The 288,358-nt window shown below is 44.3% G+C and overlaps 1 protein-coding gene across 1 annotated transcript; it reads left to right on the top strand.

Moving 5' to 3' along the window:
- The first annotated feature begins 109,329 nt into the window (after positions 1–109,329).
- Positions 109,330–237,059, top strand: LOC126305093 (transcription factor SOX-4-like). The gene is made up of 5 exons (XM_049992010.1): positions 109,330–109,527; positions 125,972–126,182; positions 167,705–167,932; positions 170,836–170,960; positions 236,739–237,059. Exons 1-5 carry the CDS (start codon positions 109,330–109,332, stop codon positions 237,057–237,059), a joined length of 1,083 nt encoding a protein of 360 aa, XP_049847967.1.
- Positions 237,060–288,358: the final 51,299 nt, after the last annotated feature.

The raw sequence follows: 288,358 nt of genomic DNA, 5'->3' as shown, positions 1-288,358 counted from the left end.
GATTTAACATCTATGGTCATCAGTCCCCTAGAACTGAGAACTACTTAAACCTAACTAACCTAAGGACATCACACAACACCCAGTCATCACGAGGCAGAGCAAATCCCTGACTCCGCCGGGAATCGAACCCGGGAACCCGGGCGTGGGAAGCGAGAACGCACCACCACGAGCTGCGGACTATGTGAAGTCAATGGAGCGCAGACTGTTTAGTCCGATGACAGAACATCTCATTGTCGGATCATTAGTCTACCACCTATCGGAAATAAATGGCTTACCTCTCAGCTTTGACAGAGGAACCTGTTCAGCTGGGCAGGACTGGAATATAGGGTTTATCATCAGATATCCTATGCTGTCTATTCGCAAGCCAGAAAACACATCTCGTGCACGACCGATGAGGTTCAATAAATCCGCACAAACAGTAACTCGGTACTTACTAATCATTCAGAATAAGTCCGCTCGGAGTTCCCCTACCAGCGTTGGAGGCGCGCTACGTTGCACAGACGCTGCAGGAACGCCCTTAAATGGGAATCTTTCGGTCGCCCCTTATAGTGGATTTGAGGCGGTAGTGTACCACACAGTGGTGTTCTGGGCGCTCACTTTTGTTTTCTGCCACATCGCATCTTGTTGCAAGGTGAGGGTGATATAAACAACAAACTTAGCGAAACACGTCATGTCGTTGTAATGAAAAGCGTATGATTTCTGAATGTGAACAAATGTATCATGGAAGTACACCATCAGACCAAAATGACTTACAAGTTCGTGGCGGCGTCCATCGGTAATGCTGGAATTCAATATGGTGTTGGTCCACCTTTAGCCTTGATGAAAGCTTCCACTTTCGCAGGCATACGTTCAATCAGGAGTTGGAAGGTTTCTTGGGGAATGGCAGCCCATTCTTCATGGAATGCTACTCTGAGGAGAGGTATCGATGACGATGGGTGAGGCCTGGCACGAAGGTGGCATTCCAAACCATCTCAAAGGTGTTCTATAGGATTCAGGTCAGGACTCTGTGCAGGCCAATCCATTACGGAGATGTTAGTGTTGTGTGACAACTCCTCCACAGGTCGTGTATTATGAACAGGTGTTCGATCGTGTTGAAAGATGCAATCGCCATCCTCGAATTGCTCTTCAACAGTGGGAAGCAAGAAGGCACTTAAAACATCAATACAGGCTTGTGTTGTGATAGTGCCACGCTAAAGAACAAGTGGTGGAAGCTCCCTCCATGAAAAACACGACCACACCATAGCACCACCGTCTCCGAATTTTACTGTTCGCATTACACACGCTAGCAGATGACGTTCACCGGGCATTTGCCATATCCACATCCTGCCATCTGATCGCCACATTATGTACCGTGATTCGTCACTCCACACAATGTTTTTCCACTGTTCAGTCGTCCAATGTTTGCGCTCTTTACTCCAAGCGAGGCCACGTTTGGCATTTAGCAGCGTGATGTGTGGCTTATGAGCAGCCGCTCGACCACGAAATCCAAGTTTCCTCACCTGCCACCTAAGTGTCATAGTACTTTCTGTGGGTCCTGATGCAATCTGGAATTCCTGGGTCATGATCTGGACAAATGTCTGCCTACTAGACATTACGACCCTCTTCAAGTGTCGGCGGTCTCTGTCAGTCTACACACGAGGTCGGCCTGTACGCTTTTGTGCTGTACGTGTCCTTTCACATCGAGAACAGTGGACCTAGGGATGTTTAGGAGTGTGGAAATCTGGCGTACAGACGTATGACACAAGTGACACAAAATCAGCTGACCACATTCGAAGTCCGTGAGTACTGCCGAGTGCCCCATTCTGCTCTCTCACGATATCCAATGTCTACTGAGGTCGCTGATGTGGAGTACCTGACAGTAGGTGGCAGCACAATGCACCTAATATGAAAAAGGTATGTTTTTGGGGGTGTCCGGATATTTTTGATCACATAGCGCTTCTGTGCAGGGAAGATCAGCCGGCTGCAGGAAATTTCGATTTTATTCATTTTATACACTGAAGCGCCAAAGAAACTGGTATAGGCGTATTCAAATATAGAGATATGTAAACAGGCAGAATACGGCGCTGCGGTCGACAACGGCTATATAAGACAACAAGTTTCTGGCGCAGTTGTTACATCGGTTACTGCTGCTACAAGGGCAGGTTATCAAGAGTCTAAGAGCACAAGCGATGGGACACAGCATCTCCGAGGTGGCGATGAAGTCGGGGTTTTCCAGTACGACCATTACACGAGTGTACAGTGAATATCAGCAACCAGGTAAAATATCAAATCTCCGACATCGCTGCGGCAGCAACAAGATCCTGAAAAAACAGGACGAACGACGACTGAAGAGAATCATTCAACGTGTCAGAAGTGCAAGCCTTCTGCAAATTGCAGCAGATTTCAATGCTGGGCCATCAACAAGTGTCAGCGTGTGAAGCATTCAATGAAACATCATCGATGTGAACTTACGGAGCCGAAGGCCCACTCGTGTACCCTTGACTGCAAGACAGAAAGCTTTAAGCCTCGCCTGGGCCCGTCAACACCGATATTGGACTGTTGATCAGTGGAAACATTTTGCCTGGTCGGAGGAGTCTCGTTTCAAATTGTATCGATCGGATGGACGTGTACGGGTGTGAAGACAACCCCACGAATCCATGGACCCTCCATGTCAGCAGGTGGAGTCTCTGTAATGGTGTGGGGCGTGTGCAGTCTGAGTGATATGGCATCCCTGATACGTCTAGATACGACTCTATGAAGTGTCGCGTACGTAAGCATCCTGTCTGATCACTTGCATCCATTCGTGTCCATTGTGCGTTTGACGGACTTGGGCAATTCCAGCAGGACAATGCGACACCTCACACGTCCAGAATTGCTACAGAGTGGCTCCAGGAACACTCTTCTGAGTTTAAACACTTCCGCTGGCCAACAACTGCCCAGACATGGACATTAATGAGCATATGTGCGATGCCTTGCAACGTGCTGTTCAGAAGAGATCTCCAACCCCTGGTAGTCTTACCGATTTATGGATATTGCTGTAGGATTCATGGAGTCAGTTTCCTCCGGCACTACTTCAGACATTAGTCGAGTCCATGACACGTCCTTCTGCGTTATTAAGCTGGTGTACCGGTTTCTTTGGTTTTCAGTGTATATTTAGTCTGTTTTTCTCTTTTTGCCTATGTCGTATGCAACGGTTTTGACACGAATGAATAAATAAATATAAGTGGAAGTACAAAGTTGGGAATGTCGTCTGCTCTAGGTGTCCATCCGCGCCCTCCTTGAAGCTCCTCTCAGTGGCGAGAGCAGCAGCAGCAGGCGGCGCTGCTCCAGTGGTCCTCCCTGCCAATGAAAGCGCGCCCACGTTTCTTAGCGAGGAAATCAAACTGCCCAGCTTGTTGAAATCTGCCAGTACCCAGCATTCAACAGAAATACCGCGTGGCTCCTCGTTGCCTTCCAACAGTCTCCTTCCGCCACACTCAAGTCTGTGTCTCAAAAAATGGCTCTGACCACTATGGGACTCAACATCTTAGGTCATACCTGTAAGTCCCCTAGAACGTAGAACTACTTAAACCTAACTAACCTAAGGATATCACACACACCCATGCCCGAAGCAGGATTCGAACCTGCGACCGTAGCAGCCCCGCGGTTCCGGACTGCTGCGCCAGAACCGCATGGCCACCGCGGCCGGCGTCTGTGTCTCAGAGTGAAATGTTACTCTCAACTGAAATTGAAAATCATTTACTCAGCGCGGTGCAAAACACGCCTACCTTTCGATTCCGTTCAGTCTTGAAACGCTCCACGATGCTAGCTTTCAAGTGGGTAACGTGGAGTAGTGGTGTATCCCGTACCGCTCCATCACAGTCTTGAAATGTTCATTGTAAAAGTCACCACCGTGATCGGTTTGAAGATTGTCCGGGCATCGATTCGTTGCTGTCTGCAGCAAACGTTCAAAAACTACAGCAAGATCTCTACCCGTTTTAGTTTTCACAGGTAATCCCCATGCGAATTTAGAGTATGTGTCAATAACCGTTAAAATGTATTTGAATGCATTATTCTCATGTGAATATTGATTCATATCTACGAGATCGGCTTGCCACAAGTCATCCAGCCCTTCAATCATAACCTGCCTGTTAGGATATGTTTTGCGTGCTGGCATGTGCAATGTTCGAACTACCGTCCCCATACTTATTCGATGATACCTCTCTCTCGAAGCTCAGAGATTATCGAAACAAACTCATTCGAATGAGCTGTATCGCCCGCAGCAGCTGCAGCCATCAACAGTCGAAATCCGTCTAATTAGTTCATCCGGCTCATCGTAATATATATACGGTGGGAGTTGATTACTCACTCCTTTATGCTGAAAGTCTACACCCTCACCAATACTTTTAGGTTGCTCATTCAGTAAAGGTTGTATAGTGGTTGTGTATTTAGAGTTTTTCCGGTTTCTCAGTGTTCCGTCAGGGTTTTTATACAGCTCAGTCAATTGTAGTATTTCATCATTACTTTGTGATCATTGGTTGAGTATTTTAAGTTTTTTGAGGGCCTTAGGAAGATTAGATTCATTTTCGCCAGGTGTTCTTTTAAACTCTGTATCCCCGATGCGTATTGTGCTATCGGATAAACTTATAGTTTGAGAGCCTAGCACGTACGGTCTCTCCCTGTTGATACCAAATATTCTATCTATCTTACCCGCCCCATACTAGTTGGTGAATTCTGCGATTGCAGCATTGTCACGCGAAGCCATCTTAGTGATAGATTCGGTAACAGGTTTAAAAGTTTCTCTCAGTGTTTGCTCGCGATCCATATGTCCCAACCTCAGCAAACGTAATTTCTATCGAACTGCTTTGCGCGCCTGAATGACTTTATGCTTTGCCGATGACTTGGAGCATACTAATCAGAACTCTGACGTATATGCTTTGTTGTTGTTCTTCTTGCACCTCCTTCTTCATTAACAACAATCTCAGCTTCTATCTTGCCTCAGTTGCGCTAATTCTATTCTCTAGCCGATTTTGGTTAAGCTCAAGAAGTTTCTGAATGTCCTTTAATTCCCTTACAACCTTACCGAGTTTTCCCTCAAGACTCTTAAATTTCATACCGTTGTACATGCGACCATTCTGTCTATGCACACCTAACCTCTGAGACTGAGCGTCCGCCATGCGTGCGAATTTGTCCACGGTGTAGTGTCTACTGACGCATTCAGCTATTTTGTACGTTTATATATGGAGAAACTCTTGGAAGTTCCGGTTATACCTACCGTCATTCAAATTGCGACTTTTATCAATAACGAGAAACCCGTATTGTGAATGGTTCCAACAATCAGCACATATCTTTACAAATTCATTGTTTGGCATGTCGGTCCCTACATGAGCCTCGTAAATGTGTTTTAAATTGAGATTGTCTTGTTTGAAGGTTATAATGAGGTTGGCGTTATCCCTCACCAACTGTTTTGGGATCCTGGAATATGTCTGACTCAGATAAAATACGTCAACACCCATATGACGACCAAAGCAGAAATATCTACGGATTTGATTTTGCTTCCCAACAACCACATCGTCAAATATGAAGACAGTGTCAGGCTTTACCTCTTCAGGTGGGGGGATGTCGTCGCTTTCACTGAGTACACCATCTACCCCATCTAGTATTTTCTGCAGTAACTGGTACCTGACGAAAAGGTGCTCGAAGCGGACTCCGTCTATGTGCGTTAACAGAGCCATGAGGACATTTGTCTGACCACAGTTGGAAGGGCCTACAACCATCGTTCGTATGCTGCCAGGAAGGAGTGTTCCATTCTCCTCCTTCATGTTGCTCCTCTGGTCTTGCTCATCATCACAGGACCAGTCGCCTACAACAAAGTCCTTGCGGCGAGGGCGCTTCACCCAGCCTGCCGTGATACCTCCTGCGATGGGTACTGGCGTGCAACAGGCTTTTATGTGATAAATAATATGTGTGTGTAGCCACCATAGCGCACTCACCTTACCAACTGAGCTACAGCGGATACTCCAAGTGCAAGGGAAGAGTGTCACACACATTAACGTACATAAACGTGTACTAACGTGCATTAACGTATGTGAAATTTTTGTCTATAGAAATAAATAGACAAACAGAAATTTAAGATTATAAACATATTTATTTAGTCACGATCTACAATTATGATCAGCATGGAAAAAAATAACTTCATTCTTTTTTAAACGGTGCAGCAGAAGTACAGCATTAGGAAAATAACTGCTTCTTATATACCTCAAATTCAGCAGGTATATCTCGTAATGTGATAGGCGCATTGCAATAGTCTGGTATTCCATCAGTAAATTTGAGTTCAACATTTTCAACACCTATTCGAGGAATAGCACAAGACTTCGGCACTGCAGTTATACAGGTCTAAAACAATGATCTATGTCTTCTATGTGAATGCTACATGTGTGAAGCTAGTTAATGATGTCACTGTATACAGATTGAACTCATGGACTGAGCGGCTGGTCCCGGCGGAGGCTCGAGTCCTCCCTCGGGCATGGGTGTGTGTGTTTGTCCTTAGGATAATTTAGGTTAAGTAGTGTGTAAGCCTAGGGACTGATGACCTTACCAGTTAAGTCCCATAAGATTGCACACACATTTTTGAAGAGCTTGAACACATGGGCGCCATCTATTTAGTCTCCCTATTGTACTAGTTACTGCCGTGTCTAGATTGAATAAGTTATCGATAGTCGAGTGCTGCATGAAAGTACCATGACCCTCAAGACTTTTAATTCTTAGTGTAACATCGTCATACATTGACAGAATACTCGCAGTTAGACTGCCGCAGTACATGTCCTGGTAGGAGTGGGATGGAGCGTATTCGGTGGTCACGCGCTTCTTGATGTATGTTTTTACACGACAGAGTTCATCGCACTCGTAGTCAGAAAGCCTAAATTTAATATTTTTGGGCGCATTTTGGAGCAGTAACACAGTTGATACGCTGCCGACTTGTGAAACTTCAAGTCCTAGATGAAGACGTTTTGAGCCACAAGCTGTTAACACATAGCATGAGGCGGTGCACTGGAGGTCGGTACCTTCTCATCCACACGACCCACGCCAGCACGGTTAGCCTACTCCTCTTGCACTGATGGTTGTGCGTCTCTTGTGTGATGAACAATGGACGGCGTGTACGGAGGAGTCGAGCGCTGTGAAGCCACCTCAAACGCAGTCTCTGGCACTGACACTAGCAGCTCGCTCTCCTGCTCCAGCACGCTGAGAAGCTGCACTGCAGGATCGTGTGTGGAAGAGTCCGAGATCATCACGTGTGCAGGCCCCTGACAGGTTGGAACCTACTGATGCTGACGTCACGGGTGGAGCTAGAGTACAAAGAGCATATTCGTAAGCATAATATGCTGCTGCTACAGAAATAATAATAGCAATTTTGCGAAATAGATACTTACTTTTCTGCTATTTCCTCCTCCTACTCCGCTGCTGCTGCTGCTGCTGTTGTGACTGACGCTTCATTTTGACTGACCGACCTGAACAGAGGTCGAGCAGCTGCCGAGTCCTCCATCCACCTACGTGATCATGATGCCGTGTTCATATTGGCTGAATCGTGTGGTCACATGACCTATCGAACAGCCCTCTAGCTGTGAGCTCGTGAACTAGATCAGTTCTTCGGCATGCTGAATCGTAGGCAGTCGTCTTTTGTGGGATGGGAATTTATATGGTCGTTTTAGAAAAGGCAGACAGTTCCAACAATAGCAGATGTTTCCACGAGATGGCAAAGCATCTCGCTGCAACCCATTTATTTGCAGGACCGTATTCTTCCCATTCATATATTCGAGCATTAATGCGCGCTTCCATTCGGCATGTAGGAGGCTATGGGGGCAGTCCTCGACTGATTGCTTACAAACACCGTAGCTGTTAAACTCGTCCCACTCAAACACCAATAACTCATTGATAGAACACACTCGGCGCGGCCACGAGGATGGGGGGTGAGCAGCTGATCTTCAGTGATATATATGGAGCATACGAATATGCTTAAACCGAAGCGAATTGACATCAACTGGACGTCTCTTCCGTTTCCGGAGAGTGGATGCTTCATGATGAATATCTCGGCAATTTCCGAATCTGCATGAGCATGTGCTGGTTACGATTTGCATGATGGCTCCATCCCTCTGCAGTGTCGAAATCTGCTGAACAGAATTATTGTACTTATTCCTCCTACACTCCTCCACTATCATACTCCTCCATACGTGATGTAGTGAACTGTGGCTACAGTCCTCCCTCGAATGTCTACATGTAATGCAGGTATTGAAAGCTGTTCTATCCTTCACATTCATCTCGATGATCAAACACATGACGATTGTTTGACAACGACAGCTCAGCAAAGACTGAATGTGCACCACCAATTCCGGTCATCTGAGTGGAGAAAAAAAAATTGTGCCCATCTTGGATAACGGTGCTCGCATCATCAGCTGACGTCAAGACAGCGTCCTCTGTGTACCAAGCCACGTGGTGGATACACTGGGTGCAGCCATCTCGAATAACGGTACTTGCGACACGATCTGACGTCACTGTGGCGCTCTCTGGTGGCGACGATACGAACTAAGCCAGTCGGAGTCCAGAACCGGTGGCTAGCACACGTGCTTGAAATTGGTTACATAATAAAGACAAGTCCATTTTCCCCGCCATTTTGCTAGGTGCGACGTATTATCATGTTGGAATTTGGACTTCTCACCATTTCCTGGGAGGGAGGGGAGGTTAGGTTAGTGGAGGTAGCCCAATTGACCATCCTCCCGCCACAATTCAAACTTCCAGGCACAATCCGCCATCTTGATTGACGTCACTGGGGGGGGTGTCCATGACGTCACGGCCGCCATCTTGGATGACGTCACTGGGGGGTGCGTCTGTGACGTCACGGCCGCCGTGTTGGATGACGGTACTCGCGTGTTGCCACGTTGCCCCGACTCCAGTGGGCACACGACCGTCGGGAAAGAGAGCGTATTCCCGCGGGGCCAGTGCTGCTTCTCGTAGCAACAAGTTGTCATGAGCAATAAACACAAAGGTGCTCCTCGTGTCGGTGTGAATAGCGTCGCTACCCCCGACCAAAAACCAGGTACGCGTCCCACTAAACACAACTACTGGAGTGTCTACAGTTATGTTTCCAAACGACACACGTGTCCAGTGTCGCACAGATACCCAAAACTGCTACACCTGTCTCTACATATATATTCCGCAAGCCACCGTGTATTGTGTAGCTGTTTCCGCTCGCAAACATAGGTAGCGACTACTGTCTGTGTGCGTCCGTAAGGGCCGTGATCTGTCTCGTCCTGTCTCGTCTTCGAGGTCCTCACACGGAATGGATGTTGGCGCCAGTAGCATCGTATCCGTAACACTTGCTTGTTGATCGTATCTACAGGTAATAAGTTTGGCAGCTCGCATCTAAACTGCTTCGACGTCCTCTTTCAATCCCAACTGACGGGATCCCGAAGAGTCAATATGGCCGCACTGGTGTTGTGCTTGCGCCGCTCCTTATAGATCGTCTACACTTCCCTGAAATTCGACAAATACACCGTAGATGACCATTCGGCTTCCCTGCTACCGTTCTTAGACTCCTTCCATTTCACACCGCATTGCAGCTTTACGGCCGGATATGTAAGCAGCTCACCCCCAACATTGTATTGGAGTACTACAGAACTGTTTCTTCCTTCCCACTGAAATGCAATAACTTACATTTTCTTGCACTTAGAGCAACCTACCATTCATCATAGCGATTGCAAATTTTGTCCGAGTCGTCCTGCATCCTCCTGCAGTCACTCAATGACGACACCTCTCCGTACACCACAGCATCGTCAGCAAAGAGCCACAGAATGCTGCCCCCTGTCCGTCAGAGTTCTATGACACTCCTGACGATACTCTTGTCTCTGGTGAGGACAGCGTACTGGGTTCTATTACTCAAGACTCTCATTTCTGGGAACCTATTCTGTATCTTCGTTAACAGTCTGCACTGGAGCATCGTGTCAAAAGCTTTTCGCAAATCTAGGAATGTGGAGCCTAGCTGTTGCCCTTCACCGACGGGGGGCAGAGTATGGCGTGAGAAAAGGGCAAGCTGAGTTTGGCACCAGCGACGCTTTCTAGATCCGCCTCACTACATCACAGCACGTTGCACCTAGCGCTGCGCACTCCAGCGCCCCATCCACGCAGCGCAGGCACTGCCGAAGGTCGGCCGGTGCTCTTCGGACGCGTGAGCTGCGGCGACTGCTGCTGGGGCGGCGACTGCCCCTGGAACTGCAAGACGCTCTCGCTGAAGCACCTCGCTGGAACTCCTGTGTGACGTCAAATAGAGTTCTGTTGTGGCAGGAACTGCACAGCGAACCCGCTTCGCTCGTCCCTCACAATCAGTTGCAGCTTCGCCGCTCGCTGGGAGCCTTAGGCGTGCAGCTGTTCGGTTGGACCGCAGAGAGTGTTATCTGCGGTGCTGTGAAGCGTAGGCTGTGCTCTCCGCATCGTCTGATGACAGTCGTGGTGATTTTATCGCCACGGAAACTGTGCTTACTGACAAGGAGAAGGAAGAGGAGGAAGCGCTTGCAGGACGTCTACATCTACATCTACATCTACATGACTACTCTGCAATTCACATTTAAGTGCTTGGCAGAGGGTTCATCGAACCACAATCATACTATCTCTCTACTATTCCACTCCCGAACAGCGAGCGGGAAAAACGAACACCTAAACCTTTCTGTTCGAGCTCTGATTTCTCTTATTTTATTTTGATGATCATTCCTACCTATGTAGGTTGGGCTCAACAAAATATTTTCGCATTCGGAAGAGAAAGTTGGTGACTGAAATTTCGTAAAAAGCTCTCGCCGCGACGAAAAACGTCTATGCTGTAATGACTTCCATCCCAACTCGTGTATCATATCTGCCACACTCTCTCCCCTATAACGCGATAATACAAAACGAGCTGCCCTTCTTTGCACCCTCTCGATGTCCTCCGTCAATCCCACCTGGTAAGGATCCCACACCGCGCAGCAATATTCTAACAGAGGACGAACGAGTGTAGTGTAAGCTGTCTCTTTAGTGGACTTGTTGCATCTTCTAAGTGTCCTGCCAATGAAACGCAACCTTTGGCTCGCCTTCCCGACAATATTATCTATGTGGTCCTTCCAACTGAAGTTCTTCGTAATTTTAACACCCAGGTACTTAGTTGAATTGACAGCCTTGAGAATTGTACTATTTATCGAGTAATCGAATTCCAACGGATTTCTTTTGGAACTCATGTGGATCATCTCACACTTTTCGTTATTTAGCGTCAACTGCCACCTGACACACCATACAGCAATCTTTTCTAAATCGCTTTGCAGCTGATACTGGTCTTCGGATGACCTTACTAGACGGTAAATTACAGCATCATCTGCGAACAACCTAAGAGAACTGCTCAGATTGTCACCCAGGTCATTTATATAGATCAGGAACAGTAGAGGTCCCAGGACGCTTCCCTGGGGAACACCTGATATCACTTCAGTTTTACTCGATGATTTGCCGTCTATTACTACGAACTGCGACCTTCCTGACAGGAAATCACGAATCCAGTGGCACAACTGAGACGATACCCCATAGCTCCGCAGCTTGATTAGAAGTCGCTTGTGAGGAACGGTGTCAAAAGCTTTCCGGAAATCTAGAAATACGGAATCAACTTGAGATCCCCTGTCGATAGCGGCCATTACTTCGTGCGAATAAAGAGCTAGCTGCGTTGCACAAGAGCGATGTTTTCTGAAGCCATGCTGATTACGTGTTAATAGATCGTTCCCTTCGAGGTGATTCATAATGTTTGAATACAGTATATGCTCCAAAACCCTACTGCAAACCGACGTCAATGATATAGGTCTGTAGTTAAATGGATTACTCCTACTACCCTTCTTGAACACTGGTGCGACCTGCGCAATTTTCCAATCTGTAGGTACAGATCTATCGGTGAGCGAGCGGTTGTATATGAGTGCTAAGTAGGGAGCTATAGTATCAGCGTAATCTGAAAGGAACCTAATCGGTATACAATCTGAACCTGAAGACTTGCCCGTATCAAGCGATTTGAGTTGCTTCGCAACCCCTAAGGTATCTACTTCTAAGAAACTCATGCTAGCAGATGTTCGTGTTTCAAATTCTGGAATATTCCATTCGTCTTCCCTGGTGAAGGAATTTCGGAAAACTGCGTTCAATAACTCCGCTTTAGCGGCACAGTCGTCGATAACAGTACCATCGGCACTGCGCAGCGAAGGTATTGACTGCGTCTTGCCGCTTGTGTACTTTACATACGACCAGAATTTCTTCGGATTTTCTACCAAATTTCGAGACAATGTTTCGTTGTGGAACCTATTAAAGGCATCTCGCATCGAAGTACGTGCCAAATTTCGCGCGTCTGTAAATTTTAGCCCATCTTCAGGATTTCGCGTTCTTCTGAACTTCGCATGCTTTTTCCGTTGCCTCTGCAACAGCGTTCGGACCTTTTTTGTGTACCACGGGGGATCCGTTCCATCTCTTACCAATTTATGAGGTATGAATATCTCAATTGCTGTTGCTACTATATCTTTCAATTTGAGCCACATCTCGTCTACATTCGCATAGTCACTTCGGAAGGAATGGAAATTGTCTTTTAGGAAGGCTTCTAGTGGCACTTTATCCGCTTTTTTAAATAAAATTATTTTGCGTTTGTTTCTGATGGATTTGGAAGAAATGGTATTGAGCCTAGCTACAATGACCTTGTGATCACTAATCCCTGTATCAGTCATGATGCTCTCTATCAGCTCTGGATTGTTTGTGGCCAAGAGGTCAAGTGTGTTTTCGCAACCATTTACAATTCGCGTGGGTTCGTGGACTAACTGCTCAAAATAATTTTCGGAGAATGCATTTAGGACAATCTCGGAAGACGTTTTCTGCCTACCACCGGTTTTGAACAAGTGTTTTTGCCAACATACCGAGGGTAGGTTGAAGTCCCCACCAACTATAACCGTATGACTGGGGTATTTATTTGTTACGAGACTCAAACTTTCTCTGAACTGTTCCGCAACTGTATCATCGGAGTCTGGGGGACGGTAGAAGGAGCCAATTATTAACTTAATTCGGCTGTTAAGTATAACCTCCACCCACACCAATTCGCACGGAGTATCTACTTCGACTTCACTACAAGATAAACCACTACTGAAAGACACCAACACTCCACCACCAATTCTGCCTAATCTATCTTTCCTGAACACCGTCTGAGACTTCGTAAAAATTTCTGCAGAACTTATTTCAGGCTTTAGCCAGCTTTCTGTACCTATAACGATATCAGCTTCTGTGCTTTCTATTAGCGCTTGAAGCTCAGGGACTTTTCCAGCGCAACTACAACAGTTTACAACTATAATTCCGACTGTTCCTTGATCCAAGCACGTCCTGTAATTGCCAAGCACCCTTTGACATTGCAGCCCATCCCGCACTTTCCCGAGGCCTTCTAACCTAAAAAACCGCCCAGTTCATGCCACACAGCCTCCGCTACCCGTGTAGCCGCCAGCTGAGTGTAGTGAACTCCTGACCTATTCAGCGGAACCCGAAACCCCACCACCCTATGGCGCAAGTCAAGGAATCTGCAGCCAATACGGTCGCAAAACCGTCTGAGCCTCTGATTCAGACCCTCCACCCGGCTCTGCACCAAAGGTCCGCAGTCGTTTCTGTCAACGATGCTGCAGATGGTGAGCTCTGCCTTCATCTCGTAAGCAAGACCGGCAGCCTTCGCCAAATCAGATAGCCGCTGGAATCCAGAGAGAATTTCCTCAGATCCAAAGCGACACACGTCATTAGTGCTGACATGTGCCACCACCTGCAGCTGGCTGCACCCTGTGCTCTTCATGGCATCCGGAAGGACCCTTTCCACATCAGGTATAACTCCTCCCGGAATGCACACGGAGTGCACACTGGATTTCTTCCCCTCCTTAGCCGCCGTATCCCTAAGGGGCCCCATTACGCGCATAACATTGGAGCTCCCAACTACCAGTAAGCCCACCCTCTGCGATTGCCCGGACCTTGAAGGCTGAGAATTATCCTCTGAAACAGGGCAGGCAGCTGCATCTGGCTCAGCCAGAGACAGTGCCTGAAACCGGTTTGTCAGACGCACCGGGGAGGCTTTCTGATCAGCCTCCGGGGACGCCTTTCGCTGCCTGCCACGCCTTGGAACGACCTCCCAATCAACCACAGGCGAGGGCTCAGCCCCACTGCGGGCAGCAACTGGGGCAACCACAGCGGCAGACCGATCTGGGGACAGACGGGACGAGGTTGACATCCCCGTGATACCCGAGTCCGGCTCCCCACAGTGGTGCCCATTGGCAACAGCCTCAAGCTGCGCGACCGAAATCAGCGTCACTTGCAGCTGTGAGCGAAGGGATGCCAAGTCAGCCCTCATCCGAACACAGCAATCGCAGTCCCTGTCCATTCTAATTGATGTTTAACAACAGTTACTGAAACACGAGTCCGTGCCTAGATAACGCAAGCGGAACACACAAAGAATGTATCAACTAACCTGTACAAATGCCTAACGACTGCGCTACAATCTGCTGAATTTACGATTACAGTAACTAAAACTCGAAATTGCACCTCCTATACAAAACTCACACGCAATTTAAATAAGAATCTACGAAGTAAACACTAAAGCGCGATGCTACAACTGTCAAATACTATAATACGCCCGAAATATATGAATTAAACAATGCAAGTACCCAAAAACACGCAAAGAAATTAATTAAACTATCTAACAAATAAGTAAGCTAGGGTTATACGACTTGCTGCAGCAGCTGCTTATCCAACGGCGGCAGGGAGCACACTGACTGACTGACCAACCGACACTGGCCGTTCAAAACAAAAACAGAAGACAGACGACTACGCGAATTTACACTATTCAGGTACTAAGGCGCGATGCTACAACCCTCAAATACTGTAATACGCCCGAAATATATGAATTAAACAATGCAAGTACCCAAAAACACGCAAAGAAATTAATTAAACTATCTAACAAATAAGTAAGCTAGGGTCATACGACTTGCTGCAGCAGCTGCTTATCCAACGGCGGCAGGGAGCACACTGACTGACTGACCAACCGACACTGGCAACGGATGCTGTCACCACTTCTACCAGGAACTCAAAAAACTTGCAGAGCACTCCTTCAGGCAGTTACGAATGTCTCGACAAACTTTCCAATATATTTTTAATACTGTCGGTCACGAAATAGCGAAACAGATGAAGATTCGGCCAAACGTTCTCAGTGCAGTTTCTTTGGAGGTCAGGGTGGTACCCACTCTGCGATAATATCTCATCAATTTTTATTTATATCTTCTTTATGTGGTACATCTACCACGTCTAAATTTTTGCCCCGACAGTAGAAAGGCTACATTAGATGAAACAGTACTACTAACTGGGAAAGAATATTGTACTTAATTCTTAATGACATATCCCGCTTAATTTCTGCTTTAGATGTCAGTGAATTACAGATCTTTAAGAATTATCACAGTAATTATAAACAACAATAAAAATATATAAGATTACAAGTGACGCCTTATGAGTATATGGTGTTCCGACGTGGCAGAAGAGTGACAATCTCTCGGTGTCTATACAACTGGTTGTAGACAAACGACCTGTACCGTTATACTGGCGGTTAAAAGATTTTCTTATTTCATTGTTTTCGTATTATATCTTGCGTGTTATGGAAGTATGCGGTTTCAAAGCAACTACACACTGAAGGCCTGTCAAAAAGCCGTTATTTTGGTACGATTTGTTATGATTAGATGTGAATCAATAACATATTAGCGATTGAAGGCTTCATGAGGTGGTACCATCAAAGACATTCTGGTACCTCACACAAGGGTAGCGCACCTCGTTTGAGTCCTGCTATTACAACACAGCACACACACACGGACTCACATTATTTAAAAAAATGTAACAGTAACATGGCAGAATGTTTTTTTGTTTCGTTTTGCTTTATCTAAAAGAGTTCTTGAAGTACTTGTAGTAGGATATCTTGGACTTTCTTGTTTCTTGTGTAAGGTCTTGCATTTCACGCACTCTAAAGATTCTACTACTGACTAGAAACAACAGTCAAATAATAATGTCCTTAAAGTTGTAGAAAAAGTGAGAATCGCAAAAGTTATTTCATCTTTTGCAAATTTGTATCGCACTATTTGTAATCAAAGTTTTATAAGCCGATGTCCTTATTAACTGTATGGGGTACTTTCCTTGCGGAAACAACACGGCTAGCGTATCGTGAAGGCAGGAAATGAGTGATTCCGTAGAGGCAAAGTGCCAACTGCACCCCTGCTGGCCGGCGCACACGTGGAGCACGCCCGCGCGACTGTGGAAGTTGGGGTCTGGCCACGAAGCATTCGCCAGGTTTCCCTCGCACTGCCACAGACTGCAGCGTGGTTCGCCACTCCAGATCACTCGTTTCACTGGCACTAACAGACGCGCGGCGTCGGAAATGCCGCGTAGCACAGACTGCACGAATGTGTGGTTTATGAGGAGCTGCCCCATTCTTCATAACTCCGTATGCAAAGTCACTGCGTCAGCTGCACTGCTGTTAGCACTTTGGAACTTACGTGTAACTGCTCCCGCTGATTTCGCATCAGTTTTTACAGCCACTCTCCGGTCCCTGTTAGTGAGTACGCGACGTCTCCGTGGTCGTTCTTCAGCTGTGACTGCGAGGTGTTTCCACTTCACAGTGGCACGTTTAGACGGGCTGAAATGTCCCTGATGCAGTTGTTGTGACGTGACATCCAATGATCAGCTAACGATGCAAATCAGTGAACTCTCCTAAGCGACCCATAGCTTTTCTGCTGACAACATGATACTGGAATGAGATCTTCACTCTGCAGCGCAGTGTACACCGATATGAAACTTCCTGGCAGATGAAAACTGTGTGCCGGACCGAGAGTCGAACTCGGGACCTTTGCCTTTCGCGGTCCGGCACACAGTTTTAACCAACATGATACTACCCGCCTATTCACACACTGAGGGATCCGCGTCTGCTGACGTGTAATGGCCAGTTCGGCTTCACACAGGGGCGCCCGGATTCTTTTGACGGGGCAACATATATGCGACGTTCCAATGTATCAGGAAAGTATCGGGAGAAACTATTTGAAATGTAAGTCGTTATTTCTAAGCAACCACGTTTTGTGCAAACAAGTGAACAGCTACGAGGGGCACGCCGTCTCGGCAGTATTTACGATCCCGGCCGTCCGACTTTCAATTTAAGCTGATTTTTCGGATATTTTGCGAAAAGTTTTGACGCCAGTATTAAAGAGCGTTATAGGAGAACTGCAGAGCGCCGTTACAATATATCGTTCGATTAAAAAAATGCGTGACTCGAATACCCCGTTTGGAACAATAGTTGCGCGGGCTGGACACAGAATACAATTATCTGCTCTACTGTAAGCCGGAAACATCGTTTCGGTATCTCGAACTGAGGGACTAGAGCGAGTGCGCGTTGACGCGAGGCTGCTCTTCTCTCACAACTGTAACCTCCGCTTACCGAAAACCACAAGACAATGAAAGTGGGCACTCGGGCTGCGGTACTCACCACGTCTATGAGCTGGGACAGCTTGAGCTTGATCTTGACGGTGAGCGCGTCGCTGACGTTGACGACGAGCCGCACCAGCTTGTTGTAGTTGCTGAGCAGGTCGTCGTACAGGCGCTTCGCGTCGGGGTTGCCGGCCGCGCCTGCAACACGCAGGGGCCACGCCCCGTCTCACAGGGGCCATGGGGCGCAGCTGCCGGCGAGAGCTGGCCTACTCTGAGAGCGTGTATAGGGCGCACTGCGCAGGCTGTCCTCCGCAGACAGCCAGTCGCTGGGCCAGCGTCAAGGCTCGGCTGCTGTCCTCTCTCACACAAACACACACACACACACACACACAGGGGGCGCAGCTGCTGGCGAGAGCTGGCCTGCTCTAAGCGCGGGTAGAGGGCACACTGCGCAGGCTGTCCTCAGGCAGACAGCCAGGCGATGGGCCAGCGTCAAGGCTTGGCTGCCGTCCTCTCTCTCTCTCTCTCTCTCACACACACACACACACAGGGGGGGCAGCTGCTGGCGAGAGCTGGCCTGCTCTGAGCGCGGGTAGAGGGCCCACTGCGCAGGCTGTCCTCAGGCAGACAGCCAGGCGATGGGCCAGCGTCAAGGCTCGGCTGCCGTCCTCTCTCTCTCTCACACACACACACAGGGGGCGCAGCTGCTGGCGAGAGCTGGCCTGCTCTAAGCGCGGGTAGAGGGCACACTGCGCAGGCTGTCCTCAGTCAGACAGCCAGGCGATGGGCCAGCATCAAGGCTCGGCTGCTGTCCTCTCTCACACACACACACACACACACACAGGGGGCGCAGCTGCTGGCGAAAGCTGGCCTGCTCTGAGCACGGGTAGAGGGCGCACTCCGCAGGCTGTCCTCAGGCAGACAGCCAGGCGCTGGACCAGGGTCAAGGCTCGGCTGCCGTCCTCTCACACACACACACACACACACACAGTGGGCGCAGCTGCTGGCGAGAGCTGGCCTGCTCTAAGCGCGGGTAGAGGGCACACTGCGCAGGCTGTCCTCAGGCAGACAGCCAGGCGATGGGCCAGCGTCAAGGCTCGGCTGCTGTCCTCTCTCTCACACACACACACACACACACACAGGGGGCGCAGCTGCTGGCGAAAGCTGGACTGCTCTGAGTGCGGGTAGAGGGCGCACTGCGCAGGCTGTCCTCAGGCAGACAGCCAGGAGCTGGGCCAGCGTCAAGGCTCGGCTGCTGTCCTCTCACACACACACACACACACACACACAGGGGGCGCAGCTGCTGGCGAGAGCTGGCCTGCTCTGAGCACGGATAGAGGGCGCACTCCGCAGGCTGTCCTCAGGCAGACAGCCAGGCGCTGGACCAGGGTCAAGGCTCGGCTGCTGTCCTCTCTCTCTCTCACACACACACATACACACACAGGGGGCGCAGCTGCTGGCGAGAGCTGGCCTGCTCTAAGCGCGGGTAGAGGGCACACTGCGCAGGCTGTCCTCAGGCAGACAGCCAGGCGATGGGCCAGCGTCAAGGCTCGGCTGCCGTCCTCTCTCTCTCTCTCACACACGCACACACACACACACACACACACACACACACACACAGGGGGGGGGCAGCTGCTGGCGAAAGCTGACCTGCTCTGAGTGCGGGTAGAGGGCGCACTGCGCAGGCTGTCCTCAGGCAGACAGCCAGGCGCTGGGCCAGCGTCAAGGCTCGGCTGCTGTCCTCTCTCACACACACACACACACACAGGGGGCGCAGCTGCTGGCGAATGCTGGCCTGCTCTGAGTGCGGGTAGAGGGCGCACTGCGCAGGCTGTCCTCAGGCAGACAGCCAGGCGCTGGGCCAGCGTCAAGGCTCGGCTGCTGTCCTCTCACACACACACACACACACACACACACACACACACACACAGGGGGCGCAGCTGCTGGCGAGAGCTGGCCTGCTCTAAGCGCGGGTAGAGGGCACACTGCGCAGGCTGTCCTCAGGCAGACAGCCAGGCGATGGGCCAGCGTCAAGGCTCGGCTGCCGTCCTCTCTTTCTCACACACACACACACACACACACACACAGGGGGGGCAGCTGCTGGCGAGAGTTGGCCTGCTCTGAGCGCGGGTAGAGGGCGCACTGTGCAGGCTGTCCTCAGGCAGGCAGCCAGGCGATGGGCCAGCGTCAAGGCTCGGCTGCCGTCCTCTCTCTCTCTCTCACACACACACACTGGGGGCGCAGCTGCCGGCGAGAGCTGGCCAGCTCTGAGCGCGGGTAGAGGGCGCACTGCGCAGGCTGTCCTCAGGCAGACAGCCAGGCGCTGGGCCAGCGTCAAGGCTCGGCTGCTGTCCTCTCTCACACACACACACACACAGGGGGCGCAGCTGCTGGCGAAAGCTGGCCTGCTCTGAGTGCGGGTAGAGGGCGCACTGCACAGGCTGTCCTCAGGCAGACAGCCAGGCGCTGGACCAGGGTCAAGGCTCGGCTGCTGTCCTCTCACACACACACACACACACACACACACACACACAGGGGGCGCAGCTGCTGGCGAGAGCTGGCCTGCTCTGAGCGCGGGTAGAGGGCGCACTGCGCAGGCTGTCCTCAGGCAGACAGCCAGGCGCTGGGCCAGCGTCAAGGCTCGGCTGCTGTCCTCTCACACACACACACACACACACACACACACACACACAGGGGGCGCAGCTGCTGGCGAGAGCTGGCCTGCTCTAAGCGCGGGTAGAGGGCGCACTGTGCAGGCTGTCCTCAGGCAGACAGCCAGGCGCTGGACCAGGGTCAAGGCTCAGCTGCTGTCCTCTCTCTCTCTCACACAAACACACACACACAGGGGGCGCAGCTGCTGGCGAGAGCTGGCCTGCTCTAAGCGCGGGTAGAGGGCACACTGCGCAGGCTGTCCTCAGGCAGACAGCCAGGCGATGGGCCAGCGTCAAGGCTCGGCTGCTGTCCTCTCACACACACACACAGACACACAGGGGGCGCAGCTGCTGGCGAAAGCTGGCCTGCTCAGAGTGCGGGTAGAGGGCGCACTGCACAGGCTGTCCTCAGGCAGACAGCCAGGCGCTGGACCGGGGGTCAAGGCTCGGCTGCTGTCCTCTCTCTCTCACACACACACACACACACACAGGGGCGCAGCTGCTGGCGAGAGCTTGCCTGCTCTGAGTGCGGGTAGAGGGCGCACTGCGCAGGCTGTCCTCAGGCAGACAGCCAGGCGATGGACCAGCGTCAAGGCTCGGCTGCCGTCCTCTCTCTCTCTCTCACACACACACACAGGGGGCGCAGCTGCCGGCGAGAGCTGGCCTGCTCTGAGCGCGGGTAGAGGGCCCACTGCGCAGGCTTTCCTCAGGCAGACAGCCAGGCGCTGGGCCAGCGTCAAAGCTCGGCTGCTGTCCTCTCACACACACACACACACACACACACAGGGGTCGCAGCTGCTGGCGAGAGCTGGCCTGCTCTGAGCACGGGTAGAGGGCGCACTCCGCAGGCTGTCCTCAGGAACACAGCCAGGCGCTGGGCCAGTGTCAAGGCTCGGCTGCTGTCCTCTCTCACACACACACGCACACACAGGGGGCGCAGCTGCTGGCGAGAGCTGGCCTGCTCTGAGCGCGGGTAGAGGGCCCACTGCGCAGGCTGTCCTCAGGCAGACAGCCAGGTGCTGGGCCAGCGTCAAGGCTCGGCTGCTGTCCTCTCTCACACACACACACAGGGGGCGCAGCTGCTGGCGAGAGCTGGCCTGCTCTAAGCGCGGGTAGAGGGCGCACCCCACAGGCTGTCCTCAGGCAGACAGCCAGGCGCTGGGCCAGCATCAAGGCTCGGCTGCTGTCCTCTCTCTCTCTCACACACACACACAGGGGGCGCAGCTGCTGGCGAGAGCTGGCCTGCTCTGAGTGCGGGCAGAGGGCGCACTGCGCAGGCTGTCCTCAGGCAGACAGCCAGGCGCTGGGCCAGCGTCAAGGCTCGGCTGCTGTCCTCTCACACACACACACACACACACAGGGGGCGCAGCTGCCGGCGACAGCTGGCCTGCTCTGAGTGCGGGTAGAGGGTGCACTGCGCACGCTGTCCTCAGGCAGACAGCCAGGCGCTGGGCCAGCGTCAAGGCTCGGCTGCTGTCCTCTCACACACACACACACAGGGGGCGCAGCTGCTGGCGAGAGCTGGCCTGCTCTGAGCGCGGGTAGAGGGCGCACTGCGCAGGCTGTCCTCAGGCAGACAGCCAGGCGCTGGGCCAGCGTCAAGGCTCGGCTGCTGTCCTCTCACACACACACACACAGGGGGCGCAGCTGCTGGCGAGAGCTGGCCTGCTCTGAGCGCGGGTAGAGGGCGCACTGCGCAGGCTGTCCTCAGGCAGACAGCCAGGCGCTGGGCCAGCGTCAAGGCTCAGCTGCTGTCCTCTCACACACACACACACACACACAGGGGGCGCAGCTGCTGGCGAAAGCTGGCCTGCTCTGAGTGCGGGTAGAGGGCGCACTGCACAGGCTGTCCTCAGGCAGACAGCCAGGCGCTGGACCAGGGTCAAGGCTCGGCTGCTGTCCTCTCACACACACACACACAGGGGGCACAGCTGCCGGCGCGAGCTGGCCTGCTCTGAGCGCGGGCAGAGGGCGCACTTCGCAGGCTGTCATCAGGCAGACAGCCAGGCGCTGGGCCAGCGTCAAGCCTCGGCTGCTGTCCTCTCTCTCTCTCACACACACACAGGGGGCGCAGCTGCTGGCGAGAGCTGGCCTGCTCTGAGTGCGGGCAGAGGGCGCACTGCGCAGGCTGTCCTCAGGCAGATAGCCAGGCGCTGGGCCAGCGTCAAGGCTCGGCTGCTGTCCTCTCTCTCTCACACACACAGGGGGCGCAGCTGCTGGCGAGAGCTGGCCTGCTCTGAGCGCGGGTAGAGGGCGCACTGCACAGGCTGTCCTCAGGCAGACAGCCAGGCGCTGGGCCAGCGTCAAGGATCGGCTGCTGTCCTCTCTCTCACACACACACAGGGGGCGCAGCTGCTGGCGAGAGCTGGCCTGCTCTGAGCGCGGGTAGAGGGCGCACTGCACAGGCTGTCCTCAGGCAGACAGCCAGGCACTGGGCCAGCGTCAAGGCTCGGCTGCTGTCCTCTCTCTCTCTCTCACACACACACACAGGGGCGCAGCTGACCGGTGAGAGCTGGCCTGCTCTGAGTGCGGGTAGATGGCGCACTGTGCAGGCTGTCCTCAGGCAGACAGCCAGGCGCTGGGCCAGCGTCAAGGCTCGGCTGCTGTCCTCTCTCGCACACACACACACACACACAGAGCTCATCACCTGGCGGCTCTGCCGGTCTACTCCCCTGCTGGCAACGAAGTACCCTTAACGACTCCCGCCTTCGTCCGCCTCGCAGTCTCATGTTTTTTCTCAGAGTACCTAAATACTATCTATCATACAATATTGTTATTTCTTAACGGCTAACTACCGTGTAATGTGCATGTAGAATCCTTTTCCGATGTAAGAGAAGGCCTTATTGTCCGAATCATTATTTATTAAACAAATAAATCGACAAATAAAAATAAATATAAAGGGTTGGAAACGACTCAGAGATTTTCGTTAGTAGACTGGGCATACGATTGTGAGGCAGGCTGGTAGCCTATTCCCAGCGTTATTCCATCGATAAACTGAGAAAGCAACAAAGGAAACTGAAGAGACATTTGGAAAGCGAATTAAACATCGAGATGGGTGATTAAAAACTTTTCCTTCGGTAGCTGACATTCCGATTCTGTCACAGGTATTGAACGATTTGTAAGGTCAGCCGATCGGAATAGATAGTGTCTTGGAAAACAGTCGTAAGACGAATACGTGCATAAGATACCAAAGTAACTGGCGGCGGCCCCAGTAGAGAAGATACACTTGCAGCAGGCAACAACGGGACAATCATTTCCGAACACGAGAAATTTCGTAACATCAGATATAAACTCGTCTGCTAGGAAGTCTACTCTGACTGCACTTGTTTGGACTACAAGCTTTGTACTGTGGCGCTAAAGGGAACATTGAAGATTGGACGGGTAGAATGAGAAGGCACTGAAGCGAATTGGGAAAAATCTACTTGTGGCTCAACTTGACTAAAAGAAGGATCGGTTCGTAGCGTACATCCTGAGACGTCAAAGAGTCTGGACGAAAGTCTGGTGGTTAAAACTAGTAGAGGGAAACACGGTAAGCGAGTTCAAATGCGTGTGAGTCGTAGAGATGAAGAGCCGCTCACGTGGTAGTTGCAGCAAACCGAGTCAACAAGTATTAAGTTATTTTTAGTCGTAGTGTTAGAAGATATTACCCGTTTTGGGATAGTCTCTTGTAAAGAGGAACTGAAATTTACTGCAGTAGTCGGCACACAACACTTCGTGAACATAAATGACTTACTGTACTACACAGGGTGATTCTTATTAACGTTTAAGAATCCCGAAGCGGCGTAGATGACGCTAAGACAAGTTATTTAGTAGAAGAGACACATGGGACAGCAAATGGGGAATATGTCAAGCGTGGATGACGAATATTGAACAGCTGACGTCACTGCAAGCGCCGCCTCGCACTCGTTCATCCCAGCCCGAGTCGCGTGCCGACGCCGGTGTCTCGGCTTTGGTGCCCGTGGCGCGGGGTTCGAGCCTTGCTCCTGGCAGGCTGTGTTTCCCTGCACTGCGTTAGGCACCTACGTGTTTATAAGATTTATATGATTTATAAGATTTATAAGATTTATTATTTTATTTACCGGTCTTCTGGTTTCTGCTCGCTAATTGCAAAGTACTGTATTGCGTCACAAGTAAACAAGTATAACCTTCAGAATTGCATCGCTACCAGTAAATGACACACGTGCCGTTTACTAAATAAAGCCTCCATATAAAAAACAAATGGATAAAAGGAAAGAAACAAAAAAATAAGGAGCTGGTCCTGGCGGAGGTTCGAGTCCTCCCTCGGGCAGGGGTGTGTGTGTTTGTCCTTAGGATAATTTAGGTTAAGTAGTATGTAAACTTAGGGACTGATGACCTTAGCTGTTATGTCCCATAAGATTTCACACACATTTGAACATTTTTGAACAAAATAAAATAATAGCTCTTGCTCTGTTATGGCGAGGACAATAATTTTGTAACTTCCACGTTTGCAACAGATCATATCTACAAAACGTGTTCGAAAACAGACTAGCCTAGTGTAGTGGACCGATGTGTACCTCTTACGAAGATGGGAGCGTCCACAAGCTCAGTCGCTGCATGTGCGCCGGGTGACTTCACACGGTTATCATTTGTCGTCCACTTTTGGGGCCTTTCCCGAAATTTACGGCTCAGTAGTCTCATTCTAAATCACTTGCCTCAGCGTCCTCTACGTAGTTCGAGGGTTTTCAAACTCTAATAAGAGTCACCCTGTATTTATATACTCGCAATCGTAGCTGGCAAAAATAATCACTTTATTTATCACAACCATGTAAATGCCGTACTGAAAGGCAATTACCTTGTAAGTAGTGAATGTAATCAACGTCGTTGTGGTATTGTTTTGACGCACCTCTTCACGCTATCGTATCCTGTGTACGCCCCTTTGTCTCAGCCCCTTCACCTCCTCATCTTTCCTCCATTACCAAACTGCTTCAAAATGTTGGGACGTAACTAAAAACATGTCTCTAAAAGAATGGCCTTAACTTAAATTGCATCAGTCAGTGCGTGCCTCCAACTCATCGTGTGGTTTACCTGACACCCACCACCACATGGACCGTGTAGCAGGCAAATGTTTTGTGAAATATATATCGATGTAACTGATTTTTTGAGTGATTATCTATCATTAAATTGTAGTACACACAAATCATAAATAAATTTTGATTGTTTATGTTTGGAAATGTGGTTTGAAACAAGTTGTCATAAATATTTTATCCAACAGCAGTGTGAATCATTTTCTTTTTCAGAGTATAATAAATTAAAGTTTTTCTTCTCAGGATTAATATATTTAATGGATATACATGATATTTTTCATCGACAAAGTAAACATTAGTCTTAATTTTTTTAATATTATCAGTTTTAATAGGATATGAGGTATTATGCAATTTTTTCTCAAATTTCGTGACAATTTCCTTATAACTGCTTGTTCTATATGGATTTTTTCGTTTCTGTCTATCTATTGGATTTAATACTGAACTTTCAGGCTTCAGAACACATTTTGATCTATATCTTTAACATTAATAGCAGCTTGCTCTTTATTTTTTCGATGTAAGATGATCCTCTTAAAGGAACATATATATTAATTGCTAACTATATTCCAATAATTTTAGTTAATGTCCAACCAGAACAATGAACTACAAAACCAACCCTTTTCGTTAAATTATCTATTTTTTCTTTCTTCAAGTTTTACTACATATCTTTGTCTTTAGTAATTCTATAATTTTGAGTTGGGTGTCCTTATTCCATAACTTTATTATTTGCCTGCACTTTGTACTCAAGCCATTAAATAACTTTATATAAACAGCTATCAAAATTATTGTTTACTCCTCATTTAAGAAATGACTGAGGTCAATTGAGTTTATATGATTTTTTAAATTTATGGTTTGTAATCTTTTTTGAATGATTTTTCATCCAAATAACGTTATATTCTTTCTCTTCAGTTTCATTTTGTAAATAACGTTTTATGAAAAGGAAAAATTTCTTTATTTAGTCTCATTTGTTAAGGCATTATATCACTTTCAAAAAGTTCATCATCATTTTCTATGTCAAAATAAGGTATATACCTCCAACTTTTTCTTAATATTTAGTTCCAGTTGCTAATGTGTTTAATTAAAAATCAATTAATTTCTCTTCTTATTTTATAATAGTCTTTCAATTATTTCATTTACAGTATTTATATGGTTTAACTACAGTTAACTTATTTAATCGTTCTTTCATGAACTTTTTGAATAGTTCTTCAATTAATTAGAAACAATTTATTATATTTTAAAAAAATGAAAAATAAAAAATGAATATTACAAAAAGGAGTTGAATACAAGATTTGAAGCAGCTTATTTCTAAAGAATAATTTATAAAATATATTTGAAAGTGGAGAACTGAATTGAATACAAAATTTTTGTTATAATTTATGAGAAAAATATTAATTGGATTTAAAAAAAATTAATAATAGGAATTTATTGGTTTTTAAAAATTAAAAATAATTGAATAAATGATATTTTGTTATACTTTATAGAGGAAATTTTTTTATAATTTTTTAAAAGTGAAAAATAAAAGTTTTTGGATTTTTAAAAATAAGATTGAAAATTATTGGGTTACTTAAAAATAGCATTTATTCGTTTTTAAAAAACTTTTTGCATAGCATTTCAATTTTTTCCTATGTTACTAGATTTTTACTCAGATAAAAATTTAGAATTTTTATTTTTTATTTACGTTTATTAGTTAAGATTTTGGTAGTAATAGATGGAAATCATGAGATTCGCCCCTATTGGGACAGCAACGGCCATTTTCATCTACTACCATCGAAGCAGCAGGACGGCAGAGCTGCTATGGCACTGGTGACCTGACCACTTCACATCTGAGCTGTGGTTACATTGTGGCTTAGGATATGGAAACTGATGCCTCAGAAAAACAGGGAGGATCGGAGTCCACAAACGTTCTACACACATCCAGCCACACTCTGAGAGACACTGGCCTGGAGGGATACCTGTGCCTGCTTACGAGTCTCCAGGGATCGACTAGACGGCCACCTGTCCGGACTCAGTCACTGTCAGGTGCGACCCTGCTGTCTGCGGTGAGTCCGATACTGCCGAGTGAGCACACTCCAACTGGTGGTGCAGCTGCTCGTGGTCTCCTAGCCCAGAGGTCTGCAGTTTTTGCCGGGAGCCGAGCAGCTGCTCAGTCGCCGTCACCTGTAGGAGAGACTCCTCGCTGTTCACCGAGGTTTATACAGGGGCACTGTATTGCGGTGCCACCTCCACACTGAGGCCACAGACTGACCCCGAGTGCTCCAGTGGGTGATGTCCCGAGTCACGTGGCATCCTCGTGTGTGTGGGCTGCCAGCATCCCAGCCGGGTAGCTGCGAGTAGCTGCTGTCACCACTTCACTGCCAGTGGCAGCAGGCCGCCTGCCCGAGACACCGCCGGGCCGTGCGCAGCTTATGTCTCGGGGGGCGTCAGCTCCTACGAGCATTGCTGCTACTGATGTAGTTTGTTGGCCAATAAACGAACCCTGTAGCAATCCTGTTCTCGAGTTGAAATGTCAGACAACAACTGGGCGTCCGCTCTCCGTTCCACTGCTGGTGAACTACTCGCTTTGTGACTTTCGCCACACTAGCTCCACCACACACTGTGGGGGGAAACGACCACTCCTGGCCTTGGAACATTAAACAGAAACAAGTATGTTGAGTATCTAACAAGTTATCTGGTGCAGTTATTGGAAGACCCTGTGCAGGAGACATTTTGTAACTGACGCAGTGCCAGTATGGCCAGCGTCCAGCCCATTCTCCACAGATATTACTGAACTATTAAACAGATGATATGGACATCATTCGATTTGTAGTTTCGAGAATACAAAATGCCCAGGATGTAACTTACCTTGTCTTTTAATTGTGGGAAAAAGGAGACAAGAGATGCACAAGGACACACCCACAGATGCACAAGGACACACCCACAGCTCCACAAGGACTGGAACGTCATACAACATGCGCTCGTTCTGCGATAAGGCCACACGAAACTCAACGTGGAATGTTACCTGTCCCAAATCACTTTACACTAAGTGATGTACCGGTGCTCACGACGAACATTTTGTGGACTTGATACGATAGTGATAATAATAAACAACACAGAAACCGTGCCTGGGTTACGTGTTTACTCTTTCATTTCTGACATCTCTTCTCCTGTCAGTGGGACTTGTGGTTTGTGACTATTCGGTCAAGTTACACACCTGTTACTTCGTCCAAGTCCTCTCTCAAGGCTATGTGCAAGTCCACTGGAAAAGCTGAGTGTTCCTCTTTAAAATAACAAAGCCAGTGACATAGTGGGGCAGCTGTCAACATTAAAAACTACCTCTGTACGGCACCAAATTCTCGCATCGTCTGCTGTAATTCGGGGGAGGCCGCGCCCCGACAGGGTTTCTGCTTCTGCACACAGCTTACGTGGCCTGTCGCACCTGTGTCGCCTGCTACTGCCACCTCGCGCATGCATCTCGCGAACAGGTCGCGAAGGTAAGAATTATATTTGAGCTCTTGTGGAGCTTCAAAAACAATCGGTCTTGCCGCTCACCGTTCATGATTCGAAAAGGAGAAAGGGGATAGGGTGTGGATGTTGGCGGGTGACATTCCTAGCTACAGCTGCAGGGTGTTCGGTAGTAGGATGTGACGTCACACGCCGGAGGGAAGGGAGAGGGGAGGATTCCGCCATCCCATTGTGTGCCGTGTTCGAAACAGCCAATTGTTCGGAGCGCTTCGGAAATTTCTGTTGCTCATTAGCTGCTTTTGTTTCGGCGCTGCCGCGAATGAACGTCGATGGGACAAAGCGTGTTTGTTCGCGGAGTGGCACCGCTGAGGGAGAGAGAGAAAAGTGAGAGGCAGAGAGAGAGGAGAATAAAGAAAGTCCGTATTTCCCTGCGACAGCACGTCTTACGACTTAAAAAAAAACGCCACAGCAAAGAACCGGCTGGTTATTTTGCTTACAACTCGGCCAGCAAATAAACTCGCTTTCTGCAGACTGCGCTGGCCAGTGAGCAAGTAATTTGTAGCATTCGAGACATCCGGAAACCTCTGTGCTACCTGCCGTTCTATAGGATAAGACTAGATGTACCTTCTGTTGCACACATCTTCAAGGTTATTGAATATGTCGTAAAACAAGAAAACATAAAACATATTTACAAAAAAAGATTGTATTCTAATGTCCCTTCCACACATCCTTAGTGGAATGTTCTTTATGCTTTATGGAAATGGAGTAAGTCAAAACGTTTTAAATAAATTTTCGTTTCCGAGATATTAACAATCTTGTTACAAAATAAGGAAACTCGCAATATAGTGAGGTGCATGACCATTTTTGGGTTACTGTAGCCACATAAGATCAAAACGACAGCAGCTGCTAACATTCATTCACAATGAACACATTACGCCGCTAAACGTGTGAAAAAGTCAGCATTTTACTTTAAACTCAAGTTATATGATATTATCAATAATATATAGGGTGTTACAAAAAGGTACGGCCAAACTTTCAGGAAACATTCCTCACACACAAATAAAGAAAAGATGTTATGTGTACATGTGTCCGGAAACGCCTAACTTCCATGTTAAAGCTCATTTTATTTTCGTCAGTATGTACTGTACTTCCTCGATTCACCGCCAGTTGGCCCAATTGAACGAAGGTAATGTTGACTTCGGTGCTTGTGTTGACGTGCGACTCATTGTTCTACAGTACTAGCATCAGGCACATCAGTACGTAGCATCAACAGGTTAGTGTTCATCACGAACGTGGTTTTGCAGTCAGTGCAATGTTTACAAAAGCGGAGTTGGCAGATGCCCATTTGATGTATGGATTAGCCGTGTCGCGGTACGTTTTCATCGAGACAGATTTCCAGAACGAAGGTGTCCCGACAGGAAGACGTTCGAAGCAATTGATCGGCGTCTGAGGGAGCACGGAACATTCCATCCTATGTCTCGCGACTGGGGAAGACCTAGAACGACGAGGACACCTGCAATGGACGAGGCAATTCTTCGTGCAGTTGACGATAACCCTAATGTCAGCGTCAGAGAAGTTGCTGCTGTACACGGTAACGTTGACCACGTCACTGTATGGAGAGTGCTACGGGAGAACCAGTTGTTTCCGTACAGTGTACAAAGTGTGCAGACACTATCAGCAGCTGATTGGCCTCCACGGGTACACTTTTGCCAATGGTTCATCCAACAATGTGTCAATCCTCATTTCAGTGCAAATGTTCTCTTTACGGATGAGGCTTCATTCCAACGTGATCAAATTGTAAATTTTCACAATCAACGTGTGTGGGCTGACGGAATCCGCACGCAATTGTGCAATCACGTCATCAACACAGATTTTCTGTGGACGTTTGGGCAGGCATTGTTGGTGATGTCTCGATTGGGCATCACGTTCTTTCACCTACGCTCAATGGAGCACGTTATCACGATTCCATATGGGATACTGTACCTGTGCTGCTAGAACATGTGCCTTTACAAGTACGACACAACATGTGGTTCATGCACGATGGAGCTCCTGCACATTTCAGTCGAAGTGTTCGTACGCTTCTCAGCAACAGATTTGGTCACCGATGGATTGGTAGAAGCGGACCAATTCCGTGGCCTCCACGCTCTCCTGACCTCAACCCTCTTGACTTTCATTTATGGGGGCATTTGAAGGCTCTCGTCTACGCGACCCCCGTACCAAATGTAAAGACTCTTCGTGCTCGTATTGTGGACGGCTGTGATACAATACGCCATTCTCGAGGGCTACATCAGCGCATCAGGGATTCCATGCGACGGAGGGTGGATGCACGTATCCTCGCTGACGGAGGACATTTTGAACATTTCCTGTAACAAAATGTTTGAAGTCACGCTGGTATGTTCTGTTGCTGTGTGTTTCCATTCCATGATTAATGAGATTTGAAGAGAAGTAATAAAATGAGCTGTTCGTATTACTGCGCAAACACGGCGTAAAGATGATTTTCAAACCGACAAGGAAGATCAAAGAGTGCCTTAGATCAGCAAAGCAAAAAAGGGATCCACTTGCAATGTCGGAAATATACCGCATACCGTGCGCATGCGCAGAAGTTTATGTCGGAATGACTGGACGATCAATCGACACCATGATCAAAGAACATAAGCGATATTGCAGGTAGAGGCAGGTGAAGAAATCGGCAGTGGCAGAACACGCACTGATTGAGACCGACCACGAGATTAAATTCGCCGACACGGAAGTTCTGGTTGTAGAGAAGCACTATCGCAGCCGCTTGTTCAGAGATGCTTTAGAAATACAACAACACGCGAATAGCTTCAACAAGAAAGAGGAAAGCCTTAAGGTAAACGAATCCTGGCTTTCCGTGCTGCAGCGAACGACCGTCACAGGTAGCAAGACGAGAACCGCGCCGGAAATGACCGCGGAGAAGCCCTCGGGCGTTGGCGCGCCAGGTACATGCATTATATCTGCGGCCGCGATCTCAGCTCCAGTCCACCTCCAGCAGTGGACGGTGAAGCTTTGACAATGACAGCCACTCGTGCTGGCGTAACGTCAGAAAAGTCATCAGACGAGCGTCGGCCGTACAACCCGAGACAGAAGCTAATAGGCAGTTTGTAAACTATCAGGAAATAATTATATTCACGGCAGTTATGGACCTGAGAATCTGTTGACAAGGCCTCGTCTTTTATAACTGTAGGAGTCGCCCATTCCTGATCTCGAAACTCCTCCTGTTCTGTCAGGTTACGGGATCTGCGGACAAGTAACACAAGCCAAAAACAAACTTACAAAAGAACTGGTAAGTTATAAGAAGCGTTCAAATGAAAATGTACGTACGACAAGTCGTAACAACCAAACAGGTTGAAAGTTGTATATGTTTTTTTTTGTTTTTGTTTTTTTTGAGATAACGTAGTGAGACATCTAGGATCACCAATGTAGTGTGTCACCTCTCCCTAAGGAATTGAGATCTCTGCTCTCAGCAGTAAGGGGTTCCTAACCGTCTTTCTCGATGTCCGACGTCCGATGCTCGTCGAATTCCTCGAGCACGGAACAACCATTAACAGTGACGTGTACTCCGAGACACCCGGATGGCTACGCAAATCCATCGAGAGGAAACGGCCCAGGCTGCTCACGGAATGAGTGTTTCTGCTCCAGGACAGCGTGCGTCACACAAGGCTGAAAAGTTAAAAGCTACCGCAACAGCAACTGGTACAGGAACAGCTCATGCAGAGAGGCAAATGAAGCGAGAATCAAAAGGGGACTCACTGAACACAAAGGTACGTAAAACGAGAGTTATAAACGCGAAGATGCTGTAATAGAAGTAGGACCACAAAAGATGATAATTGTCAAAAGAAAGTAGCAGTTACTTGAGTAACTGAAGCGATCGTACCCCGACAATTAGTATAGCTACCCTAAGCATTAGTGCGGTAAAAACGGAAAGTGTATCATCATCGGAAAAAATGCAATCAATATCCATAGAGTAATGTTCAAAACAGAATAGGTACCACTGACGGAAAAAAGAGATCGCGAAAATCCGATAAGTCAGAAGTGATAGGTAAATCTAGGCTAGGCAGGCTAAGAAAATATTAAATTGCCTCCGCAGTGAGGAAAGGTCAGAATTATAGAAGGTGGTAAATGCTTATAATGGTATCTTTCATTTAGATTGAGGTCAGATATAGTACAGCACCAAATACCTTGTTGCCTGAGAGTTAGCGCACTATAATCAATAAGCAAGTGTACCACTTTTCCCACAAGCAGACACAGTGCTTACAGAAAGAGATAGGTAAAATGTTGAGGGAAGTCTACCGAAAGTGCCTCGATCTTCCCACTCATTACGATTCCAAAAAACTTCGATGTGAGCAGAAGTCGCAAATGGTGAATCGTACCTGCTTCTGAAGCTTAAATGATATTTCGTTAAATGTAAAATACCCGTCACCAGGAATCGACGAAATTTTAGATGGGTTGGACTAGACAAAATATTCTTCTATCCTTGATCTTGCTGAAGGATACTACCAAGGTCAAAGGAATGCTACTAGGTCAAAGGAATTTGGATAAAACGGCACTTAGCACGGCATGTGGGCCTTAGCCTTACTCTTGCATGGTGATGACGTTGAAAGCAGCGCCTATCACTTTTCAAAAATGGATGACTTTCATTTTAACAGGCCTGAGGGAGAAAAAGTATTCATTTATGTAGATGACAGTATAGTGTTTGGATTATCTTGGGAAGAGCACAACAGCGGGTATAAGAAATATTCAAACGACTGAGAAAATACGAATGAAACTTGCAGATAGACAAATCCGAGTTTCTGAGGAATGAAGTAATGTTTCTGCATCACGTACTAACCAATGCCGGATTGAACCCTGACCCCAGTAAAGTCACTGCAGTAGAGACGTATCTGCAGCTCTAGACCACAAAGTAGTTGAAATCATATCTCAGACTAGTCAGATAATACAGGTGTCTCATTAATAATTTTAGTAAAATGGCAAACCACTGTATGAAGTGCTGTAGAAAGACGTGGCATACACCTGGCCACATAAGAAGGTGAATTTTCATGGCTCAAGGAGAGGCTAATAAAACCACCAGTACTGCAATACCCAAACTCTAGTAAACAATTTGTCGCCAACACTGATGCCAGGCAGAATGCCACTAGCCAGCCTATATTTCTAGGACTTTAAGTAAATGTAAACAAGGGTACAGCACAATAGAACGAAAGAGAGGATAGCCGAGCAAGCTGTTAACGTTTGTTAATCAACACGAGTAAAGCGGAACGGTGCTGAGTTTAGCACACTGGTGTCGCATTCGGGAGGACGTCGGTTCAAACCAGCGTCCAGTCATGCTCATTTAGGTTTTCCGTGATTTCCCCATATCGCTTCAGGTAAATGTCGGGATGGTTACTTTGAAAGGTCACGGCCGATTCCATTCCCCACCCTTCCCTAATTCGAGCTTGTGCACAGTCTTTAATGACCTCGTTCTCGACCGGACGTTAAACATTAATCCACACACATACGTAGCGGAGTGAGACAGGCTCTGCAATGGCATACAAGGTGAATAGAGCGACAACTGGTCAACCAGCCCAACATGAGGAGAGAATCAAGCGAGGCATATTTTAATTCCGCAGGTGAGACCAGTAAAGTGCTATTTGGAACACTAAATGAGGAGGTTACCTCACATTTAAAATACAAAATAGACGTGTTGGAAGAACAACAGCACGCATTGTTAAAATTAAGTAGGGAAAAAGTGAAAACGACCCTTATCAGTATAAACTAGTCAGAGAACACGATAAACAGGGATGAGAACGTGATCACGCAGAGGACAATGAAATAATCACATTTAATGAACAACATATCCAGCTTACCGGAATCTTTAACGAATTAGAAAGCTCGTTTTCCTAATCACGTGTTTACTATGTAGGGAGTCGTTGGACCTCACATAATCAATACAGTACAAATTACGATAACTAATTAACAATGATATAAAAGACAAAAGAAGACAGCTGACAGAAGAAAGCGGGTATCAGTTGTTGAAATGAATTAATTTAGCTGTGTTCAAAGTTGTTGCTGCTGGGGTCTTCAGTCTGAAGACTGGTTTTATGCAGTCCTCCTTGCTGCCCTGCAACCTACATTTTCGTGAATCTGCTTTCTGTATTCATATGTTTGTCTCCCTCTTCGATTTTTACCCACTCGCCCCCTCCAACCCTTACCTCAAATACCAGATGGGTGATCCTTTCATGTATCAGAATGTTTCCTATCAACCGGTCCCTTCTTTTCGTCAAGCTGTGCCACAAATCTCTTGTCTCCAAGTTTCTAAACAGTACTTCCTCATTAGATATGTGATTTAATCTTCAGCATTCTTCTGTTGCACCATATTTCGAGAGCTTCTATTGTCTTTTTGTCTAAACTGTTTATTATCCGTGTTTACTTCCATTCACGGCTACAACTCAAATACTTCTAGAAAAGACTTTCTAACTCTTAAATCTATTTTCGATGTTAGCAAATTTCTCCTCTTCAGAAACGCTTTCCTTGCCAATACCAGTCTACATTTTATACCCTCTCTATTTCGGTCATCATCAGTTATTTTGCTACCCAAACACCAAAGCTCATCTACTACTTTAACAGCCTCGCTTCCTAATCTAATTCCCTTAGCATCACCTGATTTAATTCGACTACATTCCATTATCCTTGTTTTCCTTTTGTTCACGTTCATCTTATATGCTCCCTTCAAGACCCTGTACATTCTGTTCAACTGCCCCTCCAAGTCCGTTGCTATCTCTGACAGAATTACGATGTCATCGGCGAACCTCAAAGTTATGAACTTCAATCCTACTCAAAATTTTTCTTTAGTTTCTTTGTCTGTTGTTCAATGTCTAGATAGAATTACATCGGGGATAGGCTACAACCCTGCCTCACTCTCTTCTCAACCACTGCTTCCCTTTCATAACCCTTGACTCTTATTATTGATGTCTACTTTTTGTACAAGTTGTAAATAGTCTTTCGCTCCCTGTATTTTACCCCTGTTACCTTCACAATTTCAAAGAGAATAAACCATTCAACATTGTCAAAAGCTTCTTCTAATGTAAGTTTGCCTTTTCTTGAGATATCTTCTAAGAGATAAGTATTGCCCAGAGTGTCCCTACATTTCTCCGGAATCCTAGCTCACCTTTCCCGAGGTCCGCTTCTACCAGTATTTCTTCTGTAAAGAATTCGTGTTAGTATACTGCAACCATGACTTATTAAACTGATAGTTCGGAAATTTTCACACCTGTCAGCAACTGCTTTCCTTGGAATATGACTACATTCTTGAAATCGAGGGTATTTCGCCTGTCTCATACATCTTGCTCTCCAGAGGAAGAGTTATATCGTTGCTGGATATCCAAAGCCTACAAGTAGTATATCGCCGACCCCTGGGGTCTTTTGCTTTCAGAACTTTGTCAGATTCTTCTTGCACTATCACATATCTCATCTTCATCTACGTCCACTTACCTTTCTATAATACTGCCTTAAAGTTCATTTCTCGTGTCTCGTGCAAGCACGGACATAAGAAGACGCTCTGCAACAACACAATACGCTCTGTATCCCAATTCGGCTGCTTCATTTGCTGCATTTTTAAATATTACGCTTTTCATCAATTAAGCTCAATATCTCGTGTGTTATCCAAGTATTTCTACCAGGCCTTCTCTTTTACCTATTTGATCCCCTGCTGACTTCACTACTTCATCTCTCAAAGCTACCCGTTCGTCTTCTACTGTACTCCTTTCCCCTGTTCCAACCAATCGTTGCCTAATGCTCTCTCTGAAGCTCTCAACAATCTCTGGTTCTTTCAGCTTATACAGGTCCCATCTCCTTAATTTCCTACCGTTTTCCTATTTCTTCAATTTCAATCTACAATTCTTAATCAATAAATTGTGATCACATCCACATCTACCCCTGGAAACGCCTTACAATAAAAAATCTGGTTCCTAAATCTCTGTCTAACCATTACGGAATCAATGTGAAACTTATTGGTGTCTCCAAGTCTCTTCCACACATACAGCCTTCTTTTATGATTCTTAAACCAAGTTTTAGCGATGATAAATTACGCTCTGTGCAAAATTCTACCCCGTGGCTTCCTCTTCATTCCTTTCCCACAATCCGTATCACCTTCTATTTTATCTTCTCTTTCTTTTCCTATTACAGATTTACAGTCCCCCATCAGAATTGAATGAGTAATGGAAAATGTACAAAAAATACCAGAAACCATACGTGGACGATACACAAACCAGAATTGATGGCTACCCAAATAAAAAAGATGATCACCCAAAAACAGTGGCTTCACAGCAAAAATACGAATACGTGGCAGCGACCAACTGGGCATAGATAATCAGTGGGTAGTACAACATAGCACACAACTTTCAAAAATGTTCCAAGCGGACATAAACGTAGAATACTGCCATTCAGCTAAATCTATCAGATATTTCAGTAAGTATGTGAACAAAGGTGGTGACGTGGCAGCATTTCAAATAGTTAAAGACAGCGAACAACAAAACAAAAACGACGAAATATTCATGTACCAAATGGAAAGATGCATCAACAGCAACGGCGGATTTTCGGTTTTCCCACACACGAACGCAAGCCAACTGTGTAACATCTAGCAGCACATTTGGAGCATGGACTGAGAATTTACTTCGCAAAACACACCACCGGAAAAACTGCAAGCGAAGCACCTCACAATACAACGCTAACAGCTTTTCACCAACTGTGCCAAACGGAATCATTCGCGAAGACGTTGCTACATGGCAAAAACGAGGACAACCTCACTCAATCTCATACGGCTACGCGACAACATTCATCCCACGGACATCGACAAAATCATCCATTAACGAAGATAAGGAACTGCACGACATAGCAGTGAAAAACATGACTCACGTGCCATGCGACCCACTGAACCCCAACTCGCCACGTATGAGTTTTCAGCTCGTCCTGAACCGACCATCGACTTCAACATCTTCAATGGCACACTCATTCTCCTAGAAGCACCTCATATACGTGGAACACAACAAGAAAAACCTTTCAGTGACGAAAACAAGATATCCCCGTAGAAGGCCATCCAGGAACCATGAAAACTGGCGCACTACGCCACCATGTTATAGTTCTGGGTGGAGATTTCAATTTGCCGGATATAGACTGGGAGACTCAAACGTTCATAACGGGCGGCAGGGAAAAAGAATCCAGTGAAATTTTTTTAAAGTGCTTTATCTGAAAACTAACTTGAGCAGTTAAACAGAAAACCGACTCGTGGCGATAACATATTAGACCTTCTGGTGACAAACAGACCCGAACTATTTGAAACAGTTAATGCAGAACAGGGAATCAGCGATTATAAAGCGGTTACTGCATCGATGATTTCAGCCTTAAATAGAAATATTAAAAAAGGTAGGAAGATTTTTCTGTTTAGCAAATGTGACAAAAAGCAGATTTCAGAGTACTTGATGGCTCAACACAAAAGTTTTGTCTCAAGTACAGATAGTGTTGAGGATCAGTGGACAAAGTTCAAAACCATCGTACAATATGCGTTAGATGAGTATGTGCCAAGCAAGATCGTAAGAGATGGTAAAGAGCCACCGTGGTACAACAACCGAGTTAGAAAACTGCTGCGGAAGCAAAGGAAATTTCACAGCAAGCATCAGCGTAGCCAAAGCCTTGCAGACAAACAAAAATTACGCGAAGCGAAATGTAGTGTGAGGAGGGCTACGCGAGAGGCGTTCAATGAATTCGAAAGTAAAGTTCTATGTACTGACTTGGCAGAAAATCCTAAGAAATTTTGGTCTTATGTCAAAGCGGTAGGTGGATCAAAAAAGAAAAATGTCCAGACACTCTGTGACCAAAATGGTACTGAAACAGAGGAGGACAGACTAAAGACCGAAATACTAAATGTCTTCTTCCAAAGCTGTTTCACAGAGGAAGACTGCACTGTAGTTCCTTCTCTAGATTGTCGCACAGATGACAAAATGGTAGATATCGAAATAGACGACAGAGGGATAGAGAAACAATTAAAATCGCTCAAAAGAGGAAAGGCCGCTGGACCTGATGGGATACCAGTTCGATTTTACACAGAGTACGCGAAGGAACTAGAGGAGCGAAGCGTTCCAAATGATTGGAAAAGGGCACAGGTCATCCCCGTTTTCAAGAAGGGACGTCGTACAGATGTGCAGAACCATAGACCTATATCTCTAACGTCGATCGGTTGTAGAATTTTGGAACACGTATTATGTTCGAGTATAATGACTTTTCTGGAGACTAGAAATCTACTCTGTAGGAATCAGCATGGGTTTCGAAAAAGACGGTCGTGTGAAACCCAGCTCGCGCTATTCGTCCACGAGACTCAGAGGGCCTTAGACACGGGTTCACAGGTAGATGCCGTGTTTCTTGACTTCCGCAAGGCGTTTGACACAGTTCCCCACATTCGTTTAATGAAGTAAGAGCATACGGACTATCAGACCAATTGTGTGATTGGATTGAGGAGTTCCTAGATAACAGAACGCAGCATGTCATTCTCAATGGAGAGAAGTATTCCGAAGTAAGAGTGATTTCAGGTGTGCCGCAGGGGAGTGTCATAGGACCGTTGCTATTCACAATATACATAAATGACCTGGTGGATGACATCGGGAGTTCACTGAGGCTTTTTGCAGATGATGCTGTGGTGTATCGAGAGGTTGCAACAATGGAAAATTGTACTGAAATGCAGGAGGATCTTCAGCGAATTGACGCATGGTGCAGGGAATGGCAATTGAATCTCAATGTAGACAAGTGTAATGTGCTGCGAATACATAGAAAGATAGATCCCTTATCATTTAGCTACAAAATAGCAGGTCAGCAACTGGAAGCAGTTAATTCCATAAATTATCTGGGAGTACGCATTAGGAGTGATTTAAAATGGAATGATCATATAAAGCTGATCGTCGGTAAAGCAGATGCCAGACTGAGATTCGTTGGAAGAATCCTAAGGAAATGCAATCTGAAAACAAAGGAAGTAGGTTACAGTACGCTTGTTCGCCCACTGCTCGAATACTGCTCAGCAGTGTGGGATCCCTACCAGATAGGGTTGATAGAAGAGAAAGAGAAGATCCAACAGAGAGCAGCATGCTTTGTTACAGGATCATTTAGTACTCGCGAAAGCGTTACAGAGATGATAGATAAACTCCAGTGGAAGACAATGACTCTGGCGGAATTATTTACTTCGACGTATCTACCGCAGTCGCACTGACATCATCCAACTTTGGAGCCACACTTGCGGAAAGAGGACGAACTGCACACTCCGCCCTACAACTGCCGTTCAATACAGCGGTACGAACCTCTAAAGCAAGCTAAAATTATCTTGTGGGACGAACGCACACTGGCACACAAAAAAAAAAAAAAATCACTCGAAGCCACGGACAGAACATTGGAGGACTTGCGAGGGGACTCCGAAGCGCTGGGAGGAGCTGTACTGGTACTCTCTGGAGACTTTCGACAAACACTTCCAGTGATCCCCAAATCATCGTCAGTAAACGAGATCGAAGCATGCTTTAATAAATCCCATCTCTGGCCAAACACACAAATACTGCGACTAACAAAAAATATGAGAGCTAAGTAACGAAAGATGAAACAACGCATTTTGCTCAACAACTTTTACAAATAGATGAAGTCACCAGACGACCAGCCTCATTAAAATCAACAGCGATTTCTGCAACGTAGCCGCCGCTGAAAACGAAATCGTCGACCAAATTTATCCAGACACTGTTCACCACTATACATATCCGGACTGGCTGTTTGAAACGGCATTTTGGCAACTAAAAATAATATGTCGGCGATATCAACTTTAATATTCAAAAGAAAATTCCCGGCAAAGAGAAAATATACAAATCGATAGACACGATAGTAAATGTTGAAGAAAGTGTGAGCTTCCCTACAGAATTTCTAAAGTTCTTTGCAATGTAATAGTAAAGCCATTACACTGCCTTCCACTTAAAATTGGATCTCCGACCATTTAAGTTAGAAATCCGAACTCACCAAAGCTAAGTAATGGAACAAGGATGATCGTAAAACAGCTGTCGAATAAAGTCAGCGAAGCAGGACTTGCGACTGGAAAGTACAAAGGATACACACTGTTTATCCCCAGAATACCACTGGCCTGCCAATCCAATTTAAAGGACTGCAGTTTCCAACCAAATCAGCTCCTCTCCTCACTACCTTTATTATGGCTATGGTACGGCTATCTGTATCGCCACCGCACTGACGGCAAGGTCCCTGGTTTATGACGCAAAAGGATAACTGTAAAACAAAGGATACAGACGCAAACATTAGTATTATTGTCAACCTACGAAAACGAGATGTACGAGGCGAGAATCTTACAGCCTATAACAGTAATTCCACACAATATGAGAGCCTGTGGACGCAAATACGAAGTAATGAGTAGATTTTTGTCACCAGAAAGACGAGTGCTTAAAGTTAACATGTAACGAGGAAAAACAATATGACATAATAGTTAGAGCTGACATTGTACGTAAATTAAGTTCGGATTTAGGATGTCATATTCTAAGTGAGGAAAAGGAAAATATGTCACAGCTTCATTATAATTTAGTTAACGAATATTTAGCGAGGCAGGAGGACGGTTTCAGAGTGGCTGGGCCATGAACTGGAAGAACCCCAAGATGTGACTGATTACCGACTACTTTTATAGGCCTACCACTCAGCTATTACTCAGTGTGGAGATATGTAATATGACGTCCATTCAGACACTGTAAATGTTATGAAGACTGTTGTAGGCTAATGGAAAGGACTTTTAGGGGCGAGTGCTACGGCAGGGCGAGTGTTAGGATTACGGCGATTAACAGATACAATGAGAGATCAGCCAAACGTTATGAGCCCTCCTGGCGAGAAGACCGCCATTTAGGAAGAGGAACTTGTGCCCATGGATTATACTCCTAAAGAGCAGGCAAGATTATCGAACCGTAGCCAAACATTTATTTCACACAGCAGAGAAAATTATGAACCAGATAATTTAAGCCGCGCGGGATTAGCCGAGCGGTCTGGGGCTCTGCAGTCATGGACTGTGCGTCTGGTCCCGGCGGAGGTTCGAGTCCTCCCTCGGGCATGGGTGTCTGTGTTTGTCCTTAGGATAATTTGGGTTTACTGGTGTGTAAGCTTAGGGACTGATGAACTTAGCAGTTAAGTCCCATAAGATTTCACACACATTTGAACAACAGATAATTTAAGTCCTTCGCTCTGAACGGGTAAGCAATGAGAAGGGTATAAATAAAGCCTTAAGGCCGCGAAGAACCGTAGATGTAAGATCTATGTAGTATAAGTGGGTTCTGATATGTAATATAATTAAAAGTAAAATGTGTGCTAAGAGCACAACACAGTTTGTACAAAGCAAAAAATGGAAAAATCTTCAGACAAGTGAATCATGTTATTTTTGTATAATGTCAAATATGTGATTCGGAGAACTTCTAACACTGTCCAATAAAAACGATAAATTATTGTCACGTATATAAAACTGCAATAAATGACTAAGCAGGCACTCTGCTAGTTAAGTAAACGTAGAAGGAGAAGAAATTTTTGGGAATATTTCGACGGCGACGATTCCAAAAATGTATCCTTCACGAGGAGGTGTGGCGTATAGGTAGAGACGCCTCAGTGCATTTTGTGAGAAAATGCTGGCGACAGGGCGGAGTCGCGTAGTCGGTAACACAGGCGGTGGAGGCGGCGCTGGAGGCGGGGGCGGTGGTGCACTGCCAGCAGGCGTGGCGGGGGAGGCGGAGGGCGGTGGTGCACTGCCAGCAGGCGTGGCGGGGGAGGCGGGGGGCGGTGGTGCACTGCCAGCAGGCGTGGCGGGGGAGGCGGGGGGCGGTGGTGCACTGCCAGCAGGCGTGGCGGGGGAGGCGGGGGGCGGTGGTGCACTGCCAGCAGGCGTGGCGCTGGAGGCGGGGGGCGGTGGTGCACTGCCAGCAGGCGTGACGGGGGAGGCGGGGGGCGGTGGTGCACAGCGCGGGCGTGACCTGCCGCGTTTCTTAAAACCGATACACAAGCCAGCTGTGGGACGTTTGCCTCAACTCGAAGCGGACACATGTGGAGCAGACACGACTGACTACGTTTCACTGATTGCATTTCATTACGAGTACGCAAAGAGATTTCGAGACTTGGCGCGACTGGACACAGATTGCCTTTTATTTGTCAGACCGTTCTCGCTTTTGGCCGTTAACGTACCTCACTAGTTCCAACTTGAGATGATAGGCGTACAGTCTAGCACCCAAATCAAATACCTGTTCGTGGAACCCCGGAACGTGGAAGTCTCCTGTAAAACGTTTCCCCGAGAGCAGAGACAAACTGCTAAAGTTGTTCCAGTGTTTATTTCAAAATATGAATGCGAAGGTTTTCTTATTCTGTTATGAAACTGACAATGTGCAGTTAATGTCTAGGAGATGTTGATCTGCTGTTTGACTGCGTCGCGTAAAGTAGTTCCAAATATCTTACTTATTCTAAAAGCGAAATATGTATAATTTTACTAACGACACAACTCAATGTTAAACGTCTGGATGCAGATCTTTTTGTCGTTCTGCTCTGCGTATTAGGGCTACCCAGTGTACGTATTAATTACGAAATAAAGTTATTGCTTTGGAAGACAAAAAAGTTGAAAATAAACGTATGTGATAAAATCCTGCTATGTTGCAAAATAAAGGTATGTGATAAGATCCTGCTATGTTGCAATGTTCGTGTGTTGGAAGTAGCCGCAGTGTGGTGCAAGCGCGCCTCTCTAGATACAACGGAGAAACACTCGCAGCTACAAAGTTCACTTTTTTTTTTACTCAAAGACTAGTTTCGGGTCGGTACCCATTTTCAAATCATTCGGAGGGTCCAAATGGCATTCCACATTATATAAGAACCATTGAAAGATAAACGTGCACGTACAACAAAGCGCAAATCTATAATTACAGAGCATACAGATAACACTCTCTAAGTTTTCGGAGTGTGCAGCATTCGACATTCAGTCGTCTCACATACCCACTCTGAATAACGCGATGGTAGGGGTAGGGAGGCAAACGTCGTTATGATGTACATCGACGTATAGAAATACCGATGTTGTGAGGCGGATATAGATGTAAGGAATCGTCTGACAGTAGGCATCGATGCATCCAAATATCGATATTTTGTCTATTTCTTTAATCGGAGCAAAAACTATTAGTTTTTACGTTTTTACTGTACTATGAAATGAGCGTCGGGAAGAAATTAACTATCGGCTAACATAAATTTTGATAAAATAATATTAGATTCTGCAAAATACTAACGCGAATTCTTTACAGACGAATGGAAAAACTGGTAGATGCAGACCTCGGGGAGGATCAGTTTGGATTCCGTCGAAATGTTGGAACACGTGAGGCAATACTGACCTTACGACTTATCTTAGAAGAAAGATTAAGAAAAGGCAAACCTACGTTTCTAGCATTTGTAGACTTAGAGAAAGCTTTTGACAATGTTGACTGGAATACTCTTTTTCAAATTCTAAAGGTGGCAGGGGTAAAATACAGGGAGCGAAAGGCTATTTATAATTTGTACAGAAACCAGATGGCAGTCATAAGAGTCGAGGGGCATGAAAGGGAAGCAGTGGTTGGGAAAGGAGTGAGACAGGGTTGTAGCCTCTCCCCGATGTTATTCAATCTGTATATTGAGCAAGCAGTAAAGGAAACAAAAGAAAAGTTTGGAGTAGGTATTAAAATTCATGGAGACGAAGTAAAAACTTTGAGGTTCGCCGATGACATTGTAATTCTGTCAGAGACGGCAAAGGACTTGGAAGAGCAGTTGAACGGAATGGACAGTGTCTTGAAAGGAGGATATAAGATGAACATTAACAAAAGCAAAACGAGGATAATGGAATGTAGTCAAATTAAAACGGGTGATGCTGAGGGAATTAGACTAGGAAATGAGACACTTAAAGTAGTAAAGGAGTTTTGCTATTTAGGAAGTAAAATAACTGATGATGGTCGAAGTAGAGAGGATATAAAATGTAGACTGGCAATGGCAAGGAAAGCATTTCTGAAGAAGAGAAATTTGTTAACATCGAATATAGATTTATGTATCAGGAAGTCGTTTCTGAAAGTATTTGTTTGGAGTGTAGCCATGTATGGAAGTGAAACATGGACGATAACTAGTTTGGACAAGAAGAGAATAGAAGCTTTTGAAATGTGGTGCTACAGAAGAATACTGAAAATAAGGTGGATAGAGCACGTAACTAATGAGGAGGTATTGAATAGGATTGGGGAGAAGAGAAGTTTGTGGCACAACTTGACTAGAAGAAGGGATCGGTTGGTAGGACATGTTTTGAGGCATCAAGGGATCACAAATTTAGCATTGGAGGGCAGCGTGGAGGGTAAAAATCGTAGAGGGAGACCGAGAGATGAATACACTAAGCAGATTCAGAAGGATGTAGGTTGCAGTAGGTACTGGGAGATGAAGCAGCTTGCACAGGATAGAGTAGCATGGAGAGCTGCATCAAACCAGTCTCAGGACTGAAGACAACAACAACAATATTAGATTACAATTTTACATTTCTTTTATAAATTTTTAACTAATACAAGTAGAGTACATAACAATGTAATCGCTGTCATCAGTAATCAGAATTTTTTTTTAGCAGTCAAAGTAATATTTTATTGTTCAGTAACTGAATTTAAGGATGATCACTTGGGTAGCTGATTCATCGTCAAACAATTACGTTGCTGAGTTATTGTCACACAATTTTTGGAAAAAGTGGTTCGCTAGGACCAACGTTCCTACAACTGGAAACGTGGACGGGAACGTGGAGTTCATGTCCTCTCACATTTCAGCAGGATCAGAGCAACAGATGAACCAGGATACATCTGAACTTAGATCTCCACCGTAGCAGTACATAACGAGTGTCTGAACTTTATGCTGCTACGTGCTAAATTTTTATTTATAGTCTCACCTTCCTTTTTTGACTCGTCAGAATAATCGAATTGGTTACTGATTTTATTGGCTTGTCTGCGAGTCCCTTTGTCAACACTGTTGGCCAAAAGTTTTTAAAAATGTAATAACTTCCGTAAACCCTCGGTCCAACGCAACAACAAGTACCCTAATCGAGTTATATTTGATTCTTCAATCGCCTTGTTATTTGTTCGCATAATTCACTTTTTAATCACAGTATAATCGAGCGTTTTGACAGACGTGTCAACGGCTTCGTTCGTGCTACTTACCAGCGGTATTTAGCAGACAGATGTACCGTGATCAACTAGTTATAGGTAACTTTACTCAACTGCCCGCGCCATTCGAAAATAATCCCAGCGAAAGCCTTCCCAAGATAAAAAGTATCCTAGGAATCAATCCGACACGTCCCTTTGTGTGGCAAATTGCCATGGAAATATATAATCCAAATAGTAGCTTTTAGGGCCAAAACGAATATATAACCTCAGACATCACAATGAAATATTCCGCGAAGTAAGAGAGGATCACGCTCTGACTTGACCAGTAACTGGCTAGTTTTACTGACGTTAAAGAGTAATTGTATTCCAAACACCAGCAACAACCAAACTATCACCAACAACAAACAGGATATATACATACAACTCCACAGTTAATATTAAACCAGCAATTCACAGTTATCACAAATCTAACACATAAAGTTACTGTTGACAAATCAGTTTATCGTAGTCGGACCCCTTCCTTAGATCACCAACGTCCCAAACACGTATAAAGATAGCTAGGAAGAAAGTAAACTATTAATTTGAATGTCGGTTGACAAACAATGACACTATTTCAAACCTCAAACAAAACATCGATATGAAACGTCATTCCCCCTCCCATGAACCATGGATCTTGCCGTTGGTGGGTGCGCTTGCGTGCCTCAGCTTTACAGATGGCCGTACCGTAGGTGCAACCACAAAGGAGGGGTATCTGTTGAGAGGCCAGACAAACGTGTGCTTCCTGAAGAGGGGCAGCAGCCTTTTCAGTAGTTGCAGGGGCAACAGTCTGGATGATTGACTGATCTGGCCTTGTAACACTAACCAAAACGGCCTCGCTGTGCTGGTACTGCGAACGGCTGAAAGCAAGGGGAAACTACGGCCGTAATTTTTCCCGAGGGCATGCAGCTGTACTGTATGATAAAATGATAATGGCGTCCTCTTGGGTAAAATATTCCGGAGGTAAAATAGTCCCCCATTCGGATCTCCGGGCGGGGACAACTCAAGAGGACGTCGTTATCAGGAGAAAGAAAACTGGCGTTCTACGGATCGGAGCGTGAAATGTCAGATCCCTTAATCGGGCAGGTAGGCTACAAAATTAAAAAAGGGAAATGGATAGGTTAAAGTTAGATATAGTGGGAATTAGTGAAGTTCGGTAGCAGGAGGAACAAGACTTTTGGTCAGGTGAATACAGGGTTATAAATACAAAATTAAATAGGGATAATGCAGGAGTAGGTCTAATAATGAATAAAAAAGAGGAGTGCGGGTAAGCTACTACAAACCGCATAGTGAACGCATTATTGTGGCCCAGACAGACACGAAGCCCACACCTACTACAGTAGTACAAGTTTATATGCCAACTAGCTCTGCAGATGATGAAGAAATTGAAGAAATGGATGATGAAATAAAAGAAATTTTTCAGAGAGTGAAGGGAGACGAAAATTTAATAGTCATGGTTGACTGGAATTCGAGAGTTGGAAAAGGGAGAGAAGGAAACATAGTAGGTGAATATGGATAGGGGCTAAGAAATGAAAGAGGAAGCCACCTGATAGAATAACTTAATCATAGCTAACACTTGGTTCAAGAATCATAAAAGAAGGTTGTATACATGGAAGAATCCTTGAGATACTAAAAGGTATCAGATAGATTATATAATGGTAAGACAGAGATTTAGGAACTAGGTTTTAAATTGTAAGTCATTTCCAGGGGCAGATGTGGACTCTGATCACATGGTTATGGACTGTAGATTAAAACTGAAGAATCTGCAAAAAGGTGGGAATTTAAGGAGATGGGACCTGGATAAACTGAATAAACCAGAGGGTGTATAGTTTCTGGGAGAGCATAAAGGAACAATTGACAGGAATGGGGGAAAGAAGTACAGTAGAAGAAAAATGGGTAGCTCTGAGGGATGAAGTAGTGAAGGCAGCAGAGGATCAAGTAGGTAAAAAAACGAGGACTAGTAGAACTCCTTGGGTAACAGAAGAAGTATTGAATTTAACTGATGAAAGGAGAAATTATAAAAACGCAGTAAATGAAGCAGGCAAATATGAATACAAACGGCTCAGGAAATGCAAAATAGCTAATAAGGGATGGCCAGAGGACAAATGTATGGATGTAGAGCCTTATCTCACTTGGGGTAAGACAGATACTGCATACAAGAAAATTAAAGAGCCTTTGGAGAAAAGAGAGCCACTTGTATGAATATCAAGAGCTCAGACGGAAACACAGCTTTAACCAAAGAAGGGAAAGCAGAAAGGCAGAAATATATAGAGGGTCTATACAAGGGCGATGTACTTGACTACAATATTATGGAAATGGAAGAGGCTGTAGATGAAAATGAAATGGGAGATACGATACTGCATGAGTAGTTTGACAGAGCACTGAAAGACCTGTGTAGAAACAAGGTCCCGGGAGTAGACAACATCCTATTGGAACTACTGACGGACTTGGGAGAGCCAGTCATGACAAAACTGTGCCATCTGGTCAGCAAGATGTATGAGACAAGCGAAATACCCTCAGACTTCAAAAAGAATATAATGATTCCAATCCCAAAGAAAGCAGGTGTTGACAGATGTGAAAATTACCGAACTATCAGTTTAATAAGTCACGGCTGCAAAATACTAACGCAAATTCTTTACAGACGAATGAGAAAACTAGTAGACGCCGACCTCGGGGAAGATCAGTTTGGATTCCGTAGAAATGTTGGAACACGTGAGGCAATACTGACCTTACGACTTATCTTAGAAGAAATATTAAGGAAAGGCAAACGTACGTTTCTAGCATTTGTAGACTTAGAGAAAGCTTTTGACAATGTTGACTGGAATACTCTCTTTCAAATTCCTAAGGTGGAGGGGGTAAAATAAAGAGAGCGAAACGCTATTTACAATTTCTACAAAAACCAGTTGGCAGTTATAAGAGTCGAGGGACATGAAACGGAAGCAGTGGTTGGGAAGGGAGTGAGACAGGTTTGCAGCCTCTCCCGGATATATCTGTATACTGAGCAAGCAGTAAAGGAAACAAAAGAAAAATTTCGGAGTTGGTATTAAAATCCATGGAGAAGAAATAAAAACTTTGAGGTTCGCCGATGACACTATAATTCTGTCAGAGACAGCAAATGACTTGGAAGAGCAGTTGAACGGAATGGACGGTGCCTTGAAAGGAGGGTATAAGATGAACCTCAACAAAAGCAAAACTATAATGGAATGTAGTCGAATTAAGTCGGGTGATGCTCAGGGAATTAGATTAGGAAATGAGGCACTTAAAGTAGTAAAGAAATTTGGTATTTGGGAAGCAAAATAACTGATGACCGTCGATATAAAATTAGACTGGCAGTGCCAAGGAAAGCGTTTCTGAAAAAGAGAAATTGGTTAACATCGAGTATAGAAGTCTTTTCTGAAAGAATTTGTATGGAGTGGAGCCATGTAAGGAAGTGAAACAAGGACGATAAATAGTTTGGACAAGAAGAGAATAGATGCTTTCGAAATGTGGTGATACAGAAGAATGCTGAAGATTAGATAGGTAGGTCACGTAAGTAATGAGGAGGTATTGAATAGAATTGTGGAGAAAGGAGCTTGTGGCACAACTTGACTAGAAGAAGGGACCGGTTGGTAGGACACGTTCTGAGGTATCAAGGGATCACAAATTTAGGATTGGAGGGCACCGTGGAGGGTAAACATGGTAGAGGGAGACTAAGAGGTGAAGACACTAAGCAGATTCGGAAGGATGTAGGCTGCGGTAAGTACTGGGTGATGAAGAAACTTGCATAGGATAGAGTAGCGTGGAGAGCTGCATCAAACCAGTCTGTGGACTGAAGACCACAACAACAACAAAACGTCGATACAACGACGATCTGTTGATGGAAAGAGAGACGGAAAATACAGAGAACCGCGGACGCGGTGACAAACCTGAGCTGGACGTTCCACCTGCAGACCGAGCAGCGTCATGCCTCCCACGCACCGGCGAAGCCCCCGGCCGGTCGGAAGCCCCGCAGCTCCGCCACGCACACGCACATGCTCCGCTTGTCCGGCTGCTCCACTGCCCTGCTACACTACTGCCCTGCTACGGTAGTACCCTGCTACACTACTACCCTGCTACACTACTGCCCTGCTACACTACTGCCCTGCTACGATAGAACCCTGCCATATTGGTACCCTGCTACACTGTGCCAGCACCGAAGTGCGCGGTGTGTGTGTGTGGTTCTGAACCCTCGCTTGACTTCTCTTGCATCAGCTGACCCCGTTTCTCTTTGCGTCTGCGGGGAACAAATCACTGTCGGTGGGTCTCCGTGGGATCAGGCTGCATTGGATTTAGTTCTGTTTCATATATTCGTAGTACAACATACAAAAAAATATACTTACCAAAAGAAAAAGCTCGGTGAGTGTTACAAGCCAATATCTCGGGCACTTATTATTTGCTTTGAAGACACTACAGTGGGCATCTTTCAAAACTGTGTATGTCCGTCGTGTCGTATTGTTTCCTTGTGACGTACACAAAATAAATCGACAAAATTCGCAGGTTGTAAGTTTAGGAGCTTCTTCTTTGGTGTTCAGTGGAAGTGATATGAGTTCTCTTTTTATATGACGCTTTATACTCCATATCCGTACACTGGAATTTCTTCAAACAGAAGTCTTCAATAATTGATGAACAGAGGTTCCGAGTAGAAACAGAGTGATCTTCGGTTGGAGTAATGTGGTTGTTGGCAAAGTAGCATCCTTTCAATAGTGACAGATTTACAGTCTCACAATACCCTTAGCAGTTCAGTAATGTATTACATGACAGAGGAATTTTCTTTAAACCGGAAATGAATTTTGTAAAGATTGTTGTAGCTACAAAGCAATGACTTTCATAGTCCATAATACAATTTTTGAATGTTAGTCTCTTCAGCACCATTAAGTAACACCGTCTCCTCAGGAAAGTTTTCTTGCCCCGCTGTGTTTGGCCGAACACAGTTCCTCAAAACGTAAGGCACCGTGTGCTTAGCACAACTGCTTTTGCTCGCACGGCGCTCGGGCGAGGGTTTTTCCTTCCTTTTGCTGGTTTGCGACTGCGCTACATTTTAAGTTCCACCACAGAGCCGAGTTTCCGGTGCCACAAGATAAGTCATCGTCATGCCTATTAAAGACTTGGGAAGCACTAAAGTCATTCACAGCTAAGCACTGCCTGTCAAAATTATCTGCAGGGTCGGTTTAGGTAAAGTTGAGCTCAGATTTCATTTCTTAAGCAGACATTCTTACTGTGACAGTGCTTGTTACACTTGGGTGTGCACATTCACAATATTTGGAATTTTGTTTAGTCAGCTTGCGTACGTAAATTTACAGGGCATTTTAATACATGTATTTGGACATTTATTCTTTCAAAACTCGATTACTGGTGTGTGTTGGAACTGTAAGACGAGCGCCGTACGTCGCGCATCGTAGCACTGCACACTGGACTGCACAGAACAGAACGCTTTATAAAGTTCATCATTTTAACTAAAAGTAAACTGTTGTCCGGCTACAGAATATCAGATGCATTTAGCGACACTTTATCAGACAGCGTTTATGCCTTGTTCAGATTCACATTCAACGCAGACACACAGGAAAGTTAAGAGTAGGAAACCGGTTCACGCACAACAAACGTAAACACAGCAGTCACAACCCACGCGTTTGCGGCGTTTCGTCACCGAAATGGAGAGGATGTCCTGATTGTGAAGCGAAGGCGAAGGCTGCAGTAAAAGTGCTGCTGGAAATACAATAGGCGGGCAGGTTTTAGGACAGGCTGTTTTGGATATCCCAATACTCATCCCAGACTTCCTATGCAGAATTATTATTCGTCTCTCAAGTTCCGTCAGAGCCAAAGCTACTCGGTCGTTGGACGACTCAGTACAAAAAGAATGGCTCTGAGCACTGTGGCACTTAACTTCTGAGGTCATCAGTCCCCTAGAACTTAGAACTACTTAAACCTAACTAACCTAAGGACATCAGATACATCTATGCCCGGGGCAGGATTCGAACCTGCGACCGTAGCGGTCTCGCGGTTCCAGACTGTAGCGACTGCACACAACGATGATCAGATAATCTCTAAGCAAAAGAGTTAACGGCATACAAAAAGGTGAGATAGCATAAGAACGAAAGAACCATTACAAAGAAAAGTCCTCGGCTGCACTGCACAGCACGGGCAGCACAGCACCACGCAGTCGGCGTCTCGCCTGTTTGTGTCTGCCGCTGTCGGCTGTGTCTTATCAAGATTGTGTAGTTTGGTCTATTTGAATTTAGTACAAGTGGGGTTTTCTTGCAAGACTAAATATCAATATGCTGCCTCATTCCCCCGTCGTCATTTAAAATTAGCGTTAAGCTTAGTGTTTTTGTTATTGGCTACGTATGTTGCAACTATTTGTCTTTCGAGTAATGTTAAAAGGTTTAATGGCTTACTGAACGATTACTTCTACTGTGGTTGCCACCATTTAACGGCCTTTAAAAATGTAGGTTATGTCTGCACCAAGATTACATAAAAGGTGATCGAATATCTATGTGAACACAATCCGTCTATGTTTTGTAATTCGCGTCCTCAGGCAGTTTTGCTTTTTAGACTGGTTTTAAAGAAAATGGGGACCTACGTGCCACTGATTTGTAAATGTCTACAGAGCTCCTTGAAGAATCAGACTTAATTATCCTATCGCCGTAATTGGCTTAAATCTATCTGGCTGTTGGAAGTTGTCATATTCTTTGGTGATTGTAGCGTAGTGTTATTCCCGATTATTGTTATTGCTAAGTTTTTGACGCTACGTTAGAAACGAGTACGTTCCGCACTCCCTACCGCCTTAGTTTGACGGTCTTCCTGAGTCTGGCCGGTACTGTCAGAGGACTGGAGGCCAGGTGACGTGTGGCTGGAACCAGAGGACTATCGTTCGCTGTAGCAAGGGCGTCCAGGACCCGCCCACCTCGAGACCTCCCCACTTCTTGCTCAAACTATGGTCCCGTTTGTAAACTTCTGTGGCGTTCCTGAAGAGACGCATGTGGCGGCGAGTACGTGGCCGGCGTCACGGGGAGCCGGCTCACCCACCTGCCCCACTTTGCGGCATCCTTCGTGTTCGGTGACTTCCGTACTCGCTGACTGCTCGGTCGTCCCCACAAAGACGTTGCCACTGGCACGCGGCACGCGGCACGCGGTATACTCTCGACACTGCGAGAGGGTCGCTTTTACCCTCTGCCGGTCTCTGACGCTCTACGACCTACTTGGTCGCTTACCCCGTGTTTGCGCAATGTACCGCCCGTTCTGTCTGTCTCTGCGGTGACGAATCGGTAGACGCCGGAGCCAACATTTTTTGCTGAAACTGGCGGCGCAGGGTTCTTACGACGCTGCTGTGCCACTGAACTCGCGAATAGATTGGACGGACAATGTCTGCCTGAGGGGGTGACTCCATCCTAAAATTTCAATTCTAATAAAAGTTGGACTGACGTTGGAGTACTCATAGAAGCCAAATTAGTTGGGTGTATTCGAATTATAGGTACCAAGTGAAGAGCCAGTACCGCCAGAGACCCACTTCTGATGTAATACAGGCAGGACATAAAATGCAAGTGAAACTTTGCGCAGCGTCATTTCACTCGAGGGACCCAAAGAAATTTTTGTGTTTAAAAATAAGATGCTTTTGGGTCTAGTAGAAGCAGTACGGGATGTCTGAAGACTCGGCGGAGCAGGTGTGTCAGCACTCCATTATCATCCTGCCAGAAGAAGATCGACGAAGCAGTCGACAGGAGATGGTTTCTGGAGGTAACAACACTATTTGTAGCACAATGCTGTGACAAGAAAATGGAACTGTCTGCTTCCAGATGGAGACTAACGGAGAAAAAGCAGCGCATACTGTCGCAGTAAGAAAGAAACTAAATTAGCATCCATATCAACAGATAAACAATAGTCAAGGCGATAGATTAAAGCGTGTTCTATCTTCTTACCACAGAGCATTATGCTAAAAATAATGATTTAACCTCCAGAAACCATCTGAAGATCAACCTGAAAAGTTTCGAAAACCGATTCATGGAATAAAACATGATTATTCAAAAAAGTGACTGGTTGCTGTTTTATACAGGTTATTTACATTTAATGGGTATGTATCTTGTATTAGCACTCATCGTTTTATGAAATTTTATAACCGATATTCCAGCAAGTTCATTTTTCTAAGTTCAATGCCGACTTTTTTATCCTACGTATTAACCAGTCTCAACGAAATTTTTACAGTAAGTAGACTTGAGTTATTTGAATTAATATAATCGAAAACGTAGTTTCTATATTTTACTGTCACATTAAGGTGCCGGCGATTAAAACAAATTTAGTTTCAAATTTGAAAAAATTCGATAACTAATTTAACAATATTTCCCATAAGATGAAAAGATAGAACTAACGATCTGTATCTTCTGAATGTACATAAAACATCGCGATTGTGTAATATGAAATCTGATAACCGATTGCTGGTTTTCAAGGTTACCATTAAAAATTACATTATAATTTAAAACTCAAAAAGCTATGACGTTGTGGATTTCCGGACTTGAATGTTGCTACATCTTTACATGATACACAGGATTTTAAAATATTCTTCCAATCGATACATGGCATACAGCAAAGCAGAGCTTAAGAGTATTGGTTAAAAAGAGTCTTGGTTGCAATTTTAGTTTTTTTTTTATTTTTCAACGGTGCGTTTCGCCTTATTTAGGAATCTTCAGGTTATCTTTTCTAGATGGACGCTAGAGGCAGCAAAGTCTGCATAAGGCGTTCCCGTTCACAGGGAAAGGAGGAAAAAGTTAAGCTTTTGGGTGGAGTCTCCCCTTAAATGCCTCCACGAACATATGAGATCTCTGCAGGAGTGTTACGAAAGTCGCTGTAGTATACTCGTAGATTCTTCGCTCAATACGGGCTCTTGAATCCACGCAAAAATATTTTCTCGGGACGGCTGACGTTTATGTTCAACCATCTCCTAATGTAGCTGTTTTCCGTGCCAGTGTAACCCAAGTCGGAGAAACCTGTCTCCATAAAATATCGTGTATTCGTTCGGTTCAGGACATGTACAACCAGAACATTATTGCATTAGGAACCACACAACAGCTGTCGCAGTGGAAACACTGACCGGCGAGTAAACCTACGGTGTTGGGTTTCACGCCTCTGTTAATGTGACCACCTTCCAAAAGCTCGATTAACCACCTTCCGCAGCACAGACGAGGAGGAGCAGAGTGAATGAGGTTCTGGAAGCCACGCGGCCAGCTGCGGAGGCGGCCAGGGCAGGACCACGCACGTACACGGCGAGCTGTGTGGCGCGACGCACTCCACTTGTTAGGCGCCACCGTGCCGAGAGGAAACAAACTGCATGTAGGGACGAACACTGTCCCTGACAAGAAATGTATACGTGTGTTGATCCATTGTGCCTTACAGAGTGCCACGAAAATATTCCTCAGACCGTAGCACTCCACTCGCTTTCAGATGTTTCACGCCGTACAGGCCAACGGCCATTTGTCCGATGGAGGAGAAAACGCGATTCGGCAAGTTCCAGCTTTCGTCGCCGATGGACGGCAGTCAACGTCGGTGCATTACCCAGAAGTCTGCTGGGGAGTCCCGTACACAGCGGCGGTCGTTAAACGGACGCTGTCAGTAGCCCTTTGGCTCCTCCCTGCTCCAGACTTGCACGTCTACTCGCCCGCACACATCTTGCAGGGCAGGCGTCATCTGTGAGCCTGTGGTCGGAGGTGCATAACAGCTGCCTCGGCGTCGTCGCTTTTGGATAGGGCCATTTTGTCACGCACGGAATACTCTAATCACGGCGGCACGTGACTTGTTTAGAAACTTGTTCGTCTCGGAAATGATTCCATTCTTGGCACAAAAGCCACCGATTGTGCCCTTTCGGAGGTCAGATAATCGCTCCATTTCCGCATTACGAGAAAGGCTGCACTGTTTTCACGTTTTGTACATTCTCCACTGCTAGTGCTGGCACCTCTCGTCTGTCAGTAGTTGTTACACGTAGGATCTGTGGCTGGACCGTGTGTATAGCACTGGATAGAGACAAATTCCCAGGTCAGAATCGAGATACGTAGACAAGTTGACCAAGATACACTGGTGTTTGCAGATGTCCACGCACTTTCTGCAGAACCCGAGGACGATTTGCAGATCAGCGAAAATTCACGACACGGAGATCTCCCTCGATAAAGCTAAAATTACGGCCTTCGATCGTATATGGCATAAGGGAACCGAGCTTTCAGTAAACAACACAAGCGTAGAGCAAATCTCAACATTCGAACGCCGAGAGTACAACCTCGGTTACGTTCAAGAAGACGATTTGAAACACAGAATCACAAACTTCTTCCCATGTTCACTGGTTATGGACAGAAAAAGGAAGTTCCGGATCACTTATAAGGATTTTATTATAAGTCTAATTGCCATCCAAAAAGATTCTTCAGACACAAAAGTAACCATTCTACTGTCCACTTCGAAGTCCCACGATAAAGAATTTAAGTGAGAAAATTGTACCAGTTAAACACAAATTAATATCACTACGCGAGTCGGAAGTTCGACCGTGCCACGAAAGGTAATCGAGAAAAGAGTTGCTGCAGAAAGGCTGGGTGAACACCGTCGCGGCTGTCTGGGATACTTGGACGGCCGACGTGTCGGCTATCGGCTACGGCGCCTCGGCTGCTACAAGGAGCGGCTCACTCGACTTAAAACACCTCCCGTGCCGTCATCAGGTGTGCGGAACAAAGCAGATCCTCTGAGGCCGACTAGGGTCTGCGTGCGCAGGGGACCGCCAAGCCAACTCCCTACTCAGTCCGGGCCTGCTCTACTGGTTCGTTCCGCGGGTGGTCGACGTTGCAGGCGCATTAATTCCCGAAAATCGGAGTGTTGCTGAGCAGTATCGGCAGACCCTGTCCCGTCCAGCGCCATAGCTGTCTCAAACTACGTAGCTGCCCTCCTGCGTGCCACTCCATAGACGCGACGTCCAGAGTGCAGCGGCCGCCGAGATGCGCTTCCCGAGAACGACGTCTGGCTGGCTGCACACTGTGCGACGTGTGAAAGATGTGAAGATCTTGAAACGTCTCTTTCATAAGACGCTTGTCGAATTCGGTACAACTTATTCCAACTACTACCTGATTTTAGCCCAATTCGTGAACTCTTCCAGAAAGACTGAGCACTCAAATAAGGCCTATTGAATGTTATATGTGTGTTTTAATGTCGGGTTTCGGTTTTGTTTTGTGGGAAACGCTGAGTTGGTCATCGTCTGCTGGCAGCAGACGATATTGCTTCTCCTTAGAAGGAGAGCACAGGATGACCACCTCAGGTTTCCAATACCTGAACAGAGGGGTTTACCCATCTTAGTCGAAGGCTGTTTTTGTGTGTGAGGTTGGTGACTGAGGGATACCCCTCTGGTAGCTTCTTCTGCACGGGGAGCTAGGTAACCTGGAAAGAGGAAGCGGCACCCTCGTAAGGGGGTTTCAGGTGATAGGAAGCAGCTTGTGTTAGGACTTCATTATGTTTAACTGTTGATATACTTAAGAACTTCAGCTTAACTGAAGCGTGTGAAGCGAGTTATTTTCCCGAATGTGCCACAATTATATTGCTTTAAATAGTCGAGAGTTAGAAGTTGTGGAAGTTACTTTGTTCATTTTGAGCAACGATGAAGCGGAATTTCAAATGGTAAATCTGATTAGGAAAAGCTGGTTACGATCACTTCAACCGTACGTGAGTGTAATACTGTGTCGAAGCGAGTATGATTTTTAATGATTTTAATCTTATAATTTGTGGAAGTTGCTTTTGTCTTTGTGTGTCGATTTTGTGCCACGTGTTTGGTAATCAATGACCCTTCTGGTCCACCACGGCCCCGCAATAGGCTTTATTTTAGCAGTTTGCTTGTTTAATGAGCTATAATTTCTGCAAAAATATCTGTTCTTTCGTGCGCTTTCTACAAAGCAGCACAACAGTTTAATTCGGAATGCACCACGTGCTCCAGTTCGGCCGTTTGAAAGCAGCAGACGCAGTTAGTATGGTGAATAATTATCGCACAACCTCGTGCATTGGTTAAACCTATGCCCAGAATAATGCATGCGTAAAATCGTAACGTGACTCTCTCTGAGATATTTTTATGGTATGACTGCAAAGGAGATGATAGTATCATTGTCTCCCTCCCTAGTTTTCTGTGTTTCTTCTCGCTGTAATTAAATTGTGCTCTGTTACATTCTCAAGTAATTCTTACTTAAATATTTCTCGTTAGGCACCAGTTATGTGTAGTTAGGATGTGCAACTAAATACTTACATACAATAAATAATCTACGTCAAAGATAAATTCTGTGATGTTGATCTTACCCACTTCCTCCGATTTCCAATCCTGAATTAATCAAGATGCTTCATGTACGACATGGAGAACTACTTATCTGACTACGTAAAGAAATTTTCATACTTATTAAAGTACTTAAACTAACAATTTTCCAGCTCCGTTTTTCCCTAAATGGTTAGAAAGAGCTTGGGCTGGTGGCGACCCTGAATTTCTGAATTTTTATCATTATTTCTGTGAGAGAAGCAGCTAGAAATGAGGTATAACGTATATGGCTCGATGAGAAACGCCGTAAAGATAGTAATACGTTACAACCTCCAAGTAGAAACTAATTCTGAACACAGCAGTCGAGTACTGAGCATCTTGGAGGACTGCTGCGCTTACGACAGAGCCTACATAGTCGTCCCATTTCTCATCCCCACAAATTATTAAATTATTAGACGTAGTTATTTGTATGAGCTGCGAGGTGCCGATCGTTACCCACTGATCTTGTGGTCACAGGATACTACGAGTTTTCGTTTTGTAGAGTCCATAATTTTAGATTTGAAACATTGAAAGCAAACTGCCAATCTTTGCAAAAGCTCGAAATCTTATCAAATTCTGACTGAGTTATTTGTTATTCTTTTCGCACATTACATTAGCTCACTGCACTATACGCGAAATGTGTGGGATGACTATTAAAATTTTGAATCGGGTGATTAATGTACAACACGGTCAGCAAGGGTCTCGACACACTTCTCTCGGACACACCCCAGCTCACTGCTTGTTTTGTCGATGACTATTCATCCGAAATAACACGCTGCGTCCACTCCACCAAAAAATTCACAAAACTACGTACTTCATTTGGTACGGCATTCGAACGTGCTTTCGTTAACAAGCAGTGGTGTGTCACTGTGTCACATGCATTTCGGAAGTCGGGAACAACTGCATCCAACTCGCTGCCTCGATCCGTGGCTTTCAGTACGTCGTACGAGAAAAACTCGAGTTGCGTTTCGTGCATTAAACAGAGAACCGACTCGTGGAGATAACATCTTGGACCTACTGATAACAAACATACCCGAACTTTTCGACTCTGTAAGTGCAGAACAGGGAATCAGTGAACACAAGGCCGTTGCAGCATCCCAGAATATGGAAGTTAATAGGAATATAAAAAAAGGGAGGTACGTTTATCTGTTTAGCAAGAGTAATAGAAGGCAGATTTCAGACTACCTAACAGATCAAAACGAAAATTTCTTTTCCGACACTGACAATGTCGAGTGTTTATGGAAAAAGTTTAAGCCAATTGTAAAATGCGTTTTAGACAGGTACGTGCCGAGTAAAACTGTGAGGGACGGGAAAAACCCACCGTGGTTCTACAACAAAATTAGGAAACTACTGCGGAAGCTAAGAGAGCTTCACTCCAAGTTTAAACGCAGCCAAAACCTCTCAGACAAACAGAACATAAACGATGTCAAAGTTTGCGTAAGGAGGGCTATGCGTGAAGCGTTCAGTGAATTCGAAAGTAAAATTCTATGTACCGACTTGACAGAAAATCCTAGGAAGTTCTGGTCTTACATTAAATCAGTAAGTGGCTCGAAACAGGCATATCCAGACACTCCAGGATGATGATGGCTTTGAAACAGAGGATGACACGCGTAAAGCTGAAATACTAAGCACCTTTTTCCAAAGCTGTTTCACAGAGGAAGACCGCACTGCAGTTCCTTCTCTAAATCCTCGCACAAACGAAAAAATGGCTGACATCGAAATAAGTGTCCAAGGAATAGAAAAGCAACTGAAATCACTCAACAGAGGAAAGTCCACTGGACCTGACGGAATACCAATTCGATTCTACACAGAGTACGCGAAAGAACTTGCCCCCCTTCTAACAGCCGTGTACCGCAAGTCTCTAGAGGAACGGAAGGTTCCAAATGATTGGAAAAGTGCACAGGTAGTCCCAGTCTTCAAAAAGGGTCGTCGAGCAGATGCGCAGAACTATAGACTAATATCTCTGACGTCGATCTGTTGTAGAATTTTAAAACATGTTTTTTTGCTCGAGTATCATGTCGTTTTTGGAAACCCAGAACACGCGATCTAGTGTAACATTGATTCCGGAAACAGCGATCGTGTGAGACCCAACTCGCTTTATTTGTTCATGAGACCCAGAAATTATTAGATACAGGCTCCCAGGTAGATTCTATTTTCCTAGACTTCCGTAAGGCGTTCGATACAGTTCCGCGCTGTCGCCTGATAAACAAAGTAAGAGCCTACGGAATATCAGACGAGCTGTGTGGCTGGATTGAAGAGTTTTTAGCAAACAGAACACAGCATGTTGTTATCAATGGAGAGACGTCTACAGACGTTAAAGTAACCTCTGGCGTGCCACAGGGGAGTGTTATGGGACCATTGCTTTTCACAATATATATAAATGACCTAGTAGATAGTGTCGGAAGTTCCATGCGGCTTTTCGCGGATGATGCTGTAGTATACAGAGAAGTTGCAGCATTAGAAAATTGTAGCGAAATGCAGGAAGATCTGCAGCGGATAGGTACTTGGTGCAGGGAGCGGCAACTGACCCTTAACATAGACAAATGTAATGTATTGGGAATACATAGAAAGAAGGATCCTTTATTGTATGATTATATGATAGCGGAACAAACACTGGTAGCAGTTACTTCTGTTAAATATCTGGGAGTATGCGTGCGGAACGATTTAAAATGGAATGATCATATAGTATTAATTGTTGGTAAGGCGGGTACCAGGTTGAGATTCATTGGGAGAGTCCTTAGAAAATGTAGTCCATCAACAAAGGAGGTGGCTTACAAAACACTCGTTTGACCTATACTTGAGTATTGCTCGTCAGTGTGGGATCCGTACCAGATCGGGTTGACGGAGGAGATAGAGAAGATCCAAAGAAGAGCGGCTCGTTTCGTCACAGCGTTATTTGGTAACCGTGATAGCGTTACGGAGATGTTTAGCAAACTCAAGTGGCAGACTCTGCAAGAGAGGCGCTCTGCATCGTGGTGTAGCTTGCTCGCCAGGTTTCGAGAGGGTGCGTTTCTGGATGAGGTATCGAATATACTGCTTCCCCCTACTTATACCTCCCGTGGAGATCACGAATGTAAAATTAGAGAGATTCGAGCGCGCACGGAGGCTTTCAGACAGTCGTTCTTCCCGCGAACCATACGCGACTGGAACAGAAAAGGGAGGTAATGACAGTGGCACGTAAAGTGCCCTCCGCCACACACCGTTGGGTGGCTTGCGGAGTATGAATGTAGATGTAGATGTAGATGTAATTTGTAAGAGACACCTCGTCACTTGTGGGCTCCGTATGTGTTATCTGAGGTTGCAGTCGTGAGGTCGAGGTCCTGCGCGGGAAATGTTTATGCGTTACTCTACATTACGAATGAATCGAAATATTTATTTCCATAAGAAGTCTGAAAAAGTAAAGGCCAAGAAAAATTTGGAACTGCAAGTAAATAACGAAGAAAGGATTTTACTTCCAGCGTTCACGAGAAATCTGCAAGCAACTTTCCTAGAAAGGATTGTAATTAAAGCGTACAAGGCTTCGTACTAAGCAAGTTGCATAATGACGTTCCAGCTCCGTTGGGGGTGGTTTGCTCCAGGTTTCCGATGAAAGAGAAGCTTTTATGAATGCAAACCGAGTTCGTTTTTTCTCGGATAGATTAACACAAACAATTCATTAAAAATACACCGTTTAGACCGTGTGCAAGAAGCCGAGAAAATTACTGCTGCCCCTATCTTTACAACGAATATAACTCCAGGATACTTAAATCGTCGATTGTATGATATTACTTGTTTCGGTATAGATCTTACATTCATTTCCTGGAAATTTATTTGCGAAGTCGTTAAGGACACAAGTTTTCCTTTACCTTTCGTTTTTCGTGCCTTTTACGAAGACATTAGTAAATACCATGTGTCGAGCATTATTTCGGTTTACTTGCACTGTAACTAATGCAAAAAATGGAGAATAAAAAAGGTTCCCGCGTAGGGACTCGACTCCACGACCCTCGGATCACCGCTCCGTGGTCTTTCCGCCGCGCCGGTCGCTGCCTGGAAACTACTAGGACACGAACTGCTCCTGCCAAACACTCAATCTTTTGCCCCCCGCGCGGAACACCTGTGTTCGGCAGCCTCTGCCCACACCTTCCGCGGCCGCCGTCCTCTCCGCAGCTCTCGGGCGGCCACCTGTTCCGAGAGCAGCCGCAGACTTCCGCACAAAACCTCTGCCAGACAACGTGTCTTCTAGTCTTTAAATAGCAAGGTCACTCTCGTACACGGAGATTTTTTTCCGATATGAAGTAGCTGCACCTGCTAGACACATTCTCTGCGTAATATGTACGCGATATCTTTGCTCATTACATAAACTTTAAAATGTAAACAAAAACTACGGACATAAGGCACACGTTTGAAGCTGCAACTGGCACGAAAATTTTTTAGAAATGCTGGTGTGCCGCTGTCGATCGTGTAACGTGTGTGTTATTTACACACTAACATTTGGAGCATCCTCCCACGAAGGCGCAAGGACCGAAATGAGAGAAACACGCACTTCACTAAAACAAATATAAATGTGTATAACGCACTCTGTGCGTTACCAAATGTAAAACCTTGGCATACTGTTCCGTACCGCACGCGGCAGCACAGCGCACGAGCTGCCGGGGAATCTGGCGCTCTGACAGAGCCGGTACGGCCGCCTGAGGTGGACGTGACAGCAGTGGGCAAACCTCCGACCCCGGCTGTGCTTCAGTTTCGGGCAGCAGGCCGTCCAGCGTGATCGCCACACTCTGAGACTTTTGGTTTTTACGGTTGCTGGGGTTACTACTTTATTCGATGTTACTGTCATTTCTTGTGCGGTACTGGACATTCATCGTCACAATGTGCCTTCCGCGCTGCACCGTCAACCTCCATCTGGAGAAGGCGCCTCCAGAAGAAGAAAGTACAGAACAATGCCAGAAGGAACTTCGTCGGAAGTTATGAGTCCAAACATTCCTCGGGCAGGAGGTTGCCGCGCGAGATTGATCGGTGGAGAAAAACTGTTTGCGTGTGAAGCGCCTACTCTGAGACTGGTAAACTCAATGCTGACCACTGCTCTCCACTGACAAAGTAATCCATATTAACAAAAACACTGTTGCCACAAGTGGTAAGAAAATATTCGAGAAAGAAAAGAAAGAGGGAAAAAATCGAAGATTGAATCTCTGGGGAAAAATCCGGACTGACAATATACTTTGCTGTGCCGAGGAAGCGAATCGCCGTCTTGTTTATTACTGCTGCTGAAAAGAACATTCGACGCTCAGCAACTTATTAAAGGAATTACTATGAAATTACAACCCTTAGCTGCTTACAGACGTTGACATATGTCAACGGCGACAGATGAAAATGTGTGCCCCAGCAGGGACTCGAGCCCGGGATCTCCTGCTTACATGGCAGACGCTCTGTCCATCTGAGCCTCCGAGGACACAGAGGATAGCGCGACTGCAGGGACTTATCTCTGGCACGCCTCCCGCGAAACACTCATTCTCAAACTATTGTCCCGCACTACATTCGTAGTGCACCCGCCCGTTTTACTCATTACTCGCTGCGCGTCGCCGATTTCCGTGAGAGTTCGGGCACTGTTTGTGCATTCGCACAGAAGAAGAAGATGGTCAAGTGGCCGGTGAGCCTTAACTATATATATACGAAGCTGCATGTTCACCGATGGTATCTGTTCTTTCGGACATGTCCGAAAGAACAGATACTGTCTTCGTATACTTATTAAGGAATCGGGAGTTCCTCAAGACAATCGCACATCGTTATTCACATTTTTCCACAACTACATCTGTGGCCTTATGCTGCTGACGGGAAGGGCTGACACACGAGCTGCACGCCGATGGCGATTTTTAAGGCATATACGTCGCGTGAATATCGACGCAGTGGCGAGGCTGGATCAAGAGTCGATCAAGCTGGACCAAACAGGCGACACAGCTGGAGAACCGATATTTCGTGAAGCGTTTATTAATACTCGTAAAATCTGTCCCAGTTGCAGTGCACGTGTTTATGGACTAGTTTCCAAACAAGTGATTCATTCTCACACCTCACCTACTGACACTGCGTTGAAAGTGCCTGACCTTAATGGTTCAAATTCAAATGGCTCTGAGCACTATGGGACTTAACTGCTGAAGTCATCAGTCCCCTAGAACTTAGAACTACTTAAACCTAACTAACCTAAGGACATCACACACACCCGTGCCCGAGGCAGGATTCGAACCTGCGACCGTAGCGGTTCCAGGCTGAAGCGCCTAGAACCGCTCGGCCATAGCGTCCGGATCTTAATGACAGACATCAAAATGGCGACAAAATGCTTCACAAAGTAATCGCAGATGACTGTCACAATCAACTAGTACCTCCTTAGCAAGACAAAATCAAACTCTCAACTCAGGTTTCATTCCGACTTGCTAAATAGGCTCATGTTGATTGTGCCGGTCATCTGAGATTACTTTGTGAAGCATATATTGCCAGTTTGACATTTGTTATTAATATCAGGCACTTTCAGTGCAGCCTCAGTAGATGAGGCGTGAGAATGAACCAGGTGGTTCGAAACTAGTCGACAAACACATGTACGGCAACTGGGACAGACTTAGTTAATAAACACTTCACGAACTGTTAGAAAAGGATGTTCGTCCCGTATCAACGAAGTGCTGAATATGAAGAAAAAAATTAAGGAATAATGGCAAGGAGGACAGACAGACATATTCTCCCTCATGTAGGTTTTATGTCAAACGGTCTTCTACTTTTGCAATCAAAGAACACAGGAGATTATCATGAAGAAATGAATCGACTTACGTTTACTAAGTGTTTTGTAGAACGACTACTTCCAAAACTGTGAAAATCGAAAACAATTGTTCCAGATAACGCTGCTTACCATTCGGTTGTTGCTGAGAAGGCAAAGGGAAAAGGACGAACTGACTCAACGGCTTCAGTGTCGTGACGTCGACGTAAGAGATGAGCGTAGACAGGTGAAGCTTATGGAAGTGGCACCTGCCCACGAGGTCAGTTTCCACGTACGAGGTACGGCGTCGACGGGCTGGCAAAAGATACGGGCATACAGTACCCCTTATCACTGCCATTTCAACTCAGTAGATTAACCTGGGCTCAAATTAAAGATTACTCTGTCAGGGATAATAATAAAATTACCTTCTCTGCAGTCGAAGCTCTCACAAGAGAAGCTGTGCAGAGTGGGCAGTGAAACTCCAGCCGGGGGTCAGGAAGCGTCAGTGTCGTGAGTGGAGGTCCTGCATTATCACCATAGCTGTGGAGCTACCGGAGCAGAAAAAATGCGAATGTGCTCGCTTAAAAGACTCTGCCTAAACAGTGGCGTACCAGCTGTCTCACTCTATCTTCCTCAGTACCTTTAAAAGTCTCCTCAAAAATTTCGGGGTTTGCTAAGAAACCGCGCACGAACTAATAAATTATTTTGAAAAAGGAAGGCGGCATTTCTGCATCAATATCTAGAGGATATATCGTTAAAATTTGAGCAATTTTCTGCGATTTTGTATTATTTAGATTTTGTCTCATACTGAATATTACGTGTATTTTTACGTGTGGAAGTTGGTTAACTTTGAACCTCTATATGCCGGACATGGATAAACATATCAAGAAAATTTTCAAGATTGTTCAACAACTGGATATTAGGAATATATGGTATAAATTTCAGCCAGTTAATGTGCATAGCCGTCTTGGAATCCGCGAATCAGTTTTGGTACGAAGAACTACTAAAAACCCCTTTTCTCGATGTTTTCCGAGGAACCGTCATGAACTTACGGTGCGTCCATAAACACCTTAAGGTGGACCGTAGACCACATCAAATGCAAAAAGAATCGGTCGATTCGGTCCATTCGCCTAAAGAGGAGGAAGTGTATAATGTTCATAATTTTACCCCGTACTGTACGATCGTGACACTAAGGCGATACTCCTGTTTAGTAGTCTTCCCTAGACCAGGTACTATCCGAAACACTTGGCCCTGCCGTTCTGTCACCAACAGACCTCGAGATACTAGCCCCGGCAGAATCCCGTTCTTATACGTGGCGTTTTAGAACATACTACGTTGCGATTCAGCTGCATGTTTCACGTGCGCAGGTTACAGATCTAAAGTAGCTACATAACATAATTATGTTTTCGTGGATTTTGACATTTTAATAAGAAAACGTTATCAATTGCTAACTCCAGTGATTTTGATCTCGGGAATTGTGTCTGTCTCGCACAAATGAAGTAGTTTTTTGCATCGCTTTTGTTCTTTCTCCCAATACCAGTTGGCCTATTTTAGATACGTTTTCGCATCCTGATAAACACGATTAATCTCATTTTTTGTTCTGTTAGAAATAAGTAGGTAGATGTGAAAAATTTCTGATACGTTAACTTCTCATAACGAAACGGTACGCGTGACCGGTCAGTACTCGACGCGAAACCGGACCTTTGTGCGTCACATTTGTTTGAAATTATCTCGTGTCAGAAAACCCTGACAGATCTGCAGCTTGGAGGAGATAGGTAATGTATTACTAACATTTCGTTCGCATTACGTGTTCAGCTAACGTCTGTAACAAGAAGGTTTCCAGCATGTCGAAACTTCCGTAACGTCGTCAGAAAACGCGTTTTCGTAAACTGTCCGCATTCCTTCTTAATAGTCTGTTGCTGCAGGTAAAGGGTCAGAATGTAGTTCAGCTCTTCCAGAACGCGTTGAGGCCAGTTAGACATGTGTAGATTGAATAGTTTGCCTGTTGAGCAAGCTGAATGAGATGTAAAGATCACGAGTGAGTGCCTGACAGTTTGGGAACTGCCTTGTGGCGTAACCCTAGCAGTACCATCGGCCGGTACTTTGTGCCCACATTTTGTAAAAGTTGTAACCTAGTCGTATACATTAAGTACGAAATTATGAAAACGACATTGATTATTTTTAATGAATCCTTCTACCATATTATGTAATGGTTTTATAGTTTCCCAATTAAGTTTATTTCTAACTGCAAATTTAAGTCTAATTGAGGTACTTATAAAGTCTCCCCCTTAGCAGTAGATGCGACTTTTCACAAAGAATGTAATATTCAGCAATTTCAGGTTCTGGATCTCACACACCACAATCTTTGTAACAAGTTTTGTGTTAATAAAATCCGACAACTAGATAACTCTTTTTTCATTCATTTTTTAGTGTTCGTCACAGAGTAACTATCAGAGAGATACGACGGGAACCATTATGCGACGTTTCCTGTTACACCCTGATATTCAGCTTTGCTTATAATGATATCGTAATTTAGACAGTTAAATGTCTTTGACATATCACAGTTGTTGTTGTTGTGGTCTTCAGTCCTGAGACTGGTTTGATGCAGCTCTCCATGCTACTCTATCCTGTGTGAGCTTCTTCATCTCCCAGTACCTACTGCAACCTACACCCTTCTGAATCTGCTTAGTGTATTCATCTCTTGGTCTCCCGCTGCGCTTTTTACCCTTCACGCTGCCCTCCAATGCTAAATTTGTGATCCCTTGATGCCTCAGAACATGTCCTACCAACCGCTCTCTTCTTCTCGTCAAGTTGTGCCACAAAATCCTCTTCTCCCCAATTCTATTCAATACCTCCTCATTATACGACTTCCTGACACTTAAATCTATACTCGATGTTAACAAATTGGTCTTCTTCAGAAACGCTTTCCTTGCCATTGCCAGTCTACATTTTATATGTTCTCTACTTCGACCATCATCAGTTACTTTGCTCCCCAAATAGCAAGACTCCTTTACTACTTTAAGTGTCTCATTTCCTAATCTAATTCCCTCAGTATCGCCCGACTTAATTCGACTACATTCCATTATCGTCGTTTGGTTTTGTTGATGTTCATCTTATATCCTCCTTTCAAGACATTGTCTATTCCGTTCAACTGCTCTTCCAAGTCCTTCCCTGTCTCTGACAGAATTACAATGTCATCGGAGAAGCTCAAAGTTTTTATTTCTTCTCCATGGATTTTAATACCTACACCGAATTTTTCTTTTGTTTTCTTTACTGCTTGCTCAATATACAGATTGAATAACATCGGGGAAAGGCTACAAACCTGTCTCAGTCCCTTCCCAACCACTGCTTCCCTTTCATGTTCCTCGACTCTTATAACTGCCATCTAGTTTCTGTACAAATTGTAAATAGCCTTTCGCTCCCTGTATTTTACCCCTGCCACCTTTAGAATTTGGAAGAGAATTTTCCAGTCAACATTTTCAAAAGCTTTCTTTAATTGTACAATCTTTCTTCTAAGGTAAGTCGTAAGGTCACAATTGCCTCACGTGTTCAAATATTTCTACGGAATCCAAACTGATCTACCCCGAGGTCGGCTTCTACCAATTTTTCCATTCGTCTGTAAAGAAGTCGTGTTAATATTTTACAGCTGTGACTTATTAAACTGATAGTTCGGTAATTTTCACATCGGTCAACACCTCCTTTCTTTGGGATTGGAATCATTATATTCTTCATGAAGTCTGAGGGTTTTTCGCCTGTCTCATACATCTTGCTGACCAGATGGTAGAGTTTTGTCAGCACTGGCTCTCCCAAGTCCGTCCGTAGTTCCAATGGAATGTTGTCTACTCCCGGGGCCTTGTTTCGACGCAGGTCTTTCAGTGCTCTGTCAAACTACTCACGCAATATCGTATCTCCCATTTCATCTTCATTTACAGCCTCTTCCATTTCCATAATATTGTAGTCAAGTACATCGCCCTTGTATAGACCCTCTATATACTCCTTCCATCTTTCTGCTTTCCCTTCTTTGGCTAGAACTGGGTTCCATCTGAGCTCTTGATATTCATACAAGTGGCTCTCTTTTCTCCCAGGTCTCTTTAATTTTCTTGTATGCAGTATCTATCTTACCCCTAGTGAGATAAGGCTCTACATCCTTACATTTGTCCTCTAGCCATCCCTTCTTAGCCATTTTTCATTTCCTGTCGGTCTCATTTTTTAGACGTTTATATTCCTTTTTGCCTCCTTCATTTACTGCATTTTTATATTTTCTCCTTTCATCAATTAATTTCAATATTTCTTCTGTTACCCAAGGATTTCTACAAGCCCTCGTCTTTTTACCTACTTGATCCTCTGCTGCCTTCACTACTTCATCCCTCAGAGCTACCCATTCTTAGTCTGCTGTACTTCTTTCCCCCATTCCTGTCAATTGTTACCTTATGCTCTCCCTGAAACTCTCTACAACCTCTGGTTCTTTCAGTTTATCCTGGCCCCATCTCCTTAAATTCCCACCTTTTTGCAGTTTCTTCAGTTTTAATCTACAGTTCATAACCAATAAATTGTGGTCAGAGTCCACGTCTGCCCCTGGAAATGTCTTACAATCTAAAACCTGGTTCCTAAATCTCTGTCTTACCATTATATAATTTATGTGATACCTTTAATCACAGAATATGCTACAATTGTAGAATTTCTTGTCTAACGAATTACTCACGCTCTCGATGTATGTCTAGGGAGCCTTTTCGATACGGAAAGCATTTGGAAGTTCAGACTGTCTCTTTGACAATGTATTACTTGCATTTTTTTTTTTTTTTTTTTTTTTTTTTTTTTTTTTTTTTTTTTTGTCATCTGTCTACTGACTGGTTTGATGCGGCCCGCGCTAAAAATTCCTTTCCTGTGCTAACCTCTTCATCTCAGAGTAGCACTTGCAACCTGCGTCCTCAATTATTTGCTTGACGTATTCCAATCTCTGTCTTCCTCTACAGTTTTTGCCCTCTACAGTTCCCTCTAGTACCGTGGAAGTCATTCCCTCATGTCTTAGCAGATGTCTTATCATCCTGTCCCTTCTCCTTATCAGTGTTTTCCACATATTCCTTTCCTCTCCGATTCTGCGTAGAACCTTCTCATTCCTTACCTTATCAGTCCACCTAATTTTCAACATTCGTCTATAGCACCACATCTCAAATGCTTCGATTCTCTTCTTTTCTGGTTTTACCAAAGTCCATGTTTCACTACCATACAATGCTGTACTCCAGACGTACATCCTCAGAAATTTCTTCCTCAAATTAAGGCCGGTATTTGATATTAGTAGACTTCTCTTGGACAGAAATGCCTTTTTTGCCATAGCGAGTGTGCTTTTGATGTCTTCCTTGCTCCGACCGTCATTGGTTATTTTACTGCCTAGGTAGCAGAATTCCTTAACTTCATTGACTTTGTGACCATCAATCCTGATGTTAAGTTTCTCTCTGTTCTCATTTCTAATACTTCTCATTACCTTCGTCTTTCTCCGATTTACTCTCAAACCATAGTGTGTACTCGTTAGACTGTTCAATCCGTTCAGCAGATCATTTAATTCTTCTTCACATTCACTCAGGATAGCAATGTCATCAACGAATCGTATCATTGATATCCTTTCACCTTGTATTTTAATTCCACTCCTGAACCTTTCTTTTACTTCCATCATTGCTTCCTCGATGTACAGATTGAAGAGTAGGGGCGAAAGGCTACAGCCTTGTCTTACACCCTTCTTAATACGAGCACTTCGTTCTTGATCGTCCACTCTTATTATTCCCTCTTGGTTGTTGTCCATATTGTATATGACCCGTCTCTCCCTATAGCTTACCCCCACTTTTTCAAAATTTCGAACATCTCTCACCATTTTATATTGTCGAACGCTTTTTCCAGGTCGAAAAATCCTATGAACGTGTCTTGATTTTTCTTCAGCCTAGCTTCCATTATTAGCCGTAACGTCAGAATTGCCTCTCTCGTGCCTTTACTTTTCCTAAAGCCAAACTGATCGTCACCTAGCGCATTCTCAATTTTCTTTTCCATTCTTCTGTATATTATTCTTGTAAGCAGCTTCGATGCATGAGTTGTTAAGCTGATTGTGCGATAATTCCCGCACTTGTCAGCTCTTGCCGTCTTCGAAATAGTGTGGATGATGCTTTTCCGAAAGTCAGATGGTATGTCGCCGGACTCATATATTCTACACACCAACGTGAATAATCGTTTTGTTGCCACTTCCCCTAATGATTTTAGAAATTCTGATGGAATGTTATCTATCCCTTCTGCCTTATTTGACCGTAAGTCCTCCAAAGCTCTTTTAAATTCCGATTCTAATACTGGATCCCCTATCTCTTCTAAGTCGACTCCTGTTTCTTCTTCTATCACAGACAAATCTTCACCCTCATAGAGGCTTTCAATGTATTCTTTGCATCTATCTGCTTTCTCCTCTGTATTTAACAGTGGAATTCCCGTTGCACTCTTAATGTTACCACCGTTGCTTTTAATGTCACCAAAGGTTGTTTTGACTTTCCTGTATGCTGAGACTGTCCTTCCGACAATCATATCTTTTTCGATGTCTTCACATTTTTCCTGCACCCATTTCGTCTTAGCTTCCCTGCACTTCCTATTTATTTCATTCCTTAGCGACTTGTATTTCTGTATTCCTGATTTTCCCGGAACATGTTTGTACTTCCTCCTTTCATCAATCAACTGAAGTATTTCTTCTGTTACCCATGGTTTCTTCGCAGCTACCTTCTTTGTACCTATGATTTCCTTCCCAACTTCTGTGATGGCCCTTTTTAGAGATGTCCATACCTCTTCAACTGTACTCCCTACTGCGCTATTCCTTATTGCTGTATCTATAGCGTTAAAGAACTTCAAACGTATCTCGTCATTCCTTAGAACTTCCGTATCCCACTTCTTTGCGTATTGATTTTTCCTGACTAATGTCTTGAACTTCAGCCTACTCTTCATCACTACTATATTGTTATCTGAGTCTATATCTGCTCCTGGGTACGCCTTACAATCCAGTATCTGATTTTGAAATCTCTGTCTGACCATGATGTAATCTAATTGAAATCTTCCCGTATCTCCCGGCATTTTCCAAGTATACGTCCTCCTCTTGTGATTCTTGAACAGGGTATTCGCTATTACTAGCTGAAACTTGTTACAGAACTCAATTAGTCTTTCTCCTCTTTCATTCCTTGTTCCAAGGCCATATTTTCCTGTAACCTTTTCTTCTACTCCTTCCCCTACGACTGCATTCCAGTCGCCCATGACTATTAGATCTTCGTCCCCCTTTACATACTGCATTACCCTTTCAATATCCTCATACACTTTCTCTATCTGTTCATCTTCAGCTTGCGACGTCTGCATGTATACCTGAACTATCGTTGTCGGTGTTGGTCTGCTGTCGATTCTGATTAGAACAACCCGGTCACTGAACTGTTCACAGTAACACACCCTCTGCCCTACCTTCCTATTCATAACGAATCCTACACCTGTTATAACATTTTCTGCTGCAGTTGATATTACCCAATACTCATCTGACCAGAAATCCTTGTCTTCCTTCCACTTCACTTCACTGACCCCTACTATATCTACATTGAGCCTTTGCATTTCCCTTTTCAGATTTTCTAGTTTCCCTATCACATTCAAGCTTCTGACATTCCACGTCCCGACTCGTAGAACGTTATCCTTATTTGCATACAGACGGTTAAAAAGCCGCTCCTATACATATTGCCGTTCCTAAGACTTTCGAGAATGCCGGTCGCTGTTTTTCTCTCGTTTGTGACGCCGAGGCTTCTGCCGGCACTGCTTGTCACCTCACTCCAGGGCTTCTCCAGTTCCAGACAGACGCCGTCACGCGCCTCACGCCGGCAGCGTCCCCAGGGGCAGACCTCGTCTCCCACAATATCCGTCTGCTACCCGGCACACGAGGCGCCGACCTAAGCCTGTCAGAGGCAATTCACACCACTTACACTATCCACACGTATACCCTTTCTCTGCAAACCACACGAGTGCACGGAAGACGGATTTCCCACTGTTCTGTGTACTGTATTACAGTTTCTCCGCGTTGTGTTTACAGCCGCCATTTGATCTGAAGTATCGGGGCAGCCGTTAGTGGGCGCTGACTTGCGGCGTGTCCGCCCTCGGCTTTTATGACGGCGGCAGTCTGCTCGGGGCGCATTAACGGAGGATTTGAATGCCTCTGCAGGAGTAACAGCCCATTCTGCCTCGAGAGCCAAAATCAGACAAACAAGTGGCGTAGCGTAGTTCACGTCCTAACTAATTCCGTAGGTGTTTCATTGTCTTCACTCTCGACAGGCGTGTGCATTTCTGAGATGTACTGTTCACAAACTATTGCCTCACAGACGCTCCTTCATCACTGGGTGCAAACAATGGTCATCTCGGAACTGTTCCTCGACTGTACGCTGTAAAATGCGAGCGTATCATCCTGCAGTCAGTGTTTCCTTTGTAAGTAGGCTGTTTTTTTTTTATTGGTAACGCCAACGCCACGTAGCGCTCTGTAAGAAAATCACTGGCTGTGCTGCGTGCAGTTTGTGGCTGGTTTGCATTGTTGTCTGCCATTGTAGTGTTGGGCAGCGGCAGCTGGATATTAACAGCGCGTAGCGTTGCGCAGTTGGAGGTGAGCCACCAGCGGTGGTGGACGTAGGGAGAGAGATGGCGGAGTTTTGAAATTTGTAAGAATTGGTGTCATGAATTGATATATATACACTCCTGGAAATGGAAAAAAGAACACATTGACACCGGTGTGTCAGACCCACCATACTTGCTCCGGACACTGCGAGAGGGCTGTACAAACAATGATCACACGCACGGCACAGCGGACACACCAGGAACCGCGGTGTTGGCCGTCGAATGGCGCTAGCTGCGTAGCATTTGTGCACCGCCGCCGTCAATGTCAGCCAGTTTGCCGTGGCATACGGAGCTCCATCGCAGTCTTTAACACTGGTAGCATGCCGCGACAGCGTGGACGTGAACGGTATGTGCAGTTGACAGACTTTGAGCGAGGGCGTATAGTGGGCATGCGGGAGGCCGGTTGGACGTACCGCCGAACTGCTCAACACGTGGGGCGTGAGGTCTCCACAGTACATCGATGTTGTCGCCAGTGGTCGGCGGAAGGTGCACGTGCCCGTCGACCTGGGACCGGACCGCAGCGACGCACAGATGCACGCCAAGACCGTAGGATCCTACGCAGTGCCGTAGGGGACCGCACCGCCACTTCCCAGCAAATTAGGGACACTGTTGCTCTTGGGGTATCGGCGAGGACCATTCGCAACCGTCTCCACGAAGCTGGGCTACGGTCTCGCACACCGTTAGGCCGTCCTCCGCTCACGCCCCAACATCGTGCAGCCCGCCTCCAGTGGTGTCGCGACAGGTGTGAATGGAGGGACGAATGGAGACGTGTCGTCTTCAGCGATGAGAGTCGCTTCTGCCTTGGTGTCAATGATGGTCGTATGCGTGTTTGGCGCGGTGCAGGTGAGCGCCACAATCAGGACTGCATACGACCGAGGCACACAGGGCCAACACCCGGCATCATGGTGTGGGGAGCGATCTCCTACACTGGCCGTACACCTCTGGTGATGGTCGAGGGGACACTGAATAGTGCACGGTACATCCAAACCGTCATCGAACCCATCGTTCTACCATTCCTAGACCGGCAAGGGAACTTGCTGTTCCAACAGGACAATGCACGTCCGCATGTATCCCGTGCCACCCGACGTGCTCTAGAAGGTGTAAGTCAACTACCCTGGCCAGCAAGATCTCCGGATCTGTCCCCCATTGAGCATGTTTGGGACTGGATGAAGCGTCGTCTCACGCGGTCTGCACGTCCAGCACGAACGCTGGTCCAACTGAGGCGCCAGGTGGAAATGGCATGGCAAGCCGTTCCATAGGACTACATCCAGCATCTCTACGATCGTCTCCATGGGAGAATAGCAGCCTACATTGCTGCGAAAGGATGATATACACTATACTAGTGCCGACATTGTGCATGCTCTGTTGCCTGTGTCTATGTGCCTGTGGTTCTGTCAGTGTGATCATGTGATGTATCTGACCCCAGGAATGTGTCAATAAAGTTTCCCCTTCCTGGGACAATGAATCCACGGTGTTCTTATTTCAATTTCCAGGAGTGTATTATGACTATTAAGGTAAATACATTGTTTGTTTTGTATTAAAATCCTTCATTTTTCTAACTATGCCTATCAGTAGTTAGTGGCTTCAGTAGTTTGAATCTTTTATTTAGCTGGCAGTAGTGGCGCTCGCTGTATTGCAGTAGCTTGAGCAACGAAGATTTTTGTAAGGTAAGTGATTTGTGAAACGTATAGGTTAATGTTAGTCAGGGCCATTCTTTCGTAGGGATTTTTAAAAGTAAGATTGCGTTGCGCTAAAAAATATTGTGTTTCAGTTTAAGCACAGTCTTGTAATAATTTTTCTAAGGGGACGTTTCATATGTCGACCCTTAGCCAAGGATACCTCACTGGAATCTTCTGATTTTTTCTTGTAGTTTGTGTAATTAATGTAGATTGTGTTTATTGCTAGCGCGTAATTGTAGAGAGAATCTCATTTGTAGTTGTAGTCTTTCATTGTTGTACAGTACAACAGTTGTGGCCTGCATGTAGAGTTGCACCAAGTATTTCGCAGCTGCGCTTGCAATTGACTAGATATTATTTTCAGTGCTATGTTAATGTGTTCTCTTATTTTTGCTCTTCAAATTGTGCTTTTTCTGTGTTGTCGTGTGAAATATTGTGACAATAATGGCGTGTGAAAAACGTAATACTAGGCTCCAAAGTAAACTGAGAAATGACAGTGAAGACGTAAGCAGTGTGTTAGCGTCACCAGGTAATGAATTCACTAACGTTCAAAGTAGTAATTTGGTAATAGTGCATAGGGAAATGGAGCGGGCTGCAAATAATGGTGTAGGCAGTGAAACAATTAGTGAACAGGGAAGCATTATCGATCGATCGGTCGGCAACAGCTCGCCTCAGGATTCCGAAATGACAGGACACAATCTTGCAAATACTGTAGATTCAGATTTTGCGTCCTCACCGTTTTCTCAAATAAATCAAGACACATTTTCTGCTTTTCAAAATGCGAATATTGCCGGTTCAAATGCACTGCTGAAAAGCACTGAGAAACATGTTTCAGACACCAGTGCACTGTTATTTTACAGTTAATGCAACAAATGGGACAAAGGCTACAAAAGTTAGACACAACGCTTGAACAAAATCAGAAACAAATGGGACAAAATCTTCAAAAGTTAGACACAATGGAACAAAATCTTCAAAAGTTATACACAATGGAACAACACCAGAGACAAACACAGCAACAGTTAGACACAATGGAACAAAATCTTCGGACAGCACACTTGAACAAACACGTGACGATTTAACTACTGAGTAACATTGAATCGAAATGCCAAAAAATCTGTAATGACGTAAAAACACAAATTTGTGAGCATTTTCAACCTATTTTTTTGCGGCATGAAAATGCATTACAGAATTATGAAGCAGCCATAAAAGAACTGCAAACTATTGTTCGTGAAAATCACGACACCTTGCAAGCTAAAATGGACTCAGTTGCATCCACCGATTCGGTTACGCAACTTGCAAGAACTCAGGAAAACTTAAAGGTCACAGTAGATTCGATTTCAACACAAATGGACACTCTGAAACTTGGTTCAGAAAAACACACTGAGGAAATGTGTTCACTATCGGAGAAAGTAGCTGAACTTTCAGATCAGTTCACTAACTTATCTACAAAGGTAGATGATGATCTGAATGATACAGAAGAGTGCGAACAAATTAGGAAATTCAAACAAAATCAGAATCAAATTAATACACAACACCAAAGAGAAATCCGGGAAGTGCAAGATCGGCTGACACAGGTAATACAAGAATTACGTATTTCAGAGGACACTCGCGCTCCAACACTCGAAGAGGGACTTAGACATACGGAAAAGCCACAAAATAATAACACAGTGCATTTCGGAAATTGTGAAAGAAATTGGCAAGGTGCACCGAATTTTGAGATGGAATTGCCGACACGACGTAACAATGAACGATATGCTACCCGCCGACACGATGATTTTGACTATAAGCTGTTCATTACTGCACGTAAATTCAAAACATTTAAGAATTCTGGCAACGACATTCATCCACAAGCGTGGCTCCATCAATTCTCTCATTGTTTTCCTCCCAACTGGTCATTAGAGCACAGATTAGAATTTATGTGTGGCTACTTGGAGAATGAACCAGCTGTAAGAATGCGATCGGTCATTCACGATTGTCACAGTGAAGGAGAATTTTACCATGCCTTCCTCTCAGCATATTGGTCTCAAGCCACACGAGACCGAGTAAAACATGGGATCATAATGATGAAAAATTTCGAACAATCTGAATTTTCAAGTCTTGTGAAATATTTTGAAGACATGTTACATAAGAATCAGTATCTTTCAAACCCATACAGCCCCTCAGAACTCATCCGCATTTGCTTAATCAAATTACCGGAACATTTACGGCATGTTATTTTAGCAGGACGATGCAAAGACGACATTGAAGCTTTTCAGGGACTGTTACAAGAACTGGAAATTGACACTGACAATCGCGGAACGCGAAAACAGGAGCACATCAATTACAGGTCACACCTGTCACAATTCCGCGATGACAGAAATAATACATGACAAGGCTATTCGTACAACGTAAATCTTGACCAAAACAGACACCACCCATATGACAACTGTTGGCAGAGTAGTAACTATTACAGGGAAAGATCACCTCTCCGCGGTAATGACTATCACAGAGACAATCAGAGACACAGACAATATGGAAACCAAAATAATTATTATCAAGGGAGACAGAATAACTTAAGACGCAACGGTCCATCGCGCAGTTACGATTCAGGGAGAAATTCTCCTCCATGTAGCCGACAAGAAAGAAACTATGGAATCTACCGACATGACGACAGACGATATGATCGTAACGACAGACCTGAATTCCATCAGAACTGGCGGGATTCAAACAGAGCAGGGCCCTCACGGCAAGGTGAATTTGTAGAAGTTAGGTCTCCTAATCCCAATAACGACGCGCGCCAACAAAGACATATACAATGACTCGCACCGCAGGCAGCCGCCTGCGCCGGCTGGCTCAGAGAAAAATAACATAAGCTAACCTTGAGCAAAATTCCAGTGTTCCTTACCGACGTAACCACATGATAATTGCGTTGAAGTTGAAACTCTGCGTACTAGGAAGAGTAAAGGTTTACACCACATTTCACACGTAAAACCGTTTATTGAAAGATAATCTGCTTTTTAACTTTGTCTTTGCCATAAAACATTCCACTTCACATTTCTAGTATGCTTTGTCACACTGAGAAACTGTTAACACGTAACAATGTTTGAAGTGTACTATCCAGTCTAGAACCTACGGAACATATTTAGACAATATTTACGAGTGCATTGTTATAGTGAACAGACATCACAGTGTTATTGCGTGTGTACATTCTTGCTTGTTAGTTGCACGATTACGTAACGACTGTAAGGCTCACATACTTAGAACATTTACCAGTATTGCTAATGAGATATTAATGCAACATTTTGGTTTACTTGAAAATACATTCTGGATTTAAAGTACTTTCTGTGAGATATCAGATGACACAGTGGTTAGTTTATGTGACAGCTACACGATTTTATCACGACGCTACTAATATGTGACACGATTTGCATTGTTGCTTTTGCGGTGTATCTGTTTTATATCTGCACAGTTTTTCTGTATTATTCTGGAAAGTAAAACATGTTTTAGTAGTAACTTTTGTGGTATAGCTACAATGAGACAGCCTTTATTGTAGCACAACAATACGTTACATTGTAGTACTTTCTTGATCACGGTAAGGTACGTAATAACTACGATATCTATACGGAAAGCATTTCACCTTCGTTTATGATGAGGTAAGTACATTGACTTCAGCAGAACTTTGCTTACAGAGGACGATAACTACGACAGTTCCACAGAATTATCTTACAACATGACGCACAGTTTAGCGCTACAGTACACGTATTTCAGTGATTAATTTTGTACTTAAAACATTTATTTTTAAAGATATTTGAAGTACAATGATACAAAGGTTTTCCGTGATATATTTCATTCCATTGCTGTAATCTGCAACACCTGAGGATATAATTACATTAATCCTCAGGGGGGGTACACGCTTACTTTGTGTACCATGTGTTTGGCAAGCACAAGGAGCCCTATCTAATATGGTATTTACTTATACAACTTTACACATCGGTACCATATTGCTCTAAAACATAAATTACACAGCTATCTGGTCATTTAACTGAGAGAGACAAACATTTATTTTACTTCATCAGTGACAGATGTTTACGTAATTACACCGTTGGATAATGTCACACTTATGAAATTGTATTTGTCTGTACTTTGTGAACTGTTCATATTTTTTCGGAACCATTGTTATACTATGAGAGCTTTGAATGATGTATTTGGTATGGGATCATGATTTTTAAAGTACGTTTGACGCAGATGACACTTGACATGAGCAGAGAATTTTTTTTGGTTTTGAAATTATTGGAGGAAGGAACGACGATTTTGAGAGTTGAACTGAGGTGTTATGATGTTATTATTACGATGACAATGTGTATTATGCTGTTGTGGTATATTTATGATCAATAAGCTGATGCTATATGAGTTATTTGATTATGCTACATATCTGTTATGATGAAATATTGAAGAAGAGTCGACGAATAAGGTAAGGAATAATGAGTAGTGGTTAGGGATTCTGGTTTGTGAAAAGGTTGTTGGAAACCAAGAATCGCACTTTAAGAGTTATGAAATGTATGTAAATGCGTGAATGTATTACAATGCCGACGAAAATTTTTCGGACACTGTTATATCAATAGGATTTTGTTTCTACTGATGTGTAACGCAAATTCTTGACCTGTGAATTTTTTTTATATGAGACTGCCACTGCAGAGGAAACTGGTGTCGTAAATATTTCGATAAGACAGTTAAGTGACCACCTGCACGTAATGCGTCATGGGCACCCACCTGCGCGACAACCAACTGACAAAAAGAAAGCCATTAGTGTGTGCCTTTCAGAGACACAGGTAAAAAAAAGGGCCATTATCCTCGCTATTGACATTCATTCCTTTGTAGAAAGCATCGCAAATACGACACGCCCAAACTTGAAAACATATGATTACACTGTGGAGCTCTTAATTTATGATATTTACTGAAATGAAATGATGAGAAACATTTCACGCCTATTGTCTTGCTAGTTGGAGGATTATTTACTGCATTATGAAATGCCTTATGGCTAGCGAATGACGTTTCCGCTTTTGCTTTGATCTCTTCAATTTAAGTTCGTTTCTCATTCATTATGGACTGAACACTAATTGTGGTGCCACTAACGGCCTTTACATATGACCAGAATTTGTGTTCTTTGAAAGATCACTTGCCAGTATTCTGAATGACGTTTCACGCTTGCTTTGCCTATTTTGTTGAATATCTAGTTTCTAGCTGCCCTGCAGCATTGGTTAAAGTAAAATTTTGTAGATGTACTAATATAAATATTTTATGCCTACAGACCCAGTAAAGAATAACTTCATGATATACTTCCAAAAAACTGAGGGAGCACAAAAAGACATTGCCCTTCACAGGAACTGCATACATAATTTCCTTTTCAAGTACTTGGTAATTTATTTCATTGAATAAGTAGTGGTGCACCATTTTAATTACATAGACATTAAGATGTGAATATATATTTCCCTTATCTGCGTTGTTGTCTTCGGTGTACTATTTTTCCTGCTTGTGGGTTTGTCATGTTAAGATATAAGTTATTACATTTATTGCTGCTTGCTTTGCTTACCTGCACCTTTTTTTCATTGCTGTTTGTATTAATTGTTTTGTGCTGCTGCATTGCCTCGTCCCTTAGTTAAGCATCTGAGCTCAGTAGATTTAAATTAGGTTAAGAGGGGGTAGCCTATATAAGAGAATGAGTTGCGATGGATTTGAAGAAATGCACTGAGAGGTTATATGAGAAAAGTACAGAAAGCAGGTATAGATAGGACTTTTAGGAAATAATGAAGAACGAAGGGAGATCTCCGAGAAGTAAAGAAAGTTTTGTTTGCAAAATACTGCACTAAAACAAACCCTGCCCTTTCCTTGTGTTATCCCACTATGTGTTTGTGTACCCTTGTGTATTTATGTTCTTCCTGCCTTTATATGTTTATCTGATAAGACTTATGTTGCAGAATTTTTCTAATACTAAGCTACATTCACTATGATGAGGAATACAGTTATCATGAAATATAATTTGAATTAATAACATGTTATTTACTTTGTAAAGTTGTTTACACATTATTTATTCTGTTTTGTTCTAATGCTCATGTGTGAAGTTGATGTTTCAAAAGTTATTCTGATCTTTTATGTATGTACTAATGTTGTAATTTTTGTAACACTGATGTATTTGCTATTTCGATTCTTTTGTAAAGCCTGTACTACTACAAATGTTATCTGTATTGTTATGTTCTTTAATGATATATTTTGTACCTTTGTTATTGTATTCTCATGTTATAAAATTGTAATTGACGACTGCTCATCAAATTAAGTAACTTGTAAGTTACATTTCACTGCACACTTTTCTATTGGTCATAGTATATGGACAATATGTGAGAAGTAGGGAATCATAGTGTTTGCACATGTGTTAATAATGTAAGTAAGCTGTTTAGGTTTTTTTTATTGGTAACGCCGCCGCCACGTAGCGCTCTGTATAAAAATCACTGGCTGTGCCGTGCACAGTCTGTGTTTAGTTTGCATTGTTGTCTGCCATTGTAGTGTTGAGCAGCGGCAGCTGGATGCTAACAGCGTGTAGCGTTGCGCAGTTGGAGGTGAGCCGCCAGCAGTGGTGCACGTGGGGAGAGAGATGGTGGAGTTTTGTAATTTGTAAGACTGGATGTCATGAACTGATATATATATTATGACTATAAAGGTAAATACATTGTTTGTTCTCTATTAAAATCTTTCATTTGCTAACTGTGCCTATCAGTAGTTAGTGCCTTCCATAGTTTGAATCTTTTATTTAGCTGCCAGTAGTGGTGCTCGCAGTATTGCAGTAGCTTGAGTAACGAAGATTTTTGTGAGGTAAGTGATTTTTGGAATGTATAGGTTAATGTTAGTCAGGGCCATTCTTTTGTAGGGATTTTTGAAAGTCAGATTGCGTTGCGCTAAAAACTATTGTGTGTCAGTTTAAGCACAGTCGTGTAAAATTTTTCTAAGGGGACGTTTCAATAATTCAGTAAGGGACTGGATAACAGCATTGCTGGTTGTAAGGACATTTCAAAAACAATTTTTGTGAGTGCACAAGTGGTGGTTATGGACTTGCTATATTATCCACAAGACTCTTCAATGGTGATTGTGCGCCTGCACAGTCAAACAGATGGCTGCTGGCCATCTCTAAAAGGACTACAGTGGGTCTACACCTTTGATGACCCACCAATACCATTATTTCTACAAGGACTGCAGGGGGTCTGCACCTCTGGTGGCCCACCAATAGTAATCTCTACCAGGACTACAGTGGGTCTGCTCTGTGATGACCTACCTACCGATAGTCTTCAACGTCGACTGACTCTGCTGTGGCCCATTACCTGTCTGCATGTCAAGAGTCAGCACTGTCTTTCGTTGGAAGGACAACACTACTTCTTCAAGACTGCTTAGAAATCCACTACTTCCAAGTGCAATTTCTTTTATTGCTCAGACTTTGAAAAAAACGCTGCTATTTTACTGTGATGAACGATCAGGACTGTCTTTATGGACTGTGAGAAAATTTTAGCTTCTGACCAACATTGTATCAATAAGTGTGTGCATTTGATATCTTTGTTATAGTAATTATGAGAAATTTTATCAAATCATTATTGGCCACTGCCCAAAACAATTTGTAAAAAATTTTTGTGGGGAGCATGGGGCTATGTATGTAGGCTGTTTAGGTTTTTTTATTGGTAACGCCAACGCCACGTAGCGCTCTGTAAGAAAATCACTGGCTGTGCTGTGTGCAGTCTGTGGTTGGTTTGCATTGTTTTCTGCCATTGTAGTGTTGGGCAGCGGCAGCTGGATGTTAACAGCGCGTTGCGTTGCGCAGTTGGACGTGAGCCACCAGCAGTGGTGGACGTGGGGAGAGAGATGGCGGAGTTTTGAAATTTGTAAGAATTGGTGTCACGAACTGATATATGTATTATGACTATTAAGGTAAATACATTGTTTGTTCTGTATTAAAATCCTTCATTTTTCTAACTATGCCTATCAGTAGTTAGTGCCTTCAGTAGTTTGAATCTTTTATTTAGCTGGCAGTAGTGGCGCTCGCTGTATTGCAGTAGCTTGTGTAACGAAGATTTTTGTGAGGTAAGTGATTTGTGAAACGTATAGGTTAATGTTAGTCAGGGACATTCTTTCGTAGGGATTTTTGGAAGTCAGATTGCGTTGCACTAAAAATATTGTGTTTCAGTTTAAGCACAGTCTTGTAATAATTTTTCTATGGGGACGTTTCACCTTAAGCGTAAGGAGGAACACCACGTCCTCTTGCGTTCATTACAGCACACACTGAACACAATGGCGGGTAGCGGTCTGCAGGCATTCAGTCGGACTGCCACAGGGCAGAGCGCGAGTCGTCACTTCGAAATCACTCGTTTCGTCATACACTGTCCAGTGGTAGCGTCTCTTAGCAACCACTCCTTACGCACAGTCATTCTGTTAGCTCGACTGCTGGCAGGAAATTGCAATTCCAGAGTGATTTTTTGGCTGATTATTTGGAATTTTCTCGTAGTCACCCTCTACAATGCTATCCGACAGCACAGGAGGTCTGCGTGGTCTCGCTTTAGCTGCGACTCTTCCTTCGCCTTTCCGTTTCACGATCACATCGACTTGGGTGACTTTAGAGGGACTGAAATGTCCCTGCTGGACTTCCTACTCAGACGATACGCAGCTCACCCCACTGACCCACGCTGCCGTTACTGCTTCTTTACTCCCCGCCCACTTTAATGCTGGCAGTTCCGCCTCTCGGACTCCTGTGGTCAATTCTGCCTTAGATAGGGGCATCCGCTTGATTTCGATCAAACAGAGTATATTTAAAATCCCTTCTTATTCGTTGAATACTTGCCATACACTTCAGCAACGATTTGAGATACGTCACACCACTGTTTTGTAAGTATACTCCTTAGTCGATTGACTGCATTTTCCCAGCATGCTGCCGATCAGCCCAAATCTGCCACGTGTCTTATGTGTGACTGCACCTGTGTTATGGTTCCACTTCGTGACCCCATAAATTGTTACACTCAGCTATCTACATGAGTTCACTGCTTCCTACAGTCACTGGATCACATTGTACTGATAGCGTTTCTGCATTTTGTGGAGCACAAAATTTTACATTGTCGAACGTCGAAAGCAAGTCGATAGTCTGCCCAGATACTGACAGTATCTGATTGCATATATGTCTAACTGGAAAACCTGCATAGGTTATTATTTCTGTCAGATCATTTCCAGAGAACAGGGCCAACGTACGGTCGCAACATAATTGTTCAGAACACGCTCAAACTTACTTCTCCGTCTGTCGACGACTCTCCGTGCGAGATGAAAGGCAGAGTCCCGCCTACCGAGAAACCCTCACTCCGTCCACAAATGTAGTTTGCGACTGTACTTTTTCTAATGCTTTTCCGAAACCGAGAGACGCTGTGTGCCTTCTTCTCTGCATCAATAAATATAATGTTGCAACCCCTATGGCCTAGACACGTGCGCTGACTCGGTTGGGAATCCTCTCCTGTGCCCAGCTGATCCACAACTGTCGTAACTGGTCCTCGATATCGTGAGGACTGCCACTGGGACACAGCTGGTCCACACACAGACCTGGAAATCTCGCTGGCCGTGGGAGAACCCAGCAGCGCTCACACTGTGGAGGAGCAGTGTCCTGCTGAAAAATGGCACCACACTACTGTCACACGAGACATAACACGTGAGGGCACAGCATGTCGCTACCAGTCGTGTCCTCAGGTCATATGCGGTAGCCCTCTAGCCCTCAAAGCCGAGGGCGACATCGCAGTGGTTCTCTGAAACACTGGAAGATCGGGACCTCCGTGGTTCGCCACAGAACCCGCCGACGAAGGTCGTCCAGCTTAGGACAGACCCGCGATACGTCGACAGTCCAAGCTTCTCGGTCACGGCACCACTCCAGATGCGAGCACACGTGTCGTGGTGCTGAAGGCAGCCTAGACCGACCGCTGCTGGTCTCCGATGCATGGTGGGCGATCACGAAGAACGTTGCAGGAGTCCATTACTCGTCTGGCGAGGCAGATGCAGATGCAGATGCGAAGGAGTTACGAGAAGGTAGGAGACGGATACTGGCAGAAGTAAAGCTGTGAGTACCGGACGTGAGTCGTGCTTCGGTAGCTCAGTTGGTAGAGCACTTGCCCGCGAAAGGCAAAGGTCCCGAGTTCGAGTCTCGGTCGGGCACACAGTTTTAATCTGCCAGGAAGTTTCGAGTTACGAGAAGCTCAGTGCACAGTACAGCGACCCTCTGTTGTGGTGGTCAGACGACGTGTACGGCTGCCCTCGTGTTACCACGTAGTCCAACTTCAGGCCACCGTCACAGCAAAAGCCGCATAAATCTGGAAGCTGCACGATTCGACTAGCCGGCCGAATGCAGAGGCTCTCTGAGACACCGTCAGATGCCGACGACGCTGTCTCGCCCAAGTTACGGACCTTCTCCGTCTCCTCCTCAGTGATCACTCGACGTCTGACGCTGCCGACGCCCATTGCATACCAACTGGGCCTGGTAACAACACTAAACACCAACAACACCAATGCACTTAGGTGGCCGTCCTGTCACTGAGAATTGCAACTGTAGTCATTCACAAGCCCAATGATGTGTGTGTGGTGTGTGTGTGTGTGTGTGTGTGTGTGTGTGTGTGTGTGTGTGTGTGTGTGTGCGACGCTATGCCGACATGTCTTGTGGGTGCTTCACTTTTTGGTCAGGCAGAGTATGCAGCTACCCTCTTAGTAGACGGGTATGCCTTTGTTTTTTTCCAACTACTAGCAACAGCATTTTCTTTTTAGAAGGATCTACAGTGAATTCTTATTGAAAAAGGGCTAACTTGGACGTAGCTTGTGTTGTAATACCTGACAGGATTAGCACCCTGTGGCCTTCTTCTGAATTAGCACTGTCACCTGCTTCACAATACTACTGACACTAACACCTACATGTCTGATACATAACTTGCGAGTACGCGATCTGAATAGCTGTCGTGCCGAGTCCCTCGACCACTACCACACCTCACTTGCACAGCAGAACGGAATGGGCGAGAGACGTAACAACTTGCTCTCTACGGCACACCTCAGTGTCACCTTCTGACAGTGACGCGATTTCGGTATAAACGTGAGGGAGCTGTATACAGGGCTACAGAACCCTCCAACATGCGTGACCGAAGCTCAGCTCGTCGCATTACCCCCACTACGACGCTCCCTTGTTTACCTCGCGGCCACATCGCGGCCGTTATACGCAGGCGGCAAACATCTGACTATCGAACACAGCTGCGTAACTGCGCATGCGCACAGATACCGTGTCGTGTCGGTCACAGCAGCTGCAGGAGCATCCGCGCGGTCAAATACGGCAGTTAGCGACATAAGCGATGTATGTAACATCAGCACGCGATCAGTCCCTTAAATGCATTATCATCAGCAGCAGCACGTGACTCTCAGAGAACACATTCACTCTCAACTGCCACAAACACAATGAATACGTACAGTTCATTACACGGAACTCTTGTAGGAACCAAATTTTAAAGTCCTCGATATGCTGAAACACTCAAGAATTCTTAGCACTGAGAGTCGATGGAACGCCTTCTTGAAAGTATCTCTTTCGAATTCTTGTGCAGAAACAGAATGCTGCTGTCTTTGCTACAAGAATGGCCAGCACTGTCTCTGATGCTGAAACGCAAAGGCTTTGCTTTGAATAACTCTATTATCCCGCATTGTATTTGTTATACTCTGTGCAATCTGTGCATTTACCGAGAATATTCTTAGCCCACAAAGAGGCGATCACACAGATTTGTGTGGTGAGTTCGCAAACTTCGTGCAGGCCGTTATTCAGGTTTCTCAGAATCGTAACCCCATCGTCCCTGTAAATATACTCTGTAATGAGATTTATTTTTTACATTACTAACTCACTGAGAAGAAACTGCAACATTGATTCAGTGAGCACTAGACACGAAAACGATGTACACCTAGATAACTCCTTAAAGCACTGCACAAAATGCTTTCCATAATGGTATTTGTTTGTTGACGATATTAGTCCATTCAGATTACAGAGCGATACGCACTTGGATAACACATCCTGAAGTGTTGCACAGAAAGGTGCACACATGTTTCATTTTCAGTAGACCTCCAGCAGAACTGAAACAATGCAGTGCTCAGATCCAAACAGGATGATTTTATTTGTGGCATACTGCTGTTCTGTATAGGAATTCCTCTCTACAATTGGGAACTTTTCTCTGTCATGCTTAATTCATTGATATAGGCCCATTATCTTGCAATTTTTCCATGTTTTTTATTGATTATTTATTTAACGATTATAAACTTTTATCATCAGTGTTCTGCAAATCATGTACTGACTCGTTCCATGGCCAATTATCTATGTGTTGCACAGTCCCACAGAACCTTAGATACAAACATAACAATAAAATTAATAAATTCGTGCGTACCTTAGTGAACTGGCTTGTGAACCCTGTTGTACGTGTTGTGTATTAATGACATTCCGGGAAATATTAACAGTCATCTCTGTAGTGAATGACCACCTGAAAAAGGCATCACAGACACCCAGCTGAATCGCAACAAGATTTCAAAGTGATGCAAATATTCACAGTATGGTTGAAATGTCGAGAAAAGTAAAATTGTAGCATCACGAAAAGCAGAAAAGTCTAGACCCAGTGTCTTCTATTACCAATGACTCACAGTTGTAATCAGTCATTCGAACTCTGGGCAAAATACATTGCAAGGATATGAACTGGAACACTCCCACAGGCTCAGGCATAGGCACAGCAGGTGGCGGAGTGCAGGTCATTAGCAGAATACTGGGTTAATGCAGTCGGCCTACAGAGGAAATAATTTACAAAACACTTATGTGTATCACCTGTCTGTTACATATAGAAAGCAATGTGTATGTGTGTGTGTATATCTGGGATTTCCAGCCAATCCCCTAGGTCGATTTAAACCAAATTTGCCACAGAAAGAGCACATGTCATAATTATCAGTACAGTAGTTTATAGCCTCCTAGCTCCAACAGGAGGGGAGATGTGCGCGAAAAGGTCTTTTTTCGGCCCCCTGTTATACAGGCTGCGCTGCACAACAGGCGGATTGCGTGGGACTGGTATCAGCTTGCCTTGCCGCCGTGATTTACAGTGTAGCCTACACCTGGGGGCAAACGGTTTGCCAGCCGCTGTGTTGGCTGCGCTGCACGACAGGAGTAGTATTGGTCTGCGTTATCGACCCCTTTGCAGAGATTATGGTTGAGGGGGGAGATGGACAGTGAGAGAAGGGGACAATGAGCTGGACAGAGAAATGGGGAAGGAGGAGGAGTTGGACATAGAAAGAAGCGACAGACATGAACAGAAAGTTGTGTATGGTGGGAATGGCCAGAGGAAGAGGGAGAGGGAGACGTAGGAGGCAGGTGGGATAGATGCATAGTGGGCAGGTGGAAGACGAAAAGAGACAGGAGGATGAGATGGGCAGAGAGATGGGAGGAGGGAGTAGAACGAGGTGGGGGAGATGTCTGCAGTATATTGGCTGAAGATGTACGTGAACAAAGCTGCAGCAAAGAGCCACACCACGATGATCGGAGCTTGTTTGGGTCACAAAAGACTGACATTGAGATGCTGACAACCCTGAACTGCTAGACGCTTGAATATAAATGTGAACAATGGAACACAGGAAAAACCAATTCTTACATGTGAAAAATAGTATGAGTACACGATGGTTACTGGGTATCTCTGACATTTCTAACACTCCTCAGGTGGAGATCACAACACAGCATGTTTACAAGACGCGTACATACAGTTTGACACTGATGCATCATAGAGACAGTGTGCACGGGCAGTTGGCAGTGGTGAGCTGACTACAGCGCAAGAGGCAACGATGGTGGCGAGGACAGTAAGCACAGGTCCATACGGACAACATGACAAGAAGGTGGTGGAATTTTTGGACTAGGAGACACAAATGCTCAAAGCTTTTAACCCTGCCAATAAGGATATAACTGAACTGCTACAACAGGAATAATAGAGTAAGGGAGCTAAAAGCACACTTGCCTTATTTACCACTTTTCGTTTTTTAACCTACTTTTCTCATTTTTTAACGTCTTCTGCTCTGTGTCAGCCCTTAACCTACTGCTCCCCTATATCTGATACCAAATTAAAAATGCAAATTAATTAATTGCTCAATTCAATCACACCACGCTGGTATCTAAGCACGGACAGGAAAATCAGAACAGGTACATATCTAAGAGTTCATCGCCTATTTCTAAATCCACAACACATAGTGGAAAAAAAAAAACAGCGGTTCGGGCGTATAAGAGATTCTCCTAGAATTTGGAGAACTGTCCTAGAAAGGAGAAAAACGGTTGGAATTTTCGGTGAATTTTCGATGTCCTACAACTGCTCCTGGTCTAGAGATGCTCTAAAGCCTCATTGGAGGGCGCGGATAGTAGAGCAGGCAGGTCTGTCTGGACTTGTAAAAAAATATATATATCACGTGACTCTCTGACGTCACGGACATTTCTGTAGATGACTTGCTCTGCATCTGTCTTGTTAGAAGCATTCTACAGCAGCTATTAGGCCCTCCACAAAATATGTCTCTGATGTTATGAAACTTCTTGTGAATGAAGCATCCTGATTGGATCTTACTGAATTTACCTGCCAGAATGCTGCTGCTGGTGTGGGAGCACTGTTCACGACTTTCTACAGATGAGCAAATTACGAGAACTTCATCGGAAAATTATTTTTGTACAGATCGAAAAAAATAAAGAAATCATATTGCACTGACAGCTAAACGTCGCAAATACGAAAACTATTGACAAAGACATATAGTCAGTTACACTGTTCTGCTTCTGTCGAGAAAAGTTTAAATTTTTCTCCGTGAAACCGATCTCCAACAAGGCTTTATCAACACAAACGTTTATACCACCATCCCATATTGCTACGTCAGTTTAGTAAACACAATTCATACACTGCACCATACAAAATCGTCACTTCTGCAAATACACAATGTGATCCAAAGTAGCCACACACCCCTCCAAAACATACGGTTTTCATATTAGGTACATTTTTTATCCCCCAATGCTTTCCTCCAGTACTAAATTGGTGATCCTTTGATGTCTCAGAACATGTCCTGTCGACCAATCCCTTCTAGTCACGTTTTGACACAAATTTCTTTTCTCTCCAATTCTATCCAGTACCTCCTTATAAATTACGTGGTCTAATCTTCAGCATTCTTCTGGGGCACCATAGATCAAAAGCTTTTATTCTTTTCTTAACTTTTCTTAACTGTTTATCGTCCATGTTTCACTTCCATACATGGCTACACTCCATAGAGAGACTGTCAGGAAAGACCGCTAAATACGTAAATCTATATTCGATGTTTACAAATTTCTGTTCTTCAGGAACGATTTTCTTGCCATTGGTCTACATTTATATCCTCTCTACTTCGGCCATCAACAATTTTTTGCTGCCAAAATAGCAAATCTCATCCTCTACTTGAAGTGTCTCGTTTGCTATTCTAATTCCCACAGCATCGCCTGATTTAATTCGACTACATTCCATTATCCTCGTATTGCCTTTATTGATGTTCATCTTATATCCTCCTCTCAAGGAACAATCCATTGCGTTCATGTGCTCTTCCGAGTCCTTTGCTGTCTCTGACAGAATTACACTGTCATCGGCAAAGCTCAAGGTTTCTCTTTCTTCTCCCTGAACTGTAAATTGCACTCCGATTTTTTTTTCTTTACTGTTTGCTCAATATACAGACTGAATAACATCAGCGGTAGGCTTCAGCACTGTCTCATCCCCGTCTCAGCGACAGCTTTGCTTTCATGCTCCTGAGACAGGTTTTTAACAAGTTGGAAATAGCCTTTCGCTCCTTGTATTTTACCCCTGTTATCTTCAGAATTTGAAAGAGAGTGTTCCAGTCAACATTATCAAATACTTTCCTCAAGTATACAAATGCTATAAATTTAGGTTTGCTTTCCCTTAACCTATGTTCTAAGAGAGGTCGTAGGATAAGTGTTGCCCAGCATCTTGCTGCATTTCCCCGGAATTCAAACTGATCTTCCCCGAGGTCGGGTTCTACCAGTTTTTTCATTCTTCTCCAAAGAAGTAGTGTTAGTATTAGGCAAATGTGACTTATTAAACTGATAGTTCACTAATATTCACACGTGTCACCACCTGTTTTCGTTGGAACTGGAGTTATTAGATTCTTCTTGAAGTCTGGCTTGAAGCTAATTGTTACAAGTGACTGTGACTGCGTGTGAATGTGGACTTGTAAGTTCAGGATTGTTCGGGCTTGGCCGCGCTATTGTACAAAGAAATTAAAATATACTTAAGTTTCCGATCACAAACTGTCTGTCAGTTAATAACTGAGTTACTGTGAAGGTAGAAAAACTTTTTATGCAATGTTTAGTCACAGGTAGTGCGGCTGGTTCTATTGTAACTCGTCCAGTCAAGAAACGTTAACTGTTTCCTAAAATATTGGGTGTGAGAGAGGTGCAGAGGAAGAAGTCACTGCAGGTAACTGGACATCGGTAACCGCACCGTCACACAGACTGTGGAATAAATTTGAGACCAATTAGATGGAGTTTTGGTAGAAACGTTTACAGTTCAAATGCATTTGTCCTAACTAAAAGAATACGGCGAAGGCTAGCGAGACTTTCGTGTCGCATGGCCGTGCTCCGAGAGAAGGCACCAACCGGAAAGTTTCTCGGACCGAGACCGTACTCTCCGGGTGACTCAGCAGCAACTAACTAGGACACTACTCCAAACTGGGGTCAGTGGCGGTTTGCAGCCACGTATCTGCAGCCGTTCAGCGGAGTGCTTTACTCCTTTCGTCAGCTCCTTCCACCGTGTGAGCTGCCCCACTCCGCACCGGACTGATATTAACAAGCGTGGGCTGTAGACCGTGATCGCTATCATTCCTGATAGGGGTTTTTAATAACTCGCCTTTCCGAAGTGCTCCGTAAAATGTGGCGGCTGACCGCATCGAAAGCTTTGACGTGGTCCGAGATTATGGAAAATGCTGTGGAGAAACGGTCAGTCGCTCGCGTCGTAACAGAGCAGATGCGACGGTGCCCTCTCCTCCTATCAGGCAGCAGCTGCCCCGGCAAAATAACAGAAGAAATAAAAGGCAGCAGCACGCTGTAGGTGGAAGGGGAGAGGTGTAGCCACGTGTTGAGTCTCTGCAGCGGTATCAGGGCGATCACATCACGTCACATCCCCAGAGAACTTGTGCACAGCCGGGCCACAATGAAATCCTATCGACCAGAGCAACAGGTACGTTAATGTGGCTCTGCTCTGGGCAGCGTGCTCGTAAAAATAAAACCCGGGCGCGGCTGGACGGTGACCGACCCCGCTATCTGCCCCATACGTCGACCCGTTCTCCGGAATCACACACACGCACTTGGCAGCGTTCAATAAAGGTACCCTCTCTGATTGACTGCCATGCCACGAAACTTCTGTTAACTTACACTTTTTATTTCATTTTGTTTATTTATTTGTTTAACCCATCAGGTCCTTTCTCACATTGGGCCAGGGTTTCACACATACTGTATCTTTTTTTACATCACTATTTCCTAAGGAACAACATTTTTAATATGACAAATACTATTAAAATGATTTGAGTGTCTGAAGTGGCAGTGTCAGTAAATTATACTCACTATGAACTAACATTACTTCTTCTACTGCAGCTGCTGCCACTAATGGTGATAATAATAATAATAATGACAATAATAGCAATCACGACAGTGTCAGGCGTAAAAAGAATTTATAGGCATACAAAGTGCATGTTTTCTGATGTGATGAAAGGAAATTCAAGGAGACTGCAACAGCTAAGAATACTGGGAAATTAGAAAGATCTGGTTGGAGAGAAGGCTGTTCAATGGTAACGAGTGCGTACGGGGACAGTGTTAATCCTTATTATTGCTTTAGTAGAGATGTAATTAGCTGTCGTATGAAACTGAGATGTTATTCAGTTCTCTAATACAATGCAGGAGGTTACTCCAGAGCCGGGCGCCTGCTAGGACTTGGAGGAAGCGGCAGAACGACGGAGTGGCACAGAAAGGATTTCGCTCTGATGCAGACGAGTGTTTCTGCCAGATTGTTCAGATGAGAGCGTTAAGGTGGCGGCGACGTGAGGGGCAGCGTGCGTTCGCAACACAGTAGAGAAATCTCTGCACTTGTCCGCAAGCAGCCAGAATAGCTGTCCATATGATGAAGAAATATGTTCTTGAATGTCACAGATATAACGAACGTAACCACTGTGAGCTTTCCTAATAAAAGGCCTTGCAGGCTAACATCTCTGTAATCAATCACTGTTTGTTTAGTTATCTTTTTTAGTTCAAGATGAGAGAGTAGCTTTCTGTATTGTTGTAAGCACTGAGAGATGCTGATTCCTTCTTGCACATGCAGTTACGAGCTGAGTCCAATGCAGATTTTCATCTATTATTACTCCTAGACTCTTTACTGAAGGAGAGAATTCGATATTTGTCCCCATCAGGTTTAAAGACGGTAGGGGTTTTCGATATTTCGGCATAATGAGCCTGGAATGACGAAACAGTATAGCACGGGTTTCGGGTGGTCTGAGTTTTAACCTTACATCCTGCGCCCATTTTGATACTGCACAAAGGTCAATATCGAGATTGTCGGTAACTGTCTTCAGGTTCACTGGTTCTGCATCCAGATGCAACTGTCTGGGAGGTTGCTGTGAATCCTGGTGAACGGAACACTCAGCTGCAAAACCGGAAAAGATACAAAAACAATTTCTTTTTTATAAAAGTACGGCGATGCAGCTCTCCCTGGTGGTTTTTCCTGTACAAGAGTCTCCACCGCTGCATCACTACAGCAACCTACGTGTCCACTCGAACGTGATCACTGAACTCAAAACCGTCATCTCCTTCTACAGTTTTCAAACCTCCAAACTCTGATTATCCACTTATACCGCAAGATGTGCCCTAGCAGCTAAACCCTTTATTGAGTCACACTGTGCCGCAAATTTATTTCCTCCCTTATTCAATTCCCTACCTCTTCATTAGTTATTCCTTCTAATCATTTAATCTTTGACATTCTTCTCTAGCACCTCATATTTCAAAGTTTCTTTTCCCTGCTTCTGAGTACTTGCTATTTGCTATCCATGCTGCACTTTCCTGCAGAGCAGCACTCCGTACAAAAAGCTGCTGAAATGATTTTCTAACACTCAGATTTATGTTCAATGTTGACAAATTCCTCGTTTTGATGAACGTTTTTCTTGCTGCATTCTGTAGCCTGTCTACTGTTCCGCACAGCCCCTTCCACTGACCGCTGTCAGCCGAGGGTACCTGTCCTGTTTCCACACTTTATGTCGACGCAGTTTCAATGACAGAACGACCCAATTATTCATTCAGTGGTAAATGCATGAGCGTGATTTCCAAATAAATACGAGAGGTGAGGGCAGTAAACATTAAGTGCTTCACAAGCAGGCAACGGGGATTATTTAGCGCGTCTATAGCCTTTTCAGACGCGAATGTGAAACAAGGGCTCCTATTGTTGATATTATGAAGAAACAAGAATGCACCACAAGAGAACTGTATGGGAAATTGTAAAGGAAAGTATCAGGAACTGTTGGTTTCGTGTCGTATGTAAAACATTGAAGTCGCAAGAAATCTCCAACACTGACGAATAGCCGACTTAACTAGAACATGTTACAATCCTGCATGAGAAAATTTAGCTGCAGAGGTAGCGCTTCGTCAATTCGAAACGTAAAAGATATTGGTTTCATATATGTTAAAAGTAATGATAGGTGAAAGTTTTCAATGAAAAGCAGTGAAATAGCTGCAGCTCCAGCTACATTCCTTATAAAGACGCAAGAAGAGAAGAAGACATTTCAACAGTGAAGTCTATTCGTCGAAAGCTGAGACGAAACATAAACAGTGACACGTGAGCGACTACGCTCGTTTCCAGAGAAAACATTCGGTGTTCACGTGACACGTAGGGGTGTGGGAAACCCTTCGCGCACGCTTTGCAGCTGTCTGCCGAGCTGTCACAGCGGTCCGTGAGAAATCGGGCCAACAATGTACGAAATAAATTTAACAATAATGTTAAACCGAGTTCATTCGGTTAGAGCAGATTTATTTTCATTCAGATTGCTCCATTCAAATACAATAAATTGTTAATTTTAATAACAATACCAGTAATAATAACGATAAAGGACGAAACAAGGTTCACTCTGTCGAACTTGAACTGTTTTCATTGAAGTTTATAAACAACCGCTCCTCTCTCTCCTCTGTAATGCAGTCTAATTTCCACATTTGAGTTTCCACTTTTTCTACGACATGGAGGACGCACTTGTTCCAATCCTCTGCAGCCACTGTTCTTACTGCTTCTTCTAGCAGTACTTCCGGCATTTTGTATGTTTTGTTTTTCGCTGCAACATAGCCTTTGATTCTGGCCCACACTAACTCGATGGCGTTTAATTCACAGTGGTATGGAGGAATTCTGAAACAGTTTTCCCTGCATTCTTCGCCATTTCATCTATTGCGTATTCGTTGTAAGCTGTTCTGTGATTTTTAACTACATCTAAAAGTTATTTCTTCAACATACCGTCTTCGAAATCGATGTTTTTAGATTTTAGCCACTCTGATATTTCGTGCTTATTGGAATTCGTATTGGGAACTTGTTCTATTCTCCGAGAATGGTACGGTGCGAATTTATATTGTCAACCACCCAGACGTAACTTCGGGTATGTCCTGCGTTCACCCACGTCTCGTCCAAATAGTAAATGGGTCTGCCTTCATCTCTCAACCGCTTAATGGTTCGAAGATAACTTCGCCCCCATAAAATGATGTCATCCCTGTCTATTAGCATGCTATCGCGCCCACGCCAGACATATTTGAAATTCACTTCTCTCAATAACTTATAAAATGTAGTTCTTCGAAAATTGCCCAGATCTGCATCTGCATTCACGACTGTAAGCATTTTGTGAACTTGCGGCAAATCGTTACGAAAAAAAAAATCGTGTACTTTCCTTCGTAACGCATTTCTATCGAGGTCATCAACACTTTCAGAAAGTTCCTGTCCTAATTTTCCTTTCTTCGGAGACTTCAAAGAGTGTGTAGCCTTGTACTCACTTATCACACGATACAGTGAAGAACGTCCAACACCTGTAGCTGCAGCTGTTTTCGAAACAATAGCACTCATCGACTGCTCTAGATGTAACAGTTCCATTTTATACACATTAAGTTAGAGACAGCAAAGGACTTGGAAGAGCAGTTGAACGGAATGGACAGTGTCTTGAAAGGAGGATATAAGATGAACACCAACAAAAGCAGAACGAGGATAATGGAATGTAGTCAAATTAAGTCTGGTGATGATGAGGGAATTAGATTAGGAAATGAGACACTTAAAGTAGTAAAGGAGTTTTGCTATTTGGGAAGCAAAATAACTGATGATGGTCGAAGTAGAGAGCATATAAAATGTACACTGGCAATAGCAAGGAAAGAATTCCCGAAGAAGAGAAATTTGTTAACATCGAGTATAGATTTAAGTGTCAGGAAGTCGTTTCTGAAAGTATTTGTATGGAGTGTAGCCATGTATGGAAGTGAAACTTGACGATAAATAGTTTAGACAAGAAGAGAATAGAAGCTTTCGAAATGTGGTGCTACAGAAGAGTGCTGAAGATTAGATGGGTAGATTACGTAACTAATGATGAGGTATTGAATAGAATTGGGGAGGAGTTTTGGCACAACTTGAGAAGAAGAAGGGGTCGGTTGGTAGGACATGTTCTAAGGCATCAGGGGATCACAAATTTAGCATTGGAGGGCAGTGTGGAGGGTAAAAACCGTAGAGGGAGGTCAAGAGATGACTACACTAAGCAGATGCAGAAGGATGTAGGTTGCAGTAGGTACTGGGAGATGAAGAAGCTTGCACAGGATAGAGTAGCATGGAGAGCTGCATCAAACCAGTCTCAGGACTGAAGACCACAACAACAACGACAACAACAAGCACCATGTGCTTCTCAGAAGAACTTAATGATTTCTTCTTTGCTCGCTTCTTTGGTGGACTCAGAACTGAGACGTCGACCTCGCTCGCTGAATCCATGGATGAGTTAATGAGGACAGCCGTATGTGATGCTAATGAAATAAGTGAATATATAAAATAAGAGACTATGCGATGCTATTGGATGCGCACATGAACAGTGAATGCTACGCGTGGCTACAAATACATATACTTACTCTAATAATCAACAACTAGTCTTTCAAGCGTCTTTACAGATGAACGTACGATACCCTAAAGTCGCCGCTGTTCAACACCCACTAACGAGCTCACACCTGCAATTGAGGCGGCCACACTGACTGAGCACCGCGCCTGCGAACCGCACAATGCATCGCTCATAAAGGCAAACGGTTGCACCCATCGCATTCGAACAAACTACAAAATTTAATTCAAACCTTTTAGAAACTTTTCTCGCTTACACCCCCACAAAAAATTTAAAAGAGAAAAGTTTGTCGCTTACTATATTTCGGATGAGGACTTGGTCAAAGTTCTGCATCAGACGTGAGATTTTAATTTATTACTTCACTGTTACTGACTCTATTGGGCAGAAAATTTGCAGGCGTCATCAATATATGGTACTGAAGGCTATTATAAAATTATTTAGCTGTGCGACACATAGTTTAGGAGATGTGGCGTGATAAATGTAGAGTAACACGAAAAAACAACGTTTCCTGAAAGCTTAAATATTTCTCTTTTCCAGTGACAATAAATTTTAATGTAATGTAAAAAAAGGTGTGGGAAAGTAGTTCTCGGATCACTTTATCATGTTCAGGTGCCAAATTATAAAGAAACACGACTTCCATTTTTTAATTTCTGACGCCCTTCATACAATATTCTTCTGGCACGCCAATCTGTACTGTGGCACGTGTCACGTTATACGACGAGACATCGTGTATCGCGTTACTCTACTCGACACGACGCATTTTATTGTGTGACACAGGTACTAATACCGACAAGTAAAAAAAGCGCGAATATGTCAGGGATGTTTTCATTAAATGTCTGTCAAATGAACTCTCAGGTAAGTCGAGAAGCTAGTTCGCTTTTTTTTCATCGCCGATTCTGCCCACGACATATTCGCCTTTCTTTGTGGTACTATAGGAGCATTTTTCATTTTGGTGAATAAATAGAGACGTCCCGTAGTGAACGAGGCACGCCGGCGCTGCAGTACAAAGGTTGTGGAGAGCAGACGGGAGAGACGGCAGAGGCGGGCAGATGGGCGCGCCCTGCAAAGGCCGGCCGCTGAATTACTAAAGGGCCGCCCAATGCTGAGGGCTCACAATGGCAGCCGCCGTCTGCAGACCGATACGTCCCGTGGGGTCGAAAGGAAGACGCGGCGCGGCTGGGACACGCGACGCTTCGTCCCCACTTGCGTTACACATTTTCGTGTCCGTTACAGATTCGAAAGAGGCCTGTTTCGCACAGATGCTGCACGTGCTACTGCACAGACACGTCGGAAGACGGCAGTGAGTTCGCAAACACACCGCCGCCGCCCTTTACAATTGGCGCCCAACGATCCACATGCCAGAGCCTGTTCTGCAACACTCTCCCTGACGAGCGACTCTGAGCCCCTCCCTCCCCCTGCTCTTCTGCCGTAAACCTTCGCTCGTGTCATTTTTCGCTACAAATTTTGATACGCACTTATTTATGTACATTGCGGCATGGGGAGAGAAAGGGAAAAGAAGGGTGGCGAATTCGTGACTTCGAACGGCACATGGCATTGCGATAACGCAATGGCGATAGCTGGAAATTTGTGCCGGATCGGGACTCCGCTTCTCTCTCTAGTGACACGCTTTCCGTCCCAGCCAGATCGTCAGCTTACCGCGGCGTCCGTCGTCCGTGAACCCTCTACGCGCCAGTTACTGATTCTCGTAGGAGTCTGGACGATAGCAGAGCGTCCACAGACAGACGTCAAGGAGCCGTTGCGGAGTTGCAGAAATGTGTACTTCTGAGCGACATCTGTTCCGTCGCGCATATCCGACTCAGATCTGTACTCAGGAAGTCACTCACCCTCAGACGCTGCCTTCCGCTATTCGCCGGGTCCCTCCGAATGCCGATTTTCGATCTGTCGTACACGTCAAAGCATCTTTTAAAAGACGGACTTAGTCACAGCATGATTCAAACATTAAAAATCGGAGGATGGGAGGGAACGTTGTACAATACCACTCTATAAAATGTCTAAAACCTACTCACACTGCATACGGTCGGACATAATCGCTTATTCGATCTTAATGTGGGGTCAAGACAACCCCACGCAGTCATCGTCTGTTTATCAGCCTCTACATAACTAACACGGTACAGGTTAGTACTACCGATTCAAACAGGAACTCAGTATGCAGTGGCTAACCGTCGAGTGTTTGCGATCTGAGCCAGGTGGGGTTAAGAAATCGAGGCAGTTCTGGGGCGGGCTGCTAGATTTGTTTCCGGTAGGCTGAAATAACACGAAAGTGTTGCGGAGAGGCTTCGAGGAACTCATATCCGAATCCTGTAAGGGAAAACGACGTTTTTTTGAGAAAAACTGTTGAGGAATTATAGAGAAGCGGCATTCGAAAATGACTGCAGTACGATTATTCTGCTACTGTCAAACATTGCAGATAAGGACCGCGAATATAAGACACGAGAAATCAGGCGTCATACGGAGACATATAACAGTCGCTTGTCCCTCGGTCTATTTGCGAGTGAAACAGGAAAGGATGCGACTAGTAGTTGCATGGAGCACCCTACGGCAGCTTGAGGAGTGTGTATGTAGATGTATGATAGCGTCACGCGTGGGCTACGGGAGCAACCTGTGTTTCAACAGACGCTGTCCGGGTCCACGAGACTGCGGGCACACGCGCAGAGTACCTCCGTTGTGCACAACGTCACCGCTGAGGCATGCAGCTCGAAAGTTTCACGGAGTGACGGTTGACACACTTCAGGGCTCGCATAATTTTCAAGTTCACTTTCTGTGTTACTTTTTAGCATTTACAGTGAGTGACGTTCTTACGTTTGTCTGATTCCACATTACAGTCCACAAGTTCACAACCTATAGATTCATTGCGTTTTGATAACAGGTGAAACTAAAAGATAACAGTTGTCAGTCGCGGTTTATTTCATTTCTGTCAGGCGTTTCAGAGGTTCAAACGTCTATCATCACATGGATTTACGTGTAGCTGCGACGCGGCTATAATAAAAGCGACAGACAGGGAATGGAACTTTCTGTTCGCACTCGCACTCTGTAGCGAGCCTCCCTCTGTTTATTAATTCCACCAGTGGCTGCCTCAGGTGGGGTCTGCGGTGATATATCGCCGCCAGCTGTGCCCCTCCTGCCCCCCCCCCCCCCCTGCCGCAGTTGTTTCGCAGCTGTAGTTGAATGGGGCCCACTACAAATGCAAAACACCCTTCTGCGCCAGCATCGAAGCTGTCGGAAGGATTTACTTCCTCTTCAAAAATGGCTCTGAGCACTATGGGACTCAACTGCTGTGGTCATGAGTCGCCTAGACCTTAGAACTACTTAAACCTAACTAACCTAAGGACATCACACACATCCATGTCCGAGGCAGGATTCGAACCTGCGACAGTAGCAGTCGCACGGTTCCGGACCGCGCACCTAGAACCGCGAGACCACCGCGGCCGGCCACTTCCTCTCCGTCCGACGTGACATCGTTACCTATTTGATTGTGATAATGTGAACTTGGTAAAAGGATAGCAGTCCTGACCAGACAACCAGTCCACAGGGTCTGTTCTATAACTCATTAGCACCATTTACAACATAACTACGCATTTACGAGCACTCCGTGTTGGAAGATTAAGAAAGCTACAGACAAAACAAGCGCGACAAGCACAGCAATATTGATACCATATCGATTATCACAGACACAGGAGTCATTGGGCAGTAAGCTATATTTTCCCCCAGAACACGTGTCAATACTTACAGGATGTGTAGCGAAGGAGTCACTTATTTCAGAATTAAGTATCTCGAAAACTAAGGCCGACGTTGTGTTTCTGCTGAAGTTATAAAGAAGTTTCGAAATAGCTCGAAAAGATGCTAACAGGTGGCACTGTAGCCGTGATACGTAGTGCCTGTAAATAGAGCGGCGAAGCTCAGAGAGATCAGGTTCACCGCTGAGACGCCATTGAAGTTTAACGTACAGGAGGAAAAGATGGAAAACGTGCACTGCACTGAACAAGGCGTTTTTCTGCTACTACAATACTACAGCTTAGAACACAGCCTTACGCCGACAAGGCGCAATTTGGCGCCTGAAAAGGACCCGTCGCCAGAACCGTTCGCCAGCTCTTCGCCACACTGCCGACATGCGGGCGGCGTTGCTGATGGTCCAGCGGGCAGTAGTGGCGCCAGGCAAACAGCGCTTACGTCTGACACTGACGCCACGATTTCTGGAATCACTCAGCAAAATCCGAGGAAAGCCGTCACGGGTATTGTACCAGAGCCCGTTTTGAAGCGTTCCAGCAGAAATACTGAGACAGAGCCTCTTCATGTTTCCACTCAAAATCCAAAGCTGTGAGACAGAGGGCCGCACTGGGGGACCAGGTTCTCACAGCAACTGATAGCGAAAGATCTGATGTTGACTGCACCTCGTCCACAGACGAAGCACACTTCCACGTGAATGGAGTCACGAATAGACAAAACTGGCGATTCTGGGGTTCCGAAGATCCACGTATGTGTGAAGCTGAACCACTGCAGCCTCCGAAAATTAGTGTTTGGGCTGCATTACTGGCCCTTTTTACGACCACCAGTGGACGTTGCGATGGTGGAACGGTTTGTCGCCACACAGCCGGCGTTGGAGTGTCTCCAGACACCGACTGGTTCATTCCAGATGTGGCCACACAGCATCAAAGGCGTCTTTCGCTTTCTCGACGAATACCTCGTGAAAGGAGTTATAGAGCTGGATTACTGCAAATATTCTGGGGCACTGATGGAGTGGCCCATATAATTCGTAATGAGTACTTTTTGTGTGGCACACCATGCTGGACGACCTCTAACCGGCGACCTGTGGGCTACTTCGTTCTTCCTTTGCGCCACCTCCGTGCTGCGAGTAGCGGACATTTCGAAGAGACTGCAGAGGCCGCCTGCACAGGGCGAGTCTGATTATGCACCCTGGTGACTGTACGAACTGCACTGCGTACAGCGCCATTTGTTAGCAGCTTTTAGAACTATAGCGAAATTTCTGCAACTTTTGTACAAAATGCTTACTGCGTTCACCACGAACGTATCTTTTGTTGCACTCGTCTGTGAACCTAGGTTTTCGACATATTTAATTTGGAAATCACGGAATGCTTTGCTGGACACCCTGTACATAGCCATATTTAACGAAACACAAGCTACTGCAGTGTGTTACTGTTCTCCACCATGAATCACCGAAGTGCACGTGTGCACCGATTAACACATCGGGAGTAGAACGCTACCGACACTCGACAAGGCCGACACGTGGATTGCTATCCCATTTTGGATAGCCACAGTGGATAATGGTTGAAAGGCAAAAGCCATATTCCGGAGTGTTTTTTCACTTCATTGAAATCCCACATTTGCACTTGGATTACGGCAACCTGTGTTGTACAGGAACAGTGACGAGGCGAAACATGGCGGCCGCTGCGGACTGTGGCGCGGTGTGGAGAGCGTGCGATCCGGGACCTCTGCGAGGACGCAGTACTCGGGCTGAGCAGCAGAGCTGTGTCTGGTAACACCACATACACCAAGTACACATAAAATAAATCAGGAAAGTCTTGGCTCAGAATGTCAAATCGTCACAACTTTCAGCCGTCTAAATTTGCGAAGTGCTATTTTGTTGCGCAACCAATTTCGCTGATATATTACGCCATCTTCGGGCCCCCTGGCCGACGTGTCGGAAGGTCCATTCCGTTTTCGGCCCAGGTATGCGTCCTATCTTCGGTGTTTCGATGTCAGACAGAACAGGATGCCATTTTGTGGATGTGGATTTTATTGTGACAGATAGACTTCTCACGACCACATTCGACTGTGTATCGACCATGCCCGTATGAGCACTACTCGGTCATGCTGGATAACAACTTTCTGAACAGGAAACACGAGTGCGAGGGTAGTTGTTTTTCAGAGCTGACGCCTTGACTCCCCATCTTGTTCCAGAGAATTGGCGTAATACGTATCTTTTCGTTCTCATTTTTGAAGCTGTTTCAGTGAGCTACTTTTAATATGTTAGGTAGTGGTCCACGGGTATGCCGAGGTATTTGGGATTGGGTTATACGACAGCAGGTAAATGCAGTTTCCACTTTACAGCCAGCGTGCCTGTTATTGGGTTGGAAGGTGATCGATTCAGTTTTGTTTTCATTTACTTTGAGTCTGGAGTTCCCAAACCCCGTGTGAGAATCGTTTCTGAATCATTATACCGCGTCACCAACGGTACGCCAGAGACACAGATAAATGTTCTTGCTTTCCTTTTGAGCAGGTCTGCGACAAATAATTCAATACGGACCCTTGCGCGGCGCCCGGGAACACAGGTCTCGGGAACGGTGGAGCCGGAGGGTGGTCGTGGCGCTTCTGTCGCGAGCGTCTGTGGAGAGCTCACAGGCTTCCCAGGAACAGGCGGTGCATCCTGGAAAAAGTGTGGCAACGGACGCGGCCGCGTGCGTGCGTCCTGATGGAGCGCCGGTGGATGAGTCGCCGAGGGAGCGCCCTCTGGCCCTGCGGCTGCCGGACCTCGCAGCGTAGCAGCAGTCCTGGTATCGCACCCCGCTCAGATTCAGTGATAAGGGGGCACAGCGGACAGCCCGTCTAAACCTGAACACAAATCGAGCATCAAAGCAGGAAACAGGTGTACAGAAATAGGAAAAATAAAGCAAAATAGTGAACGGTCGAAGGACAAGAAGTGAGCACTACGTAACAGCAACAGCGTCGTGGCTGAGTGGTCATTCAGTCAGAGGGCCATCTGCCCTGTGCATTAAAAAAAGTGAGTGAATGAATCGACGATGAACCTGAACGGGTGTCATAGGACGTGTCATGTAACGAAAAGAAAAGAAAGGAAAGGATTTACGGTGTTAGACTGCCATGAGGGCGAGCCGTGTTCGAACCCACCTCGTTCTAATTTTTTCGTTTTTTTATTTTGTTCGCTGTATTCAAATTTGCATGTGCGTCGTGGTGTAACTTCCGTTTGCAACAGCGAGGTGTAAGGAAGGGAACCAAAATTAACGGATGATTCTGCAAAACTACTCTGTTAGCAGCCGAAAGGAAGTAGTTTTCGAATGGAAACCGCAAACATTTGATGACAAGGCGACAAGTCAACCGAATCCTCCACCGGAAAATCGTCTGCTGTGTCATACACGGCATTAGTGATAGGAATCTTTTACCGACACACCTAATTTACACGCCTGGTGAGTGAGTCAGATATGCCTCCTTGTCGTACGAATGTGAATGTGATCATTCCCAAGGAAATATGAAAAGATAATAGTTTGTAAGCAGCAACAAATGAACGCAACAGTTTCACAATCACACAGTTTCTCTCTGCTCTGTCAAATCATATATTTTAACGTTTTTGAAGTTGCGTTCCGTTTTGGAACTTTTGACTCTTGAATTCCTTTGTTGTAACAGAGTTCACACCCGTCTATTTGTTGTTTTCATTTCTGTGAGACGTCTATATGGTATCTGGCCTGCTCTCAGTATTCATCACACCCGCAGCGGTAACGTTTCTTACCACGTGACTCACATCAATAACCAGTGTATAGAATGACAACTGCCAACACTACAGGAAGAGAACAAACACACCAATGGCCGGACGGACACATCACAATGCTGGGAAAAAATAAAAAATAAAGATACACGAGGTACTTTTGAACACGGGGCTCCCGCATAGCAGTCCAACACCATGACAACCACGTCGCCGGCCCTCATGTATGCTGCTCTATATAGCATTTCTTATACTTCAACCGTTCACTGTTTCCAGTTTGCTTTTTTTTTACAGTTCAGTACATCTTCTTCCCGTTACTATGCTTGATCTGTGTTCAGTTTTTGGAGGTCTATCGGCTGAGCCATCTTACCACTAAATCTGAGAATGGTGCGATGGGGAGTTTCCCTTGTGAGAACAGGTCGGCTAGCCCGACGCTTTGAACCCGGCGGTGGCGAAAACGCTACCGTCTGAATGGACTGGGCCGCTCTGACTCAGTCGAGTAAATATAAGGGAAATTCTAAATAAAAACTAAACCAAACCAGTGATGGAGGAGCCCGTCACGTAGTTGCAAAAACAGAAATTAGACGAGGGCGTGAGGAAAGACCTGCCCTTCCTACGAGATTAAGTTTTCAAGTTATTCAATGTTTAGATACAAAATGTAATGCGTTAAGCGATTCGTACAAACAGAGAGCGAAATAATATGTGTGTGTGACTGAGCACTGTCGAATTGTCATAATAGATTTCTTGCAAATACTATTTTAAATTATAGGTCAGAATGTATATTTCACACATAAAAAGTGAATTCTCTCATTAACAAAACCCCCAGACAACACACTGACATGAACGTATCGAATTAGTTGACGTAGAGGAAGGTTTCAGTGATCGTAAAGCTGTGACAGCATCTCTGACGACGGCTCCTACAAGGAATGTTAAGAAAAGTAGGAAGATATATTTGCTAAGCAAGGGTGACAGGATACAAATTTCAGAATATCCTAGCAGTCAGCATCAAATATTCGGTGATGAGGAGAGAGATGTGGAGAACAAATGGAAAAAATTCAAAGGCATCGTTCAATATGCCCTAGACAAGTATGTTCTGAGTAAGGTTTTAAGGTATGGGAAAGATCCACCATGCTTTAATAGCCGTGTTAGAAAAGTGCTACGTAACCGAAGAGCACTTTATCACAGATTCGAAAGAAGTAAAAACCTAGCTGCCAAAAAAAATCTGAACGAAGCGAAAATGAGCGTAAGGAGAGCAATGAGACGAGCATTCAATGACTTTGAAAGTAAGACATTGTCAACCGACCTGGGTAAAAACCCTAAGATATTTTAGTAGTATGTAAAACAGTAAGTGGGTCAAAATCAACAATTCATTCTCTCAGCGACCACACCGGCACCAAAACGGAAGATAACAGAGAGAAGTTCGGAATAATGAATTCCGTCTTCCGAAGTTGTTTCACCGCAGAAGATCGTAACACCGTCCCTCCTGTCAATCGTCGTACGAACATCGAAATGGCTAATATTGAGATAACCAATCGCGGAACTGAAAACCAGCTACAATCTCTTAGTAGTGGAAAGACTTCAGGACCAGATGAGATACCTATAACATTCTATAAAGATTATGCGAAAGAACTTGCTCTCCTTCTAGCAGTAATTTATCGTAAATTACTTGAGCAACGAAAGGTACCTAACGAATGGATAAAAAGCGCAGGTCATTTCCGTTTTTAAGAAAGGCCGTAGGACAGAGCCAAACAATTATAGACCTATATCGTTGACGTCAATGTGTTGTAAAATTATGGAACATGTTTTATGCTCAAGAATTATGACGTTTTTGGAAAATAACCATCTCCTCTATAAAAATCAACACGGATTCCTCAAACAGAGATCCTGCGAAACTCAGCTCGCTCTGTCCCTCCATGAGATCCACAGTGCAGTGGACAACGGCGCTCAGGTTGATGCCATGTTCCTCGATTTCATAAGGCATTTGACACCGTCCCACATTGCAGTTCAATGAAAAAAATACGAGCTTAAGGATAGGATTCAAGACTTTCTTGTGGATAGAAGTCAACACGTCGCTCTTAATGGAACTAAATCGACAGATGTAAAGGTAATATCCGGAGTAGCACAGGGTAGTATGATAGGACCGTTGCTGTTTAAAATATACATAAATGATCGGATGCTCTTTGAGGCTATTCGCAGGTGATGCAGTTAACTATACCAAAGTAGCAACGCCAGAAGATAGTAAGAATCTGCAGAACGACCTGCAGAGAACTGATAATTGGTGCACGCTCTGGCATTTGACCCTGAACGTAAATACGAGGGTTGGGACTCTAATAGTGGCAACTATTTATTTACAGCTCATACAAATAGACAGGTATTTCAAAGTTTTACTGACCTCAAAGTAGTCACCAGCATTGTGTATAACCTGTTACCAGAGAAGTGGAAGCCATAGCAGTGCTAAAGTGCGCGTCATTTACGACGACGGCCGAGTTTGGGTTCGTTCTGCGCATCTGTCGTCACAAAGCACAGTCAGCCGATGAAGAGAGAACGACGTTACCCGACCTCGACTGCAGTGCAGAGCACAGACGAGTGTCTTCAGTTTTAGAAACGTTCAGTCATAAATAAGGTAAGTGAAGAAAGGCAATGTCTTGATAGCAGACTTTCCTTTACAGAAAGTTTGGAAAAAGAATTCGTTTACCAATTGCTTCATATTCTATTAATTAATTAAACCAAACAAGCAATAAGCCTCCTAATTCAGGCGATAGCAAGGATAGGCGTTTGTATCATTTTCATGAACCGCTTTTTCGCAATAAAGAACAGCGGTAATTGTTTATTTCTTATTGTACTTCGATGAAACATGAGTAATTCATGGTCATACCAACAGTGTTTATGGGTATTTTGTGTGACATCTTAGAGTCCTCCAGGAGTTCTATTGCACGGCGAGCTGCGTTAGCGTGATGGTTAAGGTGTTAGACTACCAAGCGAAAGGTTCTGAGTTCAAACCTCGCTGGTTGCTTAGTACTTCTAGACTTAAAAACAATATCGAAGTGTCTTACTTCATGAATTTTAGTCGTTTGAATGTAATTTTTTGACTCTTATTACAGTTGCAGAAGAGGCATATATTTCGCAAACTTACGTTTAGGGGGCGCCCGCCCGGTTGCCCGTGCGGTCTAACGCTTGCCCTTCTGGGCGGGAAGCAGCGCCTGGTCCCCGGGACGAATCGGCGCGGCGGATTTGTGCCGAGGTCCGGTGAGCCGGCCAGTCTGTGGATGGTTTCTCTCACAGTCGGCTCGCAGCCGTGCCAGCGTGCGGAGCTGCTCCGCGCGCCGTCCGGCGCTCCGCTCTCGGCGGTGTTCACTTCCGCGTCGCGGTGTTTGTGTTTATCGAGTCCAGTACTAACGTACCCCACGGCGCACTCGTAGCGCCGTGCAACGATCAAAGTAACGTTTGAGGCCGAACATCCACGGCCCAGAGCTTTCGAAGTCGAACAATTCATACGTGAGAATCTACGTTTGAACCCGCAGGACGCAATCGGTATACATTTTTCCATCACTGGAAGTGTCGACGGAGGAAATTTGCAATGACATAGTTCACCGTCATGCCACCGGACTGAAATTTAAACACTCTGATGGACATATGGGAGCTGTGACAGTCGCCCACGCTGGATTCGGTCTCCGGACATTGCGGGTGTTTGAGCTCCCGTTCGAGGTGCCTCAGGATGTGGTCAGTGCCGCTTTCCAACCATATGGCACCGTCTTGGGTCACGTCGCGGAGAAGTGGCATACATTTACGACCTATCCCGTATTAAATGGAGTCCGGCAAATAAAAATTTAGCTGTCGAAACATGTCCCATCGTACCTGCTGATTGGCGGTGTGAGGGCCATCGTCATGTACGATGGATAGCCACGAACGTGTGCAGGATGTGGCCAGGAGGGACAGGTACGTTCCGAATGCTTACACCGCCGTTTAATACAGACGCCGTTACGTGATGAGACCCAGTCTTCGACGGTCACGTCCTTACCCATCACCTGCGCCAAGATTGCACAGGACCCCGTCGTACCAATCTCGATTGCGCCAGCAGCATCGTCAACGCCACCCGCCGCAGCACAACGCGCCGACGACACCAGCACGGCGTCGCCTCCAGTGCTCGCTTCAGGACCGTCCGGGTTGCAGACCGAAACCGATGTTCCTGTTGGAACCGTGGACGTCGACCTCGGTGTCGTGCCGACGTCTGCCTTTGTCCAGACGGGTTCGGAGTCAGATGGGCGACCACATTCTGATTCAGAAGGCCACATCAGAAAACAGCGGTCGTCTCGCAAATACAGGAAACGACGACGAACGCCTTCCGATGACGCCCTTTCTCAGACGGCCCCGCGAGATGTCGACCCGATGTCTGACGGTGACCTCCCACACTCCGTCCAGTCTCGCGATGCAGCAGCAACAGGCGCCCCTACTGTGACGCCTCCTCTCCCGGTTCGGGACGTGTCCTCGCCATTGTCAACGAATGATGACGGCGGTCCCCCTGCCACTCATGTTGCGGAATCCACAACACCCGTTCCGGAAGTACGGGACCGTCACATGTCCACGTCGTCAGCTTCCTGGGCCGATGATGTTGAAGAAGAAGTGGAAAGACTGCCAGCGTGTCTGCACAGGAGTCCACCACGGAGACACTTGGGCTGGCGCCCCAACCACTGCGGGACCACCGGTGCGTCTCCACCTGCCGGCTACTTCTACCGCACGTTCAGCAAATACTGAGGATGGCCGTACCCAGCAATATCGTATCGCCACGATGAATCTTGCCACCATCCGTGCCCCCCATAAAATGGCCATGTTCGGAGATACTACTTACTCTGCGGATGTGGATTAGGCACTCTTACAAGAGGTGTTTGTGGCTGACTTCCTAGTTCCCACCGGATACAACGCCCATGTTTCCCCCGCATCCGATACCGGTAGCGGCGTCGCCATCCTGCTACGCGACGGACTCCCTGCAGAGGACGTCATCTACCTCCCCATGGCGCGAGGTATGGCCCTCACACTGTTCGGCGTGCGTACTATTAATATCTACGCTCCGTCGGGCACTGGCCGCCGTCATGACCGACAAACTTTCTTTGCCGAAATCGTCACACCCCTCTTCACCGGTCCGCAGGACGATTTGGTACTCGATGGGGATTTTAGCTTGACACGAGAGCCCGCGGACCAACTCCCGCGACATTCCCCTTGTGCATCTCTCTCAGTGGTCATCGACAGTCTACGACTTGTTGACACATGGAAGAAGCTCCACGGAATTCAACCGAGCTATACATTCTACACCTCTCACTCGTCAAGCCGCATAGATCGCATCTACGTTACCCGCTCCCTTGCTGATGGCACACGTCATGCGGAAGTCTGGCCCTTGGGCTTTTCAGACCATGAAGCGTACCTCTGTGACGTCACCCTCGCCCGACAGCAAGTGTGGCATAGTCGTGGACTGTGGAAAGTCAATGTCGCTCACCTGACCTCGTCAGACTGTCGCCGTATGGTCGAAGCAGCGTGGGCACGCTGCCACCATCGTCGTGAAGCCTATGACTCCACCTTATCATCGTCGCTCTCCTGTGCAAAGCCGACCCTCAGGAAGACTCTGATGAGTTATGGGAAGGAATGAAAGGCGTAGCAAGCTAATACCCTGCACTTCTACTACACCATTCTACGTGACTGTACGACGATGCCTTTCTCGCCAGCCCCGCAGCCGATGGTCCATCGCACGAAGGCGCAGATCTCCTTGATCACGCGGCGTAACTTGGAAGGCACTGTAGTCCGTTCTCGAGCTTCTAATCGAATCCCTCAAGACCGTCCGTCGATGTACCACCTCCTCAGAAAAGACAACGACGACGACGAGCTCTGATCCCAGTCCTGACTGATGTGGAAGGGCGCCAGCACGACGCCCAACAAAGCATCGGTCGTGATCTCCATGCTGATTTTGCCGGGCTATACGCAGCCGTACCGCATTCTGCAGCACTGATCACAGAACTCGCTCAGCTTACTACGAACGCTCTTCCGGAGGGTGCAGTGCGTGACCTCCAAGACGACGTAACCACAGATGAAGTGGTAGATGCTATCAAGGCGGGTTCCGATAACAGATCTCCTGGACCTGACGGTATACCCGTCGAATTTTGTAAAAGTTTTCACTATTTGTTGGCTTCCACGTGGACAGCAATCGCACAAGAGCTGACGTCACCGATGACAGTGGTCCCGAGCGCCTTTCTAGAAGGCGTTATTATCCCCGTACATAAACCGCGTGGGTTATCGAGGGTCCAGGACTATCGACCAATTACTTTGCTCAACAGCGACATGAAAATATTCACACGGCTACTGGCATCGCGACTCAAGAAGGTCGCACGTTACGTCACATCCTGCGACCAGACTTCCCTAGGAGGCGACAACAACATCCGGAAGTATTATATCTGCGCAGTGAAGATGAAGTACGAGCACCACTGACATGGGTGGCGACTTACGGCGAAGCGTCGGGGAGCTGCCTCAACGAGTCAAAATCCAAGGTCCTGCTCATTGGTGAGGGCTTTCCGGAGAGATGCGCTGCCCCCTTAGTGTCGCCGCCACCATACGGTGTCTTGGACTTGATTTCACACCAGACCTGCGCCGCTCAGCGACTGTCAATGGTAGACGCTTGCTACAGACAATCAGAGCAAATCTCGCAGATCACCGGCTACGACCTCTCCACGTTATCCAACGCGCGCAATACGTGAACATGTATCATGCTTCCCGTATACCAGACATGGCTCAAGTACTACCAGTCCCAAATCTCCTGGCGAGACGACTGTTGATGGCTCTCGGCTCCTTCGTCAGCTCGGGGATGTTATTCAAGGTGCAGTATGAATCCCTTGCACTGCCACGAGATCGTGGCGGGGTGGGACTCATCCACGTGCCGACTCGTGTCAAGGCGCTATACGTCAGCTCCCAACTAAAACTTTGGCACCGTTGCCCGCAGAGCCTCACTAGCCTCCTGCTTCACCACTTTGCACCGGCCTCCTTGTCCGCCCCAGTACTGGTATCGACCATTCCAACCCCCTTTTATTACATCCAACGATTTTTCCTGGAGTACAGTTATGTCTACCGGTCCTTACCACTTCCAAGTTTGTACCTCACGAAAACAGTCTCCGAATTATTACAACAGTGCCGCCCGTCCAACCCCATCGAACGTAAGTATCCACAGTACGTGTGGCGACACATATGGAAGGCGATCCATGAGCGTTTTCTTGAATCAGACGTTCAACCAGCGTGGTACATCACCGTGAATGGCAAACAAGTTAACCGAGATCGTCTGCACCGCATCCATCTCGCCGATTCATCCCTCTGCACCCACTGTGCAGTGGATGACACGGATGTCCACCGGTTCCACTGTGGCACAGCGTTCGACGTCTGGACACTTGCGCGGCGAATTTTGGCGTTTCTTACTCGCCAGACACCGGCTCAGATCGATGTCCACATGCTTTTGTACCCCAATAAAACTTTCTACCCCTCCGCCAAAACTCACCCTTTGAATTGGATCTGTGGCCACACCATCCGCTATCTTTTTACTTCTGGCGACAAGTCTACGCTAGGATATTGGACTTATCTCAACGAACGACACTGCGTCCTGATACGCAACACACGCTATAAACAATATTTTTCCAATTTCTTACGGAGCACTTTCGACGACCCACCTAGTAGCTGGAACGTCCAAGCCCTGAGAAGCTGAAAACTGTATAAAGAGAACCGAACTGAATAGATCTGCTACGCAGAACCGACGCCTACGCCATGAGAAGACACGTTTGGATGAGCTGACATGCTGTAGGCGGATACACTTCAGGAGCTCCTGTAAGAACTGGTCTTATTTATTCCTCATAATTTGTTCTTAAAGGAAAAAGGAAATTTGATTTTGGTTTGAGAAACTTTTTTTTTGTTCCAAAAGATTGCTTCTTCGCCAACAAGACGAAGGAGACTCATTTTTGTTTACTGGAAGGAGAAACCGGTATAATTGGGGGTCTTTGTTTTCTCAATATATATATATATATATATATATATATATATATATATATATATATATATATATATGTGTGTGTGTGTGTGTGTGGCTTACTTCATGAATTTTATTCGTTTGAATGTAATTTTTTGACGCTTATTACAGTTGCAGAAGAGGAATATATTTCGCAAACTTATGTTTAGGGGGGAGCGCGCAGTTTATGAAGTAAAGCCACCACGGCAGCATTAACCCTATTGCTGCTACAAGGACGTGCTCCCCGCATTCTGCGCTGTGCGAAATTTTGTCATCACTGCACTGCTCGCCTGTGCAGACACACCGTGTTCCGACTGCTTTGACACACTTATCATTCGATTTCACAAAAACTATGTGGCCCAAAAATTTGATTTTTACACATCTTCTTGACTTATACGTTTCCCCCACAATTGACTTAATTTTGTTTCGTTGTTCAACGCAGCTATTGGGCAGCATTGAATGTAGTGAACTATTGCACGAAATTTTGAAGAGTTTGCAGCGGTAAAAGTCCATAGCGCATACTTTCCTTACGGTCGATTTTAGTTGCCACAATGTTGATAATGAAATGGGGACGCCAGCCAGAGGGGCCGAGCGGTTCTAGGCGCTGCTCCAATTGGCGCGTGCGTCGTATGCAACTGGCAACGCCGCAGTCTCCCGCGTCTGGGCGGGCATGCGCGAACCGCCAAGATAAAAGAATTGTAGTTGTGTTGACAGTTCGAGCAGCGCGGTCTATTGCCCGACGAATTTGTAGCAGTTCTGAAGCCAATACAGTGAAGTGTTTCCTCCAGTTTAGAAGTCGAGTTGAACTCAAGCACGTACAGTGCAAGTTGTTACCGATTTGTTTGCGGCTGCTGAGTGCTATACCACCTACTGCACTCTCCTGACTTAAGCTCTCGTGAGTTCAACTCGATTTCTAAACTGAAGAAAACACTTAACGACATTCGCTTCAGAACTGCTACAAATTCGTCGAGCAATAGACCGCGCTGCTCGAACTGTCAACACAACTGGCACTGCTAAGCGAATCCTACGACTTCCACATCGCTGGCAACTGGTTATACACAGTGCTGGTGACTACTTTGAAGGTCAGTAAAACTTTGAGACACGTATTTATATTCTACGAACTGTAAATAAATAGTTGCCACTATTAAAGTTACAACCCTCGTAAATGTAACAAATTGCGCATACATAGAAAAAGAAATCCGCTTCACTATTGATGACAAACAGCTGGAGACAGCGTCTGCCGTAAAACTATCCAGAGCAGCCTCAAGTGGAATGATCATATAAAACAGATAGCGGGCAAAGCAGACTCAGATTCATCGGAAGAATCTTAGGGAAATGCCAGTCATCTACGGAAGAAGTGGCTTATAAGGCGCTTGTTCGCCCGATTCTTGAGTATTGTTCATCTCTCTGGGATCCCTATGAGGTAGGACTGATAGAGAAGCTGGAGCAGATCCAACGAAGAGTGGCACGTTTCGCCACGCGATCGTTTAGTTCGCGAGAGAGCGTTACGGAGATGCGAAACAAACTCCACTGGCAACCGTTACAAGAGAGGTGTTGTGCATCGCGTAGGGATTTACTATTGAAATTTCGGGACAGTACTTTTTCGGGACGAGTCGGACAATATATTGTTCCAGAAATCGTAGTGTAGTGGTTATGATACTAGAGTGATGCATGGAGGGTCGTGAGTTCAAATCTCACCTGAATTGTAAAACTTTAATTTCTATATTCGGTTCGAGTACATTTTAGAAGTATCCACAAATATCAAGAATCACTGTACTGGAATGTTCTGTGACTGTATACACCCCGTATGTGCGCTGGTCGGAGGCAGTTCGCTCCGCGCTCTTGTATGTGCAAGTGCTGAATAAACCTTCGTTACGTGAAGTCAGTGTGTGTAATTACACCTTCTTCTACGTGACATTATTCTTAGGGAGGCGCTGGGTACTGGAAATTGTGATAGCGCACGTTATCGACACAGTGGCCACGACAGAGCCACCGTTTATGTGGCGAGAACCCTGAGTACGAGCCATATTCAACTGATTGCAATCTACCGGAGACTGAAGGAGATGAGGGCGTTTCGATGACAGCAACTGTGTGCCACCACATGAGACATCCTTTCGGGTTCTCTGGTGACGATGGCCAAGATCCAAACAAGTGGCTGAAGGTATATGAGCATATAGCCAAATTTAACAAATGGGATGATATCGTGTGTTTTTCTACTTGGAGGGCACTGCCAAGCAATGGTATGAGAACAACGAGGAGAAGTTCACAAGCTGGGAAGTATTCCAGGAGGAACTGTGCAAGTATTTCGGCGACACACAACGACAAAAGTGCAAGGTTGAAGATAAATTAAAGTGCAGGGCACAGCGACCAGGAGAAATTACAGCATCCGACATCCGAGACGTCTTAGAGCTGTGTAAAATAGTGGATCCTAGAATGAAGGAGGAAGATAAGGTTGTACATCTCATGAAGGGTGTTTCTGAGGACATGTATCAAGCCCTAGTCCTGCAGGAGGTTTCGACAGCAGATGACTTCATAAAATGGTGCCAGTATATCGAGATAATGCATCAAAAAAGAATTACACGCAAGAAATTTGAACGGCTTCCAAACGACGTATCGATGTCTGTGATGGAGGAAGAAACTGATTCCACAAATCTCCTTCGTCAGATAGTGAGACAGGAAGTTCAGAAGACACTTGGATTGCACGGCGAGCGAAAAACCGAGACGCTTCAGGAGGTTGTAAGGGAGGAAGTAGAGCAGACATTGAACCCAATCTCTCGTCCTTCATTTCCCTTTAAAAGAGTGAAAAAGTCGAGACCCAGGCGAAGTTCCTACAATGCTGCGTGAGGAACCTGGTTGAGCACCAAGGAAGACTGACGTCTGGAGGACCGAGTATGCTTCAACTACGGACGACCGGGACATGTGGTGCGCTACTGTCGAGAAAAGCGGCGGATGTTTGATGAGGCCCGCGCCAGAAGAGAGTAGACCGATCTTAGCCGACGCCAACTCCGGAAGGACGAATATGAACAAGAAGATGTGGGTGCAGGACGACGTAGGTCACCATCGCTGCAAGCTAGCCGCTGGAGGGGACGCTCCCCAACAAGCCGATCAAGGTCTCCATCGCCGTTTAGAGGCTCCAGCCGATCACCTAGCCTCCGCAACCTGGAAACCCAAAGGGTGCAACCTTCCTTGGAGGTGAGACCGCCGAAGAGAAAAATCCTCCGTCGTCGATCGCTACAAAAATGATAGGAAGCTACGTCGATACCCTCACGGATGGCCGACCAGCTCAGGCTCTTGTGGACTCTGGAGCATCATGTTCAGGTATTTTGCAGAAAACCGTATTCGTCGGCAAAAAACCTCTCTGCTGAAGGTGGCTAATAGGAAATATGTAAAACCCACAGGAAGATGTACCATCCGTGTGGGTATAAGTGGCCATACACAGCCCTTAGAATTCATCGTCTCACAAGAGTGTAGTCATGACGTCATTCTCGGATTGGAGTTTTTGAAAGCTTCTCAGGAAATTATAGATTGTGGTCGCTCGAAGATTATGCTAGACGAGATGAGATACCGTGGACAGGAAGATGCGCATCCGAGTGTGTGGAGACTATGTGTGCTGGATGATCATTCCTGCAGCTGCGCCAGAAAGGTAGCTGTCACGTGTCATGCCATGCATCAACCTACGGATTCTTGTAGTGGAATGTAAGAGAAGCATACCACTGAAGAGTAACTTGGTCATCACAGCCACTGTCGTCTCGTTTAAGAACGGATCCGGTGAATTGTGGATAGTTAACTATCGCCGAGAACCGCAGATCCTTCCAAGACACACGTGCAAAGCAAACGCTGAGCTGTTAAATGCAGAACAGCTGAGCATCATAGAAACCTCCCATGCCGAGTCTGTGGGCGAAATTGGCGCTACCAGTACGAGACAAGATCTTCTAGCTCGACTGTTACCAGATTCACTAAGGAACAACAGAAGAAGCTACTTGCCATTCTTCAAGAATTTTCTGAATGCTTCAACCCACAGATGAAGAGCAAATTAGACAAATCGACGGTGAAGCACCCGATTAGTACTGGAGACCATCAACCAATAATCCAGAAAGCATACCGTGTGTCAGCAACGGAACGTCGGACAATTCGCGACGAGGTAGAGAAAATGATGAAGAATGACATCATTGAGCCTTCGCAGAGCCCATGGTGGCCACCAGTGTTTCTCGTCAGGAAGAAGGATGGCAGTTGGAGCTTTTGTGTTGATTACAGGAAGCTTAATAAGATAACTAAAAAGGACATTTATCCTCTTCCACGAATTGACGATACACTAGATTGTCTGAAGGCAGCTACGTTTTCCTCAACCATGGACATGTACTCGGGATACTGGCACATCAAAATAGATGAGGCTGGTCGTGAGAACATTCATCAGCCCTGAGGGCCTTTATGAGTTTAAGGTAATGCCGTTTGGTTTGTGTAATGCACCAGCAACTTTTGAACGGATGATTGATAATCTCCTAAGTCACCGGAAGTGGACGATGTGTCTTTGTTACTTAGATGACATTATAGTGTTCTCAGAGACATTTGATGAACAATTAAAAGACTGAGGGGCGCTCTTAAGTGTCTCCAACAAGGCGGACTGAAACTTAATACAAGAAAGTGTCTGCTTGGGGCAAAAAAGATCAAAATACTTGGACACCTTGTGTGCGGATAGACCCAGGAAAGGTGAGATCTATAACGGAATTTCCCATTCCTAAAAGTATTAGAGATGTGAGATTAGGCAGAATTGGTGGTGGAGTGTTGGTGTCTGTCAGTAGTGGTTTATCTTGTAGTGAAGTCGAAGTAGATACTCTGTGCGAATTGGTGTGGGTGGAGGTTATACTTAACAGCCGAATTAAGTTAATAATTGGCTCCTTCTACCGACCCCCAGACTCCGATGATACAGTTGCGGAACAGTTCAGAGAAAGTTTGAGTCTCGTAACAAATAAATACCCCACTCATACGGTTATAGTTGGTGGGGACTTCAACCTACCCTCGGTATGTTGGCAAAAATACTTGTTCAAAACCGGTGGTAGGCACAAAACGTCTTCCGAGATTGTCCTAAATGCATTCTCCGAAAATTATTTAGAGCAGTTAGTCCACGAACCCACGCGAATTGTAAATGGTTGCGAAAACACACTTGACCTCTTGGCCACAAACAATCCAGAGCTGATAGAGAGCATCATGACTGATACAGGGATTAGTGATCACAAGGTCATTGTAGCTAGGCTCAATACCATATCTTCCAAATCCATCAGAAACAAACGCAAAATAATTCTATTTAAAAAAGCGGATAATGTACCACTAGAAGGCTTCCTAAAAGACAATTTCCATTCCTTCCGAACTGACTATGCGAATGTAGACGAGATGTGGCTCAAATTCAAAGATATAGTAGCAACAGCAATTGAGATATTCATACCTCATAAATTGGTAAGAGATGGAACGGATCCCCCGTGGTACACAAAAAAGGTCCGAACGCTGTTGCAGAGGCAACGGAAAAAGCATGCGAAGTTCAGAAGAACGCGAAATCCTGAAGATGGGCTAAAATTTACAGACGCGCGAAATTTGGCACGTACTTCGATGCGAGATGCCTTTAATAGGTTCCACAACGAAACATTGTCTCGAAATTTGGTAGAAAATCCGAAGAAATTCTGGTCGTATGTAAAGTACACAAGCGGCAAGACGCAGTCAATACCTTCGCTGCGCAGTGCCGATGGTACTGTTATCGACGACTGCGCCGCTAAAGCGGAGTTATTGAACGCAGTTTTCCGAAATTCCTTCACCAGGGAAGACGAATGGAATATTCCAGAATTTGAAACACGAACATCTGCTAGCATGAGTTTCTTAGAAGTAGATACCTTAGGGGTTGCGAAGCAACTCAAATCGCTTGATACGGGCAAGTCTTCAGGTCCAGATTGTATACCGATTAGGTTCCTTTCAGATTACGCTGATACTATAGCTCCCTACTTAGCACTCATATACAACCGCTCGCTCACCGATAGATCTGTACCTACAGATTGGAAAATTGCGCAGGTCGCACCAGTGTTAAAGAAGGGTAGTAGGAGTAATCCATTTAACTACAGACCTATATCATTGACGTCGGTTTGCAGTAGGGTTTTGGAGCATATACTGTATTCAAACATTATGAATCACCTCGAAGGGAACGATCTATTGACACGTAATCAGCATGGCTTCAGAAAACATCGCTCTTGTGCAACGCAGCTAGCTCTTTATTCGCACGAAGTAATGGCCGCTATCGACAGGGGATCTCAAGTTGATTCCGTATTTCTAGATTTCCGGAAAGCTTTTGACACCGTTCCTCACAAGCGACTTCTAATCAAGCTGCGGAGCTATGGGGTATCGTCTCAGTTGTGCGACTGGATTCGTGATTTCCTGTCAGGAAGGTCGCAGTTCGTAGTAATAGACGGCAAATCATCGAGTAAAACTGAAGTGATATCAGGTGTTCCCCAGGGAAGCGTCCTGGGACCTCTACTGTTCCTGATCTATATAAATGACCTGGGTGACAATCTGAGCAGTTCTCTTAGGTTGTTCGCAGATGATGCTGTAATTTACCGTCTAGTAAGGTCATCCGAAGACCAGTATCAGCTGCAAAGCGATTTAGAAAAGATTGCTGTATGGTGTGTCAGGTGGCAGTTGACGCTAAATAACGAAAAGTGTGAGATGATCCACATGAGTTCCAAAAGAAATCCGTTGGAATTCGATTACTCGATAAATAGTACAATTCTCAAGGCTGTCAATTCAACTAAGTACCTGGGTGTTAAAATTACAAACAACTTCAGTTGGAAGGACCACATAGATAATATTGTCGGGAAGGCGAGCCAAAGGTTGCGTTTCATTGGCAGGACACTTAGAAGATGCAACAAGTCCACTAAAGAGACAGCTTACACTACACTCGTTCGTCCTCTGTTAGAATATTGCTGCGCGGTGTGGGATCCTTACCAGGTGGGATTGACGGAGGACATCGAGAGGGTGCAAAGAAGGGCAGCTCGTTTTGTATTATCGCGTTATAGGGGAGAGAGTGTGGCAGATATGATACACGAGTTGGGATGGAAGTCATTACAGCATAGACGTTTTTCGTCGCGGCGAGACCTTTTTACGAAATTTCAGTCACCAACTTTCTCTTCCGAATGCGAAAATATTTTGTTGAGCCCAACCTACATAGGTAGGAATGATCATCAAAATAAAATAAGAGAAATCAGAGCTCGAACAGAAAGGTTTAGGTGTTCGTTTTTCCCGCTCGCTGTTCGGGAGTGGAATAGTAGAGAGATAGTATGATTGTGGTTCGATGAACCCTCTGCCAAGCACTTAAATGTGAATTGCAGAGTAGTCATGTAGATGTAGATGTAGATTATGTTATTATTACTGTCGTTTTATCAAAGACTTTTGTATCAAAGCCAGGCCATTCCAAGAGTTGTTAAAACCAATGCTCAGTTTATCTGGGGTAGTGCTCAACAAGATTCTTTCGACGTGCTGTGAAAAGCTCTAACGACTGACGCTATACTTGATCTGTATGATGAGAGAGCACCTACAGAACTACACACAGATTCCAGTGGGTATCGGATCGGTGCTGTTCTGGTGCAAATTTCAGATGGAAAAGAGAAGGTTATTGCCTATGCTTCTAGGACACTTACAAAATCTGAGAGAAACAACTCAACTACAGAAAGAGAATGTCTTGCTGTGATCTGGGCCACGTGCAAATTTCGATAGTATCTCTATGGAAGGCGATTCACAGTTGTTACAGACCATCATTCACTTTTGTGGTCCAGCAGGAAGACTCGCTAGGTGGGCACCAACGTCTTCAAGAGTATGACATTACCATAGTGAACAAAAGTGAAAGAAAACACTAAGACGCCGACTGTCTCTCAAGAAACCCTGTGCAAGACCATCAAGACTTTGATGAAGACAGTGACTGTCTCGCTGCCCTCCAGGATCTCTCTGCTGAGCAGGAGACGGACGCCAAGATATCTCAAATTATGCTTGTCTTAAATCTGTCAGAGGATGGGAAAGGACAATTTAACGTACTTAATGGATTACTTTGCAAGAAAAACTTTGATCCCTTTGGAAAGAGGTGGTTACCAGCGATTCCTAAACACATGCACTTAGATGTTCTACAGAAATTCCATGACCTGAGGCCGGACATTTAGGATTTATTAAGACAAAGAACAGGATCCGCAAGAGACTTTTCTGGCCAGGTTTATTTGGAAGTGTCCGTCACCATGTGTCGCACTGTCGAGAGTGTCAGAGGAGAAATGGCGTTCCTCAGAAATCACCAGGCCGACTCACACCACCAGCCGGAACGCCTTTCCAGCGTGCTGGGATTGACCTCCTCGGACGATTCCCAACGTCTGCTAGTGGCAATAGATGGATTATTGTTAGCACTGATTATCTGACACGCTATGCCAGTACAAAAGCAGTGAAAACAGCCGAAGAATCCGAGGAAGCCACATTCATCGTGGAAGACATTGTGTTGAAGCACAGTGCCCGAAGATCGTTAATTACAGATCGGGGGAAAGTTTTTCAATCGAATCTTGTGACAGAGATAAACCGTCGGTGCAACATTATTCATCACATGACGACTGCCTACAGTCCGCAAACGGCCTTACTGAACGCCTTAATAAGACGTTGGCCGACATGCTATCAATGTTCGACAGTGCAGAGCAACTGGGATGAGGTGCTGCCTTTCGTGACGTCCTCCTACAACACTGTCAAACAAGACACCACAGGATTTACGCCATTTTCCCTGGTGCGTGGGTGTGAGGCGGCGACGACAGTGCTCACCGTGTTCCCGTCACACCCTGATGACGTGGACGGCGACTGCATCGGCCAGGCGTTAACCAGAGCCGAGGAAGCCCGGCAGTTAGCTCGACTGCGCACGCTGCAGGTTCAAGGAAACGATCGCCGAAGGTGTGACGAGAGCCACCGCCCTGTTGTCTACCAGCCTGGTGACCTCGTCTGGATCTTCACTCCTGTTCGGACGGTTGGCTCCTCAGGCGCTACTTTGGACCTTATAAGGTTGTAAGACAGTTGTCTAATGTTACTTATGAAGTTGAAGATTTCGACCACAAGACGACGAAAGATCAGAGATGCGGTCCACGTCCTTGAATGAAGCCCTGTAAGGATCCTGCAACCCGGGGTAAATCCGAAGCTCGAGCGATAGGCAACAAGCGGAAAGGTGACAAAGAGTATAGCGGCAAAGGAAGTTCTAAGAACATCACTGCCAGGGCGAACATCAGTCATCGGGAATCGTTGCCGAAGTGTTCAAAGGGACAACATCTGAGTCCATCAGTCCCCTGGAATGTTGAACTACTTAAACCTAACTAACCTAAGGACAGCACACACATCCATACCCGAGGCAGGATTCGAACCTGCCACGGTAGTAGCAGCGCGGTTCCGGACTGAAGCGCCTAGAACCGCTCGGTCACAGCGGCCGGCTGTCTTTAGTCGTCAACTAACTGCATGTTTGGCGAGTGAATAAAAAAAAACAATAAATGAATGACAGAATTATTTTTATTGTTTTCGGAGACATTCCTGTGGTGTATCGTAATTTATAATCAGTTTCAAGCGCCAGTTTTCGAAAAAGTGACCCGTTGTGCGTGATTTGCACGGAATTATTGCCAGCGAACGACATACTGAGCATTGTTAACGACTTTTCTTATGCGAGTGAATAAATGTCGCTGTGACAAACCTGCGTTCTCCCGATGCGAGTGGTGTTTGTACGATCAGTGTCATCCACTGGAATGTACCTAATCTTCCTGAAGAATAAACATAAGAATAAAATATAAGGATTAATATAATAACTGATACACGAGTGAAATATAAGAATAAGAAAGTTTAAAAAGATTTTAACTACTGAGAATACCACACACAAATATATAATAAATGTATGACATTGTGAAACTCAGCCGGCCGCGATGTCCGAGCGGTTCTAGGCGCTTCAGTCCGGAACCGCGCGACTGCTACGGTCGCAGGTTCGAATCCTGCCTCGGGCATGGATGTGTGTGATATCCTTAGGTTAGTTGTATTTAAGTAGTTCTAAGTTCTAGGGGACTGATAACCTCAGATGTTAAGTCCAATAGTGCTCAGAGCCATTTTTGTGAAACCCAGCTGTAATTTAACAATTAATTAACGACCATGTATCCCCTAACATGATAAGAAACATGGATATAGATACATAAATGAAAAAGTAAGTAAACAAAATGAAATAAAAATAATAATCGGGTTACAAACATGGTTCGCAGAAGTGAGAGGCTGTAATTGTAGCCACCATGTCGGATGATATTATCGCACGCTAAAAGTCATCTAAATTACATCGAAAACTTTTATCGTCGTTTTCTCAGACACGTTATTTTGACTCCTCCTGCACTTAGCAAAGTTACTGGGAAATCGGTCTATGGTATTTGCCGTCTTCTCTTCGTTAGTCTAAACTTTAAAAATTGTCCTGGAGGTTACTATGAGAGCGATTAACCCTTAGAATATTGTTTGTTGGCGATTATAGAACTTCAGCTTGCGAGTACGATGAGGAACTTTAAATAGCTTTCGTGGATTTTCGGAATGTTAAGCGAATGCGTGACGCTGGTCAACTTACATACGTTCTCAGACTGACAAATATTACACTCTAAGACAAAAAATGACACACCACAAAGGAATCATCCAAATGCGGCAGAGATCTGTTGATGTGATGTAGACGAACGTACAAACAAACTAATACAATTTCAGAAAAGTTGTATGATTTATTATAGAGAAAGAGCTAGATCCTGTCCTATTGGCGTGTTAAATCGTTAGAATCCCGAGCTGGCTGGAAGGTCCTACCGATAATTCACCAAACGTTCTCAACTGCGGAGAGATTCGACGGCGTTGCTGGCCACAGTCGAAACTGTTGGAGCTCAGGATGTCAACAAAACGGACCACTGTGCTGTAAGGGTGGCGCGGCTGACAGCCAGGGGGGTCCCGCTACGAAGAGAACCGCCGGCTGCACGGCGCGGACCGCAGCGCTGTTTGTTGCTCCTCGGCCCCCAATCATACCGACAGGAACAGAATTGTCTTCAGTGATGAGTCCCGCTTCGAACTGATCCCCAATGGCCAGCGAAGATGTCTTTGGAATAATGAATCCGTGTCATTGACAACGACTTTCATTAAGATTTTGAAACATATACTGTGTTTGAACGTTACGAAACACTTCCGAGAAAGGACCTGCTGAGACGTAGCACGGATTGAAAACATATCGTTCTTGTGAATCACGGCTGGCCCCCGGATCGTTAACCAAAATTTTCTGTTTAGAGGTTCTGAGAGTGTAGTGTGTCTCAGACAAGAAGATACGGGACTGTTTTCTCCACAGCCAGACAGCTGCTGCCCGTACGTATGCCGTACTTCCCTACAGTGCTGCTCGTATTTTGGTTTCTGCACCAGGGAAAGGGCACGGCAGGATACCGATCTGACGACGTAAAAGCGTTCGAGGAAACGGCGAGAGAGACGCTGTCAGCCATCTCTGTGAGGAATGTTGGCACCACCACCCATTGAACAAATGTCTTACGTATAACGGAGAGTGCTTTGAAAGAGATAAAGCTGGTTTGTGAACAAAACTGCCTTTTAAAAATTATTTCGGGCTCTGTTCTGCGTCTGCGTAGCCCTCGAACAGCCCACAAACACAGGCTGCGGCGTGCGTGACGAGAGCTCAACAGTGTCTTATCAGGTCCAGTTTTGCAGAAAATCTCAGGGTCACACGGGCGGATATGAATTTTACGTGTCTTTCAACCGCTCACTGCAACAGATGAAACTCACGTGCACATGACCGCCCTCGGTTACAGTGGTTTTCACTGGGCAACCACTGTCACCGTTACACAGTGCGTAGATAGCGGAATTCGCATCTATTTTTAAATTTGTGGAAACGTAACAGATTGGAGAAACGATTAGAGTTGTAAAACGTAGACTACGCCGTTTACAGTTCTAATTTGTACTGGAGTAAGAATGTTCATTGTTATGTGCATCATTGCACATGTGCGGTACAAATCTAGAATCCAATATTTTGCAAAAGAAAGTGGATTTTTAATTATTTTTGCTATCAATCGTGAGTTCACCTACGAAAAATCCTTAATAAAGTAGTAAATATGTATAATAAAGGTCAGCACGCACTGAATCCGTTAAGAATACTAACGAAACTTTAAAACGTATCACAGGTCCATGTTTAAGCTTCTCAGTGTGTTTATTCAACATGTTTAACTACCACGATGTTTCACTCAATTTTTTTCTATTTACCCAGTTAAGAGATACATACGCATGCTACAGGTTACTTACGAGTCGTATTTGCGCTTACTGAATCAAATGAGAACTGAACTCAGATACGTTAGTCTCGGTCACCAATACAATTTTCATTAAGATCTCATCTTTACCCGTTTGGGACACCGCCACCATTAGATCTGTGAAAAGACGTGTACCGCCCCGTGTTCTCTGCTATTACGTTCTGGCGGACCATCAGAGCGCACACGTTGGCATCAGTTAATAAAAGTGAATTGGTGACCGGAGTAGTGTATTTTCCAGATGGTCGCTGATCTCCTAAGCGACTTCTCATCAAAAGTGAAGAAATATGAACTCGGAACAATGAAGGGTGTGGTGCACGTGCCTCAGAGTCGCCTGCCTCCATCGCTTTACTTCGCGCTACAAAGGAAAGCGGAGACCCGACAAGTGGGCTGGCGCAGGAGACAGCCACTGCAGTGGGGAGAAGGTCTGACAGCAGTCGTGGCCTCTCCGCCGTCCAGAGAACAGCGGCACACTTTGAAACGCACAGTGGCGGGATGACAGTATTCTGAACGTGTCGGTTGCCACCACTGACGCGTTCAGAATCTAACTTCGGAACTTTGACGTAGTCGACCATTTTGTAAGTGAAGAAGCGTTAAGTTTTGATTCGTTATAGTGCTCGTTATACCGGGACATTTGGCGTCCCGCGTAAGGGGGACATATGTGGAAAGTGATATTAAGGAACAGCATACTCGCTAGAGTCGGGACATATCTAGATATTGTAACATCTTGCTACAAGCTGGAGACTAAGGTAAGGGCACGGAACACCCCGACACCGACCTTGCAGAGAGGCGCAGACTACGAGCAGCGCAGCGGCGGTGGCGGCGGCGGCGGCGGCGGCGGAGGCGGCGGGGGCGGCCGGCCGGGCGTCGCGCATCATGGCGGCGGCGACGCGGGGGCGGCGGCCCGCATGTCGTCAGCGGCGGTGCGCGCCCCTCCACATGCGGCCGGCTGCAACACCACGCACGCCCTCACGTCAGATGTTTTGCGACGCACACGTAAGTAGTAAGAGTTCAGTTATTTTACACGAAGACTCCATACGCTTTGCGTTCTGAGCAAAAGGAAAGCAAAAGACGAGATAGTCATAAAACGCTGGAACTGTTGCACGACGAGTAACTCATTACCTGCACCATTTTGTAACTGAATTTTCGGCATCGTGGTATCTCGCTCGCTCCGGTATCGGTGTAACGCAGTCACTGATGTCCTATAATTACATTGCTGTGCTAGTTTCTCGCTCGCAATCGACCAGCTAGTTCCACTACGTTGTGGTCTCACTTCACAGACATTTAATCTACACGGTACGGATACGTTTCGTGCAAGCGACTTCCACCGATTCTTGCTGTGAACGTAGTCAGACGCGTTTTGTCGCAGCGTTAGTTGTTGTACGAGCGCTATTTCGGTGCTAAGGAATCATACGTCGCAAAACAGTTTAACACGAAACTCTTGTACAAAGTTTTTCTTACCTCTGTCGCCCTTTTCTTTTAAAATTTGTTAGCTTAAGTAAGCTATACAGTTAAGTGTCCTAGCAGACACAGCAGAAAAATTGCACATGCCAAGGTTACGAAAGAAGAGTTTTGAACTGTACGCAGTGAAGACGGAACGGGGGATCTGGAGACGTAAGTCCATTCCTTCACAAAACACGCGAAATCAATGTAAACGTGGGGCGAAAGTCAGTATCTGATTAGAAAAGAAAGTCTTGTGCCAAATAGGTAATGAAGAATCTTATCGACTAGGTGAAAACCGAAAGATAATAAATCGTGTATGCCAGAAAAGTTTTCTGGATAGAAAAATCTGCGAGAAGAATCCCAGATGTACAAAATAAATCACCTTTCATTAACGCACTGAAGAAAAAGATCAGTGTTTAGACACTGTCTACAGTGAGCTTGTGAGCTATGCCGTACAGGCATCTCCATGTCAAGCAGGATCGATTAAGTAAAACCTAATTATCTCTTCTTTCCAAACAAATCCTAAAAGCCGTGGACGGAGGGCGTTAGGTGAGTGAGCTACTTCTGGAACTACAACTCAGTACCACCGCTACCTCACCGCCGATAGTATCATAGTACGGACTGTCTTGCAGTATTTCTGATTGTTTCTCGGTAGGGAGGACGAAACAGGTTTTCGTGGATGGAGATATGCTGACAGTTGCAAAAATAGGTTCTATCTCTTACAAAAATAGGTTATAAAAATCAGAAAATAGGTGACCAAAATCTGACATTTTATTGTCTAGAAAGATAAACAGATCGACAAAAAGCTACAGTATATTATTGTCCATGTCCATAATTACAGTCACAGTAAATAACTAACACTGTCTCCAAATTTTCAGTAGAGAAAGTGCATCTCTTGTGTGGTAATAGCATCTTATATGCCGAGAATGAGCGTTCCACGTCAACAGATGTCACCGGAGCTTATTTAAATGACCGTATTTGGCGCATGTTCTGTTGATTTACCTGATAAGATGTCAGCCACTGTGCAGAGGGTGCTCAGTCCTGGTTTTTTTTGTGGCACTGTCTTTACTTTCTCACTAACTTTCGTACCTACAGACCCTGGGACCAAGTTGGTTTTTTTTTCCATCTCTTTTATCAATCGCAGTTGCGTGAAGACTGGATTCCCTGAACACTTTAATAACAGGGATCAAAAATGCATAATGAGATTTTATGTATGCAATGTCGTTGGAAATTGTTGGGTCCTTTAGAAGATCTTTAGCTGAAGTAATGCTCAGTGACTCCTACCGCAATTTAAGAACAAAGTTCTTAATGTTTTTCTCTAGCCACGTTCCCCAGCGAGTAAGTATGGGTTATGGTGGAAGTGGGAGTTGGGAAGTTCCTCTCGAAATAACTGGACTGTTGTAGCTGCTTCAACAAAAACCTTTTTGATTCTCAGCTACACAATTCATGCTATGGGCAAGACGTGATATGGAGCAAGGCTGGGTAAAATACTTCCAACAATTTAACAGCAGCAATCATGTATGCGGCTGCATCAGTGTAGATAAGTACTTTATTTTCATCTAGACTGTTGGAGAAAAGTAATTTGAGGGTTTTATTAACAAAGTGAGCAATTGTTTCCTGGTTAGTCTTTTTTAGCTCCTTGCTGCAGATCATATGAGGTACAGAGCGAATGTCAGCATCTAACTTTCCAACAATCAAATTAGCCAAATATCGACCTTGTCTGTCAGCTGTCTCACCGACAGAGATTCAAATGTGTGGATAGCTTATATCTTCCCTTATCCTACTCAATGTATTTTCATATAAAGTATCTAAACAGTTCTTTCTCAGTGAGGATTCTGATGGAATGCTGTAGTGACAGTATTTCTCTAGAAAACTTTTGAACTTGCTATTTTCAACTGTATTGAATGCTATGTTTGCTGCAATCGCTCGACACAGGTCAAGATGAAATTCGTTTTTGTTTGCTGCATTTGGTTTAGTTACAAACGTTTCTTTCAAGTTTGATTTATTTTTTAAATCTGCCTGGTGTTTAATCCCTGCAACATGCTGACTTAAATGCGACCTATGTTCAGAACGTATCTAAAAACAAAAAGAAACGAGAAATACTTCGTGGAAAAATTTACGTACGAGATCTACTTAGCAAAATTAACCTACATTACGGGTTTAGAAAGAATATTTTTGCATTCTCATGTGTCTGGTCCAAGTTAACTCGGGAAAAACAGTGGCATCGTTCTCCGAGTGGGCGTAAGAGACAAAGGTTAACATTTTACTTACGCCTTTGTTGCACAAATTGCAGTGAGTAACTCTTCCGTCTGCACAGGAAACAGGAAATTCTTGTAAACCATTGACGAATCAGAGATGATACGGAGCTGGCTACTTTCGGCATGCTTCACTATCCACAAATACGCTGTCGCTGTGAAATACTTCACTACATGCAAGCAGCACGCTGACCTTCTGAATGATGACAGTGCAGGTGTTTTAAACAGGCCGTTCACACAGGGCAGGAAGGCGCCCGAGGCAGATCACAAGGCTCCTACAGCACGTGCCCTGCCGCCCCATTTGACGGTTCACAGCGAGCGGCAAAGCTCTGGGGAGCAGGGCGGGCTGGATAGAACAGCCTGGCTTTCGTCATCTGACGCACGATTGGCGTTCACGCATGCAAACAAACCAGTTACTGTTTTCTATGTAGCCGGGAAGACCGGAAGTGTAATTTTAGTCACACAAATTTTATTTTACTGCATTTTTAAAAATTAGATTCAGCCAGTTTCTAACATGAAATTATACCCAGGCCGCAAAAACATGTCACTTCAAGGTCACTCCCCAAGCGCCGTAGAGTCGGTAGGATAACTAACAAACAAGTGAGGAACGGGATGCGCAGCGTCTACTGATCCAATAACAGCAGCGAACAAAAGACGGTTCCGGCGTCGGCGCTACCACGTTGCCGGCTTTCGTGTAAACATTGTATGTTAGTGCGCGAACGCCTGCTGTTGTGTTGGGATACCGCCTCGACTACAGTTTTTGTTTGTTAAACAATGTCTCCAAAACAATGTCGTTCACCAAGCGACCATCCGTTGCGCCGTGAAGTGCCATTAAATAGTCAGGCTTTGGAACTGCTACGGAGGACGCGTGAGTTTTACGAGCAAGAAAAAGAATTTGTTTCTGTTCATGGGCATGCGTCGATCCTGCGGATAAACTTTTAGAGCGTACCTCGAAAACTCTAGGACTCGGTCAAAGATCAGTTATAAGGAAAGAGATGCTACTTCAAAACTTACAAGACAGTGAAATAAACAGTGTGGAAGAAAGCCCCTGTGGAAGAAGCATTGTGGTATAAAAAAGTGTCGACTTCCGTTTAAAAAAGTTAGATGGTCGAAAACTGTTACTAGAAAAAACTCAGGTCGTTGCAGCGTGCACCATTTTCTTACACAAAATTGTAGGGAAGGACATACACTCAGTCATATGGTTAGACGAAACCTGGGTCAACGCTGGAGAATCAGTTGAGAAATGCTGGACAGATAGCAGCGGTCATCAGCTAACAGGAAGAGGATCACGATTAATTGTGGCCCATGCAGGATCTTCAAACGGATTTGCGGCTAAAGGACTTCTAGTTTTTCGATCGAAAAAAAAATCGGTGACTATCATGAGGATATGGACCACCCACGGTTTCTACAGTGGTTTAAAAACTTATTGCTCTAGTTTAGTGTTCCGACCGTTTTTGTGATGGACAATGCACCGTACCAGTCCGTGATTTTAGACAAAGCTCCTATACTAGTGACCGTGAAGAAACTATGGTGCAGCGGTTGCAGGCGAGAGATATTGCTGCGAACATCGGCATCACAAAGCTGTTGTTATACTCGCTCGTGGAACGAAATAAGCCTGTGACGCCTAAATACGTTGTAGGTGAAATTGCAAGCGAACAGGGTCACTTGGTAATTAGGCTACCGCCTTATCACTGTCATTTTAATCCAGGTGAATTGGTTCAGAGTGAAGTCAAGTTGTACGTTAGAAGTAACAACATGACTTTTACTATAACAGAAGTGGAAAGACTTCTATGTGAAGGTCTTGCTACAGTAGGCGCTACCTCATGGAGGAAAAAGTAGACAATGTTGCTAAACTGACAAGAGAAGCATAGACTATAGATGGCATTGTAAATGAAAACGAACAGTTAATGATTTCTTTTAATGATGATGATGAAGAAGACAACGGTATTGGCGCCGATTCCGATGACAGTGAAGGAGAACTGGAAGGAACTGCGCCATTGACATCGTAAATTGGTGAGTGTAAATGTATATAGAATTAATTCTTTTTCTCTCTGCAATCGGGTAGGCTATGCATGTTTTGCTTTATTTCTTTCTATGAGTGTGGATAGCGTGTTATTTGGTATGCTTAGATTTGCATTATTCTACAACGTTTTACATGCAGATATTACTGTAACAATTTGGACGACTTTTCATAGATATTGTCATTAACTTCACGTGTTTTTATTTCCCGGTTTAATATACTATCAAACGCTTGGTCTCCGTCTTCGTTCTCTCCATTGTTAGAAAAACGTACTTGTAAACGTTGATTGTAGCTTACATTTACAAAACGTACTTCAGAGTTGTGGGCGTGTGCGCTGGCAACTATTGCAACCTCGCAACAGCAGTGTAGCCAACCACACACGAGCTGTCAAGTGACATGTTTCACCGGCCCATTTTTAAGAATGAGATACAATCAAGTTCTAACATGAAATTAGGCATTTTAGGTACTATAAAATTACAAGTTTTGATTAAATATTTGCGTAATTCTTAGCTGGGAAGACCACGAGAGAACGTTAACCATATACATTTTTATTTAATTGCATTTTTAAAATTTAGGTATAATCAGGTACTAATCTGAAATTAGGTATTTTTAGGTGCTACAAAACTAGCGATTTCGATCATAAATTGGCGTAATTCGTGCATGTACAACATTAATGAGGAACAAAATACGTTTTCACCTAAAACCCGAAGTCTACTTATTAGAATGTCACAGAGGGCCATCAAAGTTTTTCTTAATCATACTTTAGCTACGCAACTTTTATTTGAAACATCGTGAACAGTCACAGTCTGTTGAAGTGCTGCTCGAGCTCTGATTGTACCGTGAAAATGGATGGCAGCGATTCCTGATTTGTATTGAAACACGAGCGCGTAACACCGTTAATGGCTAGAAACAAACAGTTCTTAATGTTTTTCACAACATTACAGAGAAAAATCAGGTTTGACCTTCTTTTCAGAAACACTGCGTAATAAATATAGAGATGCATATCGATTTATAATCGAGTGGGCTGGTGGGCAGCGATTCGAAACCCATTCTGGTTTACAATTTTCTTGTTCGGTTTGGATACCAAAATCATTTAAATATGAAGCTTATGAAATATACGTTAATTAACTCACACTTAACCATCATCTTTCAAGAAAAATGCACATCTTCCAGTTTCTAATAACATGTCACACGCAAAATTCTGTTGTTTTTTTTTTTTTAATACACGTTCTTAATCATCGATATTTTATAAATGATTGTTAAAGATTTTGAAGTTGAGAAAACATTACACAATTAAATCCTTGGATAAAACTGAAAAATCAAATACTCTTTGTTTGAATATGCCCACTGATTTATAGGACAAATGTGGTCTCACACCAGCCAGAGTGATAACGGCGTAGGCACATAGAAAACAATAATTCTCATGGCGTCCAGCACACTGTACAAATGCTGCATTTTTACATTTTTCACAGTACCACTGTTCTCTGAAGGCAACAGAACTGATCTGGAGCCAAGTTAAGGGATTTGCCGCGAGAAACAACGAGACATTGAAGCTGCCAAACGTACTGGAACTAACGCAGGAAGCTTTGTGACACGTCACTGATGAACGTTGGAAAAATACAAACACGTGAGGTTCTGTTGCTGATCGCCTAGCTATCAATGTAGCAGTACTGAAATTTAGCAGACGACTGACTGTGATACCTTCAGCGGCTTCAATATTTAACTTCACGGTAAAATTCCAGCAGTGCGCTTTTACTCCGCACATAGCTCATGCAGAAAAAATTCTCTTGTTAAAGTGAGGAATTTGCATCACTCTCTTTTTTTAATTTCAGTACTGTGTTAGCTTAGATCGAGAGCATGCTATGTTCTCCATTAGGTCACCTAAGAAGCGTACCGCCTGAGTTTCATCATTTTTCCCTTCTGTCTCAAAACTGAATGACATCCAAGGCTATATTGTTCTCTGCTCACGTCTTGTTCACATCACTGCAGGTTGTTGGACCAGGTTGCTGGCCTGTGGTGGCCTAGCTATATGCGCCAATAAGGCTGTTGCACGCGTAACGCCCAGCATAAAACGTATCGTACATGTCTGCACTCGAGGCAGCTTGGCTCCTGCTCCACGTAAAACGAAATCCAATGAGGTTCCTGCAAACGCAGGAAAACACGTAGTGTAACGTTTACATGATGAACGGAGCGCTGATGTGGAAATGGCCGCCGTTCATGCAAACGTTGCTGAAATCTGGTTTCGCAGCATAGAGTGGATCAGGTTACGGTTGTGGAAAGGGGCCAAAAATCAGTTACTGTCAGTTGCATAAAACACATAAACTTTATTTTCCTAAAAACCCTTAATCACACATGCCCTTAAAATAAAACAATACGGCTGAAAGCCCGAAAACAAGTTACTGAAATTGCTTTAAGGAATACACGCGGCTGATGGCCTTACTTAAAAATATTTTAAAGGCTAGGCGTCTAAACACTAGCAGCCAGTGTTGAGCCTATCTCACCACCTATCTTTGTATGCAAGATATTTGTATACTATAACTTACAACAAGAATCTTTCAAGATTTGAAAAGTTATTGGTGAGCCTATCTCACATAGCTGGAGGAATTTCGTCATTTTTTAACATATTTTGGATTTTAGGCCACGCCGCTGCTTATATTATCAACCATCGTCATACAACACTCGAAGAATACTATGTGTACGTGGAATACGAACATGAGGGCAAAGAGATTACGTTGACACGTATGGAAACATGTTGAAAATTATGGTGCAGATGTGTATCAATTTATTTAAGTCACTATTTAGTACCAAACAACGTTTCACAAGAACATGGAAAACCTGTAAAACTTATAGAACTATCCTATGTTAATGTAATTATTATTTATTATTTTTTTCCTATATTTGGCAAGGAGCTAATTTTAGTTTGTACAAGAAGACATTTTAATCCGAAGTTTACTAGTCATCTACCGGAAGACAGATATCACTTGTCATACAAACGCGGCACTATTCTTTTAGTTACGGAAAAGGGTAAGAAAAATACAAGAAGGCACAAAAAAATTCTCTTTCACAACTATCCAGGAGAAGACTATTTTGTTAACAACATCAGGGTATCGCTTGAAATTTAATATCTCCTACATATATATCCATTATTTGTATGCAAGATATTTGTATACTATAACTTTCAACAAGAATATTTCAAGATTTGAAAACTAACCGGCCCATTGTGGTTTAGTGCGCCGGTGTGAGGAATATTAAAGGTTCGAAAAGGCTATTTCATAACATCCATGGTGCCATCTGTATGCAAGAGATTAACTTATCGTATGATTCAATTATGTTAATGGAATATTTTACTACAAGGAAAGGAAATCTTCACTTAAAGTACTGTTTAACATAAAACTATTGGACAGAACGCAAAAAAAATTTTCATGAAGGTACTTAATTAATATAAACTGTTAACTGTTTTGCATTTATCGTATAATTATATGTTCACATATAAAGAAAACTTTCTTATGAAGTATATTTAGGGTGCAGTTTGTACATTTAACTATTGGACACAGTACAGAAGTATTTCCTTGGTGAATCTAGCACTCATTCCTTAAAAATGTTACGTGTGTCCGTATTCATGTATGTGTGTTTGTATTAAAATATTTACATGTAATTTAAGAAATGTGGAGACGTTCCCTCAGAGCTTTCAGCACTGCACGCGACACACACTGCTGGGGGCGGGGGGAAGCCCTCTACCCTCTGCCGCGCACTTTGCAGCTTTTGAAGCGCATTTCTGAGTAAAATTTACAATACTCGCGCGAAATATGTGTGATTCCCCAAATTATACACATTTGCCGTAAGACTGTCGAAGCACTTGGCGAACACGAGGACGGACCCCGCCGGGCTTGCTTGCACTGGGCGTCTGTTTACAAGTGCAGAACCGGTAACTGTTAAATGCGAATCAGCTTTTACGTCGCGCTTGTGGCTGGTTGCTACAGTCTAGTTATAGTTCTTGTAATTCTACTACAGCTGAATTTCTCATAATATCTCTTTCCGAAAAGACAATGCTGAAATACTTGTTTTCACTGTATCCTTAATTACCAACATAAAAGTGAACTATATTTCCTTTTTTTAACAATGAGTACAGAGTTTCTAATAAAATCGACTGCGAGAAAGAAAACGTTACGATGTCCTATGTTGGGAAACTAAGAGGTTTTAACTATGTCAGGTTAGACTGAATGGGCAAATAGATTGGTGACACTCTTCAGCTTCTCCATATGCCAGTGTATTCTAATTGTAAGCCGATAAGCCATAAATACAACCTTCTTAATATACAAGTTTTCTGTTACAACCGAAAGCAAGGAAGGAAGTTAAGTAGCACATTCATCTGTGTACAGCTTTGTTTAAAATAATATGCACGCAGAAGCAACACGTAATACATAGGAAAAGCAATTTGTTTAATGTGGGAACAAAGCAAAAAATTAAGAGAAAATAGACAGGCCAATTCGTAAGTAGCACATTAACAGGCACATATATGTAACAGAATTTAAACAGATTAATTCCACCTGAATTCAATTATCGTACAATATTTTGAAAGGTGGACAAATTCGTGCGCCCACGATACTGTATGTGTAAGTTCAGCACTATACAGTGTATATGAATTTAACACTAATATTATTTCAATATTATTCGCAACTCCCCAGGAGTTGGAATGTTAGACGCTACAAACAAAAGCCACTATCCGCAAATACCAGTTAAGAGTTCCTATGTCTAACAGTTTCACATGCAGCAGTCTGAGCGCCTCGGCTAACGAGAACGGACGGAGTTCGTGTAGGATGACCTGGACTGCTGGGGAGGAAAACCCGAACGTGAAAATCTGTCTTCCTGAGAAATTGTACTCTCGAATTCTCTGCACTGTGGCGGATCTGAAATTCTCGATCGGCACTTACTAGACTTGAGAGGATATCGTTCCACATGCCTACCTTATCGGGAAAGCATGTGATCTGAGTCTCTAAACTCGGATTCCTGGAAAGACGACTCATCCAGGTCTCTGAATCTGGAGTCACAGGACGGTAGCTGTTACGAGTCTCCGAACTTGACCGACCACAGTTCACAGTCACGTATGTGGTGCCTCGTCCGAAGCTGCATACCTCATCCCTTGAGGTAACGGGCGACCTGAAACCGTAAATCTCATCACGAGCCTACCCGTCTTTCTGGGATCGGTCTGAGGTGAGCTGGGCTCCGCACGGCCGCAACAGTGACCGCCAGGGCGTTCTGGTGTCGGGAGTCAAGACCCGTGACTGCAGCAGTGCGGCAGACTGTGTAGAGACTCGCTCTCGTGGCGAGGGTCGATCTGAAGCCACGAACTGTGTGTAGCACAAGTGAGAAGAATCAGCAGCGGCAAATTCCAGCTCACAATGCAGATTCTCAGACCTGGAAACGCGAGGACGAGGACTCCGGTTCGAGGATGCAGGTCTCCGGAACTGAGGCCCAGCCCGAGGACCCGGTCTGGGTACCAGAGAACGCGAGCTGTGGGTCACATCTCACTGCACTGCCGCTCCTTCCACTGCGACATCGGCACGAATACATCTTCACCTAAACCGAGGAGTAGTTTGAAACTGTGTGCCTCCATATCCTCAGAACATTTTTCATCAATCCGAACAGCCAGCCTTGCCTTTCTGTCAGTCTCCTTGTAAGGCGGCGTGCTCTCCTGACCTTCATTTCTTACATATTCCGTCCTCACAATCGTATTCTGCACATCTTGACGCTTCATTCGAACCCAAACTCGACAAGGTAGAGTCAATTTTGTAGGAATTCATGTAAGCGATATGCAGATCTAATAAGTATATCACAAGTGCTCACCGAGGTTGAAAAAGTCGAGGCTGACGTACATAACATGGCGGACACAGGAATTTTCGTTCTAAAGAGGCAACCAGCCCGCTGGGAGGCCCGTCCCTTCACAGGGGAGAGTCAACACACCTACATCGGCCGGAGCTATCGCCCACAGAGAGGACAGCTTTTGCCAGAGCGAAGGGATAACGACCCCGTGTTCGCCTTAAAAGCAAATTCTGCTACATTGTGTGGGAGCGCCCAGAAGACGCATTTTTTGATGGGCTGACTGCGTAGTTACGGAATTCTCACAGGAGGACAGTATACACCTAACAGAGATGCTACATATTTCCGCATTGGTGGACTTAAACGAAACGTCATTCTCCCGTTTAAAAGAGCAACACTGATTGGCGGAATATTTCTGACGCAAAGAGCCAGAGGAGAGAGAGAAGACAGGAATGATATACCCTTGCAACTTTTCCAGAAAAAGGAGTCGTTCCGTTGTCGCTCTTGGTGTGGGAACACTTAAGAAGAGCGAGTGCGCTCTTACGTGTACGCGAAGTGCACCACTGTCGTTAGCAAATTGCAGTGACACTCTATACTGAGTCGCTCGCCATTAAGCATTGTTCACTGTGTTGGCCGCCACACTTATTGTGCGCTGTGAACAGGGACAGAGTACCAGTTAAATGCTTGCGAGCGTATATTGAGTGGCATCGCCAATAGTTAGACTAGGGTCAGATAAGAGTCCTTGACTTCATCAAGGAATAGGGAGAGTTTGATTGGGCGGAGGTCAATCCAGATAGAAAGAGATAGTTGTGTTAGTTGTCAGCAGCGGGCGACACAGCAGCAGTCGTCGCAGCTCATGGTATTGTGCGCTACAGCGTATGTGACCCCATCTGCCCTCCATAACACTACACTCCATTACATTTCTCGTGCGACAGCCTTGACCGTACCTAGAAAAGTTATTCAAGTTGTGTAGGCGGGGCGCTCAGCCATTATGTTTAGTAAATAACGTTCTTAAAGAAAATAGAGGAAAGAACCTTTCCATACTTTGTAAAATAATAGCATTCCTATCCATAAGAGGCAATCTACTGTTCCAAAAAGAACCTGGAAATTTATTATTTTAGAAGAAAAACTTTCACTTGATTTTTCAGAATTTTTTTTGCAATAAATAATATTTTTCGTTCGTTTAATGTTTTTTACACTAACTAGCAATACTCCAGCACCCAAGTATTCCACTTGTTACGTAAGAATATAAAATAATTTTGTGTCTTTTCATTAGAGCGGACGACTTCAAAAGATATTTGTTGCTGAATGTTTTCCAAGCAGTCCTTTTGGTACATTAAGAGCGTCTGTGTGACTTATGTGGTTGTGTGAAGTGGAAATTGTTTCTTGCAGGAGCCAAAGGGTCCTTCTTGGATCAATCCATTGCGCAACTTGACACTCACATCCTCAGTAATGAGACGTCTTTACTTTACTTCTCAAACAAGTCCAATATGTGCCAGCTACTTTTCACCTCCAGTTTCTTCGTCGTCGTCTCCCTCGCCCCCCCCCCCCCCTACCCCCGTCGCTTGACAACCAGGGAGCGAGATTGTTCGCCGTCATGTAGAACGAGACTCCGAATATAAGTTAGGTAATCGGAGAGTGAACTGTCAGCTTGGCTCAGACAATAGTTCAAAGATTGGTCGCGAGAGGAGGACGTTGCCTTCAAACTTTTTTTCTGATCATACTGATAAAATGACGGATAGTCTTTAAATGAGAAACATTAGAAGTTAAATTATAAAACACGGTCTAAATAAGTGTAACTGCACGTTCATAAAACTAGCTGTTCACATGGCGGCAGTCACTCCATATCGAACTGACGTGAATTGCACTTCAAGTACTCGTTGAATCTGCGTGAGCATAATATTTGTACAACATCGCATAAACTTTAATATCACGGACATTACACCTTAACATGCTGTTATAGATGTTGTACTTTTCCTTAGAATTGCGGATGTCCGACAGAAGTAAAATGTGTCCTGTGAACTAAAACTTAGCCAGACAATGTACCAAAATGTATAGACTTGCAAAACAGATTACAAAATAATAAAGCAGCCGGATTATTAAATTGAAATGCCTAAGCGAGCTCCATCTCGCGGAAGAACGCACGACTCGCTCCCCGTGCCACACAGTCTTGTTTTTTACGAATTCTAAGTCCTGGTGCAGAACTTTTAAAAAAAATATTAACCTGTTACTGTTTCAGTTTTTGTGGCCTGATAACGTATAACAATCGCCTCTCGTTGTTGTGTTGAATGAATATTAATTAGAGATCTGATGATGGCAACAGCTGTAAACGAGGTGACAAATGACGGCACATATTAATATTATCACAAAAGAAATTATGCGCGAGAACAGAATCACCTTCATTGTTATTAACGGAATCCCCTGAAAACACAGCCACTTTACACTTCCTTACAGGACTGATGATGTCATCGTCCACGGAACTGTTCTCGGAACAATAAAAACTTTGATCCACACAGTTATCAGGGTCTTCAATCGCACTAGGAACATTTGAATAATCTTCGTCACAAACTTGCCAAAGTGTTTCAAATTCGTTCATTTGCTGAGTAGGACCGTCTCTGAAAGCAGGAGGAACTTCGAGAGGAAAACTGTAGCTATCTGAAATATCAAAACACGATGAACAATTTAAATAAACGAACGTACACGGAGAGAATCCATCTGATATATCGACTACCAGTGTAACCACTTGAAGAGACGGCGTAGTCACAGCGGATGGCCTAGACGAGAAAAACACGAGTTACCTGCAGCTGCGGTCCGTAACGGATGGCACGCGAGGTTTAGACGGTTTTACCCACAAAATACGTACAGTGAGCGCGGACTCGTTCAGGAATTAATTTCCTTTACCAGTAAAAGTGTTTCTTGTTACACCAGTCGAACTAGACTCGGTAAATTTGAAGCGAAGCTGCTACTTTGAAAAACAAAACGCGCTGCCTCGTTATTGATGTTACATAGGTGCTCTTCGTGTTCCATTTGTTGCTGAATATTGAGTCAATGACTGCAGGATTTTTCCGGGAAAGTAGTTACCCAGACGTGGCTTGTTGACATTAAGGTGCTATTTATCGTGCAGGTTTGTTGCTCGCCACGTATTTGAGTCCTCGAATAACGCAGAAGTAGGGCCCTCTCCCCCTGGCATCGGCCCCTGCACTGCCGCACTCTGCCGTCGCAGCTCTGTGCTGTGTAAATCCCACCACTGCTGTCGGAGTCAGATGCTGCTGCGCTGCATTACGGATCGGCTTCCGTTGGTAATGTACGTCGAGCTTGCGGGAAGTGGAAAGAGACTAACCGGGCTGTCTGCGGAGAGAAGCTACGCGCCCGCATCTCGTGGTCGTGCGGTAGCGTTCTCGCTTCCCGCGCCCGGGTTCCCGGGTTCGATTCCCGGCGGGGTCAGGGATTTTCTCTGCCTCGTGATGGCTGGGTGTTGTGTGTTGTCCTTAGTTAGGTTTAAGTAGTTCTAAGTTCTAGGGGACTGATGACCATAGATGTTAAGTCCCATAGTGCTCAGAGCCATTTGAACCATTTAGAGGCTACGCCAGGCTTACTGCCGCAAACTGCGCTTCGACTTACTAACACGGAGGCCCTAACTCTCAGATCCTAAGTATACGATTAAGAATATTCGCAAGTTTCTTATCGTCAGGTAGTCAACCAAAACCTTCAATTTCGACGGGCAGAGCCGAGATGTATGTAGCCTGGCGCCGACTGTCCGGGTTTCTCCAGTAGACGAGTTTCTGCGTACAGTTCTCTATTCAAGTTAGCCTCATTTGCAGTTTCTCTTTTTTATGCTTAATGAGATTCGTCGTAGACATAAGCAGAACCACGACTAAATAATGCACAGGACTTCCCTCGTAAACATTCTTATTCTGACAGTGACAGGTTGGACGAAGCGATCAGACACGTCTTTGCCGAGATGAGCCTTTACTGAAATTGCACAAAATTGCCGACCGAAAACTTTGACGGTAAATTTCAATTTTTTAACAACGCTGTCACTCTCACCGCTCAATCTACACAAACTTCCCTCGTCTCAATATAAGGAAATAAATCTTTTTTATATCTGCAACCATACGCTACAAACCACTGTGAAGTGCACGGCAGCGAATGTATTCCACTGAATCATTGATTAGGGCTCCTTCCTGCTGTTTCGTTCACGTATGGAGCGGGGGAAGAGTGACTGTTTGAACGCCTCTGTGCTGCAGTTAATGCAGTCTCGTCCTCGCGGAAGTTCGACTGAAACTGCCCCTCAGGTCAAACAAACGTATCACCACTCGTGTTTGTCTCCCCTGTGTACATTCAGTATCCCATTTCGTACGGCCGCCACACATTTGAATGGGTCACACCAATGTTTTGCACGCAATCTCTTTTTTGGACTGATTGATTCCCCCCAGTACTCTACGAATAAGCCGAAGTCTACCACCTGCTTTACCCACGGCTCAACCTTTCAAATCATTCCACTCCATATCCGTGCAAATTGTAACAGTCGTGTACGTGTATGAGTTGGCCGAATCCAGCTGTGCGTCATTGATACTATAGTCTTAGGATACTACCTTTTTCGTTTTGTGACCTAATTTTACATTTATAAGCATTTAATGCGAGTTGCCAATCTTTGTCCAATTTTGAAATTGTATCAAAATCCCGATGAATGTTTATGCAGCTTTTTTCAGACAGTACCACACCTGAGATAACTGCATCATGTTCATAAAGTGCCAGGGACTACTGACTGCAACGTCATTAGTATACAACGTGAACACCAAGAGTCGTCACACAGTTCTCTGAACATTTGTCGATTACTGTCCATCCGAGAAAAGATGTGCCCGCTCTACCAACAAATCTTTGTTCCAATAAACATTTCGCTTCATACCCCAGTATACAGTTGACAGTTTTTTTAGCTGCGCTTTTCGGAAATTTGGAGAAACTGCAACTACCCGTGGCTTTCAGTACGTCACGTGAGGAAAGTGCGAGTTGGCTTAAATCATATGATCAATGTTTTTGGAATGCCAGCTGGTCGACATTAAGGAGGTCGTTATGTTCGAGGTATCTTATTACGTTTGAGTTCACAATATGTTCTAACATTCTGCAACAAATGGATGTCAGGGTTACTGGGCGGTAGTTTTTGGATCACTTCTTATAGACGGGTGTGATCTGTGCTTTCTTTCAACTACTGGGCGCGGTTTTTTGTTTAAGGGATCTCTGCTATATTACAGTTGAAAGAAGGGTTCATTCGGCCACAAATTCGGTATGGAACACGAGAGGGATCGCATCGGGCACTGGAGATTTATTCCATTTTAGCTGATTAAGCTGTTTCACGGACACTAATATCCGTACGGCTAATCTTTGAAATGCTACGAGAATTAAATTGGAACGATATTACAGAATTTTCATTCGTAAAGAAAAATCTGAAAACAGAGTTCACGGTTTCTGTTTTTACTTTGTCCCCTGAATTTCAGTTCCATTCTCGTCCACGAGTGTCTGGACGCTGAACTCGATACCGACGCCAGCCTTTGCACACGAAAATAATCGAGTTTTGAGAGATATTGCTGTGCGACTGTAGTCGTTGAAGACTTGGCGCATTGCCCTCTCGTCTGCCGAGGGCGTTTCATTCGCTGACTGCCTACGCTACCGAGCGGGGTGGCGCAGTGGTTAGCACACTGGACTCGCATTCGGGAGGACGACGGTTCAATCCCGCGTCCGGCCATCCTGATTTAGGTTTTCCGTGATTTCCCTAAATCGCTCCAGGCAAATGCCGGGATGGTTCCTTCGAAAGGGCACGGCCGACTTCCTTCCCCGTCCTTCCCAAATCCGATGAGACCGATGACCTCGCTGTCTGGTCTTCCCCAAACAACCAACCAACCAACTCCCTACGCTTTGTGCCACACGTACTGTACAGCAGTTTCTGTGTTGCGGGGGGCCAGGACGGCAGCCAGCGTGGCTCGTCCCTGTGCTGCCACACCGCTGATCGTCGACTCAGAGCGACACACGGCGGGCGCGTGCAGGGAGGAACGTGAAGACGGCGTCGCGGAGTGCGTGGCTACCCGTCCCAGGACAAGCGTCTGGCGGGACCTTCATCCAGTTCGTGAAACAGTAGAACAGCCTCACGCCAACATTCCTCACACTGGTTCTTTCCTCACTGTGCTGTTGCCTCCAATTTTCCATACCTCGTGCTGTTTACTGGTGAGTGGACTTTTAGAACGGAAGGTATTTTTAAGCCCCCCAAAAGCCACCACTGGGCTATGGAAAATCCACGCAGCACCCGTACAAAAATTACCAGTTGAGATTCTCAGTTAACATTTTGGCTGGAGATAGCGTTATTGGCCTACACATCTTACCAGATCGTCTGAATGGTGCACGGTACTTGAACTTCCCCTTATCTGAACTTCTGGAGGGCATTCGCTTCAGCCACGCGGTCTGTGGCGCCATGTCACGAATCGCGCGGCTCCTCCCACCGGAGCTTCGAGTACTCCGTCGGGCATGAGTGTGTGTCTGACGTTCTTACCGTAAGTTAATTCAAGTTAGTTTAAATAGTGTCCAAGCCTAGAGATCGATGACCTCAGCAGTTTGGTCCCTTAGGAATTCACACACGTCTGAAGATTTTGAACGATCGCTTCGCTTCGATCGTCGGAGGAAGACCTCACAGACAAACGCGGAGAGTAACTGCAAGGCTGTCCCTTGGCCCGTGAGTTCCTCTTCTAGGGTTCTCCCCAGTCCACTAAGGACTCAGCTCGAGCAGAGTCAGTACCTGAGCGCCTTTGCAGCGTTTGATATCAGCAGAGGGGAGCGCGAAATCTTACAATCAGACAAAAGATGCCTCGTCGTCTCACGTTATGTAAAGAACATGGTGATAGTCACCCTGAACATTTACTCTACAGCAGTGCGTCGCAGATTTGGTTCACACGATTTGATCGTATGCCACTGTTCAATCAATAATGGCCTTCCTAACAAGAGTGTTCTGCTGTTCCTCCCGGCGTACCGGATGTGTAGTGCCGCACAAAGTTTATTCCGCATTTCCTTATCGTAAAATGTTCCGAATTTTATCCTCTACAGTATTCCAAATTTTTAAAACGTAGTTGTAAAACCGTCTGTGTATACACTGAAGGAAAACAACTACATAATATGCAACTAAATACTCCACGGAAATTTTTCTCTTATGGGAACTCGTGATAATTTATGTTTTGCAGTTCTTGTAAAATAAAGAAGCACAAGAAAATACTTCTTAAAGGTATTATAAATAAACTTGCAGTATAACCTAACGTACCTAATCTGAAAGTCGGTTAAAATCGTGTGTTATGTTCTTTTTTTTTCTTGTTTTCGAAGAAATGCTTACGTATTTCCCGTTCTGCCTCACCCGCAGGGCATTTTTTCTTAATTATTGCATAAACGTTGAAATTATTACGAATATTGTGAAAGATATGTGGTAAGGTCGGATCAAGGTAGCTCCAGAAAATAGTCGGTAGTTGCCAACCGCAAGGTGGAACGAGTATAATATCTTTGAGTAGGAGGATCTTTGATGGTTAAGAGAGCCGGACGCGCGCAGTAAAAAACCCGTGGAGTCGCAGGTAGGTGCCCGGAGAAAGCAGACGCGTGGTGACAGCGTTAAGGTAGGTCGCTGTCCCTGACCAAATTTTAGCACGTAAATGAGAGAAGATATATAATCACTTCAAATTCGTTTTCTTAGATAATGTTCAGAGTTAGGATTTACATGTCCAAGGTTTGACACAGTAAGCGTTTGGCAAAAATTTTTGTAACAGTGATTCGTGCTACAAAAATGTTGGAAATGGTAGGTTTTGTGTATGACTTAAAATTTTAAAAATATATATATATTGAGGTCAACATGCGTTTGAATCTAACTGAATCGTAATCCACATCCTTTACTTGCATTGAGTATGAAAATGAGTAGTACAGTAAAGTTACCCACCAACGAAAGAACGTAAAGAAAATGAGGCCTCTATGCAATATATATATATATATGTGCAGTTCATGATTTGAAATCGATTTTGGTATAACTAACGTTATCAGAGCAAAGTTATTTCAAATAACTAATTTTATGTCACTGCACAACTGTCATTATTCGAGTCAAGATATAATTTCTATAATTAAACATCAGGGCCAAAAATTAACTTTACAGTAACATCTTAGTTCCATTACACAAACGGCATTATTCTCTTAAACTTGATTGCTGAGTCAAATACATGCTGCGCTTTTGTCAAAATGGAGGAGTGCAAGAAACAAGTTCACAGATGCAGGTTTGTAGAATAATTAACTTGGAACAATCGTATCAATGGTACATTCACAAAAAAGGATACAATTCTGGTTAGATACTTTCACTTGGCGACATCCTTGTGGTGACGTTCTTGGACATATTTTCTGTAGCTGTGGACTTTGTTTTCGATCATTCTTTTCGCCACCACTGTTTCAGCTGTGCACTGCATTGCTAGTTGCGTAATATTGTGTTAGCTGCTACGCTTGTGAATATTTATTTTTTGCTCTGCTTCTGCTTACACTGATTTTGTGTGTCTATTCTAAGTATTTTACCTTTTGTGTACTGAGTGTCGTCTTGTGAATTACGACCATTTTGAAATTTGGTCCGCCATATTGCCTCCCTCAATATGTCGAAAAGAAATCGACAGGATGATAAAGTACAGTTACTCAAAATCGCGTAAGAAACATCAACTGGACAATTCCCTAGTTTTGTCAGCTAACCCTCCTACTTCACAAAGTGATCAGGAATCTGACAACAATGCTGCGGCAAATAAGGACGCCACAGAGTCACAAAATTCCGCATCGTTTCCTCTTCTGCCTTTGGGTTCTCAGAACACAGTAAGCCAATTGGAAACAGTTTTCCATGACTCGTTCATGTTAATTCCACCTTCGCAGAGCCATGTGGTTGATTCTGACAGCCAATTTCTCTTGCAATATTCTTCCACAGAGAGAGAGAAACTGTTTCATCTGAGAATTCTAAAACAGTTTTTAGCAACCCTCCCCGGCAGTAGGAGTTGCAACACCCAAATCCTGAGGTGACATTCCCAGCTCTAGTTGAAGCTAATTCAGATTGTTTCCTTCGACTACTGAGCGGACGTGACGCAAAGCGTGATGAACAATTTGCTCAATACCGTGCAGAGAATGCTAAGCGTGATGAACAGAACGACATCACCGGTAGCATTTAGAAATTAGCCCAAACTATCGACACATTTAAAGAAGTAACTGACAATAAATTAACAGGTTATCATTGAAACCCATAAGCGCGACGTTACTGAGCTTAGGGACATAATCAATGCTGTACTTCCACCTGACTCTGTTGAAAAGTTGCAACAAACCTCCGCTGCTCATTCAGAGCACATACAGGCCTTAGAATCATGTACCGAATTCCTGACATCTGACGTCACTCAACTTAAAACAAAGGTCAGTGAACAGGGCGAGCAATTCCACTCACAATTAGAAAACATAACGGAAACAATAGCCGCTTTGGAAGCTCATGCAGAAAATGAATTAGATCAGATAACTCTAGTGCCCTTTTCAGAGACAACTGAATACCAAGCCCTGGCTAAATTTAGGAGTAAACAAATTACTATTAATGAACAACAAAAACGAGAACTCAATTCAGATCATAGTAAACTTTCCGATATTCAGCAACAATTACAGGACGACAGTCCTGTCCCAGAACAGCAGGAAAATCCGTTTGCATACCAGCAAAAACAGGCCCCATTCTTATCTTCACAGGCTCCTTTTGCGCAAGATTACCCTGTCAATCAAGAAATTTAAGACGTTCCGGAATAACCCGAATGATTTACATCCTCTTGATTGGATTCAGCAATTTACATTCGCTTTTCCTCCAAATTGGCCAGTGGCACATCAATTAGAACTTGTCTGCATTTTCTTGGAGGGCGAACGTGCAACGAAACCCACCAACGAAAGAACGTAAAGAAAATGAGGCCACTATGCAATATATATGTGCAGTTCATAGTTTGAAATCGATTTTGGTATAACTAACGTTATCAGAGAAAAGTTATTTCAAATAACTAATTTTATGCCTTGCGCAGCTAGCATTATTCGAGTGAAGATATAATTTCATTAATTAAACATCAAGGCCTAAAGTTAATTTTCCAGTGCCATCTTAGTGCCATTACACAAACGGCGTAATTCTCTTAAACTTGATTGCTGAGTCAAATACATGTTGCACTTTTGGCAAAATGGAGGAGTGCAAGAAACAAGTTGACAGACGCAGTCAGATGCAGGTTTAATGAATAATTAACTTAGACCTTTCATATCAAAGATACTTTCACAAGACAAGGATACAATTTTGGTTAGATAATTTCAGGCTAGTGATCAGACAATGAGGTGTTTCAGTGTTAGACCGAAAAGTCTGCTCTCCATTGACTTCAGGTATGCTACCAACTCGCCATTTTGTTGTGCAGTGAACACTTTTTGAATTTCCCATCTGATTTGTCAACTCTGGATTGGGATTATTCTTTGCTTTCCAATGTTGCTTTTGGAACGTTAAACTCCTTAGGTGCTTTTCAAAAATCAATTGCAGAGGATAAAACGGATGAAACTGCTGTTTATAGTTATTTTAATATCCAATTGCTGGCTGTAGATCTGTCTGGGGTAACTGTAAGGAATGCTACTCCATTCTGCCCCTTTCCGTTCCGTCCTAAGAGCAAATTTCGTGTTAGCAACTTCTAGAAACCATAATAACTAAAGGATGTACACGTATTACGCAACTGACGTACAGCGAATGACGTGCACTTTAACATCACGTGACATTTAAAGTCGTACAATTAAAAATTAACGGCTTATCTTGCGTTTAAATTCACCAAAAATTATAAAAATATAGCTGCAAATGTGAGGGACGAGCGTTCACTTCCAAAGCGCACCCTGCACCAAGTCTAAATGGCTGCCCCCCTGCCTTCCACTGAGAGACACACAGTAGCCAGAGGCCACTGCAGTAGGTCGCAGCACTCTCCAGTCTGCACATCCCGTTCTGCCCGAGTTCCCCCACGTCGTACGGCTTTTATGAAGTCACGTTGTAGTTTCACTCATTTATAGTTTTAGTTCTGGAGCGAACATATACATCTCGCTACGCTACAAATGGGTCTTTCAATAGAAGGTGGCCACTGCTTTATTTACACCGGTTTGGCAAGAATGTAGAAACACCACGAGACACACACGGTTGAATGTGAATGCAGATGGCGTAGGCTGCGCTGTTGTGTCTGACCTCACTATGGTGCTCGCTCCGGTAAGGCGCCGAGTCGAAGATTCATATCGCATTCGGGGAAATGGGAAAGCATCATCCGCTAACTCACGTAGCGGACGAAAGAGTATCTACATTTACATCTACATCGACCTCTACAGGGATACTCTGAAATCATATTTAATCGCCTGGCAGAGTGTTCATTGAACCACCTTTCCAATAATTCTCGATTTTTCCAGTCTCGTAAAGCGCGCGGAGAAAGCAAACACCTATGTCTTTCCGTGTGAGCTCAAATTTCCATTATTTTATCATGGCGATCGTTTCTTCCTATGCTTGTCAACGTCGACAAAATATTTCTGCATTCGGAGGAGAAAACTGGTGATCGAAATTTCGTGAGAAGATTCCGCTGCAAAGAGAAACGCCACTCCAAATACTGTATTATGTCAATGACCGTCCCTCCGCCGGCCGGGATGGCCGACCGGTTCTAGGCGCTACAGTCTGGAACCGCAGCTACGGTCGCAGGTTCGAATCCTGTCTCGGGCATGGATGTGTGTGATGTCCTCAGGTTAGGTTTAAGTAGTTCTAAGTCTAGGGGACTGACGACCTCATATGTTAAGTCCCATAATGCTTAGAGCCATTTGAACCATTCTGTTTTACTCGATGACTTTCCGTCAATTAATATCAACTGTGACCTCTGTGACAGGAATTCACAAATTCCAGTCACATAACTGAGACGATATTCCATAAGCATGCAATTTCACTACTAGCCGCTTGCGTGGCACAGTGTCAAAAGCCTTCCGGAAACCCAGACATACGGAATCAATTTGAAACCGCTTCTCAATAACACTCAACACTTCGTGTGAGTATAGAGCTAGCTGTGTTTCACAAGAAAGCTGTTTTCCAAAGCCGTGTTGACTGTGCGTCAATAGACCGTTTTCTTCGAGGTAATTCACAATGTTCGCACGCAATATATGTTCCACAATCCTGCTGCATATCGACGTTAATGATATGGGCCTGTAATTTAGTGGATTTCTTCTGCTACCTTTCTTGAATATTGTTGTGACCTGTGCAACTTTCCAATCTTTTGGTACGGATCTTTCGTCGAGCGAATGTTTGTATAAGATAATTAAGTATGGAGCTATTGCATCAGCATGCTCTGAAAGAAACCCAACTGATACACAGTCTGGACGGAAGACTTCCTCTTGTTAAATGATTTAAGTTGCTTCACTACTCAGGTTGGCAGCTGTTCTTGATTCGAATTCTGGAGTATTTACTCCGCCTTCTCTGGTGCTTTGGCAGCACTGTCGCGCAGAGAAGGCATCGATTGTGTCTTGCCGCTGCCGTACTTCACGTACGAGCAGAATCTCTTTGAATTTCCTGCCAGGCTGCGAGACAGTGTTATAAGCATCTCGCATCGAAATCCACGCTAAATTTCGAGCTTCTGTGAAACATCACCACTCTTGGAGATTTTGCCTGTGTTGAAATTCGCCATTTTTTTTTCGTTGTCCCTGCAACAGTGTTTTGATCGGTTGTATAGTGAGTGATCGTACAGACGGTCAATGAAGAAGGTTGGGACGAAAAATAAGAAGACGATACCTTCAAAAGTCACTGCAGAACTGAATGTTGCACTCGCGAATCTGTGGGCAGCGAAGAAACGAGGGGAGCTCCAGAAGAGGAGAATTACAGGGCGATCTGAAACCACTGACCAGCGATGCAAATGTCAGTAAGTCAAACACGTAGTTCCGAAGGCATAAATTCCGGGCTATGGAGCAATGGAAGAGAGTCATTTGGTCGGATGAGCCTAGTTTGACACTACCGGCCGCCTTTATGTCCCCAAGACTGAAACAGGGCGGACCTCAGTGATGCCTGCCGTGACATTCCTCGGGCCCCACGCTTACAGAGTAGGATGGCACGGCTGCCAAGGACTGTGCGGCCAACTCGACCGATCGGGTCCGTCGTCGGTACAAAGTTTGTTCCCCGACGGTGAGGGTGAGTTCCGAGGCGACGCCGGCCCCTGTCCACACAGCCCGCTTCGTTTCGTGCGCACGAGGTTGAACTGTCGCACGTCTCCCCAACTCCGACCTCGTCAGATGTCAATATTATTGAGCTTTCGTGGAGATACATGTGCGTGAACACTATCCATCTCCGTCGTCTTTACGTGTACTTGGCACTACTATGCAGGGGGGATGGTGTGAGATTCCACTGAAAACAGTACAGAACGGGTATTTACTCTTCCCGTGACGACTCGACATTATCTTGACCACGAACGATTTTTCTGCACCGAACTAGGGATTATAATATGTTGCGTTTGTGATGTCTGCATATTTTGGTCCACCCTCTGCAGACTCCTCACTGAACCGCTGTGTCCACTAGACCTCCATGTTTATAGGTCTGGTCTCACTCGGAAAGTGAATCTCTTACCACGCCGGAGCTGGTCACGTGACCAGGATATTCCAGTAAAAGTGACGCAGCCGGTCACCTGGTGCGAGCGCGACCGCGAAGGAAGCTTAAGTGGGAGCCTGGAGACAGGAGAGCGGCGCCGGTGGAAAAGTCGACGGAACGAGTAGCCAGAAAGCTGCAGCCGGGTACAGCTGAAAGGACGTAGGACGTGCGAGCTACGGGAGCGAGGACGCGAGGGGTAGTTGACAGTCTACCACAGAGAAGGGAAAGCAAAGCGATCGGAATAAATGTGTCGTCGAAACAAGGGATAAATACACTACTTGCCAAAAAAAATTGCTACACCAAGAAGAAATGCACATGATAAACGGGTATTCATTGGACAAATATATTATACTACAACTGACATGTGATTACATTTTCACGCAATCTGGGTGCATAGATCCTGAGAAATCAGTACCCAGAACAACCACCTCTGGCCGTAATAACGACCTTGATATGCCTGGACATTGAGTCAAACAGAGCTCGGATGGCGTGTACAGGTACAGCTGCCCATGCAGCTTCAACACGATGCCACAGTTCATCGAGAGTAGTGACTGGCGTATTGTGACGAGCCAGTTGCTCGGCCACCATTGACCAGACGTTTTCAATTGGTGAGAGATCTGGAGAATGTGCCGGCCAGGACACCAGTCGAACATTTTCTGTATCCAGAAAGGCCCGTACAGGACCTGCAACATGGGGTCGTGCATTATCCTGCTGAAATGTAGCGTTTCGCAAGAACTGAATGAAGGGTAGAGCCACGGGTCGTAACACATCTGAAATGTATCGTCCACTATTCGAAGTGCTGTCAATGCGAACAATAGGTGAGCGAGACGTGTAACCGATCGCACCCCATACCATCACGCTGGGTGATACGCCAGTATGGCGATTACGAATACACACTTCCTATGTCCGTTCACCGCGATGTCGCCAAACACGGATACGACCATCACGATGCTGTAAACAGATCCTGGATTCATCCGAAAAAATTACGTTTTGCCATTCGTGCACCCAGGTACGTCGTTGAGTACACCATCGCAGCCACCCCTGTCTGTGATGCAGCGTCAATGGTAACCGCAGCCACAGTCTCTGAGCTGATAGTCTATGCTGCTGCAAACGTCGTCAAACTGTTCGTGCAGATGGTTGTTGTCTTCCAAATGTTCCCAACTGTTGACTCAGGGATCGAGACGTGGCTGCACGATCCGTTACAGCTATGCAGATAAGATGCTTGTCGACTGCTAGTGATACGAGGCCGTTGGGATCCAGCACGACTTTCCGTATTATCCTCCTGAACCCACCGATTCCATATTATGCTGTCATTGGATATCTACCAACGTGGGCAGCAAATGCCGCTGTACGATAAACCGCAATCGCGATAGGCTACAATCCGACCTTTATCAAAGTCGGAAACGTAATGATACGCATTTCTCCTCCTTACACGGGGCATCACAACGACGTTTCACCAGGCAACGCCGGTCAACTGCTGTTTGTGTATGAAAAATTGATTGGAAACTTTCCTCATGTCAGCACGTTGTAGGTGTCGCTACTGGAGCCAACCTTGTGTGAATGCTATGAAAACCTAATCATTTGCATATCACAGCATCTTCTTTCGGTCCGTTAAATTTCGCGTCAGTAGCACTTCATCTTCGTGGTGTAGCAAGTTTAATGGCCAGTAATGTAGGTTATTAAGCAACACTTTCGGGTTTATGATAAAAAGCACACAAACATACCAGCTTTGCGAAACTCTATAACAAATTTATCGCTCTGCGAGGTTTACTTTCACAAGCGCCGCAATATGGAAACGAGATGCCAGTTTTTAGAAAAGGCATAAGACATCAGATTTTTACAAAGAAATCAAACATTTGGATTGCAGCAGTCAGTCGTTTAATGATACGAAATGCAGTCCACTCACAGCAATGTGATCGCCGCCCTAGGTGGCAGCACTAGCAGTGGAGGGTACGTAAAGCGTGTCGGGGAGGGGGGGGGGGGGACACGGGAGCACTGAAGGCCTTACTGTAATGTGGTAATGCGGCAATGCGGCAATTTATCTGACCTCCATTTGTGTTTCGTGCTGAGAATGAGTATTGGGACAAAGCCTTTCTGCCCCACTCTCCATTGTTGCCAGATATATCCAAGATGGCGGCGATGATGTCGTCCAAGATGGCGGACAGTTTGAATCTTGGTGGGAAGATAGATAAACTGGTCTACCTCCACCAACCTAACCCCCTCCCCCAGAAAATGATGGGAAGTTCAAATTCCATCAGGACAGTGCAGCACACCTCTACTAACCTAAGTAAATGGTGGGAAAGAAAGGGCAGTTGGGCTACCTCCACTAAACCAAGTCATCCGACCGCCACCTCTTCTTAAGGATTGGCGCAAAGTTTGAATTGTGGCAGCAGAGAAAGGTCACATAGGCTATCTCTACTAACCTAAGAAAATGGCGGGAAAGAAAGCGCAGTTGGGCTACCTCCACTAACCTAAGTCACCTGACCGCCACATCGTCCTAGCAAAAGGACGTGGAGAGGACTCAACCTGTGCTGGAGATAAGACTTAATTATTTTGTGTGCACCAGTCTTTATTTAAACAACTGAACGCAGTACAGCCATCCAGTATGTTCACCACTAGGTCTGGACTCCAAGTGGGCTAGCTCACAGTACTGCCACCAAAGGGCCCTCTAAGCTCTAATCTGTGACGTAATACAAGATGGCGTCATGATGCAAGTAACATTATGGCGGATTTTGGCACGAAACAGTGTTTTCACCACAAGGTCTGGACCTAGTACTCATAACTGACACGAGAACACTGTCATCCATTCCGTGATGTAACCCAAGACGGTGGGGGAAAGTGGCAGGAAACGCTGTGGTCGCCACGAGGTCTGGACGTAATAGACAGTACTCTCACCAGAGGGCGCTTTCGTCCAGGAAAATGACTCAGCCTGCGCTCGGCTGCTGGAGAGAGGAAGCAGTGTACTTTATTTAGTGTGAAACCATTTATTTAGGGATGGATTTTGAAGATAGTATGTCCTGGAAGCCATCCACAACACATGTATATACACAGACATACAGAAAGTAGAGCAAACGCTCTCCAAATGTGGAGGTGACTGGATACAATGGAGTATAGTGTTATACTATGCCTCCCAATCAATGTATTTGGGCTAAGTGTTGGCAGATGTACTACATTTACAAGCAAGAGGTTATGTCATGGTCGCATGGATGGAACATAAAATCGATATAAGTGCGAAAAATTAGGGGGGGGGGGATAGTTATAAATTGTCCAAATATACACCAAAATGTGGGTAAATTGAAGTACTTGAGTATCCTCTGGGTGGCACAGAACATCATGTACATGGGAACAAGTATGCAGCAACAAGAGGAATTCGAGAAAAAGTCGACATAGAGGCGAAGGGAAACCAGGAAGCAGTCAATTTGTTTTTCTGTCGAGGCAGCATTATACTGTATTTCTATTGAGGTGCCAGTGATACAAGTGAGTTGACTATGGTATTTGATGCTTCAGGAAGATAGAGAAATCCGCCTCAAAACTCACATACATCTGCATTAAAGGGTGACAGAGAGTGGACAGGGTGATCGACTGAGATGCAGCTGTAACAGCCACATGTTCTGTATGTGATTTAAAGCATTGTCTACTTGCGATCGTTAACGGTAAACCTGTCGGTCATCAGAGATCTCATGTGTGATCAAACTTGTTTTATGCGATGTACTCCATCCCTCCGCCGCATCTTGGGTATAAAATAAGACTTCAGCTCCATAACTAAGTTAGCGATAGGTGCTTGTGAGGTACTGCACTCCACATGTATACATTTGCATGACTGATGCGCCGTTTACAGAGTTAGTGGCGGAATGACTTGTAACTATCACATGTCGGACACTGCTGCTATGCGTTTATCTGTTTACTTGTAAGATGTGTTCCCCATTACTAACCATAATTTTATATAGGTCTGATGCAGGCATAATATAATTTATGAAGTGTGATAGGGTGGGAACAGTGGACTCTATATATCACAAGAAAGTTATAGTGTGCTCCTATCACACAGAGCCGATGTTTTAAGGAAGTAGTTTTTTCATTTTGCGGTTCGATAACATAGTTTATTGTAGAGAAACTGGGATGAAGGATGTATGTCATGTGCTTCAAATATATATCTTACATTGGAATATTAACAGCGTAACATTCCATACGACTGACAGGTTGGAAACGCAAGCGAACTAACATTATAGCCTGTTTTAAGTGCAGAACGTTGTAGCCTAAGGCGTGCATGTGTTTATGTTCTCTCTTGTCTGTACCTCTCAGGTACTGATCCTAGACTCTGGAATAATACTTAAAATTGATGGGCTGGATGATTTACGTAAAAATGTTTTCAACTCCATCCGTCTCAAGCTCTGTCGCAGATAAAATTGAACCATTTCTTGTTCTTCTTCACTGTCTGCTGTTACACTACTCCCCATTAATACTGCTACACCAAGAAGAAATGAAGATGATAAACGGGTATTCATTGGACAAATATGTTATACTAGAACTGACATGTGATTACATTTTCACGCAATTCGGGTGTATAGATCCTGAAAAATCAGTACTCAGAACAACCACCTCTGGCCCTAATAACGGCCTTGATACGCCTGGGCATTGAGTCAAACAGAGCTTGGATGGCGTGTACAGGTACAGCTGGTCATGCAGCTTCAACACGATACCACAGTTCCTCAAAAGTAGTGAGCGGAATATTGTGACGAGCCAGTTGCTCGGTCCCCACTGACCCGACGTTTTCAATTGGTGAGAGATTTCGTGAATGTGCTGGCCAGGACAGCAGTCGAACATTTTCTGTATCGAGAACGGCCCGTACAGGACCTGCAACATGGGGTCGTGCATTATCCTGCTGAAATGTAGGGTTTCGCAGGAATCGAATGAGTAGAGCCACGGGTCGTAACACGTCTGAAATGTATCGTCCACTGTTCAATGTGCCGTCAGTGCGAACAAGAGGTGACCAAGACGTGTAACCAATGGCACCCCATACCATCACGCCGGGTGATACGCCAGTATGGCGATGACGGATACACGCTTCCAATGCGCGTTCTCCGCGATGTCGCCAAACACGGATGCGCCCATCATGATGCTGTAAACAGAACCTGGATTCATCCGGAAAAATGACGTTTTGCCATTACCGCAGTCACGGTCTCCGAGCTGATAGTCCATGCTGCTGCAAACGCCGTCGAACTGTTCGTGCAGATGGTTGTTGTCTTGCAAACATCCCCATCTGTTGACTCAGGGATCGAGACTTTTCTCCACGACCCATTACTGCCATGCGGATAAGATGCCTGTCATCTCGACTGCTAGTGATACGAGGCCGTTGGGATCCAGCACGGCGTTCTGTATTACCCTCATGAACCCACGGATTCCATATTCTATTAACAGTCATTGGATCTCGACCGACGCGAGCAGCAATGCCGCGATACAATAAACCGCAATCGCGATAGGCTACATTCCGACCTTTATCAAAGTCGGAAACGTGATGGTACGCATTTCTCCTCCTTACGCAAGAGATCACAACAAAGTTTCACCAGTCAACGCTGGTCAACTGCTGTTTGTGTATGAGAAATCGGTTGGAAACTTTCCTCATGTCAGGACGTTGTAGGTGTCGCCACTGGTGCCAACCTTGTGTGAATGCTCTGAAAAGCTAACCATTTGCGTATCACAGCATCTTCTTCCTGTCGGTTAAATTCCGCGTCTGTAGCACGTCATCTTCGTGGTGTAGCAATTTTAATGGCCAGTAGTGTACATCACACCTCCATAACTGTTACTATACATCGATAAGGAGTGCTAACCTCATCCACATGGGCGTATCTCGAGAAATCTTGTGCACTTGGACGGGCGAGGACTTGACAAGCTCCATTCATTCACGAGACGTGGCATGTAGTGGTCTTATTCTGGTCGATTGCAGATTAAATCGACAACAGTTCTGCATGGCAGGTTGGTCAGTGACATTGTGAGGGGGTCTTCAGTCTGTAATTTTAAACTAAGACTGCGAAATGCTCTGTGACTCCCATCAGCATAGAGAGAGATCGTAAATTAAGCACTATGCTCGAAGTGTTTGAAATATATTTAGAGTGCTGTCTGATATACTTTGATGATGGATGTGTTCGAGAATTGACAATGCATGGACGTACTGCACAGTCACGTATCTGCAATTCACAATGATACTTGCAAAGTGGGGAGGGGGTGGTTTAGCTACGATACTAAAATTGGGAAACATGCTGTCACATCATTAGTTGGTGTTGAAATTACTGTAAAATTGGTAAAATTGTTCACAAAATCAACAATAATGCTTATTATTTCAGTACATCGGGGATGTCTTTCCCATCCCACCCGTCCATTGGTACACTGTTGGTTACCACATAATGATTGACTGACATCGTTTGTTTGAGTCTGAGGAAGAGTTTTGGTGGAGGGACAACACCTTCTGTGGACGGATAGCACAAAAACAGTGATCGCGTACACGACCACAAGATGATGAATCAGTCGAAATGGAACATGGAGCCATGAGTTTAAATGTATAGGTCATCAATCACTTTCGGAGAGCAGTTTGGAAACTCTCCACAATGCTGCTAAATTCTTCCAGTTTCCTTGTGTTGTAACTGTCTTTTATTTAAAATCATCCAGTGTGTGCGGCTTGTTACGGTAGTTGCAGTAAAAACATGATTTACACAGTGCAACGTCTAGTTTTCTGCGAGAGGCAATGGATCAGTTTACAACCTGATACAGACCTCAAAGTCGTGGCAGGAAAACAAAGTGTATGGCAGTGTACAATGTTTCAAACAACGACACAGGGTCACAAGAATAGTCTCTTGCAACTTACAGTATACTGTGGGATACGGTCGTCCTCCCACAGTATAGGTGATGAAACTTTAAACTGGTCTGTGAAGTGGATCAATACCTGTATATTTAATAGGATCGTCACATGTGCTCAAAGCCGGTATGCATGTGGTATTTGCATTTGATATATGTGGTCTTCTCTATCGGATGTAGTTGGTGGAGCTGAGGGATATGGATCTGCAGAACCTGCCTGTAGTTTGGAGAAGCACCACAATGCAGTAGCAAAACCCATGTCCTTCCCCCAGTCTCCGTAGTGTCTTTTATACTACGTTATGCCGAAGGAGCAGGATTCGTTTCCATCGAATGGTCAAAACACAGTTCTGTCACAGTAACGTCGCTTCGCTTGTTTCTACACAGGTTGCCAAAGGTGGTAGATATAACTTTCTCGAACTTCTAACATTGGAATAATCACTTGCGCAAAGCTGCAGGGGTGGTAGTGCAGAGCGTGCGGGGTAGATGCATGATACGCAGGGGCTACCTAAAGACATGTTGGAACCATACTGTAGCAGATAGGTCGAGAAAGGTGGCTTGTTTCGAGATATGAGAGCGCCAGGAGTATGATATGGCATCGAGACAGAACGCGTTACAAATACTGGAGAAATATCTGGTGGCGGCAGCGTGAGGGGGGCTGTTCATACCACGCGCCTTAACCGAATCACTTTCAACATTCGATAATTTTATTACGAGGGTGCACCGATGGCGATGTGTAACCGCACTGGTGGTGTGATAATATGCACTCCGGCGATCACCGTGTACATTCAGTGTCTGGTAAAACCACATCATTCATATGTAATACCATATGTGGATTTATAAAGCCGGTATAGCTTTTAACATGGCTACTTATGTGCACCTGTAGAACCATGACCGCTTGTGATGGTAATATGGTTGAGTTTTTCTGTTTTTTTAAACATATCTCGTTTTGTAAAACATGGTAGTAGCACTCACAAGAAAAGCTAATGAGACATGTCCACCCATCGTTGATTTTCGATCCGTATTATTTTGTATCGTCTGCAGTCATTTATTGATTAAGTATTAGTAGTAGGCGGTGCATGATAGGTTTGCCTGGAGCATCAGGCTTAAAAAGTATGTGTTTGTGTCCCGACATTTGCAATGGAAATGACTATGTCCAGTCATAAGGAAGGTATGTGATGACAAAGGGAACAGTATGTCAAGTCATAAGAATGGTACAGATACTTCTGTTTCGAGAGCCGCATCTGTCAGCAGGGTGATTTCCGATACTTTCGCTCACTGCTGAATCTCGTTCAACTGAGACTGCTATCATAACATTTAGTTGTAAGTACAGTGATAAAACATATATGTGACCAGTTTCCTAAGATGATTCTACCTGTGTGTCCTTGGCATGCAGCGCCAGTGACTGGAATGATTCATGTTTCCCATTAACGGTAGAAGCTGTCCGAATGGAGAGGCCTGTTGGAGTGTAGGAATGTAGCTGACTTGATCTCATGTGCAGAAAAAAAGGCGGATGTTGCTTCCACACCAGTGGCATCAGTAATTCGGTGGATAAATTCGATAAGAACCAATCATAATCCCCCATTCATTCACAAAACATGCTTTGTGCTGGGATATAGGAGTCCCTAGATAGTGGTTAGAACGTTTGTGTATGTTGAAAGCAGGAAGGCTAACACGTGATAGATGGGGTGCTACGTCAGGACTGCAAGGAACCACGAATTCACATTTTGCTTGTCGTTCTATCGATAATGATGATGACTACAGTACACCAACCCTTGTCAGTGATGTCTTTCCAAGTATTACATCCATGGGTGCGGTATTCATTATCACACATAGTGCCAGAAGCTTGTCCTTCATAATACTTGTTTGAGAGAACCTTGGCAGGATGCAGCAACTTCCAGAAGCGCTGATTCGAAGACTTTGTCAGATAATTTCCCATGGCTGAAGAGAATCTAGATACATAGCCGGTGTGAGTGTAGGCATACAATAATTTTTTCAGGTGCTGTACACATATAAAAGATAACAGCACTGTTTGTGTAAAATGTGTATATATTGCATTGGAAAGTTGCTGTGGCTTATGTTGTGGAGTGACCATAGAAGATGCGTGTGTGTCCTATCATGAGGGACATATAGATTCAATACATCGATAACTATGAAGGTATGAGAGTTATGGAGAATTATGTGCACGATACATACTGAGATTCGTTCCAGAACCACAGCCGTCAAGAGGAGAATTACCTGTACATCGATTGTTGTCAGACTGTAGCAGCAATCGTAATATTTAATTGTAGTTACACGAGTAAATATGATGTACGAATCGTATGTTCCTGGCTTCCAATTTTCTTGTGAATCTTGTATGTATTTGATGATCTGTAGACTACTTTTGTGGGTTTAACTGTCAGTGCAATTTAGCGAGTTGTGCACAATAATTTTACCACTGAAAGTCTCGTCTGCAGAGAACAATGGCAAATGGTGCTCCCACTTGACTCGCACCACAGCCATGCGTCATCGCGCCAACAGTGGTACACACATGTGTGCGCGGTCCAGAGGATGACTTGGTGCTTATTTAGACAGAGATGTGACATCAATGTAAGACTCGAAGAACTTTGGCATGGCGTCAGCAGCGGACTGAGACTGATGGTTCAAAAATGGCTCTGAGCACTATGGGACTCAACTGCTGTGGTTATTAGTCCCCTAGAACTTAGAACTACTTAAACCTAACTAACCTAAGGACATCACACACATCCATGCCCGAGGCAGGATTCGAACCTGCGACCGTAGCAATCGCACGGGAGACTGATGGATCGCAGTGGCTTGCTTCTGGCGTCGACACGCTCTGCGGATAGGTCTTCGCTCCTGTCCATTCGCGTCGGCAACGATGCCTAGGTGAACACGTATTGCGAGAGGAATTTCTCAGGTACCAAATATGATAGGGATGTCGCCGGCTCATGCTTGAGGGTCCCAAACAGGCACCTGTGCATGGCTTGGCAGCTGACAGCTGCATCACTTTGGCGGGGCTGTCAGTGCACCCTGACGCCTGGGAGCATGTGCGGTAGTCTCCTGTGCAGTCCAGTGGAGAGGGGGGCAGTGGGTGGTGCCTGCGCACATTGTTTGTGTCTCTGTTGCATTAATTTGCGGGCAGGTCTGTAGGCTGCGCTATGCATTATTTGGACAGTTTACGAGTTGGTTTCATGTCTGTACATCAGTGTACTGCGTTATTTAGGAGGAGTTTGCAAGTCTGTACTGAAATTATTTCGGTAATTCAGGAGTTGTTTGCGTGTCTGCAGAGCGTTATTTAGGAGTAGTTTACAGGTCTGTGAGCACTGTGGTGTGACCCAAGCATGTCAGAGAGTGGGTTTTGTATCAGTGTGATAAATATACCATCTTTCAAAATCCACCCCTAAATTAATTGTTCCAAAATAAATAAAGTACACTCCTTCCTCTTTCTAGCAGCCCAGCGCAGGCCGAGTCATTTTCCCCTCTAGACAGCCATCTTGGGTTATGTAACAAAATGGACGACAGTTCCCTCTGGTGACTGTAGCGTGTACTAGGTCCAGACCTCGTGGTGAACACTTGAATAAAGATATTTGCATCATAACCTGGCGTCATGACGCCATATTGGATTACGTCAAGGATGAGAGAGCCCTCCAGTGGCAGTACTGTGTACTAGGCCAGTTGGAGTCCAGACCTTGTGGTGAACACACTGGATGGCTGTACTGCATCAGATTGTTTAAATAAAGACTGGTGCATGCAAAATAATAAAGACTTATGTCCAGCACAGGTTGAGTCCTCTCCCAGCCATTTGCTAGGATGAAGTGCCGTTCAGATGACTTAGGGTAGTGGAGGTAGCCCAACTGCCCTTTCTTTCCTGTCATTTTCTTAGGTTATTAGATGTGTGTTGCACTGTCCTGATGGAATTTGAACTTCCCACCATTTTCTGGGGGAGGTGGTTAGGTTAGTGGAGGTAGCCCAATTGGCCCATTTTCCCACCAAAATTCAAACTTCCCGCCAAAATCCATCATCTTGGATGACGTCACAGCCGTCATCTCGGATGATGTCATGCACTCTTGCCAAGTCTACACGCCACCATCTTGGATGACGTCATCCCCGCCATATTGGATACATCTGGCAACAATGGAGAATGGGGCAAAAACAGCTTTGTCCCAATACTCGGGTGGAGGCATTTTCGAAACGTAAGAACCTTCAACATTGCAGCGCGTCAGCAATCGTTTGTTAATATATTAATGGACTGAGATCCGCCTCGATTGCGACGGGACACGGCCCATCGAACACATGCTGATGTGAGGTGGAGTGTACAGCATTAAGTTAAGTTATTCTTTTGACTTTGTTCACATGTACTTTTATGTGTCATCTTTTTCTTTTATAAATATATAGCTATGCTGAGCTTTTAATTATTGACAAAGGTCTTTATAGACACTTTTGAGTTTATTGTTCTGAAGAAGGTGTAGTTATCTACACCGAAACCTAGGTAAACACTAGGTGTTTTTTCGCAATCGAGGCGGATCTCAGTCCATTAATAATTTTCGAAACGAATAACTTCATAAACTGTTCGTCTGTCGCTGAGTTTAAAGTATACTGTGAGTGGAAAAATGGCGCTATTCAGAATGGGCAACAGAGGTAACAGTGGTGCACCACAGGCCACATATGACAAAGAGGAATGCCAGCTGCGGAGACGCGTACGGGCGAATAGACGTGCAACTGTTGAGCAAGTGACTGCCGAGATCGCTCAAAGAGCCAGCATCGGTGTCTCCTCGACGGCCGTTTACCGAACGTAGCTGCGTACTTGCGTCCTATTCGAGGGCCCTCGTTGACTGCTGTTCGTGGTGAGGAAGACTGGTCGGTCAAGTGGCAGTCGGGTTTATGGCCCAGCGACAATAGCAGGAAGAGTTGAGGCCGGAGGAGGCATGTTTCCGACGCACTCCCTGGGAGATCTCGTCATTCTGGAAGGCACAGCGGATCGACACGAGTATGCATCTCTCGACGTTTTTCCTCGGCACGAAGACATCTAGCAGCAGGTGTCACACCGCTTGCACTGTGCATGGCTAGTTCAGAGAGCACCGGCACGAGAGACTACCGTGCTCTCCTGGTAACAAAAGAACCCGGGGTCAAACCTAGTGGAGAACATGTGGAACCACGTTGATAGGGCTGTTCGCGGAACGGATCCTCGATCGAGAAACGTGGCGCAGCTGGACACGGCACTGGGGTCGACGCAGCTCCACATTTCGGTCGGCACCTTCTGGCATCTCAGCGAGTCTCTTCCCCGACGCCTCGCAGCGGCCCGCGCTGCAGAGGGCGGCTGTTCTGGCTATCGGCAAGCGGTCACATCGGTGGGGCTGGACAGCGTGTGTTACCTCACAGCTGCCCCGTGCTAGGGCTGCTGTCGGACAAAGGCGCCGGCCACTGTTGAGTACGCGTCCTGCGTGGGCGGGGGGGGGGGGGGGGGCGTGTTGTGTTGCTTGTGTCGCCGGAGGAAGCGTGTGACGTGTGTGTGCGTGCGTGCTGCGTTCGTAGTTCCACCACCCCCATTACCTCCCCTTTCCTTCCCCGTCTTCGCTGCAAATACGACAGCACTGTCACCCTGCGCAAGTTTCCAGTTCTCGATGCGAGAAGGAAATTACATACAGAAACCAAACCACGGTAATAACGCTCACTTTGCATAAACATACACTCGTTTAGAGTGAATACTCGCAGTGTGGGGACGGTGGCCAGGTGGCGGTGCGGCCCAGTCGTGCGACTTGGCGCAGGTTCGAGCCACCACTGTAATCCTACGGTGTATTATGTAGGTGGCGTCTCGAAGGTTTGTGTTTGTATCTTTCAGTTGCAGATGTCGTTCGTACGTCTTCTTCAAAACAGGTTTATTTCTTGTGAGCCGCGGGTAGGACCGTGTTGTTTATAAGCTGTATATAAGACGGCTTTGCTATGCTGGTACTGCGAACGGCTGAAAGCAAGGGGAAACTACAGCCGTAATTTTTCCCGAGGGCATCCAGCTTTACTGTAGGGATAAATGATGATGACGTCCTCTTGGGTAAAATATTCCAGAGGTAAAATAGTCCCCATTCGGATCTCCGGGCGGTGACTACTCCGCCACACACCGTTGGGTGGCTTGAGGAGTATGAATGTAGATGTAGATGTAGAGGGCGTCGTTATCAGGAAAAAGAAAACTGGCGTTCTACGGATCGGAGCGTGGAATGTCAGATCCTTTAACCGGGCAGGTAGATTAGAAAATTTAAAAAGGGAAATGGATAGGTTAAAGTTAGATATAGTGGGAATTAGTGAAGTTCGGGGGCAGGAGGAACAAGACTTTTGGTCAGATGAATACTGGAATGAACATCTGTATGGAGTTTCTGGAAAATATTCACTACATGAAGAAAACAATGAGTATGGAGACTTACTATGCCAATTCGCAGCAAGGAATAATATGATTATTAAAAGTACCTGCTTTCCACATAAAAGGATCCATCTGGGTACTTGGAAGTCTGCAGCCAATGGAGTAGTCAATCAGATCGACCATATTTTAGTGATTGCACGCCACTCCACGTCAGTTACGGATGTACGGAGCTGCAGAGGACCAAACTGTGATTCAGACCACTTTTTGATAAAAGCACTCTTGAGAGAGAAACTGTCACTAACAAATGACAATAGAATGGGAAAGATTATGAAATGGAATACTGACAAACTGAACATCCCTGATGAAGTAAAAAGATACCAAGTAACACCAAGCAGAAAGTTGAGCAATGAAGAGACCACAGTAGGAGTAGATGAAAGGTGGAACAGGTTTGAAAAAGCCAATAAGGATGCTACAGAGGAAATAATAGGCATAAGAAGGGACAGAAGAACCCAGGAGTGGTTTGATGAAGATTGCAGGTCAGCAATAGAGGAAAAGAACAGGGCAAGAACAAAAATGCTACAGAGAGAAACCAGAAATAATGTGGAACAATATAGAGGATTAAGGAGAATCGCTAACAGACTGTTCGAGAGAAAGAAAAGAGAGTGGAATAAGAAGAAATTTCAAGAACTAGAAGAACTAAAGGAACAGAGTGAAATAAGAAAGTTCTATCATGCCATATGCAGAATGAAGAATAGATTCCAACCAAAAACAATGGCCTGTTCCAGTAAAGATGGGAAAATGATAAGGGAGGAAGAACAGATAGTGGGAAGATGGGCAGAGTATTTCAAAGATACACTAAGCACCGGCCTAGAAATTGAAGAAATGTATGATGAGATAAAAGAAATTATTCAGATAGTGAAGGGAGACGAAAATTTAATAGTCAGGGGTGACTGGAATTAGAGTGTAGGGAAAGGGAGAGAAGGAAACATAGTAGGAGAATATGGATTGGGGCTAAGAAATGAAAGAGGAAGCCGCCTGGTAGAGTTTTGCACAGAGCATAACTTAATCATACCTAACACTTGGTTCAAGAATCATGAAAGAAGGTTGTATACATGGAATAATCCTGTAGATACTAGAAGGTATCAGACAGATTATATAATGGTAAGACAGATATTTAGGAACCAGGTATTGAATTGTAAGACATTTCCAGGGGCAGATGTGGACTCTGACCACAATCTATTGGTTATGAATTGTAGATTAAAACTGAAGAAACTGCAAAAAGGTGGGAATTTAAGGAGATGGGACCTGGATAAACTGAAAAAAACCAGAGGTTGTAGAGAGTTTCAGGGAGAGCATAAGGGAACAATTGACAGGAATGGGGGAAAGAAGTACAGTAGAAGAAGAATGGGTAGCTCTGAGGGATGAAGTAGTGAAGGCAGCAGAGGATCCAGTAGGGCTAGTAGAAATCCTTGGGGAACAGAAGAAATATTGAACTTAATTGACGAAAGGAGAAAATATAAAAATGCAGTAAATGTAGCAGGCAAAAAGGAATACAGATGTCTCAAGAATCAGATCGACAGGAAGTGCAAAATGGCTAAGCAGGGATGGCTAGAGGACAAATGTATGGATGTAGAGGCTTATCTCACTAGGGGTAAGGTAGGTACTGCCTACAGGAAAATTAATGAGACCTTTGGAGAAAAGAGAGCCACTTGTATGAATATCAAGAGCTCAGATGGAAACCCACTTCTAAGCAAAGAAGGAAAAGCAGAAAGGTGGAAGGAGTATATAGAGAGTCTATACAAGGGCGATGTACTTGAGGATAGTGTTATGCAAATGGAAGACGATGTAAATGAAGATGAAATGGGAAATACGATACTGTGTGAAGAGTTAGACAGAGCACTTGAAAGACCTGAGTCGAAACAAGGCCCCAGGAGTAGACAACATTCCATTGGAACTACTGACGGAATTGGGAGAGCCAGTGCTGACAAAAGTCTACCATCTGGTCAGCTAGATGTATAAGTCAGGCGAAATACCCTCAGACTTCAAGAAGAATATAATAATTCCAATCCCAAAGAAAGCAGGTGTTGACAGATGTGAAAATTACCGAACTATCAGTTTAATAAGTCACAGCTGCAAAATACTAACACGAATTCTTTACAGACGATTGGAAAAACTGGTAGAAGCCGACCTCGGGGAAGATCAGTTTGGATTCTGTAGAAATATTGGAACACGTGAGGCAATACTGACCCTACGACTTATCTTAGAAGAAAGGTTAAGGAAAGGCGAACCTACGTTTATAGCATTTGTAGACTTAGACAATGCTTTTGACAATGTTGACTGGAATACTCTTTTTCAAATTCTGAAGGTGGCAGCCGTAAAATACAGGGAGCGAAAGGCTATTTACAATTTGTACAGAAAGCAGATGGCAGTTATAAGAGTCGAGGGGTATGAAAGGGAAGCTGTGGTTGGGAAGGGAGTGAGACAGGGTTGTAGCTTCTCGCCGATGTTATCCGATCTGTATATTGAGCAAGCAGTAAAGGAAACAAAAGAAAAATTGGGAGTAGGCATTAAAATCCATGGAGAAGAAATAAAAACTTTGAGGTTCGCCGATGACATTGTAATTCTGTCAGAGACAGCAAAGGTCTTGGAAGAGCAGTTGAACGGAATGGACAGTGTCTTGAAAGGAGGTTATAAGATGAACATCAACAAAACCAAACGACGATAATGGGATGTAGTCGAATTAAGTCGGGTGGTGCTGAGGGAATTAGATTAGGAAATGAGACACTTAAAGTAGTATAGCAGTTTTGCTATTTGGGGAGCAAAATAACTAATGATGGTCGAAGTAGAGAGGATATAAAATGTAGACTGGCAATGGCAAGGAAAGCGTTTCTGAAGAAGAGAAATTTGTTAACATCGAGTATAGATTTAAGTGTCAGGAAGTCGTTTCTGAAAGTATTTGTATGGAGTGTAGCCATGTATGGAAGTGAAACATGGACGATAAATAGTTTGTTGAAGAAGAGAATAGAAGCTTTCGAAATGTCGTACTACAGAAGAATGCTGAAGATTAGATGGGTAGATCACATAACTAATGATGAAGTATTGAATAGAATTGGGGAGAAGAGGAGTTTGTGGCACAACTTGACAAAAAGAAGGGAGCGGTTGGTAGGACATGTTCTGAGACATCGAGGGATCACCAATTTAGCATTGGAGAGTAAAAATCGTAGAGGGAGACCAAGAGATGAATACACTAAGCAGATTCAGAAGGATGTAGGCTGCAGTTTGTACTGGGAGATGAAGAAGAAGACACAGTATAGAGTAGCATGGAGAGCTGCATCAAACCAGTCTCAGGACTGATGACCACAACAACAAAACATATAAGACGGCGATTTGCCGAGGGGAAGAGTACTTCGGATTCTGTTTTATAGGTGACTAGTATATCGGCTTTGGCGACGCTGCGGTGATAAACTGAACGGGAACACTGCTGGAGGTCAAGGGGCCGGCCGTTGTGGCCGAGCGGTTCTAGGCGCTTCAGTCCGTAACCGCGGTGCTGCTACGGTCGCCGGTTCGAATCCTGCCTCGGGTACGGATGTGTGTGGTGTCTTTAGGTTAGTTAGGTCTAAGTAGTTCCAAGTCTAGGGGACTGAAGACCTCAGATGTCTTGTCCCATAGTTCTCAGAGCCATTTGAATCAACCGGAGGTCTAGGTTTGGTCGTGTTTTGGCGACGCCGTCGAATGTTTCTCGACAATCTAAGTTATACCACAACGTGGCGCATACTGTACTTACCCTTATATGGCTAATAAAACATCTTTTTTCTCTTGTCATGTAAGACTTTCAACACGTTTGGAGGCGTTAATAACGATGACGTTGCATCCAAAAACACGTATTGATGTTGGGTGTGGGGCCCAGTATTTGTCAATTTTTATTTCGCTATCGCCTCCGTGTAGCTATTAACATCGATCGTCGATCGTTTCTCAAGACTCGAACCTCAGTCATCGCCGACCCTCTGCTGCAGAGCTGACACGCAGTGAGAGCGACACGGCCGGCGGACGGCCGCTGCGGCACGGCTCCCGAAATAAGCGCCGCCCCTGCGGGCTGCGGCAGTGATTAGGGCGCAGGGCGCAGGGTGAAGGAACGCCGCGCCGCGCCACGTGGCTTCGCGTGCTGCGCCGACAATTACGTGGCGCGGCGCGTCTGCCCGGCTGGCTTTGTTGCCGCTGCCGCTGCCGCCCCCGCCTGCCTCCCCCGCCCCGGCTCCACCTCTCGGCCGACACGTGCAGCGGCGGGCGTGTCGCTCGCTAATCGACCTCACGCTGACCCAGAATGCGAACTCTCGCATTTAGGAGGTGGGTCGCTCCAACCGGATCTCAGGTCCCTCCGGCGCGGGTGCAGTCCGGGCGCCTACCCTTACGGCGGAATGCCGCGAGTAAGAGCACAGTGTGCGACGGGCAGCGCACTAGAAGTGCGTCGGTAAGTCGAGAATTTGGGTCTGGCGGGAGGCGCGCTAGGCTAGTCCGTGGGCTGCGGTGACCACTGTGTGCGGGCTGCCTAGTAAGCAGCAGACAAGGGATCGAACCCTGTCCCCATTGGCTTCGATCAGGTTCTGCTCCCAGCGAATGTTTTCAATTACTAAGAGCGAAACTTATAATAACTTGTGTAGAGTTACTTCGCCCTCACAATCAAATGAAGACACAAGCATGCGAAAATTTATTCTCTTCTGCTCGGTCCGATTTTTCTTTATTTCATTGTACTTCTGCTTTTGTGTTGTGTGTAGATACTGATTTTCTTGTTAACCTCTTCCTGCGTAGTATACGGTTAGGAAATAAATTCCCATTTTGGTAACTGCCAGCGCTGTTTTGCTTCCGATCTCGACCTGCCAGCGCTGTTTTGCTTCTGATCTCGACCGTCGTTTCCTCAGTTGTAGAAAATGACAGTACAGTGAGATAAACTGTAAGAAAACTATGTTCCATTAAATATAGAAAGCGAAATAGCGACTCAAATAACGTCCGCCTTCTCGTCAAAGTTTCTGCCAATCGACATTTCTCGCAAACATATCACTGCCGATCTGTACTTGACAAACGCATCAAACACAATCTGTGATCGACACACTAGTAAAACACGAACTACCCCTGACAATCACGCCAAACATCACAATACGAGGCGAAATCTTCGAGAAACGTAAATCTGACAAATTGTTTGATCGTTTCCGAGGCCAGTGGCAGAGAGGCGCCCACCCCCTGTATTAGCACGGCAGCCGCCCACTTTTGCGATCCCGCGACTTGGCGACCGCTGCATGATTAAATTCCTCCCCAAGTGGGCCGCGGCTCTCCACACAGCCGCCGGCATAGTTGCCCTCTCAAGTCTGCCGCCGCAGCTCCTGGAGGCAGACCTCTCCCCAGACCGCCCCCGGCTGCAGGCTGTGCACACCGCTCCCGGGATCACGAGGCGTCAAAAATTCACGTTTAACTTGAAAATCTTTTCTCTCACTACTGTGTACTCCACACTCGTTTCCATTTTTTAGCGCTCCCTACGTTAAATACAGAAGAATGGAAAAGAAAATTGAGAATGCGCTAGGTGACGATCAGTTTGGCTTTAGGAAAAGTAAAGGCACGAGAGAGGCAATTCTGACGTTACGGCTAATAGTGGAAGCAAGGCTAAAGAAAAATCAAGACACGTTCATAGGATTTGTCGACCTGGAAAAAGCATTCGACAATATAAAATGGTGCAAGCTGTTCGAGATAATGAAAAAAGTAGGGGTGAGCTATAGGGAGAGACGGGTCATATATAATATGTACAACAAGCAAGAGGGAATAATAAGAGTGGACGATCAAGAACGAAGTGCTCGTATTAAGAAGGGTGTAAGACAAGGCTGTAGCCTTTCGCCCCTACTCTTCAATCTGTACATCGAAGAAGCAATGATGGAAATAAAAGAAAGGTTCAGGAGTGGAATTAAAATACAAGGTGAAAGTATATCAATGATACGATTCGCTGATGACATTGCTATACTGAGTGAAAGTGAAGAAGAATTAAATGATCTGCTCAACGGAATGAACAGTCTAATGAGTACACAGTATGGTTTGAGAGTAAATCGGAGAAAGACGAAGGTAATGAGAAGTATTAGAAATGAGAACAGCGAGAAACTTAACATCAGGATTGATAGTCACAAAGTCAAGGAAGTTAAGGAATTCTGCTACCTAGGCAGTAAAATAACCGATGATGGACGGAGCAAGGAAGACATCAAAAGCAGACTCGCTACGGCAAAAAAGGCATTTCTGGCCAAGAGAAGTCTACTAATATCAAATACCGGCCTTAATTTGAGGAAGAAATTTCTGAGGATGTACGTCTGGAGTACAGCATTGTATGGTAGTGAAACATGGACTGTGGGAAAACCGGATCAGAAGAGAATCGAAGCATTTGAGATGTGGTGCTATAGACGAATGTTGAAAATTAGGTGGACTGATAAGGTAAGGAATGAGGAGGTTCTACGCAGAATCGGAGAGGAAAGGAAATGTGGAAAACACTGATAAGGAGAAGGGACAGGATGATAGGACATCTGCTAAGACATGAGGGAATGACTTCCATGGTACTAGAGGGAACTGTAGAGGAAGACAGAGATTGGAATACGTCAAGCAAATAATTGAGGACGTAGGTTGCAAGTGCTACACTGAGATGAAGAGGTTAGCACAGGAAAGGAATTCGTGGCGGGCCGCATCAAACCAGTCAGGAGACTGATGACCAAAAAAAAGCGTTAAACGGTGAAAACGGAACTCATGCTCTGATCAGAATAACAAAGTGATTGACGTGTAGCTGTTTACAGGGCAGCCGCCACAGCGACAGTCACCGTTGTCAAATCCCTCTGCTGCTGCAGGCAGCCGGTTTTAGAAAACAGTCGCGTAAGAGTTGTGGTCCGTTTCGCTGTGTGCTTTGTTTCTCTGTGCGGCGAGTTTACTTTGCGCTAAAGAATGACTGAAGCTTGTAGTGCAAGTGTGCAGAAAATGTGGGTACTAAACTCAAGTTCAGTTATCTGCTTATACATATTTTGCGTGGTCAGACAGGTGAATCTGTGTGCTCGGTGCGAGAGTATTTCGAGAAAGAGAGAGACAATGGTGCAGCTCTATTTCCTCTAACAAAGGTAGTCGAAAGAACTTCAGACTCCTCCGAGATACACAAAAACTTTGTCGTCAGATTTTGCAAGGAGAAATACTGCGCAGAAGAGTGAGGTCCATAAACAGTGCGGATACCCGGAAAGGAGAGAAGCCCAGGACGGTGTGGGAACACTTCCACGGGGTGACACTTGCACGGAGCCCGTGGTACAGCCACACTGTGAGGCCTAGCAGTTCAGCAGAGCTGCTGGTGCGGCTTGGCTCACCAATAGTGAGCAACCGTGTATGGCTTCAGGATGTCTCATTAACGCGTTTCGTGGCAAATTTATTTTTATGACTCTTGCATCAATGAAATTCAACGTAATGAGAAATTCAACAGTGCAGCTTGATGATGGCTGCCGTTTCAGGGCGTATTTTAAATCGACAAATTTATATTTCATTGCCATTTTATTTGAACGTTAAATAGAAAAACACAGAATGTCAATCACTGTTACTTACTTTACTTTTCACCAAAGGATCAACATCTGGAACCATTTTTTTAAGTAATACTAATTCGAAGCCAAGCTCTTAAGCCTGCCAGTGAGCTTCTCTGGGCGGATTTCGTTCTCTTCGTCGCATAAAAAAAAGCAGCACTTACATATAAGTCTAAACATTCACATAATCGTAGCTGCACAATCCCAGCACATTGAAGAACAGAAGTCGATCACACTAATTTTCCTATGAAGCTATAATCATCCAAGCGTCACACTGTACCTTCTAACTGTAGCTGAGTTTCCACACTGTCTGCATAAGCAGAAAATCAGTGAAACTTCGCGACTCTTTGCAAGGTGAAACGCAGTTTATTGTAACTTGATCTAACTGCAGATTCATTCGTTGAACGTTCCTCCACAAAAACAAAAATGTATATTCGTAGTGAAAATGTTGGAAACTTTACTAAGATGTTTATTTCTCTGCTGCCATATGATGAATATTTTATTTAGTTATATCGCTTAAAAGCGTTTTCTTTCCTTTTTTCACATCAGCTTCTCGCAGTTCGCCATCCAAGTGTCCACAATCTTTTGCATGGAAGCTTTTTCGTTCTGTTCAATGTTTTGAAGCACATTAATAGAACACTGAGCGTATGAAGATACCACCACGTACAACAAATATGTAGAGTAGGCATCCTGCACCGATAGATTGATGTTGATGTGTCTGACTGCTTTGAAGTTTCTACCCCTTTAAAATCAGCTACTCTCTCTTTTAAGGGGCGACTCCATCCAAGAGAGATTTAATGACAATTGGACATCTTTGGAGTGTTAGCTCTTAGATCCCAAAATGATTTGTCTGTATTCGAATTACGTCAAGACACATTTGAAATACCGACTGCATAAGGGGGTGTGGCATATCAAAAGGAGCCAAAGATAATCTTTTATTTCCATCTTCATCAAACACAAGCAGCGTTACACCGAACTTTGCATAAACTCAAACTGCTTAAACAAGTTGCAAGATTACCTGGAAAACTGAAGCGAAACAATTGCCAGGCAGTCGTTGGAAATCAATTGCTTTACCTGTTGACTGTGTAAATATAAATTTAGGGAATACGATGAAGTATAATCAACAAGCTCCAAGGAAACAGGCATTGGCTTAGGATCAGATGTCCTCAAAAAGATTGTGGGTAGATTTTTATTCAGAAAAATTCGAGAAAGAGCTATCTTGATCTTGAAATTACAAGAAGAAGCCTCATATAAGCAAGAGGGGCAAATGTTATGGAGCTGGTTAATTTTAATGGGATGTGTCTTCAGCAACACTCATTTTTTGATAAAATGTTAAAATCCATTTCACGATAAGTTTGTTGTTCTAAGCTTAGTGCCAACGTTTCCATCATAATTATTAACCAATCTGAACGAAACTTTTGCAGGGAGTGGCTTAATATGTATGCGTATTTCTAGGCATTAATATTATCGAAAACGTAATTTGTTTACTTTATCATTTTATGTACCGATAATTAGAGAAAATTTAAGGCTGAAATTATAAATAAACGCTGAAAACAAAATTTTTAATATTTCTCACAAAATGAATGCTCAGAACCGTTGTACAATGTATTGAGAATGAAGTTACAGAATCTGTCATGCGAAAATTGTGCTGTGAATACCAAAAGATGGTTCTCAACAATACCATCAAAATCATATTAAAAATTCGGAACTCGAAAACCAATGAAGTTACGGACTTGTAAACTCTTGTACTGCTACGTCTTTAGATAATTTCCCCCTAAGCACTGCGCCGCATTTGCTGTATGTTGGTATCTCAGGCTACCAGCCGGCAGCGCTGCGTTACGCAGCGACGCGACGCCTCACCGCCTCAACAGGCCCGCTGCAGTCTTCAACATTTGTTACTAGAAAATAGTTTTCACATTTGTTGAAGGTTGCAAAACTGCGATCAGTCATTTTTTATGATGATTTATTTTGTCTTCGCTAGCTTCATAGTGGTTTGCTTATCTTCTAACGCAGGGGGGAAGTACGGATTTCATTGCATGACGTTTGCCTGCGTTTCCGCTGCAAAGATTTTGTATTCGGTGTCCGCCCACACAAATTTTCATTCTAAGAACTTTTCAAGGCAAATGCTGGGATTATTCCCTAAAAGAACTTGGTCTTTGAGTAGTCTGGTCAGTCTTCATTAGGGAAACGATTTTCAGTTCCCATCATTTTGGGGTTCCTTTAAAACATTTGCAATCGTTCAATCAGTCTTTACTGCTGACTATTTCTTCTATTCCCATTAAGGTTTAAAATTAGTCGGTCAACTGGTGGCTGTGGTTCTATCCTCTCGAAGCTGAACGTTTTATATTAATGCGTTTATTCTTCGGTTCCATCCTATTGAGACGTTATTAGAGCGATGGCGCCTTCCACTGCAGTTCCACACCTCTCTTGCCTTATGTTCGTTATAAAGGCTCAAGCTTTTGGTTTTCAGGCGAGCTCTCCCGAATACACAGTCAACCGTCTTCCATCTTTTCACAGGGTGGATATACTATAGCAGAACACATTCTTATTTGGCATGGTATTTCCTCTTAGGCTGGAACGATGCCGCAACACTGAACTTGTTTCCGGATGTGGAAAGGGTGCTTCCGGATGCCACGAAGAGCACAGGGTGCAGCCAACCGCAGGTGGTTCCCCGTGTCGGTACCAGTGACGTGTGTCGCTCTGGGTCGGAGAAGATTCTTTCTGGTTTGGGGCTGCTAGCGGAAACGTCTTGTTTGAGAGATGAAGCCGGAGCTCACCATCTGCAGCATCGTCGATAGAACCGACTGGTCCTTTGGTGCACAGCCTAGTCAGAGGCTCAGGCGGTTCTGTGACCGTGTGGGCTGAGGATTCCTTGACTTGCGCCATCGCGTGGTGGTTTTCCGGGTTCCGCTTAATGGGTCAGAAATTTGGTACACACAGGAGGCGGCTGAACGGGTAGCGGGGGCTGTGTGGAAGGGACTGTGTGGTTTTTTTACGTTAGAGTGTCTCAGGAAACCACAGAAAGGGCGCCCGTCTAAGACTGGGCAGCTAAAACACAGTAAAGTGGTTGTAGAGCATTTAGTTCATGATCCCACAGGAAATGTAAATGGTTGCAAAAGCATACTTGACCCTTAAGCAACAAATAATTCTGGACTAAAAGGGAGTAACATGACGAATATAGGGATTAGCGACCTCAAAGCAGTTGCTCCTAGGCACAATAGCGTAACACCCACTAAAAAGAAACGCAAAGTACATTTGTTTAAAAAAGCTGATAAAAATGCCCTTAACGCCTTTTTAAGAGACAGTCTCCATCCCTTCTGATCACGTAATCGTAGAAAAGATGTGGAATGATTTCAAAGAGATAGTATCGACGGCAACTGAGAAATATATACCACATAAACTAATAAGTGATGGTACTGATCCCCCATGGTACACAAAACAGGTCAGATCGTTGTTGCAGAAGCAACAAAAAAAGCATGACAAATTTAAAAGAACGCAAAATCCCAAGTTTGGCAAAGTGTTGCACAAGTTAAAAATTTAGCGAGTACTGGAACAAGGGCGACACGAGGAAAAGTACCATTATCCAAGATGGCGGTGATGACGTCATCCAATATGGCAACGATGACGTCAATCAAGATGGCGAAGTTTGGCAGCAAGTTTAAATTTTGGCGGGATAGTACGACGCCCCCCCCCCCCCAAAAATGGCATGAAGTTCAAATTCCAGCAGGACAATGCACCACACCCCCAGTTATCTCTACTAAGCAAATAAAATGACTGGAAAAAGTACTTATATTTATTATTTAACCAATTTCAAGCAGGTGTGTTCTCCATTGGGTCTGCACTCCAACTCGCTTAGTTGATATCGTCGTCACCAGAGGACGCCAACGTGACGTAAGGTGATACGAGTAGCGTGATTCAAGATGGCGGTACCCGTTGTGTTCACCGCGAACTGCAGAGCCCAACTGACATAGTTCATATCGAGGCCACCAGAGGGCGCTACTGTGAAGTCGAGTGACCACACAAGATCATCTGCTCTCTGTCTCTCTCTCTCTCTCTCGCGTTATAACCGGACAGGCGCCCCGTCAGCGGGCCGCGAGCGAGCGACCACTTACATCACAGCCTCAATTCCGCATCTTTGTAATCGCGCCAGGCGCAGTCTTCTTTATATATGCTAACGAATTTAACTGAACACAAGTGACACAAACATCGCTCATCTAACCTATCAATGTCCTAAGTACTTAATCCCATTTCAATAATAACAGTATTCAATAAGTCAATTTACAATTTCAATATTCAATGATCAATTGAAAAGTTCCACATTTACACACTATCAGCGCAGTGTTCATTCACGTCCTAGCACCGCCCACCCTAGAATGCTGCACACCTATTGGCTACTGCATTAGTCACGTTGTTCGACTTCATAGAACCTAGGACTCGGAATGAATTTTCACCAATGCCATGCCCACCTGGACTTGGAATCAAATAGTTAAAGTCTCCACCACGATCCTCAACCCAGCACCACGCCCCCTTACCGACACATGTTGGCGGGCTAACGTGTACTAACGTGCACTAACCTGTACTAACGTGCACAGCGCATGACGCCATCCGAGATGGTGGGGCGAAATGGCGGGGAAACAGAGCTGAACACAAGTCTTTACTTTGCAGGCGGTGTCTCCACCACAAGATTCACAGTCCATCTGAAATAGTACACATTACTGCCATCAGATCGTACTGTCATCCCTCCTGTGACCTAATCCCAGATGTGGTCTGTAGGGGCGAGAATGATGCTAAAATTACTCAGGCTGAGTCCACTCTATTTACTTTCGAACATTTTATTTAGAGATCACACAGAGGCTTGCGCTCACAATACACAGTCTGCAGACACGCAAACAACTCCTAATTTACGCAAATAATTTAATTACAGACATTCAGACTCCTCCTAAATAATTCAGCACAGTTATGTATAGGCACGTAAGCTGTCCCAGTAACTCACAGCACAGCCTACACACCTACACCTGCTCGCAGAATAGTTCAATGCCCTGCCCAGTAGAGCGCACAGGCAGTCCCAAGTCCCAAGGACGTGGCGCGGCCGTCGGCTGTCACACCACGCACAGGCCCCCACCCAGGTCCCGCGAACATGAGCTGGCCACATCTCATGCGTACTTCATTTCTGACAAATTCCTATCCAGATACGCGTTCACCTGGACCCAACTGCTGACACGATCGGCCGGGAGCGCAGCTGCGAGCTGCCCCCGAACGCAGGCGAAAGTTGCCTCTATACAGTTTCCCTTATACTCGCGTCACAGAACTCCCATACTCGAGACACCTCAGGGCAGCATTGTCTTTATTTACCGCGGACGGCAGAATACCGCAGCCTGTTTACATCCAACAGAACACACGTGACGTGTTCAGCTGTGCGTACTGCCCCAGCATGGCTAAACAAAACGTCTGAGTGGCGGCTCGCCATGTAACAACATTCCCAATGTTATTCTTACGTCATACGGCTATGTAAAAAGATAATAGCCAACTCAACCTCTCCGGAGTTGTATATTCTCCCAGGAAAAATTAACGCTAGCTTTCTATATGTCCCAGCTTGTATGCATAGGTATTCCTACTCTAACAGAACCTCCTTACGAAAATAACATCTAATGTACACATCCCAGCGCTCCTAACGTCTTTCCCCTCCAGGTTTCAACACACGCAAACGTTCACTCTGCTATGTACAGACCCCTATATCCCGGCCAAACGATGTCAATCAATCGAGCATTCTGATTTGCTCTTATCGAATATACACGCCGGATTACTTATGCCGCCAGTATCGAAGCACCTTCCACCTACTGTTTCTCGTGCTTTCAGCTGTTATATCACACAGATCGCTAAATTGCATTCACAGTTAAAGCTGCAAAATTTTCTCCACATTATCAAAGACATACCAGACCCACAAGAATATTAAAAGCTAGGAACATATTTACCACTGTAACTACAATCAAATATTACTATTGATGCTACAGTCTGACACCAATCAATGTACAGGTAATCTCTGCTCTTGAAGACTGTACTTCAGTATTTATAGCGAATATAATATTCCACTTACAAATTCTCACTTATACCCTCGTCGTTATCACTCTGCTGAATTTTTACTTCCCTCACAGTCATCCTCTCTAGTCATGCCATAACATAAACCATACTAACTTTACAATGCAAAACTGCAATATATACACATTTTACACAATGTAAGCCACACTAACTTTACAATACAATATATACACATTTTAGACAAACAGTGCAGATATCTTTTACATCTGTACAGCGCCCTACAAAATTATCGTACGCCTGCACTCACACCAGCTATATGTTACGATGCTCCCCAGTCCTAGAGAAGCACCATCAGCCCTTTCTTTCTTTCTGCAGACGCGACATTCAGCGGTAATAAACTACTTTCCACTGATCACCACTTCGCACCGACAACTAAACCTTGCAAAGTGCCATACGTATCGTCAAATACGTAAACACATCTAGTCATTTACATTCTCCTCCCACTGGGGCCAGGAGCTTGAATATTAGTGTGTTAAACCGATCTCAGCAATATATCAACGCGTGCCGTATCGATCTAGTAAACACACAATTCATATCCTACACCATATAAAATCGCACATTTTACCTGAGAAACCCTCAGTGAATCCAAGTCACTCTCAGAACTGATGTACAAAGACACACTCGTTTCCCCATCGGTACAAACTCTTTCTGGTCCGGACCTGCCTACTTGCTTGTGTTCCTTCTGACATCTCCAGACTCTGGGATTAGATGGACACATCTATTTTCACCACAATATTACATCATTTTCGCCGTACTTCTCGATATCAAGCATACAGCAGTAGCCTACCGATCGCAAGCGCAACATAATTCCGAAGATATGCACTGGAAATTATTTCTCTACAAACCCGAAACTTTAGCTACGTGGAGAGTGCTCTAGACCAATCAGTAACTATTTCCACCCGCGAATATCGATCTCGCTTATCTCACATAGTCCTAATCATTCCTTTAATTTACAAGCCAACTAAGGTCTTTCCCACGTATAGTGAACAGGCAACCATGGCTTCCACATGCCACTTGCACACACCACAATCGATCTTCTCTCAACTAAATAAAGGCGCCAAATGTGCAGAGGGAGTGAACGGAACAGTTTACATGGGAGAGAATAACGCTCCACTGCAAAACGCACCATCTCAAATTTCCACTTGATCACGAAATCTGCCCAACACATACTAAGTATTAGTTCCCTATTCAGTTGTGCAGAGGACTGCAAAGTTAACTCTTATACGTTACATGGGAGAGAACGACACTCCAACAGACCTCCGCATTCAGAAGACGGGTGCCGTTAACGGCGAACGTTAATCAATCCCACCACAGACTTTGCATGCACCGAAACATTCCAAAAAATATCTGGAAGATATCTTCTTATAGTTACAATTAAATGTTACGATCGCGGTCTCAACTGAATGGCATTCGGCAAAGTGCGAAGTATCGGAAATACACCCCGCTGACGGCTGTTGCTCTTGAAATGGAAATATCTGTACCTTCCTTACTACTGGACATACTCTTTGCCATCACAGTACCCTAAGTCTAATTCATACCCACCTTACCGTTGAATATAGTCATTTCATTTACACAAAACAAACTTTATAAACCTCATGCTGAAATGCGAACATATCCCGCAGCCAGTACTAATACTATGTGTAATACTTGGTCAATAACTGTTTGTCTACGATACGAAATAATACTGACCGAAAACCAATGATCCGTGTCCATGTCTTGCGTTCTTCCTGCGAGTCCTACCACTCTGCCCTAGACATAATCGACCAGATGTCAAAGAAAAGATACCATCCCAACAACTACTGCCTGTTACTGTCACAAGCGGTCTCCGTTCTACAGATGCCCACGAGCGTTCTTTGCCAGTCGACGTACGACATTACCTCTGAATGAGGCGGCGTCTCCCGGACAGATACCGTGACGGTGGTCGTACGAATACCTATTATCAGCCAACGATGCAACCTCGCCATAGAATCAACGAACTTTGAAAGTGACTCTGCTAAGGAACATGGTATGCAAGAGGAATTTCCGACTCCCTCACACCGCCCAAACTCAAAATTTCTTTAATATTTGCAACGCATTCTGCCTCGAGAGCATATCAGAGGTTCCTCGATATATTCGCTGAGTTATAGGGGATGACTGATTGAGAAGGAGCGCAAACGGTTTTAGTAGTAGTAGACGATGTGGTCCTAAGGAGAAAAAAATCTACGCTAGCCTCCCAGATCTCTAGTGTTACGCTGTATGTTAGAAATGATGCCCATCATTTGGAATCAGGTCTTTCCATTCGAGAACATACATGCATAGACTCACACACACAAGTGAATCATACATCTTGCACTGTCATATCTCTAAACGAGGCACCTTCATCGAACCTGTCTGATACAGTAAAATTACAACCTGGTTTTAGTCACACCCTACACATCTCGCAGTCGCACCCACTTCTACAGCTTTCTACAAGTGTGCGTTCCAGTTCAAGTCGGAAGTGAGCAGAAGTCGGAGAAAGACATATCCACCACCTTCTGCAACCCGTGTAGAAACAGAACGACCTGAGTTACTGCAACAGGACCGTGTTTTGAGCATTCGGTGGAAATGCGCGCAATGTGGTGTCTCCCCAAACTAGATACAAGCACTACAGATCCCTGTCCATTCAAATCAATCAGCCCAACATGCTATCATCGTTATTCTGTTACCCTCCCAACTTAGAAAAACTACGCACTATAACAGCTCATACGATTTACAAGTTATCTGGGCATCGATGCGGATGCAATGACGCATAACTGCGGCGGAACTCCAGCGCGGAGAAACAGATTTCACAGAACTTCCCCAGAATAGCTCCGAGTGCAGCCATCCAAGCATTCCTAACGGCGCTCCCAATCCCTCACCTCAAACTGCTACTGCTACTGCAGATGCCTATGTGGACACGATACTATTAAATATATACAGGCAATGCAGGGGGCACTGTAAAGTCTGCTCACCCTTACTGTAGGCCAGGGCTTCCCAGCGTATGGTCCGCCGGCTCTTTCTAGGGGGTCCGCGGCCAAATCGTGTACAATAAAGAGTAGAATTATTGAATATAAATGTGAAAATCAAATTCATCACTATTTTTTTGTGTGGAAAACATGTGTACTTTTACTTCAGGTCATATTCCCAAGCAGCCTTTGCGGTTCCTAAGTGAGAACGCATACACAGTTTAGTGCCGGAGAATGCGGCTTCTCTGATCGACAATACGGGGGTCGTTTGTGCGCCGGCTCACGGCGCTGGATGCGCTGAAAACCTTTTACGCGCGCGCGGAGCGAGTTTTGTCGTCTAATCACAGCAACCGCTGGCACGTACGCGGCCCCAGGCATCATTAAATGTTAAACTTGCCTTTTCAGTGCACTACCTATTTCATAAGTCGATTTTTCACCAGTTTATTACTTCTAACATGGATCGGTGGCTGAAGTCAGGATCATTGAAGAAGCGTAAGTGCAAGGAAGACTATTTATAAATGGGCTTTATGCAGACAAAGGAGGGTAAAGCTAAGTGTGTACTTTGTGCGCGCCCGGGTTCCCGGGTTCGATTCCCGGCTGGGTCAGGGGTTTCCTCTGCCTCGTGATGACTGGGTGTTGTGTGATGTCCTTAGGTTAGTTAGGTTTACGTAGTTCTAAGTTCTAGGGGACTGATGACCTTAGATGTTAAGTCCCATAGTGCTCAGAGCCATTTGAACCATTTTTAATTTGTGCGCGAGTCCTTCCGAATAGGCAAAGCTCATACCATTGCAGAAAATCTGACAAAGCCGTGTGTTGATGATATTGTTTCTTGCATCCTAGACGAAAAGGCAGTAAAGCTTGTATCTTCGGTGCCATTATCAAACAATACTGTCAAAAGAAGCATTGTTAACATGTCAATTGATGTGGAAGACACTCTTGTTTCTCGCGTTCAGCGCAATTCATTTTATCTGCAGATAGATGAATCCACTGATGTTGCAGGATTAGCGATTTCATTGGCTTTTGTCCGTTATGAATACTCTGGATGTTTTGAGGAGGACCTCTTATTGTGCAGACCACTACCTGTCAGCACAACAGGTGCTGAAATATTCCGTCTATTGGATGATTTTTTAAGGACTAACGAAGTTTCATGGTCTATTTCACAGATGTGTGCACACTTGGTGCAAAAGCTATGACGTTTCCTACAGTCGGAGCAATAACGAAAATAAAAGAAAATGCCAAGAATTGCAGCTGTAGTCATTGGGCTCTCCACAGATACGCTTCAGCTGCGAAACAATTGCCTGTTTCGTTCAAAAAAAGATTTAGACGAATCTATTCAAATCATTGGGTTAGGTGGCTCTCACGTGGGAATGCAATCTCTCGGTTGTACGAATTAAGATTGGAAATCTTAGCTTCCTTTTGGAGCATAAAACCAAATTAGCAGACCTTATTAATGACGAAAATTGGTAATGTGTACTCCAAAATGAACTAAATGAATATTTCACTTCAAGGGCAAAGTGAAACAAAGGTCACTACTATCGACAAAGTTCGAGCATTCATGAGGAAAATCAAGTTTTGGGCAGAGAGTGTCGAGGAGGGGGAGGTCGGGTGTTTTCCTGTTCTCAAGGGGTTATTCAAAAACAAATCATTGGCGCTTGAAAAGAATTTGTTTTATCAAATCCTGGAACATCTCCAAATCTTGATGTCATTGTTGGAGTATTATTTCCCAACAGCTAAATATGAGAAGCTGCAGAAATGCGAATGGGTGGTCAACCCATTCACTGTATCCAAAAAACCGAACATTCTATCATCAAATGAATATCAGTTGTTGATAGAAATTGCCACAGACCCTAGCTTGAAATCAAGTTTTGACATTGACGGTTACTCACACTTTTGGATCCATTTGGATAACAAGAAATACTACCCACTTGTTGAAAAGGCAAAACGTGTACTTCTTCCGTTTGCCACAACATATATGTGTGAATATGGGTACTCGATCTATGCTGCCCACAAAACTAAGTACCGAAGTTGTCTAGATGCGGGACCAGACATCCGTCTCCAGTTGTCAAGAATTGAACACAACTTTTTTAAAATTATGTCTGCAGAAGCACACTCAACCATCGCATTAGGATTCCATTATTATTCCTACAGACTCATCTATAGTAAAGAAAGCATTTTTCTTCGTAGATGCTCAGTGAACGTACCTGAACTATAACTCTACAGGAATTTTGTTTCTGTCTTCTATCATTTACAAAATAATTATTAATTGAATTCTGTTGGCATTGATATTTTTGTTACGAAAATTAAAATGATCTCTAAGGCTAATTTCTTTTCTTTATAATATATTCCGTCCTCTCAGTTAAAAAGTTGGCCTGCCTATACTTCAGTTACAATTACGTGCTATTACTCTGACACTATATAGTGGCAACCGGCTCCGAGCGTAAACAAATGAGGACCTTCCACGTGCCACCTTGTAAAAGGTAAACCTCCTCTGCCAGAATTGTTTCCTTTGAGAAAAAAAAAGTCTTACGTTCTGTGAAATGCTTTGACTTCTTATATAGAAATAAGAGAGTATCTGTTTGTTTTCCTAATTTGTTTACAGCCGAGGCAGACTGCCACGATATAGTGTCCAAGTAGTAGTTGAAGTTGTCAGCTGTAACTAAACTGTTGCCATGCCGCCTGCCAGTTATGCCAGCTACCAACTGACAGTGCACTGCTGCAACGCCGCTAAGGACTGACAGCTGCCGTCCAGTAGATACGAAAAGACGTAAAAATAACTAGGCTTCCCGAGCTGTTTACATGGGCACGAAAATCGATCGCGGACCTGGGAAACGGCTTTATAAAAGCAGATATGCAGAATCGATTTTGAAGTGTTTACCTGACAAACCAAAAGCGGAACTGGGATATCGGCTTACGAAATCCGGTTGTGGAAACGCACGTAAACTGGCTGAATGTATTCCCACACATTGCACAACAGATGTCACAATAGTCCTTTAAAGGCAATTCCTTGGCCTCTTTCCTTTCGTGATGTGTTTGTATCCCGAATCACGGGTCTGCCTGTTTTCTTCACAGCCGCGCGGAATGGCCGCGCAGCCTTCGGGCGCCACGTCGTCGTGGATTGCGCGGCCGCTGCCGCCGGAGGTTCGAGTCCTGTGAGTGTGTGTTTGTGTGTGTATTGTCCTTAGCGGAAGTTAACATTAGGTTAATAGTGTGTAAGACTAGGGACTGATGACCTCAGCAAAAAAATGGTTCAAATGGCTCTGAGCACTATGAGACTCAACATCTGAGGTCATCAGTCCCCTTGAACTTACAACTACTTAAACCTAACTAACGTAGGGACATAACACACATCCATGGCAGAGGCAGGATTCGAACCTGCGACCGTAGAGGTCGCGCGGTTCCAGACTAAAGCACCTAGAACCGCTCGGCCACACCGGCCTGCGATGACCTCAGCAGTTAAGTCTCATAGACTTTACATACATGTGAACATTTTTCTTCGGATTTCACGAAAAAGTACGCACACACACACACACACACACACACACACACACACACACACACACACACACGACGAAATATGCATGCTCCTTACACAACAGTAGCCAAAGAGTGGAAGTGAACAGACCACAAGCAGCAGCTTGTCAACAGCGAACAGTTTGGACGTGACGTTGATTGGTCTTGGAGGAAGGCAGATCCAACGTCTATTTTAGTCAGGCTATAGTGTGTTGAACAAAGGGTGTAAATCCACTAGTAAGTGTTTAGATACAGTAGGAATTAAAATTGGATCGTTAATTTCAAGTTGTATTCCTTTATCTCTGAACCAAAGACTATTGATACTTCGAGGGCGGGGGGGGGGGGGGGGGGGGGGTAGTCATTGGGAACATGGCATTAAGAAGCTTTCAGTTCCCATGGATTTCGCTCTGAAACTTGAAGTTGCTGTGCTCTTGACTGACTAGGGGTCCGCCAGGGATTTTCGATTGAAGAAGGGGTCCGCCAGCTCAAAAGGTTGGCAAGTCCTGCAGTACAAGATGCAATTCTCGTTTGTACGTGTACGCCGAGTTGTGAGTTAACAGTTTAAAAAAAGCATTTTGCCATCGCTATAACGTACAGGCCGCTCATTTAGGCCCAGATACTGCCGACCCAAAAAGAATTCAAACATTTGTCGAATCGAAACACCCAAAAATAAGCGCAAAGTATAGTTTGTTTTTCAATTTTTTTGTCCTAGTAAATGCAGTTTTCTAAGTTGCCTCAGGGAAAAGTTTTAATAAATAAACAAGATCTTTACCACTGACGCTCATTTTCATTTTGTATGCATGACAAGTTTCAAACAACTTCAGCTAATACGTGGACACAGACATTTGACCAAAGAAATTATGCGAGTGTCTCATTTCTAGGAAGCATTCGAATTAGCTAATCTAACTGTTTCACACACGCTTATAATTTTAGTCACACCACTAACCTCAGCATTTTTTAAGCAAATGGGAGGAGAATGATGATCCCAGTTATTCAAATTAACTCATATGAAGGTACAATAGCTTGAGAACTTTTTAACAGCGCTGTAAAATATGATTTATAGCAAATATAGCAAGTTCACTTACCGTGCCTGCCCTTCAGCAAAGCTGGAATGTAGTGTGGGAGGCAGCAAGTCAAACCCCGGCACCGTCACTCCTCGAATCTTGCTACGCAGCTGTCAAACAAACACAGTCTGAGCATCTTCAGTTCCGTCACTAATCCAGGTTCTTAAATAACTTAATTTTCGCAAATATTGTTCATTTCTACCCTGAAGCGTTGTCAACTGCCACTGCCTTGCTTAGGGACTGTCAGCTGCTTCTGCCTTCTTTACCTTGTGTTTTGACGACAGCCAGCGTAGTCGAATAAGTGTTCTCGTTCTGGCAAAGTAAGCAACATGCAGATGTCCCCTCCGTCCAATAGACGCCTTTTGAACCATCTAATACACTTCTGATTAGGTTCGGTGAAAATATTTTGCCCCGTATCCAATGAATTTTCACAAGATACAAGTTCATTTCTGTTTCTTTCTTCATCGTGCAGACATCGTTTCGTTGATAACAGCTGACTTGGAAGATCTTCATTACCTGTTCACAGTTCAATGCACTTGTTTCTCAGATGAGCATTTCTCGTCTTTAACACCTCAGCGGAATCCAGCAAACTGACTTTTTCCGGATCATTAGAAATACTTCATCTGCAACTGTGAATTCTTCAGTTGTGAAAGCTTTTTAAAGTCCCTACGTTTCCTCTATGAATTTCGCTTTTGTCGAAATGTTCCTTCCTTCTGTTGCACATGAGGTGCTGCCACTGGCGCTATTAGTAGGATGCACATTAAACGACGAAAATGTAGCGCTCTTCAACACTCGTTTCCGCGGTAAATTTAGCAGTTCGAACGAAAGTCTCTGTCGTAATCAGAGTTTTTGAAATGCCGAGAACGTGCTATAGCACCTGCAACATTCACAGCGTCTTTTCTGCAGCATTTCGACAGCTAGATCTTTTGAACAATTGCATCGTGAGGAAAAGCACTAAGTTGTGCTTTTGCGTAGCAGTTCTGAGAATTACAGTCGACAATAGCATAATCTGGCATTGCTTGCACACACTAAAAACACTTCTAGTTGCAAATCACTCACTACACAGAAGTAACAACACGAAAGCGACATCGTTCGCGAAAAATCTCAGGTTCCGAGATACGAGTAAGACGCACAGCGGCAGCAACAAGTTTGCCGCATACGTCTGGCAGCTGTGTCGCGTGCCAGGCGACGCGGCCGTTACGTCACGGCAGTGCGGGCGGCTGCCCCATCAGACCGCGCGACCCCTAAGATCTGCAGCCGTCTCTGTAAGTCGCGTACATGGAGGGCCGGGCCGCCGCGGCGGCTACACGTTTTTTTTTTTTTTTTTTTTTTTTTTTTTTTTGGTGCGGCTGCTGCTGAGAGCGGTCTGACGCGGTAGCCCCCCTCATTTCGTCCTCCCCCCCCTCCCTCAGCACACTACCAGCGAATTGCTTAAACGAGTTTCAACTTATATCGTCTGAAAACAAGGGGAATACGTTGGCTTCACTTATTTTCTATAGATTATGTAAGAGATTGTGTAATTTTGCGTAACTCTAGGCTCGAGAGGGACGGCTGTGAAACTGAAGACACTTTTTCCATAACTGGGCTTGACAGGTGCCCTAGGCAGTTGGACAGGTACGTCGGCAAATTTCAACAAATAATGTGAAGAACGTAATAATTGGTTACTTTTCACTTCAGCTAGGTTTATAAACAGCCAGTTCTCTAAAATGTGACTTTGTGGCGGATTACGTAGTAGAAAAAATTTTAATAAACCGAACTGTAAGACAAGGAAGTACTTTACCGGCTACTCCTTTTAATAGTTGCATAGGCGACGCCATCCGAAAACGGAAGGAGAGAGCTCCAGAACCCATCCACATAAACAAAAAAGTAACACATTACCGTACAATAATATGCCAATGACGGTGTACTCATGATTAATTATGAAGACAACTAACACAATGGCATTCCATGAGAAATACCTAGTACGAAATAAAATTATAATTGAAGATGATATTTTCGAACAACTTGAACGCTTCAATTACGAAGGAAGCTATATCACTAATTTCTAATGAAGAATGTGGATGGCAAATTACAGAGATATCAAAGTAAGTGTGGCGATTTAAGCAGAACATTGAAAAAAACCACCAAGAATCACAAAAATTAAATTCTGTAAGTTGATGGCCACACATGTTCTACCGTACGGCAGTGAGACCCGGATTATGAAGAGAAAGGATTCCAGCCACCTTCAGCCCGGTGAAATGAAATATTTACGAACAGTTAAACGTTGCAGTAAGTTGGACAGGACTCCAAAAAAAAAAAAAAAAGTAAATATTTTTGCAGTAAATGATAATATAGATGAACACAAACAAACCTGGAATGAGCATCTGGAAAGAATGAAACAAACAGGGATTCGAAAAATGACCTTACAATACACACCCAAAAGAAGGAATGTCAAAGAATGACCAGTAAATGACGGAACTGAAGGCGCAACAGTCGGATGTGCCTAAACTGCGTAACGCAGAAGAAGAGGAGAAGGTAATTTCAATATAAAAACGTTTTTAACTGTGAATGGGCCTTAAGCTAAGTCATAAGACAGTGGCGATAATTGCCTCGTGGACGTTAAATGCATTTACAATTTGACTTTCGTGTTATCTCTGGAGGTATCGTGTTGTATATGGAGAGAGTGTCTCCTGTATCCCTGAGACTGCGTATGGCTACGTATAACGAAAACGAAAGTGATTGTTAAATTTGTTTCTATCGAACAAAAAACTTACATCTAGCTACACTGTTGTCTCCAGTAGTTACAAACTTCGTGTCTAATCTCTCCTCCGTTGTAGATTTCGTAGGGTACTGTTCATAAACAAGATGTTGTCGACATTTGCAGGGAAAATATTTTACCTCCTTGCCGAAAGTAACTGTCCACTGGCGCTGAACACACGTTGAGATGCAACGCTGGTAGCTAGTATTCCCAAAATTTTTCGCGCCGTGTTCGGGAGTTTCGGTTAACGATGTTCCTGCAAAACCGAATCATTGCAGAAAATAAATCATACTCCTAAAAATAAATTTTCTGGTTCTCTAAAAGTTGAAAAAATTGCCTTAGAGTACCAAACAGATGTTGGCCACCTCATGGACTGTCTCTGAGGTAGGCTTCAGTTTCATCCTCTCCGTCGCTGTTACCCCATTCGTCAAGGCAGTCATCACGTCATCGCTATACCTGGCTCTGTCACATTATCGTAGAAACGTTTTCTGATTTCAGCGCTGACCTGCTACAGAATTAAGTCACTTTTTACTTCGTTGTCCTTTGGTTCATAGAAAACACATGACAGAAAAAAGTTGCATACCTTGTCTTTCCCTCTTGTGTCAGCATTTTAAGATGTCGGAATTGTGGCCGTAACAACACAGTTACTTTTTGCAGTATGTGTGGTACAAACTTTTCACGCAGCACAGATCGCGATTTGCGTTTGAGATTTCTTATTGCCGCATTCAGCTGCCCTCGAGTTCGCAGTATTTTACGAGCCAAGAGACTGACAACACGTACTCAATTGTCGGTGCTTTTGCAACTTCGATTTTGTCTCTTTCTTCCACGAAAACAGTCAAAAAACCTAATTAATTAAGTTTGTTTTTCTGACGGCGACAAAATATTGAATGGTGTTTGTAATGAGTCCTCAAAATACGATTCATCTGGAAAAAAAGAATAAAGTAGCACGGTTAGAAATGGTGCTGAATCATCGATGTGATATGTGTTGATAAAGGTGACTGTTGAAAGTTGCGCGAAAATGAAATCATCATAAGCAACTTCGAATTCCATCGCGTTTCTATGTCTTGTTTTAAGGTAATTTCAAGTTGGTCCCCCACTCCAAGACGTTTGAAAAGTGTAAAGATCTGTTTTGACTTAGGAATCAGCTGAAAACAATCCAAAACTCTTTAAACAGACCGGGGAAAAACGACTGACAAAAGCCCTAATTCCTCGTACTTTATATCTGTGGTCCTTATGCGCAATGTATGTTGAAGATAACAGAATCGTTCGGCAGTCAGTTTCAGATGCCCGTTCTCAATCGTGTTCCACGCCTTCCCTCCACGGATTCCCATTTGAGTTCCCGGAGAAAGTTCGTAGCACTTGCGCGGTGTCCGAACGCAGCAACAAGTCTAGCAGCCCGCCTCTGAATTGCTTCGATGTCTTCCTTACATCCGACACGGTACGAATCCCAAACATTTGAGCAGTGCACGAGAAGAGGTCGCACCTTAGAATTCCCTCAATAAACAAAACTTGAGCATTCGCCTTCCTTACAACAGTGCTAACGTGCTCGTTACACTTCATATCGTTTTGCAAAGTTACGCCTCGATATTTGACGACGTGCTGTATCCGAACATTACGGGTTTGTTTTTCCTACTCATCCACAGTAACTCTCATTTTCCAACATTTACAGCTAGCTGCCATTCGTTACAACAACGCGAAATTCTAAGTCACCATGTATCCTTATACACTCAACGACGAACCTTCGCGCAAACAACAATATCGTCAGCAAGCAACCATGCTGTCCACAAAATCATTTATGTATATCGACAATAATGACATGTGCCTTTATTACCGTAGAAAATGAGGATTCTTGAATTTTATCTTCAATGTGCATTCCACAGTGCTTCCTCACACTCATGCTGTACTCTCGGTTTGTGGCATAGTGGCATGAAATTTATTAATTCCTATAGTTCATTGACTTGCTGCTGCAGCTCTTCTGAAAATTTCTTCTGTCCACCCTGTCTTAAGACTTGACACTCCTACGAAATAAACAGTACACTTCCATAACATCATCGAAAAAATGCGTGCAGATAATGTATTACGAAACCGTGAACTGTTTGTTGAAAATTACTATTCCGGCTTTCGATTGCAGGTACTGAAGACTCGGATTGTCTTATCGTTGGTGATGGAACTTCAGTCATAGAGTCTTTTTAAGCACTGGTCGAAATACCTTGCAAAAGCAATAGCAAGGGGAGGTAATTCTAAAATATTCTGCCCAGCTTCGGAATATAGATTTAGACTGTCAGTTTCAGAGTAAATGTGGTCTCCAGAACAAAATTAAGGCAACCAGTGGAGAACTGCATCGCCTGTACTTTCGCGTGGAACAGTGCCTTTACGAATCTGACAGCAGCATCTGTGAGCGTTCAGACGAACAGCGGCTACATTGGTTTGGCATATAAGGTGCATAAAGGAAAGACGTTGTTAGCAAAAGTCTCGAAAACATCTTCACCAATTTATTTGAAATTTTGTCACGTTTCTCTAATGAAAATTTGGAAAGACATACGTTCTATATTTTTTAAAGTATATTTTATACATAAAGAGGGAACGCTGGTTAGCAAAAACCTCGAAAACTTCTTGACAGATTTAACTTAGATATTAATGTGATACTCTAATATACACTCAGATCCATACAGGTTATACATTTCTTTATTAGAAATGATTATATGGAGAAACGCTGAGAGAAAAGCTCAAAGAATTCTTTACTGATTTACTTCAGATATTTGTACAATAATCTGACAAACGTTTGGGTAAACATAGGATACATATTTTTTTAGATACATATGGTACATAAATCAGCCAGAACATTACGACCCCCGGCCTAGCATCGATATAAACCGTCCAGGCGAGGACTGACTGCTAATCAGATGCAGACGCAGCGAGCGTGCTGTCCTCGTGTACAAGGAGAAGGCGCGCCGTCTGCCCGAACTTGACCGAGGGCAGATTGTAATGAATTTCGGAAACTGTGCCACTTGTCAGGCGATCGAGGAGCGTAGTGGCGAGTGTCTTCGAAACGTAGCGAAACTAAAGTGCAGCCACGTCCAGACGTCGTGGGGTTGGGCAGGCGGCCGACTGTGGCTGAACTAACACCAGACATTAGTGCTGCGTCTGAACACTCCTAACGACGGGCCTCCGTAGCCAACGACGTCGTTCGCTGCGACATCGGCAGCTGCGACTCACCGTCGGCGCAGCGGCAGAGTGTTGGACGGTCTGGTGAAGGCCGATCGTGTCGACGGACGGATACGGAGACAAGGTGGTGGCGGCTCCACTAAGCTCTGGGGAACATTCACGTGGGCATCTGTAGGTCAGGTGCAGACGGTGCGAGGCACCGTGACGGCCAAGGAGTGTGGTGCACTGTTTGCAGACCACGTATACCCTTTCATGACGATCATGTTTACCGGCGGCAGTGGCATTTTTCGACAACGTAATGCGCCGTGTCACAAAACCAGGACTGCGACGGAGTGGGTCAAGGAACACAATGGCGGGTTACAGTTGACGTTCTGACCCCCGCCAACACCACAGATCTGACCCCTATCGAACGTATCTGGTACCTGGGACGTGACTGAACGTGGCGTCAGAGCTCATCTCATCGCCCCTTCCCCAGAACTCGTCTGTGCAGATGTGCTTCCAGCGACCTATCGAGGCCTCGCTGCTTCCACGTCGTGACGCGTTGCCGCTGTTGTCTGTGCCAAAGGTGCACATACCGGTTTTTAGCAAGGTGCCTGATCAGACTATGTATGTAACAATTAAAGGGAAAACGCTATTGACAAACATTGAGGGTCGCAATCTGTAATAGGCAGACATCTGTCCAGATTATCACACAGGAAATCCAAACTGATCATCCATGAGGATCCACTGCAAGCACTATTTCAGTTAGGCGGGAGGTGAGAAAACTTGAGACTTGGTGGTCGAGCGGCTGCTCAAACACCACACATCACGCCGGTAACTGCCAATCAGTGCCCCGTTCGGTGTAAGGAGCGTAAACATTGGACCGTTGAACAGTGCAGTCACGTTGTGTGGAGTGACGAATCACGGTACACGATGTGGCGATCCGATGGCAATGTGTGGGTACGGCGAATGCCTGGTGAATGTCATCTGCCAGCGTGTGTAGTGAAAACAGTAAAATTTGTCCACAGGTAATATCAGCAAGAGGTGACCGTTGTCTCTGGTCAATAGCCCGTCGAGGCAGGAGACTGAATTCAACTCAGCTGCAACACACCCTCCAGGCAGCAACAGGGCGCGCAATATCGACACAAGCGGTCCGAAATCGCCTTCGGGATGTGGCCTCTGCGCACGGAGAACTGTGGTGTGTCTCCCATTAAAACCGGCAGAAACTGGTCGGAGGAACATCAGGCATACTGCCTCGTGCTGTTCAGAGATGAGTCAAGGTTTTGTGTTCAGCCGGACAATCGTCGTTCCATCTGGAGAGAACGTGGTACTCGGAACAATCCTGGTTCTCTGCAGGAAACATCACGGATGGTGTGGGCAGGAGTCAGTATTGGCGGACGTACGGGCCGCTGTGCCGTTCAGAATGGCGCTTTGACTACTCACAGGTATAGAGCCGAGATCTTTCGACCCTTTGTCGTGCCCTAGACTTGTACCACAGGAGATGGGTTCCTTCCGGTGGACGAAAACGCTCGTCCCCATAGAGCTGCAACATGCTTCAAGCCGAGGGAACTGAACGAACGGAGTGCCCAGCTTGTTCACCGGACGTAAACCCAATTCAGCATGTCTGGGATGCACTTCAATCAGGTCCTGGAATATTTCTTGGGGAATGTCAGCCCATTCTTCACGGAGTGCTGCACTGAGGGGAGGTATCGATGTCGGTCGGTGAGGCCCGGCACGAAGTCGGCGTTGCAAAACACCCCAAAGGTGTTCTGTAGGATTCAGGTCAGGATGCTGTGCAGGCCATTCCATTAAAGGGGTGTTATTGTCATGTAGCCACTCCGCCACAGGTCATTCATTATGAACAGGTGCTCGATCATGTTGAAAGATGCAATCGCCATCTCTGAATTGCTCTTCAGCAGTGGGAAGCAAGAAGGTGCTTATAAATGTTGGCCTCTGCTGTGATGTGCCATGCAAAACAACAAGGGGTGCAAGCACCCTCGATGAAAAAGACGACCGCACCATAACACCACCGATTCCTGTTGTCTGAAATCCCGTCCAGGTCCTGGAAATTACACTTTGGGACACTCCAATAGCTGCAGCCCCCTCCCTCTGTGTCTGACCCGTTTACAACCGTCCTATCGCTCTCCATGCCATAGCTTCGGGTAAGTCACATTGTTGTTGCATTGCACTACCTGTTCACTACACCATCTGAGCCTAACTGCTTGTGTAATTCGTTTGGTAGGGTAAACACTAACCCCCACCCCCCTGCAACAACTTTCCGTTATCACCATTATCTCGGTGAGCGTAATGTTGTCTCCATTCCGTAGAACCGACAGAAAGACGTCGAACCATATTAGTTCATTGTGCCGATGACAATACTTCAGAACCTAGATATCTGAACTGATCTCCTAATTGTTTTGACCATTGGAATTCCTTCTCCGTATCCACTAAGATCTCATACACATGTGGCTTTAGATAACCCTATAGCAGATAATCAAGGGGATTCAGGTCAGCTGACGTCGCAGGCTTTGGAACAGGGCGTCCCTTCCAAACCAGCGACCAGGAAACACAGCACTGGGATGGTTGCGGACATCCACGCTGAAGTGACGCCGCGTTGTGTCCACATCCTCTGACCAACAGCTAAGGGTACGTTCTCCAACAACTCAGGTACAACTTGAAACGTCCCCTTAGAAAAATTTATACTCGACTGTGCTGAAACTGACACACAATAGTTTTTAGTGCAACGTAATCTGACTTTCAATAATCCCTACAAGAGAATGGCCCTGACTAACATTAACCTATATGTTTCACAAATCACTTACCTCACAAAAATCTTCGTTACTCAAACAAACTGCAATACAGCGAGCGCCACTACTGCCAGCTAACTAAAATATTCAAACTACGGAAGTCACTAACTGCTGATAGGCACAGTTAGCAAATGAAAGATTTTAATAGAGAACAAACAATGTATTTACCATTATGGTCATAATATATATATCAGTTCATGACACCAATTCTTACAAATTTCAAAACTCCGCCATCTCTCTCCCCACGTCCACCACTGCTGGTGGCTCACCTCCAACTGCGCAACGCTATGCGCTGTTAGCATTCAGCTGCCGCTGCTCAACACTACAATGGCAGACAACAATGCAAACTAAACACAGACTGCGCACAGCACAGCCAGTGATTTTTCATACCGAGCGCTAAGCAGCGTTACCAATAAGAAAACCTAAACAGCCTACTTACATAGCCGCCATGCTCCCCACAAAAAAATTTACAAATTGTTTTGGGCAGTGGCCAATAATGATTTGATAAAATTTTTCATAATTACTACAACAAAGATATCAAATGCACACACTTATTGATACAATGTTGGTCAGAAGCTAAAATTCTCTCACAGTCCATAAAGACAGTCCTGGTCGTTCATCACAGTAAAATTGCAATGTTTTTTTCAAAGTCTGAGCAATAAAAGAAATTGCACTTGGATGTAGTGGATTTCTAAGCAGTCTTGAAGAAGTAGTGTTGTCCTTCCAACGAAAGACAGTGCTGACTCTTGACGTGCAGACAGGTAATGGGCCACAGCAGAGTCAGTCGACGTTGAAGACTATCGGTAGGTAGGTCATCACAGAGCAGACCCACTGTAGTCCTGGTAGAGATTACTATTGGTGGGCCACCAGAGGTGCAGACCCACTGCAGTCCTTGTAGAAATAATGGTATTCGTGGATCATCAAAGATGTAGACCCACTATAGTCCTTGTAGAGATGGCCAGGAGCCATCTGCTGCGACTGTGCAGGCGCACAATCACCATTGAAGAGTCTTGTGGATAATATAGCAAGTCCATAACCACCACTTGTGCACTCACAAAAACTCTTGACGTGCAGACAGGTAATGGGCCACAGCAGAGTCAGTCGACGTTGAAGACTATCGGTAGGTAGGTCATCACAGAGCAGACCCACTGTAGTCCTGGTAGAGATTACTATTGGTGGGCCACCAGAGGTGCAGACCCACTGCAGTCCTTGTAGAAATAATGGTATTCGTGGATCATCAAAGATGTAGACCCACTATAGTCCTTGTAGAGATGGCCAGGAGCCATCTGCTGCGACTGTGCAGGCGCACAATCACCATTGAAGAGTCTTGTGGATAATATAGCAAGTCCATAACCACCACTTGTGCACTCACAAAAATTGTTTTTGAAATGTCCTTAAACCAGCAATGCTGTTATCCAGTCCCTTACTGAATTATTAACACATGTGCAAACACTATCAGTCCCTACTTCTCACATATTGTCCATATACTATGACCAACAGAAATGTGTGCAGTGAAGTGTAACTTACAAGTTACTTAATTTGATGAACTGGTGTCAATTACAATTTTATAACATAAGAATACAATAACAAAGGTACAAAATATATCATTAAAGAACATAACAGTACAGATAACTTTTGCAGTAATACAGGCTTTACAAAAGAATCGAAATAACAAATACATCAGTGTTACAAAAATTACGACATAAGTACATAAATAAAAGATCAGAATAACTTTTGAAACATCAACTTCACACATGAGCATTAGAACAAAACAGAATAAATAATGTGTAAACATCTTTACGAAGTAAATAACATGTTATTAACGCAAATTATATTTGAGGATAACAGTATTCCTCATCATAGTGAATGTAGCTTAGTATTAGAAGAGAAAAAATTCTATGAAACAGGACACAGAGACAGGAAGAAAACAAATACACAAGGGTACACAAACACATAGTGGGATAACAAAAGGATAGGGCAGGGTTTGTTTTACTGCAGTATTTTGCAAACAAAACTTTCTTTACTTCTCGGAGATCTCCCTTCGTTCATCATTATTCCCAAAAAGTCCTATCTAAACCTGCTTTCTGTATTCTGTTCACATCCTCTTTCAAAAATAGTTTTTCTCCACTGTACACTGCTTTTTTGGCCAAACCATTTTCTTATAGCTTCTCAATGCTTTTCTTCCAATTCATCATAGTTAGTTTCTTATATAGTCTACCCCCTCTTAAGCTAACTTAAAGCTACTGAGCTCAGATGCTAAACTAAGGGACGACGCAATGCAGCGGCACAAAACAATTAACACAAACAACAATGACAAAAATGGAAATTGTGAAAGCAAGCAGCAGCAAATGCAATAACTTATATCTAAACATGACAAAGCTGAAGCAGAAAAAACATTACATTAAAAATATTTAATACCTATGTCACATCTTAACACTAGAGTGATGCATCACGAGAACATACGCTAGCAGATAAGTTACCAAATCGTAAAAAAATTATTTTTGCAATTACTGTCAAGGGAAATGCCTTTGTGAGCTCCTTCGTTTTTTTAAGTGCATCATAATGTTATTATTTACTGGATCTGTAGGCATAAAATATTTATATTAGTACATCCATTAAATTTTATAGTAACCAATGCTGCAGTGCAGCTATAAACTACATATTAAACAAAATAGGCAAAGCAAGGCGTGAAACACCATTCGCTAGCCGTATGGCGTTTCATAGTGCAGTAAACAATCTTTCAACTAGCAAGACAATAGACATGAAACGTTTCTCATCATTTCATTTCAGTAAATATCATAAATTAAGAACTCTACAGTGTAATCATGTTTTCAAGTTTGAGGGTGTCGTATTTGCGATGCTTTCTACAAAGGAATGCCAATAGCAAGGATAATGGCTTCCCTTTTTTTTCTCCACCTGTTCCTCTGACAGGCACACACTAACGGCTTTCTTTTGTCAGGTGGTTGTCGCACAGCTGAGTTCCCACGACGCATTACGTGCAGGTGGTCACTTACCTTTCTTACTGAAAAATTTACGACAGCAGTTTCCGCTACAGTGACAGTCTCATATAAAAATATTTTCACAGGTTGAAAATTTGCGTTAGAAATCTGTAGAAACAAAATCCTATTGATATAACAGTGTCCAAAAAATTTTCGTCGGCATTGTAATACATTCACGCATTTACATACATTTCATAACTCTTAAAATACAATTCTAGGTTTACAACAACCTTTTTCACAAACCAGAGTCCCTAACCACTACTCATTATTCCTTGCTTTATTACACATATATCATATTCTTAGACACTTCTTCAGAATTTCATCATAATAAATACGTAGCATAATCAAATTCCTCATATAACATCAGCTTATTGATCATAAACATACCGCAACAGCGTAATACACATCGTCATCGTAACATCATAAAAACTCAGCCAAATCTCCAAAATCGTCGTAGCTTCCTCCAATAATTTCAAAACCTAAAAAAAATTCTCTGCTCATGTCAAAAGTGTCACCTGCCTCAAACGCACTTTAAAAGTCATGATCCCATACCAAATACATCATTCAAAGCTCTCATAGCATCACAATGGTTCCGAAAGAAATATGAAGGGTTCACACAGTACAGACAAAATACAATTTCGTAAGTGTGAAGTTATCCAGCTGTGTAATTGCGTAAACATGTGTCACTGACGTAGTAAAAAAAAAAAATGTTTGTCTCTCTCTCAGTTAAGTGATCAGATAGCTGTGTAATTTATGTGTTAGAGAAATATGGTACCGATGTGTAAAGTTGTATAAGTAAATACCATATTAGCTAGGGCTCCTTGTGTTTGCCAGACACATGGTACACAAAGTAAGCGTGTACCCCCCTGAGGATTAATGTAATTATACCCTCAGGTGTTACAGATTACAGCAATGGAATGAAATGTATCACAAAAAACTTTCTTTTTAATTCAACAATATTGATAAATAAATGGTTTAAGTACCAAATTAATCACTCAAATGCGTGCCCTGTAATGCTAAATGTGCGTTTTGCTGTAAGATAATTCTGTGGAACTCTCGTAGTTATCGTCCTCTGTAAGCAATGTTCTGCTGAAGTCAATGTACTTACCTCATCATAAACGAAGGTGAAATGCTTTCCGTATAGATATCGTAGTTATTACGTACCTTACCATGATCAAGAAAGTACTATAATGTAACGTATTGTTGTGCTACGATAAAGGCTGTCTCATTGTAGCTATACCACAAAAGTTACTACTAAAACCTGTTTTACTTTCCAGAATAATACAGAAAAACTGTGCAGATATAAAACAGATACACCGCAAAAGCAACAATGTAAATCGTGTCACATATTAGTAGCGTCGTGATATAATCGTGTAGCTATTAAAGAAACCAAATGCTAAGTCATCTTTAATCTCACCGAATGAACTTCAAATAAAGAATGTGTTTTCAAGTAAACCAAAATGTTGCATTAAAATCTCATTAGCAGTACTGGTAAATGTTCTAAGTATGTAAGCCTTATGGTCATGTAATTGTGCAACTAACAAGCAAGAATGTACAAATAACAACACTTTGTCGTCTGTTCACTATAACAATGCATTCGTAATTTCTGTTTAAAAATGTTCCCTAGGTTCTAGACTGGATAGTTAACTTCAAAACACTGTTGCATGTTAACAGTTTCTCAGTGTGACAAAGCATACAAGAAATGTGAAGTGAAATGTTTTATGGCAAAGACAAAGTTAAAAAGCAGATTATCTTTCAATAAACGGCTTTACATGTGAAATGTGGTGTAAACCTTTACTCTTCCTAGTACGCAGAGTTTCAACTTCAACGCAATTATCATGTGGTTACGTCGGTAAGGAACACTGGAATTTTGCTCAAGGTTAGCTTATGTTATTTTTCTCTGAGCCAGCCGGCGCAGGCGGCTGCCTGCGGTGCGAGTCATTGTATATGTCTTTGTTGGCGCGCGTCGTTATTGGGATTAGGAGACCTAACTTCTACAAATTCACCTTGCCGAGAGAGCCCTGCTCTGTCTGAATCCCGCCAGTTCTGATGCAATTGAGGTCTGTCGTTACGATCATATCGTCTGTCGTCATGTCGGTAATTTCTGTAATTAATTTCTTGTCGGTCACATGGTGGGGAATTTCTCCCTGAATCGCAACTGCGTGCTGGACCGTTGCGTCTTAAGTTATTCCGTCTCCCTTGATAATAATTATTTTGGTTTCCATATTGTCTGTGTCTCTGATTGTCTCTGTGATAGTCATTACCGCGGAGAGACGACCTTTCTCTGTAATTATTACTACTCTGCCAACGGTTGTCATACGGGTGGTGTCTGTTTTGTTCACGATTTGCGTTGTACGAATACCCTTCTCGTGTCCAGTTATGTCTTTCATCGCGGAATTGCCACGGAAATGATCTGTAATTGATGTGCTTCTGTTTTCGCGTTCCGCGATTGTCAGTGTCAATTTCTAGTTCTTGTAAGAGTCGCTGAAAAGCTTCAGTGTCGTCTTTGCAACGTCCTACCAAAATAATATTCCTTAATTGTTCCGGTAATTTCATTATGCAAATGCGGATGAGTTCTGAAGGGCTATATGGGTTTGAAAGATATTGATTATTATGCAACATGTCTTCAAAATATTTGACGAGACTGGAAAATTCAGATTGTTCAAAGTGTTTCATCATCATGATGCTATGTTTTACTCGGTCTTGTGTAGCTTGAGACCAATATGCTGAGAGGAAGGCATGATAAAATTCTCCTTCACTATGACAATCGTGAATGACCGATCGCATTCTTACAGCTGGTTCATTCTCCAAGTAGCCACACATAAATCCTAATCTGTGCTCTAATGACCAGTCGGGATGAAAAAAATGAGAGAACTGATGGAGCCACGCTTGTAGATGAATGTCGTTGCCAGAATTCTTAAATGTTTTGAATTTACGTGCAGTAATGAACAGCTTATAGTCAAAATCATCGTGTCGGCGGGTAGCATATCGTTCATTGTTACGTCGTGTCGGCAGTTCCATCTCAAAATTCGGCGCACTTTGCCAATTTCTTTCACAATTTCCGAAATGCCCTGTGTTATTATTTTGTGGCTTTTCCGTATTCCTAAGTCCCTCTTCCCGTGTTGGAGCGCGAGTGTCCTCTGAAATACGTAATTCTTGTATTACCTGTGTCAGCTGATCTTGCACTTCCCGGATTTCTCTTTGGTGTTGTGTATTAATTTGATTCTGATTTTGTTTGAATTTCCTAATTTGTTCGCACTCTTCTGTATCATTCAGATCATCATCTACCTTTGTAGATAAGTTAGTGAACTGATCTGAAAGTTCGGCTACTTTCTCCGATAGTGAACACATTTCCTCAGTGTGTTTTTCTGAACCAAGTTTCAGAGTGTCCATTTGTGTTGAAATCGAATCTACTGTGACCTTTAAGTTTTCCTCAGTTCTTGCAAGTTGCGTAACCAAATCGGTGGATGCAACTGAGTCCATTTTAGCTTGCAAGGTGTCGTGATTTTCACGAACAATAGTTTCCAGTTCTTTTATGGCTGCTTCATGATTCTGTAATTCGTTTTCATGCCGCGAAAAAATAGGTTGAAAATGCTCACAAATTTGTGTTTTTACGTCATTACAGATTTTTTGACATTTCGATTCAATGTTATGTAACTCAGTAGTTAAATCTTCACGTGTTTGTTCAAGTGTGGTGTCTAACTTCCGAAGATTTTGTTCCATTGTGTCTAACTTTTGAAGCTTTTGCTGTGTTTGTCTCTGGTGTTGTTCCATTGTGTCTAACTGTTGCTGTGTTTGTCTCTGGTGTTGTTCCATTGTGTCCAACTTTTGAAGATTTTGTTCCATTGTGTCTAACTTTTGAAGATTTTGTTCCATTGTGTCTAACTTTTGAAGATTTTGTCCCATTTGTTTCTGATTTTGTTCAAGCGTTGTGTCTAACTTTTGTAGCCTTTGTCCCATTTGTTGCATTAACTGTAAAATAACAGTGCACTGGTGTCTGAAACATGTTTCTCAGTGCTTTTCAGCAGTGCATTTGAACCGGCAATATTCGCATTTTGAAAAGCAGAAAATGTGTCTTGATTTATTTGAGAAAACGGTGAGGACGCAAAATCTGAATCTACAGTATTTGCAAGATTGTGTCCTGTCATTTCGGAATCCTGAGGCGAGCTGTTGCCGACCGATCGATCGATAATGCTTCCCTGTTCACTAATTGTTTCACTGCCTACACCATTATTTGCAGCCCGCTCCATTTCCCTATGCACTATTACCAAATTACTACTTTGAACGTTAGTGAATTCAGTACCTGGTGACGCTAACACACTGCTATCGTCTTCACTGTCATTTCTCAGTTTACTTTGGAGCCTAGTGTTACGTTTTTCACACGCCATTATTGTCACAATTTTTCACACGACAACACAGAAAAACACAATCTGAAGAACAAAAATAAGAGAACACATTAACATAGCACTGAAAATAATATCTAGTTAATTGCAAGCGCAGTTGCGAAATACTTCGTGCAAAACTACATGCATGCCACAACTATTTTACTGTACAACAATGAAAGACTGCAACTACAAAGGAAATTCTTGCTATGATTACGCGCTAGCAATAAACAAAAGCTACACTAATTACACAAACTACAAGGAAAAAATCAGAAGATTCCAGTGAGGTATCCTTGGCTAAGGGTCGACATATGAAACGTCCCCTTAGAAAAATTTATACTCGACTGTGCTTAAACTGACACACAATAGTTTTTAGTGCAACGCAATTTGACTTTCAATAATCCCTACAAGAGAATGGCCCTGACTAACATTAACCTATATGTTTCACAAATCACTTACCTCACAAAAATCTTCGTTACTCAAACAAACTGCAATACAGCGAGCGCCACTACTGCCAGCTAACTAAAAGATTCAAACTACGGAAGTCACTAACTACTGATAGGCACAGTTAGCAAATGAAAGATTTTAATAGAGAACAAACAATGTATTTACCATTATGGTCATAATATATATATCAGTTCATGACACCAATTCTTACAAATTTCAAAACTCCGCCATCTCTCTCCCCACGTCCACCACTGTTGGCGGCTCACCTCCAACTGCGCAACGCTATGCGCTGTTAGCATCCAGCTGCCGCTGCTCAACACTACAATGGCAGACAACAGTGCAAACTAAACACAGACTGCGCACAGCACAGCCAGTGATTTTTCATACCGAGCGCTAATCGGCGTTGCCAATAAGAAAACCTAAACAGCCTACTTACAAACTCTTTGCACCAATCTCAAGTAAGCAAAGCCTACATAATGACTTCCTAGTAATCACCTCGTGCTCCTTGTTTCCTTGCAGGAAATAAAGAATATACACGTAAAAACACAGCACAGTACGTGTAAACCTGTACGCGTGTTACTTGCATGTAACCTGGAAAACAGTAATGCTAGAGAAAGCGGTAGACAAGGTTACTTCCGTATGTCCTTAAGGGTCCCTACCTCAAATTGTTCAGTGGAACATTCTCTACGTCCTGTTAAATTTTTTCTCGCCCTTACGAAAACAACTTGCATATAATTTTAAACAAAACTTGTATGTCGCACTGTTAAGAGGAAACAGGGATTTTGTGTTTATGGCTTATCGGCTTGTGAGTATAATATTAGTATGCAATCAGAATGATCCGAAACTTTGCAGTCCTACCAATTCACAGATTGAAACCATGAGAAATGCTGTCGCCGAAGCTACTATACTCAGAGATCCAACAGCTGGCGCGGTCTCTCCTGTACTCCTCGTATTAATGATTACACCCGATTTACACATTCCCAGTGCAGCTTTCGTTTGCAATAAACGAGACTGAAAGTCAGAGAGAGACAGGAACGTGGTACATTAATCTATACTAGAGACAGAACAACGCGACTAGCACACGAACAAGCAAGTATTATGCGTTTTAATAAAGCTAACGCTTCGAAAACAGCTTGATTTGTACGCCGTGCAGAGCCGGGGCGCGCAGGCCACACCAGCCCTGTGCACGGCACGCTCAACGTTCCAGGAACGTAACAGTCTAGACCAATACAGTCGGAAGCGATTTCCCAACAATCAAATTTATATTTGATATTAACTTACACTATGTGATCAAAAGTACCCGGATCTTCATATGAGGTGCATTGCGCTGCCACCTAATCCCAGTTACTACATGTCAGCGACCTCAGTAGTCATCAGGCATCGTGAGAGAGCAGAATGGGGCACTCCGCAGAACTGAGGTGATTGGGTGTCACTTGTGTCATACGTCTGTACGCCAGATTTCCACACTCGTAAACATCCCTAGGCCCGCTGTTCCCGATGTGACAGTGATGTGGAAACGTGAAGGGACACGTACAGCACAAAAGCGTACAGGCCGACCTCTTCTGTTGACTGACAGAGACTGCCGACAGTTGAAGAGGGTCGTAATGTGTAATAGCCAGACATGTATCCAGACCGTCACACAGGAATTCCAAACTGCATCAGGATCCACTGCAAGTACTGTGACAGTTAGGCGGGAGGTGAGAAAACTTGAGCGGCTGCTCATTAGCCACACATCACGCCGGTAAATGCCAAACGACGCCTCGCTTGTTGTAAGGAGCGTAAACATTGTACGACTGAACAGTGGAAAAACGTTGTATGCAGTGACGAATCACGGTACACAATGAGGCGATCCGATGTCAGGGTGTGGGTACGGCGAATGGGCGTGAACTTTATCTGGCAGCCTGTGTAGTGCCAACATTAAAACTCGGAGGATTTGGTGTCACGGTGTGCTCGTGTTTTTGATGGAAGGGGCTTGCACCCCTTGTTGTTTTGGGTGGGAATGTCACAGCACAGGCCTACATCAATGTATTAAGCACCTTCTTGCTTTCCGCTGTTGAAGAGCAATTCGGGGATGGCGGTTGCAACTTTCAACACGATCGAGCACCTGTTCGTAATGCACGGCCTGTGGCGGAGTGGTTACACGACAATAACACCCCTTTAATGGACTGGCCTGCGCAGAGTCCTGACCTAAATCCTATAGAACACCTGTGGGATGTTGTGGAACGCCGACTTCGTGCCAGGTCTCACAGACCGACGCCCATACCTCTCCTCAGTGCAGCACTCCTTGAAGAATGGGCTGCCATTGCCCAAGAAACCTTCCAGCAACTGACTGAACGTATGAATGCGAGATTGGAAGCTGTCATCAACGCTAAGGGTGGGCCAACACTATACTGAAGTCCAGCATTACCGATGGAGTGCGTCACGGACTTGTCAGTCATTTTCAGCCAGCTGTCCGAATACTTTCGATCACATAGTGTACTTTTATTGCCGGCCGGCATGACCGAGCGGTTCTAGGCGCTACAGTCTGGATCCGCGCGACCGCTACGGTCGCATGTTCGAATCCTGCCTCGGGCGTGGATGTGTGTGATGTCCTGAGGTTAGTTAGATTTAAGCAGTTCTAAGTTCTAGGGGACTGATGACGTCAAAAGTTAAGTCCCATAGTGCTCAGAGCCATTTGAACCATTGTTGTACTTTTATTTTTCAGACACATTTGTCTTAGCCTCGCAAGTCTCAGTTTCATATCCTCTCGAATCAGCCATCGCCAGCCGTTTTCCTGCCAAATAGCTACAGTCGTCTACTACTGTAAGTGCCTCATTCCCTACTCCGACTCCCTCACCATTGCCTGATTTAATTCGGCTCCATTTCATTATTCTTATTTTAATTCATCTCACGTTCATATTTTAACCTCTGTTTGCGAGCTAACATCCCAGAGATGTTCGGGCTCACATGCGGTTCCTCTTCGTCGGAATTTCTTGGCTCAAACTCGTCCAGGGGGTGAACCGTACGTGTCGCATCACACGCCCTAAATTAGACGCTTGTGCCCCTTTAGTTAAATTGTTTGGCTGGTGGCACGGTTGGGAAATACAAATATAACATATAGTAATAGTAATAATGATGTCAGGAAACAAATTAACGGGCCATAAATGACGTAGGCCACACAATTGCGATTTGGTTAGAATAATGTTTATTCAGAAAGAAAAGTAATAGCGAAAGTGGTCGCAGTGTTACACATCCGTTTGATGCAGTTCGACCACGCACCGTCTCATCGCGAAACACAAGTCGAGTACTCGGGCTCCGTAACGACGCGAGTTCACACCAGGCGCGCGGCTGCTCACCTCACCGCTCACAAAGTCCCGGGACACCACAAAACGCGAAATTTCCGAAGTCGTTTCACTTCCCAGCTACCTGAAGACCGACCGTCCGCTTTCGCGTCTCCATCCGATCTGTCCGTCACCGGCCGCGTTTCCCGCGCAGTTCCCTTTCCTGAAGCCGTCCATCTCATTGGCTACAACTCACTCTACATTATTTTACGTTTTAACATATTTCAATAATCAAAGCTCGACCACTTTCACGTTCTAAATCAAGTAACAATAATATCCATTGTTAAATTCTTGTACATAAAACCAATACGATTTCCTTCTTAACTTTGAATGTCGCGACCAGTAGCCTTGCAGCAATGTGCTTTCTGATAAATAAATAAAGAACAAAAGTAACTATTACGCACTAAACTTTACAACAAATATTCTATTACTTAATGATTCCATAAGGTGCCATGCTGTCGTCGTTCAATGTGTTTTGCGTGGAGGAAATGATGATCTGATGCTTAACTGAAAATAATGATAATTTCAATTTACTATATATTTTCAATAAATAAAGTTACAGAGTTGATATTTACAACGTTTGTCATTTTAATGACGCGCTTCTATATGAAATGTCGATCGTTAATATCGACCAAAGCGTTCAGATGTTAGCATTCAGGTCTTCCTTACAAAACTTGTTAATTTCACTTTAACAGTAAATCCTAAACTATTATAGATATGATCAATATTCAAGCTTTATTGGGATCGCCATGAAAATTTATGGAGAATGGCAGATTAAAATTACTGTGGCTTGATTCCCTGCATTACTACAGAATTAAATAGTTTTCATAAATGTTTTGCTTTATGGGCGATCTTAACGCTGCTACGTCTCCCAGGCCACTAAAGCCTTCTACTGGGTTTCCCTACGACGCAGGTTCTCGTCTGTCACACTACAGCGATTATGCCTCAATAGACAATAGACGCCTGTGAGTTTCTCCATCTCGTGGTGAATCTGCGCCCTTTGTGGCATGCGGCCCTGGACGCAGGTTTCGTTTCATAATTCCTGTAGGCTGACTCGTTCGGCCATATATTTGAATGTGAGTGCAATGTTCGTTAACTCACATGTTGAAGACGCTATCCGTATCATTCAACCATTCTCGCAAGTCTTTGCCCACTCTGACAGAACTTAAATTTCTAATTTGTTTTTCGCGATCTTTAATTCATTTCATAAATTTCTCTTTGCTTTGCTTCATTGCTTGTTCAGTATGCAGTACGCAGGACGCCCACAGCCCACATTCTGAACTGTTGACCCCTTTTCGTGTCTTCCGAATCGGTACTAGCTGTAGGTGACCTACTTCTGCTTGTCAATCTACAAATAATATAGGTATAAAAGTGCCCTACCTCAGGTTGTCTCGTAGTAGAATTTACCGTGTCAGTACGGACTCCCGTGTTCCCGCATTTCTACGGAATTAAAACTTATTTCCTCCGAGTTCGGCTTTTGTTAGTCATTCGAGTCTTGTGTAAATAGGTGATGTCATTATTTCCATCAGTAACTTCATCACCCCTGTCACAGTTTACATAACCGAAAATATACCGTGTAATGCTACGTGCAGTGCCACCATCGTCTGCGAATTGTTCCTCCGCTGTAGGCAGTACACAGTGCTGTAAATGTGTCCCTACGGTTCTGTACTCAACCGCAATAAGCGGACCAAGGGCCATCTGTCTGACGGAGCATAAAAGCCCAGCTGGATGTTCGGTTGCGGTACAGGGGTGCAAATACAAGCCCTTGTCGTTGATTAACCAGGCGCCTGCCAATGTGTGCTGAACGGACGCCGAGGACACACTGTTCGTAGCCCTTCGGCTCAGTTTGTACACATCTCCACTCTTGTCGTCTACGGCTCGCGGTGAACCACAGTTGCTTCGGCGCCAGTTGAATAGCGATGTTTTGCCACGCACGGTGCACTTTAACCGTGCCGGCACATCAGCTGGTTACAATCTGAGCTGTTTCCATAATGCTTCTGCCCGTGGCTCGAAAGCCAACGATCGTGCCATTTGAACTGCAGATAAATCGCTCTGTTTCTGCACTATCGCAATGACTACACTGTTTCCTGCATCCCCTCAAAACGATTTAAATACCCTCCACCGCAAGTCCTGTAATTGCTGACGTCGAACACAGGCCGTGTTCACATTAGTGTGACTCGGCTGCCATTACCCTTCAGTTTTATAGAACCCGGAACACCTTCAAATACCACGTACGAGATTTCAAATTCCTTTGTTCACTACGGACAATCTATTAGCCCAGAATTTAATGTAGTTATATTTTGTACTAGTATACGTTTTCTCTAGAGGCTATAGTTTTCAAATTATTCGAGGAAAATGTACAAATGCGAGTTTCAGGCTCGTTTTTCCTAAATAAGTCGTAAACCGTGGCTGCCAGCGGAAACGTATCACGGTACAAAATATCACTATAGTAAACTTCCTACAAAAAGGACTTGTTAATTTTTTCTGTAGGACAAATACTTTGCAAATAGTGAGCGAGAGAATACGAAAATTTTGTGCGTGGTTTTTGAAGGTGTTGCTGGTTGCATAAAATTTATGGGCAGGAACGCCTGCATCACCTTGTGGATATGCCCACATACTGCGAAGCGCGTTCTGTTATTCATTTTGTGTGTGTGCTGCAGTAATGAGTGAGACAGAGGTTGGACAACGGCACTGAGACTACAGAAGCGGCCGCGCCGATGTGCAAGACTAAGGAGCGAGTGCCGAGACTTGCGGCATCAGGCAGCATGCGGGTAAAACTAAGAGAAAGGTTCGTACCTGGCAGGCGCTAAACAAGCTTGGCTGATGACTGGCCCGACATGGCAGTGTTCCTGCTGGAAGTGCTTAGGCACCAACACCAACGTCAGTAGTGGCACAAAAAGAGTTCTGGAACTATTTTGATAAGGAATTTATATCAAATTAACTATGCAACTTCATTACTTCCACGACCAGGTGATATCACGGATTCTCCCCAGCTAGAACCTGGCTCCCCCTCAGGAAACTCCTACTCTCCTCCCCTCCTCCACCAGACATTTATTGGTGGAAATATCAAATTTTGTGTGTCCACCTTGAAGTACAGAGACCAACTGATCGAGCCCACAACACCAATATCAGAGGGCGCTGTTAGACCTACCACACTCCACTCACATTGACAGAGAAAGGGCTGAGTCTGTTTATGTCAATAATTCGATTTGTCATTCATCGAGCACTACACAGTAGCTTCATCCAGTTTCGTCAGTAACTGTTAGATGTGTAGGGGATATTCCTGCTATTAGTCTAGCACTGGAGAGTTGCTCCAGCCAGCTTAGCCAATAGCCCTATTTGGGAAGTAACGATAGTACAGCCAGCTATTAGTGAAGTACAGGGGAATGGCCTCCTGCCGATATGTAAGCGAACAGCTGCTGTTGGGAGAAACATATGGATGGCTAGTAACAATATTAGAAAGCGACTTACTGTCCCTACATACAGAACACCACTTGAGGACAAAACACAATTAAAGATGATATCTCAGCACGAAAAAGAAAACTAAGCACCCCCCCTCCAGTCAAATACAGTCTAGACCAGTAAACATGATGTCGGGAGCATAAATCCTGGGCGGCTGATCAGTGGAAACACGTCGTATGGTCAGACGAGTCAACGTTTTCGTTATTTCCAGCATAGGTCCGGGTTTACGGCTGCAAAACGCCAAAAGAAACCTACAGTCCTGATTGCTCGATTCCAATGCTTAAGCATGGAGGTGGAAGTGTGATGGTGTGAGCAGCCATATCGTGGTATTCTGCTGCTCCCATCACAACTCTCAAAGGCCGTGTTGCAGCCTACGATTACGTGGACATGTTAGTTGATGTGAAACCCCATGACTGAAACAGATACCAAATTTCAGGACGATAATGCACCCGTTCCCACAGCCGGGACAATGCAACCGTTGTATGCGGAGCCATGCAGCTGGACTGCAGCCTCTTCCCTGGCTAGCGCAGTCGCCATATGTGCGACATTATCGAACCCTTGTGGGCGTTATCGGAGAGCAGACTCCGGAACAGATTTCCACCTCCCTCGTCACACAAGGGTTAGAGGAGGTTTTGGTCGAAGAGTGGCATAATAATCCACTGGAGACCATACAATCATTATATGCTAGTATTCCGAGACGCATCGCAGCTACATTACGGACAATTGGGGGTCCGACCCCTTATTAATAAACCATTCCCAAGTAAGTGCAGTTGTTCACATTATTTTGCCTACCCTCTGTACATTTGCTGTGAGAAATTGTAAGTGTATTGACAACACCCAATCTCAGATTTTCAAACTGAGGAACCTGTGTCAGGAATGCGGCCACACATGGCCCAAGGTGGGGGTGTTGGAGGCAGTGGGCCTCCAGCAGGTGGAGACGTCGAAGGAGGCAGCGCAGCGTCAAGAAAAGTGCTGACAGGTGAACAACGATTACGCAGAAAAGTCAGGCAGGTTTGCGGGATAGTAAAACCGCCAGTAAAGCGTTTCTGAGGAATATTTTTTTTGTTAAAATCGAACTGCCCTTACCTTTTGAATGCGGCTCGTATGTTTTTTTTTCTTTTTTGAACGGTGATTATTTATTTTACAAAGAGTGTGTTGCTTATTTATTTAGCCTCACCTGCGGGGATTTGATAAGAATAGCGAGCTCCATAGTTTGACGGGTATTCGCTTTTCATTAGGTTACGTACAACGATCTGTAGATAACATAAATAGTTTTTATTTATATATTTTTGAGTTTCAAAGCTCGACTGTGATGTTTCGTTAACAGATCATCAGTCCACTTTTTAAACAATTTGTGAAAATCACTCAGTTGTCAGTTACGAAGTAAAGAAAAGCAGTAACAGCTTCTCAAGTGGCACCTGGAGGCATGGCGAGCTGTCACTACGTTACGCCTGCTGGAATGGACCCAACGGCAGAACCGTCTGGTAGGTCCGGGGTTAACGTCTCGGCACGATGGGGGACTAAGTGGATTCGATAGAACTGGTGTGTCGATTGGCTGAAACTTACAGACTTAGGCTTCTTAATCAGTCAGTTAGCAGACGCTGTACTCGGCTTAACCCAGACCTCCCGCAAGCACGACAGGGGTTCGGTGGGATCGCCGGGTGCAGCTGGCGTGCGACCACTGCGCAGCGCAGGCAGGCGAGAGCGCAGCGCAGCGCCCGCGGCGGATTGCAGCGCCACAAAGGCGGCGCCCACACAAAGGCCCGCAGAGGCTCGCCGGCGACGGGGGATCCCCGCCGCTCCGCCAGTTCAAACGGAAAGAAATCTCGCTCCCCGGTTCCTCCCCTCTCGTCACAAGTCTTCGGGGTCCACAGGTCAAACGGGAGGGAGGCGGGAAGGCGGCTCCCGCAAAAAGAATTACCGGCCTCCCGGTGTTACGAGAAGCGGCTCAGCGAAGCGTCAACACGAGTCAGGCACATCGAGGAGCGTGGAAAGCTGCACGGTGTGAAGCGGAGTGCACTGTCAACCCCCTCCCAGTTCAGTTCAATAATGATGGGGAGGCAAGAACTGAAGTCATTCCTGACCAGGGTAGGCTGAAAACTAGTGCACACATCCTTGTATAACAAGAACAAAAGGAACTAGGAAGACAGGACAAAAAGTACATTAAGACACAATTCTTAAGCTTCAAAATCGTACATTTATTGTTCAACTTAAGTCACCGTTAAGACTAACACATTTCTACCAACGTGTAACGAGTTTTTTGAGTCTGTCACTGAAAACTTCTTCGGACTTTTCTCGAATCCAGCCCTTAACAGCTGTCTTTGCCTGAACGTCCAAGGAGTAAAGATTACCTTTTGAGGTCTCTCACGAGTGGAGAAAAAAATAAATAAAATTCGTAAAGAGCTAGATCTTGGACTAAGAACGGCGTGCTATGTGTTCAGACTTCAGGTTCAAATGGTTCTGAGCACTGTGGGACTTAACTGCTGTCGTCATCAGTCCCCTAGAACTTAGAACAACCTAACTAACCTAAGGACATCACACACATCCATGCCCGAGGCAGGATTCGTTCCTGCGACCGTAGCAGTTGCGCGTTGCCAGACTGAAGCGCCTAGAACCGCAGGGCCACTCGGGCCGGCCGTTGGAGGCGATCGCTGTAGATTGGCCAATCATGTCTATGGCGGGAGCACAACTGGCTGTGCCGGAAAGGTAGGGGAACGGAGCAATGTGTACGGTAGTTGTCAACAGAGCTGCCCTACATTAGGACGCGCCTACATACGCTGCCCTACACAGGGCCACGCTCTGCCCATTGGCTATGACAGCTGCCCTACACTGGGCTGCTCTCTGCCTGTCGCCCTGCAACAGCCACCATACACTGGACTGCCTTCTGCCAGAAACTCTATAACAGCCACCTTACATTCAGCTGTTTTCTACCTGTCAACCCACAGCTCAGCTGCTCTCTGCGTGTTGCTCAACAACTGCTGCCCTACACTGGGCTGCTCTCTGCCTGTTTCACTACACCAGGCACTGTACAATGGGCTGCTCTCTGCCTGTTTCACTACACCAGGCACCGTACACTGGGCTGCTCTCTGCCTATTTCACTACACCAGGCACCGTACACTGGGCTGCTCTCGGCCTGTTTCACTACACCAGGCACCGTACACTGGGCTGCTCTCTGCCTTTTTCACTACACCAGGCACCGTTCAATGGGCTGCTCTCTGCCTTTTTCACTACACCAGGCACCGTACACTGGGCTGCTCTCGACCTGTTTCACTACACCAGGCGCCGTGCACTGGGCTGCACTCTACCTGTTCACTACACCAGGCACCGTTCAATGGGCTGCTCTCTGTCTGTTTCACTACACCAGGCATCGTACACTGGGCTGCTTTCTGCCTGTTTCACTACACCAGGCACCATATACTGGGCTGCTCTCTGCCTTTTTCACTACACCAGGCACCGTTCAATGGGCTGCTCTCTGCCTTTTTCACTACACCAGGCGCCGTACACTGGGCTGCTCTCGACCTGTTTCACTACACCAGGCGCCGTGCACTGGGCTGCACTCTACCTGTTCACTACACCAGGCACCGTTCAATGGGCTGCTCTCTGTCTGTTTCACTACACCAGGCAGCGTATACTGGGCTGCTTTCTGCCTGTTTCACTACACCAGGCACCATACACTGGGCTGCTCTCGGCCTGTTTCACAAGACCAGGCACCGTACACTGGGCTGCTCTCTGCCTGTTTCACTACACCAGGCACTGTACAATGGGCTGTTCTCTGCCTGTTCCACTGCACCAGGCGCCGTACACTGGGCTGCTCTCTGCCTGTTTCACTACACCAGGCACTGTACAATGGGCTGTTCTCTGCCTGTTTCACTAGACCAGGCACCGTACAATGGGCTACTCTCTGCCTGTTTCACTACACCAGGCACCGTACACTGGGCTGCTCTCTGCCTGTTTCACAAGACCAGGCACCGTACAAAGGGCTGCTCTCTGCCTATTTCACTACACCAGGCACTGTACAATCGGCTGTTCTCTGTCTGTTTCACTGCACCAGGCGCCGTACACTGGGCTGCTCTCTGTCTGTTTCACTACACCAGGCACTGTACACTGGGCTGCTCTCTGCCTGTTTCACTACACCAGGCACTGTACACTGGCCTGCTCTCTGCCTGTTTCACTACACCAGGCACCGTACACTGGGATGTTCTCTGCCCGTTTCACTACACCAGGCACTGTACACTGGGCTGCTCTCTGCCTGTTTCACTACACCAGGCACTGTACACTGAGCTGCTCTCTGCCTGTTTCACCACATCAGGCGCCGTACAATGGGCTGCTTCCTTCTAGGCACCCTAGAACAGCCCCCTCCACTGGCTGCTCCCCATCTGTCATCCAGACAGCCTTTCGACGAATATTTTAGGGAATTGGTTTAAAAATTTTATTTCAAAGGCGCCAGGCAAATATTTACAAGTTTTCTCCCAGAATAACTTGGGCTGTGCCTATGTGACAAGTTAGAAGTGAGGCACCTCCAGGTAAAGCTGTTTACAAAAGACGCCCCCAGCCCTCTGCTGAAATTCATAGCGAAGGCACGGCATCGATTTTAACCGATTGTGTGTGTGTGGAGTACAGGTTGCCTGTGTGGACTCTGCAGCGCAGAACACACTTGCCTCTTTCTCTTCTGGTCCAGGTGTCGAGCAGAAGAGACGTCTTTTTTCGGAGGCAGAACCTTTGGCTCTGAGTCCTGCGGCCGGCCGCCAACATATCTCAACGTGAACCGTCTCCTCTTCCACTGCCAACTTCTTTAGCTGCTCGTCCTCCTACACCGGGCTAAACCCGGTAACTTCCTCCCAAAGTGCGCGCCTCGTATTCCATATGTTGGAATATATTCCCCTTATTTTACCTAATTTTCTGTTCTGTCATTTAACGGCAGGCGTGGATGCCCACTCACAAGCCCTAATCTGCAATACGTTGTCGTCGTAAGCCAGGTGCAACAACCTTCTTTCCTCTCGCTGCCCGTGTACATCGCGATTCGTCCCCACCGATCGGTCCATAGGGAGGCAGTTTATTTATTTATTTATTTTACCCGGGATGATGAGGGCCTTCAGGTCTTCTCTTACACCTAACCAGGCAGATTGAACGAATTTCAGTTTGCACAGAACTTTATGGACATATTGTTGCAGCTAGTGACTTATTCACATCGAACTTAGACGTAAGACGATAGAATGGGGTGAAAGTGATATAGAAGAGGTAGCTAGGTTAGAGGAAGAGAAATAGAATGGTAAAATTCGAAGCTACGATGGAGAGGAGAAAGAAAGAGATGAGAGGGGCACAACAATGGTGGCTTCTTACTTTCGCTTCGTGCCCGATGTGTGATCGGTTAGTTTTCGCCTCTGTTATTCCGCACGGAGCAGCTCCCCACAGCGTACGTGCGTGCTGCGTGCGCGGCGGCCCCATTTGACGGTCGCAGCTGAGTGGCCGCCAGCTGACTGAGCACTGTGCGATGCTGCGACCTGAATAAAGAAGGGCGTGCCGCTGCCCCCTGCCTGGGTCCGCGCGCCGCCCCCGCTGCTGTCGCCGCCCCCACCACCTGCGCCGCCCACTGGCGCCTCACTGCCTCGCCGCCGCCCACCGGAGGGGATGCCCGCGTCGTGGGCGCTGCTGATGCCGCCGACTGTACTCCGTTCATGACGAGAGTAAACCCCGTGTAAACATTACGCTACGTATTATTTCGGTCGCCTGGTAGCCTCTGAACTACTTCCATATCGGATTCTGCCGAATATCAGTTCTATTGCATTCAGAGAACAGTGGTGCTGTGACAACTTTAAAAATGCGGCTGTTGTACAGTGCGCTGGACGCCGTTAAAATTATTGTTTTCTATGTGTCTACGCCGTGTCTGGATCGTGTGAGAAATCACCTTTTGTACAAAACAATGGGCATCTTCAAATAAAGAGTATTTTATTTTTAATTTTTCTCAAAAAAAAAATGTGACTGCGTAATGCGTTTTTAACTTCCGCAATGTTTCACAATCTTTTAGAAAATACGGACATTTAAGAACTTATAATTGCAATGAAAACCAATATTTTGCCTGCAATATGTAATTAGAAAATAGAAAATACGCATTGTTCTTGAAAAATGATGGTTAAATATGGGTTACTTAAAATATCTTTGATAAATGTCATATTTAATTGGTCAGGGATAAAAAAAAAGGAAATTGTAGACCCACCACGATTCCAACCGCCGCCTCAATGCATACTAATTTATCGTTCTACAATGCTACCGACTCTGCGCACGTATAGCTTGAATATCATCTTCTGTTTATTATATAGAGTTCCTCGAAGAAAGCTGATTTTTTATCTGTAATCGTGTGAAAAATGTGGAGAACAATTTTTTTCTCACAATTAACAGTTTACTCCTCACCCCCAGCCTCCCTCTAAAAATTTTCACGGCATTCTAGTCCGCCATTACGGTCTGTCGACGTCATACTTGCGCACCTTCTCCCGCCAGTTGGCAGTTTCTGCCACGCTCTAGCCTCGAACCTTTTCATATTTTGAGAACAGCATAAAAACTGACTGCATTCTATTTCTTCCTCTGCGAAGTTTTATGAATAGAACGAGGATATTGTTTGCTGTTTTGTCACTGTGGACACACATTTTAATTATCTTTTCTAGAGTTTTGCCTTGGGGTTCTCAATGCCTCTAACATTGTTTTACAAACTTACGTTATGCCAATGAAAGTCCCCTGATAATCTGAAAACTGTAAACTCGAAGAACAGTTGACAAGACACATATTCCAGAATGAGATTTTCACTCTGCAGTGGAGTGTGCGCTGATATGAAACATCATGGCAGATTAAAACTGTGTGCCGGACCGAGACTCGATTTCGGGACCTTGGTCTTTCACGGGCTTCTGTGAAGTTTGGAAGGTAGGAGACGAAGTACTGGCAGAAGTAAAGCTGTGAGGGCCGGGATTGAGTCGTGCTTGGGTAGCTCAGTTGGTAGAGCACTTGCCCGTGAAAGGCGAAGGTCCCGAGTTCGAGTCTCGGTCCGGCACACAGTTTTAATCTGCCAGGATGTTTCAAGACAGATATTTACGATATTCTAATTTCTTCGGACATTCATGCGTGTCCAAAGGAGCAGACACTGCCGCAGACACAGCCGTTACGAAGCACATCAAATGAATCAGCCGCAGAACGAAATGACGACAGTGAAAATTTGTGCCGGACCGGGACTCGAACCCTTATGTGGAGCGGCTGGCTCACCACTGTGCTGTCCGTGGACAGACACGTTCGTGCAACAGTCAGGTGACGTAGCAAGGCCTTACTTAGATTATTAATCTTTATCAGACGTTCTGCATACCAGGTGTTTATGTTCTGCAGTAACATGATTTATTATGTGATTCTTGTGTTTCTCCCGGCCTATTTGATAATCAAAATATTCACAGGTGTACTGCCGGTCTATAGTGTCCAACGGGCACAATATTTCGGCGATCAAACATGTCGCCATCATCAGGTGAACTGACGGACTGAGCTCCTGTGAACGCGCCGGCACGGAGATCCGTACGCTATGGCTGCTCAGGGGGAACTGGGTTCGGTCGCGGCGGCGGCCGATTTAAATACCCTCCGCCCGCGGCGCGCTCCCTCCGCCGTCCGCGCCCCGCGCCACGGTAGCGCGGTGGAACAGATTGCGACGGCGTCTGAGATGACGTCGGTGTGATGGCTCTGTCCGCCGTGGTCGTCACAACTATGCGTTTGCTCGATTTACTCTTGATTAACCCAATCGCTGGTTCCCAAGCCTTGCTAAGATTATAGCCACAGTCACGGTTTATGAGGTCGTAATTGGTGCGAATTTCGACGGCCTCTCTAACAACGCTGTCCCAGTATCTCGACGTCTGTACCAGAATCCTCGTGCGGTCATACTCCATAGCGTGATTTTCCGACAAACAATGTTCAGCGACCGCTACAAAGAAGGTGGAGAACAAGACGAGGGTTCTTCTCAAGGACGCAGATTTACCGGAGGGTGACGCTAAGAAATTGTTACCCCAAGGTCCGGTACCGCCTAGACTATATGGACTCCCGAAGGTTCACAAAGAGGGGGTACCATTTACGCCCCATTGTCAGCAACATCAGGGCACCTACATATTTGTTGGCCAAATACCTGACGGGAATATTAAGTCCTTTTGTGGGTAAATGCCCTCATTACATCCGCAATTCCGTGGATTTTGTTAAACGCCTTGATAGCTTCAGGTTGGATGAGTCAGATATCATGGTGAGTTTTGACGTCGTTTCCTTGTTTACGAGGGTACCCCTGCGAGAGTCGCTAGAGTTGATTGGTCAGAGGTTTGACGAGAATACCACTGAACTTTTTAGGCATGTCTTGACTTCCACGTATTTTCTTTTTAATGGAGAATACTACGAACAAACGGAGGGAGTCGCCATGGGTAGCCCACTCTCACCGGTGGTGGCGAATTTGTACATGGAGAACTTCGAGGAGGAAGCCCTGTCGTCATCCGAATGGAAACCTACTTGCTTTTTCCGTTACGTGGACGACACGTTCGTCATCTGGCCACATGGTATGGATAAACTTCTTGACTTCCTTACACATCTAAACTCCATACACCCCAACATCAAATTCACTATGGAGACTGAAAAGGAGGGTAAATTCCCTTTTCTTGACGTCTTGGTCAGGAGAAGGGCTGACGGCACCCTAGGTCATGGGGTGTATCGAAAGACAACACACACTGATCTGTATTTGCACGCAGACAGCTGCCACCACCCTTCACAGAGGAATGGAGTACTTAAAACTCTAGTACATAGGGCGCGCACTATCTCTGAGACAGAGAGTCTACCCCAGGAATTGGAACATCTGAGAACTGTGTTTCGAAAAAATGGGTACTCAGAGTGGCAGATCCAACGTGCTCTCCGCCCAACCACTGCAGCACAACCTGTTGAGATGGACGAAGTCACGAGGGGGGAGGTAGGCACTGCATTTATTCCATACACAGGCGCACTCTCGGGGAAAATCGCCCGCATTCTGAAGAAACACCGGGTCAGAACTGTGTTTTGTCCTCCGAATAAAACTCGTGCACTGGTGGGGAGCGCCAAAGATGACCTCGGTTTGAGGAAGGCCGGCGTGTACCAGATTCCGTGTCAATGTGGCAAGTCGTATATTGGTCAGACGATGCGTACCGTCGAGGATCGATGCCGTCAACACCAGAGGCACACTCGACTGATGTATCCGAGCAAGTCGGCGGTCGCTGAACATTGTTTGTCGGAAAATCACGCTATGGAGTATGACCGCACGAGGATTCTGGTACAGACGTCGAGATACTGGGACAGCGTTGTTAGAGAGGCCGTCGAAATTCGCACCAATTACGACCTCATAAACCGTGACTGTGGCTATAATCTTAGCAAGGCTTGGGAACCAGCGATTGGGTTAATCAAGAGTAAATCGAGCAAACGCATAGTTGTGACGACCACGGCGGACAGAGCCATCACACCGACATCATCTCAGACGCCGTCGCAATCTGTTCCACCGCGCTACCGTGGCGCGGGGCGCGGACGGCGGAGGGAGCGCGCCGCGGGCGGAGGGTATTTAAATCGGCCGCCGCCGCGACCGAACCCAGTTCCCCCTGAGCAGCCATAGCGTACGGATCTCCGTGCCGGCACGTTCACAGGAGCTCAGTCCGTCAGTTCACCTGATGATGGCGACATGTTTGATCGCCGAAATATTGTGCCCGTTGGACACTATAGACCGGCAGTACACCCGTGGATATTTTGATTATGATTTATTATGATTTTTTTTACCCAAATACTTCGATTATCATAGAATAAAGTATTCCGTCACGCTGTTGATGCATTTTATATTTTGCTATTAGTTTCATTTTGCAGCAATGATAGTGCAAACAACTATACATTTATAGTGGAGATTGTAAACCATTAAAAGATAAGTAGTTATTCAGTTCCACCATCATTTACTTTCTATGACACAGAGTAAATTAATAATAGACGTTTTCCTCAACCTAACAAAAACCATAAACGATTTTAACTTCGTTTATTTTAAGATTTGTTTATACGGACAGTGATGATTTCAATTATTACAGACGCTTTTGTATTTCAGCACAAAATTTGAAGAGTTAGTATGTTACTGTTTTCTTCATCCCATGAAATTAGATAAACTTACTAGATGAAAGTCCAATCACTTACGCTAAATGAAATACTTTAACAGATCCCTCCCACGGCATTAAGGCCCCTACTAGGTCAAACAGTCTTTCTGGGGAGTGGTTGAATTGATAGCGAATCCCCGCGATCACTTTTAGCCAGTAGCCTGTGCGGAATACTAGTGACGTGTGTGGACGCTGGAGAACACAGTTGCCTCTCTCTCTTGCGATACACGCATCGAGCAGAGCAGACGTCCTCTTTGGGAGGCACAGTCTTTGGCTCTGTAACTTAACACAAACCTCCTCCCTTCCGTTGCCCACTCCCTTAGCTGCTCGTTCTCCTAGACTGGACTAAACCTGAGAACTCCCTCCCTAGGCGCGCCTCTTGTGTACTGTACGTTGAAACGCATTCTCTTTATTTGACCTAATGTTCTGTTCTGCCTTTACCTGGATGCGCACTCACATTGTCGTCGGAAGCCTGCCCACACACAGTCCTACACTGCACTCTATGCCGCCCTCTGCTGTCGGCCCTCGCCCTACGCCGGGTCGGCTGCCCAACACTGAGCCAGACAAAGCACATTACTCACTGGGAGTCGTTACGAATGTGCACCTTTTATACCGGCATTCCTGCACTTGTAAATACTTATCCCCTACTCATCTTGCAACTGTTCACGGTCACAATATTGCTGTCCAGCCCTGCAAGAAGGTTCGAGGCGAGACGGCTTTAATTCAGGCCATTACTGTTTCGGTTAATGTGGGCGGTTACGTTTTCAGTGTAGTTACTGAGTGAGTGCAGCGTGGCGGAGGTACTTCAGTCCCGTCGTTTATTTCACCAGTCGGCGCCGTCGGAAATGAATTAACCTCGGGAGGAGACGAGCGGCGGGAAACCTCGGCGCGGCCTTCTGTTCCGCCTCGTCCCCGTCTAGAGAGACACGCGGAGGGTGCCGTACGGCGCTCTTCCAGATTCGACGGAAACCTGCCTGTCGGCACATAGCGTCGCGCTGTCTGCCACTGCAGGATGCTGGACGTTCATACAAGGGGGACAACTGCGTCTTAATGTTTGCTTTTATTCATATTGCAGTTGGTGATACTTCTAACTGTTGACATCGATGGAGACTTTAATCATCCATCAATGAGATGGCATTCTGAAGTCGTGGGCGTGACAAGACATCCTGCGAAACAGTACTAAATGACTTTTGTTAAAACTCTCTACAACAGACAGTCTACCAGCCGACTCGTGGTGAAAAAGTATTGGATTTAATAGAAACTAATAGGGCTGACCTCTTTCAGGTCGCCCGCTTTGAAAGTGGCATCAGTGACCGTGATGCAGCCGTAACAACAACGATTACCAAAGTCCAAAGAGCATCTGAAACAGATGTAACAATTTACACGATCAGCATACTACGTACAGAGCCAGGGCCGCAGTACTTCAACTATTAGTTGTGGAGAGAAAAATGTAGAACAACTGTGACTCTTGTTTGGAGCACTAGTTGAACGTGTACTCGGTTTATGTGAGCCAAGTAGAGCGTTCCATAAACACGGGGACGCTCTACGGTATGTAGTAACTGGAAAGAACGTGCAGAGATACAGAGACAATCGTACATGTCTTAATCGGAAGCTTAGGGCTAGAGGTTGAGAAATAGGCAGGAGGCACCAATTTATCTTGGAGGAAGAGGCGTCGACAGTTATAGAAGTAACCTGAGCTGTGTTAGAACCCCCGCTGCTCACGCTATATTTTAATGTAAAGAGTAACCTCAGACACATCGCACACCCTCTGCTACACGCTCCCTCTGTCCACCTCCCTTGTCTCTCTCCACCTCTCTCCCTCCTCCTCCTCCTCCGTCTGTCTGCCCCCCCCCCCCCCCCCCACACACACACCCTCTGCCCTGCTCTTCTTCCCCCTCTCTCTGACGATGAGCCTTGTCTATTGCTACTCCTAACGAATCCTTGGTTCAGTACTGATGTCACTTAAAACGGAAGGTTACATCCGTCGCGATCGCAGGCATACTGTACAGCTGCTGACTCTGGGAGAACAGGCAGTATTTTGCATGGTTTTAATCTCCAAACGGGTAGTATTACGAGGTTTCAGATTACATAATACTGTCCTAAGCATACGCCAATGAGAGATAAATAAAATTTCGTTTCTATTAAATCCGACTATAAAAAAGAAAACAAAATAGCTCATTGCTATGAATACGATTTCTCTTTGATGTTGTATGTAAGGATCAAAAATACATACAGGAGAAGCAAATTGTCTAATGGTTTAGATGCCCTCTGCCTGCGGGAAAGAAAATGAAACCGCAGTTTAGCAGCACAGCAGAGCACAGCATTTTGTTACTCGCAACAACGAAAAAGCTGTAAATTATAATTTAAAACTATATTTCATAGGGACGGATTCCTGACTGAAAATGGAGGGAAAAGGGTTGTGTGAATATGCGTCCGGAAATGGAGGATGTGCGTGCAACAACAAATCATCGGACGGATTCTCAGCAGACACAAAGTAAAAGTGATTTTTCGTCCTCCACCCAAGACAGCTGCACTCGTGGGGTCCGTCAAAGACGATTTGCTGCTCCGAAAATGTTTCCGTGTGAATGTGGCCTTTCTTACATTTGTCAAACAACTCTTACTGCCCAAGAAAGATGTACAGAACACTGGAGGTACGCACGACTTTTACAACTTAACAAGTCGGTAGTAACAGAGCGGTGTATTGACACCGGTCACAGTATGTTGTATGACGGCGTCGAAATTTTGGCAACTACATCAGCTTTTTGGAACTCGATAGCGAAGGAGGCAATTGAAATTCGCTTCACGACGACTTTAATTAATAAAGACAGTGGTTTCAACCTCGATAAATCATGGAATCCGGCACTTGCTGTAATAAACTCACAAAGACGTCGTCACAGTGCAGCCACACGCAGTCTAACATAGCATCCGCGACACTCGCTGCTGTCAAAGTTGTTGCCGTTTGACACATGGAGCGACACTAGCGCTCCAAGCGGCAGGTAAGGTGAACGTCAGACGGGTCGTAAGCATAATGTTTGTTTGCATCCATTTCCTACCTAATTTCCGAATTATTCGAGTTAGTTTCTTGCCTCCAAGAGTTTGTGTAGTATCAGAAGGCATATATGTTTTTAAAAATGATTCTAAAATAAGCGCAAGTATGGACAAAAACCATGAATAGAGTGGCAAGCTACAACACATTCGTGAAGAAACACTTGTGACATTGGACAGAATTGCAGCTTACCACGTTGATATCAAAAGAATATAAACACACAGATTCACACGTAAGAAGCACACGCATGTATCTATACATGCAAAAGCGATGGACAGCTCGTTTATTGTTCTGTAGGCCTACTGTGTTTGTCATTGTCGCCTGTTGCAACAAGTACGACTTTCATCTTTATATTATTCTAAGTGGGACAAGCAACTGACAAATAGTGGGAGAAATATGCTGAAAACATTATAATGAGCTGATTACGTTTCATTTCACGAACAATCAAATATTTGAATAATTTTCAAACAATCCTTGTCCCATAATAGTTTCGCTCGAAGTCTAGCGATCTGCACATCCTGACACTTCACACTTCTTTGTAAGACACGAACAGCTGCACTTAATCTAACCACTTCATCGTCAAAGCAGGTCTGTGTTGACGATTCTCACGAATCTGGCACTAATACATGGAGGGGTTGAACTGGCTGCTTCTGTGTCATAGGACTGTTTTACAGCTTTAGATTGACTGTCGGATCTTTGTGGCAGTTTCCTCATAATCGTCAGTTGAGGTGGCTTATTTGGAATGTCATACAGTGTGGGTACTGCATTCCACACGAGTATGTTATTGTTTGCGTTCATGAAGTGGTTTTGTTCGAAATGTAGCGAACAAAACCTAATATTATTATACAGGTAAAGCGGGTCTTTCTTCATAAGGTCTTCAACTAAACAATCATCATTTATACACATACATTTGCAAGTGAATCCTGACGAACAGTTTAGTAACATGATGGTATGAACCTCTCAGGATCCTTAGGAAACCTAAAAAAGACTGCTGTGGTGTCTTCTGCCTATTGCTGCTGCAATTTATTGCGTTACAAACGCTCCCGATGGTAAAAACAATTATATAAATCAAAATAAACAATCACTATTCGCTTTCACGATCGCTCCGAAGTCGCAGTTCAACCTACCGGCCGCTTGGAGCGCTGCTGGCGCTGAAGGCAATAAAATCGAGGCGAAGTGTAGCGACTGTTATGTTGTTAGACTGTGGTGCAGCTCACAATGATATATCGACATGCTGACACAGATCGACTGCGGAGTCAGAGATGTAACTGGCGCATTGTGCACGTCTCTGCCGCCGACCGACGTCTCTGGCGCATTTGCATCTGTGGCCGCATGCGACTACAAAGGGAGCGGCAGTCTTGCGGCTCACTCTGAAGATGGCTGGACGTTATACAGCCGAAATATTAGAAGAAGGAGAATTCTTGCGGCTGCACACCCGAAACTTAATGGAACAGTCTTTGCGCCGCCAAAACCTGAAGATTCACATCTAGAATACTGCTTCTCTGGCACATATCTAGGAGTAACTGTCGACCGAGCACTCTTCAAGAGAGTAGACTGCTTTAACACCGAAGGAAGGTATAGGCGGAAATTATCTGGGGCACCTTGGGGGAAGCACTGTCGCATCTTAAGAACTTGAACCAGAGCTCTCCGTTGTTCAGCAGTAGAATTCGCCTGCCGTGTTGGTATAGGTCTAGCCTGAAACGAGGCCACAGGTTGTTTAATATCAGCAATATGTGAAAGGGTTTAGTTTTTGCCTGATCTTCAGCCTACAGATTTTAGCTGCGAGTGCGCTTCCAGGCTGAACAAATAAAAGCCGCTGAATTTGAGGAATCGTGGCACATACGGCTATCAACCAGCAACCCATAGACTGGAGGCAGGAAGGGGGGGTGGGGATGGAGAGCCTTCTTTATTCTTCAGATTGAATGCGGTCATCTTGCAGGATGGGTGGCGCGTTTTGGAAACCTCCCTTCAGGTCAAGAGGGGAGTTGGTCTGTGTGGAAGGCTGTGGCGTGGAGCTGCCAGAACGAAAATCCATCTGAAACAGCGGGGATCTGTCTGCGGCTCGCTCCACGACGACGAGCTCTCCCAAGGACGAAGAAGCTGCTTACTGGCCACACCGTGTTTGATAGGCATTCCTGTCGGCTGCGATTAGCCTATGCCACAAACCACAAACACAAATGACAATGCTTATAGTTTGGAGTAGTTTTTTAATGTTTGTTGGATGCTACGAGTAACATTGTATGATTCTTGTTACTCTGTATGAACACTGTCTCCGCTGAGACCTATTAATAAGGCAGGCATTAATCTTATATTGATGAACACAATGTCGATCCCTGCCACTCCACATAGAAGCCCATGCTGCTCACTTTGGAGCACTGAACGTGTCGTAGGAGTGATAGCCTGGGAGTCACGGTGACGTAATTCACGCACACGAGCCTGTCGGTCGGGCAAGCTGGCCCGCAGACTGCACTGCAAAGCCGTACCCGCAGTAAAAGGGGTCACTATGAAGATGGGATACAATGGCCGCCCTATCGGTAAATGAGCCCACACAAAACCCACAGGGAATGTCAGGGGCTGCCGGAACAGCGGGTTGTCCGCATCAGACGTGGTCGTCGTCGTGGCTCTACGGGTGAGTGACCTCGATCGGAATGGCATTTACACAGACTCGCCGAAGCAAGGCCGCTATCGAGGCAGGTGGATCATTTTGTGGCCACTGCGCTTCTACGTCGATTCTTCAGTTTCTAAATACATTGGGGCAGAGTAGTGGGAAATTCTGCGTCACGTGAGCAGAATACGTGTGCTCATCTGCCCTGCAGGCAGTTTCTAAATCCTTAAATTGGCAAATAGTAACGGAATTATCTATCAGTGCAACACCTCCTCAACCTTCTGCGCTTTTCTGTTGACATTATGATCTTTTTCTCTACTGCAAATAAAATTCGATAACGAATGATACTAGTACCAATGGCAACGAAAAAGAACTGTCAGCACTAACATTGAGTATCCAGCGCCAGATGGAATCGGTGTCAGAGTGTGCACAGAATCTGCGGTTGCGTTAGCTCCCGTGATGAATACGTTAACCGTGATGAATAGTCCCACGTCAGTTAAATGGACGAAAGTAACGTATCCGATTCCCCCCACTCAGATTTCTTCTAAATATGGTGCAGTCAATGACCCAGACAAGATATGGAAAACCACCACTTCGCAGAAGTACAATTATTGTGAAGCAAGTTACAGGTTAGCCAAGTTTGGGAATTGTGTGAAGTTTACACGCGTCTTGCCAACCGCAAGGTGGAATGAGTATAATATCTTTGAGTAGGAGGATCTTTGAGGCTTAAGAGAGCCAGGCGCGCGCAGTTTAAAAAAAAAAAAAAAAAAAACACTCGGGAGAGGCAGGTAGGTGGCGGGAGGAAGCAGACGTGCGTGGACAGCTTTAAGGTACGAGTCGCGCTCGCTGTGCAGTTACCCTAAGGAAACTTCAGCACGTAGATGAGAGGAGGTATATAATGATTTCAGAGTTAGGATTTGTATGTCCAAGGTTTGACACAGTAAGCGTTTCGTGAAATTTTTTGTAAGAGTGATTTGTGCTACAAAAATGTTGGAAATGGTAGGTTTTGTGTATGACTTAAAATTTTAACAATATATATACTGATATCAACATTCTGTTTAAATCTAAAAGCCTGAATCATAATCCACACACTTTGCTTGTATTGAATATGAAAATGAGTAGTAAAGTAAAGTTACTCACCAATGAAAGAACGTAAAGAAAATTAGGCCTCTATGCAATATATATGTGCAGCTCATGGTTTGAAATCGATTTTGGTATAACTAACGTTATCAGAGCAAAGTTATTTCGAATAACTAATTTTATGTCATTGCACAACTGGCATTATTCGAGTCAAGACATAATTTCATTAAGTAAACATCAGGGCCAAAAGTTAATTTTTCAGTACCGTCTTAATGTCACTGCACAAACGGCATTATTCTCTCAAACTTGATTGCTGAGTCAAGTACATGTTGCATTTCTGGCAAAATGGAGGAGGGCAAGAAACAAGGTCACAGACGCAGTCAGATGCAGGTTTGTCGAATAATTAATTTGGGACAATCTTATCACTGATACTTTCACTAATTAAAAAGGAAATAATTTTGGATAGATACTTTCACTTGGCAACTCTGTGGTGACATTCTTGGATATATTTTCTGCAACTGTGGACTTTGTTTTCGATCATTCTTTTCGCCACCACTGTTTCAGCTGTGCACTGCATTGCTAGTTGCTTAATATTGCGTTTGCTGCTACGTTTGTGAATATTTATTTTTAGCTCTGCTTCTGCTTATACTGATTTTATGTGTCTATTCTAAATATTTTACCTATTGTGTTCTAAATATCGTCTTGTGAATTACGACCATTTCGAAATTTTGTCCGCCATATTGTCTCCCTCAAGATGTCCAAAACAAATCGACAGGGTGGTAAAGTACGCAGTTCCTCAAAATCGCGGAAGCAACAACGATCGAACAATGCCCTAGTTTTGTCAGCTAACCCTCCTACTTCACAAAGTGATCAGGAATTCGACAACAATGCTGCGGCAAGTAATGACACCACAGAGTCACAAAATTCCGCATCGTTTCCTGTTCTGCCTTCGGATTCTCAGAATGCAGTAAGCCAATTAGTTTCCCATGACTCCTTCATCTTAATTCAACCTTCACAAAGCCATGTGGTTGATTCTGACAGCCAATTTCTCTTGCAATATTCTTCCACAGAGAGAGAGAAATTGTTTCATCTGAGAATTCTAAAACAGTTTTTAGCAACCCTCCCCAGCAGTAGGAGTTGCAACACCCAAATCCTGAGGTGACATTCCCAGCTCTAGTTGAAGCTAATTCAGATTGTTTCCTTCGACTACTGAGCGGACGTGACGCAAAGCGTGATGAACAATTTGCTCAATACCGTGCAGAGAATGCTAAGCGTGATGAACAGAACGCAAAACGTGACGAATACATCACCGGTAGCATTTAGAAATTAACCCAAACTATCGACACATTTAAAGAAGTAACTGACAGTAAATTAACAGGTTATCATTGAAACCCATAAGCGCGACGTTACTGAGCTTAGGGACATAATCAATGCTGTACTTCCACCTGACTCTGTTGAAAAGTTGCAACAAACCTCCGCTGCTCATTCAGAGCACATACAGGCCTTAGAATCATGTACCGAATTCCTGACATCTGACGTCACTCAACTTAAAACAAAGGTCAGTGAACAGGGCGAGCAATTCCACTCACAATTAGAAAACATAACGGAAACAATAGCCGCTTTGGAAGCTCATGCAGAAAATGAATTAGATCAGATAACTCTAGTGCCCTTTTCAGAGACAACTGAATACCAAGCCCTGGCTAAATTTAGGAGTAAACAAATTACTATTAATGAACAACAAAAACGAGAACTCAATTCAGATCATAGTAAACTTTCCGATATTCAGCAACAATTACAGGACGACAGTGCGCCTTGTCCCAGAACAGCAGGAAAATCCGTTTGCAAAAACAGGCCCCATTCTTGTCTTCACAGGCTCCTTTTGCGCAAGATTACCCTGTAGAAAGTAGTACATCCCAGGCAATTTTCCTTTGCCCCACGATGCTCCCTCTTTTCCACGCCAAGACAATGTACATTACAAATACTTCCTGTCAATCAAGAAATTTAAGACTTTCCGGAATAACGCGAATGATTTACATCCTCTTGATTGGATTCAGCAATTTACATTCTCTTTTCTCCAAATTGGCCAATCTCACATCAATTAGAACTTGTATGCAGTTTCTTGCAAGTCGAACATGCATCGCGAATGAGATACATTGCACGGCAATGTTTGTATTTCCAGTCATTCTAATAACAATTTCTTGGTGCTTACTGGAATCTCACTTCACAGTGTGCTGTGTGCTGTGAAAGATCACACCTTTTTATAACTCACACTTTGGCACTTTCACACAATATTTTGACCACATGATTCAACAGAATCAAAATTTAACTGAACCTTACAGCCCTTCCTGTCTCATTCAGCTTTGTATTTCAAAATTACCTAGATCATTGAGAGTTCCGTTGCTGACAGGGAATCGCACAGAAAACTTGAACACTTTTCGTGATGTTTTACAACTTCTTGAACTGGATGAAACACACACTCCACAATCTACTCGACACTCTTTCCCGGAAACACAAAAGAATAGAGACAACCATTTCCGTAATAACGGCAGGCAGTTTTCGAATAATAGACTTCAATATGGAAATGCAAGACGCTTTCTTCCACAACCCCAGTGTCAGCAGAATTACGGCAATGACAGATGAGTACCATTTCATCAGCCTGATTCCCGAGTTTTTTACTGCGCGCGCCCCGCTCTCTTAACCATCAAAGATTCTCCTACTCAAAGACATTATACTGATTCCACCGACTTTTCGCAGATCTACCCTGATCAGACCTCAGCACATACCTTTCAGAACTATCTTCGAAAGTCGAGCTAGTTTGCACCTAAGAACCTGAAAATGTCTATGATTCTGCAACGCCAACTAAAGTAAGGTTTTAGAAGTCTAGTTTGTGTAACCTTAGTGTGTTCCAGCCTAATATTATCCCAGTTACACCAATTGTAATTACTTTTCCCAGGGTGTGTCTTCGTCCTGTTTCAAAATATTTACGGAGTGAGGAAGCAGCTGATCAAAATTACAAACATGTTGTAACATAATGCAGTGTTTCGTAACTATTTACAGAATTTGCATTGGAAGACTCGTACCGATTTATTTCATGCTGCCTCATAAACACACGACAACTTTTATCCTGACTCGTGACTGGTATATATATTCCGCAATTGTTAATATTTCCTCCATCTCCTTTAAGTTTGCTTTGCTCATTTTGCTGCCCCCACCGTTACGATAAGCGTGCTGCAGTGAAAATAACTACGCAAACATACACTAATTTAACAAGTTTGTTTGGTGGCCATCCTCCGCAGCAAGCATATAAATACTTGTTTTGCAAATCATACTGCCTTTTCCTGTTGCTATTTATTTTGTTTAATCCATACGCGTTTCGCCTTCTACTGTTTTAACACATCATCGTTGGGATCTATAATGATACAGTTTTGTTAGTTATAGATTATCAAAGAGTTCACTTCGCGATTTTTTGTAAAAAAATGTAATTATTTACGATTTGCTGATCTGCGTTTCCTCACATCTGGTCTGGAGGTCACACTACCACTTTTATTACTGTTCTATCTTCATCTCTTCGTGTTTTCGCCATCCACACACTGTTCAACATGTTTCTCAGTCTTTTTTGTGGTGGACTATCGTTCTTCTGTCACTCTATGTAAGAAGTGTACGACGAAATAGTTATACAAGTATACACCAATCTGTCGCTAAGGATGTTGTCAGATGTACAGGCTGAACGGGTCCTGTGAACGTTCCCAGGCCGGCCTGTTTGAACCACTGTGCTTCATTACATCTGTGCTCTCTCAGATTGAGCTGCTTTAACGGTTTCTGCGGAGATCGGGGCAGCAAAGCTGGAAGGATTACTCGTACACCTCTGCCAATAGCCCGAAGCGGCCGAGCGCCAGTTTACATCGCTCATTTACTCGGGACTCGGAAGACGTGCGGTTCTCCTTCCAGCGTTAACAACAATTTCGATGCGTGAGCTACATCTGTTACGAAGCATTATAGCTTCTAAAATGCACCAAACCTAAACTGGCCGGCCACGACATGTTTCACTTGCAAACGTTTCAAAATAACTGCCGTGTTTCACTTCGAAGTATCACGACGGGCAAGGGCAATAACGAAAAGGAAGCTAGTTCATTATCAGTATGTGACGCCAGACTATACGACGCGTAAAAATCAACTCATTTATAGAATAGTTTCGTCAAGTCTAATGCGAAAGATTGCACCGCGCAGAACACACGCAAATCCAGAAACAGTGGTATTTAATTTTTTACGCAATCTGCAAAAGTCTTAACGAACAACTAACTACGCAAACGGATGTAACTATGCTTCTCTTACATAAAACGATTTGTTTACAGGCGCAGCAGATGACTCGATATTTCGCACTCCGCGTTTCGTTGCGCAGTTAGCCGCACGGCAGTCCTTCGTCGGCTCGTTACGTAGTCGCGCGCGCACTTGGCAACTCCTCGGTTGGACACGTTGCGAATATCCTTACAGCAGTCGACACGAGCCTATTTCTGGGGCTTCTGTCGTGGCAATGGGAGCAAGTCCTTCCCAGAGCCGACTGTTTGTCTTAGGATGGCAGGGGGAGAACATCAGTTCTCCTGGAGTCGCACAGCGACTCTACTCGAGCTTCACGAAATTCGTGACTGACAACGACTCAATTCAGGAACCCTCCGTTTAAGACTATTACCAATAGTTTCAAAGAAGCGAATCGAGGCGTAGAGTTAGGTTTTTGAGAATATGTTAAAAATCATCCAGTGCAACCTACTACTCACCTGCAGGCCTAAGGAAAATGACGAGGCTCTACTGCGCTGTCCGGTCGGGGGAGGCGGGGTGTGTCGATATTTCGCGTCCACGTCCGTTGCTGGCTGGGACCGACCCTTCCTACTGATGCCAACAACCCAACGAAAACTACAGAGTGAGACCAGTCTGTGGTGGCAATGAATGAAAAGATTCCCTCGCTTTGGCATTGATAAATCATTATAGTCGAGTGCACTGTGTTATCGCCTCACGTCACTGCTATTGTCTATCTGATATTTTTTTTTTTTCATATAGTGCCAATAAGTTAGTTCAGTTTTTCGTCCATGTTTATGAGTAGGCGATTACTTAACAGTGAACTTTGCGTCTGGATGAAGGCCGAAGCACTGCTTGGCTTGGAAATGAAAGATATAAAAAAGTTAAACGAAGTTAATTCAGTGCAATATACACTATAAGAATGATTCGTATTGTGAAACTATAGGAACGAAAGAAATTCCAAGAAAATTGACGAATGATGAGAATTATTTCTCGCAAAAAAAAGAAAAAAATGCGACTACCGAAGTATACGCTTGAAGAACAAACGATTAACACACTAAGCTATTAAGGCACTAAACGATTAACACACTAAGCTATTAACACACTAAACTATTAAGACACTAAACTATTAAGGCACTAAACGATTAACACACTAAGCTATTAAGGCACTAAACGATTAACACACTAAGCTATTAAGCAATTGTATCTTATATGCTTTCTGTTCACTTTGTCACAGAATTTACCGAAAGAGAATTATTTATGATGTAACCTAACCAGTTGGAAGAGAGAGACAGAGATTCGACATATATAAATAAAAAAGTTGCTGTTAATTTATTTAAACACAAATTGAACGTGTAGCACCAATTATTAACGTTTTAAAAGCAACCAAAAGTCCACATTTAATGCTTTACGTAAATAAATAAATTATGAAAGCACTTCACTTGTGGAATTATAAACGGGTCGGATAAAAAGTAACGGCAAGAGTTATAATTCGTACCACACTTTACACCCTCGGTGTAGTTGCCCCGCGTCTCTGTCGTTTTCCCCCTACACAGGCCGTCAGCACGACGTCTCCCGAGGACCGCCACGACGTGTTCTCTGGTGCTGTAGCGAACGAGCCCTAGTCGCGGGTGAATACGGTGCACGTCACAGGGTGGGCATCCAGCGCCTGCCCGGTCCCCACAAAACAGACGTCCGCCGCCCCGCGACGATCCATGAGCCTCGAGTTTCTCACCAGACTGCTGGCAAACTGCTCCTCACGCGCATTCGGCAATCTTCCGCGCTTGTAATTTGACCGACACGTATAACTCTACCCGCCCCTTCCCTACCACCAGCCGACTACCTGTTCCCTTCTTTTACTCACGTTGTGGCACAGGGCTGTCTTCCTCCCCTCCACATTACTTACCCTATCCACGCACACCATCTTCAGCGTTCTCTCGCGGGACCACACTTCAAAAGCTTCTGTTGTCTCGCTGTCTGTGCTGACCATTATCGTCCACAGCTCTCTTTTATACGAGCCTACGCTCCAGACAAACACTTTTGGAAAAGATCACCGAAGAAATTTACGTTCTGTATTGACCTATACTTCTTTTACACAAAAGCTAGTCTTTCTGTTGCCAGTCTGACGTGGAATGGCGATAAAAGAAAACGTGTTAACATTTACGGGAAAACTACTCTACTGATCAGTTGTGCACCTGCTCGGCTATTTAAGATCGACAACTGCACGTGTATGGTGATAACTGATACTTGCCTGAAGCAGTATTTTATTTCATATTCAGCAAATTTCGTGGGAAATATTCCGAACTGACGCTAACCAGAGTAGAAATACTGTCCTGAACAACTAGTGCTCTGCAATTTGCACGTACAAGGTGAACAAAAAACTTCGCATTTGGCGGCTGGTACGCGATTCCTCGTACCAGTTTGAGACAAAAGAGTTTCTAGAAAAACCTAGTCCCACCAATAGGCTCGATAGAAAAGCGATGACACAAGCCATGCTCTGGCAACGCTGCAACTGCGTCCAGAGTGGCCGAAAACAGGTCGCGTGAGATGTCCTGTTAGCTCCGTGACTCGAGCCAATGCCGCGCCGAACGTATATGCAGACTCGCAGATGTGCGAGTCGCGTTCGCGCCTAACTTTTCAGTTAACAGTATCCACAACACAGTATCTTCTGTATTTCTTTCTGTCAATGTTACCTTTAATTAAACTTTAAGAGATAAAATGAACTACTTTGAGACATAAACGACCAAGCAAATAGCAAATAATAGTGGATACGGTAACATCGTCTGTATCCAGTGGGAGAACACAACAGGTACCCTACACTAGATGTTTCAGACTCATCTTCATAAAGCCGGTACGTACACGAGCTAGGAACGTTCACTTCACAGATGATGTTCAAAGCGACCACCTCGCATTTGTAAACACTTCGTCACTCACTGGCTCGTACTTCGCTGTACCCTGCGCAACTCACCTGCATCCACCATTGTCCGAGCAGTACGCATGTGAGCTATTACGTCGTGTATATCCGTGCGTGGACTACTATACACTTCTTCCTTTAAGTGTTTCCACAAGCAAAAATCTAGTGGATTATGGTTCAAATGGCTCTGAGCACTATGGGACTTAACAGCTATGGTCATCAGTACCCTAGAATTTAGAACTACTTAAACCTAACTAACCTAAGGACAACACACAACACCCAGCCATCACGAGCCAGAGAAAATCCCTGACCCCGCCGGAAATCGAATCCGGGAACCCGGGCGTGGGAAGCGAGAACGCACGACCACGAGCTGCGGACATTCCGCCAACCGATCGAGAATGGAGGAAGCTGCATCACTCCGACTATCCTCGAGACCTTCCATTCATCATTAAATCACCCTCCTCCCGACCGCTTAAAGTCGCATACTCCACTGTAGCATAATGAAGAAAACAGCAAGAAGTGGTGCAGGAGATGGAATGCTGCAACAGTAAAACATCAAGATCTACCAGGATTTGATCTGAAGAGAAGTGACTGGATAGGATAAGAACTAGTCACGCCAGGTGCAAAGCTCTGATGCACGAGTGGGGACTCTCCAGCTCTCCAGCCTGTGGTTGTGGCGCCCGAGAACAAACCGTCCAGCATATTGTCAGAGACTGCCCTTTCAGAGAGTACCCAGTCACTTCATTAATGCTGCCGCCTCTGCTGTCACCTGGCTTTTCAACAGATGCTGAACTAACAGTCCTAATGTTATAGTTTAAACGTCCTCCTTTAAGTAATATTGAATTATTGATTTTAAGAATTTGTAAGTATTAGTTTTGTGCCTAAATCCTTAAACATATAATTCTAAACTGTATGTATCTCTCAATATTCGCTGTTGTCGCCGTAAGGTAGATAAATAAAAGTAAAAGCACATCGCCATTGATAAGTACGTAATATCCAAAGTTAATATGCTAATCAAAACTGTCGTGTAATTCTGTCATTGGCAAGTGTCTTTGACATGTGCTCAGCAAACAGCACATAATACGGCGCTGGTGACGGGCACGCGGCCGTGGTTAAAGAACTCTGCGTCCTTACTTACACTCCATTCACTGCGAATTTCTTGCCCAGCGCAAAGTCCCAAGCGACTAGAAAAAAGCGTAGTTGAATTCTGAATATAAGAAGGGTATAAGAAAGAACCAGCAAAATTACAGACCTATATCCTTAACATCGGTCCGCTGTTCTTCAACATATTCTCAGATCCAATATACACTAATGGCCATTAAAATTGCTACACCAAGAAGAAATGCAGATGATAAACGGGTATTCATTGGACAAATATATTATATTAGAACTGACATATGATTACATTTTCACGCAATCTGGGTGCATAGATCCTGAAAAATCAGTACCCAGAACAACCACCTCTGGCCGTAATAACGACCTTGATATGCCTGGGCATTAACAGAGCTCGGATGGCGTGTACAGGTACTGCTGCCCATGCAGCTTCAACACGATACCACAGTTCATCGAGAGTAGTGACTGGCGTATTGTGACGAGCCAGTTGCTCGGCCACCATTGACCAGACGTTTTCAATTGGTGAGAGATCTGGAGAATGTGCTGGCCAGGGCAGCAGTCGAACATTTTCTTTATCCAGAAAGGCCCGTACACGACCTGCAACGTGAGGTCGTGCATTATCCTGCTGAAATGTAGGGTTTCGCAGGAATCGAATGAAGGGTAGAGCCACGGGTCGTAACACATCTTAAATGTAACGTCCACTGTTCAAAGTGCCGTCAACGCGAACAAGAGGTGATGGAGACGTGTAACCAATGGCGCCCCGTACCATCACGCGAGGTGATACGCCAGTACGGCGATGACGAATACACGTTTCCAACGTGCGTTCACCGCAGTGTCGCCGAACACGGATGCGACCATCATGATGCTGTAAACAGAATCTGGATTCATCCGACAAGATGACGTTTTGCCATTCGTGCACCCAGGTTAATCGTTGAGTACACCATCGCAGGCGCTCCTGACTGTGATGCAGCGTCAAAGGTAACCGCAACCATGGTCTCCGAGCTGATAGTCCATGCTGCTTTAAACGTCGTCGAAGTGTTCGTGCAGATGGTTGTTGCCTTGCAAACGTCCCCATCTGTTGACTCAGGGATCGAGACGTGGCTGCACGATCCGTTAGAGCCATGCTGATAGATGCCTGTCATCTCGATTGCTAATGATACGAGGCCGTTGGGATCCAGCATGGAGTTCCGCATTACCCTCCTGAACCCACCGATTTCATATTCTCCAAACAGTCATTGGATCTCGACCAACGCGAGCAGCAATGTCGCGATACGATAAACCGCAATCGCGATAGGCTACAATCCGACCTTTATCAAAGTCGGAAACGTGATGGTACGCATTTCTCCTCACCAGTCAACGCCGGTCAACTACTGTTTATATATGAGAAATCGGTTTTCCCATGTCAGCACGTTGTAGGTGTCGCCACCGGCGCCAACCCTGTGTGAATGCTCTGAAAAGCTAATCATTTGCATATCACAACATCTTCTTCCTGTCGGTTAAATTTCGCATCTGTAGCACGTCATCTTCGTTGTGGAGCCAGTGGTGTAATAAATTTCCTTGAGACGAAAGATCTTTTACCCACAAAATCACCACCGATTTAGAGAGAAACGCCCGTGTGATACTCACCTTGCCCGTTTCTCACACGATATATTGTCAATTACGAAATAAGGTCAACAGCCAAATTGCACGCTCCTAGATGTTCGGAAAGCGTCGTGCACATATACCTTGCTGTTAGGGGTCAGAACCACCTACCTATCACACTTCAGAAGATATGACGTCATAAACAATGAGACTCATAAGAAATTGCCGCATTATGCAAGACGTTTAAATTTGTTTCTTCAGTATCACTACTTCTATTTTGCAGATGGTATCCCCATAAACACCTGGCAGCGGTTTTGACAGCTTTCAGTTACAAAGCGCAAAAGGCTACAGGTCAAAACAATAGCCGTCCGTAGAGCTATGTAGTGTCTCGCCATAGCGACGTTGACGAAGTCGCGTTTTGGACACGCAAAGCACCTGTACTTACACATCCCTACATTATACATACTTCATTGTACGACTGTTTCATAATTTCAATGACGTTTTCACGAATATATGTAAATGAAATTTTTTCCGGTAGTAATATTACAAATAAAGTTTATTTTTTCTTTCGTTTCTAATAGAAAATTGGCAAAATGAATACGCAGGCAATGCCCGGATTGTTAGGTTGTAAATAGATAAAAGTAATCGTCATTGGGCACCTTACATTATTATATACATAGGCGGCAAACCTTGAGGTGAGTGACTCCCTGGAAGTCGGGCGCCTCTGTCTGCACCACGTGGACGAACAGCGTGACGTCGGATTCGCAGCTTTAGATGAGATTTTTGTCCTCCAGATAGGTCGTAATAGGTAAGCGTAAAACATATCCTACAATACACCGGTGTCAGCGGTATCGGCCTACACCTATGTGCAATTGTCCTGCGACGCTTCGTGGAAACTGGAATGACCTGCGCTTTTTTCGAGTCGGTAGATAGCCTTCGTCGGTAGACCGACCGACGACAAACTGCTGCTGAAAGGGGAGCGAGTTCCTTCGCAGAATCTCTGTAAAAATCTTAGAAGTGTCGCAACCCGTCCACACGTCTTTCCAGTAATAAGCGATTGTACTCGCTTTTGCATCGCGACGACTTGCTTCGGTGTTTGTGACATCGGCGGCCAGGTAAAACAAGGCCTCGACTGCCAACCTCCGCGGTCTAACTATTACGTAAGACCGAATTAATTATTTCGACCTGCTGTCTGTCATCTTCAGTTCAGGTAGCACTGAAAGACTCGATCCGCTGACAGTCGTTGCATAAGACGAAAACTCGCAGATGCTTCGGTACGTTTTAATGAGGAATTGAATTTACGTGTACTCGAAGCCGATTAGTAGTGTCGCCTGTGACTCGAATGGTTAGTCATGCTCGATTGCCGATTGGTAGATTAGAACGAACAATGATGTGTCTTTCAGAGCTGCAGAAACGTTTATTGGGGACACAAGTTGTAATGTCGGCTACATCCGTACCGTTCCCCGTAATAATTCTACGATAGCTTTTTTCATTTTTTATTTTAGCAGCCACCTCATCGCGCACAATGTTACTAGAGACTCAGTTTAAGTTTTTAGAAATATTCTGAAACAAATTATTATTGTTTGTGATACCATTGCTCTGTTTCAACAGTTACACACTTTTACTTTCATTCCAACGCCGTCTGGAAAGACGCTCTACATTCCGACGTCGATATTTAAAGAAAACGCGGTTTTGGAAGGGTTGAACAGCTTCTTGAAGTAATTAACATAGTTGTACACACATTTTTTGCTCGACATAAGGGGTCGAAAAGGAGTGACCAAGGGACGAATCTGGCGATTACGGGGCAGTGGGACATGTCCTTGAGGTTGGCAGCTGTTTGGCGTGTCGTGTGACGGCGGGCACAGCAAACTCCGGAGCGGGCGGCAGCCCAGCCTGACATCGCGCCGCGTCTCGCCTCCCGGAGCCGGCGGGCCGGTCCAGCGCGGTGCGCCTCCGGCCGCCCCCGCCGCCCCCAGCTGCCGCTGCCGCTGCCGGCGATCAATACGGCCCGCTGTGCCTCCGCCGCCGCTTCCGCCTCCCCCGCCCCACGTGGGCGCGGCCGGCCGGCAGGAGGCGAGGGCGGCTGCCGTGTGATGCCGCACTGGCGCTGCCTGGCAACCGCGGGGCCCGCAGCGCCGGGCCGAGGTCACGCGCCGCCGAGGCAGGAGGAACAGATACACGTCTGACGGCACGCAGTCCTCGCCTTCCGACAGCACGGCTTCCAAACTTCCGCCCGCGCCCTGTGCTCGCCACGCGTCGTGTATTCTACAGCGGAGAGAGCGCCTGTCCGCGGCGATGTGTTGTGTTGTACAGGCGCCGGAAGTCAGTTTACGGGGTGGAGTTCCATGCCTGTTGCACGTGGTCGCTCAATACAGGGACGGTTAATGCTGGTCGTAGTTGAAGGTATAGTTGTTGCTCGACGATGTTCCATTTGTACTCCATTGGAGACAGATCTGGCGATCGGGCAGGCCAACGGAACTTGCAGAGTACGTTCCGTTGCAACAACGATGCGGGGGCTACCGTTATCCTGTTGGAAAACACTCCCTGGATGCCGTTCACGAATGGCGACGAACTGGTCGAATTTGCAGTCAGGATGCATGGGATAACCGTGTGAGTTCTCCTGGTGTCATAAGAATTCGCACCCCAGACCGTAACTCCAGCCGTGGGTCCAGTGGGTCTAGCGTGCAGACAGGCCGGTTGCAGGGAACTGGTCTCCTTCTAACCGACACAGGGCCGTTATTGGCACTGATTCAGGTCCAACTTTCATCAGAAAACACAATAGACCACCACTCTGCTCTCCAATGAGTTCTCGCTTGATACCACTGTGGTTTGGGGACAGTGGAATGCACTCTACAGGGCGTCTGTCTCGGAGCTGCCCCTGAAGTATCCTGTTTGTAACAGTTTGTTGTGTCACTGTGAGCCCACTGCCGATCAGATTGCTGCTGCAAATGCAATACAATGCGCCAAAGCCATACACCGACCATTTTGGTCTTCCCTCTCAATAGTGTAATGTGGTCTTTCGGGCCCACTCTTCTCATAACTGTACACAGTCATGTACAGTGGCTGCATTCCTGCCAAGTCTTTCTGCAGTATCGCAGAAAGAACATCCACCTTCTTCTAGCCCTATTGCATGACCTCATTCAAACTCAGTGTATTGTTGATGGTGTTTGTGTCGCATTTTTGACTAATATCAGTTCACTGTGTTCAGTTTTAAAGGTAACACCATTGACTGTTACATCGTGTATTTAAAGCAAGTGTGATTTGCATCCTCACAGCGGCGCTACAGTGCGAATGGCGCGAAATTTGAACAGATATCACCTTTTAGATGTACAGACACGCCTACCAGCTTTCGCTCATTTTTGACATCAGCTCATATTGAAGAAACCTCATTCTCCTCTTATGTGTGTCCACCTTCTCTGCTGCTCCATCTGTCATTCTCCTCCTCTCCACTCATTCACTCCCTCTCCCTCTCTCGCTCTCTCTATCTCTCTCTCTGCCTCATCATCTCCTCCTCCACCTCTCTTTGTCCATTTCCTGCATCCCTTCCCACTGACCATATCCTCTCTTTCTCTATCTCTCTTTCCATCTATACCTCTGCCTCGGCCTCATTGTTTATCAGTTGCCCACCTGCCCTCTTCACCTTGCACCTTCCCCATGCATTTCCACCTCCTCTGCTGCCTCTACCCATTTCCTCCTGCTCCTCACTCTCACAGTCCCATTATCTATCTATCTCAACATGTTCCTAAGCATGCTAACTGACACATGTAGCCCCTGCAATACAGTTCTATAAAGCAGGCCAGTATTACACTCACAACACAACTGTCTTGCAGGGCAGCCTACATGTCAGGGCCCAGAAAACAGTTGTTGCCCCTTGACATACAGATTGCCCTGCAAAGCGTTTTTATTTGGCTGTCCAATGCTGCTCCCACACAATACACCTGTTATGCAGGTCGTTCTATATACCGGGGCCTGGAAAAAGCTCGTATCTGCTCTCCTACTGGAGCTAGGAGGTTATAGATCCCAGATACTCGTGGGATTTGCTGTTTCTGTGCCAAATTTGGCGGAAATCGATCCTGGGCTTTGGGAGGAGATCATGCATGTGCACAAATAAGCTCTGATTTATACTTACTTATGTAACACATTACATAAATGAAACTTCCTCATGAATAAAAAATAAATCCCAGTTCTCCAATTCTTCCACGGACAACGTGAATTATATGTTCCCACGTTATGATTCAAATGGCTCTGAATACTATGGGACTTAACGTCTGAGGTCATCAGTGCCCTAGAACGTGGAACTGTAAACCTAACTAACCTAAAGACATCACACACATCGACAACTGAGGCAGTTCCCATATTATTTTAGTGAACTCTCACTACAGGCTGAAGTGGAAGGGAATAAATTTTCGCATGCTTGTGTCTCCTTTTTCAATGTGATTTCGAAGTAACTCTGAACAATTATTAAAATTTTCACTGTCCATTTGCAGAAAGTCGAAATAATCATCAGGTTCTGAGTATAACATTTTCCTTATGCGGGTGTATTTCTTGGTGAAATTTTATTCTTCTTCTTTAAACACACTTCCAGAGCCAATGTTAGAAATGCTTTAACCCAATTTGTAGTCATTCCTACTAGTGTCAATATACAGCATTTACACGAACAGCGTCTTATTCAAAAGTAATGTTGAATTGACAAACTTTGTTGTTACGTGTGTGGTCTTGTTTGACAAATTCGTGGCTAGATAAGAGCAAATTTCACAAACAAGTTTGATTCTGCACGAGGGCCTCTACATAGAGAAGGTGAGGATGTGGCCAAGACAAATGGCCAAAAACTGTCATAGCATCCGGTGCGCGGGAAAGCAGCTTTCACGGACATATGTTCCAGAAAGTTCGTGGTGTATGTAGACCTTGCGTATCGTGGGAAATGCACAGAACGACTGTGTCGTAGGTGAGTACCCGAAGGAGCTCTGCTGACGTCATAAAGTAGTAATATCAATTTATTAACGCCTCAGTTTACATAGCATGCGTCAGTCACAAACTACAGCGGAAAGTAGAGATGGACATCTAATTTTGTAAAATGAACGTTAGTAAAAACGTCAGTTCATTAGTCCATAAATTTGACTGGCGTGTGTAAGTTAACATCGCAGAACTGCGCCGACTGGCAGCGCCTTGGCGAGACACGGTAACTGGACTGACACAGCGGAAGGGAATTTTCGGTGAAAATGTCAGCCTCAGTACTAACAAAGTCTTCGGACGAGTGCTAACGCAATTCGGACAATACGCCGAGTGTTCAAAACAGCTTCTGAGTTTTTGTTTCGCCCATATATACGTAAACTGTGTGTCAATCAGGTCAGGGCCATGTCTAGGAGTTTTACTAAGCGGGAGAGTTTAAATTTGCCGCCCCTTCTTTCACACCCACTCATAAAAATCAAAAAATTTTTAGAGTAATTTGGGTCATGTATTTCGAAATAAATGTCAGTATCTGACAACTTTAACTTATTTTATTAAATGAATTAAGATGAGAGAAAACAAACATAAACCATTTTCAAATATACAAGAATATACCATATATACAATAATCAATTTAAAACTTGGCTTCCTGAGCTTTTTTAGCTGCAAAAACTTATGGAAGTTTATGGAAGAAGCTCGTTTGTGCTCTATGGATATTACACTGAGGTTTGTTAATCTTTGTTAAGCAGTCACGCTCCTCAAATAATTTTTAATTAGTTTCAGCTTGGTGAAACTTGTTTTTCCAGAGGAAACAGAAGCTGGTATGGTAAGGAATATTCTTAAGGCTGTAGTAATGTTGGGATACCCCTGTACCAATTTATTTTTATAAATCAAACAATGTGGATGATGCAGTGGCATTTTGCAAGTCTCTCTCTCTCTCTCTCTCTCTCTCTCTCTCTCTCTCTCTATTACCAGGGCATGGTGTTAAAAACTTTCAATTTCAAAAATAAATTCTTCCTTGTTTAGATCCTCCGTGCAGGTGACAGTTCTGCTGCTTTGGCCTTTAAGTCCTCCACTTCCATTTCTCGAATTTAGACACCACACAGGAAATTAAATTTTGCACTAATGTTCTCCAGTGCAGTAAACTGGGTACTCAGCTCCATTATCACTCTGTCAATTATTGCCGACAGGGACATCTTAAACAAATCTTCCTGTGAATGTTGGATACTTCGTCCTCAGAAAGCTCATCGGTCATTTTATTCTTTCTGCTGTTCCTTTTTTCTGCGAATATCGTTGATACCTCATTGTCTTCTGCGAGCACTTCGGCCTCAGAAATAGCTTCAGTGGTACAAGACTCTCTGGAAGTTTCCAGAAAATTCAAAAGGCCTTGAATGTTTCCAACAGCTTTATCAATTATAACGTCCTCTCTTTGCAGAAACTGATGATTTTTTTTCAATATTACGTGCCAGAAACAAGTTAAGGCAATAAATTTGATTCTCATTTTTTTTAAATAGAGCTTTCCTCTGTTTTTGTTTGTGGTGTTGAGAATTTATAGATTTCCTCCAGCGCCTTTACAACTTGATGAAAATGCTTATAAACTTCTTCATCTGTCTCTACTGTTGCAGACCACCTAGTCTAGCTCTGGGGTTTTAATGTTGTAAGTTTTCCCATCTTGATGTGGAGCCTATGAGGAACAGATACAAACGTGGACCATCCCAAGGAAACGTTTGGGCTTCAGCAGGTGTGTTGGCTGCATGTGCCCCTGCTAAACCTGAAGCGTGAGCAGCACATGGTACGAAATACACCAGGTTGTTCTTCCCAAATATTCTTGAATGGACCCCTTTGTACTTTCCAGCCTTGTTTGCCCCATTGTCATAAAACTGACCTCTGAACTTTAGTGTTCAACCCAACTTGTTCTATTTTTTCAATATCTGTTGACTAAGACCTTCTCCTGTTTTGTCTGTAATTATAAATTATTCAAAAAAACTTTCCACAAACTCTGAGTTAATGGCCTTGACATAGTGAACTATTTGAGTCATCTGCTCTCCAGTGAGCTCCCTCTTTTTATCAGTGGCTCCGCTTCCGAGAGAAGACTCTAGAGCCTTCCAAGACCAAAAACAAAATTTATGGTTTGGTGAATTTCCAAGGGCAGGCAATTTTCCACTAAGCTTTTTCTAAATTAACAGTCCCTTCCTCTTTAGCTAAGAATGATTTTGACTCAGAATTTGAGCCCAAGTGACAAGATAATCAGCAGCTAATACAATATAAAGCGTTTTTGCTGTCACTATAACCAAGCTATGATCTTTTAACTTTTGTCCCTTGTTTAACTGCTTTAGAAACCAATCTTTACTTAAATTGTGATCTTCTCTATAGCTCTGACCGATGTCAGGATCACGTTCGTTTTCTGCTCTCTTTTTTATAATGTTACATCTTTCATAGTCAGAAAACCTTTTCGGCCATGTATCAGGATCGTTAAAATCAAACTGAAACTCAGAAGTTTCATCCTTTTGCTGAACACTAGGTGATGTTCCAGGAAGTAGTGTTTCACATTACTTCACAGTGTCGTCTATTACCTTTGTACTCGGGCCATCTTTGGTTTCACCTGAAACCAAAAAATATATAATCCATAAGAGATTTACTGTATTTGAGTAATTTGTTTACGTCCTTCTCTGTTGTGGTAGTGTTACAGTAACTGTAAGGGATCGATAACTGAGCCAATCCACATGAAGTGGCAGAGTCAGGCTTGCGTGACCATTTTTAAATAGTTTGATTTTTTAATGTGATTACAGTATAATTGAGACCAAAACAGCTTTAAAAAAATTATCTTGCACTATTACTGAATGGCGGCCATTTTTATTTGTAAGTGCAAGACGATTTTGCAGTTTGGAGACGTTAGCGATAATTTGAAGACCTCAGATGGGATTAAGTTATAACTGTGCAAAAAAAAGTGTCCTTTACAACATTGTCATTACACAAAATACCCTAAATTCAATTTATATTATATAATCTACCATGATGTTTCGTTTTCTTTACTGACAGCAGACTTTGTAAAAAGGAATCCAATTTTCGTGTCTGGGATAACACCTCACTTTCTTCTTTCTTCTTCTCTTCTGCTATTTTTCTATACATTGCCCCACTAATCCGTTTTCGACCGTCCATCAACTGTACAAGTTATTAAACAAATTTAAATACACAACAGAAGAAAAATAGAGAGCAATACAACAGAAAACAGTGATACGCCATGTAAGGCTATCGCGCCACAACAATAAATGGCGACGGGAGAGAGTAGGCCGCGCGCGCATTATGTCTGAGAACTTCAGTGTGAAACTACTCCCTGTCAGCCAGTGTCGACATCTTCGCCGATTTTCGGCTGATGCTCGCCAATTTAAGGAATACAAAGCCAGACAATGGTTTTCTTAGTCGACAGCCGAAATTCTGGCAGTTTTCTTGTATTGCTGCAAGTACAATTAAATAATTTAATTTAACTACTAGATGCACATTGTTATTAAAATGTTAACGTTCAAGCAAGAAGTTCCATAAAGTTAATAATGGTATTAATATTTTGAATGGACCTTTAGAACAGATAGCTTAATACAGTGTTTGAGTCGGTATTCTGATTATTGCTGCCAACTGCGTGACTCTGGTGAAATAAGGCTGCAGCGCAACAGTGGTTCCTCGAACAACTATCGAACTTCATAGGCGCAGCCAGCATTTGATTATGGGATGGTTTCTCAACAAAATGGCATTGTAATAACGTAGACTTGTAATAGAACTCAAAAAGGCACTAGATGTGTTGAAAATTAATCTGAACATATCATTCCAAAAAACTGTTTGCTAGATAGCCACAATAGTATAAATGCAACATGAGGGAAAAAAAAAAACAATTCTGCCGCCCGGGGCAGCTGCCCACTTTGCCCTCCCCCCCTCCCCCAGATCCGGCCCTGAATCAGGCAGTGACTTTATTGTTGAATGAGAAATTACCGTTTCTGTCTGTGTGTGAAGCTAGCAGAAAGACAACGGCTTCGCTGTCTCTGTTCCGGATGCTGTTGTATCCTCTAGACGGGTCTACTACTCCCGCCCATGCTGATGGGCCACTGAAGCTCTACTGCGCCTTATGGCAATTTCTGCGTGTGCAGGTGAGCCAGCCATACATTTTGAAGCCTATCCGCAAGTTCTGCTTTGCAAGGACACTCCAGTGACCTATGTGGCAATGCACTTTCAGTTCACACTGTTTGTGAATTTTATAATCCCAGGTAGATGTTAAATTCAGTTTTTTAAACTCCTTCATTGCTTCAAGTAATTTTCGCACTTAATGCGGTCCTCTTTTTCCATGTAATAAAATTTGAAGCAGGTAACGGTTTACAAATTTTCATCCTGATATCTTTCTGTCTGTTGTCTCTTACCATCGATCTACAAATACTCCCAAAATTTTTATAGCTTTTATGTGCGTATTTTTGTATTAGTAATTGATGCAACAATGCAAGTAACGGAATCAATTAATTCGTTGTGTAGTTAATCATTTATTGCAATTATCGTTCGTTAGTGGACCTTTCCAATTACAGCCATGTGGTGTCTCTTCGCATCAGTTATTTTTAAATCACACAATTAACAATATTGCTCCGAACACAGATTTGCTTTTGGAGGCGGCTACTATTACCCAAGGCCAATACTGCCATCGGTATAACAGAAGAATTAGCGTAGAGGATTTACTGAAACGTATATACGTAATTTTGTTATGTGGGTAGGCCCGAAAGCTGACCTGAAAATAATTTATTATGAGCCTAAAGTAATGTACAGCGAGCACTTTGAAAATAAAGGAACACAGGTTATCAGTGAGGTCATGAAGATTATGTATTTATGCTACTTAATGGCAACTTCTGGAAAGACCGATTACAAAAAAAAAAAAAAACAGAAAAGGAGAAAGTATTTGCAGCATTAATGATAAATTAACGGAATTTTCAAAATTATGTTTCAAACAGAAAGTTTGCAATCAGTGTTGTTTTCCAGTTTTGAATTACGGGTTACATATGGATTCGTAATACATCTACATCTACATCTACATGGATACTCACCAAATCACACTTAAGTGCCTGGCAGATGGTTCATTAAACCATCTTAGTAGTAGTAGTAGTAGTAGTTTTATTCATCCGTAGATCTCTTTTTACAAGGATATAGGACATGTCAAAGTATTTACAAGCTTAGATCAATTTACAATAAGCTAATTGGTATACACATATATTTACAGACTTCTAGTTAGAGACAATCATTAGATTTTACTCCTGGTATACAATAATTTATTTACAAATAACTCATTAAATAATGTAATGCCACACTATTCACTCATATTTCACTATCAGTCACTGCACACACTATACACACATTGTTTCATAACACTTCACTCACTACACACACACACACACACACACACACACACACACACACACACACACACACACACAGGTGATCCTTGGGCCATTTTCTGTACTGCAAGTTCCCATTTGCTATCCTGAAAAACTGAGTCAGCATCCCTTCATAATGAGTGAGATGTTGAGCTCAGAAAGAGGAAGAGGTGTTAGTATTGTGCTATGCATAGCTTGAGGGGAGAGTGTCTCTAGAAAGGAAAAAAAGAAGAAAAATAATAAAGTGAAGGTGTTATGTGGAATATTGGATGTTTTATAATCATCATTATTATTATTATTTGTTTGTATAACATTTTTTTATCAAACCCCTACTCTGCTTTATCTAAGTAATCCTTCAATGTATAAAATGTATTGCATAACAGGTACTTTTTAGCTGCCTTCTTAAATAAGTGTATTTTTGAAATTTCTTTAATCTCTTTTGGTAATTTATTGTACAGTTTTATTCCTTGGTAGAAAATGCTGTTTTGAGTTTTATGTTTATTTTTTCTTGGTAAATGTAAGTTGAGTCTATCTCTTGTTGCATGGTCATGGACAGAGCTGTTTGTGCAGTAATTGCCAATGTTACTTTTGATGTGTACAACTGACTGGTAAATGTGTTCACATGGAGCAGTTAAAATTCCCAGTGTTTTGAACAGATCTTTACAATGAGCTCGACTACTATTTCTGGTTATTATTCTTATGGCTCTTCACGACAGTTCTCTATTATTCAAACATCGAACAGAGTAATATACATAAATAAATCCACCTTATGACTGAAATGTTTGTCAGGACTGTGTCCTTATATGGAAGTGAAACATGAACAATAAACAGCATAGACAAGAGGAGAATAGACGCTGTTTAAATATATTGCTGCAGAAGAACGCTAAAGACTAGGCGGGTAGACTGAATCACCAATGAAAAGGTATTTGTTTTTGAACAATGTCCCACATGTACACACTTCGTGTTCGTTTTATGCTTTGACGACTTAGCAGACAGTGTTAGTTGGGATCTCAGCCCTTTGGCATACTTTGCTATTATCTGCTACAAAATCCTACCCAGTAAAAGTTTCAGTATGGTAATTCCAAATCAACTCAGCTATGCCTCATTCTCGACCACCACGGATTTCGAGAAATTTTATGTGGACGTTCGTCCATGGCCCCAGTGAACATTGGTAAAGTTTAACGTTCTTCGAAGCAGTACTGGCCGAGATACAGTCCCTCGTGGGACTGCACGCGTTGCTTTAGGCAGAGCGAGCTTGAATTCCTGGCGAATTTAGGCTGTTACATATCGGGCAATATTCTGTTGAAAGAAAAAAGTTAGCCATCTTGTACAAGCTTATGCGTTCTGTTAAAAATAATAATGAAAGGAATTTTACGAACCATATTAGGCAACAAAATTCCACACAAATTCGCCCCAAAAAATTGGTTCCCGAAAGTTCGGATTCTTATATCTAGTTGATTAAACGCATAACGAACATGGAAATAGGTATATAGTAACCTAATGAGGGATTTAGATTATGAAATGAGACACTTAAAGTAGTATAGCAGTTTTGCTATTTGGGAAGCAAAATAACTAATGATGGTCGAAGTAGAGAGGATATAAAATGTAGACTGGCAATGGCAAGGAAAGCGTTTCTGAAGAAGAGAAATTTGTTAACATCGAGTATAGATTTAAGTGTCAGGAAGTCGTTTCTGAAAGTATTTGTATGGAGTGTAGCCATGTATGGAAGTGAAACATGGACGACAAATAGTTTGGACAAGAAGAGAATAGAAGCTTTCGAAATGTGGTGCTACAGAAGAATGCTGAAGATTAGGCGGGTAGATCACATAACTAATGAGGAGGTATTGAATAGAATTGGGGAAAAGAGAAGTTTGTGGCACAACTTGACAAGAAGAAGGGAGCGGTTGGTGGGACATGTTCTGAGGCACCAACGGATAACCAATTTAGTATTGGAGGGCAGCGTGGAGGGTAAAACTCGTAGAGGGAGACCAAGCAATGAATACACTAAGCAGATTCAGAAGGATGTAGGTTGCAGTAGGTACTGGGAGATGAAGAAGCTTACACAGGATAGAGCAGCGTAGAGATCTGCATCAAACCAGTCACAAGACTGAAGACAACAACAACAACGACAACCTAATGATACAAAGTTCTCAAATGCAAAATTTCATTGATATACCATGTTTCAATACTGAATAAATGAAGTGCGAAACTAAAGAAATTTGTAAAAAGATAAAAAGTGCGTTATTTTGCAAAAAAACTATTTCTACAAAACTTTCCAAACAGGGCTCATTAGAAAGAGCAATGTTTTAACAGCTAAAAAAGTGTATTTTGTTATCCAACGCAGACTAACAATGCTAGATAATTAGAATCAAAGTTGGGCGCGAAAATCGCGACACAAAAAAATGTAAACTTCGGAATCTTATATCTCGTAGAACAAACGATTGTTGAACATGACACTCAGTACGCAGTAGGTCGGTAGCACGAAGATGAGGAGCATCAAATTTCACTCACGTACTATTTTTCAATAATCTACAACTTCGTTACAAACATGACGATTTTTTGTGAAAGGGTGAAAATAGGGTATATTTGACACTATTTACAAAAGACACTTTTTGTTAAAGCTTTAAAACCATTATAATACGAAACAACGTGTTTTAAGCTCAGCGCAACCACCCCACACAGAACAGTGGGTTTTGTTTCCAACATGGGCTATCAGTGCTACATAAATTGAGGCAAAGTATTCGAAAAAACAATGCGAATGAAGTTTAACTTTGGCTTGTTATATTTCGTTGATGAAATCCGTGATCAGCCTGAATCTTGGGAACAGTAACTTAACATCATAAAGGTTTTCAATATAAAATATCATTCACTCGCTGTTACCTAAATTTCTACAAAATCAGCTCAAACTTTATTTTTCATTTTATTTTATTTTATTGTTTTTGAAAAAACTATAAAAAATATCACATTCAATTTGCTTTTAGGAAATCTGTTTTCCATAATTTTGACGCCCGACAGCTGCGCAACACCAGCCACCGAGGCCGTAGCAAACGATGGGGGAGAGGGGGGGGGGGGGAGCGCTCCAGACTCCCCCGCCCCCCGATCACCTAAATGAAATTACACAACACACGAGCTAGTTGTCGTGTAATGGAATTGGAAGATAATTTGATTTTCAGTCATACGACGAAAAGGGATATGCACTATCGATAGCCAACGAGCAAGACCAATGGCAGATTTGATCTATACATCCATAGTAGATTTGATCTATACATCCATAGTACTGTCGGATGTAGCCATCCCTATTTTACCCAAGACAAATTATTGACCTTCTTCAGCTCGATTGTTTTGTAAGTCAGTTCAGTTCTTGCTTGCAATGCTACCATTTTTTTGTGCTATGTGTGATAGCTTTTTTGTGTTGTGATAGATTCTAATTCTGAATAGGTTTGTAACAATAAAGATGAGTAAAATCGATTTTCAGTCATTAGCTAACGTTATGGTCAGTTAAAATATGTGCCCATTACCAATATCCTCAATTACCTATCCATAGCAGTTTAATGTTTTAGCACTGGAGTCGTTATTTTGAGGCTGGTAGAACTTTGGGTTTCCAGTATTTCTGAATTTCACAAGGCAACGGAGTGGAAAATATCATAAACAACATTAAATTAAAGTCGGTGTATAAAAATGCATTTGGATTTGTCTATGTCGCCCAAAACTCGCGTTGATGATTTCTTCAAAAAATTTGCTCAATAATCTATCACTAGTGGATCAAATGGCAGAATATCGGCCATTCTGGTCACCTGGGCGCCACAGGAAAGAGCGTTTCGATAAGGAAAGACAAGGAAGGTTTGTGGAGAGCCAAGAGGTACGACATGACAGCACACTCTACAGTTTCTAATAGATTTTTTCAGTGAGTGCTTGAATTCATCCCAGTTGACTGCGCTCTAGATCACCCCCGCCCCCCTCCCCCGTCGGTCTAAAATTCATTCACGCTCTTATGGTGCTGTAATGACTGAAGCCAGATACTTCATGCACAATTAAATCTTAAAATATGTATGAATTCATGGACTATCAAATGACCAAAACACACAATTAAAGAAAAAACATGCAATGTCAGAAATCGTGTTGTGATGCATTTTACTTTATTTTAAAACAGTGTACAACAACCGGTTTTTCCAAATTCTCTACCGACTTGGGGCAGAGCTGCGTGTAGGCCGCTGAGCTGGCAATCCCTGGATACGGAAGGCGAGGCAGTTTGAATCCATCCGCCATCAACATAAAAACTGATTTTCTGTGGATCCCGCCACAAGCAGTTCCTTCCGAGTACCTTTATTTCCTGAAAGATTCCAGTTTACTAAAGCATGCAGCACCACTGTTCAAATCAAAAGAGCTGCGTCAAAGACAAATCGAGCATCTCTTTGGCGCTGAAAGCCACAGGATGAAGAAATTCTCCTCTTTTAGGCTCCTGCATTGCGTGTTGCGACAGTCTTTAATGCAGTTAATGAGCTTACAATGTAATAAGTGAGATATGCATACTTAAATGAGGAAATATGGGAAAGAGTAAGGTTGAATAATTCCGGATCCTTCGCATTTTCTCCACCAGAACTGTTCTGGCTTCTCCATCGAACAGAGATCTCTTTATTTCAGAAGCCCTGTCAGTAACAATCACTGTGCCCCCAAAAATCAGCGATCGTCTGTTCCTGGTAACTTCCTCATCTCCAATCCAGACTGAAAGAAGAAAAGTCTACAAATCACCTTAGAGGGTGAAGCGAAATTGCAACGTGACTGCTTGTTAGTGGTTTGCCAAAATACGGCGCTAATAAGTAAGAAGATTATATCCCCGCTTGGTGAAAACTCCGAGATCATTGTCGAATAAAATGGTTTATCGTTCTTTATGGAAATTTTAAGAATAAATGAAAAACGTGTATCATTTTAAGGTCCTTGTTGAGAAATCCGACCACCTCCCCCTCCTGGCTGCGTCCCTGCATCCACAGATGGGTTTCTTCGCCCACATTAGCAAGCCTGTAATTTAGTTCCTTAATTTGGGTTTCAGAACCTTGCGGCGAAACCAGTCTGCCTGAAAAGCCATTCTTCTGTTGACTTCTCAAAAATGTTATCAGCGTTGATAAATTGAAAATCAAATTGATATTACTTTTTGCTTGGCACCTGTGCGAGAGTCTTACACATCTGAGAATCGGAAATAAGGTACTTAGCAAACAGGTAGGCCTACCACAACGAACAAGCCTTTGGAACCTAAATTAAGAAACCAAATTACAGATTTACAAATGAAACTCACTCGTGGCTGGTACTGCACAGCTATTGGGTGTGACCCCAATGGCAATGGTGTCGAGGAACCGATAGTGCCTATGTCACCATGGGCCAACGCAGCGTAGTGAGATGCAATATGATGAGATATTACTTGTCAATTTCAAAACACCATCACATGCAACGAAACACTGACAACAGAATTTTGCAATGTAGCCTGCTGCCGTGGTACATACCCTCAAACTTGTCCGCCATTTCAGGTACAGCTTAAGTACATTGAAAAATCAAACTCTCTTTGGTGAATGCTTGGATAAGTATTCTTTGCGACTGTGATTAGTCTGAAGTCAGTTAGTCAGTTATGCAAAACAAATTCTTTAAAATAGAATTGAATGTGACCTATTTTTAGAGTTTTTACAAAACGAAAATGTTTTGTAAGGTGGCAGAATAAATGAAGGTCAGATTTGCACCTTACAACATGACAGCTTTATACATCGCAACGGGAAAGTGAATATGACACCTTACTTAATTCGGCGGTAATGAGCAAATTTGCCTAGCAGTATGTAATGCAAAAAGAGAACTTGTTCTTGTGAGAACTGAGAGGGCATTATAATATGCATGCTGCTCAACCATGTGCATGTGTATCTAAGACTAAGGATGAATACATGTTCTCTCGCATAACGAGTAACATAGGGAAAGTTTCTGCCGGAAAATTCAGCAAAGATTTAATTAGTTTTGTAGGAATTTCAGCGGTAGAGAGCGGCCTAGCAAACGACAGACCATTGCAGCTTAAGGTAAATTTCGCGTACAGAGGCGTAAAACTATTGGTTCACCAGTTTGCGTCCACTGTAAACTGGGGCGACCTAGGGTGATCTTTTGTTCAATTTGCCACATCACTAACCATACACCGTAGACTTGATTGTCATCCTAAAAATAGTACTGAACTTTAAACCAGAATTGGACGATTTTCGTAGTATTGATCAACATCATAACGTAAGTGTAGGAACAATTTTGAAAAGAAACTTCTAGTTAAACTTTAATATTCTTGTGTTGCAGAATTATTTAACTTTCTGAGAGGTGAGATTTAATATAGTTGTGTTTAGGATTATTTCACTTTTGGATGTTGACGAGACGCGTTATCCTAACAGCTGTTTTTTATTGTCACATTGGAAACGGTGTAAAATCGTGTATTTTGTGCTAATATTGCGACATTAAATACATCATTTCAACTTACACAGTTGTTCTCAATCCTAGAACAAGTAAACCAGAAATATTGCATCTTACAAATAGCGACCCTGCCAGGATGGCAATTGGTCTGCCTGGATGGCAATTAGTCAAATTAGTAAGAAAAATAAAAAATTTTGAATTTAAAAAAATTCATGTTGTTTTGTGTGGAGGTTACCCAATGTATATAAATGTATAGTGGACAGAATACAGTAAATGTGTGATCCAAAGTGTAGAAAAGTTGTATTAGGAAATTGAAGAACACTTGTCACTGTGTAGAAGTAGGTTGTGCGAGACCTTACTGGTGCATGCGAAGTTATTCACGGCGTTGTTGGGTTGGATTTGAAAATCCACAAACAATGAACAGTGTTGCTAATGATGAGTAAATAATCTAACAAACTTTCTATGATAGTTTGGAAACGTGTAAGATCATATAACTTGGTGTTGACGGGAGTGCAAGCTCGCGCAGTTCGAGAAAGACAGAGGTTAGCGAGACGACGTGAGATGGCGGAAGAACGGAGAGTGTCGCAGATAGGTCAAACTGAAGATCTAGATAGCTGTGGAACAAAAAGTATCGCGTGCGACTCACAGAACGGAACGTAGTGATAGTGCAGAGTGAACGGTAGTAGCTTCACGATTAGTATCAGCGTCTGAGAATTCACGAAAACAAAAAATAACGGATCTAGTGGGTCAGAAATAGAGGCAAACGACGAGCAACTTCGGTATTTTGGACCGAATATAGTAATTTTGAACCAAATGGGACAGTTTCCACCACCAAGAATGTGTGTAAGTGAGTCCGCAATGTGCATGAAGTCGGTGAAACGCCACGTGAAAGACGCAAACGGCAAAATTTCATCAAATGGTGACAGGTGAAGATGGCAAAGAGTCAGACAGTGTGTTTTCAATATTGCAGCAACTCACTATGGTCTTAAAGTAGAGAAATGCACGGTTAACTAATTAAAAAGTCGCAACAGATGCGAGGTTAGCGAATTTAAAAACAGAAACAAATGCAAGGTTAGAAGACTTAAAAATCGAAACGGCAAATTTAAAAACAGAGACAAATGCTGCCTTAAGAAGTCTCCAATTTGAAACTTACGCGGGGTTCAAAAAAGTCCGCGAAGATCAGCAAAAACTACGAATGGCAGTTAATGAACAGTTTACTGAAATCCGGAAGGAGGCGAGAGACTGGCGCGAGCTTATACAATCGTTAATGGCTGATCAGAAAAAGATGCGTTCTGACGTTGACCAAGTGGAGGATGCAGTGTCTAACGTTAATCAAACAGTGGATGAGTTAGCACGTAAGACGTCTGGTAAGGCGCAACAAATCGTGGAAGAGCTCAGCTCAGTGTCAGAAAACGTGTCACGCGAGCCGCATTAAAGCGATTCGATACACGCATTGAAAACATAGTCTCGAAAAATCGGAAACAGTATGAAGACCTTCGTACAGAACTAAAACAGTTTATTGAGAATCGTACAGAAAGCAGCAGCAAAGCAACGGAATCGATAGTATCATGCGACATAGTGATGGACAGAAATCCAGAAATAAACAAGTCAGTTGCGCAATCTGCCGTAGCAGTAGCGGAAACACAAAAACGCCATGAAATTCCAGTCGTGTATCCACAAGAGGCTGCGTCCATAAATACGGAAGCGAAACAAAAGCAAATAGGAAAAGAACAGTTAACACAGGTGAGCGAAGCACGTGATGTGCGGTCACAGAAGACGAGGGAGCGAGAAACGGTAAACGCGCGCATTCCAACAGAGCAGCAGCCGACCCTCCGAACGTACGCGAGTGACGCGAGGGCAGAGCAAGTTACGGTGACACATGTACCAATTTCGCGATTTCCAAGTTACAGTACAACAGGTTATAGACCCCAAGACAAAATGAATATAACAGAAAGGCAAAATACTGAGCCATTAACGGAAAATGTATACGAATCTTTCAGTCTGACACATGAGGAACGGTGGGGTTTACATGACTGCACACCACGGCATTGATACGATACTAAATGGGACACACATACGTCATATCAAAACCCAAATGTGGTAGAGCGAGTACAAGAGAACATGACACAGTTGGAAGGAACGGGTAATGTGAAAACACAAACGCCTTGTGGTTATAAATAATTTGATGATGGTCACTTTTTGACAGTCAGAAAATTCCAACATTACAAAGAAAGCAGGAACGGGTTACGTTCACGAAAGCTTATAAATCAATTTCAGATCTGTTTACAAAGCGCATTGGCCACTTAGCCATAAACTTGACATCATTTGTGGGCATATAGACAGCGCCGGAAGCGGAATCCATGCATAGACTAGCTGTAGACTGTCAATCGTATGAGCAATTTAAATCCGCATTCTTGGAGCGATACTGGTCCATAGAAACACAAAATAGAATAAAGTATGAGTTATTACAGAAAGAGTTGTCCGAAAATTCAGGAGAAAAGAAACCCGTTAGATTTTTCGAAGAAATGACAAAGAAAAACCAGTGTTTAGATAACCCATACAATGATGGGGAACAGAAACGGATGTGCACAATGAAGTTACCGTTTGGTTATCAGCAATCATTGGTTGGTAGGACATGAGACAACATACAAGCATTTAAAGGAATGCTAAGGGAACGTGCATTCATTTTCAGTTAAGATGACGCCAAGAAACAACGTACAAGCAGAGAAAACAATAATAGGAGGCATAACAGCAACAGATCAGGTTTTAATAACAGTAATTCCAATGGCAATAATAATGTAGAAAAAGGTAATCGTTTTGGAAGGAGTTGTAGTCGCTCAGGAGATAACAATAATAATTATGGTTTTGGAAACGCACAAAGGGCAAATAACAATTATGGTTTTGGTGGGCCGCGGGTGGTGGATTTGGTCCTAGAAACTACGGTGGCAATTATGATCCGAGATACAATCCCCGTGCGAGCGAAGGCGTAAGGTTTAGAGGTTTTCAGCAGCAAAATCCAGGTTATTCAGGTGGTAATGGACTGACCAGAACGTTGAAAGGTTGGGAAACTCAAGTTTCAGTGAGACAAAACAAGCGAAATGAACCGGCAGAAGAAGTCGAAGTTGAGGCCACCAAATCCAATTAAAGAAATTGACTATATGAACGGTACGAAGACACAAATTAAAACATCGACTTCTTGTAAAATTAGCACTAAGCAATAGGAAGGTTACAGAGTTGTAAACAAATTCTTTTTTATTTGCAAAGGCCCCATGGAAATAAATAAAGTAGTCCAGAATAATGCAGTCTAATTGATGAATCAAGAAACAGGAAAATCATTAGGTTTGCACCATGGGAGTCATTTAAGAATATACAAAGGTTAGACAAAAGAAAAAGGAGTAACTCCACATGAGAATTTAGTGGTATTAAATGTCCAGAAATCAAAAAGTATGAAAGATAGCAAAACGCACACAGGTAAAACTTTTAAGTTGTACTTATCTTCAGAATGAGATTTTCACTCTGCAGCGGAGTGTGCGCTGATATGAAACTTCCTGACAGATTAAAACTGTGTGCCCGACCGAGACTCGAATTCGGGACCTTTGCCTTTCGCGGGCAAGTGCTCTACCAACTGAGCTACCGAAGCACGACTCACGTCCGGTACTCACAGCTTTACTTCTGCCCGTATCCGTCTCCTACCTTCCAAACTTTACAGAAGCTCTTCTGCGAACCTTGCAGAACTAGCACTCCTGAAAGAAAGGATATTGCGGAGACATGGCTTAGCCACAGCCTGGGGGATGTTTCCAGAATGAGATTTTCACTCTGCAGCGGAGTGTGCGCTGATATGAAAGGGAATTGCACAGGTAAAGGGAAAGTGATGAGAAATGTCAGGAAAATAAGAACTAAAGTAACTCTTCTACAAACGAAATGTGTTCTGGGGAAAGAGATGAAAGTAAGGAGAAAAATAGAGATCAGCATGCGGATAGTTTGACGAAATAGTTGTAGATTCTCTCTTAAAGTGATGAGAAATGTCAGGAAAATAAGAACTAAAGTAACTCTTCTACAAACGAAATGTGTTCTGGGGAAAGAGATGAAAGTAAGGAGAAAAATAGAGATCAGCATGCGGATAGTTTGACGAAATAGTTGTAGATTCTCTCTTAAAGACGTAGTGTGAAGGAGGAGGAAGTTGATGTTTGCAGAGGAAAGGAAGTGAAGAAGTAGGAAGGAAATAGATAATTCGGTGGGTAGGAAATAGGCATTTTTAATTTGTTCCGTCGAGGTCGGTGAACAAATAATTGAGGAGATATTTTGGGGGAATATGAGAAGATTATATGATTTGTGGAAAGTAGCACAATCTGATACTGAACGAGAGATATGAGGGCAATAAATATTAGAAGTCGTTACGAGGTAATAATTAGGAAAGAGAATTGAAGTATGCAGTTAAGGAAGAAACATGTTATTTCGTGGAAGGAGGTGAACAGTGGGAAGAAAAACTAACCCAGAAAAGATTTCAATAAGGAAGAGTATGATGAGGGAAGAAAGGAATATAAATGTTTACTATCGAGAAAAAAGGAGAAAGCGATAAGTACAAATGAGAAAAGAAATTTTAAGCTTTAAAACAACGCGATAGATCAATAGCAGAGATAAAGTGTATTTTGAAGTTTTGTTAAGGACAAAAAGAAGAGATTGCAGAGAAAAGGACGCGAAGTTTTCAAAATAACATAATTTACTTGTAGTTAGAAGACTAAAAAATAAGTAAAATCTGAAGGTCACTAACTTACTAACCGTCATCACCATGAATGTCACTCTTAGTATCCATCGTGATGAAGATGAGGAAACCATGACTTTTATCTTAAGGAAGAATTAAGTATAGCCAATAAGGAGGAAGATAGTGATAAGAAATAAATTTTCTTTATAATGTTAATGATACTTTTTGTAAAGTCATGAAAGAAGTTTAATGTTTGTAAAGTTTTAGCGTAATTTAAGAGAGAAACATTGTATTAGATATGAAGTCAGCAGACAAGGTGCACCATCATTGCGGCCAGATCGAGAGGCAAGACTGAGGAGAGCGTTTAGGCGTGAGAGGAAGGGACACTGGGTGTGAGTGCCTGGTGCGTCAGCTTACGTGATAACGATGGAAGCAACATTCCTAGAGGTTAAGTCCTCTGTGGAAAAGTTTGGAGAGCTACAGCGCATCCTGGATACAATCAACATGTACCATGACTTGAGCTTTAGTCATATGAAAGCCACACACAGGCGTTGTAACAACGGTTTTGCAAAAGTATTCGATACGTGGCACTTTTATCCCCAACTATTCAAAGCAGCATATGAAGAGATAATGGAAGTCCACCGAACCGGAACGGAGGCGAACATATTACGACGAGGACGAGCGTAGGCTTGGACTCAGCGGAAACTGTTATCCGACCATACGAAATTCGACAACTGTGAAACAATCCCTGAACACTCATGGGACGGAACAAAAAAACGATGAACGGCTGTCCAACTTATGTAGATGAACAACCGATTACAGTGAAGAATACACAACAGTTGCAAAGAAGACGCTATAAGAACGGATTAAACCAGAACGTGGTTAAACAGGTCTTAAGTCCTAATATCCAGCCCAGAGAAGAGCGAAGATACAAGTGAGAAGACAGCAAGATGTACCAAGAAGAGAAGATGCAACACAGAAGATTTGGAAGAAGGAAGAACCTGGACCAGAAGAGATGAAGAAACCTTTTCAAATCCCTTCCCATACAAGACCATTATTGCATTCAACTACCAACAAGAATACAATTTAACTGTTCTAGCGATGTAAACATCCAATATTCTTTATGGCAAATTGCAGTACCTTCAGGTGTCATACCGAAAAACGGGAGATAACAAATCGTGTGGAAACCTAGGACGAAGTGACCAATGATGAACCGGAGTAACGACTCGACGAAAATTGAAGAAAAGTTTATGATGCCAAAAAGTGTTCTGCAATACAGCGTCACCACGGGCATATGCAACATGAAACAAAGGCAACGACGCTCTCACGACACGCTCAGACCTTAAGCGACCTTTCTCTCTGCCGACCGTCATTCCATACTGAACACAAACGCGGCGACACGCACACCGAGCGTCGTTCCATGCTCGACACAGACACGGTGTGGCACACGAACGACCGTCATTCCATAATGACGGAAAAAGAAAAAAATGACAGTTTTTAATAAACCATTAAAATGGTTTATCAAAAACTGTCATTTTTTTTTTCTTGTTCCGTGGAATATGGAATGATGTAGGAGAAAGAACTGTCTGTCACAGACTTACGTGAGAAAAACGGGAAATTTTCTTATTGTGTTTAAAAATACGTGAATCTGAAGATTTTTAGGTGTTTGCAATAGATTAATGATGTTTTTTTTTATCTTGACATATCAATAATACCAATAAAACTTGATTTTTTTTAGCATATTTAAGTTAGGAAAACCTAATAATAACATTTTTGGAGGGTTATGTGCTCAATAAAATTATAGGACAGATAAATATGAAGGGTTCAGCTATTTCATGATGTCAGTTTAAAATTTTGTAAAGTAATTAGTAGGATTATAAACTTAATATGTTTGTGAAAAAAAAATTGAAAAATTGTGTAAAGCTATAATGCATAGAGTTAAGATTTTTGGGGAATATAAATGTGTTCATATACAGGATTATGCCAGTAAAGTCATGGGAATGGTTGCCTTATACGTCATAAAGCTTTATTGTAAGTAATTAAACTGCTTAAATTACAATTGACATAAAAAAATTTATTATAAAAGGGGAGGAAATGTCAAATTAAGGTTTCCTTAATTTCAATACATAACCATCATCATTTAACAGAAATCAAACAAGCAAGAAACAGATTAGTCTCAAAGTAGATAAACGATAGGTATGATACAATTTTGTGTATCTAATCAAATAGCTTGAATTTAAAATTACATTTAAAATATAGACAGCGAGAATGAGACTTTCGCTCATTCTGGAAACATCCCCCACGCTGTGGCTAAGCCATGTCTCCACAATATCCTTTCTTTCGGGAGTGCTAGTTCTGCAAGGTTCGCAGGAGAGCTTCTGTAAAGTTTGGAAGCTAGGAGACGAGGTACTGGCTGAAGTAAAGCTGCGAGGACGCGGCGTGAGTCGTGCTTGGGTGGCTCAGATGGTAGAGCACTTGCCAGCGAAAGGCAAAGGTCCCGAGGTCGAGTATCGGTCCGGCACACAGTTTTAATCTGCCAGGAAGTTTCACGTAGACAACGATTTTGAAAGAAATAAGTAGAGTTGTATAAAAAGCAAAAATTTAACAAGAATGTTAAAGTTTAAAAGGAAAAAAGGGAATGACTTAAGAGGCCTAATCTGTAAACAAGAAATCGAATACAATGTAAACGAGAAGTCTAATAAGACCGAATCTACTGTTTAAGTTATACAAAATCTTAAAATAGGAAGTTGGGTCAGTAAATATGTCAATTGCTATAATCAGCAGTTGCAACCAATTATGCACAACAGGGGCTGATGTACTTCGGTCAGCTGTTTATATTTGACAGTGTCCGTAGTCAGCCTTCTCACCTTGCTGTGACAAGTCAAATCTTCATGATCGTAAATACAGACTGTCCAAATGCTGTTTGAATAGGTGGTGATTTAATGTATGATGCACGTAGTAAACACCTCCATGACATTTTTCATTTTAACTGATTTAGCACACACACTCTGTTGGTGAATAATGCAGTGAAAGAGTATTAATTTGCCCAACTTAACATTTAATCCAGCAAATTTTTCATTTAATGTGTCAATAACAGCTTTTCGTGAACCGACCATCGCAGAGGCTCCATCGGAACAAATTTGAGAATGTTGACTCCACTGCAGATTGAAAGTTTCGATGATTTTTTTCACTTATTCAAAAGTACCTTCAATTGTGGTACCTTTAAATTGCTGTAATGCTAATAATTCTTTCATTACGTTGCACTTCACATCTATACCACGTAGAGAAATTGCTGAACTGTGTATGGCAAACCACTAATGTCGTCCAAACAGTCCGCAAGTGCTTCGAATGTGGCAGACAGATCAGAAAAGCTTTTTATAATGTCATCAGATATGATGCAGTTCGACGAACGGCTGCTCGTTCCGATCAACTAACCTGTTTGAACTCTTATTTTTTTAAATCGAACCTGTGCAAAAGGCTTTAACGCTATGTGCTCGAGTTGGAAATTGATAATTTAATTTCGCCTCGATTCATCTGGTCAGTTGCTCCACAGTTGCAGTTGCACAGCTCTACGGCCGTCGTTTACCCCTGGTTTACCTCGGCGCCGATTTATACAGTTCCATTTCGCTATGCGTGGTTTACTTTAACAGTGGTACGCAGACAGTTTACAAATATTGCGTTTTTGGAAATGCTTCCAACCTCGGTCCGAATGCCATTGAAATGAAGTAATCGTATGGCACCGATAGCAGGGAGTCCCCACTTGGGAACGTTCGGCCACCAAGTTGCAAGTGTGTTCAGGTGACGGCACATTGGACGGCTTGCGTGTCGATGTCGATGACAACACAATACCCAGGACCTATTAGACGGAAGTCAGGAACGATGACCACTCAGTTAAGGGGGCAGACAAAGCCAGTGAGGATGCCCTTGCGGGCGTCAGACAAATCGTGCCATTTCCGTTCTACCACAAAGACTGTGCTGTTTCCTGCGTCCTATAGACACGCTTTATGCCACCTGCCGGCTGGGATTGGTTATTGCACGTTGGCGTCGGACACATTAGTGTGGATGGGCAACCAGTAAAGTATACATCACCAGCATGGCAGGGTTGATGATATACAGTGGGTTTTGGAGTTCAAAGTATGGTATATAACAAACGAATATTGTTTTTAACGAAGTCTCGGATCGAAATCACTCTTGTGACGTGGCGATGGGAGACGACGCACGTCCCCGTAAGGCTCAACTCCCGACACTCGAGCAGTCTTGATCTCTCCTCGTGCGATTATCGTGCCTTCGGTAGCTCCAAGGTCGCCGATACGACGGTGTGTTTTGTTACACAGCTGGACGCGGTGTTTTAGCAGACGAGTATCTTCAACCACGTGCGTCGGTGCGATGATTGTCTCAGTGCGGCGGTTACACCAGATCTGGCATTCCGATTCTGGACTTACGGCTTTCTTCGAATGGTAACTTTTTGATTGTTCCTTTTATTTTTATTCCCATTACGGAATGCCCTTGGACAGCTCGTCCAGGGTCAACGTGCAATGCAAAACGATGCGGCAGCCGCCGCTCTACCGCTAACGCAGCCACAACGCGCTGTTGCGCCCACTTGTCGACCTTTTGATGCTGCACTGGAAAGCTGGACGGAGTGGTCACGCCAATTTGGATTCCATCTCGCCGCCTACAGAATTCAACGTAACGAGCGGCAGCCTTTTCTCCTTTCCTCCATCGGGGCACAAACGTACCGTGTGATAGTCAAATTATTTCCCCGACGCGACGTAGCAACTCTGTCCTACGAAGAAATTTTGTCTGCATTAGATGCATATTTCAAAGAATCAGTCAATGTAGTTGCCAAACGGTGTACCTTCTTTCGCACAAAACGTACGGCAGGTCACACTAATCGGGAGTGGGTTGCAACCTTGCAAGGCCTTACTAGGGATTGTGCTTTTGAGTGTCAATGTGGACTCCCTTATTCAGATACTATGGTACGTGATTCAATTGCATAGAACGTTTCTGATGTTCGTATAAGGGAACAGATTTTGAAACTAGTAAATCCCTCCCTTCAACAAGTGATGGACATATTGGAACGGCAGGACACACTTGACTTTGCTCAGGAATCATTTGAAACTTCGCCAGCGGTGTGTCAGGTTAACCGGCCCGCCGGGCGAGCTGCACGGAGCAGTAAACAGCCCTCGCGCGCGGCCGCGCCGCTGCCGCCAGGCTCTCAGCCACGTGTACCGCGCCGGCAAGCAAATGCAGTGATCAAATCATGCCCGCGGTGTGCTACTAAACATTAGCGTGAGAATTGCCCGTCACGCCAAGCTATTTGCTTTTATTGTAATAAAAAAGGACATGTTCAGAGTGTTTGCCAGAAAAAGCTCAGATCGGAAGCCCAAAACCGTTCCAGGCACTTTGCTTCGCGCCGGAATCGGAATCGAACCAAGGATACTCAAGCTCGCGAAACTTCGCCCGTGGAAATTCATGTAGTTCATTCCACTCCGCCCAGTGCAACTCTCTCTAACAGTGACTGTGTTCGTCCCAAAAATAGTGTGCGTCGACATCCTGTCAAGTCGCAAGTGATTATGTACCAGTGTCAGTTCATGTTGCGCGAGACAGTCGCTCTTGTCGTCAGCAGGACAATAAACTTTTTGTAGCCTTGGACATTAACGGCAAAGTGATACCATTCCAGCTCGATACCGGAGCTGCAGTTTCACTGATCAATCAAGACACAAACTGCTGGGCACACCTCCGTTGCGTGCCGCAAATGTTAAGTTAACTGGCTATTCAGGTCAACAGATCCCTGTGTTAGGACATTGCAGCCTTATACAAAGGACAAACAAAACTTGTGTCATTTTACGTCCTTCGTTCTTCTTCTGCAGTGAACTTGTATGGTTTCGATTTATTTCAGTTGTTTAACTTGTCTATAGTAAATCAGGTCCTATCAGTGAACCAGGCGGTGCCTTCAGACAGTGTTTCTCGTCTATGTGAAGAATTTGCAGACATTTTTGCACCGGGCCTCGGTTGCGCTAAGAACTATAAAGCACATTTGGAACTGAAAGTAAACGCGCAACCGAAATTTTTCAGAGCGCGCAATGTTCCCCACCCATTGCGTGATGAGGTCGCAAAAACATTAGACGATTTGGAATCACAGGGTGTAATTGAACGTGTGCAGGCTTCTCTCTGGGCATCACCCGTAGTAATTTTGCCAAAACCTTCCGGAAAATTGAGACTTTGTGTGGACTTCAAGGCAACAGTGAATCCACAACTAGTGATTGCAACTTTTCCTTTACCCCGCCCGGAAGATCTTTTTCACAAACTGTGCCCGGATAAATATTTTTCGAAGTTGGACCTAGCAGATGCGTACTTGCAAATACCGGTGGACGAAGAATCCTAGCGCGTTTTGGTGGTTAACACGCATCTTGGTTTGTATCGATTCAAACGACTGCATTGTTTCAGCAATATCTGCAAACTGTTTGTGCGTCGGTCCCTACTGCAGCAAATTATCTGGACGATGTTGTGATCTCCGGAAAGACGGAAGAAGAACATTTGGCCACTCTCAGAACATTATTTCAGGTCTTGCGACAAAATGGTCTTCGCTTGTGGAAGGAAAAACGTGTGTTTTTTGCTCGTAACTTGCCACACTTGGGACATGTACTCAATGCCCAAGGCATACATCCCACTCTAACACACCTCCGTGCCATACAAGATTTGCCTTCGCCGCAGAATTTGATGCAGCTACAGAGTGTGCTGGGAAAAATTACGTATTATAGCCGCTATGTTCCGCATGCCTCTTCCATTTCAGCTCCGCTTCATCGCTTACACCTAAGGGTGTTCCGTTCGTCTGGACGACGGAATGCGAACGCGCCTTTCGCCAGTTGAAATCGGCGTTGCTTTCCAATACTTGCCTTACGCCATTGTATCCCCAGAAGCCCCTCTTGTTGATGGTGGATGCATCGGATTTCGGGATCGCTGCTGTGCTTGCGCACAAAGATGGATCGCACGATCCCCCTATTGCCTTTGCGTCCAAATTGCTCTCGTGTGCGCAAAGAAATTATTCACAGATCGAGAAAGAAGCATTGGCTCTCGTATTTGGTGTTACAAAGTTTCATGATTTCTTGTATGGTCGTCACTTTAACATAATCACAGACCACAAACCTTTGACATCGCTTTTTCATCCGACCAAGCCTGTACCTCCACGTACAGCGCAGAAATTCATTCGCTGGTCTATTTTCCTCTCGCAGTTCCGCTACGATATCTTGTATCGGTCCACTGCTGTTGCATTAGAGTCGCATTCTCGGGAGGACGCGTTATTGCTCTTTTTGTCCTCGTATCGCTCTCAGCCCCGAGATGGTCGCACGCCGGCTCAGTTGCTCCACGGTCGTCATCATCGAACCTTGATGTCTTTGCTACATCCGCCGCATCAGGTTCCTGTGCAGCGGCAGACACCTGCTTTTGCTCCAGGCGACGTTGTCTACTATCGCCACTACCGAGGTTCACGACGTTGGCTCGAAGGGCGCATTCTTCGCTGCCTCGGCAGCGCTATGTGTCTGGTTTTGGGGGCCTCTGGTGAGGTGCGTCGGCATCTCAATCAGCTGCGCCTCTGTCGTCGCACGGGATCTGCCGCTCGCCGTCTGCTTTCAGCGACGGTGCCGTCCGGTCAGCGCCCCGGGGCCCCATCTACTGGCTCGCCTCAGCCCCAGGTGTTTCCGACGCTGCCTTCCATTTTGCCCCATCTGTTCTCCTGCAGGCGACGCCCGCAGTGAACGCGTCGCTGCAACCGCCGGGCGCCTCCCTGGGTCACACTCCGCCGATCGCTTCCCGTGACCAGTTCTCCTCCGATATGGAACTCTGGCCCGTCGGGTGCCCCGGCCCGATGGAGGTCGACCCTTCGGCCCCTCCTGTCTCTCTGCGGGCGCATACAGCACATGTGCACCTTGGAGCAGGTTTTCAGGCGTTTCCTCGCTCCCCGCGGTCCGAATGGCAGGATGCGGGTGGCACAGCCTCGCCTGTTGTTAGGCTCCCCACCTCGTCGCATACGTCAACTTGGGGTCCTTCCCACGGCGGGCGGAACCCTTATGCCACAACCGTACGCCAATTTGCGGGGGAGGAATGTGATGTTACCACCAGACACCACACTTGCTAGGTGGTAGCCTTTAAATCGGCCGCGGTCCGTTAGTATACGTCGGAACCGCGTGTCGCCACTATCAGTGATTGCAGACTGAGCGCCGCCACACGGCAGGTCTAGAGAGACTTCCTAGCACTCGCCCCAGTTGTACAACCGACTTTTCTAGCGATGGTTTACTGACAAAATACGATCTCATTTGCCGAGACGATAGTTAGCATAGCATTCAGCTACGTCATTTGCTACGACCTAGCAAGGCGCCATTATCAGTTATTATTGATATTGAATCATGTACCGTCAAGAACGACGTTCGTCATTAATGGATTAAAGTTAAGTATTCCACCAGCTACGTCCGTTTTTCTGAAGTCTAATTTCCTTGTCCTGTTCCAGACCTCACGCCAGCCTTTCGGCCTCCTCTGGTAACACAGTGTTGGCTCTCCTGCCAGCCACAACAATTAGCAGCAGCGTCTGCCGCTTTAGTTGGCTGAGCCCTCATGGTGGTCTCTACGGAGGAAATTTTCGGTCATGACATGATGCACAAGCTTAAAATATGAACCAAAATTCTGCAACAGAGCGACGTCAGAGAAACAGACCTATAGTTTTGTGCGTCTCTGTGAAAACCTTTCTTGAAAACAGGAAAGGCCTGTGCTCTTTCCTAGTCATTACAAACGCTTTGCTCCGAGGGATACCTACGGTAGACTACCGCTAGAAGAGGGACGAGTTCTTAACTTCTTTCGGATTCTGTGTGCATAATCGAACTGTTATCCTGTCAGGTCCAGTGGCCTTTCCCCTGGTGAGCGATTTCAACTTGGTCACTTATTTCGATATCTGTCATTTTTTCGTTCGCTTGACGGTGTAAAGGAGAAACTTCAGTATGATATTCCTCTGTGAATCACCGTCGGAAAAAGCATTCTTTCTCACTGCTATTGTGGTCACAGAGTGCCTGGACAGATGCTTTCAATCCGTTAGCTGATTTAACGTAATATCACAACTTTTTAGGATTTTCTTCCAAGTTGGTAGCAAGAGCTTTACTTTCGTATTCGCTGGAAGCTTTACGCATAGCCCTCCTTACGTTCATTTTGACTTTGTTTACCTGTGGAGTTTTGGCTACGTTTAAATTTGCAGTGAGGCTGTTTTTGCCTTTGTTGCAACTTCCTAACACAGTTGCCTAACCAGAGTGTGTCTGTTCCATCTCGCACAATTCTTTTTGGTACATACACTATGTGATCAAAAGTATCCAGACACCTTACAAGTCCGTGGCGCACTCCATTGGTAATGCTGGAATTCAATATGGTGTTGGCCCACCCTTAGCCTTGATGGCCGTTTCCACTCTCGGAGGCATACGTTCAGTCAGATGCTGGAAGGTTTCTTGTTACAAGGATGTCATCTAACCCCTCCGCCACAGACCGTGCATTACGAACAGGTGCTCGATCGTGTTTAAAAAACCAATCGCTATCCCCGAATTGGTCATCAACAGTGTAAAACAAGAAGGTGCTTCAGCCATCAATGTAGGCCTGTGCTGTGAAAGTGCCACGCAAAACATTAAGGGGTGCAAGCCCCCTCCATGAAAAACACGACAACACCACACTACCACCGCCTCCGAATTTTATTGTTGGCACTACACACACTGGCAGATGACGTTCACCGGGAATTCGGCATACCCACACCTTGCTATCGGATAGCCACATTGTGTACCGTGATTCCTCACTCCACCCAATGTTTTTCCACTGTTCAATCGTTCAATGTTTACTCTCCTTACACCAAGCAAGGCGTCGTTTGGCATTTACTGGCGTGGTGTGCGGCTTATTAGCAGCCGCTCGACCATGATATCCAAGTTTTCTCACCTCCCGCCTAACTCTCATAGTACTTGCAGTGGATCCTGATGCAGTTTGCAATTCCTGTGTGATGGTCTAGATAGATGTCTTCCACTTCAACTGTCGGCAGTCTCTGTCAGTCAACAGACGAGTTTGGCGTGTACGCTTGTGTGCTGTGTGTGTCCCTTCACATTTCCACTTCGCTATCACATCGGAAACAGTGGACCTAGGGATGTTTAGGAGTGTGGAAATCTCGCGTACAGACGTGTGACACAAGTGACACTTAATCATCTGACCTCGTTCGAAGTTCGTGAGGTACTCAGAGTGTCAGATTCTGCTGTCTCACGATGTGTAATGACTACTGAGGTCGCTAATATGGAGTAACTGACAGTAGGTGGCAACACAATGCACCTATATGAAAAGCACACACACACACACACACACACACACACATATATATATATATATATATATATATATATATATATATATATATATATATATATGGACAAGAAAGGACAGTAGATGATGGTCATAAAGTGGGAAGTACAGGGGAGGCAGGAAGACGTGTAGAGTGAGTGGGGATACAAGGTGATGAATGGAGAGGGAGAAGGATGAGGGGCTGGACAATTAGGGGAGGCAGCAGGACATGTAGAGTGAGGGGGACAAGATGAGAAGGGGGATACAGGGTGATGAACAGGTAAGGGAAAAGAGGATGGGATGGACAATGAGAGGGAGCAGAGGAGACGGACAGTGGCAGGAGGAAAGAAGATGAGGACGCATGTCCACTTCCCCAACACATTTAGAAATTTTCCATTTAACAGTCTGAGCCACAGTTACATGTAGCCAGGTGTAGATAGTACATGTATATAGGACCTTTGTTGTCCATCTTGTATATTAAAGACATTGCACACCCTATTTGCATATGATCTAAAATGAAGCTGTATAACAAGATGCTGCTTAATTTTTCAGAAAGATCTTGACAATAGTCAATAAAATTCTTCTAGGTTTGAGGCCGCATTGTCAGCTATAGAATTCCGACGTTTCGGCGACTGTTGCAAGATGCCTTCCTTAGGGTGTACTTCTAACATTGGAATTTTATAGTTGACAATGCGGCCTCAAACCCAGAAGAGTTTTATTGACTGTTACAATGGCCACAGAAGCCTATGTTTATGTCTTGACAATATCTCAGAATGGTGCTAAGACTGACAAGTTCCTTTACTTCCGTCGCCTTCAGTCTCCTGACTTGCAGCTCTCCATGGTCCTGTGTGAGTCTCTTCAACCCTTAATGCATCCCAATCTGCTTACTGTCTTCATCTCTTGGTCTCCTTCTACCATTGTAACCCACACTACTAAATTGGTGACTCCTTCATGCCTCAAAATTTGTCCTATCAACTGATTCATTCTTCTAGTCAGGTTGTGCCACACATTTTTTTCTCCCTAATTCTGTTGAGAACCTCCTCAATTGTTACATAATCTGTCCATGTAATAATAGAAGGTGTTGAAACTGGGTGCCACAGAACAATGCTGAAATTCTTCCTTAGTACCACATTTCAAAAGTCTTTATTATCTTCTTGTCTGAATTATTTATCATCCATGTTTCGCTTCTATACATAGCTACATTCCAAACAAATACTTTCATAAAACAGTTCCTACCATTTAAAACTATATTCGGTGTTAAAAAAATGCTTTTCTCTCAGTTGCCAGTCTACATTTTATATCCTCTCTACTTCGGCCATCATCAGTTATTCTGCTGCCCAAATAACAAATCTGATCAACTACTTTAAGTGTATCAGTTCATAAACTAATTCCATCAGCATCAACTGATTTAATCAGACTACATTCCACTATCCTTGTTTTGCTTTGTTGGTGTTTGTCTTATATCCTCCATTCAAAACTATGTCCATTCCATTTAACTTCTCTTCCAAGACCTTTGCTATATTTTACACAATAATATCATCACCAAACTTCAAAGTGTTTTCTTTTCCCTGAACTTTAATACCTACTCCAAATTTTCCTTTACTGCTTGCTCAATATACGTATTGAATAACATTGGCGATAGTCTACAACCATGTGTCATTCCCTTCCCAACCACTGCTTCCCTTTCATGTTCCTCGACTCTTTATAATTGCCTTCTAATTTCTGTACAAGTTGTTAATAGCCTTTCGTTCTCTGTATTTTACCCCTGCCACCTTCAGAATTTCTAAGAGAGTGTTCCAGTCAGCATTCTAAAGAGCTTCCCTTAAGTTTCCAGATGCTATAATCATATGTTTGCCTTTTCTTAACCTATTTTCTAAGATAAGTCTTAAGTTCAGTATTGCCTTGCTTGTTCCTATATTTCTCCAGAGTCGAAATAGACCTTCCCTGGTGCCGGCTTTAGACTTTTGAAGTGTAAAACGTGAAAATGTAGTATCCGATGACTACAATATGGATGATTTGCAACTGTAAACAGTCGAATTAACTTGAGGTTAACACTTTGTTGCCATATGAAATGGAACTGTCACATAGGCTGAGTCATAGGTAAAGCAGATTGTACATTTGGATTCATTAGTAATGAAACAATCTTGTAAAAGAGATACTATTTTTCATTTGGTCAGTACTAGAAGCATATCATAAAAGATGTATACAATCTCAAGACTAGAGAATGAATATTGATTGTAATTCAACGACAGTGATACGAGAAATGCTAAAGAAAATCTATAAACCTGATTCAGTTTTTTCTTTTTTCAGAGCAAAAGATTCTTCTTGTAACAGACTTCACTTCAGATGATGTCTGCAAATCTGTAGGAGATGCGTGTGATTCGGCTCTGCAATTTACCGTATTTATTGAATAAAAATACTCATACTGATAGTAAATTGTTATTGCACACTTTTCGATCGATTTAATTATTTTCCTCACTTTATTGTCTGCCAAGAAGGAAGGATACATTACAATAATATACTACAAAAATGCATTCAGTCTACAATCAACATTGTTTACTAGACTATTGCTCTAGTAAGGCGCATAACAAATATGATTAAACTGGATGCTGAACCTGCCCGAAGAGGATTAGGTCAATTGGTTGCAGCTTTTACAGAAGCACGAGATAAAGATTTGAAAATGAAAAAGAATGTGTTGGAGGGCAGACAGACGTTAGACACCGCCTGGAAACCTACTTACAAAGTTACCTGAGGAATATACAATACGTACTAAAGTCTCGTAAGACTAGACTAATTACACCGCACACAGAGGCATTTTACGCGTCGTTCTTTCCGCACTCCACACGTGAATAGTGCTGCAAGAAACCGCAGTATCTGGTATGAAGGCAGCTACCCACTACTGGTACTTTGCAGCACGGTATGTGGCACATTGTGCTGCTACATGATGTGTGCAACGCACAGATATTGTCCACGCTAGATACGTCGAGGCGAACATGGTTGGCGTTGGTCTCAAGAAAGACCACCATACCTCAATAGTTTTGATTTTTGTGTCTCCGGTCACCAATAAAGTATTGTGTGCAGGACTTGTGATGTCACGGCCGAAAACTTGAACAGAGAAGTATAAATGCTCGTCAGCAATTTGGAAGTCATCTGATGGTGTTCGGAAGAACTTTTAACAGGTCCTAGGGCAAAGTAGTGACACATGTCAGTGAAACATTGTAAAGCAGTGCTGTATCCTCGTTCATTGAAAGCGACCGAATTACTTCCAAACTATCGAATTATCTCTCTTCACCATTACCTCTTGCCTAGTTACGGCAGTGTTTACGAAGTTGCAGTCGTCGTTAGTAGCAAAAGAATTGAAATTACAAGGCAGAAAGTTCGTTGGCTGTTCCGTATTGAATGAGACGGTTTAGCCCAGTATTGTGTGTCTTCAAATAATTCGTACATTGTAATATATTTTTCCTTCGCTGCTTGGTAGAACTATGTGAAATACAGTAATGAAAATTCAGTTTTACGGACATGATTGCGTGACGTAAATGACTAATGATTATTTTCAATCAAATATAGAGCACAACGTCCGAGGTAAGGCTTCACCGTTCGTAGTCTATCTAAAGTCTTTCACATAAAAATAAACAGGCAACACTTATACAATGAAGAAACAGTACTGTTCCAGAAGCAAACCACAGACCACTGTCTGAACTGATACAGAACGTGAATATTTTTGGCACATCAGTATGTTGTGTACCAATGGAAATAGTTATCAAAGGTTTGCTGCTGGTGTAGGAGAGTTTCTTTATTGCATAACTCCTGTCTCGTTACTTCTGTATATAAGGCTTTCGATCATTTAGCAATAGTGAACACTTGTCCCTGAAGCTGATTATTACAGAAGTTGAAGCAGAACTCCTCAGGCAAACTTTCAAAGGCAGTAAGCATGAACCAAAACGACAAAAGCTGTCCAGTAAATCTTCGCTATAAAATGAATACCTTAGCAGTTATGAGGACTTGTTCATCTTCGATACTGTGAAACACGTCTATTCTACTGTTAGCTCTTTGCTTTTCTTGTTTTGATAGATAGTATGGCTTAAAACGAGGAAAAATTTCCAGTTAGCGTGGGCTCTTATAGTGACTACCTTAAGAGTCGTAGCTGTTGTCTTTATCATCTTGGCTAGTGTGAAACACATCTGTTCTACCGGACAAGTGCTCATTGCTCCTAAGAGGTACATGTTTACTGGGCATTTTCTTTTTTTACCGTCTGTCTCCTTCCAAAACATGGAAAGGCTGCAGTAAAAGAGATGCGTTTGATAGTGTCGAAGATCAACAAATAGTCATGGCTCGTAATGTATTTCTTTTAGAGTCCACAAGCCCTAGCTTTTTTTATTTCTTTGGTCCAAAAATTTGTCGAAAGACTCTTATTCAGCCCGTATTTGACTGAAGATTATCATCTGTTATTTATGTGTATATAAATTAGACAGGTACAATATACTTTTCTTAATATACAGATGTGGCGTGAAACACGAGAAATAAAATAATGACATTTTTTGTTGATCGATACTGTCATAAAAAGATGTATCCATTCAAGCGTAAGATAAAAAGGGAAGTAGACGCTTCGATAAGACTTCAAAAGCAGATGCTATTTATGTAAGTGAATAAAGTCAGATAAATGTATCGATATGTAAAAAAACCTATGTGCCATTTCTTAGAACATTAGAAATTTATTGATCGAAAAAGCTCGTTCCTGTTATTACTCTCGCTTGTCCTTACTCGCAATACAGACATAGGCATGTGTAACTGGCGAACGTTGTACTTAATATTTTCTGCATAGTAACTTGGCGTTACCGAAAGTGTCTGCCATTAATGTAGACAGCTATAGATTCCTCACATAGGTTTCTACACTGTGTATTTTCTGTTTTAGAGGCGATGTATCTGGAAGGGTAACAACATCGGTTCTGTTTGAGTATTGCATTACAAATAGAACCTGCATTCTTTTAATAAGAAGTCCACTGTGCAAGGTGGGAACTAAACTAATGCTTTTCGTGGTCAATCTGCTTATCGAATAATGGTACATTCTCTAGCACCCAGGGCCTGACACGCTCGCCCGTCAGTGTGCGATAGTCATTTCGTTTTCTTTACGGGAAATTGAGTCAATACTCAATGGAGTAATTTTCAGACTTCCGTATGTAAATGCTAGACGCCATGCTGTCACATCTGTGATGTGTCCTTCCGCTGGCAAACCTGTAATTTACGAGTTGCTTACTACCGAGCACATTCAATTAACTTTACCATTTTTACAATTACTCGTTACTGTCGACGAAGGATACATTACAGATAATTCCCGCGACACGCAACCCACTGCCTACATACACACGACGATGATACCATGTTTTAGTCTCCTATATGCTCCAGAATGAACGAACAAAAACGTATTCCACAGTTGTACAATAAACCAGCTTCGAGGGCTAGTGCATCTGTGCAGCGCGCTTCCATCAAAGACCAGAGATGGCGGGGGCGGCCACGCCTTCTGACTCCTCATGGACGGAGAGGGATGGGGCGGCAGCGCTAGCAGGGAGCTGAGTGATCGCAGCGGCGCAACACAGCACAGCAGAGCAGAGCAGCCGGCGCTCACCGGAGGCAGAGGGAGAGAGAGAGACGCACACACAGACTCCTGGGCGGATCGCAGCGAGCGACTGCTGCCGCGCACAGCACAGCACAGCAGGCAGGCCGGTTCGCACCGCACGGCGCTTCGATCGAAACTGAGAGCGCGGGCTGCGCGCGGCGCGCGGACTGAGTGAGCGGCGCGTGCGCTGCACGGCAGCCGGCCAATGGGCGCAGTCGCGGATCCGCTCGTCCTCCTCACTAGGGCGACTCCGATTTCAGGCGTTTCTGTACATTTGACACAGTGTAGAATCGCAGTTAACGAATTGGCAACTCGTATCTCTCCGCAGCTTTAAAATGCTGTTTATAACCGTAGATGTTACACTGTGATGAGTCGCAAGTAGCAACTAACGGCCACTTGTAAACGTATCTGCCAACTGGTGTTTCTGGTCAGGTGAACTGTGTTATTGCAGCGGGAGTGCTACTTTCTCGCCTGAAAAGTGTGCAACCTGAGAATTTCAGAACTGTCGTTCAAATCATTCTGCGATTTCAGAGGGATGATACACGTAAAGGTGAAATACACAATGAGTCAATAATCAAAATTCCGTTCTCCCTTTATTAAAGCCATTGCGGACTTGTAAATCTATTGCGAAGTAGTTGTGGAAGGTTGTTTGAAGGTTGCTCGTTTGCCAGTGAAAAGACAAATGGCTCAAATGGTTCTGAGCAATATGGGACACAACATCTATGGTCCTCAGTCCCCTAGAACTTAGAACTACTTAAATCCCCTAAGGACATCACATAACACCCAGTCATCGCGAGGCAGAGAGAATCCCTGACCCCGCCGGGAATCGAACCTGGGAACCCGGGCGTGGTGAAGCGAGAGTGAAAAGACATCTTCGAGTTAAAAATTGACATGTTAACAAGTTTAACTTCAATACTTGAACGTACACACAAAAGTTTACCTGCGTATTGTAGTACTGAAAAGGTGTCTATCTTGTGAATACACTGCTGTTAAACATTTGGTAAAACTGACGTAATGGGACATCCCCTCCCCCCACGGAGCGCGTGGCGCGTTTTTCGTAGTTTCATAATACGCATCAAAATATTTGTCAGAGTCTTGTCTGTTATCTATTATAAATTTTCTGCACTTATATTACAGTTTCAGTTTTTATGGTGAAAAATGCATTTAACTTTTACATATACGGCACGAAGATAGTCGTTACACTGCACTGTATTTCAATGTGTTACCGCAACCTCTATTTCGCATTCGCTGGCTTCACTGACTCTCAACATTTCAACCTAATGTAAAATCAGGCTACACTACACAACCGAGATTTCATAGGCTAAACATATCAGAACTTTGCTAGCTAAAACGCCAAATTTAAAACTTTGTCGCAGAAAATTATCTTGTCGGTTCATTTCTTCAAGCATAGTTCGGCCATATATCCAGTCTGAGACTCGAGGTTCTTACAACAAGTGTGAACGTTGGTAAATAGATCGCACGTGGTGTCGAATGTTAAATGCTCGATTAAGTTGCTACTTGCGACTTCTAGCTGCTACTTATCACTGAAATCGCAGCCAGACTCGATAGCATGTCACGAAGTTCTTAGAAACAAGTGCGAACTTAAACCAACAGAGGTCCACTCAAAGGATCTGTTCATCCTGGGCTCTGTGTCTTACCTCTCGCCGCTCCACCCGATTCCCTGCGTGCTGTGGGACGCAGTTAGTGCCAAACTCGACAGACTTGAGGCTCTTAAATTCGTTACACCTGGCTCCAGGCAGACAAATTTCATAGGTTAAAACCAAAGTCCAGACAGATGACAGTCAAGATAAATAGAATAAAAGAAACTTCATGTGCAGTAAATAGGGGTAAAGCTAAGGGCAGTATCAACTTACTTCATCAAAGTAGATGAGCTATTAGTGGGTTTAAATTATCTCAAAAATAAGACTGAGATTGATATACTCTGTCTGTCTGAACACCATGTAACTGCGGTCATAGATAGTGTCAGTGTAAGTGGGTATAATTTAGCATCTTACACTTGTACATCTAGGATGGATAAAGAAGGAGTTGCCATTTTCATAAAACAAACTGTAGTAAGGAAATTTCGTGCTGATCGAGGTTTGTGCATGTGAACTTCAGCTACATAATGTAGTACTGATATTAGCAACAGTGTACAGGACCCCATTAGGGAACTGGGAGCTATTCATAAAAAAGTTTGACTCCCTATTACGTTGTATGTCAGACAAAAAGAAGAAGTTATTAATCTGTGATGATTTCAATGTAAGCTTTCTAAATAATTCTGGGAGGAAAAGTGAACTAGAATTGTTACTAACAACATATAACTTAGAATCAGTGATCAATTTCCCTACACATATAGCTCAAGACAGTAGCACACTTGTAGATAATGTATTTGTACAGAAAGAGGATGTAAGACAAACACATGCCTTCCCTGTGGTAAATGGATTGTCAGACCATGATGCACAACTGATTAAGTTACAAAACCTAACAGGGTGTACAGTTCGGAAACCATTAAGTACAAGTGAAAGGTCGCTCATCCCAGTATCTATAGAGCACTTTAAAGAAAGCTTAATAAATATTAATTGGGGTGATGTATATAATGAGCCAAATTCTGATGATAAATGAAACATATTTCTCCATAAATTTCTATCCCTTTTTCAACATTGTTTCCCAAAGAAAATTACTAAATGTAACACCACACGCTTTTCAAAGAAACCTTGGATTACTAGAAGTATTAAAGTATCTTCAGAAAGAAAAATAAAACTTTATGAGACAGCAAGAACTAGTAAAAATCCAGAAGTAATTTTACACTAAAAAAATATTGTAAGATACCGAGAAAAGTTATAAGGAAATCAAGAAATATGTATGTTAGAGCAGAAATTAGCAACTCCGGCAATAAAATAAAATCAATATGGAATATTGTTAGGAGGGAGACAGGAAAAGTAACCATTGGGGTAGGTAGTATTACTATTAAGGAGAACGAGACCATCCTAATCAACAGTACACAAGTAGCTAATGTATTTACAACCATTTCTTAAGTGTAGGAGAAAAATTGGTGTGAACAGTTCAAAAGAAAAAGCCAGGCAGTACATGGAAGAGTTTGTTTTGAAAAAAATTAGTAAGATTAAGTTTCAACTGACAATCTCTTGTGAAATAAGTAAAATTATGAAATATTTGGAAAATAAATGTTCTGTTGGAGTAGATGACATCTCTAATAAGGTATAATGATGTTTTGAGTCACATATGTAATGCTTCATTAACTCAAGATATTTTCCCAGACAGATTGTCAGGCCGATCAACAAGAAGGGGGATACCAAAGATGTCAAAAATTATTGGCCATTATCCTTGCTTACAGCATTTTCAAAAATTTTCTAGAAAGTAATGTACTCAAGACTCGTTAGCCATCTCAACAGTAATAGCATACTTAGTAAATCACAGTATGGATTTCAAAAATGCTGTTCCACTAAATCACAGTATGGAATTCAAAAATGCTGTTCCACTGAGACAGAAATATACAACTTTACTGACCACATAATAGAGTCTTTAAATTGTAAAGTGTCTCCAGTAGGAATTTTCTGTGACTTGTCCAAAGCATTTGATTGTGTGAACCATGACAATATGTTACAGAAATTACAGTTCTATAGTATAAATGGAATAGCATATGAGTGTTTTAAGACGTACCTACACAACAGGAAGCAAAAGGTTTCCTTATATGGATCAAGTGATTTAAATAAGTTTGCCACTTCATCAAACTGGGGTGAAACTACATTAGGTGTTCCACAGAGTTCAATCATGGGGACCCTCCAGTCCTTGATATATGTGAACGACCTCAGGAAGCTGATCTGACAGCGTTTGCTGATGAAGCAAGAATCATTATTAATCTAGTAAAAGAAACTCCAATTGAAAATGATACAAATAAGGTCTTTGGAAAAGTCGTTAATTGGTTTCCTGCAAATGGGTTTGCTCTAAACTTTGAAAAAACACAGTACATCCAATTTTCTGCTGGAAAAAGTACAGCTCCTTCAATAAATGCAACACATCAGCAGAAGTCAGCAGACAGGGTAGAGCATACTAGTTTTAGGTGTACACATAGATGAGAATCTTAATTGGAAAATTCATATTTTGGTTCTTCTAAAGCGAATAGGTTCAGCAACTTTTGCTATCAGAATAATTGCCAATTTTGAGGATATAGAAATTAGTAAGCTAACATGCTTTGCATACTTTCACTCTCTGATGTTATACAAAATAACATTTTGGGGTAACTTAACATTTAGACAAAAAGTATTCACTGCTCAAAAGAAAGTGGTTAGAATATTGAGTGGGGTTCATAGTCGCACATCTTGTGGGCATCTTTTTAAAAGATTGGGAATTCTTACAACAGCCTCACAGTACATTTACTCACCAATGATATTTGTTCTCAACAACATGGACCAGTTTAAAAACAACAGTGACATTCATGATTATAATTCCAGAAAAAAGAAATACTTGCACTATCCTTTACTCAACCTATCTTTGGTACAGAAAGGGGTAAAATATGCTGCTATAAAATTTTTTTACAAATTACCAGGTGAAATAAAATGTCTGACAGACAGCAGTAATAGCTTAAAAAATAAATTGAAATCATATCTCCTTGACAGTTCCTTCTATACCATAGATAAATTCTTGAATAGGAATAAATAAATCTATAAATATAGTATATGCAATTTGTGTCATTTCAGGGAGTGGGGTAAATAACAGAAATATTAATCCTTACCGCTGTATTGTAATATTGTTTCATATGTGCATTTCTTGTGCACTTGAAACGTTCCACATCATAACAGCTACTGTATTGATCAATGGAACACGCAACCAACTAACTAACTGACTAACAAACTCTCATCGAGACAAGGGACTTCATCTCTTGTAATCGTGAAAAACCGAAAGTTTCTCTCTTTCTGTGTGGTGATTTTAAGGCAGTGAACTCCCAGGTCTTCGTTGATACTTTCCCTTCCCCCACCCAAAATACCTATTTTCCAAGTTACAGAACACTGTCTGTTGAGCTAAGGTCGATACCTCAGAGGCATACTTACATTTGTCGCCGCATCCGAAACCTCCGGATCCGTTGGTGCTCAATACACCCTTTGCTTCTGCACATGCAAAAGACTCTATTACTTGTTCATATGTCCCTGACATATTTTTATCTGTCTTAGGTATCACTATCGGTTTTGCCACCAGTAAATTATCCTTTTGGCATAGTATTACTTTCTCCATTTCGTATAAACGCGCTACATCTTCTACAGTTTGGCCGTCATAATCAATTTTTGTGCTACTGTCTCTATTCACCGTTTCTGACTCCTGTTCCTCATCATCGTCGGTCGATTTCCAGTCAACTGAATCCCAGCGTGCTGGTGTCTCTATTCTATCTCTCCTTCAACCTACTTAAAAATCTGGCTTATCAAAACCAAGTCTATTTACCTGTTTGATTATACAATTAACTTCATTGTTCGATAGAATTACTTGTGACTGGTTTTCGGACCTATCATCTCATCAATTTTGTCTTTTACCGGGGTTTGGTGGCCTCACCTCGACTTTCTCTATCGGTTCATTTCGCATGTTTCGTCCTGCTGGAGTCTGATTTTCCCAATCTTTCTGCGTTCTGGCCATTCCACTTCCACCTGAATAACCTGGATTTTGCTGCTGAAAACCTCTAAAACCTTCCGCCTTCGTTTGCATGGGTATTCTATCTCGGATGTTAATTACCAGCGTAGTTTCTAGGATCAAATTCCTCAGTCCCCAGAAACCATAATTGTTATTTGCCCTCTGTGCGTTACCAAAAACATAGTTATTATTGTTGTCCCATGGGCGACTACCACTCCTTCCAAAACCATTACCTTTTCCTATGTTACTATTACCGTTAAAATTATTATTAAAACCTGATCGGTTTCTATTACTCCCCCTACTATTCTTTTGTATGCTTGTACCTTGTTTTCTTGTGTTATCTTCACTGAAAATGAACTCAAGAGTAGGGGAACAACCCATGTACCAAGACATGCTGCATTGTTGCCAAATTTATTTAAGATGGCGGCATGTAGACTTAGCGAAATCGCATAAGGTCATCCAAGATGGCGGCTTTTGGCGGGAGAATACTCCAATTGTGCTACATACACTAACCTAACCTTCAGAAAAAATAGTGGAAAGTTTGAATTTTGGCGGGAAAATTGTCCAGTTGTCCTATGTCCACTAACCTAAGCCTCCAGAAGAAAAAATGGCGGGAAGTTTGAATTCCAACAGGATAATGCATGCATGCAACAACCGTGCTTGTCTTTATTATTATTATTCATTATAATTTATTAACATTCATTATCATTTATTATTATTTATTATTATTGATTATCATTTATTTTTATTTATTATTATTGACCTGCCTCCACTAGAAAATTCCCTCCAAATTCAAATTCCAACATGATAATGGCTGCAAAACCATACTTTTGTTTATTATTCATTATCATTTATTAAGATTCATTATCATTCATTTTCATTTTTTATCATTCATTGTCATTTATTAACATTGATTATCATTCATTGGCATTTATTATCATTCATTATCATTTATTATCATTTATTATTATTTATTATTATTGACCTGCCTCTACTAGAAATTCCCTCCAAATTCAAATTCCAACACGATAATGGCTGCAAAACCTAACTTTTGTTTATTATTCATTATCATTTATTAACATTCATTATCATTCATTATCATTTATTGTCATTTATTATTATTCATTATCATTTATTATTATAGGCCTACCTCCACCAGAAAATGGCCCGAAATTAAAATTCCAACACAATATTCCCTCGAAAGCTGTACTTCTATGTATTATTATCATATATTATTTATTCAAGATGTCCAATTTTCTTGGTGAGAAAGCCATTCTGCTTACATCCATGACAAAAATCTATCACAAGTTCAAATCCCCAACACCATAATTGATCACATGTACGAGCTTTCTCCGTCACTTATCTTTTTTTTTCACTGGAAGCCTATCATAATCGCATCAAATAATAAACTGCACTTACAGTAACGTAATTCACTTCCTTTGATTTTGCATGGTGGAAGGGACTGAAGACTTTAAAGCAGTACGGTCATCACTTGTTCTCCAACACAGTCAGCACACACATCTTGGATATCGCAGAGCAGTCACCACGACGTCCGCGCTCCAACTGAATTAGTTCAAATCCTCACCACCCCCTGGCCAGCGCGCGGAGACACTGCCTACGCCTGTCACGTGAGGCGGTGGGCGAGCGCAGCGATCGCTCCCACGTCGTAAACATGTTTTCGCTGGACACGCTGGAACTTGTCGAGTTTGACGTCACAGCAGCCCCTTGTCCGATCACCACGCGTATCCGTCATCTCCACACGTTTCCCGCCAAAATTGTCTGCCTCGGAGCTGAGTCTCACAACGGTCGGCCATTTCCTTGCAGCATTTTCGGCACCACCTTCAAACCTGTCGATGCCGACCTCACAGAGTCGTTCGCCACGTGTCCCTGTGCGAGCGAGAACACATTGCTACACTTTTGGCGGCAAAGTTTGCTCGACAGTGGAATCCGCCATGACTATAGAACAGCATCTTTGGACCGCACTAGAACGCCCGCTAATTGACTCGCTCTCACGCGCGCGCTTGGTAACTGTACAATCGCTGCGCCGCCACCCCACTTACGTCACACACCCTCCATACACGCGACTGACATAGCCTTCTGCACATACATGGAAAATGACTCTTTATTTCAGACATTACCGTCATGTAGGTGTTTCATATATTTATGCAAACGTGTTCAACTCCCTAATATCAACTACTTTTCGAGGACCAGGACGCCACCTCCTCCTCCTACGAACCAGTGCCAAGTTTGAAATCTGTCAGTAAACAAAGCTCACTTGCGCTTCCGCCACCAACTTAAGAAAATTGTTTCAAACTAAGCCACCAGCACTCAACGAATTTACTTTATTTAGGAATAGAGTATATATATCACACCGACATGTCCCACATCATCCAGACCTGCAAAACACCCCTACATAACTCATTTATAATGTTCTAGACACACCCTTGCTAATTGTAAACAGGTAAGAATAACTCATAGCACAGCCTACAGACATGAGAACTGCTCGTAAATAATGCAAAACATTTACATCCAAATAGCCAAACAACAGCTAATTTTAGCTAATAATTTCACTGCATAGGCTGATGGCAGGAGTAACGAGTGTAATTTACTTATTTGCTACATTTATTTTCAAACTTTTACTTCTCATAGATTTCGATACGCAAGGCTGACATAAGGCAGTTCCTGAACTCCAGTAGTGCACTACACTTGGCAACAGAACCACAGCCATCAAGATATTCATTCCATTCCAGACCTGTAACTTCTCTACAGATAAATTTGTCCAGTTATTTGTCTACTCACTCACATTGTGACCAGATTGCCGTTATTGCGCCAAAAACAGCTCAGACTGCGCTGTGCTACTTCGGGAAGTAAGGAATAGCTGCACTCTATTTATTTGGAGCCCTTTTATTTAGTCGTGGAGTATATTTGTCACAAAACACCCGCACTGATCCGACTCTGGTCATCGGACACAGGCCAAAAACACGTAAACAACTCTTAATTTCACCACACAATAGCAAACAGCTCTTAAATAATGCAGTTCACAATATCAGCAGACGAGCTCTGTACTCTTAAACTCTCCAAATAAAGCACCACACAGTGCACAGACATGCTCCCAAACTAGTGCAACAGACGCGCCCAAACACCACCAGCTGCCAAAAGTCTCTCCACGGCCTCCTTCAAACATGACCTCAACACAGTCGCATTCGCACCTATCACCGGAGAAATTGATATCGCCTATGCTTCTTAGATTACGCTCCAAGGCAGGTCGAGCGCGCGTGCGATCGGCGGGGAAGGGGATTCCAGTCTCCAGCCAAGTTCATCTTCCGAGTGCTCGTGACAGCCGACACATGTGAAAGCTGCATTGTTCTTCTCATGTATACGGCCGGCGTCTCAGGCCTGGACCTGCCTTCACGTCTATTCTCAGAATAGCACATAGCTCACGCTCAATTAATGCGGCGGGAAAAACATTTACTACTCTCATGCAACCGAGATGGTGACGGAAAAAGCAAATCACTCTTATCTGCGCTGCAGGCGCGTGTAATCATTGAGAACACTATTTATTTTTTTCGAACAACTTATTTAACCGTAGAGTGTATCTATAATGCTATCTTAAATACCAATCCCAGATGTGCCCTGGAACATGTTGCACAGCCCACAGACACACCCAATCATAATTTCAGTACACACTGTAGCAAACTGCTACTAAATAATACATCACACAGATGTGTAGATACGCTCAGTACTCGTAAACTAACCTAATAACGCATGGCAGAGCCTGCAGATCCGCTCGCAAAATATCTCAGCAGACATGCGCCGGCACCCCCACTCTGCACCCTAGCCACTGGATCGTGAAGTCACCCATCCGTCTGATTTCAGACCTCGCACAGCCCCTGCTCAGCTTCCGCAAGCGCGAGTCGGCGCGGTCAACGCGCTCGTCAGCGGTCAAAGCACACACAGACGTCCGTGCAGGGCCGCGATTCCGAGCCGCGACCACTGAACGCGGGTGAAAGTCATATTTATATCAACGTAACATAATTCCAAAGCGCAGCCTCCAGACACATCATAGCAGCACATGTCTTTACCTCCTATGACACTGTAGCACACTGCACATTGCTCCTTACAAGACGTTACACGGCCGTTTAACTAAACATAACTACACATCCCTGCTCTCGCCTCATCACGTGGCCAGCCATCTAAAAACTTTCTCAATATTATTCCTACTTTACAACTTTTTTAAAAATAAGATCTAATTAACACCTCCTACCGCACCTAACCTCATACTCATCCCACCATCAACAAACTTCCTCCTCAACCCTATCTTGTCACTCATATATCACCCCACAAACCATGCCCCTCAATCAATTTACCATTCTCATCCCCTCTTTTCGAATTACAAACGTAGCCTCTATCGAAACACCAATCAACTCATCTTTCTCGCACTTTCAACAGTAAAATTAATTTTACACACACCCAGAAATACCGAACCCAATTAAAGATTCAAAATTTCATACAAAGCATCAAGCACATGCGACAATATTCAAAGCCTGGTCCCTGATCTCTGCAATTTAAGTCAGAGAAAGATATATCTATTACCTTCTGCAACCTGTCTATAAACAGAACGATCTCAGTTACTACAACAGGACCTTGTTTTGACCATTCGCCGGAAATGCGCGCTATGTTGTACGCCTCAAACTAGGTACAAGTACAACAGATCCTCAACACCCTATCATCTTTATCCTCTATCATCAAACAGTGAAAACGTCACGAAGGCACCAATGAGATCCACCTCCAGCGCGGACAAACGGAATTCACAATACTCCCCCCGAATACTTCAGAGTGCAACCATCCAAGAGTTCCCAACAGCTCACCAAGTCCGGCACCTCAAACTGCAGCTGCCTATATGAACAAGATCGTATTAAATATACAGACCCTGCAGAGACCACTTTAAAGTTTGATCACCCATACTCTAAGCGAATGAGAAGCTACCTCTGACCCTTGTTCAAACAGTGTTTTCTAACACGCTTTTGCACACTGCCGAGCATTCCGTCTTTTTGCTGCCACTTCAAGGTCATTGTCTGATTCTAAACAGACATTAATACGGACTGATGCACGGTCTCTCACAGGAAACTATACCTTACACCTTATAAGTCATATTCTTACAGTCGATAGCATAAGGCTGAATCATTTTAAATAAAGGACACCCACAACACAAGGAAAATAGAAGAGCCTGCTGGCGCTGTAGCCACTTCCCTCGAAAGTGATTGACCACCTCTACATTTAAACTCATATGTCGCAGTGACCAAATAGTTTATAACTCTGCATTCAATTGCTAGTGATTGGTCATTTTTGCACACAAGTACTGGATCACCGTTTTCGGTGCTAGCAACCCCGGAAGTTGCGGTCCGCCAGCCAAAATTTGTCCCCCAACTCAAACAAGCATTGTAAGTCAATCGTTATGTGGTACCCGATGCACAGGTGGGATGGATGTCACCACCGATCTACTGTAATATTATCCATCACAGCTGATATCGCGAAAAATTTTACAGTAAATCCAACACTGGCCAATCATGTGACAGCTTGTTTTCCTAATTTCAGTATTATAGCTAAACCATACCTCCTCTACTTTGCAAGTATCAATGCGATCACTCATATATGACTGCTCAGCACGTCCATTCACACTTAATTCTCGAACACATAAAAACGATCAAAGTATACCAGACAACGCTATACATATTTCTAAGACCTCGCGCATAGTACTCGATCAATCTCTCTGGATATGGCGGTCACAGAGCAATATCGCCCTCTTACATTAAAAGACCACCCTCACCTTGGCATTGACCAACCTACCCCACAACATCGCTACCCAATTATTCCTCAATCTAGCAGGCGAATACAGCTACACTCCACCTCTCTTGACTGAGTAGAGCTTTCCTGGTCCTAACCCCTCCAAGTGCACCAAATTTCTCGGAATGTAACGAAGTCTTGGAGATTAGCACACCACATCGATCTACAGTAACAGATCTCAAAGTTCCTTAATTTAGTAGTACACAGTTAAGAAGAACCATAACAGAGTAATATTTATACACAACGTAGTTCTATAGATTTTTACATAAATCATCCAATCTATGATGTGTAAAGTACTGTTCTAGATTCTAGGATCGGTGCATCGAAGGTTCTGGTAAGAGAGAGAACATAAATACACACACTCCTAAGACTAGAACGTTCAGCACTAACAACGGGCGATAATCTTAGATCGCCTAGTATTCCGTCCTGTCAGACATACATCCTTCTCTCCGGTTCCCCTACGCTGAGCTATCTATGATACGAGCCCAATATAGCCCTGCAGACACGTCTAGTGCCCATTGATCACATCTGATCACGAGTCAGAAATTATACTATTACTCCATTAGGTCTATATAAGAATGATAGTAGCAGGCGGTACATCCTACAAGCAAACAGATACGAATAAAGCAGCGTCCAACATGTGAAAATTACAAGTCATCCTGTCACCAGTTCTGTAAACACACATCTGTCGGGTAAGTGTGTACACAGTGATTGCAGCCCCTCACAAATAGCCATAGCTAACTTAGTTATGACGCTGAAGTCTCGATTTTACACCAAGCTTGCGACAGGGTGGGGATTTCGTAAATCAAATTGCATTTAGAGGAATGTTTCAATTTTCATCACACATGAGATGGAAGTCCTCTGATGACCGACAGGTTCATCTTTGACAATCCCAAGTAGACAGTGCTTTAAACCACATATGGAACACACAGATCCATACGACTAGAACGCAGGCTATACCAGGTGACTAAAGCATCCAAATAGAACAATGGAAAAAACTGACCTTCAGCAACGTGTCCTTCTCTATAATAAATGAGTAAACGGTTAAATCGTACCTAGTTATAGCTCTGTCTCAATCGATCATCCCGTACACTCTCTGTTATCTTTTAACACAGATCTGAGTATGTTTAGACGTGAATGATTCTCTATCCTCCTGAAAAGCATCAAATACAATATTCAACTCACCTGTATCGCTGCTACCTCAGTAGACATACACTATAATACGAACTCAACGAGAAAAAATGGACTACCTTCCTAATTTGCGCCGTGCGAACCAGAAGATAAGCAAGTACGTTCTCATTTTCACTGCATTTCGGTGTATATTAGGTTAGTTTATATGTATGTGCTAATCAGTTTTCGCATTTCTTTCTATTTTATGTCAGATCCATCCTTGCGACGGCGACATAACCTATCGTTCTGTGTTCTAAAACTGCCTGTAAATGTACCCCAGGCGTATCCAGTCACCTCCATATTCGGAGAGCACTTGCTCTGTTTTCTGTATGTCTGCGAACATGCACACCTTGCAGATGGCTCGCAGGACCTGGTCCCTTCGGCTGATGGGCCAAACTTCGAGCATAGAATACTTGTGCAGTCGTAGCGCGTGCTGGGTCCACCTGTGAACCCTACCGCAGATGCTGCGTGTGGTGTCTCCGCCCCCGGACACAGCATTGAATAGATAGTACGCAGCAGATCCATACTCGAACGCTAACTCGGGTATGGTATACTGTGGATCTGCATTCGAAAAGAACTTCCTACCTTGCGCGAGGCAGATCCATCTTCAGACACTACCCCATGGGTGGCATATTATGGATCCGCTTCTGAACACCGCTCCGGATATAACTCGAGGCGGATCCACAGTCGAACGTTAACTCGAGTTTACCGCCGGTCCTGGAAGCTGTCCGCAAGGTGTACATGTACGCAGACAGATAGAAAACAGAGCAAGTGCTTCCGAATGTGGAGGTGACTGGATACTCCTGGGGTATATTTACAGGCAATTTTAGAACAGAGAACCATCCTCACTTCCCCGAGCAGCACAGCGCAGTCAGAGCGGTTTTTGCTGAAAAATGGCCATCTGGTCAGCCTGTGAGTGAGTCAACAAATAACTGGACAATTTTATCTGTAGAGAGGTTACAGGTCTAGATTGGAATGAATATCTTGATGGGTGTGGATGTGTTGCCAAGTGTAGTGCACTACTGGAGTTCAAAACCTGCCTTACCTCAGCCTTACATATCGAAACCTATGAGATGCAAAAGTCACAAAAATGTATGCTCCAAATAAATAAAGTACAATCGTTACTCCTTCCATCAGCCTATGCACTGAAATTATTTGCGAAAATTAGGAGTTGTTTGGCTATTTGGACATAAACGTTTTGCATTACTTACGAGCGGTTCGCATGTCTGTAGGCTGTGCTATGCGTTATTTTCAACTGTTTACAATAAGCAAGTGTGTGTCTAGAGCATTATAAATGAGTTATATAGGAGTGTTTTGCAGGTCTGTATGGCGTGGGACATGTCACTGTGATACATATACTCCATTCCTAAATAAAGTAAATTCGTTCCTTCATCCATGGGCCTAGTGCAGGGTGAGTCCTTGTACCCAAAACGCGTAGGAAGAGGTTTAGTCCTGGTGGCTTCGTTTAGTGGTGATGAGCTTCGTTTGCAAAAAATTTTCTTAGGTTGGTGGTGGAAGCGCAAGTGAGCTTTTTTTTTTTTTTTTTTTTGCAGGCAGAATTCAAACTTGGCACTGGTTCGTAGGAGGAAGTGGCTGTAGGGGGGCTGAGGTTAGTACAAGTGCCTTATCTTTCCAACAATGTTATTAGGTTGGTAGAAAAAGCGGAAGTTACCTTTGTTTACTACCAGAACTGAAACGCAGCGCTGGTTCCTAGGAAGAGGTGGCAGTCTGGTCCTCGAAAGTAGTTGAAATTAGGTATTTGAACACGTTTGCATACGTATATGAAATTGTAAATTGAATTATTTAATATGGTTGAAACTGAAATGGAATTAAGTACCTAGGTAATTGATAGGTCAGATGAGCGATGTGGGAGTTAGCATATTTACAGAAGACTATATCCGTCTGGTGTATGGAGGGTGTATGACGTTCTCGTGGCGACCAGACGTGCTGTTATACAGTCATGGAGGATTCCACTGTCGATCAAAGTTTGACCCCAAAAGTGTAGCACGACGTTCACGATCGCAAAAAGACACGTGGTGGGCGGTGAACGGTCAGCATCGACAGGTTTGAACGTGCCCAGGAAAACAACTTTCGCGCCAAAAGTGTGGCGGGGCATTCTTTCTGTAACGGCCGACATCTGTGTGATTCAGCTCCGAGGTAGACAATTTTGGCGGGAAACGTGCGGAGGCGACGAATACACACGGCGAACGGACAAGGGACCGCTGTGGTGCCAAACTCAGCAAGTTCCAGCATGTCCACCGAAAAACGTGTTTACGACGTGGGAGCGATCGCTGGTCCAGTGGCTAGCGCGCTAGCCGGCGGGGCCAGGCCAGAGCTCCCTTATATCCGTGGCGCGCGGGGCTATGCAGCCGCGCTCTCGGCGACCGTGACGCCTGGGAGACGTGGCAGGTGTGGCGACGGTTTCAACTAATTCATTTGTAGCGTGGACGTCGTGGTGACTGCACTGGCATCTCGAAGATGTGTGTTGATCGTGTTGGAGAACAAGGGATGACCGCACTGCTCGAAATAAAGACTTCAGTCCCTTTCCCCTGCAAAATCAAAGGACGTGAGTTAGGTTACTATAAGTGCAGTTTATTATTTGACGCGATTCTGATATGTTACCAGCGACAAAAGATAACTAACGACGTAAGTTCGTACGTGTGATCGATTATGGTGTTGGGATCTGGTCTTGTGATAGATTGTCGTTATGGATATAAGGCAAATGGCTTTCTCGTCGAGAAAATCGGACATCTTGAATAAATAATTAATGATAATAATAAGTGGAAGTACAGTTTCCGAGACATTATCGTGTTGGAATTTGAATTTGGCGCAATTTTGTAGTGGAGGTAGGCCAATAATAATAAACAATAATAAATGATAAAGATTGATAATGAATTATAAGAAATGATAATGAATGATGATGAATGTTAGTAAATGATAATGAATAATAATAAAAACAAGTATGGCTTGGCATGCATTATCCTGTTGGAATTCAAAGTTCCCGCAATTTTTTCTTCTGGAGGCTTAGGTTAGTGGACGTAGCACAATTGGCCTAGTTTCCCGCCAAATGCAGCCATCATGTGCTGTTGGCAAGCCTACTTGCCGCCATTTTGGATGACGTCATCGCCGCCATCTTGAATAAATTTGGCAACAATGGAGAGTGGGGTGACACATATGTTGCCCTACTAATTGCCATGAATAACTTTGCACACATCAGCAAGGTCAGGCACAATCTACTTCTACTCAATGATACTTTGATTCTACATGACAATACAACCTTTCTTCATTTTGGGTCACACATTTACTGTATTTGTCCAATATACATTTACATACACTGGGTAATCACGTCACAAAACAACAACATTCTTTTTAAAAATTCAAAAATTTATTTTTATTACTAAGTTC

This window comes from Schistocerca gregaria, unplaced genomic scaffold, assembly GCF_023897955.1.
Source record: "Schistocerca gregaria isolate iqSchGreg1 unplaced genomic scaffold, iqSchGreg1.2 ptg000246l, whole genome shotgun sequence".
NCBI lineage: Eukaryota > Metazoa > Arthropoda > Insecta > Orthoptera > Acrididae > Schistocerca > Schistocerca gregaria.
Note: the sequence above shows the minus strand (reverse complement) of the source record. Positions and strands in the feature narration are given on the sequence as shown.

What these genes read in the sequence shown, in the direction of transcription:
- LOC126305093 (XM_049992010.1), top strand. Translation starts at nt 109,330, where the DNA reads ATGACGGCGGTCCCCCTGCCACTCATGTTGCGGAATCCACAACACCCG. An exon ending in CAACCACTGCGGGACCACCG is followed by an intron (nt 109,528 to 125,971) that starts GTGCGTCTCCAC and finishes CCGACCTTGCAG; the next exon opens with AGAGGCGCAGACTACGAGCA. An exon ending in TGCGGCTTGGCTCACCAATA is followed by an intron (nt 170,961 to 236,738) that starts GTGAGCAACCGT and finishes CGGCGGGCACAG; the next exon opens with CAAACTCCGGAGCGGGCGGC.